The following is a 229403-nucleotide window of genomic DNA, read 5'->3' as shown; positions in this document are numbered from 1 at the left end:
TTTTTTTTTAATTTTTATTTATTTATGACAGTCACAGAGAGAGAGAGAGAGAGAGGCAGAGACATAGGCGGAGGGAGAAGCAGGCTCCATGCACCGGGAGCCCGATGTGGGATTCGATCCCGGGTCTCCAGGATCGCGCCCTGGGCCAAAGGCAGGCGCCAAACCGCTGCGCCACCCAGGGATCCCAAGCCTCTGCTTTGAACTAAGGTCATGATCTCAGGGTCCTGGGATAGAGTCCCACCTTGCGCCCCAGGTGGTGGGGCTCTCTGCTTAGCAGGGAACCTGCCTCTCCTCCCTCTGCCTGCTGCTCTCCCTGCTTGTGCGTTGGCTCTCTCTCTCTCTCAATGTCAAATAAAATCTTTAAAAAGCAACAATAATAATAAGGGGATCCCTCGGTGGCTCAGCGGTTTAGCGCCTGCCTTTGGCCCAGGGCGTGATCCTGGAGTCCTGGTATCGAGTCCCGCGTCGGGCTCCTGGCATGGAGCCTGCTTCTCCCTCGCCTGTGTCTCTGCCTCTCTCTCTCTCTATCATGAATAACTAAATAAATAAATCTTTAAAAAATAAAATAAAATTTAAAAATAAAAAATATCCAAACGGCCAGAAAACCTGAATCATGGACATTGCATGCCCATATTCAGCGGGTTTTCATTTCTTTAAAGTATATGATAAATACTAAAAACTTATGTTTGTGGTGTCTAAATTCCACTTAAAATAGCTGAATATGACATTGATATGGACATGACAGGATCAGTCACCGACATTAAAAAATTCTGCAATACTTTGCTTCATCTACATTAGGATTTTTTCCCCCTGAAGCATGTAGAGTAGGATGCAGACATTACACATTATCCTTAGATACTTAAACATGCATCTCCTAAAAGTAACAACTTCCCCAACACAACTAGGACAATTAGCAATAAGTCCCTGATATCTAATAACTAATCATATTTAAATTTTGCCAGTTGTTAAAAACATATTTGCAGCTTTTTTTCAAACCAGAATCCAATCAGTTTTCAAGCATTGCATTTATGTTTCTTAAATCTCTTTTAATCTTCAGCTCCTCCCCCAATTTTTCATGATATTGATGTTTTAAAGAGAGCAAGAATGTTGTCTTGTAGAATGTTGCACATTAGTTTTTTTTTTTTTTTAGGTTTTGTTTTAGCCCTTTAAATTAAGAGTAAGCAATGGCTATTATAGGCTATGTTCCCTCAAAAGATTCTCCCCCACCCCATAAATATGACTTCATTTGGAAATATATTCTTTACATGTGATCTGGTAAGGTAATTAGGATGGGCTAATTCAATGTAATTAGTGCCTTTATAAGAAGAGACACAGACAGGAGTATGGCTATGTGAAGATGGAGGCAGAGATTGAAGTTAGGCTGACAAAAGCTAAAGAACAATTGGGGCTACCGAAGCTGGAAGAAACAAGGAAGAATTCTTCTCTGGAGCCCTTGAAGAGAGAGTGTAACCTTATGATGGACACCTTAATCTTCAGACTTCCAGACTCCAGCACTGAGAAAATAAGCTTCTGCTGTTTTGGGCTCCTCAGTTTGTGTTACTTTGTTACAGTAAGCTTAGGAAGCTAAAATAATGACTTTAAACATTTTGAAACAACATAGGAAATACAAATTGAAAGTTGATGTCCTCCACAACCTGACCAACCTTAGTGTCACTGCCCGCAAAAGAATACTAAAGTATATCTTGGGGAACTTTCTAGGCACACAAAGATATACATATTAAAATACAGGAAGATTTATTCACCAGAAGCCCTGTTGAGGGATACCTGCCTTGGCTTGACCAAATACACTTTTTTAAGATTTTATTTATTTACTTGACAGAGCACAAGCAGGGGGAGCAGTGGCTCCCCGCTGAGCAGAGACCTGACAGGGGGCTCCATCCCAGGACCCTGAGATCATGACCTAAGCTGAAAGCAGACATTACCCAGCTAAGCCACCCAGGTGCCCCTTGGCCAAACATTTTGTTAACTATTTAGGGTAGAAGACCCTAGATCTGAATCACCGGGTTCCTAGAATTCAGGGAAGCGCGTGAAGCTGCTTGGCATGAAGTAAGAAGACTTTGTTTTCCTTTTGAGAAGGGAAAGGGAAGAAAACGAGCCAGGTTGCCCCGGAGAAGGAATGGAGTAAATAAAGTGTTAGAAAATAATTTGCCATCAAGTGTTTTACAATGGGATGTGCAACAAAACTGTCTTCTTTGACTCCCTACTAAGTTTTTATTAAACTGTGTAGTACACACCAGTGCTTTTGACTATGTACACTTCTTGGGCCCTCTAGTACAAGAGAGTAATGAATATCTGACTTACATATTTATCTTGTATCTTCAAGGCACATAGCATTCTACAAGCATTAAAATCATCAACATTCTAGATTCAACTCTTTTTTGATAACTGCATAATCAGGGTCCTGGGAGAATATATTTGTGGCTGCAGGACTGAGATCCCTGCTTTCTTACTAGCTATCAACCAAGATTGCTCTTAGCTCCTACAGACTATCCTCAATTCCTAACTTCATGGCCCTCTCACCAAATAGCAGCTTACCTGCCTTCAAAGCCAGCAGAATTTCTCTTGAGTCTCTCTGACTTCTTTTTAGGAGTCACCTAATTAGGTCAGGCCTACCCATCATCTAGTTTTTTATTAATTGAAAGCCAATTGATTAATAACCTTTTAATGGAAGTGAAATCCCTATATTCACAGTCCGGCCCATACTGAAGGAGAGGTAATTATACATCAGCACATGGGAAACTTGACACCATCCCAGATTTCTGCCTGCCACAATCTACCCTCTAGCCCCTGGTGATTTACAAGTAAAATATTCACTCTTTACCAAGGTTCTGATTGGCCTCATCCTAATCTAAATATCATCAGCTCAAAGTCCAAAATCTCTTCCAAATCAGATGAAAATGAGGCTTCTTAATCTATTAATTCTTCATCAGTGGATCTGTGAAACTAAAGGGCCAAGTTATCTGGTTCCAACACCCCAAAATACAATGGTGAGACAGATACTAGAGTTGCAAGCATTCCAGTTCAAAAAAGAATACAGGAAGATAGGAGTCATTGTCCTCAAATGCACAGCCACTTGCCAAAAGTGATGAAAGAGTGCTCCTCTCTTCCCTGATACAGTAGTTGGTTTGGGGTTTTTTGTTTTGTGTTTGTTTTTTGTTGTTTTGAGAAGAGGAAAGCCTCTTTGTATTACCCTCCCCTGAAAGGGTTTTATGCTTTAATAGGCATAAGCACCAGCTTTTTTGGCTCAGTTATCTGTTCCCACTGCTGACAATCTCACAGATTCAAATCACTATATTCAATTCCTGATTCAGTGCTGGCACCAACCCACAAATCACGTTTCTCTCAGTGTAACTTTATATCAAAACCCCCTTTGCTCTTCCCTATCACTAGGTCTTGTATAAAATTATAGCTAGGAGTTCACACATATTTCCATAAGTCTGAATCTCAGGCTATGCCACTTAAACAGGCAAAATGCTCCAAAGTTCTTGTTATCTAATCCTGGAACAATGAGTCTAGTCACCCAGCATACACAGTAATCAGTGGGCCACTCAGGTGACCTTCGTAGGATCAAGAAATTTAGCTTGTTACAATTAAAATGAACTGCACTCTATTATAATGAATACTCCACAAATTGTTAATTGGGTTTATTTGGAAAACTTAAAAATTCTTCTAAGGACGTATTTTAAGACCTGCCGAAATTAGAGATTGTTGCCAGGAAAGTCTACACTGGTATTTCTTTAGTGCAGAGTTAAAAATTATAGGACATCAGGCAAAATACATTCACTGTTTTAAAGTTCTTTATAACATACATTACCACTAGTATCCAGATATTACCTGCTTGGTGTTTTGTGGGAAATTACCTTTATACAATGATAACCCCCAAATATACTCCAGACAAGCTATCCCAGAGGTCACAGAAAGGCTAGCATATCATGAAAAGCAGGGGGGGGGAAGAAAATTAACATCCTTAAGATAGGGTACAAATGGAGAAGAAAGACCAATGATTTGAAACATGGTTGTGGGGCAGCCTGGGTGGCTCAGCGATTTAGCGGCACCTTCAACCCAGGGCTTGATCCTGGAGACCTGGGATTGAGTCCCGTGTCGGGCTCCCTGCTTGGAGCCTGCTTCTCCCTCTGCTTGTGTCTCTGCCTCTCTCTCTGTGTGTCTCTCATGAATAAATAAATGTCTTTTTTTTTTAAAATGAAACATGATGGGGATCCCTGGGTGGCGCAGCAGTTTGGCACCTGCCTTTGGCCCAGGGCGCGATCCTGGAGACTCGGGATCGAATCCCACATCGGGCTCCCGGTGCATGGAGCCTGCTTCTCCCTCTGCCTATGTCTCTGCCTCTCTCTTTCTCTCTCTGTGACTATCATAAATTAAAAAAAAAATGAAACATGATTGTGCAATGCTCGTGTGTCCTCTCTTTTTGGCATATTAGCCTTCCTGTTGATGGTGAGGTAATTAGGACTAGAGTTGATGTTTGAGCAAAGGTTCAAAGACGGAAGATGCGTAAGCTAATAACATTCTGACTCTATCAAAGAGAAGTAGGAACAAGAGTGCCTGGGCACATCTGTAGTTTGCTAATTAACCTAGTGGGCAGGTACAGGTTTTACACTCTTGGAACAGATCATGTGGGATGCAGTATGAATGTCACCACTGGGTGGCAGAATTAAGACCAGTAAATGCTCTTCTGTTTCTTTTTCTTTTTTAAGATTTTATTTATTTATTCATGAGAGACACAGAGAAAGAGAGAGAGGCAGAGACACAGGCAGAGGGAGAAGGAGGCTCCATGCAGGGAGCCCTATGTGGGACTCAATCCTAGGAATCCAGGATCACTCATGCCCTGAGCCAAAGGCAGACACTTCAACCACTGAGCCACCCAGGCATCCCAAGACCCGTGAATGTTAATAACGTATCAGCTAAAGGGTTAGTATCCAAGATCTAAAAGAACTTATCAAACTCAACACTGAAACAGCAAGTAATCCAGTCAAGAAATGGTCAGAAGACATGGACAGATATTTCTCCAAAGAAGACCTACGTATGGCCAACAAGCACATGAAAAAGTGCTCCGCATCACTTGCCATCAGGGAAATACAAATCAAAACCACAGTGAGATACCACCTCACACCAGTGAGAATGGCTAAAATTAACAAGACAGGAAACAACAAATATTGTCGATGATGTGGAGAAAGGGAAACCCTCTTCCACTGTTGGTGGGAAAGCAAACTGGTGCAGCCACTCTGGAAAACAGTGTGGAGGTTCCTCAAGAAGTTAAAAATAGAGCTACTCTGTGACCCAGCAATTGCACTACTGTGTATTTACCACCAAGATACTGATGTAGTGAAATGCTGGACACCTGCACCCAAATGTTCATAGAAGCAATGTTCACAACAGCCAAACTATGGAAGGAGCCACGATATCCTTCAACAGATAAATGGATAAAGAAAATGTGAGATATATGTGTGTGTATATATATATATATATATACACACACATACATATGTACACACACAATGGAATATTACTCAGCCATCAGAAGAGACAAATACCCACCATTTGCTTTGATGTAGACGCAACTGGAGGGTATTATGCTGAGTGAAATAAGTCAATTGGAGGACAATCATCATATGGTTTCACTCATACATGGAATATAAGAAATAGTGAAAGGGACTTATAAGGGAAAGAAGGGAAACTTGGAAAAATTAGGGAAACAAACCATGAGAGACTCCTAACTCTGGGAAACAAAGAGTTGCAGAAGGAGAGGAGAGTAGGGAATGGAGTGACTGGGTGATGGGCACTGAGGAGGGCATTGATGGGCTAAGCACTGGGTGTTGTACTATATGTTGGCAAATTAAATTTAAATTAAAATTTTTAAAAAAGACCTACAAATGTTGAGTGTCTCATGTATATTGAGTGTGTCATGAATATATATAGTGCTTAATGAATGTTAGATACCTCTTGTATGTTTAGTACTTCATTAATATTGGGTATCTCTTGGTTTTTCCAGCCTTTTCTACCTATGTTCACAAGTATATGCCCTGCTGACTTTATCCACCATATATCACAGGGTAGTAACTTTATCTGTTATTTTTTAAAAGATTTTATTTATTTATTAGAGAGAGAGAGAGAGAGAGGCAGAGACACAGGGAGAGGGAGAAGCAGGCTCCATGCAGGGAGCCTGACGTGGGACTCAGTATTGGGTCTCCTGCATCACACACTGGGCTGAAGGTGGCGCTAAACAGCTAAGCCACTGAGGCTGCCCTATCTGTTAACACATGAGTTTTGTTCATCCTATTTCTTTTTTTCCAGGGCAGAACTGAATATTCTCAAACAATACAGTTCTGGGCTATGGAGTTGCTATTGTACCCATGGTGATGGGGGTGCTCGCAATGCAGACAATCTTCTTATAACTCCTTACTTTTATCAAGGTAGAATTCACAGAACCATGGTAATATCTAAGCACAATATTATTTTATTTGGGACACTGTTTTACAAGACATTTACAGACATTAGATGTTTTCTTCTCAATGCAGATATGTAGCCTAATTTTGGGAAGCAGCACAGAGATTCTGAGACTGGTAGATTCTGAGATTAGCAGACTAATAGTCACAGGCTATTAATCAATCATATCTGCTTTCTATGATCCTTTTTAAATAAATCCTAAATCCTTTTATGGTAGTGTAATAGTTCTTACATGGGGGATTATCCCAAAGATCCTTTGTAAATAGACAAGAATGAGTCCACTTGCATATTTGTTTTTCTTTTGTAATATTGTTTATGCTGTGCACTACCTTATTTCTTTAGAAGAATGTGTTTAAAATGCATGATTTCTGACATACAACCATCTTGCCAGCAGTTCTCAACCTTCACTTTGCATGAGAACCATCTAGGGAACCTCAAAAAAATATTCTTGCTTGGACTCCACTCTCAGAAATTATAATTTTCCCAAGTTTGGGCCTAAACATCCATATCTTAATCATACCCAGTTAATAAGCAGCATTCAGTCAGAACCAGTACATTAGACATGGGGCAATCTATCTAGACAATGTGCTATATATTTTGGTGATATAACAATAGATTCCATCTGGGGAAGAACCTTCTCTGTAATTTTTCTGCTTTTTTTGTTAGAAGAATCTAGTGGTGTTAAATCTCTTCAACAGACTTGGGTATTTTACATGGTAAGGACTACAACCAGTTTCCTTGAACATTTTCTTTATTTGTTCTAATGTGAATACTTCCAGCTTGATCTCATTTCTTCTCAGCAAGTGTTACAGAAGGGATCCTGTTTGATTAGGGTTCTTACTAGATCCTGTACTTTAGGGAAGATGATTAAGAAGGACCTACCTTGAGCTGAGATAATTCCCAATAAGGTGTTTTTACAGATTCAGGTGTGGGCTTTTCCTACACAATAAAAAGAATTTACCAGTCAGCCTGATCTAGTCTGCTCCTGGAACCTTAAGCGAATAGGAGTTTGTATTAATATACAATTGCAACAAATTCCCACAAGCTTAGTGCCTTGAAACAACACCAGTTTATTAACTTAGAACTTTGTAGGTTAGAAGTCCAACTCAAATCTCATTGGCCAAATCAAGGGGTCAGCCTCCTTCTAGAGGTTTTAGAGCAGTATACATTTCTGTGCCTTTTGCAGCGTCTAGAGGCCACTTGAATTGCCCCCTCCTCCATCTTTAAAGCCAGCAACAGTGGAATTAAGTCCTTTTCACATCCTATCATTCTGAACTTTTTCCATAGTCATATTTCTCTCTGATTCTGACTCTCTTGTCTTCCTTTTTCACTTTTAGAGACTCTTGTGATTACATTTGGATCCACCTGGATAATCTAGGCTCCTCTCCCTATTTTAAGGCCAGCTGATTAGTAACTTTAATTCCATCTGTAACTTTAATTTCCCCCTTGCCGTATAATTTAATATATTCACATATTCCAGGGACTGGGGGGCAGGGACATCATCGGGTCGCTGTTATTCTGCTTACTATAGGTACCTAATTTATCTTTTGACCACAGATCTTAGTATGCATTTTAAAAATCCCTGAGTAGGGTGGAGTGGGGTGGGGTAGGGGATTCGATAAAGGTGTCAAAAGCTACAAACTTTAAGTTATAATTAAGTACTGGGGGTGTAATGTACAACCCGACTATAGTTAGGACTGCTGTAGAGTATATCTGAAGTTGTTAAAGGAATAAATCCTAGAGGTTCTCATAAGAGAAAAATAACTTTTTCTCTTCTTTATGTGAGGTAATGGATATTAACTAAACTTACTGTGATAATCATTTCATAATGTAAGTGAAATCATTAAACTGTAGATCTTAAACATATATAGTGCTGTATGTCCATAATATTTTAATAAAACTGGAAAAAACCACAAAAATTAGTAAGCCCTCAGTATATAGGAAATATATGGAGGGATTGCAAAAAAAGTTATGTGAATAAAATCAGGTTCTTGTACTGGAAATCATTGTTTCTTCTGATTAGAATTGAGCTGAAACATTAATAACAAAAGCTCTACCAATTCTCAAATTAGCTTTATTCTTTCCCCACTAACCAGCCAACAAAATCTTTAAGCCCTCAGGGAAAGGAAAAAAAGAATAACTAGCAGGAGTAAGAGCTTATCCATCCAACCAGGTCGTTGGAACGAAGTGCTCGTTCACTAGTCTTGCTCCTACCCTGGCAGATACACAGAAACAAATGGTAGAGATTACCCATGAGTGGAGGTTGTATAAGCCATTCCCTTCTCCCAGCAATTCTAGTACCCCAGGAGTGCCATGTTGGATGGTGCTACTTTACAGAATTGGCAAAAGAAGTCAGAAGGGTATGCATATTCCTAGCATACCTTCTACAAATACTGTAGCAGTTCATATACCCACCAACAGTTTATGATAGGAGCTTAAAAAATTATCTAAGGAGGTCTCTGACTAGCCATTCTTCATGAAAGCAGCAAAAGAGAATTTACTTAGATTGACAGTTGGCAACGTTCTTGTGTTGCTTTGCTGTACAAAGGGATGTGGGTAGAAATAGAGTTATTGTGCATTCAGACACCAAAATTCCTACTAACTGGGGGTGGGCGGGGTCACAAGAGGCTAGACGAGAAAGTGGGAAAATGAGGGAAACAAGTCTTTTGCATGGGTGGGGAGTGAAGTGGAAATAAACCAAAGCAGATTTTCTCCAGTTTGCCAGGTTAGATGACTTGCAGCGCCATCTTCTGGCAAAGAAGCCAAAAACTTTCAATTTCTATGCTGGTAATAAAGTCTTGTCTTTTCTTTGTTTAATTTCTTAAAAGCATGGCTAAACCAAAAACTGGGAAAAATCAGAGAGGTCTTGGGTGTTGGCGTGTTGGAGACAGGATGAGAGAGAACGAAGCAGATTTCATTGAAGCAATGATCTGAATCTGACCTTTGAGGTTTCTGGCAAAATCTGTGGACTTTCCACCGGGCTACATACATCATATGTACCACAGGTACAACCTAGAGTGTAACTTATGCAGTAGACAAGCTACCATCCTCCTTCAGCTTCAAATTTGGCTTCTCCAGTATTTCAGGTGTACTCCAGGTAAGGCAACTTAGCCATAGGCCTATTCAGGACAATAGATTTAATCTCTTGTTACTAGAAAACCTGTCCCTATCTTTGAAAGTCCTGCCATCTTTCAATATACCGGTAAGTAATTTACTTATACATTGGATGTAAACGTGTAGAAAACCACATTACAGCCTTAAAAAAATTTCAAGACTTAAAAATACCTTCTTGCTAATCATCCAAAAATGTACTGGGAAAAAGACTAAATTACTTTTAAAAATGCGGTATCCCTAAGTAACAGACATCACGTTAAAAAAAAATCCTGTTCTCTCTGTAGTACATGTGGGACCAATTAATAAAATACTTTATTCAAAATCAGCCTGTTGGTGACCTCCAGCCCTCCTCCCGGCTTTACTCCCTTCTTTTAACTCAGATGTTGCGCCTTGGCCCCGCCCCTCCGCCAATTGGCCCCGCCCCTCCGCCCCTCGGTCCTGCCCCTCCGGGCCACGCCTTCCACGCCACGCCCAATGCGCGCCGGCTTCCGCGCGCTTACGTCACACGCCCGCGCCAGTGACGCGCCGGCCGCTCCCCCTTCCACTGCATTCACTCTAGGGTTTTAGGGCGTGAGGGTGCGGGTCCTCAGCGGGGAGTCCTGAGAAGTTCCCCGCGTAGCCCCGAGTCCAGAGCCGGCGTGGCGGGGCAAAAGGACGTGGCAGGCAGGTAGCCTCCCAGTCCCAGTGACATCTCCCCACCCCCACCCCTGAGGCCACTGGCAACCATCTCTGTGAAGTTGCAGGGGCGGTAACCCGGGCGCTCCCCCCGCCCCCTCTACCGCCCCTGCCGCCGCCCGCCGTTTCCAAGCGGCTCGGAAACCAGTTTCTTGGCTCCGAGCGTGTGGACCTGTGTCGCGGGGCGTTGCCGGAGGCGGGAAGGAGTCAAGTCTGAGGGGTCAGCCAAAGTCTGGAGTCTCGTTGCCCTCCTTCGGCTGGCCTGTGGCGGGTTAGATAGACTATTTCTCTTCCAGGATGTCATTCTCGGAATCCGGGGTGCTGCCTCTGCCTCGCTAACCGCTTCAGGAAGACTGCTTCACCTAGATGATGCTTACTGGTCCTTACCGTTACTCCCACTAACGCCCGGTGTCGTTGAGGTGAGTTAAACTTGTGGGGAGCAGAGGTATGCAAAATAGTAAAATCATACTAGGAATGAGGAGACCTGACTGAGATCTGCTTATGTAAAAGCCTGCAGGTTACTCGCTTTAAATGCACAGAAAATAATAGCTTCCGTCTCATTAAAATGCTAATCCTGTGAAGAACGATATGTATTACGAAGCAGTCCTTAGACATTAGTTAAAACGCTACAGTGATAAAGGAATTAAAATGATAACACAAATCTTGATATGGATAAGCAGTCATACTTACTTTGCATGTATGTTGTCCTAGATTTTAAATTACATATTACGGTTTAATAAAAAATGAGTAGCAATTAACTGGTTAGCTTATAATCATGTATTTCATTACATAATTTGTATGGAAGGCATACAAAGTTTTACTACTTTCAGAGTTCATAACTTTTTTTATGCAGGTCTAATTTTTATTCTCTAAGCGCCAGCTCCAAGGAAGCAGACATTTTTTTATTGCCATGGTAACATCAGAAGTATTTCTGAAGGATTTAAAGTAATATCCAATATATGCTAATAGCTTTTTCTTATGATGCAGCAGTATTGTAGAGATGGTGGAGGGGAGCCAAATACACAGAGAAGCAGTCCTTTGTTTCTACTTTAGATTTGTTTGGTATTAGAGAATCCACAGATCTATTTCATGTAAGATTGCTCTTTGTTCTAGGTGAAAGGTAAGGAGTCTCTTGTGGGAAAACAGGTTTTTATACAGTAAGAGTCAGCATTAGGAGTTTAGTAAGGGTTATGGAACTTGGCCACAGTTCTTTTGAGGTCATTTTAATACAATGACATTGTATTCCAAGTACATTTTACTCTAATCTCTCCTTTTTTAAAAAAAATGGTTTTCTACCTCTATTTCTTTTTTTGTAAGATTTTTATTTATTTATTCATGGGAGACAGAGAGAGAAAGAGAGGCAGACACAGGCAGAGAGAGAAGCAGGCTCCATGCAGGGAGCCCGGTGTGGGACTCGATCCCCAGACTCCAGGATCACGCCCTGGGCTGAAGGCAGACGCTCAACCACTGAGCCACCCAGGCGTCCCTAGTCTCTCCCTTCTAATCTAAATTGTGGATATGACACCATTTCATGATTATAAGTTATTTACACGTTGGTAGTTTCCAGAAGCCGTTAATTGTACAGACGTAGAAGGAAGACAAATGTTTTGAATAAAGCCTAATAGGAATTCCATTTTTGCTTTCTGCTTCTTTGAATAAGAAGAAAGAGTCAGGATCTTGACTCACCAAGATAGTAAATTGTCCATCTCCCACTATCTAAAATGTTACTTAATATTTGGAAAACCATGCATATGGATTGTAGCTGCAGACAGTACCATAAGCACTTCTGAAATCTGTTGACATTCCTCTACCAGTGTGTCCCTTCAGGAGAATTTGTCCATCAAATGGCTGAAACAACTGGAGACTTAAGGTTTCAGATTGGAGGGCATACAGTTTTCATTCATATATCCTGGCACTTTCTATAGTTGGTACACAAATTTTATTGTGTTAAGCATTGCTTATTGTAGCTTAAACATTTTTTAGTTAACTGTGGGGAAAGATATCTATTTAGACTAGAAGCTAAGATATTTTTGTGGAGCATAGTTGACATAGTTGAAAAGTACACTGTATAGGAAAACTTTGGTCAGGGTTAGAACTTTGGAAATGGGGAGCTATTGAAGGATTTTAACTGGAGAAATTGGTTTAGCTAGCATTCTTCTGTCAGCATTTATTGCTTTTAAGTTTTGTTTTGAATGAATAATATATTTATATAGCTTAACATTCAGAAGGAACAAAAGATTAAAAAAAAAATCTTCCTCTTAATCATTCGGTTCTCTTCCCTGAAGGCAGCCAGTAGTGTACCAGTTTATAGTGTATCCCTTCAGAGGTATTACATATACAAGCAGTTATATGTGTGTACACACATGTAGGGGTTTTATATATTTGTATGCACAGTCATATATAAGTAAATAAGTATAAGCATATACATGTATATTTCCTTTTAACACAAAAATGATAGTATGCCATATTTATAATTCTGATACTTAGAAATTAATCCATATCAATAGAAATGTTGCTTTTTTTAAATTTGCTTATGGATATTTACGTTTTACCATTTCAAACAGTGCTGCAGAGGAAAACTTTGTATATGTTTCATTTTCATATATTTGGAAGTATTTATAGGGTAGATTCCTAAAAATAGAATTGCTAGATAAAAATGAGCACTAATAATTTTGGTAGATACTATGAACTTTTATTTTCCATAGTATTTGTATCAATTTGTATTCTCCTCATATTCTGTTTCCTTATCTTCCCTTCCAACATAATACAGTAACAAACTTTTTGAATTTTGCCATTCTGTTGGGTGGAAAATGCTATCTCGTACTTTTTTTTTTTATTGAGGTAACATATACATAAAATTTATCCCGTACCTTTTAATTGTATTTCTCTTTACAAGACATTTGGTACTTTTGCTCATTTTAAAGTTAATTATATTCCTTTTTGTTAACTTGTAACTTCATATCCTTTGTCTCTTTTTCTGTTAGATTGGTTTGTCTTGTGAATATGTGGGAATGTTTTATTAGAAAAACAAGCCCTTGGTGATATGAACTAATATATATACAAATATATGTATATTCTTTTTGTCGTTTGAATTTTGACTTATACTAGCTTTTGCTACACTTTTTTTTTTTTTTTTTTTTAAATAGGCTCAACACTGGGCCCAATGTGGGGTTTAAACTAAGGGTTGTGAGTTAAGCCCGATGCAGGGCTTAACATATTAAGACCAAGATCAAGAGTTGGACACAACTGACTAAGCCACCCAGGCATCTCGTTTCTACATGATTTCTATGTAGTTGTATTAATACCTTAAAGCTTTTGGGGTTTGTGTCATACTAAGCTACTGTACTCTAAGATTATAAAAGTCATTCTAATGTTTTATTGCTATAATGGTTTTGGGGGTTTTGTTTTTATTCATTCATTCATAGAGACACACAGAGAGAGAAAGAGAGGGGGGGGGCGTGGGCAGAGACACAGGCAGAGGGAGAAGCAGGCTCCATGCAGAGACCCTGACCTGGGACTTGATCCCGAGTCTCCAGGGTCACACCCTGGGTTGCAGGCGGCTCTAAACCGCTGCACTACCGGGGCTGCCCTGTTTTTGTTTTTTACATTTAAGTAGTTTATCTAGAATTAGTATTGATGTAAAGAGAAGAAAATGGGTTTAAGTTTTTCTTTTCCACATTACTACCTAGTTGTCTAAGTACTATTTTAAAATTTAACTTCCCCCAACCAATTTGAAATATCACCGTGGTTATCACCAAGTTAAAAATATTTACTCGGTATTTTTGATTGTTTTGGGAGGTGGGGTGGTACGGTAATGAGCTACAGCGTCATGACTGGAGCATTTTTTATGTCGACCTTCGCTTAATCTCCCAGGTCATATATATGGTATTCTCCCAGGTCATATATATGTATTGGTATCACCAACCTAGAGACATCTTCAGTTTTTTGCCAACATGAGAGAAGGGTGGTCCCCTAAGTGAGAGAGGTGGAGGAGGCAACTGTGTCTAACTGCTTATTACAGTCTTTCAACCAGGTCTGTTTTTGTTCTGATATTACCCTCACTCTCAGAGGCACCTTATTCTTCTAATTATTGAGTTCTTCTTTAGTGGGACTTGACTTATTTGCCACTGCTGGATTACGGTACAGCTTTCCCTAGTCTCCTACGTCAGTTACTGCTTGTTCTTCTGTCAGCTTCCAGAAATTTATTGCTGTTGCTTACTATCCTGTTCTACCTGTTTGATCCCTTTAAAGTTGTGTTAGGTTTAGGGAAGAAGTTGAGGTAAATATGTATGTCCAGCTTGATATATATTTAACTCTAAACTGCAGTTTATTTTTTAACTTTTTAAAGATACAGGCTGAGGAAATTACTTTTGTATCTTCTTTTGATTTCCCTGAAGGAAAGGCTTTGGCCATTATCTCTTTATCATTCCTACTCTTTCTGGGTAATGGTACAATTCTATACAATGTTGAAGTTTTCTATTTTTTTATCTACTCATTTTTTTTTCTTGCATCATAGACTATTAGAGTTGGTAGAACCCTTAAGTAGCATTCTGTTTAAATTGTTAGTGTTTTCAGAAGAAGGAACCAAGGTGCAGAGAAGTGAGGTGGTTTGCTTTTTGGTCGTGTAGCTTTTCTCTTCAAATCGATTTCTTTATGTCTTACATGATGTAACTCTTTTGAAAGGTCAGATATCAAAAATGTCTTTGATTTTATGCTTTGAATGTCTTTAACATTATAGATATTAAATTGATATAATTCCTAGAGAGCTTAATACTGTCAAGTTGGTATGTGATTTTCATTTGATATTGGAAACCAAAGTATAGAAAGGACAAACATTTGTATTTTCAGTTTATTAGAAATGCAAAATTAGAAAAATATTATTATGTTTCTTCAGTTATATGTTAGGATGATTTTGTATGTGTAAGCCTATAGTCCATTTTGTCACTATTTTTAATTGGTTTGAAAAATTTTTTAGGATTGTAATTCAGGGACGCCTGGATGGCTCAACAGTTGAGTGTTTGCCTTTGGCTTGGGGCGTGATCCCAGAGTTCTGGTATCAATTCCCACATCCAGTTCTCTGCGTGGAGCCTGCTTCTCCCTCTGCCTGTGTCTCTGCCTCTCTCTCTCTCTCTCTCTCTCTCTCTCTGTCTCTCATGAATAAATAAATAACATCTTAAAAAAATTTTTTTTAAAAAAGGATTGCAATTCAGCTGAGAAGTCTCATGACTAGGAAATAACTAGCTTGATCAAATATGTGTAAGACACTGAAATGTGTAAGACTGATATGTGTAAGACACTATATTTTCCCCTTTGCTTCTTCCAGTGTACTGCAGTGGTCTAGTGTAGACTTTGCAGAAAGGGAGAGTTGTGAGTTGCTCTGAAACTCATTTACCACAAGTCTTTTTTTTTTTTTTTTAAGATTTTATTTATTCATGAGAGACACACAGAGAGACAGGCAGGGAGCCCCATGTGGGACTTGAACCCCAGGCCCGAGATCATGCCCCGAGCCAAAGGCAGAGACACTCAACTACACTCAACTACTGAGCCACCCAGGCATCCCTACCACAAGTCTTATTGTTCAGAAAGCTTTCTGCCCTTGACATCATTTGATGGCAATTAGAGTCATCGTTCTTCACTACCAGGAGCAGTACATCTCCTATACTATGTTGTCAGAGCCACAGTGATCTGTAATGTAGTAGGCACTAGAGTGCAATACTAGGGACTCTTGGAGATTCCGTTTTGTTAGTGTGGTCCCTGGAAAGGAATTGGCAACTAAATTTTGAGGCAGAGCCAGATTGACTAATTTTGTTTATTTTTCTTGGCAGCAGTCACAGAATAATGATGGTTGTGAAATAATCTCATTATATGGTTATTATTTAATGTAATTTGATTCATGAAAGTTAGTTTTCTAAGATGAGTTCATCTCAATATTTTTTTTCTGAATAGCATGGTAATGTAATATACTCCTGTCCCGAAGAAATCATTAAATTCTGGCTGGTGCCCAGATAGCCATTATGCCAGTTGACCAAACTTGGATTTCAGAGGAGAGTATGTTTGGAATGACTTCTTTAACTTACTGATGATGCTGTATTGCTATTGTAATCATTAATTTCTTATTTCTCTTTAAGTTGCTAAAAGCCTTGTCCTATCTTACAAAAATTTTGAAATGTAATATGGTTATATTGTTTTTTAAGGTAGAAGAAGGCTGTTTCCCATAAAATTTCCTAAGGCATAATTATAATAATTATCCCATTGATTTTACCAGAGATTGGGTTCTGGACTTGGTCTTACAGGCCCTGAAAATAAATTTTGTCATTTAAGGAGATCGGATCATTGTAGAGGCAAAATAAAATTAAATCTAGTACTGATGGATGAAATGAGAACATGGATTTGTTAAATTACAATAAGAGATATGGTAAACTGTCACAGAAATTTTATATGGCCTTCATGACAAGCCCATTTTCTCCTAGAAGGGAATCATATGTAGAAAGCCTGCTTGATATGAATGGAACTAGAAAAGAGAAAGTTAGGTAAATTAAATATTTATTGGTTTTAAATTAATATAGTGAATTCATGTATCTCCATGATAAGGGGTAATCTTGCCAATAAGTAGTGCTAAAGATTGTTTTGTGACCATATCACTCTCTCTTTCCCTCCTCCTTTGACTTTTTTAAGCTTTCACTAACTAGCTTTTGGACTCTGGCTTCTGTCCCCACCTGTCACTCTCCTGAAATTAACTATTGCTGAAGTTACTAATGACCCTAATCAAATACCTTGGTATGGTAAGGATCTAATTATGATACAAAAAGCAGAAATATGAAGACTAATAACATGTTTAGTAATTAATATAAAAATAATATCAGAATAAATTTGTATATTTAAAATGGAAGGCAGATAGCATATAAGGAAAAAGTATTATGACAGAGGAGGGCTAACATCTCATAAAGAGAGGGCTTTTACAAATTAATAAAAAGACTATTCCATGAGAAAATGAACAAAGAACATGAATGAGTAGTTAAAAAAAAATACAAGTGTTCAGTAAATCTGGAAGAATTTTTCTAATTAACTGATAAGCAAAAGAAAATAAAAACGAAACACCATTTCTCCGTCAAATGTAGTAACAACAGCAACAAATAGTGACACAGTGCTTACTCTGTGCTGTGCGCTGTTCTACAGTATAATACTAAAATTAATCCAACAGTGCTATGAGTGTGTACTGTTGTTATCCACATTTTACAGATGAACAAACTGAGGTACATAAAGCTGAGTAACTTGTCCAATGTCACATAACAAAAAAGTGATAAAGTCAGGATTTAAATCCAGGCTTCCTGACTGAAAAGTTTTAGTGCTTGTTAGCTACTATCCTATATGGCTTCTCTGAAATTTTAATAAATAATAACTAGGGGTGCTTAGGTAGCTCAGTGGTTGAGCGTCTGCATTTTCAGCTCAGGTTGTGATCCTGGAGTCTTGGGACCGAGTTCTGCAAGGGCCCCCTGCATGGAGCCTGCTTCTCCCTCTGCCTATGCCTCTGCCTCTCTCTCTCCCTCTCTCTCTGTGTCTCTCATGAATAAATAAATAAAATCTTTAAAAAATAACAATAACCAGTGTTAAAAGGATATCTAGAATAGGCACTTTTATACACTGCTGGTTAGAATGTAAGTTAGTAGACATTTCTGTAAGACAGTTAAGCTCTGTGTTCCAGAATTTTAATGTGTGCATATTCTTTGAACAAATAATTTATCCTAAGGAAATCCTGATAATAACTACATAAAAATTTTATCTAAAGTTAATCCTGATAATAAGTACATAGAAATTTTATCTAAAGTTCTTCTGTAATAGCAAACAATGTAAACAATTTAAATGTCTAATAAGACAATTGGTTGGATAATTTTGGGAAATGGATTCTTATTGAGGATAATAGAGTAATGCTGCTAATTAATTCACATAGGAAAACGTTAATCTCTTGTTCCATATACATTAAGTATAGACAGTATTTGACTTTCTGAAGCATTCTTATAAAATTGAAATGTCACTATTTTTCTCTTTTTAGCTCATGGTTATATGTCACATGAGTAAAAATAAGATAAAGTTCATTTAACTTTGAGTAAAGATTTTATTTTTTTTAATTTTTAATTTTTTTTAAATGAGATTTCTTTTTTTTTTTTAAAGATCTTATTTATTTATTCATGAGAATACACAGAGAGGAGAGAGAGAGAGAGGCAGAGACACAGGCAGAGGGAGAAGCAAGCATCATACAGAGAGCCTGAGGTGGGACTTGAATTAAACATGTAATTGTTAAGGAAGACATGTTTCATCTCTGTTAACTTATTTTTTTTTTTTAATTTCTAGTATATCTGTTAAGATGCCTTAGAAAAAGAATCATGGAGAAGTATGTTAGACTACAGAAGATTGGAGAAGGTTCATTTGGAAAAGCCATTCTTGTTAAATCTACAGAAGATGACAGACAATATGTTATCAAAGAAATTAACATCTCAAGAGTAAGTATGTTTTTTCATTTGGTTATTCAACACATAGCCTGCTTTCAATAGTGCTCATCATTAGAGAATAAAAACAACAACAACCCAGCAACACGTAACCTAAAGTGAAAGACTGCCATAATCCCCAAGAGAACCACTAATTTTAGAATAGTCTGTATATCATTTCACATTTTTCCCTATGATATCTGCTTGTGTTTATGTGTTTAACTGTTTTAAAAAAATACAACACACCTACTGTTCTGTAACTTAATCTAGTTTGAACATTTTAAAATGTTTTTACTTGTGGATTCAACTCAGTCTTTATTTTGTTATTTGAGCTGTGCTTTGTTGGTACTGTTTTTAACCACTCTCATTGATGGTCTTTTAGATTGTTTATTGATGGTTTAATTTAATATTTTTTTCTGTCTCGTTTAAGATGTCCAGTAAAGAAAGGGAGGAATCAAGAAGAGAAGTTGCAGTGTTGGCAAACATGAAGCATCCAAATATTGTTCAGTATAGAGAATCATTTGAAGGTCAGATAAATTTTGCAATAGAGTTCAAAAAAACTAAGCCATGTGACAACATTTGGGTATTTTACTTATTTATAATGTATTTTCAGGAAGGAAAGTATATCATTTTCTCCTCAATACATATACAAATGTATTATCAGCATGATTCTAGGGTAATACCAATGTTACTGATGGGAGAGTCTGCATTGTGTAAATGAAGTGTCAGTTCTTGGATTTCAACTAAATGCATGCTTTGCTTAGTGGTTCACATCTTCATTATTGTGTTTTTGTTAAACTCATAGTCATTTTCTTTCTTTTTTTTTTTCATAGTCATTTTCTAACATGGGCTTTCCCACTTAGAGTCTTTTTGCCCCAATTTCAAGGATTTTTTTATGTGGTGGTGGTATTTGTGGGTTTCGAAGCTGTTTTTCCATTATTGTGTAAGCCCATTGGTGATAATGGTAGAGTCTTAGATTTCTGTATCCTTAGTATCTTGTGCAAAGTGGCACATAGTGGACACTTGGATGTTTGAATGTTTGAAGGAATACAAAACAGATTAGTACTTGCTTTGTGGCGAAAAACTTTTTTGTTAACCTTAGATTTTAAGTAGTATTTATCTCAAAATTAATAGTAGATATATAAGGAGCAAAAAACATTACAGTTTATGTACTAAAGCTTAAACATTTTATCTTCGAATTGTTTCTTCATCCCTTTCTCAGATCCTATTTAACCATCCATGTCTCTCACACACATACACACACACTCAACCTTTTTTTTTTCTTTTGATAGTTTTATTTAGTTTTGATATGTGCATCTGGTACAAAATTCAAATGTTATATATCAAGAAAAAGTTTGTTCTCTATTTCTGTCTTTGAGCCACCTGTTTTGTGTCTCCAGAGTTAACCATGTTACCAGTATCTTGTATTTCAGAAATATTTGAAGCATTAATAAGCCTCTCTATTCTGTTCCATTAATGTATTATGTTTAATTATGTTCCATAATGTATGTCTATTTTTGTGCCAGTACCATACTGTTTTGATTACTACAGCTTTGTAGTATATCTTGAAATCTGGGACTGTGATACCTCCAGTTTTGTTCTTTTCCTTTTTTAAAAGAGAGGCTGCAAGTGCAGGGGAGGAGGAGAGGGAGAGGGACAAGCAGAATCCATGTTGAGCATGGAGCCAGATGTGGGGCTTGATCCAACAACTTTGAAATCATAACCTGAGCTGAAACAAGAGTCAGATCTTAACCTCCTGAGCCATCCAGGCAGCCCTGTTCTTTTTTAAGATTGCTTTGGCTATTTGAAGTTTTTTGTGGTTTCATACAAATTTTAGGATTGCTTGTTCTAGTTTTATGAAAAATACTGTTAGTATTTTGATAGAGATTGCATTAAATCTGTAGATTGCTTTGGTGGTATGGTCATTTTAGCAATATTTGTTCTTCTAATTTGGGTGTTATGGATGTCTTAATATTCTTCTAATCTAATTTGTTCTTCTAATGGAATATCTTTCCATTTTTTTGGTGCTGTCTTCAACGTTTTTTCATCAGTGCTTTATAACTGTCTTTTTTTAAAAAAAGATTTCCTTATTTTGAGAGAGAGAGTGAGCAGGGAAAGAGGGAGAGAGAATCTCAAGTAGACTTCCCGCTGATCATGAAGTGTGACATGGGACTCAATCTTACAGTACTGAGATCACAATCTGAGCTGAAACCAATAGTCCAGCACTCAACCAGCTGTGCCACTCAGATGCCCAATTAGTGTTTTATAGTTTTCAGAGTACAGATCTTTTACCTTCTTGGTTAAGTTCATTCCTAGATACTTTATTGTTTGTGGTACAATTGTAATTGGGATTGTTTTCTTAATTTCTCTTTCTGCTACTTCATTATTAGTGTATAGAAATGCAATGGATTATGTATTTTGATTTTGTATCCTGTGAGTCCTTACTGAATTCATTTATCAGTTCTAGTTTTTTGGTGGAGTCTTTTAGGTTTTCTATTTTTAGGATCATGTTATCTGCAGATAGTGAATGTTTTTCTTTTCCAATTTGGATGCCTTATATTCCTTTATCTTGTGTGATTGCTATGGCTTGGACTTCCAGTACTATGTTGAATGAAAGTGGTGAGAGTGGACATCCTTGTTTTGCTCTTGACCTTAAGGAGAAAAGCTCTGTTTTTCACCATTGAATATGATGATACCTATGGTTTTTTCATATATGGCCTTTATTATGTGTGTTATGTTCTCCCTAGACCTGCTTTGTTGAGGGCTTTTATCATGAATGGATGTTGTACTTTGTGAAATGCTTTTTCTGCACCTATAGAAATGATCATATAATTTTTATACGTCCTCTTGTTGACATGTATCATGTTAATTGATTTGCAAATATTGAGCCATCCTTGTGTCCCAGAAGTAAATCCCACTTGGTTGTGGTGAATGGTTTTCTTAATGTAGTGTTGGTTTCTGTTTGCTAATACTTGAGGATTTTTATATCTATGTTCATCAGAGATATTAGCTTGTAGTTTTCTTTTTTTGTTGTATCTTTATCTGGTTTTAGTATCATGGTAATGCTGACCTCATAGAATGAATTTGGAAGCTTTCCTTCCTTTCCTGTTTTTTGGACTAGCTTGAGAAAAATAGATTTCTAACTCTTTAAATGTTTGGTAGAATTCATCTGTGAAGCTGTCTCATCCTGGACTTTTGTTTTCTGGGAGTTTTCTGATCACGGATTCAGTTTCATTGCTGGTACTTGGTCTGTTCAGATTTTCTTTTTCTTCCTTATTCAGTTTTGGGAGGTTATGTGTTTCTGGGAATTTGTCCATTTTTTCTAGATTGTCCAATTTGTTGGCAGATAATTTTTTTGTTATTTCTCTTCTTTCATTTCTGATTTTTTTTTGTCTCTTGATGAGTCTGGCTAAAGTTTTATCAATTTTGTTGATCTTTTCAGAGCACCAACACCTGGTTTCACTGATCCGTTGTGTTGTTTTTTTTCTTTTTTTAGTTTCTATATTTTTTATTTCTGCTCTAATCTTTATTACTTCTTTCCCTCTGGTTTGGGGTTTTGTTCTTTTCTTCCTAGCTCCTTTAGATGAAAGATTAGGTTGATTATTTGCGATTGTTTTTGCTTCTGGAGGTGGGCCTCTATTTCTATAAATCCCTTTTAGAGGAGTTTTTGCTGCATCCCAAAGATTTTAGACCATTGTGTTTTAAATTTCATTTGTCTTCATGTATGTTTTGATTTTCTCTTTGATTTCCTGGTTGACTCATCCATTGCTTAGTATTTAACCTGCATGTATCTGTTAAATCTGTTCTTTCCAGATTTTTTCTTGTGATTGATTTCTAGTTTCATATCATTATAGTCAGAAAAGATGAATTTGTTGAAACTTGCTTTGTGCCTTAATATATGATCGTTTCTGGAGAGTGTTCCATGTGCACTTGAAAATAATGTGTATTCTGTTGTTTTAGAATGAATTGTTCTGTTAGATCCATTTGGTCCAATGTAAAAGCCAACCATTCAAAGCCACTGTTTCCATGTTTATTTTCTGTTTGGATGATCTATCCATTGATGTAAGTGCGGTGTTATAGTCCCCTACTGTTATTGTATTACTCTTGACTACTTCATGTTTTTAGCTTCTTTTCTTTTTGTCTTTGATAGCTTCCATGTTGGGTGCATAAATATTTACAATTGTTATATTTTCTTGTTGGATTGTTCCTTATATGATTTTATAGTGATCTTGTCTCTTGTTACAGTCTTTGTTTTAAAAATCTAGTTTGTCTGATGTAAATATTGCTACTCCAGCTCTCTTTTCACCTCCCTCTCTATGATAAATGCTTTTCTCTCCTTTTGCTTTCAATCAGCATGTGCCTTTAGTGAGTCCTAAGTGAGTGTTATCTTAAGTGAGTCTCTTGTAGGCAGCATATAGATGGTTCTTGCTTTTTTTATCCATTCCATGACCCTGTGTCTTTCGATTGTTTAGTCTATTTACAGTCAGAGTATTGATAGGTATGTACTTACTGCCATTTTTTTGCTTATTTTGTGGTCGTTTTTGTGGTTCTTCTGTCTTCCTTTCTTCTTTGTTCTCTTCTTTCATAATTTCTTGACTTTCTTTAGTGATAAACTTGGATTCCTTTCATTTTATTTATTTATTTGCATATCCATTGCTGTATTTTGATTTGTGGTTACAGTTAGGTTTATATATAAAATCCTATGCAATTTAGCAGTCTGTATTAACTTGATGGTTACTTAGGTTTGAACCGATTCTTTACTCTCCCCCCCCCATATTTTAGCTATATGGTGTCACATTTTACTTTTTTTTTTTTTTAATTTTCTGAATCCCTTGACTGATTTTTACACATATACTTACTTTACTGCTTTTGTGCTTCCCTATGTTTCTTACTCCTGCTTAAGGTCTTTCCATTCAGTACCCTTTAATGTGTTTTGTAGGGCTGGTTTAGTGGTCAAGAATTCCTTTAACTTTTGTTTGTCTGGGAAACTCTCCATCTGTCCTTCTTTCTTTCTTTTTTTTTTTTTTTTAAGACTTTATTCATTTATTCATGAGAGAGAGAGAGAGGTGCACAGAGACACAGGCAGAGGGAGAAGCAAGCTTCATGCAGGGAGACTGACGTGCGACTCGATCCCAGTTCTCCAGGATCAGGCCCTGGGCTGAAGGCAGCACTAAACCAGAGCCACCCGGGCTGCCCCTGTCCTTCTATTCTGATGATAGCTTCCTAGGTGGAGTATTCTTGGCTGCAGATTTCTTTCAGCAGTTTGAATATATTATGTCATACCCTCCAGCCTGCAAAGTTCCTGCTGAAAAATGCCTTGATAGTCTTATGGGGTTTCCCTTTTATGTAATTGTCTTCTCTTGCTGTTTTTGTTTTGTTTAGTTTTAATTTAACTTATTTATTCATGAGAGACACAGAGAGAGTGAGTCAGGGACATTGGCAGTGGAGAAGCAGGCTCCCTGCAGGGAGCCTGATGTAGGACTCAATCCCAGGACCATGACTTGAACCAAAAGCAGATGCTCAACCACTGCACCACCCAGTGCCCCATGTTTGTTTGTTTGTTTGTTTGTTTAAAGGTATTTATTTTGGAGTGAGCATACATGCATGGTAGTAGGGCAGGGGCAGGGGAGAGAATCCTCAAGCAGACTCCTTGCTGAGCACAGAGTTGATACAGCGTTGGATCTCCCACCATCTATGACATCACAACCTGAGCTGAAACCAAGAGTCAGACACTCAACCATCAGAGCCACCCAGGCGCCCCTTATCTTGCTGTTTTGTAACGTTTCTCCTTATCACTACTTTTTGCCATTTTAATTATGTGTTGTGGGGTAGACCTTCTTATGTTGATTTTGTTGGGGGCTCTTTGTACTCCCTGGATCTGGATTTCTGTTTCCTTTGCCAGTTGAAGGAAATTTGCAGATATTTTATCTTCACATACGTTTTCTGCTACTTCTCTCTCTTCTCCATCTAGGATCCTTATAATGTGAATTATTAATTATCCTTGATTGTGTCACTGACACAAAAAATGTGTCCATCTTTTATTATTTTTCCTCTCTCCTGTTCTGTTTGATTGCTTTCCATTACTCCTAGTCACTGATCCATTCTTCAGCTTCCTCTAGTCTACTATTTATTACATCTAGTGTATTTTTTTTTCAAAGATTTCTTTATTTTAGAGCATTTGTGTGCACCAGTGTGGGGAGGGCAGAGGGAGAGAATCTTAAAGCAGACTACCTGCTGAGTGGAGAGCTGATGCGGGGCTCAGTCTCATGACCCATGAGATCATGACCTGAGCTGAAACCAAGCATTAGACAATCAACCAACTGAGCCACCCAGACCCACAACATATAGGGTATTTTTTTTTAAAGATTTTATTTATTTATTCGCGAGAGACACAGAGAGAGAGAGGCAGAGACACAGGCAGAGGGAGAAGCAGGCCCCATGCAGGGAGCCCAACATGGGACTCGATCCTCGGTCTTGAGGATCACACCCTGGGCTGAAGGCGGCACCAAACCGCTGGGCCACCCAGGCTGCCCTAGGGTATTTTTTAATTTAAGTTACTGAGTTTTTCATCTCTGATTGATTCTTTTTTGTTTTCTATTTATATATTGAGTCTCACTGAGATCCTCCACTCTTTTCTCAAGTCCAGTGAATATCTCTATGATTATTATTTTAAATTCTCTGTCAGGCAAATTACTTATCTGTGTTTGTTTAGGTCTCTTGCAGTGATTTTTCTTCTGTGTGTTCACTGAGGACGCATTCCTGTGACTCCTCATATTTTCTATGTCTGTTTCTGTTATGTTAGGGAAGTCAGCTACTTTTCTGGCTCTTGAAAGTAGTGGCCTATGAAGAAGAGTTCTTGTATAGCCATGCAGTGCAATGTCCCCTGTTCACCAGAACCTGGCATTTCAGGGTGTCTCCTAAGTGATATATATACCATACTGTTGTGGCTGAGCTGCGTTTGTCTTTAATTCAATTTCTGCAATGCTTCTCTTTGCCTACTGTTGGCAGGGTTTGGTCCCTGTGTTGTTGGTAGGCCGGTCTGGGGCCACCTTGGGTTTGAGTTGAGTCAGATCTTGCATTTACTAGCGATGCAGGAACACCGGAATGCAGTGTGCTGTCCCTTGTTTTCTCCTGAGAAGCTTTCCTTAGTGAGCGGGGCTTGGTCAGATCAGGTGTCTTTTCAGCCGACTCTTGGGGCACAAAGAGTCTGATGTGTGTAGTTATCTTTCCCTGTCTCTTGGGCGTGAATCTCTTTGAAGGGTTGCTAGCACCTCTTGGGACTGCTTTCAATCTGCCAGGCTTACAGCTTTGCTTTGAATGGGCTCTAGCCAGGGACATATAGGAAGGGGTAGGTCTGCAGGAGAATGTGGGTACAGGGTACAGAGTGTTAGCAAGATTTGTGTGGCTCTGCTGTTGGAGGAGACCTGGAAGAAGGCCTGGCTTGAGGGGATGTGCCACCACAACGTGGGCAGGATGTGTTGTTAGCAAGCTAGGTGGAGAATGTTGACTGCACTGGTTCTTGAAGATGCAGCCTACCAGTTCTGCTCTGAGAGGTCTCCCAACCTCCCTGCCCCCCCCTGCAAGCACACTCTGAGATTGGTAAACTACTCCCCCTCCCTTATGCCCCAGGATTTTTCAAAGTGCTGCTTCTGTGCTATATTTCTGCTGAGCTTTTTGTTTTGTTGTCTCTTTAAGGGTGGGGACAGTTTGCTATTGCTCTCCCAGTCTCCCCCAAAACCCAGGATGCTGATTTTTAATGTTAAGCCCTGCTGATTATAAGAACTCATGAAATTATGTCCCTCTTGTTTTTAAAGCCAAATGTTATAGGCATTCATCTTCCCTGTGCAGGTTCCCAGGGTCTGGGGTTAGGGTCTGTTTCTTTCCCCTCCACAGCATGGGTGTCCCTCCTGCAGATAATCCCATGGGTCCATTTAGCTCCTGACGCATCTCCACCCTTCCTACCCTCTTCCGCGTGCCCTGTTCCCTACATTTAGCTGTGGAGTCTTCCAGTCATTTTCCGGGTCATTTACACTGTTATCTAATTGTTTCCGTGGGAGGAGATTAAGCGAGGATCCTCCTACTCTACCATCATCTTTAGATGTGCCCACGAGTTATACAGAATCTGTTAGCTCAGTCATATGGATTTCCAATCCATGACACATTAGAAGCTGTTTATCAAAAAGCGGATATAAGCCTACAGGTAACAAAAACACTACCACAAGGTGTAAGAAACAAGTACAGATGGAAGTAAGGTTATAAGCACAGAGTAGTAAGGGAAGTGAAGACTGTTCTTTGAATTGCAGTTGTCTCACTAGTAATTAAGTGGTAAGTAGTAAGTAGTGGTTTAGTAAATGTTAGAAGTGATACCTCTTCCTAATTTATGCAGAATAAGCGTAGTGTAAGTCTTATATAAGAATAAAGGTGGAGGGAAATATGAAAAGTTCTTTTCTAGTCCTGTCTACCCATGGGAAGAGTCACAGAAGACTCCCCCTGTGGACTGAGACAAAAAGGGGAATAAAGTGTTGCCCTATTTATGTTATTCACAGATTATTACAATTTTTAAAAATAGAAGTAAAAGAAAGCTCCAGGAGTGTACAATCTTAGTCACTGTTGAATCCTTAGAGGTCACTGCAACATCTACTATTTGTTTAATAAGTAATTAAGAGAATGAAACAAAGCTGAAAAGTAATGGTTAATTGAAAACTAAGTTATAACCCATCTTTGACAAATTGGTGGAAAACGTTTTTATAGATGACGTTTAAGGAAATATATCTTTAAATGAAACCAAGTTTGTCTTCATTTTGTCTGTATTCAGAGATACTTAGATCAATGTGGATACTGCTATTCTATAAGCTGCTGTATTCTTAGAAGAAAATCAACAATAGAGCTACCTATTAACGCAGGTTATTGTATAATCTATATGAACAGTATACCTTGATTTTGCACTCTGATTCCTTAAGTACTTTTACTTTATGCTTTTGACCTATGTTTTAAAAAATGTAATATTTATATTTTGTAGAAAATGGCTCTCTCTACATCGTGATGGATTACTGTGAAGGAGGTGATCTGTTTAAACGAATTAATGCTCAGAAAGGCATTTTGTTTCAAGAGGATCAGGTGAGTTAGCATGTAGGAGATTGAGTCTTATTCTGTGTTATTCAGAAGCAATTCAAGGTTTATATATGTATTTATTTGTAACTACAAATTCTTAATTGTAATTACTAGGACCCTTTGGTATCCTATCAGTCACATTTCTGTTTTGTTTTGTTTTTTATTTTTTTTCACATTTCTGTTCTAATTAGCTTCTACCTTAGTGATTTCCCCATCTCATTTCTTGTCTGTAATGATATTATTATATTTGTAATATATGTTATATCCTTTGTGTGTATAAATACGTATATATGTATATAACTGAATTATCCATTATAACTAGTTAACTATCCTATATTCTATCTGGCTTTCTGCTGTCAGACCATATTTTCTTAAAATATGGCTTTCCTAGGTAATTTCAGCTCTGGAAGCTTTGCACTGGTAACTGCATTAAATCAAATCTCTGTTTTGACTTCAAGGATCTCTAATATATGACCATATCCTACCTAAGCAGTCTCATTTTTTTCTAGTATTACCTCATGTGCACCTGTTTCTGTTTATTTAACAGATAGTCATTGAGCGTTCATTTTGTGTTAGGTGCTGTTTGTGTTAGGGATACATATTTATACATCTCATTCTTCTTCCTATGTATTTATTCTATTATTTCTCTTATTTGGTAACATTTTCCTCCCAACTCTCTTACTAATTTTCCACCAACTTTGTTTTTTTTACAGCTCAGCTAAAGTCCCAGCCTTCCCTTTGATTTTCCATAACCACCCTAATCTTCCAGGATCTTTTCCTTCTCTAAATTTCTATTGGATTTCTCATTATCACCCATTCCTAATTTTACATAAGGGAATGGGGGAAGCACTGTGCTAGGAGTGTTGTTTGTTGTCTCTTAAAGCTTATAATCTCCATGAATTAGTATAATTTTCTTTATTTAATAGATAAGAAATTAACAGAGGTTAAGTAGCTTTCCCCAAATCACATAGTCTGCATTTGAACCTACTTCTGTCTAACTCTAAAATTTAAATATTTGTTTACAAACTTAAATTGTAAAATTTTTGAAAGGTTCAGAAGTGGAAATAATTCTCTGCCCACTCTTCTATCCCTGAAGATTATTATTGTTTTTCAGTTCGGTGCATTCTTCTAGACTTTCTTTTTAATACTTGTACATGTACTTATTTATATACATCAAGACACACATATTCCAAAATGGGATATAATATATATAGTCTACTCTATAGGTAGAGTAGTATATATAGTCTATTTTATAGGTTGGAATAATCAAACCTATAAATAGAACAAACTGATGGTTATATGGGGAAGGGTGGAGAGAGAGTAGGCCAAAATGAGTGAAGAGCAGTAAGAGAGAGATACAGGCTTCCATTTGTGGAATGAGTAAGTCATTGGAATAAAAGGCACAGAATAGTCCGTGATACTGTAATAGCAGTGTATGGAGACAAATGATAGCTATACTTGTGAACATAGCATAATGTACAATCCAAATCACTATGTTGTACATCTGAAACTAATATAACACTCTATGTCAACTATACTCAAAAAATTTAGAAAGTAAGAAAAATGTTATTTATAAGAGAAAAATGCAGCTTTCACTTAAAAAATTATCTTGATTATTGTCACATGTCTGTCCGCATAGATCAGTTATATTAGTTTTAATAGCTTCATTATATCTTACTCTAGCAAAGCCTATGCTTTTTTGTTTTCGCTTTTACCTTCATATTCCATTTCCTTTTCATTTTCCTCCATAGGCAGCTATTCTAATGTCTTTAATAATATCTCTGTATTTTTACAAAATGCCTATCATTGTCTTGTATTTTTGAACGCATACCTGTTGTGTTATGTCTCATTTAGTTCTGCTTTTCTCCTGGTACTGTTTGTGATCCATCTGTTTTGCTTTCTGTGCATTTGTTGCTTCTGCTATATAATGCTCCATTGGTATTCACTCAAGTCTACACTTTCACTGCATTGTGCAGTAATGTGTGCTGAATAATTTCACATCAGAATTTTTTCCCCACCAAGGTTATAATTTACAACAGAGATCACAGTTTTCACTAATGTCCTCTCAGGATACTTAGGAAAACTATGTCTATAAATAGGCATAACTAATCGATTGATAACACTGTGTAGATGGGGACTTTTAGCTTGTTGGCAATAATTTGATAATATGGTGAGGTTCTGGATCTTGAGTTATATTTTAGTTTAGTAGTATTGAATTGGGCAATGTCATATTTCTCACTTTATGTATTTCTTGTTTCCACAATCAAGCCTACTAGATAGAGTACAGAACTTCTGGTAAAACTTGGGTTTGAATCATTGTTCCTACTTATCAGCTTGGTAATTGTTATGTTCACAAATGACTGAACTGTTTTGAGACTATTAATTCATTCGCTAATAGGGATGTTCATACCACATAGCCAACTTCACTGTTGAGGTGAAGTCAAATAGTAATGTATGTTAGTGTACAGAGTGCTATGTTTTATTAGATTTTATCTAATACCTTCCATTGCTTGAGCTTCTGTTTATTCATTTCTTTATTGAACTTTAAAATGCTTACTATTAGATTTCATAACGTTCTCCTATAAAGTACACTGATACTCTGTGGGTCTGGTTCTGTAGTTGGATAAATGTTCTTGGCACATAATGATATATATGTATGTGTCTATATTATGTATTGTGTTATCCCAGAAATTATTATGGAGATCTACTCTATATGTTTTTTATCCATCTCAGATTATTCCATTATAAACAATAAGAATTCGGCAAGTCTTTCAAATTAATAGCATTTTTTCTGCTCTTTAGAATGGTGTTTTGTTAACATAAAGAAGAACATTATTTATTTTAGCTTATTCGAAATGGGAATTATTTAAAGAGAAACATCCTATTACTACTATAGTCTACTATCTGGACATTGAAGCAGAAAAACGTAGAGGCCAGAGGCTATTTTTTTGTTTTAGAATGCAGGCTAGCATGAATCTGAGATTTTTGTGCATTTCTAGAATAGAAATGAGGAGAGAAAGACCTCTGAGACAAGGTGATTCTCCAATTACTCAAGCCGTTCTCTTCGGTGTGATACTTCCTTGTTTGCATCTTTACTGGACAAAAATTCAGAGTTAGGAAGCAACCTGAAAGTCTTTGACTTTTAATCAGTAGTAAGCAATGAAGTGAGCTAAACAATCTATGGATGGCCTTTGCCCACATAAATATGTAAAAGATTTCCCACTACATTTGCCTTATTTCCAAGTTTAGATACATTTCCTGATAGTCTACTCTCTTTTGATCATAGTTTTCATATATATTTTTTTTTCAAAGGCAAGAGTCATCTCACAAGGGTTTGCTCTAATAAGTATGTTCAGTGAGAGTGTTAAGCATACCTTGAGTTTGCTCTGAAAATCTAGAGCCCTACAATATTGGGCAACTACTAAGGCTGCAAAATTGATTTCTATCGAGAAGTTTTCATAAGGATCTTGGATTAGATTTTTTTTAAATTTATTTTCTCTTTTATCCTGAGGCCAGTAAACCAAACCTAGTACATTCTCCAGCAGAATTCACCTGTAGTACCTATACATTTGGGTGATTTTCTTTATTCCTGAAGGTTTCCAAATCTGTCGTTTTTGGCTACTGGCAAATGACCTTGCCACCTGTGATGCTGAGACCTTCTAAATTAGGTACTAGGGCAGTTTCCTGGCAATACAATATAGGAATTGGCTCACATATATTTCTTAGTGTGGGCTTGTCATAACTGAATGAAAGTAGTTTTCAGTTCAGACATTCCAGGTATGGTCTTGATTGCACAGCTGATCATTTATATTGGTAAAAAGGAGTATACTTTTTTTTTATTTTTTTAAAAAATATTTATTCATGAGAAACATAGAGAAACAAAGACATAGGCAGAGGGAGAAGCAGGGTCCCCGCAGTAAATTAGTGCCCCCATAAATAAAATCTTGAAAGAACAAAAAAAGAATAATACCAGTCACATTCCAAGCAAGTACCCACAATTTAATTTCATTTTATTCAGTTCATTCAGTCCTAGTAATTCTTATCTGGCCGGGTCTTGGGGCACTATGCTTTCATCATGTATGTCAGCTTTTGGACTAAAAAAAATCTTAAAAATCTTGACTTAGTCCATTGTCCAATTTAAGCAGTGTCAGCTCTGAAGCTTGTAGCCAAGAGTCTATTTTTTGAATTGTCAGTAGTTCATTGTTCCTAGTACTGTCCTTTCCAGGAGTCTCTGGTAAGGAAAAAATGAGACTGAAAGTCTGTGGTTAATTTATTATAGTAACCAATAATAGAATTTCTATATTCTCTTCTATAGAAATGTAAAATTTTCTATAGGGATATTTGATAAGAGCTTGATGAATATTTTCCTTAAGGATAAATACAGGTAGCAAAGTCACTGGCATGTATCTAGAACCTTCTCATAAAGCATACATTTTCTGAAATATTTATATTAATAATTCTTATGTAAACTTAACCCAGAAAAGGCTGAGCTTCTTTGTTGATTTGGCACGTCTTACTGTGTGGCTCTTTTTTTTTTTTCCGTGTGGCTCTTACAACAATATTGAGCTAGTTAATATATTAATAGTGTATTTTCTAATACTATTACGTCCTTGAAAAATAATACTAGGTTATCTGTTTAATCAAAGTGACAAAATATCTAAAAATAAATATGGATCAAAAGGATTCTGGGAAGATGGTAGAGTAGGAAGCAGGAGAAATCTGTCTTTGCACCTATACAATTACAGTGGCAGAATCTATCTGATCAAACTATTTTGGATCTCTGGAGTATATATTGTAGGCATATAATTTCTAGGTGAAAGTTTGAATAATAAATTGTAGTTATTTTCAATTTTAGCTCTTAGCTAGATAGCAATGGTTGCTACCCAATTTCCACCTTCCAGCATCCAGGCAGTCAACTTGCATGCTTTCCAGAAACAGTCTGAATGGACCTTTGGAAACCAAGGTTGGCAAGGAGATCCATGTCCTCCAAATGTCAGGGATCTGTGCTCTGAATGTTAATTGCAATTTCTGATTATGGAGGTGCAGACAAGGAGGTGGGCAGCCAGTGTTGTTGTACCTCCCCCATTGTTGCAAGCCCCATCCCTTCTTGCTGAGGTGACTTCCTGGAGATTTAAAGGGCCACTGCCTTTTTTTCCCCTTCTCCATTTCTCCTTTTTCCATTTTTGGAGACAGACATTAAAAACTAAGGTATTCGAAAGCAGCCACACATATTAGAAAGGGAAATTAGAAAGTCACAGTGTATACCCAGAGAAAGATGAAGGCTCAGAAAAGACCTGAGAAGATTTTAAGTTTGCACCTCAGGCTGATTCTTGGCTCAGAGACACCATACAACAATTAGCAAAAATAGACAAGTTCAAGAAGAGTCTGATTTTCAGAATCACCATGTTATTAGAGTCCAGTCAACTGACTATTTTTCAAAGTCACAAGGCATATGAAGAAGTAGGAAAGTATGGCCCATTCAAAGGGAAAAAAATCAGCTAACAGAAACTGTCTGAAAAAGACCTGATGGTGGATCTACTAGACAAAGACTTTAAAATATTGTCTTTCAGCTGCTCAAAGAGCTAAAGTAACACATAGAATAAGTTAAAAAAAAAGTATGAACAAAATGAAAATATCAATAAAGATAAAAAAACTTAAACCAAAAATATTCTAGAGCTGAAAAATACAGTAACTGAAATGAAAAATTTATTAGAGCGATTTAGAATCAGATTTGAACAGGAAGGAGAAAGAGTCGGTGAACTTGAATTTTAGACAATGGAAATTATTGAGTCTGAAGAACAGAAAAGAAAGACTGAAGAAATAAGAACAGAGCATAAGGGACCTTTGGGGCATTATCAAGCTAATTTTTGCTTTGTGGAAGTCCCAGAAGGAATAGATAGAAAGGGGCAGAGCAAATATTTGAAGAATTAATAGCTGAGAACTCCCTGAATTTGGTAAAAGACTTGAATGTAAACATTCAAGAAACTCCACAAACTCCCAAGTAGGATGAACTGAACAAGATCCATACCTAGACAGATTAGAATCAAACTGTTGAAAGTCAAAGACAATCTGGAAAGCAACATATTAAAGTGAGTCATCACATGTAAGAGAGGAGCCTCACCAAGATTTTCAGGAGATTTCTCACTTTGGAGGCCAGAAAACACTGGGCTGACACTTTCTTAACATTTTAGGATGTTAAATGTAATCCCCAATGGTGGCTGCAAAGAAAATAGATACAGAATATATACAAAAGGAAATGAGAAGAATTTAAATGTTTCACTATAAAAAACTAAACACAAAAGAAAATAATAATGTAGAAAATGAGGGATAAAAGAGCTATGAGGCATATTGAAAACCAGTAACAAAATGACAGGAATCCCTCCATATCAGTTGGCCTTAGAAAAGAAGGAAATTCAGAAATATACTACAATGTACAATACAAATACAATATGGATCAACCTGAGAACGTTATGCTAGGTCAAATAAACTACCTACAAAAAGATGAATATCAAATGATTCCACTTATATGAGGTACTTTGAGTACTCAAAATTGTAGACCCAGAAAGTAGAATAGTGATTTCCAGGGACTAGGGGTAGATGCAATAGGTAGTTATTTAATGGGTATGAAGTTTAAGTTGTGCAAGATGAAAAAGAGCTCTGGAGTTGGATGGGTGGTGATGGTTGCAGAACAACGTGAATGTACCTAATATCACTGAAGTATACATGCAAAAATGGTTAAGATGATGGATTTTGTATTGTGTGTTTTACTATAATTCTAAAAATTGAAAACAAAATACATAAAGGCAGTACAATTATAAGGATCCCTAGCTCTCTCCTAGGTGAGAAACCTTTGTTCAAAAAAAATAATCGAATGATAAAGTCAGCACAAATCAGAGAAAATCATTCTGGTGGCATAGACTATCTGCTTGCTGGACACATTACATAGAAGGTAAATAGTTCTTATTACCTCTTATTATTTCTAAAATCAGTCTACTGTTCTAAAAAAGAGAAAGCCAAGTTTTATTTTTCTTTTAATATATTTAGCAATAAAAGTTTCTCAAACTTAGCACACTTTAGTAAAATTTTAAATGTCTTATTGCACAAAGAAACTTGAGTTTTGGATTAGAGAAGGTGGACTATGGTATTGTTTTAGTGATCTAAAAGCAATCTGTAGTAATCAAAATAATGCTGTATACATAAAACTAATTCAGACAAGCTTATAGTTATTATCATAAAGTGAGCAGGCTCACATTTTGTAACATGTATTTGAAAGCCTTTGAACAAAAAAAATGCCATTATCCCTGCAGTATTTTATAATATTTTATTAATATGAATTAATATGTACAAAGAAGTGAAAAGGGAGATAAAAAGCAGGGTTATAATTTAAGGGCCTTTCCTCTCACCCAACCTCACCTTAAGCAAACTCTAAGACTCTTCACTGGATAGACAGAGCCAATATGCCTATATGTATTCTCCTCAACTTTGTACTTTCCATCAGAATTTTGCCATGGAATCACCTCTTCTGTCTAGTTTTATCAACTCTAGGCTTAGTTGGCTATCCTTCTCTTGTGCTTCTTCATTCCTACTTGGGTAGGAATCAATAGTCTTTGTTAGGAGTCAGGAAACAATGGCCTGTGGGACAATCTCCTACCACTGTCTGTATTTGTAAGTAAAGTTTCATTGAAACACAGTTATGTTTATTTGTATATAGTAATCTATGGCTGCTTTATCCTACAGTGGCATAGTTGAGTTGAGACAGAGACAATATGGCCTGCAAAGCCTAAAAGATTTACTTTCTGGCCCTTTACAGAATAAACTTGCTGACTCTTGGTCTGTGAGGTCTGTTATTACCTTTTGCCAATTCCTGCACCTATCAGGTATATTATTGGTGTTGGATATATTTTTGTCAGATTATAAAGGAATATAGATATGGTAAATATGGTAATGAAAAACCCTATCTGTAAAACGAGGCATGCATGGTTTCTAAGATGTGTTCTAGCTTACAGATAGAACACATAAAAATAAGACTCAACAACTTATTTTTCATCTTTTTGTACTTTTTCCTAACCCCTCCCTAGTTGAATTAATTGCTCTCTTAATGTATATATCGCAATTATAAAACTTGTGCATTTTATTATAGGCATATTTATAAATACATTTCAACCACCATGTGAACTCAAAGTCAGAGAACAGTTTTTCAGTTTTCTGCTTATAATTCCTAATGTAAATATGGAAAGGAACTTAATTGTATAGCCCTCAGTAAATATGTATTGCAACTGAACTAAGAGGTTTGTTTTTAAAGAAAATTGATTAAAAATTATTTTTTGGTTATTTTAATGTAATGTTCTTTTTAAAAAGTACTGCAAAGAGTAAAAAGTATTTGCTTACTTCATTTTATCTAATGAAAATCCTCTTTGAGGTGTAAACACTGTTAACTGGTATCCTCTTATGCTTCCTTTATTTCTTTCATTCCTACACACTCCATATACTCATATACAATTATATAGAGTTTAGATATGCATACCTAATGCATACCTTATGCTATGCATACCATTCTGTAACTTTTTTTTTTAACTTAACAGTGTACATGGAAGTACTTAATTCTTTTCAGTGGCTGCATAGTATTTCTAGTATAGCAATATGATAGTATATTTAACTAGGCCTCTTGATGTATTTAGGTGTTTATATTTTTTTTGCTGGGATGAACATCTTTTACCTCCTTTTTGTATCTGATACTGTATCTGTAGGATAAATTTGAAATTCCAGTTGCTCTTTTAAGTGGTATATGAATTTAAAATTTTTACATACTTTGTCAAAAGACTATAAAAACAAGGTATGCAAAGACTTATTTCCTTAGATTCTGGCCAATCTTTTGTATTATTTTGATTTTCTCAAGTTACAAAGATGTTTTAATTACTGTTATTATTTTTAAAGTTTTTATTAATATTTTGTATATATGTTTATTGGCTTATCTTTTCTCCATCATTTGCTTTTCCAGTCTTTTCTCCACTTCTTATTTTGGCTGCCAATATTTTTCTTAATGATTTGGAAGAGCTTTTGCATATTTCAGAATTAGCAATCTGTCAATTATGTTGCAGCTATTTTCTTAAATAATTATTACCCTTGATTATGTATTTTGCCAAATGTTTTAAATTTTATATAGTCAACATTGTCAGTGTTTTTTCCTTTGTCACTTAGGGGTTTTGTGTCATGTTTTGAAAGTCCTTCAATCAAAGATTATAGAAAATTAACCTCTGCTTTCTTTGATCATTTTATAATTTAACTTTTTAAAAATACCATTGACTTGGAATTCTTTTGATGTTAGGAAAGGGGTAGAAATTAAATTCTTTTACTTTCAAGTAGCCAGCTTCAGAGAATGTGTTTATTTATGGTGAATGTGGAAAGAGATGAAAGTCCGTGGTGACTTCCAAATTTTCAGCCTGATTTTTTTCCTTTTGTGATTTTTATTTTTGTAGAAAAAAAAGTTGTATTTAAAAATAAAGTGATTCACCATCACAGTATCATAAAATATAAAGTATTCCCATTTTTCACTCTTCTTTGGAAATTTCTGTTATTAATTCTGATTTATAGGAGATGCTTCAGTATTAGTCTCTTACATTTTATTTATTATTTTTTTAAAGATTTATCTATTTAATCATGAGAGACATAGAATCAGACAGAGGGAGAAGCAGGCTCCCTGCAGGGAAGCCCTTTCCGGGATTCTATCCCCAGACCTGGGATCACACCCTGAGCCGAAGGCAGATGCTCAATCACAGAGCCACCCAGGCGTCCCCAGTCTCTTACATTTTAATGTTAGTGTGTACCCTGCACATAATGTGTCAGTTGGCTTGACTGTCTCCTTAAATTTACAGTCGTTAATTATAGTGAAATTTAAAAATTATAGCCTAAATTTGTTTAAGAACTTGGTTCCCCTCAACCCCAGATGTTCCTGAATGCTTTTATTGGTTAAGAAAAGACTACTATGAAATGTAAATTTTAAAATAAATGATAAATTTTATTTCCCCCTAGATTTTGGACTGGTTTGTACAGATATGTTTGGCCTTGAAACATGTACATGATCGAAAAATTCTTCATCGAGACATAAAGTCACAGGTATGTTTATTCTGTCACTAGTAACTTCTAAATGAATATGAATATTGAGCCAGCATTGTCTTTGCTAAAATTTTTGAACCCAAACCAGTCTGCATGGATTATCTGCTTTCTTCACTGTTCCCCCTTCACTGTAATGCTAGAAATCTTTTTTTATATGCATCATGTGTTAGATCTCCTGCCTATTTCCTATATTCTCCTTTCTCTCAAAATGATGGGAAAAACCCGAAAAATGATACATGGAAGGTCTATTTTGGGGGGATATTGTATGTCTGAAGATGACCTTATTCCTCTCTCTTACTTTGATGATAATTTGAATGTAAACTTCTAGGTTGAAAGTTTGTTTTCCTACAGAATTTTGAAGATATTGGTCATTTGTCTTTTGTCTTCTGGTGTTACTATTTAGGTATTTAAAGCCATTGATTTCTTATTCTTGTTTTTTTCTTTGGATGACTTTCTCTCCTCATTGTTCTGAGATTTCTCAGGGTTGTGCTTTGGTGAGGTCCAGTTTTTATCTGAGAATGTATATATCCCCTAGAAATGTTCTGGAAATGTTGAGCAATATTTGTTTCTTTTCCTCTTTTTTTTTTAATATAGAATATGATTCAGCTTTATTTTTTTAAAAGATTTTATTTATTTATTCATGAGAGAGAGAGAGAGACAGAGACACAGGCAGAGGGAGAAGCATGCTCCATGCAAGGAGCCCAGCCTGGGACTCAATCTCAAGACTCCAGGATCACGCCCTGGGCCAAAGGCAGGCGCTAAACCACTAAGCCACCCAGGGATCTCTGAGCGATATTTTTTTCAAAAATTATTTATCTATCACTACCTTCATGGTCTTTTGAATTTTGTTTCTAGACATATATTGGAGCTTCTTAATCTAACCCTAAGTACCTTACTTGTTCTTTGACGTTTTATTTCTGTCTCTTAGTTGCACTCTAGGTGAATTTCTCAGCCAACTTTCCAGTTAACTAAATCCCCTTCTAATTTTGTATAAACTGATACTTACCTATTTACTTTTATTAAAATAGTGACTGTTTTTTCCTAAAATTTCTAAATGGTTTTCCGTATACAACTGTTCTTACTCTGATTGTTTTTTTTTAAAGATTTTATTTACTAGAAAGAGAGGCTGTAAAATGTGTCTGGTTCAAGTATCCTGAATGATACAGAGTTTAATTCATGTTCCACAAACTCTTGCTTTTACTGTTTGGTAGAGGACTGGAGTTATGTATTTATGAATGCAAATTATTTGGCCAAATTAAAGGAAAATTTTAAGGTCAGTTTGTTACAAAACTGTAACAATTTTAATTTAATTTGGGCTAATTAGAATTTTTGGCAGAGTTTTTTTTTGTTTTGTTTTTGTAATGGAGGGGAAGGTCTGTGTTCATTTTTTTAACGTACTGTTGAGATATATTTCAAATATGGTAACATTCACCCACTGAAAATGTACAGTCAGTGATCTTTAGTATTTCACAGAGTTGTGAAACCATCACCATTCTCTAATTCTAGAACATTTTATCACTCCAAAAAGAAACTTTGTACTATTAGCAATCACTTTCCATTCCCTCTGTACCTACACTCTGGAAACCACTAATCTACTTTCTTTCTCAATGGATTTGGCTATTCTGGACATTTATGTAAATGCAATCACATGTGACTTTGTGTATTTTAAATAGATTGTCTTCTGTTGCTGATGAATTGTAATAGTTCGTTATTCTGGATACAAATTCTTTGTCAGATAAATAATTTGCAGGTATTTTCTCCAGTTTTGTGGGTTATCTGTTAATTTTGATGGTCTTCTTTGAATAAAAGTTTTTATTTTTGGTGAAGTCCACTTTACCTGTTTTCTTTTTTTTTTTTTGCTTGTGCTTTTGGTGTCAAATTTAAGAAACCACTGCCCAGTCCAATGACATGAAGATATATTCCTATATATTCCTTCAGGAGTCCTATAGTTCTAGTTTCTATACATAACCCATTTTGAATTAATTTTTGTGTATGGTATGTGAAAGGGATCTACATTCTTTTGTATGTGTATATCCAGTTATTGCAGCGTTTTTGTAAACTAGATTCACTTTAAAGGAAAGAGTTGTCAACTCAGAACTGGACTGTAACAGTACTTCTATTTTTTTCATCTCTTTAACAGAATATATTTTTAACTAAAGATGGGACAATACAACTGGGAGATTTTGGAATCGCTAGAGTACTTAATAGGTAACATATCAGTTTTAAACTTTGTTTTGACATAATGTCCATGATGGTACATGTGTGATAATTTTGAATATCTTTTAGTATATTAAGCTTGTCTAATAATTCCCTTTTTGTTCTAGTACTGTGGAGCTGGCTAGAACTTGCATTGGGACCCCATACTACTTGTCACCTGAAATTTGTGAAAACAAACCTTACAACAATAAAAGGTATTTAAAATGATATTCATTACATATATTTCCTTTAAATTTTCCTGTTAAATTTACTAACCTTCAGAATATTAATCTAAAGTCATTAATACACATACGTATATGTAAATATATACCATACACCCATATAATGAGGATTACAAAAAAGTTATTTTACTATCTTACTAAAGGAACTTTAGAAGATTTCACTTTATTATTTATTTATTTGTTTATTGATTTATTTAAGTAATCTCTCTTCCCCATGTGGGACTTGAACTCATGACCTTGAGATCAAAAGTTGCATGCTTTTCTGACTGAGCCAGCCAGGCACTAGAAAAGTTTGACTTTATTATTTAAATTATTAGTGTACTTTTGGTCTTTGTAATAATCACTTCCTATCGCATTATAATAGTTAATATTTATTGAACACTTACTATATGCCAGGCACTGTTTGAATGCTTCCTATGTGTTCACTCCTTTAATCTTTATAATAACCTGTGAATTGTAGGTATTCATTATTGTTTCTTTCCCTTGTAAGAAAGCCAAATAGAGAGGGGTAAAGCAACTTGAAAGTAAGTCCCAGGTGTCTGGATCCCAAGCCCAAATCCCTAATAATTGAATTGTACTGTAACTAACAGATTGTGTCAGGTGAGTGGGATGAGGAATTCTGCCACTGAATTCCATTTACCCTTTATTTTCTTTCTTTCTAATTAAAATATCCTAGCCAAGAAATGTTGATCTTAAATTTGAAAGCACCCACTGGAGCTAAAAGGAAGAAAGTCATAGCTTTTTTTGAGAGTGGGAAGGAAGTTGTATTTAAAACCTGAGCAGTTGAGGCAGAGAATATCATCCTAGCAATGTATTTTTTTAGGTTTATTTATTTGAGAGAGAGAGAGAGAGCACGTGAGCACGTGAGCATGTGAGCACGCGTCTGCGCCTGTAAGCAGGGGGAGGGGCAGCGGGAGAGGGATAATGAGAATCCCAAGCAGGCTGCCTGCTGAGCATGGGCCCAACTCAGGGCTCCATCCCAGGAAGCAAAGGTCATGACCTGAGCTAAAACCAAGAGTTGGATGCTCAACCTGCTGAGTCACTGAGGCACACCCCTGCCCCCTCCAAGCAATGTACTTTTTAAATGATTTTAAATTACAATGATCATGGACACCTGAATGGTTCAGTGGTTGAGTATCTGCCTTTGACTCTGGTCTTGATCCTGGGGTCCTAGGATTGAGTTCTGCATCAAGCTCCCCGCCTAGAGCCTGTTTTCCCTTTGCCTGTGTTTCTGCCTCTCTCGCTCTCTGTCGCTCATGAATAAATAAATAAAATCTTAAAATAAATAAACAAATTACAGTGATCAGTCTAGTTCATGGAATGTATTAGTACATATTCTTAAGAGGAGTAGCATTTTTTTGAGCTAAACTAATTTTACATTTTAATGCTATTTTTGTTTCTAATGGATAAGTCAACTATGAAAAAAATCAGTCTTTAGGAATGGATTTAATCACCCTTTGGAGAATTTTATATAAAATTAATTTTGTGGAGAACATGGTTTAAAAAGGTCTTGGGTAACCATCGTCAATACTAAATAAGTATTAAACTTAGTTGCATTTACTTTTCTTACAAGTTGAATCTTGAAACTAAATAGATTTTGGGGGTTAAAGGGTTTATATTTGTAGTTTTTCAGGAGTTTGGTTGAAGATAACCTTGAGATTTCAATATTGGATTTTATTCTTTTCCAAGAAGTTCAACTTTGGGGATCGGTGGTTTTTGTTGATTACTACCACTGTATCTCTGAACTATGTGTCTTTTATTTTTTTCTTTTAAAAATGGAAATAGTATTTTTTTAATTATATAAATATGTTTAAGATAAAAGAGAGGAACTGTAAAGAAGATAGTATAAGTCCTTAAAGTAAGATTGAATAATTAATATATTTACCTTACGTAATATTTTAGTAGGCTGACATCAGCTTATTTCAGATTTAATTTTAGTAAATTAATATTTTCTTGTTCGTCATTAAACCAGTGTTTTGTTTTTATAATACTCTTTAATTTTTTTGTATTTTTTTTATTGGAGTTCGATTTGCCAACATATAGCATAACACCCAGTGCTCGTCCTGTCAGGTGCCCCCGTCAGTGCCTGTCACCGAGTCACCCCAACCCCCTGCCCACCTCCCTTTCCCCTACCCCTTGTTTGTTTCCCAGAGTTAGGTATCTCTCATGTTCTGTCACCCTCACTGATATTTCCCACTCATTTTCTCTCCTTTCTCCTTTGTTCCCTTTCACTATTTTTTTATATTCCCCAAATGAGTAAGACTATATAATGTTTGTCCTTCTCTGATTGACTTATTTCACTCAGCATAATACCCTCCAGTTACATCCACGTTAAAACAAATGGTGGGTATTTGTTGTTTCTAATGGCTCAGTAATATTCCATTGTATACATAAACCACATCTTCTTCATCCATTCATCTTTTGATGGACACCAAGGCTCCTTCCACAGTTTGGCTATTGTGGACATTGCTGCTATAAAATTTGGGGGGAAGGTGCCCTGCTGTTTCACTGCATCTGTATCTTTGGGGTAAATCCCCAGCAGTGCAATTGCTGGGTCATAGGGCAGATCTATTTTTAACTCTTTGAGGAACCTCCACACAGTTTTCCAGAGTGGCTGTACCAGTTCACATTCCCACCAACATTGCAAGAGGGTTCCCCTTTCTCCACATCCTCTCCAACATTTGTTGTTTCCTGTCTTGTAAATTTTCCCCATTCTCAATGGGGTGAGGTGGTATCTCATTGTGGTTTTGATTTGCATTTCCCTGATGGCAAGTGATGCAGAGCATTTTCTTACGTGCTTGTTGGCCATGTGTATGTCTTCTTTGGTGAAATGTCTGTTCTTGTCTTTTGTCCATTTCATGATTGGATTGTTTGTTTCTTGGGTGTTGAGTCTGATAAGTTCTTTATACATCTTGGATACTAGCCCTTTTTCTTGTATTTCATTTGCAAATATCTTCTCTCATTCTTTAGATTGTATTTTAGTTTTGTTGACTGTTTCTTTTGCTGTGCAGAAGCTTTTTATCTTAACTAAGTCCCAGTAATTCATTTTTGCTTTTGTTTCCCTTCCCTTCATAGATGTATCTTGCAAGAAGTTACTGTGGCCAAGTTCAAAAAGGGTGTTGCCTGTGTTCCCCTCTAGAATTTTGATGGATTCTTGTCCCACATTTAGATCTTTCAACCATTTTGAGTTTAACTTTGTGTATGGTATAAGAGAATGGTCTAGTTTCATTCTTCTGCATGTGGCTGTCCAATTTTCCCAGCACAATTTATTGAAGAGACTGTCCTTTTTCCGATGGATAGTCTTTCCTGCTTTGTCGAATATTAGTTGGCCATAGAGTTGTTGAAGGTCCACTTCTGGATTCTATATTCTGTTCCATTGATCTGTGTGTCTGTTTTTGTGCCAGTACCATACTCTCTTGATCACAGTTTTGTAGTACAACTTGAAACCTGGCATTGTGATGCTCCCGATCTGGTTTTCTTTTTCAATATTCCCCTGGCTATTTGGGGTCTTTTCTGATGCCACACAAATCTTAAGATGGTTTGTTTCAACTCTGTAAAGAAAGTCCATGGTATTTTTTGAAAGGGATTGCATTAAATGTGTAAATTGCCCTGGGTAGCATTGACATTTTCACAATATTATTTCTCCAATCCATGAGCATGGAATATTTTTCCGTCTCTTTGTGTCTTCCTCAGTTTCTTTCAGAAGTATTCTGTAGTTTTTAGGGTATAGATCCTTTACCTCTTTGGTTAGGTTTAACCCTAGGTATCTTATACTTTTGGGTGCAATTATAAATGGGATTGACTCCTTAGTTTCTCTTTCTTCAGTCTCATTGCTAGTGTATAGAAATGCCACTGACTTCTGGGCTTTGTATCCTGCCACACTGCCGAATTGCTGTATGAGTTCTAGCAATCTTGGGGTGGAGTCTTTTGGGTTTTCTATATACAGTATCATGTCATCTGCAAGAGGGAGAGTTTGACTTCTTTTTTGCCAATTTTTTTGAATGCCTTTTATTTCTTTTTGTTGTCTGATTGCTGAGGCTAGGACTTCTAGTATTGTATTGAATAGCAGTGGTGAGAGTGGACATCCCTGTCGTGTTCCTGATTTTAGGGGAAATGCTCTCAATGTTACCCCATTGAGAATGATATTTGTTGTGGGCTTTTTGTAGATGGCTTTTAAGATGCTGAGGAATGTTCCTTCTGTCCCTACACTCAGAAGAGTTTTGATCAGGAATGGATGCTGTATCCTGTCAAATGCTTTCTTTGCATCTATTGAGAGGATCATATGGTTCTTGTTTTTTTCGTTGTTGATATCTATCACATTGACTGCTTTATGAGTGTTGAACCCGCCTTGTATCCCTGGGATATATCCCACTTGGTCATGGTGAATAACCTTCTTAATGTACTGTTGGATCCTATTGACTAGTATCTTGTTGAGAATTTTTGCATCCATTTTCATCAGGGAGATTGGTCTATAATTCTCCTTTTTGGTGGGGTTTTTGTCTGGTTTTGGAATTAAGGTGATGCTGGCCTCATAGAATGAGTTTGGAAGTACTCCATCCCTTTCTGTCTTTCAGAACTGGTTTAGTAGAATAGGTATCGTTTCTTCTTAAACGTTTGAGAGAATTCCCCTAGGAAGCCATCTGGCCCTGGATTTTTGTGTCTTGGGAGGTTTTTGATGACTGCTTCAATTTCCTCCCTGGTTATTGGCCTGTTCAGGTTTTCTATTTCTTCCTGTTCCAGTTTTGGTAGTTTGTGGTTTTCCAGAAATGTGTCCATTTCTTCTAGATTGCCTAATTTATTGGCGTATAGCTGTTCAGAATATGTTTTTGAAATTGTATTTCCTTGGTATTGATTGTGATCTCTCCTTTTTCATTCATGATTTAATTAATTAGAGTCTTTTCTGTTTTTAATAAAGCTGGCTAATGGTTTATCTATCTTATGAATTCTTTCAAAGAACCGACTCCTGGTTTCTATTTCATTGGGTTCTGCTCAAATCTTTATTAACTCTCTTCTGTTTGGTGTAGGTTTTATTTGCTGTTCTTTCTCCAGTTCCTTTAGGTACAAGGTTAGCTTGTGTATTTGAGTTTTTTCCAATTTTTTGAGGGATGCTTGTATTGCGATGTGTTTGCCTCTCAGGACTGCTTTTGCTGTATCCCAAAGATTTTGAACAGTTGTATCTTCATTCTCATTAGTTTCCATGGATCTTTTTAATTCTTCTCTAATTTCTTGGTTGACCTTTTCATCTTTTACCAGGATGCTCTTTAACCTCCTGAGTTTCTTCCAAATTTCTTCTTGTGATTGAGTTCAAGTTTCAAAGCATTATGGTCTAAAAATATGCAGGGGACAATTCCAGTCTTTTGGTATTGGTTGAGACCTGATTTGTGACCCAGTATGTGATCTATTCTGGAGAAAGTTCCATGTGCACTTGAGAAGAATGTGTATTCAGTAGTGTTTGGATGTAAAGTTCTATAAATATCTGTGAAATCCATATGGTCCAGCGTTTCATTTAAAGCTCTTGTTTCTTTGGAGGTGTTGTGCTCAGAACATCTGTCATTTGCAGAAAGCTCCATGTTGAAATCTCCCAGTATTAGTGTATTATTATCTAAGTATGTCTTAACTTTGGTTATTAATTGATATACTTGGCAGCGCCCACATTAGGGGCATAAATATTCATGATTGTTAGGTCCTCTTATTGGATAGATCCTTGAAGTATGATATAGTGTCCCTCTTCATCTCTTACTTACAGTCTTTGGGATAAACTTTAATTTATCTGATATGAGGATGGCTACCCCTGCTTTCTTTTGAGGACCATTTGAATGGTAAACGGCTCTCCAACCTTTCATTTTCAGGCTGGAGGTGTCCTTAGGTCTAAAATGAGGCTCTTGTAGACAGCAAATAGATGGGTCTTGCTTTTTTTTTTTTTATTTACTTATGATAGTCACAGAGAGAGAGAGAGAGAGGCAGAGACACAGGCAGAGGGAGAAGCAGGCTCCATGCACCGGGAGCCCGACGTGGGATTCGATCCCGGGTCTCCAGGATCGCGCCCTGGGCCAAAGGCAGGTGCCAAACCGCTGCGCCACCCAGGGATCCCGGGTCTTGCTTTTTTATCCAGTCTGAAACCTTGTGTCTTTTGATGGGATCATTTAGCCCATTCACGTTCAGATTTACTCTTGAAAGATATGAATTTAGTGTCATCATAATACCTATTCAGTCCCTGTTTTTGTGGATTATTTCTTTGGGCATCCTCTTTGTTTACAGAGCCCCCCTTAATATTTCTTGTAGAGCTGGTTTGGTGGTCACATATTCTTTCATTTCTGCCTATCTTGGAAGCTCTCTATCTCTCCTCCTATTCTGAATGAGAGCCTTGCTAGATAAAGTATTCTTGGCTGCATGTTCTTCTCATTTAGGACCTGAATATATCCTGCCAGCCCTTTCTGGCCTGCCAGGTCTCTGTGGAGAGGTCTGCTGTTAATCTAATATTTCTCCTCATATAAGTTAGGGATATCTTGTCTCTTGCTGCTTTAAAGATTTTCTCTTTATCTTTGGAATTCGCAAGTTTCACTATTAAATGTCAGGGTGTTGAACGGTTTTTATTGATTTTAGGAGGGGATCTCTCTGTCTCCTGGATCTGAATGCTTGTTTCTCTCCCCAAATTAGGGAAGTTCTCAGCTATGATTTGTTCAAATATGCTTTCTGGTCCTCTGTCCCTTTTGGCACCCTCCGGAACTCCAATTAAACGTAGACTTTTCCTTCTGAGGCTGTCATTTATTTCCCTTAACCTTTCCTCATGATCTTTTAATTGTTTTTTTCTTCTTCCTCAGCTTCCTTCCTTGCCATCAACTTGTCTTCTATGTCACTCACTTGTTCTTCTACCTCATTAACCCTCGTCATTAGGACCTCCAGTTTGGATTGCATCTCATTTAATTGATTTTTTAATTTCGGCCTGATTCAGTCTAAATTCTACAGTCATGAAGCCTCTTGAATCCTTTATGCTTTTTTCCAGAGCCACCAGTAGCTTTATAATTGTGCTCCTGAATTGGCTTTCTGACAGCGAATTGTAATCCAAATTCTGTAACTCTGTGGCAGAGAGTACTGTTTCGGATTCTTTTGTGGTGAGCTCTTCTTTCTAGTCATTTTGCTCAGTGTAGAGTGTCTAAAAACAAGTTGTACTTGTTAGAAGCGCAAACTCTTCTCTTTGTAGCTAGCGTTCCAGCTGTTCTCTCTTTAAATCTCAGGTCGAATTCCTAGGTTTTTCAGGATGATTTGAAAGTTACCTAGGTAAGTTGGTGGGGCCAGGTGACTTGGGGATCCTACTCCTCCGCTATCTTGCCCTGCCTCCTCTATAATACTCTTTAAAGTCATAGTATTTTGATATTGAATAAAATGACAATGAATATTCATGGAATTTGCTGATTTTGTTGTTTTAAAGATTACATTTCTTTAATAAAACTTTAATTGCTTGGGCAACTGCTGTTTTTCTAATCTGGGATAGCTACTTTTATTATTATTATTATTATTGTCGGGTTATAATTTGATTATAGTTGAAATTTTGAGTTTTAAAGGATATATTTTATGGAACATATATTTTTTGAAAAGCATTTTCATGCTCCTTTTGTTTCCTTTAAATGAAAAAAAATTTTAAGTAAACTCTGATACTTAGAAAAAATTTCTCTTTTTTCCCTTTCTAGTGATATTTGGGCTCTGGGGTGTGTCCTATATGAGATGTGCACACTTAAACATGCAGTAAGTAGAAGTTTCAGAAATATTTTAAAAATTATGTCCTGAAGTACGTGTAATATTTCTGTTATTTAAAAATCATATGGTATCTTTCAGATCACCCTCTTGTATTAGAAATTCTGTCAGTTTTTAAAGTTCTCATCTTTTCTCAAATATAAATTTAAATTGATTTTCCCATAACATATATGCATATATTACATACATACATCATATACTTGTTATTATAATACATATGTCATATTTTTTTCCAGGAATTTTTAAAGATTTATTTATTTTGAGGAGACAGAATCTCCAGCAGACTCCCTGCTCATTGAAGACCTGGAATGGGGACTTAATCCCATGATCTGAGTCATGACCTAAGCCGAAATCAAGAATTGGACAGTTAACCAACTGAGCCAACAAGGCATCCCCCCAGAAAATTATTTCTAATGACAAAAATAAAAACTTGCTATCTTTTTAATGTTACATTTACATGTGAATTTGATATTTTAACTTAACAATTTTTGTTTCATCTTAGCAATTTTTCTCAAAACACCCAGAGTATTTGGATTGAATTCTATTTGAGTTTAGAATTGAAATTAAAGAATATTTTTCAACATATTTATTAAGGGATTTTATCAGTTCAAATACTCTTTAATTAAAACTTTAATTTTGGGGCAAATGGATAGCTGAATTGGTTAGATGTCCAACTCTTTTTGTTGTTGTTGTTGTTGTTGTTGTTGAGATGTCCAACTCTTGATTTCAACTCAGGTCATGATCTTAGCATGGTGATCGAGGTATGATCCAGCCCCGTGTTGGGCTCCATGCTCAGCAGGGAGTCTTCTTCCCCCACTTGAGCATGCTTAAGTATGTGTGCAGTCTCTCTCTCTCAAATAAATCTTTAAAGAAATTTTTTTTTTATTTGAGACTTTGTTGAGCTGGCACATAATACATCCAAAAGGGGCAGTTTTTGTCTTAAAGTTGGATTTTAATCCCTTTCCATTTCAAAATTTTACTTTTTAAAAATCCTCCCTTGAGGGTGCCTGAGTGGCCCAGTCAGTTAAGCATTTGACTCTTGATTTCAGCTCAGGTCATGATCTCGGGATGGTAAGATAGTGCCCTTCAATGAAGGGCTCCTTGATGGGCATGAGCCTGCTTGAGATTATCTCTCTGTCTCCCTTTGCACAAACTCCTGCCATGTGCCCATATGTTGGCTTGCTCTCTTTAACAACAAAAAATGCCCTATTAAACAATAATGTATTTTCATTACAGAAAACTTAAGAAAATAGATAAAAATATAAAGAAGTGAATGAGTACCAAAAGCATTTCTTCCAATTGCTGATGAGTACCTGTAATATTTTGTGTCCTTCCAGGCTTTCTTCTAGATTGATTTGTGAAATGAGGGTTTTGGGGGCAGCCCTGGTGGCTTAGTGGTTTAGTGCCGCCTTCAGCCCGGGCGTGATCCTGGAGACCCAGGATCGAGTCCCACATCAGGCTCCCTGCATGGAGCCTGCTTCTCCCTCTGCCTGTGTCTCTGCCTCTCTCTCTCTCTCTCTGTGTCTCTCATGAATAAATAAATAAAATCTTAAAAAAAAAAAAAAAGAAATGAGTGTTTTTTCCTCTCTGCAGTTTATTTATACTGTATAAGTTGTTCTACAGACTGTTTTTATTGCTTCATATTATTTGGGGGATATTTTTTCTTTGTTGTGTTTTTTTTCTTGGCAGCATACTCGTTTTCTGTATTGCCTTACAAGAGTGTAGATTGCCAAAGTTATGTGCGATGGATTATTAGATTTTCAGATTATTTGAAGAAATTGGTCAGTTTTTTGACATAGTTATTTTAGGACTAAGTGTATTTTCTTTCATTTTTTTCATCTATGTTCTGTTATCATTGCTTCTGGATTTTGGAATTATTTACTCTTAAGTAGACACATGAAAATAAGTAATTCACTAACCTTTATGAAAAGTTTGTCAGCTGAGAGACCGTGAAAAATCGTTGTAGTGAAGGTAATCTATAATTATGCATTTAGAATTCCATCCTAGGTACTTGGATATTTTAGACTACTGAATTGTAGTCAGACTTTAATATGCTGAATAATCATATTTTAAATGTCTAGGAAAGTTCAAGGCTTAGCAGAACTTTTTTATGCTTGGTATAATCACCAATACCTAATCTACAGCATGTTTTGTTAATGTGTATATTAAGAACATGTTGACAGTGTAGGACCTGTTCTATACTATTTTAGCAGAGATGTTAAAAACTTAATTTTATTTACTTTCAAAATGAAATCTTTAGATTTTAAACTGCCCTATGGCCGTTGGTCTTCTTTCTTTCTTTTTAAAAGATTTTATTTATTTATTCATGAGAGACACAGAGAGAGAGGCAGAGACACAGGTAAGAGAGAAGCAGGCTCCATGCATGGAGCCCAACATGGGCCTCGATCCTGGGACTCCAGAATCATGCCCCCTGGCCCGAAGGCAGGCACTAAACCGCTGAGACACCCAGGGATCTCCGGTCTTCTCTTTGTTAACTTCAGTTAGAGTTTATGTTGTGTTACTCCTAAAATATACTATTCCCATTGATATGACTTACATTCCCCTTTGGAATATTTGCCACATTGCTTCATGTGTGGCTTTTGGGAACATCACACACTTAAAAATAATAATGAGCAGTGTTTAAAAGAAAAGAAATTAATACCTTTTCTTTTTCCCCCTAAGATTTATTTATTTGAGAGGGATAGGGCCCATGTGCACAAGTTGGGTGAGGGGACAGAGGGAGAGAATCTCAGGCAGACTCCCTACTGAGCTTGGAGCCTGATGCAGGACTTTATCTCACAACCCATGAGATCATGACCTGAGCCAAAATCAAGAGTCAGACACGTAACCTTCTGAGCCACCCAAGTGCTCTAATACTTTCATTCATTATATTTTTCCCAGGTACTTTTTGTTTTGTAGTCTTGTTCCATTTACTGCAACAGGGGCATAGGTAGGCAGGTCTTAAGTGAAGACTATAAGGTTTGTTTTCATCTTTATTATTATTATGTTCTTATAAAATCCTTAATATCTTTATTCCATCTTGCAGTGTTTTGAATAAAAATCTTAGAGTAAGTTATAATGTTTTATGAGGACTGATATTCTCTTAAATATGTTTATTAATAACCAAGTGAACTTTGTTCTGAAGAAATATGCTAAAAAAGGAACATATGCTGACTAAAATATTTGTAAGAGGATTGTATTTCTGTTCTATAGGAAAAGGACTATTTCTCATTGTTTATTCCTATTTTCAATTTATATGTGTTTCATATATGTTAATTTATTTTCTGGATTTTAGTTCGAAGCTGGCAATATGAAAAACCTGGTACTGAAGATAATATCTGGATCTTTTCCACCTGTATCTTTACATTATTCTTATGATCTCCGCAATTTACTCTCTCAGTTATTTAAAAGAAATCCTAGGGAGAGACCATCAGTCAACTCCATATTGGAGAAAGGTTTTATAGCCAAACGCATTGAAAAGTTTCTCTCACCTCAGGTATGTTTTTTTTTTTTTTTTTTTTTTTTTAACTTTAGAACAGTAGGGTTATGATGCTTAACTAGGACATAACCTATGTTTTGAGGAGAGCACATCACAATTCTGGGAGAATTAGATGCTTTTTTTCAGATGACACTGGAGTCACCTTTCTATCCATTCTCATTTTTTTTTTGTTGTTTTGTTTGATTTATTTTTGGTGGGTGGGAGGGGAGATAAAAAATAAAAAAAAAGTTTGTTTTTTGCTTCAAGGAACTTTTCTCAAGAGTGGTAACTCATTCATTATACATTCCCATGGATGAGCACTGTTTTAGCTTTCATGACAGTTTGAGTTCAAGGTAATGTACATAAAATATATTTTTTTGAAATTCAGTGTATTCATTTGGACACACATGGGGTGACCCTTGTGTTCTCATTCTCAGACAAAAGGTACTGGCACTTTGGCTTCAAGAACGAATAAAAGGTATCATAAATACAACTGCGATTTGGGTCTGGGCTAATGACTAAGGAACTATTCAGCTATAATGGTCTCACATATTTCAATGCCCTGTGAAGCAGAGTGATGAGGATAAGAATTATATGAACAATGATAAATAAAAAGCATCTACAGAAACAGGAAAATATTTTTCATTAAATTTGCCAGTTACTCTAGTTCAGTAGGATGTTTGTGAGGAAAAGAACTATGGCAGGAAACTATTCCATTGTTGTTTAGAACTTTTTTTTTAGAACTGCTTAAGAGCAAAAAAATGAATACCAACCAACTTCCTCGGTTTGATATTGTCTTAAAATGTGTTATTTTGTAACTTGAACACCTATGTTATGTCTTGAAAATTCAAAGCAAAATGTAAAATCATGTAGAAAGCCAGAAACGTCATCAATATATCTACACAGATGTTTGCTTGTAGATTTTGGTGTCCAAAACCTTTTTTCCACGCATTGCACAGATGCCCTTTTTGTAGGCACAGCCCTGGCAGTAATGAGAACCCGGTTGGTGCACGGAACTTTTACAAATTCTGCAAGTGGAGAACTTATTCTTTCCATATGGATCAAATCTTGCTTTTTTTGAAGTCAAAGCTTTATTTTCATTCAACTTTCTTCCACCACTTTCTGTGGTATTCCTTGCACCATCTTTCCATGTGTCTGGAGTGATAACAGTAACAAGTTTCTTTTCACTTTTTCGCACACCATCCTTCCCTGACGGTTCCCCCGCATTCTCATATTTTTCCTCTTTGGATTTGTGTTCTGGTTGTGAATCTATAGGAGGGAAAACATTCCTCCTGTGTTTTAACACTAACTGAACTTCTTATCCTTCTGATCACTAAATGTGTGGTAGTTTTTCCCACACCAAGGACTTTTGCAACACAGCTGGGTGTCCTACAGTTTAGTTCAGTTCTGGCACTACCTGGAAATGTAGATCATCAGATCCCAAAATCAGATGAAGGAGTGCATAGGGCAAGGTCTGAAAGGGTCTTGGGTACAGGAGTTTCTGTTCCAGTGAAACTGGGATGTGTTAGCCTGCTGGCATGTTTACCAACACAGTCCAGTCCTGTTCTTCAATATTTTATGGAAGCTTTCTTGCGTAGACACGATTGATTAAATCATTGGCTCTTAGTGTTTGACTCAATCACTAGTCCCTTTCCTCTCGAGGGGAGTAGTGAAGCTGAAAGTTCCAGCTCTCTAATCGTGTGGTAGATTTCCTTGGCAATCAGCTTCCATCCATAGGGGCTTTCTAGATATCACTTTATTAACATAAATTCAGGGGTAGTTGAAAGAGATTTAGGAATAAGAAAAGACACCTTTATTCTCTTACCATTTAGTTACTTTAAGGGTTTTAGGAGCTGTGTTTGCCAGGAACTGGCATCAAATATGTATTTCTTATCCTAAATCACAATATCAGAAAATCATTTCCTTTGTCTTTGGTTTCTTTTGTTTTGCTTTCCAATTTTTTTTATCATGGTAAAATATACACAACATAAAATATTCATCTTAGCCATTTTTGAGTGTGCAATTCAGTGATATTAAATAGATATTCACTGCTGTGCAGTTAATACCAGCATTCATCTTTACAACTCTTCATCTTGTAAAACAAACTCAGTCCCCTTAACCAGTTACTGCCCATTCCTCTGTCACAACTCCTGGCATTCACCTCTCTACTTTCTGTCTTGGGTTTCTAACTGTAAAATTATTATTTAAAAAATAATTAAATTCAATATAGTTAACACACACAGGGTTATGTTAGTGTCATGTGTACAATATAGTGATTCAATGATTCTGTACAGTCGTGCTTATCAAGGTAAGTGTACTTTTAATTCCCTTTACCTATTCCACCCATCCCCCTACTCACTTCCCCTCTGGTAACCATCTCGAGTTGTAAAATTATTAAACATTTCTGTGCCTCACTGACAGGTAAACAATGGCATTATAAATATATCATCAGGTGATTATAAGAATTAAATAGAAAGTGATAATGTACATAAAGTGCTTAATGTCTAGCATGTAATAAGTGCTCAATATATTCAGTATATATTAGATATTATCAATGTGTCATTTTATTATACTAATATGTATATGTTAGTATCTTAAGGTATTATAATTATATTCTATTTGGCAATTATTGGAAGTTTTGTGGGCATTTATATGTATAACAGATTGTTGATTTAAAATTTTTCCTCTAGTACTCACATGTATAATAAATATTTGTTGAGTTGAACTGAATTTTACTTTGACCAGATTTACTAAAAAATTATATCAAATCATTTCTACAAGTTTTTGATACAAGTATGATCACTTGAAACTGGAATTATTTATTACATATTCTGTATGGCCTTTGTTAATTTAAATAATCACTGTTAAACTCTGTAAATCATGCATCTAACAAAGTCATAGTTTTATTACTTTTATATGCTCATGGGCTAAGAGGGACATGTCATATATTCTCTGACTTAATAGAATATCTGCAAACAATTTTCAGAAAACAGAGATGTGGATTTAACTGTTACTACCAGGAGAACACAAAATTAGTTCACAAAAAGCCAAGTAAAATGTATAGATTGAAGGTTAATTATATATGACATAGCAAGAATCTCTGAAACATAGGTGTCTTATAAGACTCCTTTGTTAGAAGTAATATTTTCAAGGACAGATTTATGATGCAATATACTATTGTTTTTTTGGCAACCACTGGCGAAGAAAGAATAACTTCACTGAATCTTGCTGAGACCCCCTCCCCCAAAAAACCATAGTTCAGACATACAGTTTCAAGGTTGAAGCACTGGAATTCAGCTAGCCAGCAATGAAAGAAAATGTTCAAGCCTCATGTATCAAAATTTATTATATGCAAAGAAAAAAGGACAAATTATTAACAAGTGGAATATTTGATAGTATGTTTTAGTATATGAATAGCTCTTTGTTGCTATTTAGACATCACCTAGATTTCATTTTTTATGAAAATCTCTTCTTTGGTTCCTAAGTTTTATTTTCTGCTATATATCACTTATTCAGTATTCTAGTGAGAAAGTTTATAATACATTTTTAAAGGCTTTAACTTTGAAACAATTTGTGAGCTTTACTGTATAACATATGAACTACTGTAATGTTCTGTAGGTTTTTAAAAAATCTCTTCTTCCTAAATTCTGTCAGCCAGAGCTTAATAGAGCTTAATTTGCAATCTTACACACCTTGAAGGAAGCTTGACAAATCACGGATAAGCTCTGATTTCTTAGGAATATAGGTGCTGTCCAATAGTAGTGCTTTCTATGATATGTTTTATATCTGCATTGCCCAGCATTGTAGCCACTAGCCACTTGTGGTTATTGAATACTTAAAATGTGCCTAGTGTGACCAAAGGGCTGAATTCTAAGTTAAATTTACTTAAAATTTTCATCAAAATAACTACATATGGATGGCAACTATATTGGACAACACAGCATAGAGATTTCAGAATCTTCTTCGATTCTTTATGCCCCATCTCTTAGTTCATATTTGCATTCATACAAAAAAGAAAGACTCACATTCAAACAATGACAGAAACTAGCCAGTTTGGGGCACGTTGGAGTTGATAAAGCACCCATTTTCTTCCATGCAAAAGAAAGGGAAAACATGCAGGTGTTTAGAAGAGAAAATACACTCTGCTCAGAATTGCCTGTGAACCACACCTTCACTTAATTTATTTTTTGGTGCAGTGGTTTTCAAGCTTTACCATACATTAAAAAAAAAAAATCACTTGGAAGGCATTGCTGGGTCCTATCACTACAATTTCTATTTTAGTGATTCTGAGGTGGGAGCCTGACAATTTCCACATTTAATATGTCCCTGGTGATGCTGATTCTGCCAGTAGGAGACTTGAAAACTGCTTTTTGGGGGACCCTTAAGGGGACAAATGACCATCTCAGTCATGGTTTTTTGCCTGTTGGAGCTTCTGTTCCACTGCTGTGTGCATATTCTCTCCAGCAGGCCTCATTTCTCTTGAAAAAAGAAAAAATTAATTTGCTTTCCTTTCCCCACCTCATAAGAAAAAGCAGGTTTAAACTGAGTTAAATCTTTGTTGGTGTCATAGTTTCGCACTTAAAAAAAAAAAAACAGTGAATAGGGAGGAAAAATGACTTGCGGGAAATACTAATGATTTTTGCTTCTCAAAGATGTTCATGAATGCTAGGGAATAGGACCTGGAGTATTTTAGTAATAGTAAAAAGAGATACTTGTTGAATTATGTAAGAATAATTGAATATTTTTCCATGAGTATCTTTACAATTACATATTAATAGGAGTGAAAACTCATTGAAGATACAGAGAAGATTCAGAGTAAAGTTGAAATAACTGATAGGTTAATCTGAGAAAGGGGTAATTAAGAGATTAATAGTTTTGAGGTAAACGAGGGATTTGGCTGTATATAGAACATAGAAGCTTTTCCAGATAAGACATAATTGTGTTAAATTGCTGAGTTTGTGTGGGCCTTTGTTCTTCATTAGGTTAATTTGAGAAGAGAACATGTCTGGAAAAGTAATAAAGTTTATGAGTCGAAGGGAATTAGGATGAGAGGGCTTTGGTGAATGAATTACTAAGGTTGAATAAATACAGTTTATCTGATAGCATATTGTATAACTGAAAAGGGGGGAAAATGTAATCTGATTAATGGGTAGGTTTTTTATTTTGGAAATTTAACATCTTTTCTAACTTTGTCCTCTTTCAATCTAAGCTTATTGCAGAAGAATTTTGTCTAAAAACATTTTCCAAGTGTGGAGCGCAGCCTATACCAGGTAAATGAAATTTAATATGAGTCCTTTAACCTGTATGCAATAAACAATATACTAATACTAATTAGTAATACTTTCTAATTATACTAGAGATATATGTAGATATAATAAGTTGGGGTTAATTGTAGGTAAATTTAGCCCAGAAGGAAATGAATCTTTAAATTATTTTTGACTTATGACAGTATACAACACTTTCTGATGAATTAATAATAAAATTTCCATTTCTTGTCTGCCTTATTTAAATGAAATCTATCTTGAAGTCTTTCGTCTTTATCAGTTGCTTAGCTGATATTCTGAGCAGATTTTCATAAAATGTCTTAGTTAAGTGTAAATCTTTATATATCTTTCTTTGAAAAATACTTCATATTCTAAAATTTTTAAAAAGCGAATTATTATGAAGTCAGGTACCTTACCAAGGTTAATTTTCTTTTACTGTGGCCTGTAGCAGGAGACCATTTGTAGGATTGTCAGTATGGTTATATACTGTGTGTGTGTGTGTGTGTGTGTGTGTGTGTGTGTGTGTGTATGAGAAGGAAATTATATTTTTTCTTCATAGGCTGATTTCACAATGGATTTTTAAAATCAGAAGTTATGTAAGATTTGAAGAGTATATTGTTTTTCAAACATAATGCTTTGCATGTTCTCCATTTTGAGTTTGAGTAAATTAATAAAAATAAATACCATATTATGACAGTGAGTCCATGTTGGCTGGAAGTGGTATGACAGTGGTAAGGCCAGCCATATTTAGCTCTTCCTAAAGACCCTTAGACCCGTCCTCTCAGTGTGTGGAGATTGTCAGTCCCTGGGAAATCAGTTTACTCTAAACAAAATTCACAAGAGAGACACAGCAGAATCAGCAATGTCTCTCCTGGCAGCCAGCCCTCATGAGAAGTCAAATCTTAATCAAAGCCTCATTGTCAGAGAGACCAGAATTACTCCTTGTCAGCACATTCTTTCCAGTTAGATAAGCCTACATAGGAATTAGAAAGTTATTTTATTTTAACAGGAGTTGGATGAATGAAATGTGGAATAGCATGAGGCTAAAATAGAAATTTTATTGCTGATGGGCTAATAGATACTTTATGGGCTCCATCTCCCCATATTAAGCTTTATCCTACTGGTAGCCTTTTCACTGAGAAATACCCCCAAATCAGATTCCCCTCTTTTCTGGAAGTAATTGGGAGCTATTCAATATTTTTCTCTTGGGAATCATTTTTATACTTTTGTGACTTTAGTTCCTTCTTCAGTATGTGTACCAGTATATGCATTTCTTTGATTGTTTTAATACATTTAGCCAAGTTACAGTGTTATGATGTTGTATATATGTATTCTGATTTCATCTCACAGTTGAACTCTCAGAGGGAAATTTTTTTCTTCCACTTTTCCTAGTTCCTAGTTAATATCTTTGAGAGATATAAATAGTAGACTTTCCTTTAAATTTCTTCAGTTTAAGTGTTTTTCTTGAATTTATTATTGTTCTTGGACTGAACTTTATCTAGGCTTCATTAAGAATTGGATACATAAGGGGCATATGAGCCACATAAGGTGGCTCAGTCAGTTGGGTGTCTGTCTTTGGCTCGGATTTTGATCCTGGAGTCCAAGGATCAAGCCCCATGTCAGGCTTCCTGCTTAGCAGGGAGTCTGCTTCTCCCACTCCCTCTGTTTCCCCCCCCCCCCCCGTACCCTGCTCCTGCTCACTCTCTCTCAAATAAGTAAAATATATTTAAAAAAAGAATTGGATAAATAATTGCTCTAGGGCCTATCCTTGTATATAAATTTTTATATATCTCTGATTATTTCTTTGAAAGCAATCCATAAACATTGTTCTTGATGTAGATTGCTCTCTAGAAAGTTTGACCATTTTATATTCCCACTGATAGTGTATAAAGATACCCATTTCAGGGTACCCTGTGCTATAATGATTGTTTTAAAGTGTTTGTTTTTCTGTAGGTCTGTAGGTATAGACATCATTCAGACTGTAGATGAAGAAAGTATTAAAGTTGCTCAGAGTGATTGTATTAGTGTTTAATAGTTGCTCTTGAAATTTATGTGCTAGTTTTGAGAGTGATTTCTAAAACAGTAAATGTTTTTAAAAATATTTTTAACAGCTTTATTGAGTTATAATTCTATACCATTCAGTTCACCCACTTAAAGTCTACAATTCATTGTTTTTAGTATATTCACAGATACATACAGTCATCACCCATAGTCAGTTTTAGGGATGTGCTTTTTTTTCATATGAGAAATTTCAACATCTTAAAGATGCATGGCTTTTTGCTTTTTTAAAATCCAAAATGGCTTTAATATCAAATAGTTATAATGAAGGCATGTGTAAAGGAGTGAACAGGATTTTTAAAGTCTCAAATGCTGTCAATGATTATAAAAATGAAAAAGTTATCTTGAAGAATTTTGAAATTAAAGACTTAATATCAACAACTCTAGGAAAAACTCTCTGTATCTTTTCATGTAGCTAAAAGACCAGCTTCAGGACAAAGCTTGGCTTCTGTTGTGTCTGCTCAGAAAATTACAAAGCCTGCTGCTAAATATGGAGTACCTTTAACATATAAGAAATTTGGAGATAAAAAATTGCATGAAAAGAAACCACTTCAAAAACATAAACAGGTATGATCATATTACAAACTGTATATTAGTAACAAATTTAACTTGATCTTTTTTATTGCAGCTCAATTCAGTATCTTGATACTCATATAAGATTGTTTTTATTAAATTACTAAAGAATATTGCTATTCTCTGCTTCACCAGTCTTCTAAAACTAAGAAGACTAACAGAAGTCACAAAGAAATATTAGTAGATATATTAAGTAGTTGGTGCAATAAAAAGAGAGTGACATCATCAGTGAAATCACTTTTGAACAACCTAAGCAGAGCCATTTATTTTTGTGCATAAATCAAGTAAATATAATATACTTTATAAAATGTGGGAAAATTTTGTATTTGAGAATTCACAACCAAATAAATCAGAATCATAGAGCTGGAAGGAATGTTATTATACAGTCTATAATATTTCAGATGAAAAAAGTAAGGCCTGTAGCGTTTAGGTAAAATTCCCAAGAACACAGTTTGGTTGCAGGAATTTGACGTTTTTTTCATGTCAGTAGCTGCATACTTTGGCATATGAAACCTGTTTTATTTTGGACTACATATGCATATGCATGTAGTCCATGCATGCATATGTACCTACACATGTGTTTAGATATATATGAATAGTGAACACTGCTGTAAGAGAAATCTGAATTAAAATCTATCATAAGGCAGTTCAAATAATTACTGTAAATTAGTCTTCAAATAAGTTGTATAAGTAAGCATCCAGTCAGGAGAAAAAAAAACACATAATAATTTGAGGAGAGTTTAATATAAATAATTAGTAACTATGTTTAGGGAATTAACTTTAAGGGATAAAGAACTCTAGAGAATATAGGAACAGCAGATATGGGAAGCAGCCACTACTCCTAGCAGTAAGACACAATACCCAAAGAAGGAATAGATTTTGGAAGATCTCCCCAACCCCACCCTTAACGGCTGAGATTCAAACCTGATTGGTTATAGTATGGCTATAACCCACTGGATGGTGGCGTTCACTGAGGTGTCATAGGCTGAGGCTGGCATTCATAAAACTTTCCACTGTAGAGCTGCTGAAGTTCCTGGGAACCTGCCTAGAGTGCCAGTGAAATGTACTGGGAAGCTGCTTGGGAATCACTGAATCTACTAGGAAGCCTGCTGGAGTGCTGCAGGTGGAAGTTGCCAGTGTTGCTGAACTCTTTGGTAGTAGGCTGGGATGCCAGTTGGGTCACCAGCAGAATTTGGTGGTGGGAAGTTGGCCTTGAGGCTTGCTAAAAATCACAGGGAAGCTGGCAGGGCAGCAGCAGAACTCTCCTGAAAGCTGCCCACACAGGGGTGAATGTCAGTGTGCCCCACATGCCACGGGAACAAGAAGAAAGAAAGCCTGCTAATCAGAAACAGAAGCCATGTCCTCTGCACCTTTCAAAATCAGCTGCTGACAAAGCTTAACATGTTAGCAAGCAAGGAAGTGTTTATATTATCTAGCTTCTCAGAAGGAGGACTATGAAGGGTGAATTTGCATTTGAGAGGCAATATAACTGGCACACAAGTTTTCCCTCCCTCCCTCCTTTCCTTCCATCTTTCCATATAACACTTGTCTAGGTGTAATAGACCAATTCCAGCATATGTTTTATCCCTCTTCTTTAATCACCAGAAGCCCTGGACCTCCTGACTTTTCCTTCATTAGCTGGTCTCTCCATATGGTCTGGTTGTACCCTAATCTGACCCCCACCCTCTTGCATATCTCCCTGAACTCTTCCAGAAAGCCCTCTATAGCACATTACCAGCAAAATCCCCTGTATTCTAAACTTGTAGACATTTTCTTCATCTTTTTGCTCTAAAACCTTTCTTGTCCCTGAACATACTGTTGTACAGCTCTCTTACACAGTGACTGCTTTCTCTAATCCCTTAATACCACTGCGTCTAAAGTAGAATGAGGAAGGTGTTTTCCTTGCTTCTCACTGCAGCATTCTTCCCTGCACCCTAACCATCCTCTCCCCCAAACTTTTGAGGCTTTTGCTACCAGACTCTATCACCTGTTAACCCTCTGTGTTAGGGTCATCTACAGACTGTCATTTTTAGATTTTAACACTTGACTCCTGGTCACCCTTCCACACTTGGGATTCAGTATCTTGGTGAATTCAGTATCCAAAAAAAAAAAAAAAAAATGATTCTTCCAATATTACACAGTCTTTAATTTTCTTGATTGTTCTCTTTCAATGATTTTGTCTACCGCCCTCACCTGTAATCATACCATGACATTTATCATTATCAGTTATAGCAACTCTTCCATAGTTTCAGTTATAAGCATCCTATGACTTACCACTACTTTCTGTGTTTCCAGCTTATTCCTGGAGGACTCTGCCTCCACAACATCTTTGTCCTATGTGGATCCCAAGATTTTTACTAGTTATTTTCAATGTCCCTCTCCTCTCTCTCTCTCTCTTTTTTTTCCTTTTTAAAGATTGTATTTATTTATTAGAGACACAGAGAGGCAGTCATAGGCAGAGGGAGAAGCAGATTCCCTGCAAGGGAATTCCCTGCAAGGATCCTGATGCAGGACTTGATCCCAGGAGCCCCAGGATCACACCCTGAGCTAAAATTTTTGGTTGTTATTCATTCTTTTAAAGAACTATCCAGAATACCCATTTTGTTACTGTGTTTAGCAAATTGATAAGTATTAAAAAACTAAAAACTGCAGAGAAACAATAATGGTTAACTTTTGAGAACACTGGGATGGGGGTACCTGGGTAGCTCAGCGGTTGAGCACCTGCCTTCGACTCGGGGTGTGATCCCGGGGTCCTGGGATCGAGTCCCACATCGGGATCCCTGTGAGGAGCCTGCTTCTCCTCTACTTGTGCTCTGCCTCTCTGTGTGTCTCTCATGAATAAATAAATAAAATCTTAGCAAACAAACAAACAAAAAAACAAACCAAAAACCGCCACTGGGATGTGTCTTTATTCCATGAGGGTAAATAGTAGGAAAAAAAAAGAGTTTTAATAACTATTTTCTTTAGAGAAGTAATCCGCTAAGATTATCAGTAGTAGCACTAAAGATATTACAAATTAATATAATTCCTTTACCTGTTGTTCCTAAGAATTCATATCTAACACCAGCTTATTGACATAAAAAAACATAGAATATGCTCATATAGAAAATATTCAGTGGCAAAGGTGATACCCTACCAAATAAATACTGTATTTATGTTTGTATATTGAGCACTTTTTAGAACCTGCATCCACCAGTCTCTATAATGCTACAGAATTGTGAATCTGAACTAAACTGAACTTAGTAACTTAATAACTAGACCTTGTATGTACTTTTTTGTTCCTTTGTTCATTACATTCCCCTTCCTTGTTTTTAAAATGCTCTTTTCTTTGACTCTTTCCTACGGTAGGTGCTTGTGATATTGATACTGTATTTTGTGAGCCCTTAATACAAAGTAAAGACACTGTTTCTTCTGTCCTCAAGCATTACAGTTTAACTAAAGGGAGATAGGCTTGATAAAAAGCAAAAGGAGCAATTTGTGTGAGGACTGTTCATATTGTTAGCTTGTAGATTAAAGAGTATAATATTGGCATTATGTCCAGGAGTGCTGCTGCATAGGTAGTGTGGTATTGATGTTTATAGTTCTCCACTGATCTAAGGGAGGTAGGAAACACTCAGATAAATTGTTTTCTGAAGACTTTTATAACTCCTTTAGCACCTCATATGTATCTTCTAATGCTGTTTTATTAGACTCCTCTCTCTGAAGTTAGGGACCACGTTTTGCACAAAGTGGGTGTTTAATAAGATTTTTTAAAATTAGTGAATAAATGATTAAATTTTGGCTTAGACTGCATACTGCCATGGTCATCGTGTTCAGTGCTACTTTGTAGCAGCAGACAGTCTCTTGTGCCAGCCCTTGAGGCTTCTTGTACCCCACCCAGGCACCACTGTACTGCCACTACCCACTGTCTAGTCAGTTTGTTGCTACTGAGGAGTTTGCTGTCCACTGGGTGACATATTTCAACAAGCCAGATATTGATGCCTACAAATTGAATAAAGGGATGAAGACGGTTGTTGGCTGTGATCTGGTTCTGGAACCCAGTATCATGTGGATGCTGCTTTGCAGGCATGTAGACACCTAATGATTTTGCTAATGTAGTTCACATCCTCAAGGTTGTTAAAGACAAAGTAAGACCTCATGAGGAGCTCTACCCCTGTGTCATCTAGGAACTTAGACTCATTTTAGATGAACTGGAAATCTCCACTCCAGAGGAACTGGGCCTTGACAGAGTATAAGCCCCACGGATGGGCTTCGCAAGGTTTATTCATAATGCTACTTAATTGTAGACAATCACCTGGAAATGCTGATGATAACAAATTACCTTATTCAAACAAGTTTTCCGTTATCGAGTACCAAACCATATAATGGTAACTTGGACTTTAATAAAAGGGAAATGAGTTTGAACTGAAAAGGGGGGAAAAATTCGAATCAGGAAAGCAATATTCTTTAATATTTTAATAGTATTTAGTAGGGTTAAAGACAATGAACATAGGGGTATATACATTGTTTCAAACTAGCATTTTCATTCCCTTTGTATGGATACCTACTAGTAGAATTGCTGGATCCTTTGGTAGCTTTATTTGTAGTTTTTGAGGAACCTCCATAGTGTTTTCTGTAGTGGCTGCACAAATTTACATAACAACCAGTAGTGCTCTAAGGTTGGTTCCCTTTTCTCTACATCCTTGTCAACGCTTGTTATTTCTTGGCTTTTTTGATACTGTCCATTCTGACTAGTGCCTGTTATGCTATCTATGTGTCTCTTTTGAAAAATGTCTATGCATTACGCTGCCTGTTTTTTAATCAGATTAACTTTTTGTTGTTATTGAGTTGTATGTACTCTTTATATATTTTGTATATTAACCTCTCATCAGATATATGATTTGCAAATATTTTTTGCAAATTTTTTTTTTGATTTGCAAATATTTTTTCTCCCATTCATTAAGCTACTTTCCATTTTGGTGATGACTCCTTCATTGTGCAGAAGCTTTTGTTTCCTTTACCTTTGGAGTCAGTTCCAAAAAAACATTGCTAAGACAGATGTCAAGGAACCTACTGCCTGCTTCCAGGAATTTTATAGTTTAAGGTTTTCATTCAAATCTTTAATCCATTTTGAGTTGATTTTTTTAAATATGGTGTAAGGAAATTGTCCAGTTTTATTCTTTTGTGTTGAACTGTACAGTTTTCCCAACACCATTTTTTAGAGACTGTACTCTTTTAAAGAGTTGTATATTTTTGCCTCCTTTGTTGTCAATTAATTGTCCATGTACATATATATGTGTGTGTGTGTATATGTATATATGAGTTTATTCCTCGACCCTGTTCTGTTTATCTTTGTGTCTATTTTTATGCCAATACCATATGTTTTGATTATTGTAGCTTGGAGTATGTAGTTGATGCTTGAACAAGGCAGGGGTTTAAGGGCACAAATTTCCCATGCAGTGGAAAATATGTGTATAACTTTTACTTTCCCAAAACTTAACTAATAGCCTATTTTTGACTGGAGGCCTTACTGATAACATAAACATTCAGTTAACATGTATTTTCTATGCTATAAGTACTATATATCGTATTTTTACAATAAAGTAAGTTAGAGAAAAAATGTTTTAAAGAAAAACATTTTAAGAAACCTACGTTTTCAGTACTGTAAAAAATCTATGAATAAGTGGATCCATGTGGTTTATATTCATGTTCATAGGTCAAGTGTAGTTTGAAGTCAGGGAGCGTGATACCTCTAGTTTTGTTCGTTCTTCTTTCTCAAGATTGTTTTGACTATTGGGGTCTTTTGTGGTTCTACACAAAATTAGAATAGAATTATCCTAAAATTATTAGAATTATTTCTTCTATTTCTGTGAAACATTTTATTGGAATTTTGATAGGGATAGCAATGGATCCGCGATTGCTTTGGGTATTATGGGCATTTTTTTTTTTTAATTTTTATTTATTTATGATAGTCACAGAGAGAGAGAGAGGCAGAGACACAGGCAGAGGGAGAAGCAGGCTCCATGCACCGGAAGCCCGATGTGGGATTCGATCCCGGGTCTCCAGGATCGCGCCCTGGGCCAAAGGCAGGCGCCAAACCGCTGCGCCACCCAGGGATCCCCTATTATGGGCATTTTAACAATATTAATTGTTCCAACCCATGAGCATGGAATATTTTTCCATTTGTTTGTGTGGTCTTCAGTTTCTTTTATCTTTTATTCTATAGTTTTTATAGAGGTATAGTTTTTTATCTTATTGGTTAAATTTATTCCTGTGTGTTATATCATTTTGAACAAATTGAATAGTTTTCTTAATTTTTTTTCTGAGAATTTGTTATTAGTGTATAGAAACACAACAGATTTTTTTTTTCACAACAGGTTTTCGTATATTAATTTTTTATCCTGCAACTTCACTAAATTCTTTTATTACTTATACTAGTTTTTTGGTGTAATCTTTAGGGTTTTTTTTATATATAGTATCGTGTCACCTGCAAATACTGACAGTTTTATTTTTCCTTTCCAATTTAGATACCTTTTATTTCTTTTACTTGCCTGGGACTTCCAGTACTATGTTGAATAAAAATAATGAGCGTCCTTGTTTGGTTTCTGATCATAGAGGAAAAACTTTTGTCTTTTTACCATTGAGTATAATGTGAGCTGTGGGTCCACCATAGATGGCTTTATTATGTTGAGGTAAATTCCATCTATATCTACTTTGTGAGAGTTTTTACTATAAATGATGTTAAATTTTGTCAAATTATTTTTTGGCATCTATTGAGATGATCATATGTGGTTTTTATCATTTATTTTGTTAATGTGATTTATTATATTGATAGATTGTGGATGTTGAACCATCTTTGCATCCCTGGAATAAATACTTCTTGATCATGGTGTATAGTCCTTTGTATGTATTGTTATTTTGGTTTGGTAATATTTTGTTGAGTATATTTACATTTGTGTTCTTCAGGGTTAGTAGCTGTAATATATATATTTTTTGTAGTGTCCTTGTCTAGTTTTGATATTAGGGTAATGCTAGTCTGGTAAAATGTGTTTGGAGGTTTTCCTTGTTTAACTTTTTGTAAGAGTTTGAGGAAGATAAGTATGAAATCTTCTTTGGATGTTTAGTAGAATTCACCAGTGAAGTCATCTGGTCCTGGACTTTTTTTGTTGTTGGGAGATTTTTGAATATTGATTCAACCCCTCTACTAATAATTGTTCTTTTTCAGATTTCTGTTTCTTTATGATTCTGTCTTGGAAGATTATAAATTTAGGGATTTATCCACTTATATCTGGCATATGATTGTTTATAGTAGTCTCAGGATTCTTTGTATTTCTGTGGTATCAGTTGTAAGTTTTCCTCTTTTATTTCTGATTTGAGCTCTTTCTCCTTTTTTTCTTGGTGAGTCTACCTGAAGGTTTATTTCATTTATATTTCACTGATCTTTATTATTTCCTTCCTTCTAACCTTTGGGCTTCACTTACTATTCTTTGTCTAGTTTCTTTAAATTGTTAAGTTTAGAAGTGAGAAACTATTGTTAAATTGATGCTAGTTGTTTGATATTTCTCTTATTTCTTGAAGTAGGCGTGTATTGCTAGGAATTTTCCTCTTAGAACTGCTTTTGCTGCATCCCATAGATTTTGGTGTGCCATATTTCTGTTTTCATTTGTCTTTAAGTATTTTATGATTTCTTCTGTGACTCAGTAGTGTTCAGAAATGTGTTGTTTAATCTTCACATATTTGTGTGTTTTTTCCAGTGTTCTTATAGCACTGATTTCTAGTTTTGCAACATTCTGGTCAGAAAAAATGCTCGATATGATTCCACTCTTCTTGAATTTTTGAGCCTTACTTTGTGGCCTAACACATTATCTGTCCTGGAGAATGTTCCATTTGCAGTTGACAGTGTGTATTTCACTGCTTTTGGATGAATGTCCTGTGTGAATCTATTAAGTCCATCTGGTCTAGTCTTTTAAGTCCAGTGTTTCCTTATTTTCTATCTGTATGATCTATCCAGTGATATAGTGAGGTGTTAACATCCCGTTATCATGTTGCTGTCAATCTTTCTCTTTATGTCTATTAATACTTGCTTTATATATTTTGGTGCTTTATACTGGGTGCATATATTTTTTCTTTTTTATTTTTATTATTTTTTTATTTTTTTAAATTTTTTATTTATGATAGTCACACACACACAGAGAGAGAGGCAGAGACATAGGCAGAGGGAGAAGCAGGCTCCATGCACCGGGAGCCCGACGTGGGATTCGATCCCAGGTCTCCAGGATCGCGCCCTGGGCCAAAGGCAGGCACCAAACCCCTGAGCCACCCAGGGATCCCTGTTTTTTCTTTTTTAAAGATTTTTTATCTATTGTTCATGAGAGACACAAAAAGAGAGAGAGGCAGAGACATAGGCAGAGGGAGAAGCAGGCTCCATGTGGGAGCCCAACGTGGGACTTGATCCCGGGAATCCAGGACCATGCCCTGGGCTGAAGGCGGCACTAAACCTCTGAGCCACCTGGGCTGCCCTGCATATATATTTATAAATGTTATATCTTCATGGTGGACTAGCTTATTATGTAGTGCCCCTCTTTGTCCTTCATTATAGTTTTTAAAAATTTTTTTTGGGGGGTCTGTTTTGTCTGACTATAGCTACACCAGCTTTCTTTTCTTTTGCATAGAGTATCTTTTTCATCCATTCACTTTCAGTCTGTGTGTGTCTTCTCTTCAGAAGTGAATCTCTTATAGGCAGTATGTAGGTGTGTCTTTCTAAAACATCCATTCAGCCACTCTGTGTCTTTTGACTGGAGAATGTAGTCTGTTTTACTTAATTATTGATACATATGTAGTTATTGCCATTTTGTTCATTGTTTTTGGCTGTTGTATAGTTCCTCTCTCTTCTTTCATCTTCTTTCTCTCTTCCTCTATGTATTGCTGACTTTCTTTAATGTCATCTTTAGATTTTTTTTTCATTTTATTTTTTGCATTTACTGTAAGCTTTTGCATTGTGATATTGTGAGGTTCACATATACATCATCCTATGTGTATGAGAGCTTAAGTTGACAGCAACTTAAATTTGAACACATTCTAAAACTTTGTGTTTTCCCCCTTCCACGTTATATTTTTGATGTCACTGTATATATTGTTTTGCTTTATGTATCCCTTAACTAATTATTATGGTTTTAGTTAGTTTTACTACTTTTTTCTTTTTTTAAACTTGTTAGTATCTTTATAAGTGATTAATTTTTACCATTTCCAGTGAGACTTTTGTATGTTTTCTTGTTATTAATTATTGCTATTTCAAGTTAAAGAAGACCCTTTAATATTTTTTCTAAGGCTGATTTCATGGTGGTAAACTCCCTTATTTTGTTTGTCCAGAAAACTCTTTATCTTTCCTTCAAATCTGAGTGATAATCTTGCCAGGTAGTCATAGGTTGTAAGCTTTTTCCTTTTAGCACTTTGAATATGTTGTGCCACTCCATTCTGGCTTGCAGACTTCCTACTGAAAAATTGAACGAAAGCCTTCTGGGGTGTCTCTTGTATGTAACAATTTGCTTTTCTCTTGCTGTTTTTAAGATTCTCTCTTTACTTTTGACATTTAATTATAATGTGTGTTGGTGTGACTTTCTTTGGGTTCATTTTATTTGGAACTCTCTGGGCTCCCTGAACCCAGATGTTCACTTTCTTCCCTCGAATTGTGAAGTTTTCAGCCATTATTTCCTCAGTTAAGTTTTATGCCCCTTTCTCTTTCTTTTCCTTCTGGTACCCATATAATGCAAACATTATTCCACTTGATGTTGTTTCAGAGGTCCCTTAAGTTATTTTCATATTTTTAATTCTTTTTTCTTTTTGATTCTCTGTCTGGGTAGGTTTCATGACTTTATCTTCTAGCTCACTCATCTGTACTTGTACTTCATCCTGTCTGCTGTTGAACCTCTCTATTGTGTTTTTCAGTTCAGTTTTTGTATTCTTCAGCTCTGAGTTTTGTTTGGTACTTTCTTATGTTTTCTTTTTTTTTTTTTAAGATCTTATTTACTTATTCACGAGAGACACAGAGAGAGGCAGAGACATAGGCAGAGGGAAGAGAAGCAGGCTCCATGCAGGGAGCCCGATGCAGGACTTGATCCCTGAACCCCAGGATCATGTCCTGAGCCAAAGGCAGACGCTCAAACGCTAAGCCACCCAGGCGTCCCTTTCTTATGTTTTCTTTGTCAAAGTTCTCACTGTGTTCACCTATTCTTCTCCTGAGTTCAGTGGCATCTTTGAATTCTTTATTAGGTTGATTATTTATCTCCATATTATTTAGGTCTTTTTTTTTAATTTTTTAAAAGATTTTATTTATTCATGAGAGACATAGAGAGAGGCAGAGACACAGGCAGAGGGAGAAGTAGGCTCCCTGCATAGACTCTATCCCGGGTCTCCAGCATCAGGCCTTGGGCTGAAGGTGGCGCTAAACCACTGAGCTACCCGGGCTGCCCTATTTAGATTTTTTTCTGAGATTTTTGTCTTGTTCTTTTCTTTGGAACATATTTATTTCCTCATTTTGCTTTCTCTTTTTTGTTTCTATGTATTGGGTGAAAGAGTACCTCTCCCAGTCTTGAAGGAGTGGCCTTGTTTTGGAGTGTATCCTTCTGTCTCCCTATGTTGCTTACCTTTCTGTATTTGTGTCTGTGGAGTATATGGAGCAGCTACTTTTCCTAAACTTGAAAGAATGATCTTGTATATGATTGTCCCTGATATAGACTATGTGTGTTTGATTACTTGTGGTGACTGGAGCTGTGGCTGATGTGGCCTGAAGTTTAAAGGGCATTCTGTACTAGGGCTGCCTTGTTGGGATGGTGTGGGCAAGAGTCGACCTGTTGCTATGTGTGCAGAGGGTGCCCTGGCAGGACAGCTGAAGCTGAAACAGGTCCAAGCAAGGGATCCTGCAACTCTCAATACAGTGAGAACCCTGGCAGGACAGGTAAAACTGAACTGGGTGCAGGCTTGGGAGGGAGTTTCTGGGGACTCTAAATGCAGAGGACACTTTGTCAGGACGCTGAAGCAAACAGCACAGAGTGTAACTTGGGGGGGGGGGTCCCATGTTTCTACATGCAGAGAGTACCTTGAACTAGATATAGGTTGGGGTGTTCTAGTACTCTCTGCATGGAGGGTGTCCAGACAAGGTGACTGAAACTGAGGGCAGTACAGGCAGGGTGTTTTGGGGCATTTTGTTCAGGGAGCACCCTGGTGTGGCAGCTGGAGCTGAAGCAGGCATCAGCTTGGAAGTTCTGTAGCACCGTGCAACACTGGTGCCTTAGTAAGTTATCTGAGCCCCAAGTGGTCTAGGCCTGTGTGTTCTGGGGTGCTTCGTACACCTGTGTCACTTTGGTGCAAAAGCTAGAGCTGTAGTGAGTGCTGACCGCTAGTGTTGTGCGTACTGCCCTGTGGCTACCTTGATGTCTAGATATGGTGTCAGTTAGAGGCCCAGGGCCCACTGAAGGGAGGCCAGTTAGGGCACCAGTACCCTGCTCCTGCTGCTAAGGTGGAGGGGGACCGTAAACTGTGTTGGTCACTAGCCCCTCTGATTTGGCCCAGAAAGAGTATTAGCAGCTCTCCTTGCCCCCTTAGTAGGGTTTTAGGGCTGGCTCTTTTATATGCTGGTTGCTCTTTTAAATGGGGCTGCTGTGGGGTAGTGACCCAGGGCATAATGAGGTGGGTAGGCCATCTTTGGTGTCTATACCTTAATCTGGTCTGTGCTTTCATAGTGGAGGGGGAGTGTAAACCATGGCACTCCCCAGCCACTTGGACCTAGACAGATTTCTAGTTGCTCCTTTGCTGCCTGACAGAGTTATAGAGCTGATCTTTTTTTTTCTGTGCCTGGGGCAGACAGGTTTGCTCCCAATCCCTCAGTGCTATCCCTCCCCACTACAATTCTCAGCATTGGGGCCGAAGGTTCCCTTTTTCTACCATTCTTTGTCTCTCTCACTGTTCTTTCTATCTTTTGTTATGTAGAAGCTGTCCAGTCAGCCCTTAGTTCTTCAGGAGAAATTGCTCCCATAAATAGGTGTAAATTTGGTGTGTTCATTGAGGAGGTAAAAGCTTGAAAATGCGAAGTTTATAAAACAGAGCATAACCACTTAATGGTATTATCTTGGCACTTTTTAATTGCAAAAATTTAACCTAATATTAAGTTATTAGTGCTTGGCATATCATAAAAATATTTGCATGTCATAGAAACTGTTCGGGTTCCTGTAATGTTATTTTTTTAAAGGATTCTGTTCTTACGCCACCAGAGGGAGCTCTATGAATATGTTTTAGTATTTTGGTTCTGGATTTTTTTTTTTGGTTCTGATTTTTATTTTTTTATTTTATTTTTTATTTTTTTTATTTATTTTTTTAAATACTTTTTTTAAAATTTTATTTATGATAGTCACAGAGAGAGAGAGAGAGAGAGAGAGAAAGAGAGAGAGGCAGAGACATAGGCAGAGGGAGAAGCAGGCTTCATGCAGGGAGCCCGACGTGGGATTCGATCCCGGGTCTCCAGGATCGCGCCCTGGGGCAAAGGCAGGCGCTAAACCACTGTGCCACCCAGGGATCCCTGGTTCTGATTTTTAAAAAGAAATGCAAACAAAACATTTTTCTTAATACAGATGTTTTGTGTTACTGTTTTTTTCTCTTCTGTGTAAATATGAAAATACCTGTGTGATTTCAAAGAAACAACTTGATATTTTTATTTCACAAACATTTGAGTATCTTTTTTATATGGCAGTGGAGATGAATATAATTGATGTCTTCATTTGTTTTTCTTTTTAAAGATTTTATTTATTCATGAGAGACACAGAGAGGGAGAAAGGCAGAGACACAGGCAGAGGGAGAAGCAGGCTCCATTCCATGCGGGGAGCCTGATATGGGACTCGACCCCGGGTCTCCAGGACCATACCCTGGGCTAAAGGCGGCACTAAACCGCTGAGCTACCTGGACTGCCCTGATGTCTTCATTTAACTTAGAGTACGTAGGTGCCTTAGTTAAACATACTCTTCTTACTGCTTACTATAGGATAATCTGTTGGTTTTTTTTTTTTTAAGATTTATTTATTTATTTATTTATTCATTCATTCATTCATGAGAGACACAGAGAGAGGACAGAGACCTAGGCAGAGGGAGAAGGCTCTTTGCTGAGCAGAGAGCCCAATGTGGGACAGGATCCCAGAACCCCAGGATTACGACCTGAGCTGAAGGCAGATGCTCAGCTACTGAGTCACCCAGGTGCTCCTGTGTAATCTGTTTAAAAGCTGTTTGTTTATAGTGAGATCTGTGTCACTTGTGTTAATATTTTTAAATTGATGTTGCAGTTCACAGATATTGAGACCAATGCTAGACCTGATAAGAGTTAAGCTGTGGAACCTTTCAAAATATAGAATGAAGGGCTCTATGTCCAGAAATTATGATTCTGCAACTCTTGGGGATATGTATATTTTAAAAATAGCTTTACTGAGATTTATTTCATATACTATATCATGCATCCATTTAAATTTTGGAATTAAATGGCTTTTAGTGAGTTCACAGAGTTGTGTAGCTATCACAATTATCTTAAGAATATTTTCATCCCCTCCAAAAAAATCCTTTGCCTATTAGCTTTCACTCCCCATCTTTCCCCTGCCCCTACTGCCCTAGGCAACAACTAATCTACTTGTCTCCATGTAGATTTGCTTATTCTGGACATTTCATGTAAATAGAATCATACAACATATGGTCTTTTGTGACTGGCTTTTTTTTACTTATTAGCACAGTGTTTTCAAGGTTATAACATGTACCATGTTGTAGAATGTATCAATATTTAATTCCTCCTTATTGCCAAATAATACTCCTTTTTATAGAAGGAATGTGTATTTTTAAAAAGCTTCTGTGTAACACTACCCACTGATTTAAATTATTTTTTAAAAAGATTTTATTTATTTATTCATGAGAGACAGAGAGGCAGAGACACAGGCAGAGGGAGAAGCAGGCTCCCTGTGGGGAGCCCAATGTGGGACTCGATCCCAGGACCCCAGGATCATGACCTGAGCTGAAGGCAGACACTCAGCCACTGAGCTACCCAGGCATTTGAATTTTATGTATATAACATATTTTGAAATATTAACTTTGCATTTGTAATACTGTGAGGAGCATAATGTCTAATTGTATTTTTTTTCTTACATGTCAGTAACAGTGACCCCAGTGCTCTCCCTTGACTATTTTAAAATTTGGAATCACTGTCTATTAGTGATGGAAAATCTTTTTAGTGGGTCAAGAACAGAGATTTTATTTTAGTTAGAGATTAGGAGTTAGGAACTAATAATGTAGTGAAGGGGTAGGATGGTTCTGGGAACCTATTACTTGGATCTTCTTGGGTAGTAAACTCACTAGTTATTTATGGTGTGAGATTTAGTACCACTTACCACATTGGTTATGCAGCTTTAGGCTAACTTTTACTGTATAAATAAAATGAATTTGGTTTAGGGACACCTGACTGGCTCAGTTGGTATGCAAACATGTGACTCTTGATCTCAGGGTTGTAATTTCACATCCCACATTGTGCATAGAGCTTACTTAAAAAAAAATTAAAATGGATTTAGTTTATGAAAGTCATGAATTAAATTGGCAAAGCACATTATAAAAAGAATCATTTTCATTTTATCAGTTTATCAACACACTGGATAGTGTTACATAATCTAGGCATTATTTTATTGTGTTCATATTAAGTAATGTATTCATTGAAATAAGTTGCATTTCACAAGGAGGAAGTTATATTTAAATTATATATCATGTTGCTTTCTGAAAAAGAAACTTCAAATATCTTTGGAATTCTTTTAGTATAAATAAACTTGTATGTGTCTTTCTAATTCTTTTTTATTAATTTTAGTAACTTCATACTATTTGAGGGTCATTTTATTTATTCTGATTTGCCATTTAGAATTTTAGCACATATTTCTTCGTATCATTTTATAAAATTTATAAAACTGGAGCATTGGCTTTTGCTAAAAAAATGGCTGCTGTTGAAATGGAATTGTTGCCAAAGACCTTTTTAAAATGCTGAGTTACTTTGATAATAATTGTAAACGATCACTGAAGTAATTTTTTAAAGTAACATCTGTTTTCCTTTATATTGAAATTCAACAAAGGTAAATAATTTTGTACAGTGTCCTATTCTTTATATTCATTTTTTCCTACAGTAGTTGAAAAATGTAAAAACTGGTCATGATCCATAACTTAGAATTTCCTGTAAATACGTCTTACCTTTTTTGGTATCTAGAATTTTATATCGAATTGTTTGAAAATTTGATCATACGTCTGGCTTTACCTTGTTTACAAAATTTGAGTATTTAGCACAAGATAAAAATGAAAAGACCATGTGTCAGTTATTCGTATGAACACACATGTAGAAATCCTTAAAAAGTATTTTTAAAAAGACAAGCAATTTCTCAAAAGAATAACAATTATCAAATTATCAAATAGGATTCATTTCAGGAATATGGGGGATGGTTCAACAGTAGGAAGATTATTACTATAATTTCACTCTATTAGGTTAGAAGAAGAAACCATGTATAAGTTATCTCAGTAGATACGAAAAATTCAGTAAAATTCAACACTAATTTTTATTTCATTTGTTTAATGACATTTTAAAATAATTTTTAAAGTAATTTCTACATCCAGTGTGGGGCTGGAATTTACTTATAACTTCAAGATCAAGAGTTGCATGCTCTGTCGACTGAGCCAGCCAGGCACCATCACTGATTCTTGTTTTAAAAAGTTCTTGGGTTGTATACATTAAATAGTATAACTTTATATATGTCGATCATACCTCAAAGTAGTTTAAAAAAACAAACAAACCTAAGAACTGATTCAAGAAATAAAAGGGAAAGTTCTTGACTTGATACAGTTATCTATATGTGTGTATATGTGTGTATGTGCACGCGCACGTATATATATGAAACTATGTCAAGAATTGTATTTAATAATGAACAATTGGAAACATTACTATTGAAGTCAGGAACAAGAGAAAGATGTTTGCTATGATTGCCTGATTGCTTTTTTTTTTTAATGCCAGAAGCCCTAGCCAGTGCAATTAAAAAACAGAAATATGAACCATAAATATTGGTAGAAGAGAGAAAACATAGATGTGATTTACTGATGATATAATACTTACTTAGAAAGTTGTTGTGAAGCAGCAGAAAACATTTAATGAATTCAGTAAGTAGTCTGACACAAATGTCATGTGCAAAAATGTATAATCAGTTACAAAATGAAATGGAAAGAAGTAGACAAATTCCCTGAAATTCTTTAAAATAGACCTAATGAGAAAGATACAACATAACTGTGAACAAAAGGAATCAAGGTCAATGGAATACTGTAGATGAGTAAAAAAACTAATGTAGATGGAAACAATAATATAGATAAATCCCCAAAACAATATTAATCAACAGAAGCAAGATACAAAAGAATGTGTATTGTTTATATGAATTCTATTCATATAAAACTCAGAATCAGAAAAACTACTAAACTATTGTTTAGGAAGATAGATATATGTAAGGAACAAAACAATAAAGAAAAGCAAGATGGTAGTTAAAAAAAAGTCAGGGTGGTGGTTAACTCTGTGATAGAGGTAGGATTTGTGGAGACACATGGAGAGCTTCTGGGTGACTTGGATTTTAGCCACTGGGGTATTTATTTTTGCTAACATCTTTGTGAATCTTTTATCTACTTTCCTATTGGTGACTTTATATCCCAGTTAAAAAAAAAAGAAAAGAAAAGAAAAGAGGGATGGTTATGTGGACTAGAATAAAGAATTCCAGAAACTGACCCTTATGTGTGTGTGAATTTGGATATATGAGGCATTTTAAAGCAGTGGGGAAATAGAATGTATCAGCCAATAAATTGTTAGGAAGTAATTGAATTTCCTAGAGAAAAACTTAGATTCCCAGCTCATTCTATGAATAAAAATTTATTTTAGATGGATCTAAAAATAAAAATCTAACTATAAATATTTAAAAATCTAAATAAAAGATCTAAATATAAAAAGAAAACTAAGCAGCAGAAACAAAATGTAATATTGAGGTCTAAAAGTGGAACCAACCTAGTTATCTATCCCTAGAGGAATGCTAAAATTAATTATATCCATTGTATGGAATATTGCCATTGTTAATTTGATTACTACAATGTGGAAATGTCAAGGAGCACTGTTCATAGTAAAAAGCATTTTTCCATCTAATAACACATTGTTATTACATTTATGTAAGCATAAAAAGCTAAAATTCTGTGTATGGATATAGTTATGTATAAAGAGAGAGAGAGAGATTTTGTTTTGTTGTTTCCTGCTCTAATCTTTATTATCTCCTGGCTTTGGGCCATGTTCTTTTTCTAGCTCATTTAGATATAAGGTTAGGTTCTGTATTTGAGATTTTTCTTATTTCTTGAGGTAGACCTATATTGCTATAAACATCCCTTTTAGAATAGCTTTTGCTTTATCTGAAAGATTTTGGACTGTTTTCATTTTCATTTGTTTCCATATTTTTTTTTATTTCCCTTTGAATTCTTGGTTGACTCATTCATTGTTTAATAGCTTGTTATTTAGCTTCCATGTATTTATGTTTTTTCCAGAGTTTTTCTTGTGATTGATTTCTAATTTCATACTATTGCCTTTGGAAAGGATGCGTGATATGGTTTTAATCTTTTTAAATTTATCGAAACTTGTTTTGTACCCTAACATTCTGGAGAATGTTGCATGTGCACTTGAAAAGAATGTGTATTCTGAGCTTTTTAGACAGAGTGTTTTGTATGTATCTGTTAGGTACATCTGGTCTAATGTGATTTCTAAAGCTACTGTTTCCTTGTTGATTTTCTGTCTGGATGATCTATCCATTGATGTAAGTAGGTATTAAAAGTTCCCTACTACTATTGTATTAATGTAGGGATAATATATTTTGAAACAGTCATGGCAGTATTTGTTTTACCTTTTTATTTTAAATTTCCATAAATTTGAATTTCTCAGATAGGTACCTCAAAATCTTTGTCTAATTTATAGTTTTACTTTTTATCCAGGCCCATCAAATTCCAGTGAAGAAAGTGAATCCTGGAGAAGAAAGGAGGAAAATGTTTGAGGTATAAAGACATCTGTCTGCTTATTTTAAAGCTTTGCCAAAACAATTCTAAGGAACAAAATCTTTTAAAACCTTCAAACCTTTCCTCCTTATTTCTTTCAAACAAATAAACCTTTAACTTAATTTTTTTTTCTCCTAATCTCTCTGGACATACCTGTATCATTGGTATACTAATTTTCCTTATGAAACTAGAAAAAGTAGGAATTATTATTGATAAAAATGTTCTTTTTTTCATTTAAGGAAGCAGCAAGAAAGAGAAGGTTGGAATTTATTGAAAAAGAAAAGAAACAAAAGGATCAGGTAGTTTTTTTGCTTTTATTTTTCTTCCCTTGCCAAGCTGTAGACAATAATAGTTTCAAGAGTTCTAAGAAGTTTGTCTTTAAAATTGTTACAGATTAGTTTAATGAAGGCGGAGCAGATGAAAAGACAGGAAAAGGAAAGGGTAAGAGGATAATCCATTTTTTCATGGTACATTCCACCCCCTCCCCACACACATACTTTTTTTTCCCTAAAGGAATACACTGATTTCCATTATGTTAGTAAATGTATTTCATGTATTTTATGTTAAATACTTGAAATTGTGTTTTGTTTGTTTCTTTTCCCTAAAAGTTGGAGAGAATAAATAGGGCCAGGGAACAAGGATGGAGAAACGTGCTAAGTGCTGGTGGATGTGGTGAAGTAAAGGTAGGCATTTGATACCAGTATGGTTACACTACTGTAGTTTTTCCTCCAGTTTCATCTTGCTCTTTGAAATGTGTATAACTGGCTTTTTTTGATGGGGGAGGGATTAACTTTTTACCTAGAATTCTTCATCTATTATGACTTCTTAGTTTTCCTGCATGTATTTGATATATAATTTGTATTGATGACTAATATCTGACACTGTTAAATTGTTTAAAAAGTTTGTAAAGGCTATGATATACCACCATTCCTTCCAGAAGAATCTTTTTTTAAATCAAACAAAATTTATCACACTTCTGCCTGAAATCCTTCTGTTGCTTCATCTAGCCTTAAAGATTAAGTTTTCATAAGATCCTTATTGGTTTGTCCCTGCCAATCTCTCTAAGCTCATTTCCATCCATTCCCTACCACAGGCTGTGCGCTCGCTCAAGCGAGGCGGAACTAAAGACCATACTTGTATTGTAGTTTTCTTACTGTGTGTAGCCTGACAAATCTCTGCTCTGTGTTTCTCTTGATAGCACCACTCCCTCCCTCTACTCTCAATCCCACATCCAACCATTTACCTAGATAACAGATTACCTAGCTAACCCCTTACCTAGATATGTTAATTCAAGCATTGCTTTTGAGTAGATCCAGACTCTATAACCTTGGGCAAGTTACTTAACTTTTCTGAGCCTCAGCTTCTTCCTTTAAAAAAAAAAAATTTCAAGAACAATTTCTTTCTTTGTTTTGCTTATCTGAATCTTATATTCCCTTTTTCCTCTTATAGTGTCCATTATGTATCTGGTAGGCTGAATTCTAAGATGGTCCCCCAAATATAAGGGATAACTTGTAATTCCCTTGAGTGTGGGTGGAACTCTATGAAGAGGGTGGTATTGTAGCTCCCTTGATTAAGTTATGTTACATGGTTAATAGTGATGGGATAGTCACTCCTAGGATTACAGTTGACGTTTGATGAGATTTCCTCATAGCAGATTTGAAGGGGAGTAGAAAGTCTGAGAGACATGCTACTGCTGGCCTGGAGAGAAGCATTCAATTTGCAGGGAAGTATAGGTGGCTTTTATGAATTGATAGTGCCAACAACTAGCAAGAAAGTAGTGACCTTAGCATTATGGCCACAAGGAAATGAAAGATCCAGTGGACATAGAAGAGGATCCTGAGCCTCAAATGATAATTGCAGTTCTGGCTGACACCTTGATTGCTCCCTGGTGAGATCCTGAGCAAGAGACCCAGCTAACCATATCCAGATTTCTGAGCCGGGGAAACAGTGAGATAATAAATGGATATTGTCTTAAGCTGCTAAATTTGTGGTGATTTGTTACACAGCAATAAAAAATGAATATACTTTTATTCCTCTGTATTATAATTTTAATGTATGTCATCCAGTCAACTTTTAGTCAACATGTCTTTAAACTGCTCCAATCAAGCTCATCATACTTGGTATTTAGGGATGCAATATTGTCAAATTGACTTGATTACCATTTTTATTTCTTTTCCCCAAAAGTTATGATTTGAATAAAAGTTTGTTTTATTTAGATATGTGTGTTCTGTCCTGGCTTTCTTGATTTTTCATATTACGTATTATTAATTTAGTAAAAGTCCCTTTTTCTAAATCTGTATTAATATATTACACTATTTTTAGTAATATAATCTTTAACATTATACTTTACCATTTTGTACTGTATTATCTTCTTTCCTCAGAAGTAGAATTTACTGATGTGGGAGATAGAGGCAGAAGAAAAATTATTAAATTTCCTTACTACCTACACTCCAAAGATGGAGTGTTCTGTATGTATCTGTTAGGTACATCTGGTCTAATGTGATTTCCAAAGCTACTGTTTCCTTGTTGATTTTCTGTCTGGATGATCTATTCATTAATGTTAAGTAGGTGTTAAAAGTTCCCTACTACTATTGTATTAATAATGTAGGGATATTTTGAAACAGTCATGGCAGTATTTGGTTTTACCTTTTTCTTATTTTAAATTTCCATAAATTTGAATTTCTCGAATAAGTACCTCAAAATCCTTATCTAATTTGTAGTTTTACCTTTTGTCCAGGCCCATCAAATTGAAACAGGCAGAGTGACATTCCGCTAGGGATTCAACTGCCTCAATGTTGATACTTTGCTAAGGGCAACAGGTAATCTTAGCCCAATCCCCAGGACCCTGTAAGTCTACTTCAACATATAAAAATTCCTTTGGAAACTTCCTTTATCTCTACCCTAACCATTTCAGATTTTTGTTGGCAGTCACCCCCAAGCATATGACCCACTGATATACATCAGAAAGGTCTCATGACTGAGTTTTTACTAAACAATAATAAATGACCTTTCCCAACAATAGCTAGCCCCCTCAGGATCCTGGAAACCTTGTTTCCAAAATACCCTGGAGACTTACAGTATCCCTAACGCCCTCCTGACTTGCAAGTGTATCATGGGCCACGCCTCATGACTCCACTGCAGCTCTTTCTGCCCATGGGTCTTGTCCCTGTGCTTTAATAAAACCACCTTTTTGCACCGAAGGTATTTCAAAAAATCTTTCTTGGCTTTTGGCTTCCAACACTAACATCTTTCCTACATCATTTACTACCTCCTGAATGAAAAGAAATGACTCAGAATTTGACCCATTCTAAAATAACTAACTCCATATCTTACCTGATTGGAAACCAATTAAAGTGTAGGTCTTCACATCTTGTCAAGCATTTTTTTTGAATATTTTATTTATTTGACAGAGTGAGCGAGCATGTGGGCAAGCGCACAAGCAGGGGGAGCTTAACCACCCAGGTGCCCCTTGTTAAGCATTTTATATCAAGTACATGGTTAGTGTTCAGAAGTCAATTATTTTTTCTTCTCCTTTTGCATGTATCTTCTATGCAATAAAATGTCTTTTTTTTCCTGTGATATCTAAAGCTATATTTAATCCTGAAGTCCAATTTAATCAATGTTGTTTGATAACTGATAATGACAGTTCTTCAACAGAATTACATAGTATGTGCTTAATAGATTTCTGCGTCATTTTATAAATTTCTATAATGCTTGCATTGAGGATTAATAAAACTATTTCCTGTGACTTAATGCAGATTCTTTTGTTTCTGTACTTATTTCCCATGGGGTTTGAAGTATTTAACTTCTTAGGTTGTTTTCTGTATAGTTGATAGGGACCTGGAGGTTCAGTATAGCGTCAATCAAATTAAAGAGATCCCCTAAATAAAGATAAAACAAACATTAAGGGAAATTTTTTTTTTTTTTTAGATTTTATTTTTTCATGAGAGACAAGGGGGAGAGAAGCAGACACATAGGCAGAGGGAGAAGTAGGCTACCTGTGGGGAACTCAAAGCAGGACTCTATCCCAGGACTCTGGGATCACAACCTGAGCTAAAGGCAGATGCTCAACCTCTGAGCCACCCAGGTGCCCAAGGGAAAGATTTCAGAATTAATACTACTATTGTATGCTTCTAATAAGGCATTATTCACAGTACAAATAACCAACTATCTTTGATTATTTACTGTCACCAAATTTGGGACTGGTTTATGTTTCTGATGTATCTCTTATAAACGTGTGTTTAAAAAAATTATGAAATGTTCCACATACATAGTTTGATCATATGGTGATCATAATATGTAAGAAGTGTATCTGTTGAAAATATATTGGAATACTACTCAGCAATAAAAAGGAATAGCCTGTTATTTCATTCAGCAACATGGATCGATTGAAAACATACTAGGTTAAAGAAGCCAGACCTAAGAGGCAGTCCAATCTATGACAGAGCAGATCATTGGTTGATGGACATAGGCTACGAAATAACCTGAAGGAACTTTTTGGGGGTAATGGATATATGCTTTTGATTGTGGTAATGGTTATGCAAGTGTATGTATTTGTCAAAACTCATCCACCTGTGCTTACAATTGGTTAAGAAGGTGATTTTTGAAAGATCATATTGCTTCAGTGTTCTAGTACAATATTTTCAGCATAGCCATCTTCAGAGATGTTAGCATACTTTCGTTTTTGCTAAAGAGAAACATTAGAAAACTCAAATTCACGTCAAGGTGGTATTAACACCAGATTAAACTCGGAGAATAACCAATCTCATAGGAGATGCAACTGCCTTTTATTAGAATTGTGATTCTTGCCTTGAGAGACACATTTTGAAGATGTGTGAGGATTCCTTTAATGGGGTTTCCTGCCTAATTAGTTATCTTCCCTATTTTTGACAACTTTGATCTCTTGCTACTCAAACATCTTTAATCAGTTATCTGTATTCGCCTCAAGTTTTGTGTTTTTGTTTTTGTTTTTGTTTTTTTTTAACTCATGCTTCTCATTATCTGCAACTTACTGAGTCAGGATTTTATCTCATAGGTAGGTACACTGACATTTGTTTGATTCTGGTATTCTTTGCATCTTTTCTTAGATTTCTTCCTATCACTTGGAAGCTCTTGTTCTTTTACTTGTCAGTATTCTAGTTTCTGTTTTCATCAACTTCTCCCCCAAAGTCGGTTTTGAAATGCTACCACTCAACTTGAGTCATAGCAGTTTGTTTTATTTTCAGTGTTGTTGACCTCTGCATTTGAGGTTTCTGATTTCCTCTTGATAGTGAAATTCTTTCACCATGACTTGTGCAGCATTACACAGTTACTTTTAGTCTTTTCCTTGTCTGACATCTCTGTTTTCTAACTATGAGTTTTCCACACACATGAGTTCTTATGTCTCAGTAATTGTGACCTTATGTCTGCCTTTATCCAGTGTCATTTTTGGAGAGAATCCATGATTCCCTTCCCTTTTTTATTTATTGCCTTTCATTATGTCTAGGCTTGTGGCTTGGTTTCAGTGCAGTAAGCCTTCCAGTTGGTTCCTCTACCTTATTCTCTCCCTTTTCCTGCTCATCGTGCATAATTTGACTCACCTTCTAAAAACTGTTTTGTTACGCTACTCCTGTCAGAAAGTTTATATATACTTTCTGTTGTCTTTCATTATATGAACTCGAAGGGTTGATATAGTAGTTAGATATACCAGCCTTTTATGACCAATACCTGCCTCCTATTTGTGTTTGTTTGCATACTCACTTCCTCCTCCTGCTGTCAACACCCAAATATTATACGTACATTGCTTATTTTTACTTTAATACCCTGGCTCATATTTAATCATTCAATCTATCTTTGTTACATTGCTTTCAAGGTTGGGTTGAACAATATCTTTTTCCAGTGCCTTTTTTTTTCCTTTAAAAAGAATTTCTACTTCTGATAAGTTTTCTTTTTTTCTATTTTGTGAGAGTTGCTCAGTCTCAGTACTTACTACTTTAGAGTGTGACTGTTGCCATTCATTTACCATTGGCATTTCTAGTTTTGTGTTTTGTTTCTTAACTTGTTTATAAACTGATTAAGGATAGATATGATGTTTTGCTTTTTTTAAACTTACATCTAGCATGTTTCAGTGGTATTTAAGTCTTCACCATTTGTTGAATTGAAGGATTTGAGGTATATTAAATGCCATCTGTAAATGTTTTTGTTAAATATAATTTTGAGTGTTACTAAAGTAGGCTCAGCTTTACTTGTAAGCTATATATATATTTAAATGTAATAGAATGGCATCATAAAATGTGTCCTAGAAACTTGTTTCAAAACTTAAGACTGGACTTTACAATATTTAAGACTTTAATGTCTTTTTATGTTTTCGTTAAATTACGCTTTTTTATTGGTAACAAAGTATACTACTTTTTGAATGTTATGTTGTAGTAGGAAAACATTTTGCTGTAGGTTGTTTATTAATATGTTCAAATTAGCGAATTGCTTTTTAAAAGTCAAGTGTTGAAAAAAACCTTTTTGTGAGGGTAATACAGGCCTTTTGGGCCTTATGAGATAAACATGTGAGAGCTCTTTGTTTAATTCCTAGGCTCCCTTTTTTGGCAGTGGAGGGGCAGTGGCTCCATCATCTTTTTCTTCTCGAGGACAATATGAACATTATCATGCTATTTTTGATCAAATGCAGCAACAAAGAGTAGAAAATAATGAAGTGAAATGGAAAGGAGAAATATATGGCCGAAGACATCCAGAAAGGTATGGCTTTGTTCTGCAAAAGTTGCTTATGTTTTGCTTCAGAGAATATGATGAAAGTCATTTTGCATGTTTAACTACAGAGGAATTTCATCTGAAATACATTCAGGATTTCGTAATGGGGCTAGAGGTCATCACTATTTCCCAAATGCTGATGCTTTTAGAAAATCTTTGAATAGACTGAAGATTATGTCTAAACAAGCCAGTATAAACAGGTTAAACTGTGCTGATCCATAAATTCATTCTTTTGCATAATTTTGTCTTATGTCTTGTATAACTTAGTTGCTTTACTTTGTGGGTGTCTTCTGTATTGATTACACAGAATATTTTTTTGCCTTCTGGATGCATAATTTTATCAGGTGGAAAATTTGGTCTTTGATTACATTTGACAAACATGTAGCTCTTGAATTCAGCCTACTTTTTGTAACTTATATGTTATAGGCTGAATATGCTTATTTAAAATAACATGTGATAGTATCACTTTGAGCCAACAGATGGTTGTAATAATCTCACCCACTTGCCTCAAATGAATCAGCATATATTTAAATGGAATCATACTTTATGCAAAATTCCAAAGCATGCTTTGTCTTTTTTTTTCTTCATCACTTAGAATCCCACTTTTCTCTTTGTTGTTTTAACTTGTTTCTTATATTTGTCTCTGATTGATGGCTCGCTACATCTTATTCATCAGATTTTCCTTTTCTTCCATTGAATTAATTTAATATATAGCAGTCAGCAGTTTTAATTTGCATGGTTCCTTTTTTCTTAAGTATGCATACATGTTTTCTTAGATATTCCCATTCCTTCTATAAAACATGTGGTTAAAAAAGCAGAGGTCATTTTATGAAAATTTAATCACATTTCCTTTTTCTTGTCATTTTAAGGGGAATACTTTTGATTATAATAAAAATCTTTATGATCCCCCTCAATTATAAAAAATGTTTTAAATGTAAGTAAACAGGGACACCTGGATGGCTCGGCGGTTGAGTGTCTGCCTTTGGCTCAGGGCGTGATCCCAGAGTCCTGGGATCCAGTCCCACATGAATCCCACATCAGGCTCCCTGCACGGAGCCTGCTTCTCCCTCTGCCTGTCTCTGCCTCTCTCTCTCTCTCTCTCGAATAAATAAATAAAATCTTTAAGAAATAAAATGTAAGTAAGCAGAGGTAAATGAATGAGGTGAATATAAATTAACATTATGAATTATACACAGTAGGCCAAAGTATTAAGCTAATTTAGAGTCTGTTCTTGAGAAAGGAAGGCTACCAACTCATGATATGCATTTTTTTTGATGAAATGGGAAAGTAGATTTTCTCTGTGGCTTTTATCCTGTGGTATGGATCTAATATTTAATTTTGTTTTATTTTATATTAAATCTAAAGTAAATAGAGTGTAAAGAAAATAGGGAAAACTATGTTATGCTTCTTCACACTGTTCACTTCCAGAATGTTTCTTGGTTCTTTGCAATTGGAATGACAAATAATGGACTACATTGGGCCATTTGAATCAAACTCTTATTATAACCTTGAAATATTTGCATATATTTGAGTTTCAAATTGTCTTAAATGGCTACTTCTTCCTCTATACCACATCTTCCAATCTTTGTTTTGCATTAGTTATAGTTTCACTGTTTTAATTTTCAGTTTTTAAATTATTTGTGGTTGTAAGATCATTTTTATTTCATTTATATCAACTCAATGGGCTTAGCAGTACTCATATACATTTTCTTATGTTGTATGAAATTATTGTTGTTCTTATTAATGATGGTAGGTATTATTGAATGCTTATTATATACCAAGATGTATTTATTTGTCACAGTAATCCTTTGAATTAGATATTATTCTTTTAATAAAGATGAAGAAATTAGGATTTACAGAGAATTAAAACTTGTGCATGGTTAGGCATCTAGTAAATGGTAGAGCTCAGATTTAAACTAAGTATATCTGAATGTAGACTTCTCTTTAAACCCTCTCTTAGAAGATTTATCAGCTTCTTGAGATACTTCTAGTGAACAAGCTAAAAAGTTACTGCTTTAGTTGGTTATAAAATTTTGAAATATTGGGTACTTTAAACACTTAACATGGTATCAGTAGCTGCATGAACTTTGATATGTACTGAGTGAATTTATTTGTATTTGAGGACATGGAAAATAGAAAAATTGGCAGAAAACTAAAGATCATCAAGTATCATATAATTTCAAAAAGCATATTCTGTAAATTATACCAGTTTTCTTCATGTCAGGCCTTGGCAAGATTGAAAACAATGTTTGCAAACATCTTAGGAGGAAGCAGTAATCACTCTGACAAAGTATAAATTCATACGGAATAGATTATGTCAAATATACCTTTATATATTTTTTTGGTTGTTAGGGTTATAGGGTAGAACTTTAGTTCTCAAACTGTGTGGTGAGGCAACCTGGAGCATCATGGTGCCTTGAATATTTTATAATTTTGAAGGAAACAGCTATATCTTTTGGCAAACTGCAGACCACTACTCTTAAACAGCTTGGACCTAACTAATAAATGGAACTTCTAGGTATTTCTCTTGGCCTAGAGGCATTGTAAAAAAAAATTAATTAGATACTTGGTAGAGTAGATAGACTTCAGCAATATATTGTTTATATTTAGAGGGTGCTGATTAATGTTCTTATGTCACCCAAATAAAAAAATTTTAGAGGCTTGTCCTCAAACCTTTATTTTTAAGGGGAGCACTAGAAAAAACATCTAAAGGATACAGTCATCATATTTCCAGAAGATATAAAGTGGAAATTGTAAATATGTGGTATGATTGATCAGGAAACAAGATAATCTTAGTAGACCATAGCTACAACAAACTTGAATAAAATTTAACAGGAATAAATTTAATGTATTTTGAATCTAAAGAATTATCTGACCAAATAAATACTTGGAAAAGGTTTATTAATAGCATAAATTTTTTAAAAAATTGAACTAACAACCCTTCCTCGCCCTCTGGCAAGAGCTACAGGCAGAGGGAGAAGCTCCCCCACAGGAAGCCTAATATGGGACTTGATCCCAGGACCCCAGGATCAATCACCCCCTGAGCCAAAGGCAGATGCTCAACCACTGAGCCACCCACCCAGGTGCCCCCCCCCCTTTTTCCAGAGCCTGACATGGGACTTGAACTCATGACCCCTGAGATCAAGACCTGAGCTGAAATCAGGAGTCCAGGGGGGTGGGAGGCACCTGGGTGGCTCAGTTGGTTAAGTCCAACTCTTGATTTTGACTCAGGTCATGATCTCAATGTTGTGAGATCAAGCCCTGCATTGGGATCAGCACTCCGAAGTCCTCTCCAGATTTTCCCTCTCCCACTTCCCACTACATGCACTTTGTCTCAAATAAATCTTAAAAGAAAAAGACACTTAACTGAGTAAGCTATGTATGTGCCCCAAAAGAATGGACATTTTAATGTGAAAAAAGTAGGATGACATAGTCTTAGAATACAGATTATCCTGTGGATTTAATAAATTTGGATTTGTAGAAATTAGGTACTCATTTCTTTATATTACTGACACCTATTGAAAACTTTTTGATAGAATACCACTGGTCAGAGAATGAATCTGGCTAGTCACTATGTTGTTCTAACCCTCAGTTAGGCCTTGGAGATGCTCTCACACCTGGACACATGTCTCTCTCTAGTAGAAATGAGCCTATGTGAAGAGGCCTCAAGGCTGATTTGAGCCTTCCCTCCCTTGGTCATTGCTTGGATAGCTGCAGGGGGAGCTTTTTGGGCACCCTTCATCTCTCTTACCATTACCTTTGATCCACTACTATCATCGTAAGTTTATTTTTAAAATTTGTACATGTTGGGGGATCCCTGGGTGGCGCAGCGGTTTGGCACCTGCCTTTGGCCCAGGGCGCGATCCTGGAGACCCGGGGTCGAATCCCACATCGGGCTCCCGGTGCATGGAGCCTGCTTCTCCCTCTCCCTCTGCCTATGTCTCTGCCTCGCTCTCTCTCTGTGACTATCATAAATAAATAAAAAAACTTACAAAAAAATAAATTTAAAAAAAAATAAAAAAAAATTTGTACATGTTAATGTGATCAGGTCTCAACAAAACCTTGACTTTGTGAGCAAGCCATTCTGTCTCATTAGGGTACCTTTACAACTGCTTTTTTTTCTTTCTTTTTTAATATGTTGATTTTACAGTTTAATACTGAGTAAAATTTATTTCTCTTAATTTCAGTTCCTGGTGGAGTATATATTCACAATAGGTTAAATTAGGGAAAAAGAAACAAGTTTAAACGTGTATCAAGATTTGCTTCTCTCCTGCAAACTCCTTGTAAATGATAAGAAAAACAATAGAAAAGCCTTGAAGCTAGTATAATTATATTCTGCTATAAGAATATAAGTGCCCTTATCTTTTATAACTAGTAATCATTGGTAAGGAAAAGACTAACTGCTGTGTGTATGATACTCTCCTAATTCCATGCTTCATGATACTGATGGTCTCATATTTTTGTATATGCTATAATCCTTTTCCACTGTCAGGGTTCAACATCGTTTACAATTCCCTTAAACTTAAGCTATTCTCTTTGCCCCTCAGTGTTTTGCTTTCCTCAGAAGGATTTATTCTTTTTCCCCCTTCTCATCCTTAAGTTCCCTTTTAATATCGCTTCCTTTGCTAAGTTCAAGACTGTTTACATATTTCCTATTTTAAAAATGCTGGATGCTAACTACCTTGTCATCTCCCTTTCACATAGGATTCTTTTTTCTTTTTTAAAGATTTTATTTAAGAGAAAGAACACAAGTGGCGGGGGGGGGGGCGACAGAGGGACAGGGAAGAAGCAGGCTCCCTTTTGAGCCTTTTTGAGCAGGGAGGATAACATGGGGCTCCATCCCAGGACTCTGGGATCATGACTGAGCAGAAGGCAGATGCTTGACCAGTGGAGCCACCCAAGTGCCCCATACGTAGAATTCTTACCCAAACATTCATACCTCTCTTCTCTCCCATTGTTCATGGAAAAAGGAAACCCAAAGGAAAATCACAAGTAGGTTTTTTGTCTTGTTTTCCTACTTGCCAAAGTGATACAAGTTAGTTTCAGAAATATTGAGAAATTAGACTTATATTTCCACCATGTAGAATTACCATAACTAGGAGAAGTAGAGGAACAGATTTTAGCTCAATACGAGGGTTGTCCAATGGGTGGGCCATTGTGGGATTTAATGCATGTGCTCAAACTGAAACTATTAAACTAGAGGTTTAAATGACCATGTGTCCAGGTATATCCAGATAGCAATAGAGGAATACTTTATTCAGCAAGAAGTTAGACTAATCAATACTTAAGATGTCCTCCAATTTAAATATGATTTTTTTGTCTTGTACTTTTTAGTGGGTATTGGCATTAAGGAACATTTTCTCTACACTGTCATAACATCTGGTTTTATTGTAATTTGTATGTTATTGTCTGTCCTGGTGACTTCTTTTCCCTGATTCAAACTGAATTGGCAAATTGAAACTTATGGTCAACTTTTTCTTTTTGGTCAACTTTTTCTAATTCTCTTTTCCCTATATATTGGATCCTCACTATTTGCCTGCTCCCCTCCTTATGACTTTACTTTTCCTCTTCTCTTATCAGTAATTCTGGCTAGTCTGACTTTGCTTATATAGGTCTTAATACATTTCTTCAAATAACTTTTTTTAAAGGCTTTTTTTTTAAAGTTTTTTTTTTTAGAGCAGTTTTAGGTCCACAGCAAAACTAAGGGAGAAGGTACAGAGATTTTCCATATATTATCCTTGTCTTCCCATTTACGAAGTCTTCCCCCTCATGAACATCCTCCACCAGAGTGGTACGCTGTTGAGGCTGATGAGCTTACATTCAGTTAGCTTTTTAATATTAGAATCTCTAGCCATGTAAGACCAGCTTATAAAACTACTGAGTGCCTCTTAACCTTTGTGCTTTATAGGTGCTTTTACTTTTCACGTCTTTTTCTCTCTATTGCATCATTTAATTTGGGTAAAGTTGACAGCAGTTCCATTCCATCAGGTAGACATTATGCCAGTTAAACAGAGGAGGAAGCTTAAAGAATAAAGGCCCTACATTCTTTTCTCATTAACTCTGTACTACCCCAGCACTTCTACCTTAAACCATATTGATTCATTTTTTATTTCTCAGATTATTTCTTCTACCTAGATTGCTACATAATTTTTGTGATGTTTTTAACTCTAAATCACTTACAGTCATGTTTCAAACTTTAAAAATATCCCTTACCTATAAAGCATTTGAGCTGTGGATGTTAAGTAATCTGCCCAGATGCCTTTATAATAAGACAAGGAGAGAGAAAAGATACTCCTTTTTCCCTCTCTTTTCCAGATGAAAAAAGGAATTTGTCTTAGAATAATTACTTTTTAACACGTATTAATGCCTCTGTATTTTACTTTGCAAATTCCTAATTTCTTACTATATAATTGTGGTTTATATAGTGTTTATGTTATCATTACTTTATTATTAATCTAGATTACTGCTTTACTGATTTTAAGTGAAATAATTTTAGAACTCAGGAGATGGAGAAGATAGTGTGTTTAATTTATCTAAAATAGTATGTGCCTGTGAATTCTTAATGTTTAATAAAGGAAATGACTATTAAATAAATCGACTGTTTACGGTTTATTTCCATGAATCTGGCACAAATAGTTTGTGCCAATAGTTTAGCAGTTTTACTATTTTAGATAGGAATAAGAATATGAGTATGGGTTTTTCTTTTTGGTGTACATGAAGTAGTAAACAAATGCATGTGAAAAATAAAGACAGTTTATAAGATTTTAGATGTTATGAGAGGTCATAGAATCAATTAAACTTATTTTATCCATTATTCTTTTAATAAGGTTTATTGCTCTCATTTTTGTATATTGAATCGCCCTTGCATTTTGGAACTCTTTTTTATACATATTTATGTCTTCAAAGATAGATATAATATTGGCAAATAGTTGACACTCTGAAGTATTTTTTAAACAAATGAGAGGGAAAAAGAGTCTACGACCATACTTCCTGGTATGAAGCCTGATCTTGTCTGTCCTGGGAAGCTAAGCAGGGTTGGTCCTCGTTAGTACTTGGATGGGAGAGGAAAGAGAAATAATAATGTTAAGCAAAAATCATTACAGATTTTAAATTTGTGATTGAAAGCAGTGAGTTATATAAACTTGCTTATTTAAACAGGCTTAGGAAAAGACTACTCAGTGAAGCTAAATCTATAAATTATCTAAATAAATAGAACAGGAGTACTTTATATATTTAAATGGTTGAAAATCTATAAACCAAAACCATTATATATACAACCAGGTTTTAGTAAAATAATTCTGTGCACATGTTGTATTAATATACACCAGTTGGGGGTTTCGACTGGCAGACATTGGACATAGTACCTTAGGATGGGAAATCAAGCATGTTTTACTTCTAGAAAAGTTAGAGGTGCAGTCAGGATACACAGCACAGGGAACAGCAACTATATATAATTGCAAGTGGTGGTGTAAGCTTCTAGGACCCTCCAAAAGTGCCTTACCAGCAGACATACAGTATCAGTCTGAGTGTCATATCCTCTTAAAGTTTATGGGCCTTCTTCAGGCCCAGCCTTATAGAAAGGGACTACAGCTGACTAGGTCACAGCCTTGCTTGGATATATGCAGGGAGATATCTTGCATCCAGACCAGATATTGATCTTATAATTATACAGCACATAATATGACTGCTAGAGGATAGTACATGTGCACTACAGAGGCATAAACAAATTTCTCATTCATTATTCTTTATCTACTCAAACTACCATGGGTAATGTGAAGTACGTTTAAGAATTTGGTGATATGGAACTAGATTAAGGGTTAGCTACCTACATATACCTGACAGTCATAATAAAAGATTCTTAACCACCTATAGAAATGATCTAATCCTAGAAAATTCCAATGATGGAAATCAGGAAGTGTTTAAACCTATTGGAAGACAGAATAGACAGTATTTCATGTATTATTCAGAGCATAACTTTCTTGTGGTCTTAAAGAAAGGCTGTAGGAAGTTTGTGTCCCTTTGTAGCCAAAATCTGAGTGGAAGCACAACTAATCACTTGCTTGTCTTTCTAACTCACCTCCAAAATTAACTGCAGTTGATACTATGCTATGAGTTATCTGATTATTGGGACTGGATTTTATTTATTTTTGTATCTTTCAAAATATGTAACAGGCATAATATGTAAAAGGCATAATGTATGTTAGATACAATAGAACAGGCACAGTATATTTAAATGTTCAATAAATATTATTTTTATATATTTTTTTAATTTGAGTTTTTAAAATAAAATTTTTGTTTAAATAGGAAGTGCACACAAGCGGGTGAGAGGGGCAGAGTCGGAGAGGGAGAGAGAATCTTAAACAGGTTCTTAAATTTAGCACAGAGCCTGACTTAGGCAGAGATTAATCTCATGACCCTGATTGAGATCATGACCTGAGCCAAAATCAAGAGGTGGACACTTAACCAATTGAACCACCCAGGCACCCTTGTATTTTTTATTCGTTGTCTAAGCTCAACATGTTTACTTTCTTTTATAATTGTCAGAGAAAGATACAGAAATACAACCTGTCCATTTTACTTTTAACAGTTGTGATATTCAAGGAATTTAGACATTGCTTTTTAGTGTATTTTTGAAAACTCAAACTTTTTATTCATTGTTGAATTTATATTTCATTTTTGAAATTGCTATTATGCTGCTTTAATTTTACTTCAATGCTGTTTTTTTTTTAAGATTTTATTTATTTATTCATGATAGTCACACAGAGAGAGGCAGAGAGACACAGGCAGAGGGAGAAGCAGGCTCCATGCAGGGAGCCCGACGTGGGATTCGATCCCGGGTCTCCAGGATCGCACCCTGGGCCAAAGGCAGGCGCTAAACCGCTGCGCCACTCAGGGATCCCTTCAATGCTGTTTAAAGAAGGTTCTTAGATAGGTACTGAGTACTGAAATAAGCTGCACTATCGGAAACTTTTGAGAATATTCTATAATTATAGTCCAAAATAATTTTATGTATCTGTAAGTAGAATAGATTAAATAAATGTAAAAGAAACCTTGATAAGATTTGTAGTAGTAGTATTAATTTTACTTCTATTTATAATAGTAAAGAAAAGTGATTTAGGTAGTAGATAGAAATATAGCGATTTCATTACAGGGGAAGCTTTTATTTAAATTTCTGCAACAAAGACAACGTTTGGAATAAGACTAATTTTTAATTTTTTGAGATATTTAATATTCAAAATTTCTGACTGCTATTTGTCCAAAATATTCAGGCCAAAGGGGCAACTAGCTGTGGAAAGAGCTAAACAAGTGGAAGAGTTCCTACAGCGAAAACGGGAAGCACGGCAAAATAAAGCTCGAGCTGAAGGACATATGGTATGATTTTTTTTTTTTTGAGATTTTTGAGCATATTAATATTCAAAGTGAAGGTCTGGAACAAGGTAGGTATAAATGAATTCTAAATCTTTACAAACATTTACTCTAAAGATTTATAGAGTATAAAGTTATGATACACCTTAACTTCTGCTATATCTTTTATACCAAGGTGAAATTATGTTGATGGTTTGGTTAATTAGGAGTAAGTTCATAGTTGTATTCTTCCTTTTAAAAAGAGAAGTAGATATTTATATTAAAAGCAACCTAGATATTTATATTAAAACAAATGAGTTGTTACATTGCTAGGATTGTTTTTTTCATACATGCTTTTGGTTTTAAATACTTTTAAGTAGCAAAGATTTTTAAAGGAAAAATGGGAAACATTTCAATAAATAGAAGTTTAACTATGTATCTTCTCAAAAGCACATTAGAAGCAAAAGTGTATTAAAATCTCCAGTTATGCCAGCTAACTAAATTAAGTCATGTATCCAAGAAAATAGTAACAGTTTTTAGGTAGTCTACTTAATGGTTTTGACTTGTAGAGATGCACAAATGCCTTTGACCTTTTGTCCACAGGACAGCTGATGATTCTATCAGCTTACCACACCATGAAGCGCCCTGCTAAATAGAAAATAGGTCAATTATATGATCATGTATTTTGACTAGGTTTATAACTACTGTAAGTTCATAAGTGGTATCTTTGTGAGTTTATTTGTGTAATTATTTCAATTTAAGATATATTTTCTTTGCAATAATATCAGTGAAAGATATTTAGATTTTTTAATGGTTACCTTTCATATTTTTAACACAGGTTTGTTTTTGAACTTTGGAATTAATCTGTATCTGTATCTTCCTGTAGATAGTAGAAGAGAACCTTCTGATTTTTCTCTGACCCCGTATCTCCAAAGATAATAGCATCCAGAATTTTAGTTACAGATTTTAATTTAAAATATTTTAGAAAAATTATTAGGCTTGTCAAGATTTACATATTTCTTTCCTCATCATTACATACTGCTATTCTGTCCTCACTTTGTTTTTCTTTATGATGGAGAATACTCTGGCAATTCTTTTGGACAGAAACTTCCCAAGATAAATTGGAAATGTATTTATTTTGTCCTCATGTTTAATGATAATTTGTATGATGGTCAGTTGGTGAATATGCTTAGCATTTGTAGGCCTGAAAAAATATTTTGCCTTCTTTTTTGAAAAATATTTCTAGTGAGTATAATATTACAGGTTGAGATTTTTTTCTTTCAGTACTTTAAAGATGTTTCTCCAATTATCTTCTGGCATATCTGTTTCTTATTAGAGGTTAGCTGTCATTCATATCTTTTACCTCTACATGTAATATGTCTTTTTTCTCTACTGACTTTTAACTTATCACTGGAAGCAATTTGATTACAGTGTAGCTTGGTGTAGTTTTCTTCATTTTTATTTTCTAGGAATTCAATGAGCTTCTTGGATCTGTGGATTTATAATTTTCATCAAATTTGGAAAAATTTCATCTGTTATTTATTCAAAAAATGTTTTCTGTTCTTTCTGATTCTGAGACTCTCAGTGCCCATGTACTAGACCATGTGATGCTCTCTATAAACAGCTTGCTTAGGGTCTGTTCATTTTTTTCGCTCTTTCTTCTATTTTCTATTTTGGATAGTTTTTATTTCTGCATCTTCAGGTTCATTAATCTTGTCTTCTGCCTTGTCTGATCTGTTAATCCCAGGCAGATATTGTATTATATTCATCTCAGGAAATTTTTCATCTTGTATTTTTTATTTCTAAAAGTTTATTTGGGTCATTTTTATACTTTCCCTGTCTCTCTTTATAACATTTGTGCTTTTCTCTACATTCTTGAATTTGAATATAATAGCTGTATTAATTACCTTCTCTAATAATTCAATTATCTTTGTCATTTCTTAATGACTTTTCTTCTCATTGGGGTTATCTTTTCCTGCTTCACATGCCTGGTAATTTGTGATTGGATGCCAGGCATTGTGTATTTTATTTTGGATTTTTTTGTATTTAAATATGTTGGGGCTTTATTCTGGGATTCCATTAAGTTACTAGGAAATAGTTTGAATCTTTCATGGCTTGCTTTTAAGATCTCCTAGGCAGATCCAGAACAGCCTTAAGGCTAGAACTAATTTGGCCCCATATCTTCAAATACTGCTTCTTCTCCTTTTTCTCCTTAAGATAACTCCTATTAGATGGATAGATGTCCTTTTTGTACTTCAGTTTCATCCTTTTTATCCCTTTCTCTCTTACTGCTATGTTTTAGGAATATTTTTAGGCCTGGATTTCATCTCTAATATTTTTAGTTTTGTCTACTCTATGGTTCAGCTCATCTAATGAATTTCTTTTTTTCACTTAGGAACTTGTATTTTTTGTGTCCATGAATTCTAATTAGTTTTCCCTTAGATTTCCGTAATCATATTCTCTGATAATACTAGTTTTTGCAAAATATTGTTTTTAGTGTGCTATTGGCCATACTTTGGTTTCTTCCATTTTTGAGTTCTCTATTTCATATGGTTGGCATTTGTCAAATGTTTGGTGTTCTTGACAGTGTTCATATTTGGGAGTGGCTATTTTATTGCTTATTACCTTTGTTTGAGTGGTTTCCTGGTGAGATGGGAGAGTGCTACTGACCTGTCCTCTGCAGTTTTCAGTGAAAGTAGAGAATAGATGGCACGTGTATTGATATTCTGTCAGGCAAACACCTCAGCAGTTTATTTTCTGGGCTTAGGAGGCTCTCATTCATTTTCATTATAACCAGTCACTCAGAGGATTGGCCTTTTACCTCTAAGCCCTCTCTGATCACCCATATATAAAGGTAACTGACTCTGCTTTCTGGCTTGTGGAGATGAGTAATGCAATAGAGGTAACCCTCTTCTTGTAACTACTGTTGTCTGCTTCTAGACCTTCTCATGTTCTCAGCTTCCATAAGTCTGAGAGCATGCCTCGTATTGCTCACACCTTCTGTGATAGTATTCTTTCTGACATGATTTTGCTAGTGAAGCTTCTCACTTAAAACTGACTTTGTGGGACACCTGGGTGGCTCAGCGGTTGGGCATCTGCCTTCGGCTCAGGGCGTGATCCCATGGTCTCTGGATCGAGTCCCACATCAGGCTCCCTGCATGGAACCTGCTTCTCCCTCTGCCTATGTCTCTGCCTGCCTTTCTCTCTCTCTGTCTCTCATGAATAAATAAATAAAATCTTTAAAAAAAAAACTGACTTTGTGTACTTTTCCTTATCTCCTGATTCCTTCTGTACTTGGGACTAGCAAGAGTTTTGCTGGTTTTTGAGTGCTGATATATATTCACTTAAAACAACTTTATTCTAGGATTTTGCAAGAAGGGAAGCTATAGTGTCATGTTGACATCTTGCAAACAGGTTTTAGTACTTTTATTTTGTTGTCATTTTCAAAAAACTTTAAAAAACGCTTAGAGATCAGGAGTGCATCTTAACAGTGATTTTTATATGATCTTCCAAGATGTATTTTGTAAAACAATATAGAATTTCTTCATTCCCTAGATGACTAATGTTTACATAACACTTTTCTTTAAAAAGATATGGGCAAGAGTGAAGAATTTCTATTTTTCTATTTTATATTTGGATATGTGCATCATATATTAAGTTTTTTCTATCTAATTTAAAAACAAGGCAGTTAAACATTTTGAGCATAGTAGCTTAATTTAACGTGATTTAATTAAAGCTTAATCAGATATAGTTTGTCTCTACAGTAATTTATAATCTTAATATTGAATAGGAATATATACACTAGTAATGTGAGGCAGTGAATAGGAGTGTGAGCTAAAGTTAACTGTGAGAAGGCCTCACAGATTTTAAGTTTGAAATTAGAAATATTTTGTGAATAAATAGATACTATATAAAATTTGCCTCTCTGTATTAGTTTTCTATTGTGTAACAAAGTACCATAAACTTAGAGGCTTAAAGCAACACAAATTTATTACAGTTTCTGTGCATCAAAATCTGACATGTTTTAAATGGATCTTCTGCTCATGGTCTCATAAGGCTAAAACCATGGTGTCAGCCAACTGTGTCCTTACCTGAGGCTCAGTTAGGGCAAGATCTTCTTCACTCTTTACTGTGTTGGTAGGATTCTTTTTCTTGCTGTTAATAGAATTGAGGTCCTCACTGTCTGACTAGCTTTTGACCAGGAATCAATCTCAATTCTAAGAGACCACTGTCAGGTCTTTGCCATGTGGCCCTCTTCATCTCAGCAACAGATAACTTCTTATTCATCAGACTCCTCCCATGCTTTAAATTTCTGACTGCCACTTCGACACCCAGCTGGAGAAAACTCTGATTTTAAAGAGCTCATGTGATACCACTTTATACCTGTCAAAATGGCTGGTATCAAAATAAGAAATAGCAAGTGTTGGTAAGGATGTGGAGGGAAAGAGACCTCTTGTGCCGAGTGGAAATGGAAATTAGTGTGGCCACTATCAAAAATAGCATGGAAGTTCTGCATAAAATTAAAAATAGAAATACCACTTGACTCAGCAATTCCGTATCTGGTTATTTGTCCAAAATAAACAAAAATACTAATTGGAAAAGATAGATGAATGGATACAGAAGATAAAGTATGTACACAGAGACAGACAGACACAGACACACACACACACACACACACAAACCCTCCACACACACACATAGGAATACTACTCAGCCATGAAAAAGAATGAAATCTTAACATATGCAACAACATGGATAGACCTAGAAGATGTTATGCTGAGTAAAATAAGTAGGGAAAGACAGTAAACTATGTGACTTTACTTATATGTGAAATCTAAAAAACAAGATAGAAATAGACTCATAAATACAGAGAACAAATTGGTGATTACCAGAGGGGCATAGTGTGAGAAGATGGAAAAAATAGGTGAAGGGGATAAAGTGGTACAAACTTCTAGTTATAAATAAGTGATGGGGATGTGAAGTATAGCATAGGGAATATAGTCAGTTATGTTGTAGAATATATAGTGACAGTAACTAGACTTACTATAGGATCGTTTTGTAATGTAAATAGATACTGAATCACTGTTGTACATCTGAAACTAATATAATATTGTATGTCAACTGTACTTTAAAAAAACAGAAGTAGCTCACAAATATCTCCTCTCAGTAAATAAATATGTAAACAAATAAATAAATGGCTCATGTAATTTGGTCAGACCCAATGGATAATGTCTCTATAATGTCAGTCTTCCCATTTAACATCACCTAACTGTGGGGATAAAAATCATCATATAAAAATGCTAGGGATTATGTAGCATTTGTCAGCCTGTTGGAGCAGTAAGGGTAACAAGAAACCTTAGAACTTTTAAAATTTCTGTCTACCACACTCCCTTTGTCTGTAATTTTTAGAAACTACGTCTGGAGACAGTAGACTAGGCCAGTTGTGAATGAGCTCCTTTTAAGTACTGTCTTTATCAACATGCTTGATGGTACAACATTCTACTTAGGTCTTCAAAGAAGAACTTTTTAAAAAACTGTTTTTTATTAAGATGCAGTTTAAATACAATGAAATTCATGACTGATAAGTGTGTATCGTGATGAATATGGACAAAGTAGTCATGTATCAACCACTGCCACAATCATGATATAGCATTATCCCATCATCATTTAAGTTTTTTCATCTCACAATAAGAAAAACAAAATTTGTTACTGTATTAGATGGTTCTTGTTAACTAAATTTATTGCAAGAATTATTTTTCCATATATACATGTATCAAGTCATTATGTTGTACACCTTAAATTAGTACAATGTTATGTAATAAATATATCTCAATAAAATTGATGGGAGGGGTTTTTGTGTCTTTTTGTAACCACACTGCCACCAACTATAGGCAGCCACTGATGTGTGCTCCCTGTCAGTATGGTTTCAGTATGGTTTTGTCTTTTAAAAAATCTTATGTAGGGGAAACCTAGGTGACTCAGTGGTAAGAGCATGTGACTCTTAATCTCAGGATCGTGAATTTGAGTCCCATGTTGTATGTAGAGATTACTTACATAAATAAAATTTTTTTAAAAGTAAGGATTTTATATAACTTTATCAAATACTTAGTAATGTTTTTTTGAGATTGATGTATATTAGTAGTTCTTTTTTATTCCATCATGTAGATGCACCATAATTTGTTTACATATATGGAGTTTCCAAACTTTTAAGTTTATAAACTTATATGCATACCTGTATATTGTTTATATACATGTATAATTGGTTAGCCTGTCCTTCCTAGGGAGCCCTTCTTTCTGAATTGGCATATTCCTCCTTACTATGTGTTAACTTAGCTAGTGACTATTTTTACATTTGAGCTTCTGAATATTGCTGAAGGAAATTAAAGTTTTGATGATTAATGTCAGCTCAATTTTTGGTCTCTGGTTTCAGCCAAGCTGTCAGTCCTGTCTTCAGTAGCCGCTCCCATTGTCCACAGTGGAAATTTTCTTCCATAATTTTGTCCCTTATCTCTCATTATTTCACAGAGAAAATTGGGCTTATGACTCCACATTGCCTCGCATTTTCTGCCCCTAAAATTATATATTTATAATTGTACCAAATATTTGTTTTCTCTAGAGTCTTAGAGAAGGATAGAACTTCTCTGTTCAAGTAATCTCTCCCATTCCATCATATTTGATAATTAAAATATTACTAATTGTTAACATCTCATATATTGGGTACTTACTATATGTTAGGTGTCATTTAAGTTCTTATTTCTAATCTCATAACAGTTTGATAGATTCTGTTACATTCCCATTTTATAGCCTACTGAGGTGTAAAGAAATTAGCTCATGCTTTACAGCTACTAAATGATAGAACAAGTATTTAAGTTTCTAATCTGGGGGTGCCTGGGTAGCTCAGTCAGACGGGTGTCTGCCTTTGTCTCAGGTTGTGATCATGGGGTCCTGGGATTGAGCCCTGCATCGGGCTCCCTGCTCCGTTGGGAGTCTGCTTCTCCCTCTGCCCCACCCCCCTACTTGTGTGCATGCTCTCTCTCTCTCTCTTAAATAAATGAATAAAATCTTTAAAAACAATACATTTCGATAGTCTGGCTTTAGAGCCCACACTTTCATCTGTTTACTTAAGGGCCTTCCTTATTCCATTAGTTATTTCAGACTGTCTTTTTCTGAACTTTCCTTCTTTACTGGTACCCTCCCTAGCCTTCAGATATATTTGTGTTCCTGACATTCCTATGTAGTCATCATCTTGTCTTCCTCCTCTTCATAGCCAGGCACTTCAAATAAATGCAAAGACCTGCTGTCTCTTATTGCTACTATTCAATTTTCCATTCACGTACACAGCTTATTACGACATAATCATATTGAAACTTGACCATTCTTTGATGTTTGGTCTCATGAGTACTTTAGCATTTCTTCCTTGCCTTCTATGGCACCATATTCTTTTTGTTTATCCTTTACTTCTGATTACTATTTCTAAATATCTTCTACAGGATTCTTCTCAGTCTTTAAGTGCTGATATTCTCTGGGGTTCTCTCCTTGGTTATTTTCTCACTATAAATAATATCCTGGGAGCGTGCACATGTTTTTCAGTCAGGGACCAATGACTTCGATTACCTGTATCAGTTATTCAGACTTTTCTCCTAACTTCTGTCTAGCTGCCCTCTGGTCATCATTTCCTAGGTGTTGCATTAGCACTTCATTTTAAAAAATTTCTTTTGTTTTTAAAATTATCATACAGTTAGATTAACTATATTTTTCTTTTCCAGTTCTTTGAATTTTAACACATGTATAAATTCATGTAATCACCACCACAAATCAGGTTACAGAATAATTTTGTCAACCCCCCCCCCCAAATTTTCTTGTGTTATCTCTTAATATAGTCACACTTTTCCCACTACCCTGGCAACCACTGACTATTCTCTGTTACTTCAGTCTGTCTTTTTAAGAATGTCTTATCTTTAATGTATGTGTATACGTACATATAATAGTATCTAACTTTTGCAGTTGGCTTCCTTCATTTATTTTAATTATGTTCAACCAAGTTGTTGCATATATTAATTAGTAGCTTTACCTTTTTTTTTAATTGGTGAGTAGTATTCTATTATATGGATGTGCTACAGTTTGTCCATTCGCCTATTGAGGGTCATTTGGATTTTTTCCAGGTTTTTGTAATTATGAGTAGTGCTGCTTTGATCAGTCATTTACAAGTTTTTGTATAAGTTTTTATTTCTCTAGAGTAAATATCCAGGAGTAGGTTTGCTGAATCATATGGTAAATGTATATTTGACTTGATTTTAAAATACGTCAAACCATTTTCTAAAATACTTGTAAAGGGGATCCCTGGGTGGCTCAGCAGTTTAGCCCCTGCCTTTGGCCCAGGGCGTGATCCTGGAGTCCCAGGATCAAGTCCCATGTTAGGCTCCCTGCATGGAGCCTGCTTCTCCCTCTGCCTGTGTCTCTGCCTCTCTCTCACACGTCTCTGTGTTTCTCATGAATAAATAAATAAAATCTTTAAAATAAGTAAATAAAAATAAAATACTTGTACAACCCTGCATTCTTATCAGCAGTATATAAAAGTTCCACTTGTTCTGCATCCTCATCAGCATTTGGTATTGTCAGTATTTTTTATTTGAGCCATCTAGTTCATGTATAGGGGTATCTCATTGTGGTTTAATTTGCATTTCTTTAAATGAGTGTGACATTGAATAACTTTTCATGAGCTTATTTGTCATCTTTAAAACCTCTTTAGGGAAGAAGTCCATTTTGTGTTGTTTTCTTATGTAGCTTTGAGAGTTCCTTATTTTCTGGGTACAAGCCTTTTATTGGAAAAGTGATTTGCCATTATTTTCTCCTAGTTTGTAGGTTAGTTTATCATTCTCTGAATACTTTTGCAGAGCAGAGGTATTAGCTTTGATGAAGTCTTAAGTTCTCATTTTTTTGTTTATGGATATTTTGGTGTCCTGTCTGAGAACTCTTTGCCTATTTGACAGTAACAAAAATGTTCTTTTATTTTTTAAAAAAAAGTTTTATAGTTTTACATTTTACCTTTAGGTCTGTGATCTATGAAAAAAATGTTTTTAGTAGGGTAAAATACAGATAATGTAAAATTTACTGTCTAAACAATTTTAAAATATTCGTTTCACTGGCATTAACATTCACAATGATGTTTTCCTTCTGTTTGATTTGTTTATTTTGCTTTTTTCATCTTTCAAAGTCAAAGCTTAGATAATTGAGACCTTTCTTTTTCTCTAAAGGTATTGTATGCTATAAAATTTCCCCCTAACCACTGCTTTAGTTGTATTCACAAACTTTGCTGTATTGTATTTTCATTTTCATTCAGTTCTAACTTTCTTTCAAATATTACAATATTGTCTTTGGCCCATGGTTTACTTAGAAATGTGTTGTTTAATTTCCAAGTGTTTGGGGATCCCTGGGTGGCGCAGCGGTTTGGCGCCTGCCTTTGCCCCGGGGCGCGATCCTGGAGACCCGGGATCAAATCCCACTTCGGGCTCCCGGTGCATGGAGCCTGCTTCTCCCTCTGCCTATGTCTCTGCCTCTCTCTCTCTATCTCTCTCTCACTGTGTGCCTATCATAAATAAATAAAATAAATAAATTAAAAAATAATTTCCAAGTGTTTGGACATTTTCTGTTATTTTTAGTTACTGTTTACTAGTTTTATTTATTATGGTCAGAGGACATACTTTGTAGGATTTCATTCAGTCCTTTTATATTTGTTAGGATTTATACTTTGACCTAGATATGATCTGTCTTCATGAATGTTCCACTGGCAGTTGAAAATAATGTGTATTCTTCTGTCAGGTGAAGTATACAGTATACATAAGTTTCAATTGGATTCAGTTAGTTGGTGGTGTTTTTAATATTTCTTAATCTGTGCTGAAATTCTGTCTATATTCTCTTTGATACTGCAGTAGGGTGTATTGAAATCTTCAAATATAATTGAATTTTTCTATTTCTTCTTTGAGTTCTCTCAGTTTTTTTTCCCTCCTCCCCTCTCTATTTCCAGCTTTTTAAGAGTATTTACTTTTAGAATTATTGGGTGAATTGGCCTTCTTGTCAAAATGTTACCTGTTTTTATTCCTTGTATTTTCTTTTGTAGAATAACAAATTACCATTACTTAGTAGCTTTAGCATTTATTATCTCAGAGTTTCTGTGGGTTAAAAGTCTGGGCACAGCTTAGCTAGGTCTTCCACTTAAGGGTCTCATTTGACTGCAATCAAGGTCAACTGGGCTACATTCTTATTTGGAGGCTCAGTTGAGGAAGGATTCGCTTCCAAGATCATTCATGTTGGTAAGACAGTTCATTTTCTTCTGGCTCAGTGAATGAGGGCCCCAGCTATTTGCTGGCTGTTGGCTGGAGTTCTTCCTCAGTTCTTAGAGACCTTCCAAAATTCTTTGCCATATGGACTTCTCTAGCATATCTACTTACTTCATTGAGCAAGTACAGTCTATGGAATGATCTATAATGTAACAGTTACAGGAGTGACATCCTATTACCTTTGCCACATTTTATTGATTGGAAGCAAATCACAGATTTCCTCCCTCAGAGGGAGGGGATTACATAAGGATGTCAAAAGAAACTAGAATGATAATAATATCAAAGAAAATAGACATTATAGCAAAAATAATTAACAAGAATGTCGCACACACATTCTAAGTAGCTTCCATAAGCCTTGCCTCCTGAGGTTGAGATCCTTTTGTATGTTTGCATGGTGTGTCTAGCTCCATCCTTTTAATTTGCCTGTAATGATAGAGGTGGTGAATTTTTTGTACTGACTATAGGTGGTTTGTGGGAGTTTTCAAAATCCATTCTGACAATTCCTGTTCTTAATTGTGTGTTTAATGTAATTGAACTATATTATTACCTCTAGTGGATTTAATGTAATTATTGATATGTTTAGATTTTTGCATAGCATTTTATTATGTTTGTACCCTCTATTTTTGTTTTTGTTTTTTCCAATTTCTTGCAGACTTTCGGTTATTTGAACACTTTTTATTAATTACTCAGTTTCAACTAATCTCTTCTGCTCTGACTATATCTTTCATATATCTTTTTAGTGGTTGCTAAGAGTTTTTTTTTTTTAGGGGTTTAAAAATATACTTTACTTTTTACAATAAACATCATTTTACTACTTCAGTTGGAATGTAGAAATCTTTTTACCATGTAGGTCCCTTTATCTTCTCCCCTCTTATTATGCTACAATTGTCTTATATATTACATTTACGTACATTTATTTAAATCCCTACCAACCAATGTTGTAATAATTACTTGCAACTTTAAATGTCTTTCAGAATCTGGAGGACAGGAATACTTTGTTACATTTACACAAACATTTACCGTTTCTCTTGCTGTTCTTTCATTCCTAATGTTTCAGGTTTTCTTAAATCATTTTTATCTGTAGAAATTCGTTTAGCAGTTCTATTTAGATCATTCCTGCTAGCTATAAATCTTATTTCTGATGTAGCATTTTGTGTGGACAGTTCCTTTCTTTTAACAGTGAAAACATGTTCACTTCTTTCTGTCCTCCATAGTTTTTAATGGGAAATCCTCACTGACTCAAATTATTCTTCTCCTATAAGTAATGTCTTACTTTTCTCTGGAAGCTTTAAGATTTTCTTTTTGCTTGTCTTTAGTTTAAGCAGTGTGAGTTGTCTCTGGCATGGATTTCTTTAGGTTTATTCTGTGGGTAGTTTGCTCAATTTCTTGAACTTGTAGACTTGTGCCTAATGCCATTTTGAACCATTATGTCTTCAGATATTTTTTAGCACTGCATCCTTTCTCTTCTTCTCCAGGCGTCTGATGACATGAATGTTAGATCTTTGTTTTCGTTCCATGGGTTTGTGGAGCTCTGTTCAATTTTTTTAGTTTCTTTTCTGTTGCTCAGATTGGATGATTTCTATTCTGATTTCAGGTTTTCTTACTCTTGCCCCTTTCATTGTCATTCTGCTTGTTTGACCCATCAAGTAGGTATCTTTTATTTTTGCAGTTGTATGTTTCATTTCCTATGTTTCCACGTGGTTTTCTTTATATCTTTTTTTCCCTTTGCTAGTACTTCCTATTTAACCTTTTTTCACCACTGTTCATGATACTTTTCAAACACTCTTAGAGTTTCTTTAAAATTTTTGTCATATGAGCACTGGGTGTTATACGTAATATAACATATGAATCACTAAATTCTCCTGAAACCAATATTACACTATGTTAAGTAACTGGAATTTAAATACAAACTTGAAACAAAACAAAGCAATAAAATAACATGCACACATATGTGCCTGGAAATAAATCCAAGAGGCATGTGGGCATCTACTCCCACATCTGTGTGATGTTTAATCACATGGCTTTTGCTGTTTTATTTATTCCATCTTGATGTATAATTATTTTTCTGTAAAAAATAAAAATTTTGTCTTATATTTTTATCAAAATTTTGGTTTATTTACAAGTCTATATTAATTTGAAAGTAATTAATTTAGGGAGGATTGTAATTTTTCTGATAGAATTATATAATGAATATAGTATGTACTTTATCAAATCCAAGATAAAATTGTAAGGCATATTATTATTTACATATAACTGAAAGAGAAAAGTGTTGCCAATTTAACTGATATAACACTTATTACTTAACTTTTAAATTTTATACTTGCTGAAATAACTTTTATATTTTTTGAAATAACTTTTATATTTAATTCTATCATTCTTATGAATCCATAAAAAGGAAAATATGAATGAAATAAATTGAAAAGGTATTCATTCTTAAATCTATTTTATATTTATAATCTGACTTCCTTTTTTTAACTTTTCCTTTTTTGACATTTCTTTTTTAAATTAGGGTCATTGATGTTCATGTTCTCTCAAATAATACTATCTGATGTGACACCAAGTATGTTGAGATTTCAACATTTCTTAAAGGGTAATCCAGTTTTGCCTCTTAGATTTTCTCTCAAGGAGTCCACACCAGTCTGCAAGTTTTATTGCTAGCATTTTCTTGCTCTTATTAAATGGAGGTTTTCCTAGCTGAAAGTTTTCAATGGAAGGTTTTCAACAAACTAGTGAGGGTCATGTTTCCTTTTGAGCAAGCCTGTAAGTGATCTTTTATATCAAAACTTTAAGGGGATACAGTTGTCCAGTTATCACAAGAAAGAAAAACTAACAAAATTTAGACATCACACTCAGCTGTAACATTTATGTTATAACTGATTTCTAGCCAACACTTGATGAGATTATTACAGAGTATAAGATGCCTTTGACTATAAAATGTACCCCATTTCAGAGATGTTAAAATGTTAAAAAATATTCATATTAGAATTGATGAAAGATGATACATGCTTCTCTTCATGATTTTTCATGTTTTAACTTTTATAATTATAACATAAAAGAGAACCATTTATTCATAAATGGCGGTTTTCTAAATGTCATTTCTTAAATCTTTAGTAACCAAATATTTTGAGGAATCAATATTATAATTCTTTGCAGTTTTCTTTTATTCACTTAAAAATTAAATCTAATCCTGTCATATTTATAGATGATTTTCATCTGATTTGAACAATTTTAATAATATCACTGTCATCATCTTTATGAAATCCTTCATCTTTGGCAAGATTTGTAATTTCCTTTGTCATTCATCTTGTGTAACATCCAGCAATCAGGGAGAGCTTGGTCAAGAGAACTTTATGTGATGAATGCAAAAAGAACCTGGTGTTAAGTGGGAATGGAATAATATATGGGATCCAATTTTATAGTGATCATTATGCATATATTGGGGCTGTGACTCTTTTTGCTTCTCAATTCAATGTTATAACTACTGAAATTTTTGTATAATTATACCTAAAGCATAGTACAATAATGAATATTTATAACTCTGAATCTTCAAGAAAAACATTAACATCAGTGATATAAGGCAGCTTTACTGATAAATGATGACTATTAGTCATCATTTGTACAGTTTGAAAACATATATACATTTACCTTGTGGTTTATCCTTATAATCATTCATAAAATCTCCATTTTGTTTATGAAGAGAAGCAGTTTTAAAGAGGTTGTAACAGATGCAGGTCCCAAACCTAATATGTGTTTTCCAGTAGTTTTAGAAATCACATTATAAATAAACAAGTCTGAACAGTTAAGATTAAGTTCTGAGTCTTAAAAATTAATCCTTTGGAATTGGGAAACTGCTAGAAGTTATTTGCTCAGTATGTTTTATTAAGTGCTTTGGAAAATCATATTGAATTATAACATCATTTCTGTGGCAAAATGAAATTGAAGTCCCTATTTATGAGTAAGCACTTAGAACATAAATAATTTTAAGGTTGAATTGAAATTTAAGGAAACTGGATTTCAAAATAATTTTACATTCTTGTATATGAATTCAAAATATTTCTTGTTTGGGTCATTGAAATTTTCAAGGGTTAGGGAAACTAACAGGGAAGACTTCAGCCAGATGGTTTACTTTCCTCTAAACCATGTGAGTAAAAAGTAAAGTAACTGAGAGTCTCATCCTTACAATAATTCTTTGGGATGGGAATTATTATTCCAAAGTTACAGATTTTGAAACCAGCTCAGAGTCTTTAGTAGTCTGTATGTAGAGTCAGGATGTAAGCCCAGTGTGTTTCACTTTGGAGACTGTGCTTTTAGCTATTTTACCATGCTCTTTGTTCCTTTTTAAATCTCATATTAGTATTTAATTTACGTAAAACTTGTAGCATGATAATTCTGTAGAGCAGGGGTAGGCACACTTCTGTAAAAGGGCAAGTAGTAAATATTTCAGGCTTTTCAGTCCATATCGTGTCCTACAAAACAAATGGGTGTGGCTGTGTTCTAGAAAAACTGTATTTACAAAAACTGGGAGCAAGTTAGATGTGACCTCAGTATTATAGTTTGCTGATTCTTGTTAAAAAGTATCATAATAGCAAGTTAATTTTTCAGTACTGAGTATATTTTTAAAATGTCCTCATTTCTTTTTTTTTTAATTTATTTATTCATGAGAGAGAGAGAGAGAGAGAGAGAGGCAGAGACACAGGCAGAGGGAGAAGCAGGCTCCATGCAGGAAGCCCGATGCGGGACTCGATCCCGGGACTCCAGGATCATGCCCCGGGCTGAAGGCAGACGCTCAACCGCTGAGCCATCCAGGCATCCCAAATTTTCTCATTTCTTTAAAAAAAAATTATCTTTCTCAAATTTAAGGTTTGATACAAAGAGAAGAATATATGTGTGAATTATGAAGCAAAATAATATACTCAGGAGGTAGAGCACTAATAAGTTCAAACTGTATATTGTAAATGTTTTTCTATAAAGGGCCAGATAATACATAGTTTAATCTTTATTAGCTATAAGTTCTCTGTCATAACTACAGACTGCATTGTAGCACAAACGTAGCCATAGACACTTTGTAAATGAATGAATATTGCTAAGTTCCAATAAAACTTTATTTATGAACACTGAAATTTGAATTTCTTGTGGTCATGAAATATTCTCTTCATTTTTTTCTCTACCATTTAAAAATTTGAAAAGTTGGGGCACCTAGGTGACTCAGCCAGTTAAGTGTCTTTGGCTCAGGTCATGATCTTAGGGTCCTTGGATCAGGCCCCACATCGGGCTCCTTGCTCAGCGGGGAGCTTGCTTCTCCCTCTCTCTTTGCCTGCCGCTCCCCCTGCTTGTGCTTGCTCTGTCTCTCTCTCTGTCAAATGAATAAATAAAATATTTTTTTTAAATGTGAAAAACCATTCTTAGCTTATGGGCCATACAAAAATAGGTGGTAAGCTGGATTTAGCCTGTGAACCATAGTTTGCAAACCCCTGTCCTAACGTTTTTTTCTGCCTTCTCCCAGAGGTGATCCTTACCCCAAATTTTGGATTTATCATTACTGTGGATTTTTTAAAATACTTTTTTCCCCTTATATATATGTACCTACACAATGTAGTATTCTGTTTTAATTTTAAAAGTTATACTCTATATAGACTGGGAGTTGTTTTTTTTTTTCATTCCACATTTTTCTAAAATTAATTCATGTAGTTGAGTATAGTTGTATAATATTCTATTGTATGCATATACCACAATTATTAATTCTCCTGACATTAGGTATTTATTTGGTTTGGTTTGAGTTCTGCTTTGAACAGTCTTGTACATGTTTCTGGGTACACATGTGCAAGAATTTTTCTTGGTTATCAATTTTCTTCTGTTGAGTAACCTGTGAATTATTTCCCTTGAGAAATGTTCCTTTTTATTAACTCATCTTATACCATTATATATTTACTTATACTAATGGAAAAATGCCTTAAATTGTGCATTTAAATGTTAAACATTTCGTTCATTCTTTCATTCATTTACTTAATATTACATAAACGTTTATTGGCTATGGTATTTTAGGTTTTGTGCCAGCAAGAGAATGTAAGATGAGCAATAAAGCAAATAGTTAAACCAACAAATAATAACAGCAGCTGTTTACTGAAAACTTACTATGCCAGGCATTATGTTAGGTATTTTATATATGTTATTTCTGTATTAGTTTTCTAGGGATGCTGTAACAAAATACCACAAACCAGTAGTTTAAACAATAAAAAATTTATTATCTCACAGTTCTAGAGAGTGAAAGTCCCAGATCAGCATGGGTGGGTTCCTTCTGAGGGCTATGAGGTAGAATCATCCATGCCTCTTCCCTACCTCCTGGTGGTTGGCTTGCAATCACCAGCAATCCTTAACATTAGAATCATCACTCTGATGTCTGCCTTCATGTCACATGGTGTTCTCCCTGTATGTGAGTCTGCTCCAAATTTCCCTTTTTTATAAGGATATCAGTTGTACTCTATTAGAATCCACTCTAATAATATCGTTTTAACTTGATAAAGATTCTATTTCCAAATAAGTTCAAATTCTTGGGTATTAGGGATTAGGACTTCAACATATGGGTGTTGAAAGAATACAGTTTAACCCATCAACAATCTCTTATAGACTTTACAGTAGTCCCATGTAACTCTGTCGAACCTTAATGATACTGATGCTCCCTCTCATAGAGTAATACTGCATTACAAAAACCATAGCTACTAAAAAGTGACTTAAGCACAGTTCCAGAACAAGATGGCATAAACCCTCTTTTCCATGCTCCTCCCTTTTGAATATGATTAAATACTTTGGAAACTAGTTAACATACAACTATAGTAGGATTCTATAAGCTGGAAGGAAGATGAACTAACAAGAGACCTTAGGACTTAAGGAATAACAATGTGGAGTTTCTTTTTATCTCTCATATACGTGGGCTGGGTGTTGACCATGCCTACAGCGTAGATACACCATAGACAAAAAGCAAAAACAAAAACCAAACACCTGCTCTCACTTGTCAAATTACTAGGAAAGCGGAATCTCAGGATCTGCTAGAGCAGAAGCCTCAGGCTCCCCACCTCATTCCACAACTAAAACATGGGCAGATAACTTGGAGGGCAGTTTGACCCATCAGTGACAACAAAGCCTTGAACAATCTCAGTTCCATTTAACAACTAGGGCAGGTGATGCCATCTATCCATAGCAGTAGTAGCAGTCACAAGGCCCTTGTATCCCTCCACCAAGCAAAATAAGAAGACCCAGGCCAAGTGTCATATGCCTCCCTCTCTTTGGAGATCTTCTAGTAACAGCAAGTGGCTCAGGGAGGCACATTCATCCTCATAAGATAGACCCGGAGGGGCTGAGCAAGAGAACCATCAGCAGAACAGTGAAGCAGATTAGAATAGAGTATTACAAGGGTTCAGAAAAGCAAACTGTTATCAGAACTGAAGCCCACAAAAGTAGGCCAGAACCTAACTGCTAATCCTAAATAGAGCTACTGCCTGCTAAAATTGAAAGTAGGGGTGTCTGGAGGGCTCAGTGGTTGAGTATCTGCTTCTGGCTCAGGGCGTGATCCTGGGGTCTTGGGATCAAGTCTCACATGAGTCTCCCCATAGGGAGCTTGCTTTTCCCCTTTGTCTCTTTCTCTGTGTCTCTCATGAATGAATGAATGAATGAATAAAATCTTTAAAAAATAAAATTGAAGGTATTAAGAGTTTTCTAATATAATAACTAAAATACTCAGTATATAATAAAATATCGCTTGTCATACCAAGAACCAGGAAAACCACAACCTGATTAAGGCCACTGAGCTGCCACTGTTATCAGGGTGAATTACACACTGGAATTGTCTGAAGATTTTAGAGTTGCTTCAAACAAATACTTCAGTGAGCAATTAAAACTCTTTTGAATGAATAAAAGAAAAATATCAAGAAATAGTTATAAAAATTAACCAAATGGAAATTATATAATTGGAAAATATAATAACTAAAAAACTTTTTAAAGATTTTTATTATTCATGAGAGACACAGACAGGGACATAGGCAGAGGGAAAACAGGGTCCCTACAAGGAGCCTGATGCAGGACTCAATCCCAGGACCCCAAGATCACGACCTGAGCCAAAGGCAGATGCTCAACCACTGAGCCATCCAGGTGCCCCTATAATAACCAAAATTTAAAATTCACTGGATAGGTAGAGTGGAGACAACAGAAGAAAGAATTATTGAATTTGAAGAAAATCAGCTTAATTTACTCCGTCTGAGCAACAGAGAGAAATCTGTGGAACAATAAGAAGAAATTTAACATTTCTATCATTGGAGCCCAAAGGACCAAGAAAGAGTGCGGGGCTGAGAAAACTATTTGAAGAAATTATTACTGAAAATGTTCTACATTTGGCAAGGGACCTAAACCTACAAATGTAAGAAGCTGAGCAAACCCCCTACTCAGATAAAAAATATCTTCAACAAACAATATTATTAAATTTCTGAAAGTAAAAGTCAAATTTTAAATATTGAGAGAGAAATGACATATTACCTATAAAGCAGCACCAATTTGAATGATATCAGATCCCTCATATGAAACCATGAAATACAGAAGGAAATTATAGCGTTTTTCAAGTGCTAAAGGAAAAGAACTGTCCATTCTGAATCCTTTATTTGATAAAATTGTCCTCCAAGAATAAAGAGGAAATAAAGACATTCTCAAACAAAGTGAATTTAAAAAAATCTGTTCCTAACAGAGCAAATAAAATTGCTAGAGGCAGAGACATTTTATGATAACAAAAGGATCAGTCCAATAAGAAGTTATTGCAATCCTAAATGGGTATAAACCAAATAATGAAGTTTCAAAATATATAAAGCAGAAGCTAACAGCTGAAAGCATAAATAAAAACCACAAGTATAGTTGGGGACTTCAACACCCCACTTCTCAGTGATTGATAGAACTGCTAGACAGAAATTAGCTATGATATAGAATGGCTAAGCATCATCACAAGCTATCAAGTTTTAATTTACACTTGTAGAGCATTCTACCAAACAATAGCACAATATACTTTTTTTTCCCAATGGAAATGAATCTACATGCATGAGGCATTCACTAAGATAAACTATATGTTGGATCATAAACCTTAAGGAATTCAAAAAATTAGAATTGTACAGTGTAATCTTTGAACATCATAGAACCAAACTAGAAATCTATAATAGTAAGATGACAAAATGTATAATTGAAATTTAAAACATTAAAACTAATATGAGGTCAAATAGGAAATCTAAAAGGAAACTTAAAAATTCATAGAACCCAATGAAAATAAACACACAACAAATTGGCACTCTAAGTTCCTACATCAAGATACTGGAAAGAAACAAAACAAAATAGACTGAAAGCAAACAGAATGAAGGAAATCAATAAAAGTAGAAATCAATGAAATTGAAAATGGGGACTATTGAGAAATAATCTAATCCAAACATGACCAAGTGGGATATAGTCTGGAAATGCAAATCCTGTGTCAATATTAGAAAATCATTATAATCTATATCAGTAGGTTAAAAGAAGAAAATCATATAATCATATCAATTGAGAAATCTTTTGACAAAGTGCGTGACAAAAACTGTCAGTAAACTAGAAATAGAGGGGAACATTCTCAACTTCATAATAGGCATAAAAACCTTTAAATCTAACTTCATATAGATAGAAGACTAAATGGTCTTCCTCTACAATTGGGAAAAAAAAAAGGACATTTGCTCTCCCCACTTGAATTACATACAACATTGTTTGCTGGAAGTTTTAGTTACTGCAGTAAGGCAAGAAAGAGAAATAAAAGGCATACAGAGTTGAAAAGAAGGAAGGAAGAAAATGATTTCTATTTCCAGTTGATATGATTATTTGCTTAGAAATTCCCAAGGACTCTACAAAAACTCTCCTAGAACTAAGATGAGTTCTTTATAGTTAACAGGATACAAGATTCAATACATAAAAATCAACTGAATTTCTATATATTGACAATGAACAAGTGTATAAAAATATACCATTTACAATTGCTTCCCAAAAATGAAAAAAATTTAATAAAACATGCATGATGGGGACTCCTGAGTGCCTCAGTTGATTAAGAATCTGTCTTCAGCTCAGGTCATGAACCCAGGGTCCTGTGATCAAGCACCACATCATTGGGCTCTTTGCTCAGTGGGGAGTCTGCTTCTCCCTCTCCCTCTGCCTGCCATTCCCCCTGCTTGTGCACTCTTCCTCTCTGTCAAATAAATAAATAAGTAAAATCTTTAAAGAACACATGAAGCATTTATGCAATTAAAATGACAAAATGTTGATGAAATCAAAGAAGACCTAAATACTTGAAGAATATACCATGTTCATGAATTGGAAGACTCAATGTAGTAAAAATAGCAAGTTATTCTAAACTGATCTATGTTTAATGCAATTCTGAATAAAGTCTTAGGAACATTTTTTATAGATATAAACAAACTTATCCTAAAATACATATGAAAGAGAAGTGTCTTAAAATAGCCAAAACAGTTTTAAAAGATTAGGTGGGAAGAATGACTCTTCATTATATTAAGACTTACTTACAGCTATAGTAATCAAAACAGTATAGTACTAGTAGAGGGATAGACAGATACGTTAATAGAACAGTATGGAAAAACTACAAATAGATCTGTACATATATACCCCACTGATTCTTGAAGCAATTCATGGAACAGGGATTGCCTTTTCAGTGCTGGAGAAATTAGATTTCAAGCCACAGGCAAAAAATAGGAACCTTGACCTAAACCTCACACCTTACAAAATAATTAAAAGATCATGCACTCTAGAGGAAAACATAAAACTAAAATTATTAGAAGGGAAAATTTCAGACTTCAGACTAGACAAAGAGTTCTTAGACTTGGCATCAAAAGTAGTTTGTAAAAGGAAAACATTATAATTCTGACTTCATCAGAATTTAAACTTTTGTTCTACAAAAGACCCTGTTAAGAGGAAGAAAATATTTGTAAACTCCTTATTCCGCAAAGGACTTGTATCTAGAACATATAAAGAATCATCAAAACTCAATATTAAAAACACTGAGAATCTAGTTAGAAAATGGGCAAAAGCCATGCTAAACATTTCATTGAAAAGATACACAGATGGCAGATAAACTCATGGAAAGATGTTTCAACATCATTAGCTATGTGGGAAGAATTCCAGATTAAAACCACAGTGTATCACTACACGCCTATCAGAGTGACTAAAATTAATAAGTGATAAACACCAAATGCTGGTTATATGGAGAAACTGGGTCATCCAATCCTGGTAAGAATGTAAAGTGATACAGCTATTCTGCAAAATAGTTTGCAAATCCCCTTTAAAACTAAAAATAGACTTACTATACTAAGAACAGGTAATTCTACTTTTGGACATATGTCCAAGAGTAAAGAAAATATATTTTCATTCAGAAATTTGTACATGAATGTTCTTAGCAACTTTAATTCTTAATAGCCAAAAAGTTGGAAGTATCCAAATGTCCTTCAGTGAGTGAATGAATGAACAAATTATGTTATATCCATAACATGGAATACTAATTAGCAGTAAAATGGAACAAACCATTAATTTATGCATCCAATACCTTGAATGGACTGCAAGGAATAATACCAAGTAAAAACAGTCCATCTCAAATGGTACTATATGATTCCAATATGTAAATTTTGTGAATATATTGATGGAGAACATGTTAGTAGTTGATAGGTGTGTGTTAGGTATGGGAATAGTGAATATGGCTGTGAAGTATATAGTAATGGTACAATTGAGTATCTTGATTATGGTAGTGGTTACATAAAGTTATATGTGTGACAACATTGCATGAATACACAGTATGTGCATGTATAAGTGCCGGAATCAGTTTCCTGGCTTTGATAGTGTACTGTAATTATGCAAGATGATAAAAATTGGGAGAGGCTGGATGAAGGGGCCATGAAAACTCCCTACATATTTTACCTATCTGTGAATCTATAATATTTCAAACTAAAATGTTAAAAAAAATTGCTTCAAAGTAGCTCAGATTTTTTTACTTAAAGTTCTCAAATATCATGAAAGATACAATCTGTAGTGATCTTCCACCTACCCACTTTTCTGCAATTGCAGATATTTCCATTCATCTTCTCAGAGTTCACTCATATCTTTGCCCAACCCTGCCTATTTCTTGTTTTCCTTCACTTTCCCACTCTCTGACTCCTATCTCTAAAGCTCAGGTAACTGATAAGCTAATGCCAAGATTCTTTTGAAGAAGGGAAGAAACTGAGTGGGCAGTAGCCTTTTGTCAGGCTCAAAGAAAAGACAGAGCACATTTATATAATAATACTTTTTGCTCTGGCGTATGATGAAGTAGATTGTATTATTATGCCCAAGCTTACAGCAATTTTAAGTAATTTTGCTGTAGGTCAGCAGTGGTTAGATGACATTGACAAATGTGTGAACTGACAGAATTTGAGTCTATCATAGTTCATGTTTTTAACCATCATAATATACTGAATGCCCACCATTATATACCGATGAGCACTGCTGCAGATGATATGTATTAAAAATGGTATGGCATGTCACATGTCATTGACAAGGAGGTATGATCCTCCATTGGTGAAATGTTTGTTACATTTTGGAAGATGAGTAGAGTTAAGAAAATGAGTGAATCATTGGATAGTTTATAAACCACAAGTAGTTATCATGGCTAAAATGATAACCACTGGCAGAGATGAGAATAGGTATGGCTAGGTCACAAATGGCCTTATCTGCCATGCAACAGACTAGAATGTGGATTATATTATGAAGCTAATGGGAACATTGAAAGATTTATGTGGTCTTTGATGTGAAAGAGGCTGTTAAAAATTTTACTCGTATTACAGAGAATAGACTGAGAGATATAATGATAAATTAGGAAACTCTTGGAAGTCCAGAAGTCAAGAGAATGTGAGCTAAGGCAGAAACTAAAGGGATAGTTAGAGAGTTAGCAGGAGGTGGATTGGTAATTTGACAGTCATTTGTATTTGGCAGAATAGAGAAAGAGGCAAAGATAACTCCCAGCTTGCTGACTTGGGTGGCTGATTGTGATCAGTAACTGACGTAGGAATAAGATCATGTAGTAAAAAGAATGATGAAGTCAGGTTTATAAATTGAAGTAGCTTTGCTACATAAAAAATGGAGTTGTCCAGATGTCAGCTGAGTACACGTAGATATTCAAAAAGAAAGGGCTACAAGGTTGATTGAGATTTGGGAATTGGCAGCATATGTTAAAGCCTGGAATGAAAAGAGAAGGAGGACCAAAGAATGAATCTTTACAAAATATTGACATTAGTGATGAGCCAAGGAAAAGAAAAGCATGTGAAAAATAGTGAAGTTTGATTGGAAGAACCCAGGAGAGAGTGCTGTTACAAATATGAAAGAGAAGAGAGGTTTTTTTAATGTGTGAATTATAGAACATATTTGGTGGAATATTATGAATACTATATGGTCAAATAAGAATAATGTTTTTAAGAAAAAAAACGTTTTTAAGGATATTAAATGTGAGAAGAAACTCAGAATATTAAAATTAATTAATATGCTGGTTAAAGTAAAACCAGAATAACTATAGTAAAATTCCAGTTTTATAAAGATAAAATCTGTATGTATTTATACATATAGGTGGAAGAGAATAACCTTCGACTTTAGGGGTGTCAGGTGGTTCAGTTGTAAATCATTTAAAAGTTTTCTACAGTGAACATATGTTTTTATGAAAGAAAAAATATTTACATGGATTCAGTCAAGATAATTTCCAGTGGAAATGTTAATTGCAAGGTTTATTCAAAAGGGTCCATTTGAATTGTGAACTAATAAGTCAGTGGTAACCTTAAAAATTTTCAGTCTTAGTGGGATCAGAAACCAGATTGTGGTTAGAAAGTAAATAGGAAAAAAAAAAAAACAAATAGGAAGAGGTCATGAATATAAAAAGTATGCTTTCAACACACTGATAAAAAGACATTAAGGTGCCTGGGTGGCTCAGGTCAGGGTCCCAGGCCTGGGGTGGAGTCCTTCATTGGGCTCCCTGCTCAGCAGGGAATCTGCTTTTCCCTCTGCGCTTCCCACCTGCTTGTGATCTCTTTCTCATGTTCTCTCTTCCTCTCTCAAATAAATTAAAAAAAAAAAAATCTTAAAAAGCATTAGCTAGAGAAATTAGACACAGGATTTTTTTAAGAAAAGAATCTTACAGCATAGTTGTGTGCTGAAGGAAGAGAAGATGGATAGTTTGACAATATGATACTTTTTCAAAGCATATTAATGATTTCTAAAGACAGGGTAGCCACGGTGCGCAGCGGTTTAGTGCCGCCTGCAGCCCAGGATGTGATCCTGGAGACCCGGGATCAAGTCCCACATCAGGCTTCCTGCATGGAGCTTGCTTCTCCCTATGCCTGTGTTTGTCTTTCTCTCTGTGTGTGTCTCTCATGAATTTTAAAAAAAAAAATCTTAAAAAAATAATTTCTAATGACGTAATTGTCATTGTTGTTCATAATCAACTATGGTTAAAGATGATACGCTTGTTATTGAATATTATCACTTGCAGTATAGTAACAGGACATGCTTGAATGTAGAGTTTGAGCTCAAATATTTAATATTGTGTCTGTGTATTGAGTATGTAAACAAATGTGTAGAAATGATTGGCCCTTTACAGAACAAAGCTTTTGATTTGGAATTTAGCTAACCTCAAAGCAGTTTTAGATGACTAATAAAAACATAGTTGGTCTCTGTTTTGAATAATTATGTATGGGGTTTAATTGCTTCCTTCTGTTCTCAATGAATGTATTGGTTATATCGATATAGGAAAATTCTAGGGTCTATCTAAGTTTATCAGCTAGAAATGATCAGTATTTACCAAACAAAATAAAGTGGCACCTGGATATTCCTAGGTAAGATGCTAATGTAGCCTTAGTCGTTCTTTAAACTTAGTACATTAAATGATGAACAGGGAATCCTGCAAAACCTGGCAGCTATGTATGGAGGCAGGTCCAGCTCTTCAAGAGGAGGGAAGCCAAGAAACAAAGAGGAAGAGGTATGCTTCCCGCATGTTCGCTACCTCCGTCACATAGCCATTTTTGAGTTTATTGCCTTCCTTTCTTGCATGGTTTAAATTCTTAACAATTATTTAAGGATTTTGTAGGTCTAGAGGGACCTGTTAATATAATTTGACTGACATGCTGTATCATAATTTTGCCCCATAACTGATATTCAGTATTCTGAGTTCAATTTCTTTTCTTTTGATAAAATTAAAAATTTATAATGTATTTCTTTTCAGAAATAAGTTGTTCTAAATTAAACACTTGAAAGCTAATATCACACTTTCCATTAACCAGATTTTGAAACTTTTATTTCTTGTATTCAGATTAACACTTTTCTTTAATTTAAAAATTAAGCAGTAAAAATGCTGATAATTTTTTTCTTTAAAATGTGTGTTTTTTTCTCTCCTTGTAGGTTTATCTGGCAAGACTGAGGCAAATAAGACTGCAGAATTTCAATGAACGCCAACAGATTAGAGCCAAACTTCGTGGTGAAAAGGCAGGTTGAAAAGTAATTTTTAAAAAATATTTATTTATTGATTGATGAGAGAGAGAGGCAGAGACATAGGCAGAGGGAGAAGCAGGCTCCCCATGGGGAGCCCAATGTGAGACTCGATTCCAGATCCTTGGATCACGTCCTGAGCTGAAGGCAGACACTCAACTGCTGAGCCACCCAGGCATCCCGGAAAATAATTTTTAAAAAAGTAATTGAATGACATTATAGTAGATTAAGATTAAAATTGCTGTGCTACTGGGGCACCTGAGTGGCTTCAAAAGCCTTTAGCTCAGGTCATGATCTGGTGGTCCTGGGATAGAGCCCCACATCAGACTCCCCGCTCAGTAAGGAGTTTGTTTCTCCCTCTCCTTCTGCCCCTCCCCTCACTTGTACACTCACACACTCTCTCTCCCTCAAATAAATAAAACCTTTTTTAAAAAAAAATAAAATAATACTATGCCACTAACAGAATCTGATGGAGTCAAAGTCAAAAATCAGAAAACTATACTTAGAATAAAATAAATTTTATACATGGGATTTAAAATTGATAAGAGTGTTTTTCCAGAGGAATTCTGAGAGGAAACTATAAGTAGTACACATGGCCATTTTGTATCATTTTATTTTTGTTTTTTTTCCCATTCATTGTCCGTAAGAATTGGTAGTTGTGGATAGTTCACTTCTCACTGTGAGAGAAAATTAGTGTTGAACAATTTACCATTTTATATTTTTAAGCGTAAGTTTATTCATATTATCTTCCACAGAGCTCTGCACTGATTCACAGCTCTAAGTGGTTTGTCTCCTTACTTTGTAGAAAGAAGCTGATTATTCTGAGGGACAAGAAGGAAGTGAGGAGGCTGACGTGCGGCGTAAAAAAGTTGAAACATTTAAGGTATAGACTAGAAAGATACAGGTTTTCTTTGAGAAAATGACAACCTAGGGTAGAAAATTGTATCTTGCATAATTATTCTCTTGCTTAATTTTTCATTCCCCTTTCTTCCTCACTGGTTTCTGAAAAATAGTGTCTTCCTCTCTTCGTATCTTGTATTTATGGAGAGCAGTTTGTTGAAATCATGACAGAAGTTTATAAAACTATTACACAAGTAACCTAAAAAGAAAAAAAATGGTAACCTTAAAAATGAAAAATATAATTGTCCATTTCTGTGAAGACAAATTAAGTCTGTATATAATAACCATAGTTTAAAAATTTTTACATTTGTATTTCCATTAAAATGTGCCTGTATTTGTTTTTATTCAACAAATACTTATTGAGCAGCTGCTGTGTGTTGAGCCTTGGTTTTGGTGCTATGAATATAGAGTGAGCTTCTATTTTTACTCTAGAAATTCTCCCCCCATGCCCCCAAGTCCTCTTTTTGGGCTACTAAGTAAATCTCTTTATAGACCTAAAAAAAAAAAATGTATACCCTTCTTTCTGGTAACTAATTTTGTTGATTGTTTTTATTTTCAGGCCCAAGCAAGTGCACGAGCTTCTGTACTAAAAGAACAATTAGAACGAAAGCGAAAGGAAGCATATGAGAGAGAAAAGAAAGTATGGGAAGAGCATGTAAGATTTAGCTCTTATTCTTGATCCTGGTCATGTTAATAATATCCCTATGTCTCCTACTGGCTAGTATGTCACCATTATAATTATGTAATTATTTTCTTTCCCATTTTTTATTCTCATTCTTTCTCCCTCTCCCATCCCCTGCCCCTGCTCTCCCTTTCTATCACCCTGTCTTTCGTATTTAAGAATTATCAATATGGAAGTTATTCTCAAGTTTGATTGGGAGTGAGAACCTAATTATTTATTTTATTCTATTGCCAAGTACCTAATCAAAGTCCCAGCATCACTCAATGCCTGTGCTTTCCTTCTGCCACTGATTTATAAAGTTACCTTTATATATTAATATAAATACCTACACATATTAAATTATTTTACAAACTAGAGAATGAGTCTATAATATACGTGCATCAAGCTCTCTTATACTCCATTATTCCGTCTGTTCAACCATTACCTCATTGTATTAGTACTTATGGATTTTAAAATATAGTTAAATTCTGATAGAGTTCTTTACTCATTTCCTTTTTACTCTTCTTTTTACAGTGTTTTCCTTAGTTAAAATCCTTTTTCTTTACCAGATACATTCCTGGGTAATTTTTGTCTTTTTTTTTTTCCTTTTCCTTTTTAAATTCTGTTGAGGTGTGCCTGGGTGGCTCAGTCAGCTAAGCATTTTAGTCTGGATTTCAGCTCAGATCACGGTCTCAGGGTTTGGAGATGAAGCCCTGTATTGGGCTCCTCACTTAGCACAGAGTCTGCTTCTCTCTCTCTTTCCCTTTGTTCTTTCTCTTTTTCTCAAATAAATAAGTAAATCTTTAAAAAAAATTCTGTTGGAATTTTTTTGGTATTACCTTAAACCAAATTAATAAACAAATTAATTTATCCAGGAGCATATTAAGTATTTACATTTACTTATTGGGTCTTTTATATCTCTTACACAGTTTTGATATTTTAAGCTCATACTTGTTATATTTCTTGTAAAGGTTATTTCTTGATGCTACCTAATTTTATTTGTTTCTTTTTTTTAATATTTTATTTAAATTCAGTTTGCTAACATATAACACCCAGTGCTCACCCTATCACATGCCCTCCTTAATGCCCGTCACCCAGTCACCCCACCCACTTCCCCTTCTGCAGCCCTTTGTTTCCCAGAGTTAAGAGTTTCTCATGTTTTTTTTTTCTCTCTAATTTTTCCCCACTCAGTTTCCCTCCTTTCCCTTATGGTGCCTTTCAGTATTTCTTATACTATACATGTGAGTAAAACCATATGATAATTGTTCTTCTCCAATTGATTTATTTCACTCAGCATAATACCCTCCAGTTTCATCCACATCGAAATAAATGGTAGATATTCATCCTTTCTATGGCCGAGTAATATTCCATTGTGTATATATACCACATCTCCTTTATCCATTCATCTGTTGAAGGACATCATGGCTCCTTCCACAGTTTGGGTATTGTGGACATTGCTGCTATGAACATTGGGGTGCAGGTGTCTTGTCATTTTACTACGTCTGTATCTTTGGGGTAAATACCTAGTAGTGCAATTGCTGGGTCATAGGGTAGCTCTATTTTTAACTTCTTGAGGAACCTCCACACACTTTTCCAGAGTGGCTGCACTAGTTTGCATTCCTACCAACAGTCCAGGAGGGTTCACCATTCTCACATCCTCGCCAACATTTGTTATTTCTTGTCTTGTTAATTTTAACCATTCTCACCAGTGTGAGGTGGTTTCTCATTGTGGTTTTGATTTGTATTTCCGTGATGACACGTAATGTGAAGCATTTTATCATGTGTTTATTGGCCAAGTGTAGGTCTTCTTCGGAGTAATGTCTTTCCATGTCTTCTGACTATTTTGTGACTGGATTGTTTGTTTCTTTGGTGTTTAGTTTGATAAGTTCTTTGTAGATCTTGGATACTAGCCCTTTATCTGATAAGTCATTTGCAAATATCTTGTATATCATAACAGTAATTCCTATAGTTTATTGTATGCTACACACATTATAACTACTGTACATATTTTGCTTTGTTTCATCTTTATAACTTTACAAAGCAGATAGAAAGGGTAAAACAATTAGATGAAGTTACAATTCTAGTAAGTGTCAAACAGGGATTTGAACCTGGGGCTGCTTTGTGTCTTTATTTTTATGCACTCACCTTAATTTCTTTAAGCTTTCTTTAAGCTATACCTTTTATTGTTATTTTAATTTTTTTTACACTGGCCAGAACTTCTAGAACAACATTAAACAATAATTGGGATAGTATTTTGTTCCTGGTTGGTTTTGGTTTTTTGTTTTGTTTTATTTAAATTCAGTTAATTGATGTATAAATATATTACTGATTTCAGAGGTAGAGTTCAGTGATTCATTGGTCTTATATAACACCCAGTGCTCATTATATCACATGCTCTCCTTAATGTCCATCACCCAGTTACCCATCCTGTGTATTTCATTTCTATCATTGTGTCATTCTTTGGGCCTGTCATATGGGCCTGTAAGGCTTCTGGTGGACACACTCCCCATCTCTGACTACCTCAGAATGTTCCTAGCCTTAGTCTTGCCATATAATCTCATCCATTTAAATAGACATAGCATGAGATCAATTTGGAATCATGCTCCCCATTCCAAGTGTCACTAGACATAAACAGTGTTTCAGAGGGGTCTATAAGATATGTTTATTTAACATGAAAATTTTAAGAATATCAAGGAGAATCAGGATTCCACTTATGCTGAGGAACCCTAATTTCAAGGCTACTACTCTGAGATCTTCCCAGAGTTAAGCTAACTTCCCCTAGGCAATAGAAGCAGAAGTTTCACAGGTGGTGGTGGTAATGGTAGAGGAGCAGGGATCACCTCTGGAAGCTTGTACACCCATCCAGTACACTTTCAGGAACATCCATATTATTAAAATGCAGTCCAAGAACCCCCGCCCCTCCTTAAAAGTCTTTGCTTTCTAAGCCATTTAAACCAGTACAAAGGCTTTTTTTCCTCTATATTATTTTCTCTGTTAATGGTGGATCTGTTTTATATAGTTCTAAAGTGCACAAATGATAGCTTTTATGACTGTATTATAGAGAATACTCGTTTCTAGTATAGTACAACTTTGTATTTCATCAAGTTCTTTCAGAATTTTTTTTTACACTTAAAAACTTTATATTTAATTATTTCTCAAATATTTAAATTCAACTTGCCAACATATAGAATAACACTCAGTGCTCATCTCATGAGCCCTCCTTAATGTCTATCACCCAGTTACCCCATCCTCCCCACCCACTTCCCCTCCTTTTCAGAAATATTTTTGTGGTGACAGCATCAAACTGTGATAGTGGGCCTGACTTTTCAGGCGCAACAGGCAAGTAACCCAGTTTCATTTGGGGGAATTAACTGTGTTCTTTTGGTAAGACTGAAACAAGAACCTGCCTATCCTTCTAGCTGAAGAATAGGCAGGTCCTCTAAAGTAGATCAGTTGAATTGTCTCCCAGGGCTTGAAGCTTGAGCTTCAAAAATAACAAGGCTACCATAGATTTGAAGTTTATTTAATCCAGTAAGAGAACATGATCAAACAGTGAATTAATTTATGTTACCTAGATTCGTCCATGCAGCTACTCTAGTTCCTGTCCTTTTTGGAGGGCTTCCCTTTCCTTACAGTTCTTTTCTCTCTTCTTTTCCCTTCCTTCCCTCCTCTATTCCTCCAGAATTGGTTTGTATTGCTTTCAACTGAAGAACCCTGATTTACCTTGTAAAATGCTTAGCATGGTATCTGGTGAATAGTAACACAAATACAGTCATTGGGAATTCTGTGGCTCATGGCATTTCAAAGTTAAGAAATGGTTTGGTTTACCAAATGCATTCTTATGTAGTGAGAAAAAAAAATGAGTCTAAGAATCAGAATACTTGACTTTTAGTCTCAGCTCTGCCAGTTAATTTGCTTGTTTGGAAAACTGATTGAATGTCTGTCGTCCTACATTTGCTCATCTCCTAAATAGAAGGCTTGGTCTCTAATACTGTTCTGTATAAGTTGCTTAGAAAAATAGTCTTTGTGGGGGGGCAGGGAAAAGAAAAAGAAAAATAGTCTTCATGATTTGAGTACTTAAATCTAGTTTAATCTATAGAGAATGGTTTAAAGATATTTTATCAAGTAATTTTTTCAAAAGAAGGTCTAATTTAACATAATATAGGTATAGTAGTATGGGGACTTCATATGTCTATATTTACTTACTGACCATTACCATAACTCAAGAGTGGTTAACATATTATTCAGAGTTAGAGGTTAACATTATGAACTTCCTGAAATGTTAATTTAGTTTGGTTGTTATGTATATTGATGCATTTTCATTCAGTAAGACCACGCATCTTTCATTGGATTGTCAAATGTATCCTTGATCTAACAAATGGTAAAAATCACTGCCTTAATTATTCTGATTCTTTGGCATGTAAGACCCATTTTATAAAATTTTCTCTTTGACATATTTCAGTGTAAAAATTATAATACAACATAGAACTTTAATATGAAGAATAATTTTCATGTGTGGTGATAGAGTTTACTCCAATTAATACAGTATTGCCTTTCTTGATTGGTTGGCATATATACTCATATTGTAGTGAAACATAAGGAAGATAGATTGAGTTTTTTAGGAGTAGCAATGTATTTAACAATTAAAAAATTAAAAACAGAGTTAGGGAAATTATGTCTTGATTTGCTGAGAAACTATTTTTGAGTATGAGGTCTTCCTTTTTCATTGTGTTTATCTCTTTAATGTCTATTTCATTTTTGTTTCTATCTTTATCCTATATTTTGGATCTGCCATAAAGTTCTAGAAATCTTCCTTCGGAGTGGAGAAATACTTCCCCCTTCTGGCCACCTTGCAGTGTTCTTAATGTTAGACATCCTTATAAATATATTATGAACTAGCAATACTAGTTCATAAAAATGATTCAGAAAAAATACTTTTATATTTTTGGTTCTTCAAAGACAAGGTTTTGAAAGGTGAGATGTGAATTTGATAAAATTTAACCATGTTGTATCTTTAAGCTATATAAAATCATGTGTGAAATTGCTCTATATTCAAAATATGAAATCAGGCCATTTAATATTTTCCTGACATACATAAAATCTTTAAATCATTCAGGATATAGAAATGAAATACTTTTTGTCTGTGCTTCAAGAATAGGTAAACAGTTTCATGTGTTTATAAACCTGGCCTCACTATTTTGTGAAATTTTGTCATTTGTCATTTGGTGGCACTGCTGTTTAGTTTTTCAGAAAAATTAAACATACATTTGACAGATAAAATAGAAGCAATTTTACAGTGATAATTAAAAACCTTTTATGGTGATATAAGCAATATAGGAAAGGCTTGGATTTATGAACTTAGAAGATGGCCAGGACAAATAACTCCTGAAGCAGTTTATTTTTTAAACTTAACTAATGAAACTTAGGTCAGTGCTTTATTTCTGCTGCAATTTTTTTTTAAACTTTGTATTTTAAAAGAAGTGCTCAAAATGATATAACTAGGTGGTCAATTTTAACAAAATTGTTTATGTATCCTTTTTTTGAGGCTTTAATGTTTTTATCTTCTGTGAAACTGTGTTTTTTTCATTTTTGTGTTTTTTGTCATATTGGATGAACTTTCTGAATTAAGAACTTAGTCTAGTGTTTTCTCTAAGTTGTTATTTTCTATCTCAAGATCTAGTTAACATTGACTAGCCTTAACATTCAGGTTATGAATAGTATATCCATGATGTTTATGTAGAAGGTCCACCTCCTATTGAGTAATCAGTTAGTGCTGTGTGTTACCTGAATTTATAATGATGTTCCAACATCTCAGTAGTTACTCTGAATTACCTTTACATTTTTGTTATTAAGTAATTGGAAGACTTAATAGGGCAGTCTGCTTGTCTGTGTTCTTTGGTTTAGATTTTGTTATGTCTGACTTTCTCTGTATGTTTTATTATTATTATATTTTATTATGATGATGATCTGTTTAGTTTAGTTGACCCAGGGGAGAGACTAGTATATGTTTGATTATGGAATATGAGCATTTACTGAAGGCTGCTGAAGATTATTACTATGAAGGTGCCAATAACTTTGTCTTACACATTGAATCAGATTATCTTAAGACTGTGTGCCAGTACATGGCAGCCAGATAGATTTTGAAACAATACAAAGCAAATTTTTAATAGTAATAGGTGATATTTTCTACATTAAAAACTTCTCTTGATTTAAAGAAATGTTTCTATAGATTCAAAGATGAATAGTATGAAGAGAATTTAGTAGAGATTTTCTATGTTTTAGCATAATCCCTACTGTACTGAATTTGATTATCTTTGGTCTCATACCCAGTTTGACTCATGGCACTTTATCAGTAAACAGATTTTTGTCTCTGTTACTTTAGGTTTATCTTAAGGTTGAAATTAATACAGAAATATTTCTTTCATATACTTAACAATTTAATAACATAAGGTCAAGATAAAGGATTTTCAATTCCTTTATGTGACTTTTGCTATTCTTTAACTAAAGATAAATTGGTTAAATATTCCCTAGAAGTTTTTAAGTTTTTCTTAGGCCAATATGTCTGCAGTTTCAGAGTGTTAATGCCAGTGTTTGGTTAAATTGTCTATGAATTATGTGTGCATGTGCATAAGCATTAAAAAGAAATATAGAAAATGAGATATAATAAGTTGGCACATTAGGGTATAGGTGACTTTTTTCTTTTGTTAAGAGTTTGCTTAAGATTCCTATTATAAGCATCTGCGCAGTAATTTCGGAAATGAGTTTAAGATCATCTTCATAAGCATAAATGAAAATTACATCCTAGGCTGAGAAAGGCAGTTGGTGTTATTCTTTGGCAAAATTGGTTAAATTCATGTTATCTCTCTTGTTTTTACAATTAAATCACTCTATTGATCATTCTTTTAAAATCTTACATTTTTTTGAATTTATAATGCCAAGTATTTGTCTTTCAGGTTTCTGCTTCTCAACTTTTGTATTATAAAACCTTATGCAATGCAAAAACTTTGTTCTGATTATGCACAGATGGGAGGTTTTTGTTTTTATTTGGCATTCAAGAGATTAGAAACTTGTTTTGGGGCAAAGCCAGTTTCTTCATTTTGTCAGGGTCTAAAATCATACTTTTAGTGTTTAAACCAAATAACCTTATTTAATAGAAACTAAATAAATGTTTTCTGAACTGAAATTACTGCCATTTATTAGGAACACAACTGTGCACTTTACATAAATTATCACATTTAATCCCTACAGTAAGGGGACAATGAGTACAGCATTCCCATTTTAGAAAGAAAAAGTTTGAAGTTCAGAGAGGATAAGAAGCAATGAAACCCTGGGTGGCGCAGCGGTTTAGCGCCTGCCTTTGGCCCAGGGCGCGATCCTGGAGACCCGGGATTGAATCCCATGTTGGGCTCCCGGTGCATGGAGCCTGCTTCTCTCTCTGCCTCTCTCTCTCTCTCTCTCTCTCTCTCTCTCTCTCTCTCTCTGACTATCATAAATTTAAAAAAAAAAGAAGCAATGAAAAATCACAGGACTAGTAAGTGAGAGTTTGGGGATTTAAGTGTAAAACTGTCCTGTTTGAACTATATTTTATGACCTCCTTAAACAATGAATGGCTGTTCAAACTGGCTGCCCTACAAAGGCCACTCTCACCATCTTCCCTCCTGGCTTTACACAGTTAGTGCTTTCTCTGGTTTTATTTTGTTTGTTTTTCCCCAGACCATTTAGCACACATCTATCTACTTTTATTTCTCTGTAACATACTGATTGATTTATGTTTCCCTTTCTCATATGGTTTATAATCCTGTGAGAGAAAGCATTGTATGAGCCATTTTGTTTTGTTTTTGTCTTGTGTTTGTTTGAAAATTATTGCAATTAGTTCTGGTCTACAATATATTAGGGTTTTTTTTGCAACTTTACTGAGATATATTTGCAAATAACATTGTGTAGGTATACGATGTACAACATGATAATTTGATATATGTATATATTGTGAAATGATTACCACATTAAGTCTAGTTAATACATCTATCACTTCACATAGTTAACATGTATCATTCAATTTGAATATCCGTTATTTAGCACTGTGCTTGGCACTTAATACATCTTTGTATTGATTAATTTGTATCAAATATTGCATATTTGTTTTCTTACAAAAATCACATCAGATTTACTTATTAAAATAAAAAACAGGGCACCTGGGATGCCTGGGTGGCTCAGCGGTTGAGCGTCTGCCTTTGGCTCTTGGCGTGATCTCAGGATTGGTGATCGAGTCCCACATCAGGCTCCTTACAGGGAGCCTGCTTCTCCCTCTGACAATATCTCTGCCTCTCTCTGTGTGTCTCTCATGAATAAATAAATAAAATCTTTAAAAAAAAAAGAAAAGAAAAGAAAACAGGGCACCTGGGTGGCTCAGTCAGTTAAGCGTCTGACTCTTATTTTCAGGTCAGGTCATGATCTCAGGGTTGTGAGATGGAGCCCTGTGTCAGGCTCTGTGCTAGACATGGAGCCTGCTTGAGATCCTTTCTCTTTCTCCTCCTCCCTTCCCACTCGTGCACATGCAAGCTGTCTCTCTCTTTAAAAGAAAAAAAAAAGCAGAAATCATTTAAGTGAATTTAAACATTCATTTGATTATACAGTGGATAAAAACAATACATGGTTAGACAAATATTTACTGATTTAAATAAAATGATAGAATTTGTACATCCAAATTGTTTCCTTCAAAATAATTATCTAAAGAAATACCATACTTTTCTAAAAATGCTGCTATTTTTTCAGAACCAATTGGAACTTGTTTTTATTTTCTCAGAATTTATGGTACCTTTTTTGAATATCCTGTATGAAATAAGACCATCATAAAGCTTCAAAATCTCTCTTTGTAGTCTTTCAAGGAGATAATACTCAGTTGTGTTAGCTTTAGATTTTTTGAGTTATTTATAACAATATTCTCAAATATCAGTATACTTTTTCAGTGGTGCTCAACTCTGGATTAGAACAGTGTTTCTGTCTTTTTTTTATATAAAGATTTAATTTTTTAGAGTAGTTTTAGGTTCACAGCAAAACTGAGAGGAAGAAAGAGATTTCCCATATATCCCTTGCCCCATAGCCTCTCCCATTAATCAGCATCTTCCACCAGAATTGTACATTGTTGCAGTTGATGAACCTATATTTACATATCATGACTCAAAGTCTATAGTTTATTTTATAGTTCACTCTTGGTACTGTCCATTTTGTAGGTTTGGACAAATGTATAATGACAGGTATTCAGCATTATAATATCATACAGAGTATTTTCACTGACCTAAAAATTCTGTGTTCTGTTTATTCATTCCTCCTACCACTCCTCTCCCAACCTCTGGCAACCACTGATCTTTTTTATTGTTTCTATAGTTTTACCTATTCCAGAATGTCATATGATTGGAATCATACCAGTAGCCTTTTCAGATTGACTTGTTTTGTTTAGTAATATGCATTTAAAGTTCTTCTAACTTTGCATGGCTTGATAATTCATTTCTTTTTAGCACTGAATAATATTCCTGTTTGTACCAGTTTTTGTTGTTGTTGTTGTTTTTTCGTTAATCTAGTTACTGAAGGACATCTTGGTTACTTCCAAGTTTTGGCAATTATGAATAAAACTGCCATAAACATCTATGTACAGCTTTTTGTGTGAATATAAGTTCTTAAATCCTTTGGGTAAATACCAAGGAGTGTGATTGTTGGGTCACATGGTGAAAGTCTGTTTAGTTTTGTAAGAAACTGCCAAATTGTCTTCCAAACCATTTGAATTACCATCAGAAATAAATGAGAGTTCTGGTTGCTCCACATCCTCAGCTGGTGCTTCAGTGGTTTGAATTTTAGTCATTGTAGTAGATAAGTTGTAGTATCACATTATTGTTTTAATTTGCAGTTCCCAAATGACATATGTGTAGCAACTTTTCACATGCCTACTTGCTGTTTGTATTTGTCTTTGGTGAGGTATCTATTCAGATTTTTAGTTCATTTTTTTAATTAGGTGGTTTGCTTTTTTATTGAATTTTAAGAGTTCTTTTTATATTTTGGTTAACTGCACTTTAAGTCTTTCTGTCTTTTGCAAATATTTTCTCCAAGTCTGTGGCTTGTCTTCTTCTCTTGACAGTTATCTTTCAAAAAGCAAAAGTTTTGAATTTTAGTGAAGTCCAGCTTATTTATTCATCGTTCATGATTGTACCTCTAGTGTTATATCTAAAAAGTATTGCCAATCCCAAAATCATCTGGGTTTTCTCCTATGTTACCTTCTGGGAGTTTTATAGTTTTGCATTTTGCATTTAAATCTATAATGAATTTTGAGTTAATTTTTGGTTTAAAGTCTTTGTTTAGATCCCTTTTATTTTGGCCTACGATGTCTAGATATCGCAGCACTATTTGTTGTAAAGACTCCTTTTTCCATTAACTTGTCTTTGCTCCTTTGTTAAAGATCATTTGACTGTGTTTATGTGAGTCCATTACTGAGCTATATTCTGTTGCATTGTTCTGTTTGTCTATTCTTTGACCAGTGCCACACTGTCTTTGTATTAAGACTTGAAGAAGCTGGGTAGAATCATTCCTTGAACTTTTGTCATTCAATACTGTGTTCATTATTGCCACCTTCTTTTGAACAACATAGATATTAGTATAAAATGAGAGTCCAGACAACAAGATGTTATAATTGTATTGCTACCTCAATAAATGTTGCAGTCGAAATGTATACCCCCCAGAAATTTTTGTTTAATTGTTTGAAGGAGAGAAATAAGTAGGGAGCAGACTTGCTATGAGTATACCTGTAAATGCCATTTCCTTATATTTAGTAATGATTCCATATCTTATTTCACAGAGTATAAATGATAAGATAAAGATGAACACATATATGAATATAACATGATATTTTTTAGTGAGTTAAATTCTTGTTACCTGCACTTATCATTTCTTCCATGCCTCCATTTCTTCCATTCTTCCATTATGTTGACATTTTTGTAATGAGGGTTCATGGTAGGTGATTGATGTTCAAACTTTAAGAAGATTGTGCCAAACTTTCAGAATTTGCACAAGCATTTCTTTTTGAATTGTAAGATTAAGAAGTAAAATATTTTTTTCTTCCCATCAAATGTTGTAATTAAAATTAAAGTGAAGGGACTGATGTCTTAATTTTTTACAAGTCAGGATTTTTTTAAAAGATTACTTAATGAAACATTGTTAATGAAATGGAAAGGAGTTAGTACTACAGGAGACATAATTATGTTTACATCTGAGGCCAGAGATGTTTCTCTTTTCTGATCTTTCCTCAGACCTAGCACATTGTCTTGCACAATAAAAATTGAGAAATGAAAACACTGTACCTTTAGATAAAGTGGATAAATAGTGATCCTATATATACCGTTTTATCTCTTCATACAAATATCAATTTGCAAACGTATTTAAATTCTTCATTATAGTTGGTGGCTAAAGGAGTAAAGAATTCTGATATGTCTCCACCTTTGGGACAACATGAAGCAGGTGGCTCTCCATCAAAGCAACAGATGAGATCTGTTATTTCTGTGACGTCAGCTTTGAAAGAAGTGGGTATGGTAAGTTTTCTAAAATTTAGAACTCCTCAAAGCTAAAGATTATCAGAAGGATTAAATTTAATGAGATTACATTAATTGGCTAATGTTTCATTAAGTTTTTCTAGGGAAAAAAAAACTTCTTAAGATTTTTGTGTATGGATTACTCTGAGTATTGGAGCCTCATTACTCATGGGTTTATACATCAATACAGAGGTTTATACATAAAATACATAAAAATAGATTTAACTGATTGTCTCTCATTTTTACTCTAAAAGAATATTGAACTCTTGATGGGATGAGCAGTGGGTGATATGCTATACATTGGCAAATTAAACTCCAATAAAAAATAATTTAAAACATTTCAAAAATGTGAACACAAAAAATAAAAATAAAAGAATATTGAATAAATAAAATATATACAGAAATGTACAGAAAATAATGCAACATTTTTGTACCCCAGCTCTCACAATTAACAGAGATTTTTTTTAAAAAAAGGTTCATTTTTCTCTAAAATAATGTCTCTTTGGTACTTTAATTAATTAACTCTAGGAATAAAGTCCAAGACATGTTTACATTTATTTTTAAATCTTTGATGTAAGTTGAACACCAATAAAACATAAATTTATTATTAAAAAAAGAGTTACTCAAAACATAAAATAAATAAATAAATCTTTGATGTAACAAATGTTAGAGGATTTAATATAATTATACTTAACCCTCCAATTACTTCTTTTACCTCCTGCTTAGGAATCTCTGTCATGCTATATGGATAATGAAACAAAGAACTGTGGGCAAGTAAAAAGTTTAAACTTAGAAGTATATGTCAGGTGTTCCTCTAAGACATGAAAACACTGTTCTAGGATTAAAGGAAATGGGCTCATCATGTGGAATTTCAGCCTAGAATTCAACACACAGGAGGGAAAAAGTCTATTGAATCATTTAACATATTAATCTGATTTTCTCTTGTCTTTTTAATTAATGTCTCTGCCTTTTAATTGCTGAGTTTCATTAAGTTTTTACAGTCAACACTGATATTAGTACACCATTTTTTTATACCCTTTGTGTTTATTTTGAAAATAAGACTGAGTAGGAAAATACAACTTTCTTGGTCACTCTCAAGAATTTCATGTAAGAAACTATTTTTTTTTTCAAGAAGGTTTAGTCTCTTTTTCTTTCTGATAATGATTTTGTGTGTGCTGCGTTGTTCACTTCAACTTTAGATACCACTGTGTGGTTTCCTTCCTGTACCCAGTCTCACATCTCAACTAGCTGTTCATCTCTCTGGTTGTAGCGACTGCTAATTCCTGACTACTTTATTGGGTAAAATCCTCTTTGTCTCATTTACTTGTATTTACTTTAAAACTGACCAGTATACTTTTTTGTATTTTAATCAAATATTACAAAATTTGAGGTAATCTGTGTCATGAAGTGCTTTTCTTTATTTATTGTCTTGGTAAATATTGTTTACTTAAAACCTTGAAAATTACTCTTTCTTACTCTGCATCTTTCAGGTACTTTTTTTTTTTTTTTGCTTTCATAACTACTAATTTCTTCTTTTTGTGTGTTTAAAAATTCTTGTTGGTCTACATCACTATGATTGTACTAATCAAAAGACAGAATTTTTATTATTGTTGGTCTAAAGGGCTCAGAACTTACTATTTCTTTGCTTATAGAGAGAAACCAATTCTCAATTATGTTTAGTAGTATGGCTTAATAGGAATATATATACATGAAACATAAAGACAGCATCAAAATAACACAGCCTAGCTAGAATTATTTTATCCACCAAAACTCCCTAGGTTTAATTAAGAGTGTATATAAGTTGAGGCGCCTGGATAGCTCAGTTGGTTAAGCATCTGACTTTTGATTTTGACTGAGGTCATGATCCAGGGTGATGAAATTCAGCCCTATGTTTGGGCTCTGTGCTGGGTGTGGATTTTCTCTCTCCCTCTCTCCTTTCCTTGCATGAGTGTACACACTCTCTCTCTCTTAACAAAGGGCAGGAGGAGTATATGAGTTAATTTTCTTTTTATTTGTACCACTGACCTAAAATTACCAAAAATCAGATGCCAAAAAGGAAGAGTATAATGTAGTTAAATATGTGATCAGTAATCTAAAAATAAGACAATTGAGAATTGGCTGTTCTGTTTTTAAGTCTATTACTTGATTATTTTTAACTATTTCTCATTTCTGATAATGAAGGAAGTTATATTAACATTTTACAGGGATAAAAATATTCACAAGGAGCAATTTAATGGAAAACAAAAAGTAACAAAACCAAAATTTTTAAGGTAGACATTTAAAATAGCATTTTTCTTACTCTGTGACTATCTGTATTTATAGGATAGAAGTTTAAGTGATACCCAGGAAACCTCAGAAGACATGCAGAAGACTAACAGTGCTATTTCAGTAAGTACAATTTTCAAACTCTTTCTGTCAATCATTTTACTTAATTGTATACTTATTAAAGTTTATTTAACATTTTAACTGTTTCAGAGTAAGCGGGAAATACTACGTAGGTTAAATCAAAATCTTAAAGCTCAAGAAGATGAGGAAGAAAAGCAATGTCACTCTGATACATGTGAGATAGTTGTTAATGAAGATGCCAAAGAGCATGAAAAAGAAAAATCAGTTTCATCTGATCGCAAGAAATGGGAGGCAGGAGGTCAACTTGTGATTCCTCTGGATGAGTTGACATTGGACACATCCTTTTCTGCAACTGAAAGTATGTATAAAATGTTAATATTCTGTGTTGGCCTAGCACACTTGTAAATTTGTATACTGGATACTTGGAAAGAAAGAACAGGTAGAGGGACTGAGGAGAGGCTGCAAAGATTTATTTGTATGTGAAAAATAGAGAAAACTATTCATCCTTAAGAAACACAAGGATTTCGAGGAACATGGGTGGCTCAGTGGTTGAGCGTCTGCCTTCGGCTCAGGTCATGATCCCGGGGTCCAGGGATTGAGTCCTGCATCGGGCTCCCCACAGGGAGCCTCCTTCTTCCTCTGCCTATGTCTCTACCTCTCCTTATATGTCTCTCATGAAAAAATAAATTAAACCTTAAAAAAAAAAACACAAGGATTTTTATTACAAAATTATGTGGTATGAGAGAGAGAACTAATGATACATATTTAGATTGTATTACATTAACTCTTTCTACCAGTTGTATTACTTTAATCTGTTACTAGGAACAATTCTTGATGAGAACCAAAGTAGCAAACTTTGACAGTATCTCAGAAAGATCCCTTAGGTATGTAGTCAGAGGTATCGAAAAGATCTCACTTAAAGATTCCTTTATTCAGTAATAATTATTGAGCAACTATTTTCTTTTATTTTATTTTTTTAAGATTTTATTTATTTATTCATGAGAGGCACAGAGACACAGACAGAAGCAGGCTCTGCTCAGGGAGCCCGATGTAGGACTTGATCCCCCGACCTAGGATCATGCCCTGAGCCAAAGGCAGACACTCAACAACTGAGCCACCCAGGCGTCCCTGAGCAACTATTTTCTTGCATTGTCCAAGTTACTGAGGAAGATACAACAATAAATGAAAACATGTGCTCTTGTGGTGCTTACATTCTGAAAGGGCAGGTCTGATTGTCAACCAACTAAATTTAGTTTTAAGTAATTTTTTTAATGGACTATTTTCGTAGAATTCTTTCTTGCATTGGAGAAAAGCTCAAAGACTCCAAACTATGGTGTCTTTTATTTTGGTTACTCAGTTCTTTATTAAATCTCATTAAATGCCACGTATTCCTCAGCAATGAAGATACAATAATGGTTAAGACATAGTCCTCCTTAATGAGCTTAGGGCCTGGGGGAGAGGGAGACAAGGCAATTGTAATTGATAAGGAATATACTAGAAATAATTTTAGGCTACTGTAAGAATATGTATCCTTATACATAAATTGGAGTTGAGGAACCCAAGGAAATGATTTCTGGAAAAAAGGATGAGTCAAGGGTAAGTAGTTAACCAAAAGCTAAGCCAAGTGTTTTAGGCATAGATGAACTAGAACCCAGATGAAAGGGCATGTAAAATTCAGGGAACTTGGTATAATTCAGCATGGATGGCAAAGTTCAGAAGTCAAGTCAAAGAATGGCAAGTAAGAAGCCCTAGAAGAGGTAAGGAGGGATGATCATGAAGGGTACTGTACATTGGCTCTTTCAAACAGTATAAACTTGCTCTGAGTGCAGAGAGCAGTCTTTGAAACAAGGGTTAGCAAATGTTTTCTGTGAATGGCCAGATAGTAATTATTTTAGGCTTTGCAGGCCGTAAGGACTCTGTTGCAGCTTCTGTACTCTGTCACTAGAGTGTAAAAGCAGCAATAGACAATATGCAAATGTTTTAACATGGCTGTGTTTCCAGTAAAATTTTATTTACATGTATTGAAATTGAAATTTCTTAACATTTTCTTTAACATCATCAGTTTCTTTTCTCAGACCTTCTGTTTTTCGTTGTTGTAAAGAGTGTTCATGATTGTTTCCTAGAAATATTTTATAATAACTTTTAAAACCCTTGTTAGATAATTCAAGTATCTGTGTGATATTTGTGTTGGTTATTAATCAATAGACATCTCCCATAAGATAATCATCTATCTTCTCTCATGAGAGTTGTACTCCCTTTCATGTAGCATAGCTCTTATACATGAAAATTGGTCATTAATTACATAAATATGATGAACACAACTTATGTTGTGAGATCTCTCGAGTGATGGAGCTATAATGATTTAGAACACCTCTGAGGCAAAAAACTATCACCAGTCTGATGGTGAAATGAAAGCAAAAGTAGAGAGGTTCAAGTAAGTTTTATATAAGATGAAAAAATCCTGCCACACTTTCTTTAAAAGTAGGAAGAAAGAACATATGCAGAATAAAAACAGAAGAATTGGGTAATTTTGGAACTCCTAGGTGGCTCAGTGGTTGAGCGGCTGCCTTTTGCTCAGGGCGTGATTCCGGAGTCGAGGGATCAAGTCCCACATCAGGCTCCCTGCATGGAGCCTGCTTCTCCCTCTGCCTGTGTCTCTGCCCCCCCCTTTCTCTTTCACTCTCTCTCTCTCTCTCTCTCATGAATAAATAAATAAAATCTTAAAAAATTAAAAAATAGGGTAATTTTGAATGATTTATATAGACCTTTCAAAGACAAATATATCAGGACATATGAGATACCTTATTAAAAGCACTTTTATATGAAAAACTAGCATGAGACTGAGAATAATGTTATGAATAACACTTTGTCTCATAAGTTCAAAAATCACGTTTAACATAAGCAGGCAATATATTTATGTGATAAGTTTTTACATAATATAAACAGTGTATAAAATTTCTCCCTACCTCAGCATATACTCCATTTCCATCTCTCTATAGATACATATTTTATACCTTTATGTTATATGTTATATATCATTTATTTTTATTTTCTAAATAAGTGTATTTTAAATCATTTCACTACATTAAAAATTCCCTTCATCTTTTTTATAGCTGTGTAATAATAGTCCATTGTATGATCGTACATGATTTACTTATGATTTTATTTGATTTTATTATGATTTTATTTTGAACAATTTCATTTTTATTTTGAGATTTTATTATGAACAATTTCAAACATAGCAAAATTGAAATAATTTCACAGTGAACACCACTCTCCACTGAGAGTATACCATTAATATTTTACTGTGTTTGCTTGATCACATACCTGTCCATCCTTCTATCTAACAATTAGTGTATCTTATTTTTTGATGCAGTTTAAAAGTCATTGCAGATATTGGTACACTTTGTCCCAAGTACTTCATAGTATACATATTATTAAATGGAGTTCAATATTTTTTAGAGTTTTTTTTACGTTAAATTTACATACAATGAAATGCAGATATTTTAAAAGTACATTTGCTGGGGGTTTAAAAATTTTTTCAGAGATAGCCCATATATGAGCAATGGGGAGGTTACTGAAGGAGAGAGAGAGAGAATCTTAAGCAGGCTGCATGCCCAGCACAGATCCTGACAGAGAGCTTGATCTCATGACCCTGAGATCATGACCTAAGCCAAAATCAAGAGTCGACAACCATCTGCTGAGTTTTAGCAGATATAACCCTATGTAACCCAAACCCCTATCAATATACAGAAAACCCTCTCTTCCCAAACAAAAAATTTCATGCCTCTTCCCAGTTTCTGCATCTAGCCTCCCAGAGGGGACTTTTTTCTGAATTTTTCTATCTTAGATTAACTTTCTTTGTTCTAGAATTTCATTTAAACAGACTAACAGGGATCCCTGGGTGGCGCAGCGGTTTGGCGCCTGCCTTTGGCCCAGGGCGTGATCCTGGAGACCCGGGATCGAATCACACATCGGGCTCCCAGTGCATGGAGCCTGCTTCTCCCTTTGCCTGTGTCTCTGCCTCTCTCTCTCCTTCTCTCTCTCTCTCTCTCTCTCTCTGTCTGTCATGAATAAATAAATAAAATCTTAAAAAAAATCTAGAAGAAATAAGACATATTACATACAGATGAATAACTATAAGAATGATAGAAGGTTCTTACCACAATAAATAAGAAACTAGAAGACATTGGTACAGTATCATTAAAGTACTAAAAGAAAAAAAATATCAAAGTTAGAATTCCATACCCAAAAAAAGTATCTTTGCAGAAGGAAGGCAAAATAAACACTTTTATAGATGTACAAAAGCTGAAATGAGTCCTCACCAGCAGGTCTACATTATAAGAAATGTTCAAGAAAGTCCTTCAGGCAGAAAAAAATGATAACCACATGGAAATCTGATTTACACAAATATTCAAATATTATGAAGACCACTGGAAACAATAACTATATGTGTAGATACAGAAGCTTTTTCTATTATTATTTAAAACTCCTTAAAGAATAAATGATCATAATGTATTATGGGGTTTATAGCATAAGTTAAAAACAAACAAAAACAACAGCACAATGACTGGGAGGAAATAAATTGATACTGTTGTAAGGCTCTTAAACTATATGTGAAATATAATCAATTGCTAGAAGATAAACTGTGATAAGTTAAAGATGTATGCTACAAACTCAAGAATAAACACTAAAATAAAAGAATAAACTGCAGTTAATAAGCCAATAACGGAGATAAAATGGAGTCATAAAAATACTCTATCCAAAAGAAAGAAAAACGGGACGCCTGGGTGGCTCAGCTGTTGAGCATTTGCCTTTGGCTCAGGGCGTGATCCCAAAGTCCCGGGATCGAGTCCTACATTGGGCTCCCAGCATGGAGCCTGCTTTTCTCTCTGCCTGTGTCTCTGCCTCTCTCTGTGTCTCTGATGAATAAATAAATGAAATCTTAAAAAAAGAAAAAGAAAAACAAAAGGGCAAAGGAAACAAAGAATGGATAAGACAAACAAAAAACAAATAGCAAAATGGCATTTTTAGATGGAACCATATTAAGAATCACATTAAGTATAAATGGTCTCAATAACCAAGTTAAAGCTGATAAGAGTGGATTAAAAAAAGCACACCCAAAAATATACTTCTTATAGGCGGAAACCTATTTTAAATATATAGACACCAAAAGACTAGAAGAGGGGGAATGGAGAAGGATATACCAGCTAACATTAAGCAAAAAAAGTAGAAGTGACTTTATCAATAACAAAAATTTTAAATAGAGATTTTTTTTTTAATGAAACAAACTATTGATAATCACAATGCAGATAAATCACAAAAAGCATTATGTGGGATGCTTGGGTACCTCAGTGGTTGAGTGTCTGCCTTTGGCTCAGGTCTTGATCCTGGGGTTTTGGGATCAAGTCCCACATCAGGCTCCCCTGCAGGGAGCCTACTTCTTCCTCTGCCTATCTCTCTGTGCCTCTTATGAATAAATAAATAAAATCTTAAAAAAATGCATTATGCTGAGTTAGACAAGCTAAACAAAAAATACAAACTGTTAGTCTGTTTTTTTTAAATTTTTTTTTATTTATTTATGAAAGTCACAGAGAGAGAGAGAGAGAGAGGCAGAGACATAGGCAGGCTCCATGCTGGGAGCCTGACACAGAACTCGATCCTGGGACTCCAGGATCATGCCCTGGGCCAAAGGCAGGCGCTAAACCGCTGAGCCACCCAGGTGTCCCATCTTCTAGATGTTTTTAAATCTTTCCCCTAAGACTTGGTTTTAGTAAATTTCATTATGATGTGCTTTGATGTCATTTTCTTGTTTCTTTTGCTTGGGTTTTGTTCAGCTGCTTGCAATTGTGAGTAGCTTTCATTAAATTTGGATAATTTTTGCCATTTTTTTCCAGCTTATTTAGTTTTTTTTCTAGAAATTTAAATGGATCTTCTCACTGTTTTCCTTTTCTGTAATTATCATTACTTCTTTCTCTAGCTTATTGAACATACAGAATTCAATTATACTGACAAGGTCATCTGTCATTTTTAGGTTGGTATTACTCGATTGATTTTTTTCCTCTTTATTAAAGGTTGGATTCTTTTGCTTTTTTGCGTGCTTGGTCAATTTTTTGTTTGGAAGCCAAACCATGATTTTTACCTAGATGAGTGATTGTATATTTTTGTATTCCTATAAATATCCTTGATTTTTGTTCCAACACAGTTCAGTTACTTGTAAATAACTTGACCCTTTTAGGTCTTGCTTTTAAGCTTTGGTAGGTGGAGCAATGTCTATGGCTAATCTCTCCTCTTTTACTAAGTCTAAAACCTCTCTGAGTAATCTGCCTAATGACTTGTGAATTATAAGACTTTTTTTTCTGGCTGGTGGGAAGAGGGACTATTTCTGACCTTTTTTAACTCCAAGTTTAACTCCTTTTGGGACATCTTTTCCCTAGATATAGTAATTTCCCATGTGTATGCTGATCGGTATGCAGCTTAAGAATCCAAGAAGCTCTATGGTTCTTCCAAGTTCTCTTTGTGTAGCTTTCTACTCTTCAGTACTCTGTCCTGCCAACATTAGCCACTTTTGCCTCCTGGACTTCCGATCTATTACCTCAGCTCAAAGAGACCATCAACTCTACCTGGTTTTCCCTCCCTACGTCAAAGGGAACTAAGTTCATATCGTTTCATATGGACTTTAGTTTTTCCAGTTTTGTTAAAGAGACATTCCATTCCCTACTATATTGTTTTGACGTCTGTGTTAAATACCACATGCCTCTAAGTTATAGGTCTGTTTCTGAGTTTTCTACTTTTTAACTATCCTTTTAAAAATTGATCTCCAGGGACCTGGGTGGCTTGATTGGTGAAGTGTCTGCCTTCAGCTTGGGTCATGATCCCAGGGTCCTAGGATTGAGTCCCAGATCGTGCTCCCTTCTCAGTGGGGAGTCTGCTTCTCCCTCTACTGCTCCCACTCCTGCTCCCCCTGCTTGTACTTTCTCTCTCTGTCAAATACAGGAAGTTAAAAAAATTGATTCCCTACTGGGAATTATTTTTGCTTTATAAAACTTAATTTCACCTGCTAATTTGCAGATTCATACTTTCAAGGAACTAGTACATACAGATTTGTATCAACATTTTGTATTTGAATACCATTAAAATTTTATATGACTTTTATATGCTGTAATATGTGAGATTGCACCTTGTCTATGACTGCTATTGCTAGGTACTTAGATGCTTTGTGTATTATTACAGAAGGCTCTGAAGAATCAAATCTCAATAGATAATTTCCCATTTTTTGCTCTGCTAAATTTTATTTTAAAAGTTACTCCAGAATTATTGCCAAAAAGACAATGTCAGTTGCCTACTGAAGATATGTAAGCTAAACTCAGGGCACCTGGGTGGCTTAGTCAGTTAAGCATCTGCTTTCTGCTCAGGTTGTGATCCTGGGGTCCTGGGATCAAGCCCCACATCATACTCTGCTCAGTGAGGATCCTGCTTCTCCCTCTCCCTCTCCCTCTCCCTCTCCCACTCCCTCTGCCTCTGCCTCTGCCTCTGCCTCTACCCATATGCCTGCTTGTGGTGCACGCACTCTTTGTCTGTCAATAAATCTATAAATAAAATCTTTTTTAAAAAGATATGTAAGCTAAACTAAAATAAATTTTCTTAGAAATACTTTTATCTACGTTTAAACCATATGGACATTTAGGATTCGTTTTCTATTTTCTTTCATTAAATTTGTAGAAACAAAATATTAATTTCTATTTCTTCTCTTTTGTACACCCCAAATTATTGTTTAATAGTCTTAATTTTCAAAAATACTCTCAAATCAAAATTTTGAAGAAGCACTATTTTTTTCTATTTTTATATTCCTTGAAACTAGAATTTAATTTATATTGTTTACTTTTTTATTGAAGCCTAGTTAACATGCAATATTTTGTTACTTTCAGATGTACAACATAGTGATTCAACATTTATATAAATTACAAAGTAATCAAGATACATCTAGCTATCATCTATCACTGTACAAGGTTGATTTATATAATTGACCATATTTTCTATGCTGTACATTGTATCCCCTTGTTCTATTTATTTTTTAACCAAAAGTTTGTACCTTTTAACCCCCATCCCTACTTCCTCTATCCTCCCTATGCCCTCCCCTCTGGTGACCACCAGACTATTCTCTGTATATATGTTTCTGAATTTAGTCATTTATTTAGTTTTTTGGATTCCACATATAAGTAAAACCATACATTATTTGTTTTTCTCTCTCTGACTTATTTCATTTAGCATATGGACCCTCAGTGTCCATCCATGTTGCAAATGGCAAAATTTCCCTTTTTTTAATGGCTACGTAATTTCCTTTGTGTGTATAAATGTCCACACACATACACACACGTAATTGACCCTGAACAATACAGGGGTTGGGAATCCAAATCTGTGTGGCCAGAAATCTGCATATTACTTTTGACTCCCCAAACATTTAATTACTACTATTAGCCTACTATTGATTTGAAACCTTACTAATAGCATAAATAGTTGATTAACACATATTTTGTATTTATATGTATTATAATGTATTCTTACAATAAAATAAGCTAGAGAAAAGAAAATGTTACTAAGAAAATCATAAGAATAGAAAATATTCTTAAAGTGCTATATTGCATTTATTGAAGAAAGTCCACATACAAGTGGACCCAAGGCTGTTCAAACCTGTGTTGTTCAGGTTACAGTTATATACCACATCATCTTTCCCTATTCATCTATCGATAAACACTTAGATTGCCTCAATATATTGGCTGTTGTAAATAATGCTGCAGTGAACATAAGGATGTGTATTACTGACTTTAGGCTTTGTTTGTTCTTTGTAGTTCCTTTATATGTAGAATTATGTATGGTTAATTTGAGATTTTTCTTGTTTCTTGAGATGGGCCTGCATACCACTATAAACTTATCTCTTAGAATTGCTTTTGCTCCCATAGATTTTGGAACATTGTATTTTCATTTTCATTTGTCTCAAGGTATTTTTTGATTTCTTCATTGACTCATTGATTTGCTTAGACTTCACATATTTGTGTTTTACAGTTTTCTTCTGCTTAAACAAAACAAGACAATTTTTCATTTTTAGTTTTATACTGTTGTGTTTGGAAAAGGTGCTTGGTATGATTTCAGTTTTCTTAATTGAGATTGGTTTTGTGGCTTTCATATGCTCCATCCTGGAGAATGTGCATTTGAAATGAATGTGTACTCTGCTGTTTTGGGGTAGAGTGTTTTGTATATATGTGTTAAATCCATCTGGTCTGATGTATTTAGGACCAATGTTTCCTTATTGATTTTTCTATCTAGATGATCTATTCATTGATGAAAGTGGAATATTAAAGTCCCCTACTATTATTGTATTATCATCAGTCTCTCTCTTTATGTTTGTTAATACTTGCTTTATGGATTTAGGTGCCCCTGTGTTGGATGCATTGATATTTCTATCCTCTTGTTTGATGTATGCAATCATTATGTAATGCCCTTCATAGTCACTTGTTACAGTCTTTCTTTTAAAATCTATTTTTTTCTGCATTAAATATTGCTACTTCAGCTTTCTTTGTTTTTCATTTGCATGGAATACCTTTCTCCATCCCTTCAGTTCACTTGTCTGTATGTGTCGTAGATCTGAAGTGAGTCTCTTGTAGGTAGTGTGTATATGGGCATTGATTTTTTTTTTTATCCATTCAACCACCCTTTGTCTTTTGTTTAAAGCATGTAGTTGATTTACATTAAAAATAGTTATTGATCGATATGTACTTACTGCCATTTACTTGATTGTTTTCTGTAATTGGCAGTTCTTCTGTGTTACTATTCTCTTCTCTTGCGCTCTTCCCTTGTGATTGGTGTTATATTTGTATTTCTTTCTGTTTATTTTTTCTGTACCTATCAATAGGTATTTGGTTTATATTACCATGAGATTCATATATAACATCCTGTATATCTAACAGTCTGTTTTAAGTTGAAGGTTCAAACGCATTCTAAAAGCATTACTTTTACCTCCGCAGCATTTTGTTTTTGATGTCATGTTTTACATCTTATTATTTTGTGTAGCTCTTGATTAATGATTGTAGGTCTAGATGATTTTAATATTCTTGTCTTTTAAACTTCATATTAGATATGAGATTGATCCATGACCTTTGTATTGTTTACCTTTACCAGTAAGATTTTTTCTTTAATTTTCTCATTTCTAATTATAGTCTTTACCAGTAAGATTTTTTCTTTAATTTTCTCATTTCTAGTTACAGTCTTTTCTTTTTGTTTAATGAAATTCTTTCAACATTTCATGGAAAACCAGTTTGGTATTGATGAACTCCTTCAGCTTTTCTTTGTCTGGGAAACTGATCTCCCTTCAGCTCTGAGTGATAACTTTGCCAGGTAGAGTATTCTTGTTTATAAGTCTTTTCCTTTCAGTACTTTGAGTATATCATGCCACTCCCTTCCGGCCTGTTAAGTTTCTGCTGAAAAAATAGCTGATAGTTTTATGGGGTTCCCTTGTAATTAACTAGTTGTTTTTCTCTTGCTGCTTTTAAGATTCTCTCTTTATCTTTAATTCCTGATAATTTAATTGTAATATGTTTTGGTGTGGGTCTTTTTGGGTTCATCTTATTTGGGACTCTGTGCTTACTAGAATTAGATGTATATTACCTTGGCCAGGTTAGGGAAATTTTCAGCCATTATTTCTTCATATAGATTTTTTGTCCCTTTCTCTCTTTTCCTTCTGGGACCCTATAATGCTAATGTTAATACCCTTGATGCTGTCCCAAAGGGCCTTTAAACTATTCTCACTTTTAAAAATTATTTTTTTGGGGACACCTAGGTGGCTCAGTGGTGACTCAGGTCGTGATCCTGGGATCAAATTCCGCAACAGGCTCCCTGTGGATGTCTGCCTATGTGTCTGCCTCTTTCTCTGTGTCTCTCATGAATAAACAAAATCTTTAAGAAATAATAAAAATAAAAATCTTATTGCTGTTCTGATTGGGTAATTTCCTCTACCCTGCTTTCTAGATTTTTTTTTAAGATTTTATTTATTTATTCATGAGAGGCAGAGGGAGATGCAGGCTTCATTGCAGGGAGTCTGATGTGGGACTCAGTCCTGGGACCATGGGACCACACCCTGAGCTGAAAGCAGATGCTCAACCACTAAGCCACCCAGGCATCACTGCTTTCCAGATTATTGATCCTTTCTTCTGCATCATCTAATCTGTTAATCCCCTCTAGTGTATTTGTTATTTCAGTTATTGTATTCTTTAGCTCTGATTGGTTCTTTTTTATAGTTTCTATCTCTTTGTTGAAGTTCTCACTCTTTTCTCTTCTTCAGAGTTCAGTAAGTGTCTTTATGACCATTACTTTAAACTCTTTATCTGGTAGATTGCTTATCTCCATTTTGTTTAGTTCTTTTTCTAAGCTTTTGTCTTGCTTTTATTTGGAACATATTTCTCTGTCTCCACATTTTGCCTCACTTTGTTTCTGTGTATTAGGTTGATCAGTTATGTCTGTAGGTTTTGAAGGAGTGGCTTTATGCAGAAGGGGCCTTGTAGCACAAACCTCCATGGTCACCTGAGCAGCCAGGTTCCCTGTGAGTGTTTCTTATGTGAGCTACCTGCACCCTTCTGTTGTGGCTAGGTCAAGATTATTGCAGACCCACTGGTGTACACAGCTTTCTGTGAGGTCAGACTTTGACTACTGCATGCATACTAATGAGTGGGGCTGGCCCTGTGTGTGGCTTTTTGTGAGGTCTGGTTGCAACTGTTGCAGGTGTTCTAATACAGGACTGATCCTTCAAATTGAGTTCACTTAGGAGGGTCTCTTGGGGCCAACTGAGGGTACTCTCTACAAGTGGTAGAACAGGGAATTGCTTGGGAAGGGCTCCTTACCAGCCTAGGCTGCTTACAGAGTATGCTAGGGAAGGGACTCTGAGCTAGGGTAGACACGTTGGGTGGGGCAAATCCACAAGGGAATGCCACAGTAGAACTAGTGGTGCTAGCACAATAGGTGGACAGTGTCAGAAAAGGCACCCACCAGGGGCACCTGGGTGGCTCAGTTGGTTGAGCATCTGACTCTTGAGTTCTGCTCTGGTCATGATCTTGGGGTTGTAGAATCAAGTCCCACATCAGGCTCTGCCCTTCTCCTTGCTGCACCCTAAATAAAAGAGTGAACGAATGAAAATGGATAAATGAGTAAATTAAATATATATACCTAGCTTTAAAAAAAAATAAAAAAGGAGGGAGGGTGGGCGTGCACCCAATAGTGCTGGGTGTCAGCTAGGTAGAAGGAGGATAAGAAAAATTGTACACACCACTTCCATCTCTGGAGAACTTTCCAACAGATCCCTGCCCTTCTGACACATACTAAAGTTAGTAGATTTCCTTCACTTGTAATCCAGGCAGTTTTCAAACTGCTACGTTGTGTTGGAACTTAAAGTCAATGATATTGTGCAAAAGCTCTTTAAGAGTGGAGTTGCAATTTCCTACTAGTCTCTGGCTCTCCCAAACATAAGCAAGGCCCCTTGGTCATTGAAGCTATACGTTATGGATTCTTGTCTTTCTGGTGCAGGTCTCCTGGGCTGTGGAACCTCATGGGGTCCCAGACCCCTCAGTCCTCAAGGAGGGTCCCAACAGTTGTGATATCACTCACTTGTGAGTCACCATGCCAGGAATGTGAGCCCTGACTAAATTGCATCTCCACCCCTTTACCCATCTCAATGTGTTTTTTTCTTTATATTTTTAGTTCTACCTGATCTTTTGCTAGTCTTCCATTTGTTCTCAGAGATAATTGTTCTACATATAGTTGTAGGTTTTGGTGTGTCCATAAGAAGACTTGGGTTCTTGATCTTCCTTTTTTTAAAAAAAAAAAAAGATTTATTTACTTATTTATTCAGAGAGAGCGAGAGAGAGGCAGACACACAGGCAGAGGGAGAAGCAGGCTCCATGCAGGAAGCCTGACATGGGACTCGATCCCGGGACTCCAGGATCACACCCCGGGCTTCAGGTGGCGCTAAACCACTGTGCCACCGGGGCTGCCCAGGTTCTTGATCGTCCTATTCTTCCATCTTGATCCTGCCCCCTATAATATTTTTTTAAGATTTTATTTATTTATTTTAGTGGGAGAGGGGCAGAGGGAGAAAGAGAGAAACCTAAGCAGACTTGGCACTAAGTGCAGAGCCAACGTGGGGCCAAAATCCAGAGACAGACGTGTAACCAACTGAGCCACCCAGGTGCCCCTCCATAAGTATTCTGTTTTATTTTATTTATTCTTTTTAAAGATTGTATTTATTTATTCATGAGAGACACAGAGAAAAGAGGCAGAGACATAGGCAGAGGGAGAAGCAGGCTCCTTACAGGGAGCCTGATGTGGGATTCCATCCCAGGATCATGACCTGAGCCAAAGGCAGACGCTCAATCACTGAGCCACCCAGGTGTCCCCCTAAGTATTTTAAAAGGGATTTATAATTCTATATTTTTATTGCTAATATTACTAATGCCATTCATCATTCATTCTGTTCATCATTCTCTGAAAGTCTTTTATTTTTTAAAATGGTTTTTAAAAGATTTATTTATTTGAGAGAGAGAGTACGGAGAGGGGCAGTGAGAGAGAGAGAAGAGATTCCCCACTGAGTGTGGAGCCTGACATAGGCTCAGTCTCTTGACTCTGAGATTATGACCTGAGCCAGAATCAAAAGTTGGACACTTAACTGACTCAGCCACCTTGAAAGTTTTTTAAAGCATCATCAGCATATAGGATCTTTCTTTCTTGTGATGTGTTCAATTGGATAGATCTTAAATCTGCTTTATAATACAGTAATAGTATTATGTTCTATCCATGAAATTTGTTTTCGTGTCTTTTTCTTATAGAACATACAATGGGAGAGGTTATTAAATTAGATCCTGGTGGATCTCCAAGAAAAGTCTGGGGGAGAAGTCCTACAGATTCAGTTCTAAAGATACTTGGGGAAGCTGAACTGCAACTTCAGACAGAACTATTGGAAAACACAGCCATTAGAAGTGGTAAGCAGAAACAAGTTGTTTTTTTATACTAGAAGTAATGTTATTAAAAATCGAATTGTATTTTTCAAGATCTCTCTAAGTGAATCATTTATAATAGACTATCTTTTAATCATAATAATTTCCTAGTTGGATGGAGAATAGTTGTATTTTCTGAGGAGTTGTCTCAAAATTACGGTCTTGAATTTTGACTTGATAGAACCTGGATGAGATCTTAAAAGAAAAGGAAAAGGAAATGTGTATAGGGTGAGCTAGAAAAGTAGAACAGTCAAAACATTTTACATGAAGAAAGATATAGGAGCAATGTATGTGGTTTCTGGAATTAGGTTGAATAAAGATATCTATAATAAGTATGACAGACATTATCCAAGGACTGGGGAGGATGAATTGTGAGGCAGGAAGAAAACATTTATTTTCCATGAGTATTTGTGGGTCTTAGTATTACAGCTATGCATATGAAGAATGTCCATGTTTAAAACAGGTGTTTTCATATTTTAAAGTTTATTCAAATCAGACGTTGAATATGGTTTTTCTCTTCAGATTTTGTGTCTAGACATGAATATATGTCACTCCTGTGTTCTTTCTCTCAGTCTATCTTTTTTCCCCTCTCCCTCCTTAACTGTCTTTGTGAACTTTGTGCATACTTTTATTTTTGCCTTTTTCATGCAGTATTATCACTTACTTGTTTTCAGTTTTGTCTATCCTTTGAGAGCAAGGATGATCTTTTTCTTTTTGTAGCTTTACTGCCTAACGCATTAGAAAGGACAGACAGCTAATAAGTGCTAATAAATTGAAGTTTAAAAAAAGTAAGACAAGTCATAAATTATTTCTCAGTTCCAGTTCTCTGAAGATGGATTATTTGAATATGGAGAATACTGATATTGACTATAGAATTAGAGTGATGCTCACATTTGAAACTGACATAAAATAACATAGGAGGTAAGGTTATTCATTCACAGTATATATAAAGAAATTAGCCAGATAATATGCCAGTGAGATGAACCTATACACGTGTTATTAAAGTGTCAAAAGCAGCTTGCTATTTTTTTTTTTACTAAGGGTTAATATACTAGCTGTTAATCATTCTAGGATTTTCTTTAATATTAGAGGAAAAAGCAATTTGAAAAGAGATATAATTGTTTGAAAAAAAAAAGGAAGTACACAAAATGTGTGTATTTGTAATTAACTCATTCACACTCTTGTGTCTGGAAATTGTGTAGTTATATGCCAGACAAATATTCAAAAACAAAAATACTCGTAACTTATTAATTCTTATATCTTAGTCTGATCTGGTTATCAAATTGCATCAGGCTTTAGTCAGAAAAAAATGCCTCGGGGCTAAAACATTTTCAAAAATAATGGTTAAAAATTAAGAATATTTTGTAATCTAAAAGTCCTTTATGTGTTTATCCTCAATAGAACTATTACTTTATAAGCATCAGATTCTGATTCCTTTTATGTAAAATCATTATTGCTTAAATGTATGTAATTTGCTGTATAATAATACTTAGGCAATGTGAAAGCAAGTCGTTTTCTCCATATTCACATAATACATCTTCAGAGAACTGGAACTGAGAAGCAATTTATAACACGCACATGAGAAAATGCTCTGCATCACTTGCCATCAGGGAAATACAAATCAAAACCACAATGAGATACCACCTCACACCAGTGAGAATGGGGAAAATTAACAAGGCAGGAAACCACAAATGATGGAGAGGATGCGGAAAAAAGGGAACCTTCTTGCACTGTTGGTGGGAATGTGAACTGGTGCAGCCACTCTGGAAAACTGTGTGGAGGTTCCTCAAAGAGTTAAAAATAGACCTGCCCTACGACCCAGCAATTGCACTGCTGGGGATTTACCCCAAAGATACAGATGCAGTGAAACGCCGGGACACCTGCACCCCAATGTTTCTAGCAGCCATGTCCACAATAGCCAAACTGTGGAAGGAGCCTCAGTGTCCATCGAAAAATGAATGGATAAAGAAGATGTGGTTTATGTAGACAATGGAATATTACTCAGCCATTAGAAACAACAAATACCCACCATTTGCTTCAACGTGGATGGAACTGGAGGGTATTATGCAAATACTTTGCAGTTAATTTGTTAATATTTTGGAGTCTTTCTAGTTGTCTTTTTGTTACTGCTTTCTAGTTTCATTTAATTGTGGTCACAGAACGTCATACTGAGGTAATGACTGCCAAGCTGTCTTCCAAAGACGGCTATGCCATTTTGCATTCCCATCAGAAATGGCTGAGAGTTTCCGTTGCTTCACATCCTCAGCAGCATTTGGTGTTGTCAGTGGTTTTATTTTAGCCATTGTATTAGTTGTGCATCGGTATCACATTGTTGTTTGAATTTGCAATTTCCCTTAAAAAAATGTTTTTTTTAATTTGCAATTCCCAAATGGCATATGATGTGAAGCATCTTTTCATATGTCCATTTGCCATCTGTATTTGTCTTTGATGAGGCATGTGTTCAGATCTTTAGTCCATTATTAAAATTGAGTTTTTCAGGTTTTATAATTGTTGAATTTTAAGAGTTCTTTGTATATTTTGGTTAACAGTGCTTTAAGTCTTTATGTCTTTTGTAGCTATTTTCTTTCAGTCTGTGGTTTGTCTTTTCATTTTCTTGACAGTGTCTCATAGAGCAGAAGTTTTAAATTTTAGTGAAGTGTGGCTTATTCTTTCTTTGGATTGTGCCTTTGGTAGTGTATCTAAAAGGTCATTACCAAACTCAAGGTCATCTAGACTTCATTTTGTGTTATAATTTTGCATTTTACATTTACGTTTACATTTACATTTGTGTTCGATTTGAGTTCATTTATGTGAATGGTGTAAGGTCTGTTTCTAGATACTTTTTGGGGGAAGGGGGCCTGGCGTGTTCAGTACCATTTATTGTAGAGATTGTCTTTTCTCCATTGAATTGCCTTTGCTTTTTTGTTAAAGATCAGTTGACTATATTTATATTGGTCTATTTCTGAGCTATGTTCTGTTTAATTGATCTATTCTTTAACCATTACCATACTGTTTTGATTACTGTAGCTTTATACTAAGTCTTAGATTTGGGTAGTATCATTCCCTGAACTGTATTCTCCTTCAGTATTGTGTTGGCTTCTCTGGATCTTTTGTCTCTCCACATAAACTTTTAGAATCAGTTTGTTGTTATCTGCAAAATAATTTTCTGGGATTTTGACTGGGATTGCATTGAATCCATAGATCAAATTGGAAAGGACTGAGATATCTTGACAATATTGATTCCTATCCATGAACATGAAATATCTCTCTACTTAATTTTTCTTTGATTTTTTTTCATTCGTGTTTTATACTTTCTCTCATGGTGTGTCTTTTTAATATGTGGTTTCCAATGACTTGAAGTAGAGAAGGCTACAATTTTTTTAATATCATTTTGTGTGACAGCATGGATTACGGTAAAGTCTTCTCCCCCCCCCCCCCAATTTTAGGAAAGTATTGTTGAATTACAGTTTTTCTGGTTTTCTGTTACTTAAGTCTATTTCAAGAACTTCTATTTGTATTTTTGATATTTTTCATCTTTCTTTAGTATCTGTCACTTTCTTTTAAATCCTTTTTTTCACTTTTTTAAATTAAAATTATTTTCTTCTGTTTACCTTTTATAGATCTTAAGACATTGTGTGTTTTGTGTAGAGGCTCTTGTGTTTATTCTAGAATATTTATAAGATTTTTTCTTTTTATTTTCTAGTCTTTAACTCAACTGCATCATTTATGAGTATTTTCTCATTGTATTTTATATTCTCTAATGTCCTCTACCATGTTCTTAATTTTACTAATAAATGTTTAAATAGTTTATAATTTTAGGTTTTTTGTAGGTTTTAATTATCTATGGCAGTGATTCATAACTGAGGCTGATTCTGCTCACACAGGACAGTTGGTATTTTTGGGAAACATTTTTGGTTATCTACTGGGCACAGGGTATTATAGGTATCTAGTAGGTAGAGGCCAAAGAAGCTGGTAAATCCTCCACCATGCATACTATAATAAGTGCTCTCCAAAACAAATACTTATCTGACCCAGTAGGGCCAAAGTTAGGAAACACCAGCCTTTGGGGACATTACTCTACTTCTTTACTCTGTTTTGTTCTTAAAACTTGGACAGAATTCAACAGTGACCCTCTGTTACTTATTTTTACATGAAATTAGTTTTCCTAAGATTTAAGGAGGGTAGAGCATGTCAAAATAGCTTTTCTAAAGTTCATAGCTTAGAGCTTCCTTTTCTGTTATTTTCATGAAGTTTTTAAAAATTATAGCCTTGTAGTTTCTGAGCTCTTCTGTCTCTGCTTCTGTCCTATACTTTTCTCTTTCTTTTGTTTCTATTATCCCTGCACAGATCAATTTGGATCCTCCTTCCAGCAATTTCTCCTGAGTGTGAGGCTTTGTTCTAAAAGGGAGCTTCAATTGGTTGGTTTTGAGAATTTTCAGGACCCAGACTTCCTCAACCCTTTCCTTCTCCATTGATTCCTTCAATTTACTTGCAAATTAAATGTATAAAAACTATTCGCATTTCAGCTGCTTTTATTAAATTGACCCATCATGCTTGTTTATGAATATTCGCTGGCTATTTTGGGGATTCGTTTGATCTAGGGTCTATCAGGTACCCTTCTGTTTCCCTCTTTTGTACAGATGGTTTTACTACATGAGTTTTTGAAGGCTGTTAGGGCTTTGGTCCCTTTCACGTGTAATTGGGGGTTTGTGAGGATACCTCATCACCTAAATTTGGTTTATATGCTATTCATGGGTATAGAGTTCTGCTTTCCTGACTTTTTTTATGTTTTGTGCAAGGATTCAGAAAAAATGAAAAAAATGGGTTCCATTTATGTTGTAATATCTTTTGGATGTTTAGATTATTTGCAAATACTTTGCATTTAATTTGTTAATATTTTGGAGTCTTTCTAGTTGTCTTTTTGTTATTGCTTTCTAGTTTCATTTAATTGTGGTCACAGAACGTCATACTGTGCGTGATTTTCATCTTGAAAGTTTTGAGACTTGTTTTATTGCCCAACTTATGGTCTGTTTTATTCAATGTTTCATATGTACTTGAAAAGTTATTGGGTGTAGTTGTATGTATGTATGTATGTTCTTGTCAAATTGTTTAATCAATATATTATAGTTTTACTGATTGTTTTCCATCTGGTTGTTGTATTAGTTACTGAGAGAAGAGTGTTAAAATCTCCAAGTGTATATGTGTCATTTTTCCCATTTAAGTCTGTAGAATTTTGCTACTTGAGCTAAGTTGTTTAGTGCATAACAATTTAAATTGTTGTGGTGATTGTTTAGATTGTTGCGTTATATTGCTTAGGTGGTTACATTGACCTTTTTATACATCTCCCTATTGACCATTTTTATTATTATGACATAATAAATAATTTTATTTTTAGCAATATTACTTCTTTCAAAGTCTACTTTATCCCATGTTATATAACTACAGCAAGTTTTGGTTAATATTTGCTTGTTATATCCTTTATCCTCTTAATTTCTCTGACTCTTTATATATATTTAAATGTGACTCTTATCTCAAATCCAACCTGACCATCTTTGTCTTTTCATCTAAGTGTTTAATTTATTCATGCATAATGAATGATTTCATTATCATGAATGGTTTGCTCTTTCATCTGTGTACAGCGTTGCTATGTTTTTTTTATCTGTCCCATCTGTACTTTGTTTCTCTATTCTCGTATTTCATTTTTTTATTCCTCTCTTTGGACTAATCAAGTGTTTTATTTTGTTCTTCCATTTGGTTTTAATTAAACATTTTTTTATTAACTCTTTTGTTGTGATTCTAGAGATTACAAATTGTATCCTTAATTCTACCATAATGCTCATTTAGATCTACCTTTTTAATATTTATAATGCTTCTCGAAGCATGTATGAGCCTTTTAACAATATTATGCTATATCTTTTAACCCTTTTGCTTATTGTCATTAAATACTTAACTATCACATATTTTATTTAATTCATAAGGCATTATTATGCTAAACAATCAATATTCACTTTACACTTATCCACATTTTACTCTTTATAATATTGTATATTCCTTCCTGAGATTACATACTTCCATTTGATATCTTTTTCCTTTAAATTGCCTTTAGTATTTCCTGTAGTGCAGATCTGCCCTGTATTAATTCTCTCAGCTTTTGTTTGTCTGAAAAAATCTTTATTTCACCTCTAGCTTTAAGGAATATTTTTAGTGTATACTAAACACTAAGTAGATAAAGTTTTTAAAGGGGGGGTGTTGTTTTTATTTCATATTGTTCTTTGTACTTAAAGGTGTCCTTACATTTTTCTCATGACATCCATAATTATATGTCATTTATGTGTCTTAATTTTGTTCCTTTGAAAGCAATATGTTTTTCTTCAAGCTTTTTTAATAGTATTTCTTTGATTTTCAACATTTTTACCATGATATTCATAGCTATAGTTTTCTTTGTCTTTAACCTGGGTTTTTTTTTTTTTCAGCTTCTTAAACCTAGAGGTTGATAATGGTTTTTTCAATTTGGGGAAGATTACATTCATTAGATCTTTCTACATTATTTCTGCCCAGTTATTTCTCTTTTTCTTTTTGGACTCTGGTTACACTTAGACCTTTTGAATTTGTCATTTTTGTTATGCTCTATTCTGTTTTATTTATATTTTCTTCAGTATGAATACAGGCATACCTCAGATATTGTGGGTTCAGTTCCAGACCAGTATAGTAAAGCAAATGTCACAGTAAAGCAAGTCAAATGAATGTTTCGGTTTCCTGGTGCATATAGAAGTTATGTTTGCACTATACTATAGTCTGTTAAGTGTGTAATAGCATCTGTCTTAAAAAAAAGCAATGTATGTACCTAATTTAAAAATACTTTATTGCTAAAAAATACTAACCATCATCTGAGCTTTCACGAGTCATCATCACTGATCACAATGCACCATAGCAAATATAATAATAATGAAAAAGTTTGAAATATTGCTATTACCAAATGCAACAGAGACACAAAGTGAGCAAATGCTATTGGAAAAGTGGCAACAGTAGATCTGCTTAATGCAGGGTTGCCATCGACCTTCCATTTGTAAAACATGCAATTATTTGCAAAATGTAGTAAAACAAGGTATGCTGACATTTCTGATGATCTGTCATTTCACTCTGTCTTCTATAGTCTCTAACCTTCTGCTGTCTAAATGAATCCAGTGAGTTCATAATATCAGATACTGCCTTTTTCTTTTTTTTTAAGATTTTTCTTTTCAAATTATTTGATAGAGCACAAGCAGTTGGAGTAGCAGGCAGACAGAGGGAAAGAGAAGCAGACCCCGTGGAGCAGGGAGCCTAATGTGGGGCTTGATCCCAGAACCCGGAGATTATGACCTGAGCTGAAGGCAGACGCTTAGCCACCCAGTGCCTTGATAACACATTTTTTCAGTGCTAGAATGTCCATTTAATATTATTTTATAGATTTTGTGCCATTTCTCTCTTGAAAATGCCCATAGGTTTATCCCTTTGGCCCATCTCTTTTTTTTTTTCTTGAATATATTGCAAAGTTATTTTAAAAGTTATTTTAAACTTGATAAATTTAATATCTGAGTTATCTATATATGTTTCTTTTATTCTTCATTCTGTTTCTGTTGTCTCCATTTTTATTGGTTTTCAGTCTTTTTTTGTTTTTTTTTTATAAAATATGCTTTATGACAGAAGTTATAAATTTCTATAAATTGTGAGATTATAGCTATTCTAGGCTTGATGAGCCCATATGAACCATATTCTTCTTTTAAAATTTTTCTGCAGGGGTGCCTGGGTAGCTCAGTCAGTTAAGTGTCTGACTCCTGGTTTCAGCTCTGGTCATGATTTCGTGGTCGTGGGATCAAGCCCTGCTTTGCATTCCACACTCAGTGTGGAGTCTGCTTTAGCTTCTCATTCCCTCTGCCTCTGATCCTTCCCCTGCTCACTCATGCACACGTGTGCTCGCTCTCTCTAAAATCAATGAATAAAATATTTAAAAAATGTTTTTTCTATAGCACTTTAAAAATGTTAAATCCATTTTTAGCTTGTAGGCTGTGCAAAACCAGGATATAGGTTATAATTTTTGTACTTGTATTTAACAGTATTTGATTGGATGCCAGACATTGTGGTTGAAAAACTTAATAGCCTCTGGATAATGTTACCTTTCTTCAAAGATTAGATTTTCTTCTTAAAAATAAATAATGCCAGCAGATTACCTTGACACTGTTGAGGTTTATATTAGATTTTTGTAAATGGTCTGTTTGATTGTTGTGGTATTTTTTAACTTATTTCAACAGGTAATCCTTATTTCTACACCTTGATCTTTCTGAGATCTCAACTAAAAGTTATGATGTTTATCAAGTTTCCTTTACATCTGTGGGGCTTGACCTCTAATCTGTCTCACAGATACCACCCAACTACTCAAATCTTTCTTCAGCATTGTTCTCCTAGCTGCTATTACCTGCTGATTTTTCTTGGAGTGTTGCTGTATGCATGCATAGTTTGGGAGTTAGCCAAAAATAGACGGGATTTTTTAATTGTTGTTTTATCTTTGTTAGAGGACTTTTGCATGGATTTAAAAGTTGCTTATTGGTGGCTCATTTCCATGATTTTGTCATTCAAGTCTGAGTCACTTTAGTAGCCTCTGACTTCTGAGCCTGGTAAAACTGTTACTTTCTGCTTGTAGCCTGTGCTGATATTTAGAAAATGCCTTCAGCAAAAAGCTGGGATGAAGTTGAGTTCATCTCACTTATTTACCTTCTCTCAGTTGTGGTCCATTAGTCTTTGCCTGCATCAATTAACCTACCAATGATTTTCATATAGGTTTTTTTGTTGTATTTTTTGTCCATAATTTCTACTTATTTTTAGTGGGAGATTAATCCAATATGAGTTACATTATCATGGCCAGGAACAAAAGTTGCTCTGTTACATTTTAACTGTTTTTTTTTCTTGACTATAATATTATATTTTTACTGTTGTGTATTGTCAAAATACCAAAAACCATACTTTAGGAAATTGAAATTACCCATAATACTACTACCCAGAAGTTATGTTTTAATTAATAACATAAATTTGTTTTTTAATTTTAAATTTTAGTTATTATAAAAGTTATCTGTGTACATAATTTAAAAGGCCAAGTAGCTCAGAAATTTTTTTGTTTTTGTTTCTACCAAAAAAAAAACAGTCCCTAGAACTTACTCCTTGTCTTATATTCTGCTTCCCAGAGTCACTCACTTTCAGCCCTTTTAACTCTTTTTTTTATTTCTCCACATAATTATAAGCAGATACTTTTACTATTACTTCTTGATTTATCAACACCCCCCCCCCCCAGTTTTAGGCAATTACATTGGACTTCTTATTTTGGAAGATAAGGATTTAGCTGTCTCTCACCCATTTTTTCCTTCTTGATCTCAACATATGCATCTACACATACCATTCTTACACCCTCGAAATATGGTTAGAATTTTGGTTAAATCAACATACAGTATTGAGATTGTTATTACCGTGAATGTTCTTATCAAAGTTCAGATATGTTGTACCATGACTTTTTTTTGCACAGTATTTCATTATCCCTTTAGTGAACAATTATTTTTTGCTTTGTTTTTCACATACTTATTTCTAGTTTGTTGCCATACTTTTCCCTAGATATGTTTAGTTCTTCTCAGGGCATCCAAATACATTAGGTATTATATTGGTATAATCTTGGAAGCATTTCTTTGGAATCCCTCTGACTTCCAAATCAGACAAGTTTTTCCTTTGGACTGCTATAAAGTAGTCATCCTGGCCTTTCCCTTAACTTGTCCGTTGTTAGATTTCTTACTGCTTTGTTTTTCTTGATATAATCCCACATTTTGTGTGTGTGCGTGGCGTACATGTTTAAGAGAAAGAGATAGAAACCATATGTGGTGAAAATTGCTACTATTCTGCAGTATCTAATTTTCTCTTCCTCCTTTTTAGTAGTAGACTCTCCCCATGCCCACCATGGGTTTGGGTGGGCACATGACTGTTTATGCAGAAACTACATTTCCCAGCTTCCTTTTGCAGCTGGATGTAGCCATGTGAACTGAAGAGGTTGTATTCAAAAGTAAATATTCAGATAACTTTTACTTTTTTTCCAGCTAAATTGAAGTATGATTGACAAATAAAAAATTATATATATTTAAGGTATACAACATGGTGGTTTTATGTAAGTATACCTTGTGTGATGATTACCACAATCACACCAGTTAACCTATCCCATCAGCTCAGATAGTTAACATTGTGTGTTTGTGTGTATGTGTGGTGAGAACACTTAAGATACGCTCTTTTAGCAAATTTATACAAACCATACATTATTAAGTGTAGTTAACCATGCTGTAGATCTGAGAACTTACTTGTGTTATAACTGAAGGTTTGTTTATGCTCTTTACCAATATCTTATTTCTCCTACACCCAGCCCCTGGCAACCACCATTCTACTCTGTTTCTGTGAGTTCAACTTTTTTAGATTCCACATAAATATGATACATACAATGTTTGTCTTTTTGTGCCTGGCTTATTTTACTTAGCCAGGGGATAATGTCCTCCAGGTTCATCCACACCATCACAAATGGTAGGATTTCCATATATCTTAAGGCTGGATAGTATTCCAGTGTATGTGCCACATTGTCTTTACTTATTCATATACTGACAGGTTGTTTTCATGTCTTGGCTACTATGAATAATGCTGTAGTGAACATGAGAGTGCAGGTATCTCTTTAAGATACTAATTTCGTTTCCTTTGGATATAAACCCAGAAGAAGAGTTGCTTCTATGGTAGTTCTATTTTTAATTTTTTGAGGAACCTCTATACTGTTTTCCATAATGGCAGGACCAATTTCCAGTTCCACTTAACGATATACAAGGGTTCCTTTTTTCCACACGTTTTTATCAGAATTTGTTATCTCTTAACTTTTTTATAACACTTGTATTAACAGGAGTAAATTATATCTCATTGTGATTTTGATTTGCATTTCACTGATGATTAGTGATATTGAGCACCTTTTCAAATACCTGTTGACCATTTGTATGTCTTATTTTGAGAAATGTCTTTTCAGTCTCTTTGTCCATTTTTAATTGGTATCCTTAATTGTAGAAAATTAGTTTCCTTTTTTTGCTATCAAGTTTTAGGAGTAGAAAGTTCTTTATATATTTTGAATACTAGCCCCTTACCAGGTATATGGTTTGCAAATGTTTTCTCTCATTACATAAATTGCCTTTTCATGTTGCTGATTGTTTCCTTTGCTGTGCAGAAACAGTTTGGTTTGATATAGTTCCACATTTTTAGTTTTGATTTTTGTTTCTTGTGCTTTTGGTGTCTTACTCAAAAATTCCTTGCCATGATGTATATGCTCTTTTTAGAGGTGCACATTCAAGTGTCTTGCCCATTCTTTCATTGTTACTGTTTTCCTTTAGTTTCTAGAAGTTCTTTGCATATTCTAGCTGCAAGCCCTTTGTTAATTCTGTGTGTTGTAAATTTATCTTGTCTTTTAGTGGCTTGTCCTTTCACTGAATGGTGCATGCACACACACACGTGTTTTTTTGAAGAACAGAAGTTGTTAGTTCTATTATAGTCCAATTTATTTAGTCCTTTTCTTTTCTTTTTATTTTAATTTTTATTTATTTATGATAGTCACAGAGAGAGAGAGAGAGAGAGAGGCAGAGACATAGGCAGAGGGAGAAGCAGGCTCCATGCACCAGGGGCCCGACGTGGGAATCGATCCTGGGTCTCCAGGATCACGCCCTGGGCCAAAGGCAGGCACTAAACCGCTGCGCCACCCAGGGATCCCAGTCCTTTTCTTTATAGTTTAAAATATAATTTGTCTGATCTGAAGATTACTATTCCAGCTTTCTTTTTTTTTCTTTTGAGATCCATAGGCATGATAAATGGTTCTCTACCCCCTCATTTTCATTCTGGAGGGTGTCTTTGGGTCTAAAACCGAGTCTCTTGTAGACACCATATGGATGGGTCTTGCCTTTTTTTTTTTTTAATCTAATCTGATACTGTGTCTTTTGATTGGGACATTTAGACCATTTACATTCAGAGTAAGTATTGAAAGAATATAATGTCGTTATATTACCTGTACAGTCACCATTTCTGTATATTGTCTATGTTCTTTTTTGGTCTGTGTTACTTTTGGTGTGTCTCTTCACTTAAAGGATCCCATTTAGTATTTCTTGCATGGCTAGTTTAATGATCTCAAATTCTTTTCATTTGTTTGTCCTAGAAGCTTTTTATCTCTCCTTCTACTTTGAATGGCAGCCTTAATGGATGAAGTATTCTTGGCTGTATATTTTTATCATTTAGCACCCTATGTATATCATGCTAGCCCCTTCTGGCCTCTCAGGTCTCTTTGGATAGGTCTGATGCCAATCTAAGGTTTCTACTCTTGTGGGTTACAGACCTCTTGTCCCCAGATGCTTTTAGGATTTTTCTCTTGGTCTCTGAGATTTGCAGATTTCACTGTTATATGTTAAGATGTTGACCTATTTTTATTGATTATTGAGGGGGGTTCTCTGTGCCTCCTGGACTTAAATGCCTGTTTCCTTCCCTAGATTAGGTAAATTGTATACTATAATTTGCTCCAGTATACCTTCTGCTCCTCTCTCTTTTTCCTCTTTTTCTGGGCTCCAAATTTTTCTAACGTTGCTTCACTTTATGGTATCACTTATCTCTGTAATTCTCCCCTCATGATCCAGTAGTTGTTTATCTGTTTTTCTCAGCTTCTTTATTCTCCATCATTTTGTTTTCTCTATCACTAATTCTCTCTTCACGTCATTTATCCTAGCATTTTGAGCCTCCATTTTTTACTGCCTTTCATTAACAGCCTTTTTTATTTCAATCTGATTAGATTTTAGTTATTTTATTTCTCCAAAAAGGAATTCTCTAGTGTCTTCTGTGCTTTTTTCAAGCCCAGCTAATATCTTTATAATCATTATTCTGAACTCTAGTTCCAATATTGTATAGCCATAATGATTAGGTCCCTCACAGTCAGTATTGCCTCTTGTTCTCTTTTTTGAGGTGAGTTTTTTCCATCTTGTCATTTTGTGCAAAGAATAGATGAATGAGGGAACAAAATACTAAAATGGCAACAACTCCAGAGAAATATACACCAAACAGGGTGGGGGGTGGGGGTGACTGGGTGGCGGGCACTGAGGGGGGCACTTGACGGGATGAGCACTGGGTGTTATTCAGTATGTTGGCAAATTGAACACCAATAAAAAATAAATTTATTATTAAAAAATAAATAAAAATAATAAAAATAAATAAAAATAAAATAAAAAGATAAAAATAAATATACACCAAACAAATCAGAGTTTCAAAAACAGAAGAAAAAAAAAAGAGAGAATACAATCAGGTGAATAAAACACAGCAGTACACTGGATCCTGTGTATTTTGGTCTGTTTGTTAGAATTCTGAAACTGCACCCCAAAACTGTAAAGAAAGAAAAACATATATATGTGCAAAAATGAAATTAAATATATTGAAAAGATAGACTGTATCTGTAAAAATGAAAATTAAAAAAGACTTGGGACACCTGGGTATCTCAGTGGTTGGGCATCTGCCTTTGGCTCTGGGTACAATCCTGTGGTCCCAGGATTGAGTTCTACATCGGGCTTCCTGCATGGAGCCTGCTTCTCCCTCTGCCTCTGCCTCTGTCTCTGCCTCTCTCTCTCTGTGTCTGTCATGAATAACTAAAATCCTTAAAAAAAAATTTAAAAATACTTTTTTTTTTAAAGATTTTATTCATTTATTCATGAGAGAGACAGAGAGAGAGAGAGGCAGAGACAGAGGCAGAGGCAGAGGGAGAAGCAGGCTCCATGCAGGGAGCCTGATGTGGGACTACATCCCAGGTCTCCAGGATCAAGCCCTGGGCTGAAGGCGGCGCTAACCCTCTGAGCCACCTGGGCTGCCCTATAAAAGACTACAAAAAAGAGTTGATAAAATAAGAAATTGGTTGAAAGGGGAAAAAATTAAAATTGAAAAACTAAGGAATCATGAGAAAACTATGAATTCCGTATATTATTTTCCCCTACCACTAGAGTTTTGCAGTCTGTGTGATTGGTAAACTTGGTCGTAGCTGGATATTCTTGCTGATCTTCTGGGGGAGGAGCATGATGCGCTGATTCTCAGGTGTTTTTGCCCCGGGTGAAATTGTACTGCCCTTGCCAGGGAGCCAGGCTAAGTAATCCACTCTGGATTACTCTATGTGGTTTTTGTTCCTGAAGGCTTTCCAGGCCTCTTAAAACAGTGAGAATGAAAATGATGGCCTCCCAATCTCCAGCCCTAGGGCCAAAAGCTGCCCCACCCAACTACTCAGTGCGCCCTCAGAAAAACACTCACTCCTGTCTCCCTGGTTCCAATCTGCTCACCTAGCCTGTGACTGAGCATTTCTGTCTCAGGCACACAACTCTGCTTTGAGTCTCCAAACCTTGCAGACTCCTGCAGCACACAGCCACACTGCTCCTCGCAGGGGAGGGAGGACGCTCTTGCTGTACTTCTGCAGCTTGCTGGGCTCCTACTTGGAGAGCGGTGACCCAGTGGTGCCACAGTTCGTGGTTTATGGCAACCCCCATCTGAAAACTCACTCCTAGACTTGCTGATTGCAGCCAATTTCCCTCTCTGATGCCTGAGAACTCTGCCATGTTCAGGCACCCCTTTTCTTTCTGTGACCCTGGGGGTTCTGAGACCACAGTGTCCCTTCTAGGAGTCTGCCCATCCTCTCCACCTGAGCAAGCACCTTTCAGGCAGGGACCCCCCCTCATAGGAACAGTCTACAAGTTCTGATTTTCTGCTATGCTGCTATATCCCTTTTCCATAGCCGACTGACCGAGGCTCCTTCCCCCTATGGTTTATCTTCCGATACATCCCCTCAGATTCACTTCTCCATACCTCCTACCTTGCAGTAAGTGGTCACTTCTATTTGTTGAGTTGCAGTAATTCTCTTGTTGGATCTCTGGTTGAGTTCACAGGTGTTCATAATGATTTATAACTAGCTGAATTCCTGGGACCAGACATAACTTGGATCATCTTGGAAAACTGGTAAATTGATTCTTACACAATGTGTGTATTTTTGGCTTTATTTGATGACATTTTTCCTATTTCCCTTTCAGCTGTTATTTCTAGTTAAAATAAGCTATTCTTTATTTCTGTGTATCTGTGTAAAATTTTATATGCAGACACCTCACCAAAGTATTTTTTTTTTTAATGTATTAAGTTTCTTCTGGGACGCCTGGATGGCTCAGTGGTTGAGCATCTGCCTTTGGCTCAGGTTGTGATCCTGGGGTCCTAGGATCAAGTCCTGCATTGGACTCACTGCATGGAGCCTACTTCTTCCTCTGCCTGTTCTCTGCCTCTCTCTCTCTCTGTCTCTCATGAATAAATAAATAAAATCTTAAAAAAGAAAAAGTTTCTTCCCTTGAGATCTTAGATCTTCCAAACGTGCAGGTTATATCATCAGAGGTAAGAACTGGTGTTTTTTGTCCAATATTATTCTGATTTTTTCTTTTTCTTCTTACTGTATTCATTAGACAATTTAAAGCAATCTTTAATATGGTATTAAGTGCCATCCTTATTCCTGATTTTTAATAGACATGATTTTAGAGCAGAATGGTAGGCTGAATGAGCAAAAACACAGATGTGACCTCTGCCATAATTTGTTGATGAGGGTTGGTGTAGGGAAGATATGCAACACATGAGCAACACTGTAGTTTTGTTCTTGATTTGACTAAGAAGAGGTAATAGAGCTAAAAAATACCTGTACATAACTTGCTTCCCTAAGGAAGTTAACTGAACTAGATGCAGTTCCTGAATGTTATGATAGGACTGCAAGCAATACAAAGCACTCACTTAGCTTTAGTAATAACAATTGGAAATTGAGACCAGTAAGCAACCTGTTTTGCCCCAACCATTTCAGCCATGTGTATGCAGACATAATACACAGAAAATTGGATTCATAAGCAGAAATAAGAGATTTCTTCATGTGGGTAGATAAGTTAAAAATGTATGTGAGAAAGTGACTTTTAATGATGGACTTTAGATGGATTTTAATGAGGATGATGGTAGAGAGAAAACATGATAGGATCAGGGCATTATAGGTAATGGTTGGGTAACATTTTTAAAGTTAGGATAGTAGAGGGAAATAAGTAGAAAATAAGATGTTAGACATTAAAAGGTAGAATATTGAACATTGAAAATGTTGAGGATGGGGTGCCTAGGTAGCTCAGTCAGGTAAACATCTGTCTTCTGCTCAGGTCATGATCCAAGAATCCTGGGATTGAGCCCCATGTGGGGCTCCCTGCTCTGTGAGGAGCCTGCTTCTCCGTCCCTTCATCCCTTCCCTCTGCCCCTCCCCCTGCTCATGCTTTCTCTCAAATAAATAAACAAAATCTTAAAAAAAAAATAAAGAAATTTTAAGGAGCTGTAGTTGACAAGCTCTCTAAGATATGATCAGTGGAGTAATGAGGTAGGGTGAAGATAAAAATCATTGGAGAGGAAATGAGAAGCCCAGAGATTTGGAAGGATTATTAATGGAGATCTGGTGATTAAATTAGTTAAGATAGAATTAATGTTGGGGAGATATTCTGACTGTGAGTTAGAAAGTGACATATTTAGGGAATGAATAATCTGGATATTTTACAGATAACTGCAATAAGTTATTCTGAGGTAAATGCATTCTCTCCTGGCATCAGTTAAAAGTATGGGAAATTTAGGGGTGCCTGGGTGGCTCAGGTAGTTGTGTCCAGCTCTTAATTCCAGCTCAGGTCATGATCTCAGGGCTGTGGGATCAGGCTCCTCACTCGGTGGGGAGTCTGCTTGAAATTCTCCTCCTCCCTCTCCCTCTGCCCCTCCCCTGACTCTACAATAAATACGTAAATCTTTTTTTAAATAAAGTATGAAGGGGGATGCCTTGGTGGCTCAGCAGTTGAGCGTCTCCTGCAGCTCAGGGTGTGATCCCTGGGTTCAGGGATTGAGACCCACATCAGGCTCCCTGAGGAGCCTGCTTCTCCTTCTACATGTCTCTGCCTCTCTGTGTGTCTCTCATGAATAAATAATAAAATCTTAACCAAAAAAGTATGGGGGTTTCTGAGCAATTAGAAGTTAATGAGCAATTACGAGAAATGAATAAAAATAATGACTTAAATACAACATTGTGACACATAAGTGTTAGTTTTAACAAAAGGGAAAAGAAAGTAAACCATATGCTAATCATCCTAAAAATAATTATGTATGATTAAATTGAAATTTATGTATCATATACCTTAATCATTAATCAATTTTTATTTTTTTATTTTATTTTTTTTTAATTTTATGATAGTCACAGAGAGAGAGAGAGGCAGAGACACAGGCAGAGGGAGAAGCAGGCTCCATGCGCCGGGAGCCTGACGTGGGATTCAATCCCGGGTCTCCAGGATCGCGCCCTGGGCCAAAGGCAGGCGCCAAACCGCTGCGCCACCCAGGGATCCCTCAGTTTTTAATACATAACAGAACTTATTCAGTAATTACCTGTTGTAAAAATGCAATTTTTGAATTTTGCTATAAATGCTGTTACAGGTAAAATTGAAGTTATTTTGAGAATGTAGCATGATCTTTCCCTTTTTTGTTATTTCAGAGATTTCTCCTGAAAAGGAGAAGTATAAATCTTTAATTACTGGAGAAGAAAAAGAAAAATATATCTCACCTGAAATGAATTCATCAGCTGCTGTTGATTCTTCTGTTGAAACGAACAGTCCAGAGTTTAGAGAGGCATCTCCACAGATATCATTGAAACCAGAAGGAAATGTGGATGGTATTTTAATGGCTCAAAATGAGCTCTATTTAATTTGATAATACTTTAATTTCTTCTGTATAAACAGGCCTTTATAAACAGATCACCAAAATATGTGTATATGTTTGTGTAATTCATCTCAAATTAGGTTCATTGTTTTTCTCTGTTCAATAACTGGTCTGGATTTTTTTAATGCCCCATAATAAATCGCCCTAAAACTTAGTGTTAAAATGACACTATTTTTATTCTATCTCATGATTCTATGTGTCAGGAATTAAGTCAAGGCTTGACTAATGTATTTTTATAATTCATGTCCTTTTTGTCTGTGGAATCACTTGGTGGTATTCAGCTGGAAGCCTGGTCTGATGAATTCAAGATGGCTTCACTGGTGTCTTTGCAGATAGGCTGTGTTCAGCTGGGCCCCTCTTCCTCTTCATGTAGTCTCCACACCTTTCCATACACTCTTTCTAGCAAGGCAGTTTGATGTCTTATATGGTGGCCCAGGGCTCACAGATCCTAGGCAAAAGCTACTTATACTTTTAAAAGCTAGTCTCAACTGACATTGTATCACTTCTGCCATACTTCATTGGTCAAAGCAGTTACAGGTTCAAAGGAGATAAAACAGAGCCTACCTCTCCCAAGTTAAGAGTGTTAAAGAATTTGCAGCAGTTGGTAATCTGCCATGGTTTGGCATTGACCAAAAATTATTTACATTTTTCTCCCACATGTAAATGTGCTCACCCCATCTTAAAACTTCATTTTGTTTTAGAGAGAGAGTGCCTCACATGGGCAAGGGTCAGGGCAGAGGAAGAGGGAAAGAGACTCCTAAGCAGGCTCCATACTCAGCATAGAGCCAGACTTAGGGATTGATCTTGCAACCTTGAGACCATGATCTGAGTCAAAGTAAAGAATCAGATGCTTAACTGACTGAGCCACCCAGGCACCCCAAAGTCTCATCTTATTATTTAATAAGGGCTGAGAGCCTAAAGCTGTTATCCAAGTCAGGCCTATGTAGAGATGAATTTTCTTGGGTACAGTTCTTTGAGTACAGTTACTCTCAATCTCAAGACCTGTAAATGAAAAAGATAAGTTACTTGCCTTCTATATATCTAACAAACAACAGTGAAAGAGAAATGAAGACTCCTTTTCAAAGACAAGGAAAATGGGGGATACATATGATCATAGGTCCATAGAAATTCTGAAAGCCAGCCAGGCATAGCAATGTCAGCTTGCTTCCTTTGCACCAAAAGTTGGCACCCTCAAGGGCTTCTCTAAACTGTATCTTTCTTTCCTTTTCAATCCAAGCTGGTGGTGTTTCTGCAAGTTTCTTAGTTGTGTTTTTGTATGAATGTTATTAACATTCACTACATTTAACCATTCTCCTTCCTTCTCCTTTGGTCCATCTCTTCCTTCAGTTGCCAGTCCTCTTGAGATTCTTAGAAATCCTTTTAGACAAGAGGAGAATCTGGGAGATAAAGAGAGTCTGGGAGGCACGTGTTTAAATCTTTCTGTGCCATAACAGAAAGTCTTATGTCCATACACTTGACATCATTTTTGACCAGTAAAGTCTGCCCTAAGGCCATGTTTTCCCTTAAGAAGTTCTTGTTGCCTGGAAGGAATTAACTTGGACTTTCTCTTATAAACTGTCCTCATAAACTAAACAGTTCTTTCTTCAACTAAACTCTCTCTTCTTGAACTTTTTCAGAGGCTTCTTTAGAAGTTAGCTGGAACTTTTAACATTCTGCTTAGATAGCACCGTAGCTAGATCATTGACTCTCTTAGGTATGTTTTCTGTCATTCTTGTTATTCCAGGCACTGTATTTTCTGCCACTACATAAACAAGAATCTCCTTTTCTCTAGCCTCCAGAAACTTTTTTTCACTGACCAGTCTCTCATCAACAGTCTCCTTGAAGCACTTGTAACTTCTGCCTGCTGCCAAGTCCCAAAACCAGTACACATGTTTTAAACTTTGGTTATGTTAGCACCCTATTTTCAGATAGGAAATTCTGTTTAAGTTTTCTGTTGCTTCAAAACAAATATTCCCAAAACCCAGTGACTTAAAATAACTTATTTTATGTCACGTTTTAGTGGGTTAGGAATTGGGAAAGTCTCTTCCATGTGTCATCAGTACCACTCTGGTATTCACCTGTCAGCTGGGTTATGCTGGAAGGGGTGAGATGATGTCATTCCCATGCAGGAGTTTCAGCAGGGCCTGTTGAGCTGGTTCCCTTTCCTTGTTTTAGTCTTAGGAACTTGGTATGTGATCTTTCCAGAATAAACTTTCAAAGTGGCTTAGGCTTCCAGAGTCCAGTGTAGAAGCTGCCAATTTTCATGAGGATGAGGGCTGGACTTGGCGTAAGTATTGTGCTCAGTTAATTAGGACAATCACAATGCCAGCCCGAATTCAGGAGAAGGGAGAAGTAGAGGCCATCTCTAGATGAGAGGAATGTCAGAGACCTTGCTATATGTATGACCATCTTTAAGTCACCATGGTAACTTAGTCTTATGTATTAGAATTATAGTTATTAGGTACCTTATGCCTTAAAAAAGAAAAAAAGAAAAAAAAAAAAAAGAACTCTGGGACACCTGGGAGGCTCAGCAGTTGAGCATCTGCCTTTGGCTCAGGGTGTGATCCGAGGATTGAGTCCCACATCAGGCTTCCTACATGGAGCCTGCTTCTTGCTCTGCCTCTGTCTCTGCCTCTCTCTCTCTCTCCCTGTATCTATCAAAAATAAATAAATAAAATCTTAAAAAAAAAAAAAGAACTCTGTTAGGCATATAGTAGAGGCTATACAGCCTAGTACAAGTCAGCAAACATTTCTTAAAAAGAGCCAGACAATGGATATTTTAGACTTTGAGGGTAATTTACTCACAAATCTAGTTTGTAAAATAAGTCATATTGGCATACCTTAAGGTGCTAATGAACAGTTACTAAAAAATAACTAAAAGTTTTTTTTTCCCCAAATGCTTACATCGTACAAGTAAACAAAAAAAAATCATTTGAATAAAGGATAAAAACTTTAAAGACTGGTAAATATCAACTATCTAAATAGGACGGGCTAATTGGAAACTTTAAGAACAGAGAATGAAAGATTATATGGATACCAAAAAAAAAAAAAAAAGTGGTGATGGTGGCTTAAGAGCATTAAGGGTCGCCTGGGTGATGCAATTGGTTAAGCAACTGACTCTCTCGGTTGTGGCTCAGGTCATAATCTGGCAAACTTGAGATCAAGTCCCTGCTCAGTGGGGAGTCTTAAGACCCCCCCCCCATACTTAAAGGCACTCTCTCAAATAATAAAAAAATAAAGATCTCTCCAATCTAAATTGGAGAGAAAAAAGAGAAGTCAGCATATGAAAACAAACTCTTCTCATTGGTATTTTTCAGAAAATATCAACCAGAATGTTAACAAGATTAAAGATCTACAGATAAAATATTTAATATTTTGTTATAATGTTAGCCTAAAACTAGGTAATGATAATTTATAGAACATTTATTCAAATATCTATACGTGGATTTTGCTTTGAGACATGTTTATTGTTTTTGCTTTTCAGAAGCTGATGACTTAGAAACAGAAGTTCTCCAAGAGCCAGGTGGAGCAAACAAAGATGGTAGCTTGCCATGCACAATAATTGATGTGTGGATTAGTGAGACAAAAGAAACAAAGGAAACTGAGTATGTTACTTTGTTTTTCTTAAATTTCAAAACCTGGATCCCTTTTTGTAATACTTTTTTAAAAAAATACTTTAATAACCTAATACTGCATTATAACAACTTATAAAACAATTTAATTTTTGGAGAGATATAACTTTCATGTGGTTCAGAAATCAAGTATATAAAGATATAGAGTAGAAAGTCTCTTTCCCAGTTCTGTCCCCATCCAGCAGATTCCCATTGTCTCCCCCTTCCAGATATTTTTAATTTATACAAAGCAACAATGTATAGTATCCCTCCCTTTTAAATAAAGTTATTAGTATAACATATACAGTATTTTTACCTTTTTTATTTCTAGTCAGTAACCTAGGAATTTTTTCATATTAATCCATAGAGAACTTCATCTTTTTTTCTTATTTTATGGCTACTTAGTATTCCTTTTTTTTTTTTTAATTTTTATTTATTTATGATAGTCACACAGAATGAGAGAGAGAGGCAGAGACATAGGCAGAGGGAGAAGCAGGCTCCATGCACCGGGAGCCCGACGTGGGATTCAATCCTGAGTCTCCAGGATCATGCCCTGGGCCAAAGGCAGGCCCTAAACCGCTGCGCCACCCAGGGATCCCGCTACTTAGTATTCCAATTTTAGTATATGTGCTGCCTAAGCGAGCACTAAGCTACTTAGTATTCCATTGTATGGATAATACAAGTCAGTAAGTCTCTTACAGTAACTTATATTGTACATTAATCAATATTTCAAATGAAGTAGCAATTATTAATCTTTTATATAAGGTCATTTTGCATGTGTATATGTATATCTGTAGGATAGATACATTGAAGTACAATTCCTGGGTCAATTGCATTTATAATTCAGTTATTTTTCTTCCCAGGGTTTATATTAATTTACATTCTCAGGAAGAATATAGGAAACTTCCCATTTCCCCCAGCCTTGCCAAACTTATTATCATACTAAAGTTTTTTATTTTTGCCAATCTCATAGGTTAAAAAATAGTATCTTGGTTTGAATCTTAGATTATCCATTTCGTTATTGGTAAAGTGAGCATATCTTTCAAATGTTTGTTTCATTGTATTTCCTTTTCAGTGAGTTCTCAGTATATATCTTTGACTCATTTTAAAAATTTAGTTGTTGGCCTTTATAAATTAGTAACAACTTTTTAAATATTAGAGATATCTGCTATGGTTATTATGTGGGTTGCAAGGCCATTTATGTTTTACTTTTTGCCATGCAGAAGTTTTTGTTTTTGTTTTTGTTTTAATTGTCATGTTTACCTGGATTTTATTCATCATTCAGAGATACTTTGTTCTTTCCAAGATTCTCAAAGAATTTTTCAATCTTTTTTCTAGTACTTTCAACATGGGCACTTTTTACATTTGAAACTTTGATCTATTTGGAATTTATCCTGGGGTATAGATTTTGTTTTTCTTCAGATGGCTACCCAGTTGTCCAGTTGCATTTATTAAAAGGTTTATCTTTCCTGCACAGATTAAAAATGCCACTTTTAATATGTACTAAATTTTCTTTATTTCATTGTTCTTTTCTTGGCTATTCTTGCTTGTGTAATATTTCCTTTGAATTTAGAATTTACTAAATTTTGCCTACCTTCCCCCCAGGAAAAATATCAATTGGTATTTTTTTGGGGTGGTAAATTCATAAATTAACATACAGAAAATCAATATGTTGTGTTTTTTCTATCCAAGAGGAATATGATGGGCCTTTCATTCGAATAAGTTTTGAGTATTTTTATAGTTTCCGTCATTTAGGTTTTACACTTTTATTAGTAAGCTTATTCCTAGATATAGTTTGGTGGTTTGGTGTTTGGTCCCTGCTCTTCTGTGAGATCCTGTAACTAGTAGGTTGTATATATGAAAGCTGTAGATTTCTTTATATTAAATTTGTACCCCACTATCTTATGGATATATGCTATTGTTCATGATAAATTTTCAGTTGAATCTTTTGCTTTTTTCAGATAAACAATCATATCTTATGAAAACAGTGATGATTTTATGTCTTTCCAGTTTTTTTAACAGTTTTTTGTCTATAATTGCCTTGGTTAGTATCTTTTATATAATATCAGATATTGGAAATAGGGTGTATCTTTGTGTTGTTCTTGACTTTAGTGAAAATGATTGTTGTTAACCCTCATTAGGCATGACTATCTGTACTTTTTAACCGAGATAGGTATTAATATTTTACCAATTTTTTAAAAAGTCAGGAATGAATTTTATCAAATGACTTTCAGCCTCTATGGAACTGTTGTTCATATGAATGTTTTCCTTTATTTACCTGGTACAGTTAACCTTTGAACAACACAGTTTTGAGCTACATGGGTCTTCTTATACATGGATTTTTTTTTAAATGAATATATTGGAAAAATTTTTTGGATATTATGGCAACCTGAACAAACTTGCAAGTAAACTGTGTAGCTTGGAATACTGAAAAAACAAATTTAGGTATTTTAAGAATATAGCATGTAATACATATAATATGCAAATTATGTGTATATCAACTGTTACCAGTAAAGCTCTAGTCAACAGTAATCTATTATTAGTTAAGTTTTGGGGTAGTCAAAATTTACAGGCACATTTTTGACTGCATGGGGGACTCAGCCAGCACCCTATCCCCCCACATTGTTCAAGGGTCAACTGTATAATTAATTATATTAATAGATTACCTAATATAAACCATCTTGCATACCTTAAGTAAACTCTTCTTGGTCATGACGTATTATTTTAAGGTACTTATATATTTTAGGATTTTTGTAATAATACTTGCAAGAGTCATCTGCACTTCCTTGGTGAGAGATTAGGAATTAGATATGTTGATACATTGCCAGCACACATAGGAATTGGGAGACCAATTTGGAGATCTGTTTGCCAACTTTGTTAGATTAAAATGTGCAAATGCTATAATAATGCATCTTTTATATTTTGGTATGTACTCGAAGAATACTCACACATGGGCACAAAGAGAATGCATATGCAAGAATGTTTATTGTAGGAGCATCATAAAAAATAATTTGAAAGAGTAAATCAGGACATTATTAGAACATTACTAAAAATGAAGTTTCTGTATACTACATTGTGGATAGTATATAGTACTTTAAAGAATAAAAGGTAGGGGATTCCTGGGTGCTCAGTGGTTTAGTGCCTGCCTTCAGCCCAGGACATGATCCTGGGGTCCCGGGATTGAGTCCCACTTCAGGCTCCTTGCATGGACCCTGCTTCTCCCTCCTCCTGTGTCTCTGCCCCCCTCTCTCTCTCTTCCTCTCTCTCTCTCTCTCAATCTCTCTCTCTGTGTTTCTCATGAATAAATAAAATCTTTGTAAAAAAAGAATGAAAGGTAGTTTCATGTATTAATATGGAAATATAACCTAAATATCAAATGATAAATAAAATGATATTGAATAAAAAAGGATTTCCAATATTAAAATAACACTTTATTTTTATGTAAAATTCAAGGAGAAATATGGTAAGATGTACACCAAACTGTTAACAATTCATGGGCATTCAGCAGATGATGATGGGTCATTTCTAGGATGGCTTGTACCTTATAGCTGTTGTAAATAGTGCTTCTGTGAATTATTGTGTACCAGCTTTAGTTTGCACATCCATATTCATTTGAGTGTATAACTAGGAGTAGAATTGCTGCAGCATATAGTAATTCTATGTTTAACTTTCTGAGGAACCAAAAAATGTTACATTATGTTTTGTTTTATACTTTTAATTTTATTTTTTTACTTTATTTTTTTATTTAAATGCAAATAATTAACCTGTAATGTATTATTGGTTTCAAAGGTAGAGGTCAGTGATTCATCAGTCTTATATAACACCCAGTACTCATTACATCGTGAACCCTTCTTAAAGTCTATCACCCAGTTACCCCCTACCCCCACCTCACTCCCCCTCCAGCAACCTTCAGTTTGTTTGCTATGATTGAGTCTCTTATGATTTGTCTTCCTTTCGGATTTCATCTTGTTTTATTTTTTTCCTCTCTTCTCTTATGATCCTCTGTTGTGTTTCTTAAATTCCACATGAGAGAGATCGTATAATTTTTCTTTCTCTGATTTACTTATTTCACTTAGCGTAATATCCTCTAGTTCTTTCCATGTCATTACAAATGGCAAGTTTTCATTTTTTGAATGGCTGAATAATATTCCATTATACACACACACACACACACACACACATACATACACACACACGTACATACACACCACATCTTCTTTATCCATTCATCCACTGGTGCAGGTGCTCCTTTTGATCACTGCATTTGTATCGTTGGGGTAAATAACCCAGTAGTGCAATTGCCGCGTCGTAGGGTAGCTCTACTTTCAACTCTTTGAGGAACCTTTATACTCTTAGCCAGAGTGGCTGTTCTAGCTTGCATTCCCAGCAACAGTGTAGGAGGGCTCCCCTTCCTCTGCATTGTCACCAATGCTTGTTGCTTGTGTTGTGAATTTTAACCATCCTGACTGGTGTGAAGACATTATTTATCTCATTGTGGTCTTTATTTGTGTTTCCCTGATGCCCAGTGATGTTGACCATTTTTTCATGTGTCTGTTGGCCATTTGTATGTGTTCTTTGGAGAAATGTCTGTTCATGTCTTCTGCCCATTTCTTGACTGGATTCTTTGTTGTTTGAGTGTTAAGTTTGATTAAGTTCTTTATAGACCTCATACTAGCCCTTTAGCAGTATGTCATCTGCAAATGTCTTCTGCCATTCTGTAGGTTGTCTTTTGGTTTTGTTGACTGTTTCCTTTGCTGTGCAACAGCTTTTTATCCTGATGAAATCCTAATAGTTCATTTTTGCCTTTTTCTTCCCTCTAGAGATGCATCTAGTAAGAATTTGATGTAGCTGAGGTCAAAAAGGTTTCTGCCTGTGTTCTTCTCTAGATTTTGATGGATTCTTGTCTCACATTTAGGTCTTTCATCCATTTTGTCTATTTTTGTGTATGCTGTAAGAGAATGGTCCAGTTTCATTTTTCTGTATGTTGTACAATTTTCCCAACACCATTTATTAAAGAGACTGTCCTTTTTCTGTTGGATATTCTCTCCTGCTTTGTCGAAGGTTAGTTGACCATAGAGTTGAGGCTCCATTCCTGGGTTCTCTGTTCTGTTCCATTGATCTTTGTGTCTGTTTTTGTGCCAGTACCATACTGTCTTAATGATCACAGCTTTGTAAAGTAGCTTGAAGTCTGGAATTATGATGTACCAGCTTTGCTTTTCTTTTTCAACATTCTTTTGGCTATTTGAGGTCTTTTCTGGTTCCATACAAATTTTAGAATTGTTGGTTCCAGCTCTGTGAAAAATGTTGGTATTTTGATAGGGTTCGCATTGAATGTATAGATTGCTCTAGGTACCATAGACATGTTAACAATTTTTGTTCTTCCAATCTGTGAGCATGGAATGTTTTTCCATTTCTTTTATGTCTTCCTCAGTTTCTTTCGTGAGTGTACTATACTTTTCATAGTACAACTCCTTTACCTCTTTGGCTATGTCTATTTCTAGGAATCATGGTTCGAGGTGTAATTGTAAATGGGATTGACTCATTAATTTCTCTTTCTTCTGTCTCATTGTTAGAGTGTAGAAATGCAACTGATTTCTATGCATTGATTTTATATCCTGCCACTTTGCTGAATTCCTGCATGGGGTCTAGCAATTTTGGGGTCAGGTCTTTTCAGTTTCCCAATTGAGCATCATCTCACCTGCAAAGAGTAAGAGTTTTTGACTTCTTCTTTACCAATTTGGATGCCTTTTATTTCTTTTTTTCATTGTCTGATTGATGAAGCTAGGACTTCTAGTACTGTGTTGAACAACAGTGGTGAGAGTGGACATCCCTGCCATGTTTCTGACCTTTGGAGAAGAGCTCTCCATTTTCCCCATTGAGAATGATATTCACTATGGGATTTTTGTATATGGCTTTTCTGATATGGAGGTATGTTCTCTCTATTCCAATGCTATGAAGAATTTTAATCAAGAAAGATGGTGTAGTTTGTCAAATGCTTTTTCTGCATCTTTTGAGAGGATCATATGGCTCTTGTCCTTTCTTTGACTAATGTGTAGTGTATCACATAGGTTGATTTGCAGATGTTGAACAACCCTTGCAGCCCAGTAATAAATCCTACATGGTCGTGGTAAAGAATCCTCTTAATGTACTGTTGGATCCTATTGCCTAGTATCTTGATGAAAATTTTGGCATCCATGTTCATCAGGGATATTGGACTTTAATTTTATTTTGGTGGGGTCTTTGGTTTTGGGATCACGGTAATACTGGTTTCATACAAAGAGTTTGGAAGTTTTCCTTCCATTTCTATTTTTTGAAACAACTACAGAAGAATAGGTATTAATTCCTCTTAAAATGTTTGGTAGAATTCCCCTGGGAAGCTATCCAGCCCTGGACTCTTGTTTATTGGGAGATTTTTGATTACCACTTCAATTTCCTTGCTGCTTATGGGTGTGTTCAGGTTTTCTATTTCTTCCTATTTCAATTTTGGTAGTTCATACATTTCTAGGAATGCATCCATTTCTTCCAGCTTACATAAATTGTTGGCATATACTTGATCATAATATGTTCTTATAATTGTTTCTATTTCTTTGGTGTTGGTTTGATCTCTCCTCTTTTATTCATGGTTTTATTTACTTGAGTCCTTTCTCTTTTTGATAAGTCTGGCCAGGCATTTATTGATGTTTTTAATTCTTTCAAAGAACCAACTCCTAGTTTCATTGGTCTGTTCTACTGATCTTTTGGTTTCTACCTCATTGATTTCTCCTCTAATCTTTATTAATTCCCTTCTGCTGTGTTTAGGCTTTATTTGCTGTTCTTTATCCAGCTGCTTTAGGTATAAGGTTAGGTTGTGTATTTGAGACCTTTCTTGTTTCTTGAGAAAAGCTAATATTGCTATATATTTCCCTCTTTTGACTGCCTTTGCTGCATCCCAAAGGTTTTGAACAGTTGTTCATTTTCATTCATTTCCATGAATTTTAAAAATTCTTCTTTAATTTCTTGGTTGACCCCTTCATTCTTTGATAAGATAGATGCTCTTTAACCTCCATGTATTTGAGTTCTTTCCAAATTTCCTCCTGCGATTGAGTGCAAGTTTCAAAGCATTGTGGTCTGAAAATATGCAGAATAATCCTATTCTTTTGGTATGGATTGAGATGTGATCTGTTCTGGTTTATGTCCATGTGCACTGGAGAAGAATGTGTATTCTGTTGCTTTAGGATGAAATGTTTTGAAGATATCTGTGAAGTCCACCTGGTTCAGTGAATCGCTGAAAACCCTTTTTCCTTGTTGATCTCCTGCTTAGATATCTGTCCATAGCTGTGAGTGGGGTGTTGAAATCCCCTACTATTATTGTATTATTGCTCTATTTCTTTAATTTTGTTGTTAACCGCCTTATATAATTGGCTGCTCCCAAATTATAACTTTTTATAATTATTAGATCTTCTTGTTGGGTACATCCTTTAAGTATGATATAGTGTCCCTTTTCATCCCTTACTGCAGTCTTTAGTTTAAAATATAATTTGTTTAATCTGAGGATTGCTATTCCAGCCTTCTTTGAGGTCTACGGGCATGATAAATGGTTTTCTGCCCCCTCATTTTCAGTCTGGAGGGTGTCTTTGGGTCTAAAACCGAGTCTCTTGTAGACACCATATGGATGGGTCTTCCTATTTTATCCAGTCTGATACTGTGTCTTTTGATCGGGGCATATAGCCTATTTATATTCAATGTAACAACTGAAAGGTATGAATTTATTGTCACTTTATTAACAGTAAAGTCCCTGCTTCTGTACAATGTCTCCTTTTTCTGGTTTATGTTACTCTTGGGCTCTCTGTTTGCTTACAGGATCCCCCTTAATAGTTCTTGCAGGGTTGGTTTGGTGGTCATATATTCTTTAAGTTTCTGTCTGTCCTGGAACCTCTTTATCTCTCCTTCTATTCTGAATGACAGCCTTGCTGTAAAGTATTCTTGGCTGCATGTTTTTCTCATTTAGTACCCTGAACATTCATGCTAGTCGTTTCTGGTTGCCAGGTCTCTGTGGATAGGCCTGCTGTCAGTTTTATGTTCCTACCTCTCTAGGTGAGGAACCTCTTGTCTCAAGCTGCTTTCAGGATTTTCTGTCTCTGACATTTGCAAGCTTCACTATAATTTGTTGGGATGTTGATCTATTTTTCCTGATTTTGGTAGGGTTCCTCTCTACCTCTTCAACATGTGAATGCTGTTCCCCAGACTAGGGAAGTTCTCAGCGTGACTTGCTCCAATATACCATCTGGCCCTCCTTCTCTTTCTTCGCCTTCAGGCACCCCAATAATTCAGATAATTGCTTCATTTAATGCATCGCTGATTTCTTGAAGCCTCCCCTCATAGTCCATTAGTTGTTTTTCTCTCATTTCCTCAGTTTCCATTCTTTCCAAAAACTTGTCTTTTATGTCACTTACTCTCTCTTCTGCCTCATTTACCCTAGCTGTTAGAGCATCCGATTTAGACTGCTTCTCAGAGCATTTTTTGTTTCGTCCTGATTAGATCTCATTTTTGCACTAAGAGATTCTCTAGTGTCATTTATGCTTTTTTCAAGCCCAGCTAGTAACTTTATAATTCTTACTCTGAATTCCATCTCAGACATTTTACTTGTATCCATACTGCTTAGATCTATAGCAGAGAGTATTACTTCTAGTTCTTTCTTTTGTTGTGAATTCCTCCTTCTCATCATTTTGCCCAGAGAAGAATGGATGAACAAATGAGCATTATCAAAAATATCAACAATGACTTAAGCAAAATACACACTAGACAAATCTGAAGAGCTCAGAAACCAAAAAAGAAAAAGAAAAAGTCAAAGACAAAGAAAAATAGAAAAAACAGGGATGGGGAGAATATAATTTCACAGAGTGGATAAAACAGGGTGATCCATTTAGTCCTTAGTGTATTTTAATCTGTGTGTTAGAAAACACTAAACTCCAAAATTATAATGAAAGCCAAATTTATATGTATACAAAAATAAAATTGGATTTAGTGAATGGAAGCCAAAAATGAAGAATAAATCTATAAAATGTAAATGTAAAAAAAAATGAAAGTTAAAAAAAGACTTAAAAACGAAGTTGATAAAGTAAGAAACTAGTTGAAATGGGGGAAAATTGGAAAATTTTATACTGAAAAATAAATCATAAGAAAAAAATCATTGAGTTCTATATACTGTTTTCCCCTAGCACTGGAGATTTGGTCTTGTTTAGTCCCCTGTTCTTCCAGCTGGTCTTCCCACTGGGGGCTGAGGGTACCTGCTGCACTGATTCTCAGGTGTCTGTGCCTGAGTGAAGTTGCACCACCTTTTGCCAGGGGGCTGAGGTCAGGGTAGGCTGTTTGCTCTGTGTGGTTTTTGTTCCCTGAAGGCTTTCTGCGCCTCTGTAGAGGGGGAAAATAGATCATAGTGTGTGCCAGATTTTGCAAACTCCTGTGGTGCATGCCACTCCAATCCTCCAAGGGGAAGGTGGTACAACATTGAGTTGTGCACTTTGTAGGGCCCTGGCAGGGAGAGTGTTCACCCAATTTTGCACACACCCACTCCACCTCTCCTGGGGGAAGGCAGAGTATTGCTGCATTTCAGTCCTTTGCAGGGACCCTACACAGAGATCAGTTACCCAGTTGGGCAGGAGTTCACAGTTCATGGCCAACTGAGCTGAGAACCCCTTCCCAGTTTCTCTGACTGAAACCAATTTCCTGCTCCAGTGCTTGGGAACTCTGCTGGCTCAGGCACCTGTGTTCTTTCTGTGACTCTGGGAATCTTGAGACCCCACGGCCCCACCTGCGATTCTGTCCCACTTCACCACTAAGAGAAATTTTTCACTGGAGCAGATTTCTAAAGGTTCCCATTTTGTGCTCCATGGCTATATCACTTTCTGGTAGCTGGCTTATGCAGGCTCCCTCCTCCCGCCGTTTATCTTCTGTTATATCCCCTCTGTTTTTCTTCTCTGCACTCCTACCTTGCAAAAAGTGGTCACTTTTCTATTTGTAGGATTCCAGCCATTATTTTCTTCGATCTCAGGTTGAATTTATAGGTGTTCAGGATGATTTGATAGTTACCTAACTAAACTTAGGGACCAGATGAAACAAGGACCCCTACTCTTCCACCATTTTACCTCTTCCAATTTTGTTCCTTTATTTCTTTAGAAAAGGATTCTCTAGTGTCTTCTATGCTTTTTTTCAAGCCCAGCTAGTGTCTTTATAATCGTTATTCTGAACTCTAGTTCTGATATCTTACTTACATCTATACTGATTAGTCCCTGGCATTCAGTATTTCATCTTGTTCTCTTTTTTAAGGTGAATTTTCCAGTCTTGTCACTGTCCAGAGAAGAATAGATGAATGAGAGAACAAAATACTAAAAAACGCAACAACGACCCCACAGAAATTATACCAAACAAATCAGAAGAGACCTGAAACCAAAAAAGAAAATTAAAAGAAAAAAGAATATAATCAGACAGTTGAACAGAGCAATACACTGGATCCTGTGTGTATTTTGATCTGTTTGTTAGAAAGGTAGATCCCAAATTGTAATTAAAGAAAAACTTAGATATGTACAAAAAAATAAATATAAAGAATATAATGAAAGGATAATAAAGTAACTGTAAAAATGGAAATTAAAAGACAGAAAAAGGGATATAAACAGGTGAACAAAACAATACACTGATTCTTTGGGTGTATTTTGGTCAGTTATTTATTTATTTATTTGTTTGTTTATTTATTTATTTATTTAAAGATTTTATTCATGAGAGACACAGAGAGAGAGAAAGAGGCAGGGACACAGGCAGAGAGAGAAGCAGGCTCCATGCAGGGAGCCTGATGCAGGACTTGATCCCGGGAGACCAGGATCACACCCTAGTCTGAAGGCAAGTGGTGCTAGACTGCTGAGCCATCCAGGGATTCCCTGGTCAGTTTTTTAGAAGAAATTGCATTCCAAAAATGTAAAGAAAGAAAAAATATATATATATATATATATCATATATATATGAAAACAAAATTAAATACAATGAAAGGATAGAATGAACTGTAAAAATGAAATTTAAAAAAATTTTTTAAAAAGTTGATAAAATAAGAAATTAGTTGAAAAAGGAAAGAGAAGAACATTAACATTGAAAGACTGAAGAATCATGGGGGGAGAAAACCCTGGATTATTATATATGCTATATGACCCTATCGTCAGAGTTCCACAGTTGTCCGTGATGGATAAAGTTGGTCTTGGCTGGGTGTTCTCGCTGATCTTCTGGGGGAGGGGCCTGTTGTGCTGATCCTCAGGTGTCTTTGCCCCAGGGCAGAATTGCACTGCCCTTGCCAGGGGGCCAGGTTTAGTAATCTGCCCTGGATTGCTCCATGTGGCTTTTGTTCCTAAAGTCTTTCTGCACTGGTTTAGAGGATAGGAATGAAAGTAGCGGCACCCCAATCTCCAGCACCAAAAATTTGCAGCCCCACTCCTCAGTGCACCCTCAGGGAAAAGCAGTCAGTCCCTCTGTCTCCTTGCTCTCCGTCTGCACTCTGTGCTCACCCCCGCCTGTGACTCAGGGTTTCTGTCTCAGGTGCACAACCGTGTTTTGAGTCTCCAAACACTGCAGACTCCTGCAGCATGTTCCTATACTGCTCCTTCCAGATTCTGCCATTTGCTGTGCCCATGCTTGGAGAGCAAGAGAGCAGTTGTCCCATCATGGTGCAGTTTGTGGTTTATGGCAACTCCAAGCAGAGAGCCCACTACTGGCCTTGCTGATTGCTGCTGGTTTTCACTCTCTGATGTCTGGGAACTCTGCACACTCAGGCATCCCCTCTTCCTGTGCCCCCGAGGATCCTGAGACCACACTGTCCCACCTAGGATCCCACCCCCACTTTGCCACTTGAGCACCTTTCTGGCAGGGACATCCCTCAACAGAGCAGTCCACTAAAAGTTCTGCTTTTGCACCCTGCTGCTATATCACTTTCTGGTAGCCAGTTGACACTCTTTCCCACCCTCCTGCGAGTTATCTTCCCACCTATGGCCTGGGATTCACTTCTCTGCACCTCTTACCTTGCGGAAAGTGGTCATTTTTATTTGCAGAGTTGCAACAATTCTTTTCTTAGACCTTGGGTTGAGTTCACAGGTGTTATAATTGATGAATTCCTGGGACCAGATGAAACTAAGGTCTCCTACTTCTCCACTTTGACTCTCCTTTCTTTTAGAACATTACATTTTGAATGAAGAAAAATGTTATTTGTATGATTGGAAATAAATAAAAACTCAGAAAACCAAACATAGAAAAATTTTCAAAATTTAAAACTGAAAAAGTAAAAGATTATTTTAATTTGAGATCAATTAAAAAGAATTAAGAAAAAAAACCTGCCTGTAAGCCAAACTTCTAGAAATAAGCCGCTGGTGCCTTTGTTTTTTGTTGTTTTTATTGAAATATAGTTGACACAATGTTACATAAGTTTCTGACAACTCTGTATTTTAAATTATGTTATCACAAGTGTAGCTACCATCTGTCACCATACAACACTGTTATAATACCATTGACTGTGTTTCCTGTGGTTCCCTTTAGCCCCATGACTTACTCATTCTATAACTGGAACCCTGGACCTCTCACTACTCCACCCCCCTATTGCCCATCATCTCACTCCCATTCCCTCTGGTAACTGCCAGTTCTCTGTTACTTATGGGTCTGTTTCTGCTGTTTGTTTGTTCATTTGTTGCTTAGATTCCACATATAAGTCAAATCATACTTACTTGTTTTTCTCTGTTTTATTTCACTGAACATAATACCCTCTGTCTCCATCTGTGTTGTTGCAGATGGCCCCATCTCATTCCTTGTTATGGCTGAGTAATATTCCAGTGTGTGTGTCTGTATTCATCTGTCACTGAACACTTGGGTTGCTTCCAAATCTTGGATATTGTTAATAATATTGTAATAAACATAGCAGTACAAAAATCTTTTCAAATTAGTGTTTTTGTTTTCTTTGGCTAAATACCCAGTGGTAGAATTACTGAATTGTATGTTTTTTCTATTTTTAATTTCTTGAGGAAACTCTGTACTGTTTTTCACAGTGTCTGCACCTTTTACATCCTCACTAGAAGTGCACAAGGATTCCTTTTTTCTGCATTCTCACCAACACTTACCTCTTGTCTTTTTGATAATAGGCTTTCTATCAGATATGAGATGATGTCTTACTTAGTTTTGGTTTGCATTTCCCTGATGATTAGTGATGTAAAGCATCTTTTTCTGTGTTTATTTGAGACCTTTGACTTGTATTCTTCCAGTCTTCAATTTTTCTTAAAAAACATGATAATATGAATTTAATTCTCAGTTGTATTGAAATAAAAACTGTCAGTTCTTTACCTTTGTTCAATTAATTCACTCCCTTTGCGGATTAAGACTTTTTTGTGCATATCATTCTATTTTTTTTGTACCGTGCTATATGCCATTTTTTTGAAACCTAACAGCATTTAATACAAATTGTAGATTACTTTGCTTACTTAACAAAATATGTTATTTATTTTATATTGTAGTCTATATAGACTGTCATTCCACAGGATTTCACATAGATATGTTTCATCTTTTTTAATACCTGCATGGTATTTTATAGTATTAGTATATTATGGTTGTTTTATATTCTGTGCTTTTAAGGGGCATTTTGATTGCTTAAAGTAATATTTCCCAGATATTAGCAAGTATTAGGATTAATTTGGTATTTATTAAAATAAATTGCTGGGGGGCATCTGGCTCAGTGTTTGAGCATCTGCTTTTGGCTCAGGGTGTGATCCTGGGGTTCTGGGTTCAAGTCCTATATCAGGCTCCCCACAGGGAGTCTGTTTCTCCCTCTGCCTGTGTCTCTGCCCCTCTCTCTCTGTATCTCTCATGAATAAATAAATAAAATCTTTAAAAAATAAATAAAATGAAACAAATTGGGCATCCCAGGTGGTTCAGCAGTTTAGCACTGCCTTCAGCCCAGGGTGTGATCCTGGAGACCCGGGATCGAGTCCCACGTCAGGCTCCCTGCATGAAGCCTGCCTCTCCCTCTGCCTATGTCTCTGCCTCTCTCTCTCTCTCTCTCTCTCTCTCTCTCTCTCTCTCTCACATGAATAAGATAAATAAATAAAATAAAATCTTTTTTAAAAAATGAAATAAATTGCTGGGCCTTGGGTATGCCACCTGATCATTTGAATTCTGAACAAGTTCTGAACAAGTTTCTATGTGTTCCTAATGTCTAAGGGCCATATTTTGGGAACCATAGTTACAGGAAGTGGTGAGGCAGGTTTTTGTGACTGATTATGATTGGTGAAGGTTTAAAAGGGTAAAAAATACAAAATATATATATGTATATAAATATAAATATAAATTTATATATAAATATAAATATAAATATATATATATATATATATATATATATATATATATATATCCACACCCATAACTAAGGAAAATATTTGGAAGAGTGATCACAGGATGCTAGTGAACTTGTGTTCCTTTTTTTTTTTTTTTAATTGAAGAGTGCTTCTATTTCTAGTAAATTGTATTTTTACTGATTTATCCATCTGGACAGGTTTGAAGATAGGATCACTGTTCAGCAAAATGAAGTTTCTGAAGATGGAATCCCAATGAATGTGGACCACCTTAGTGAAGTCGATAAAAGTAAGCCTCGTTGCATTAGACTAGTTACTTTCTGGAAGGTTATTAACATGAATCTGTTTTATTTGGACAACATATTAATAGCATTTCTTATCAGTCACCTCAATTGTTTAAAGAATAAATAAGCATAGAGCACTAGATTCTCATTAATGAGCCTAGATTGTTTGGCAATATGGGCAATAAAACTTTTTAGTCAGTTGTTTTATCGAACATTCAAAACAGAATTGCTTACCAAAACTAAGCCAGTATACTAAGGACATTAAGTTGTCTTCTTGTTTTTAATAATATTAATTAAAATATGAGAACTCTAATTTTTCCTGTCTAACCTTTAGGAACAAAGATAAACTGGAGCTAAATATGAGTGTCTAAAAAATATATTTTCACAATTCTTTACATTTGTGCCTATATTTTAGAACTTGCATTTAATGGAGGTATACAGCAAATTAATCTGCTTTCTGAAAAATAAAACCTTATATCCTATCAAAAATTATATGCTAATATAATCATATATATATATTTTGATTTTGTTATTCTGATAGAGTTTTTGGCTAGAATTCATGCTAAATAGTGTGCTTTTTCAATATCACATTGAGCGTAAGTACTGTATAGACATTACAAAATCTTTCCTTTATACCACAGGACCTGAAATAGATGATTCTCAGCATTCTAAATGTGGTATAGATAAATCTGTGCAACCAGAGCCATTTTTCCATAGAGTGGTTCTTTCAAAACACTTGAATGCAGTCTCTCAAATTCAGTCAATTCTATGTTCACCAGAAGAATCCTTTCCACTTCGATCTCGCTCTGATTCACCACCGAAAAATAAAAACAAGAATTCCTTGCTGATTGGACTTTCAACTGGTCTATTTGATGCAAACAACCCAAAGGCAAGTATGCACCTCAAATGGAAAATAACTATTTTAATAACATTTCTTATTTATTGTTTTTCTTTGATAAATCATAATATTGAATTTTAATCTCTTAAACACACGTACACACACACACACCTCCAAATAAACAAAAACAAAAAAACCTTCATCATCTTTTCTGGGATTCTGAAAAGAAATTGCCATTGAGAGTACCTTTTTATAGGATCTCTTTTATTTAAGAAATCAGTCCCTCTATACCATCTCCCTTTCTCACAACTCAATGCAACTTCCATTTTTCATGAGACTAAACTTAGTATATTTTAAGTGGACAGAAGTGCTATTTGCCTAATTTGTATATAGAAAGAGTAGAAGATATTCCTATGCTACTTCCTGGCAAAAGATTTTCAAACTTCTTATCTTTTCTCACTTGCTATTTTTTAAAATACGTAACCAATTTTTTCTCTTTAGAAAATTACAATATTATCACTATAGAAAATTTAAAGATACAAAGAAATCACATGTTGTTATGTTACTTTTATGTATGTAACTTTTACATATATAATACTTTTTGCCAAAATAGAATATTCATATTTTTTGTAATCTACTTTTCTGATATGTATTATAAAATTATTACAAATGTTACTGTTACAAATTATATTATTATAAAAATAGCATTTTGTCATGTTGTCAATCTCTCATATCATCTGTAATGACCACAAATCCCATTGTGCTATGCTATATATAATTTGTTTAATCTATTTTTATTGTTGGGCCATTAGGTTTCAATTTTAATTATAGTAACCACCTACACCTATATCTTTGACAATAGCCACAATTATTTCATAAAATAAATTTCTGTAAGTGGAGTTCCAAAGTTATATTGTAAATCGCCTGATTTCCCTTTAAGAAATAGCTAATAATACCTCAATAGTATGTGAGAGTCTGTACTCTAAAGCACCAACCAGGGATGCCTGGGTGGATCAGCGGTTAGGCATCTGCCTTCGGCTCAGGGCATGATCCTGGAGTCCCGGGATCGAGTCCCACATCAGGCTCCCTGCATGGAGCCTGCTTCTCCTCCCTCTGCCTGTGTCTCTTGTGAATAAATAAAATCTTTTAAAAAAATAAAATAAAATAAAAAAGCACCAACTGTTATCATTCACCTAAAAATTGTGTACTTAGGGAGTAATGATATTTTTAAATATTTGTGTTTTCTGTTTTTACCGGTGGGGTTGGACATTTTTCATATATTTAAGTCTACATGGAAATGAATTACCTGAATTCTTTTATCCCTGGCTGTTTTTTAAATATGTCATTTTGGTTTTCAATTTAATTTTCAAATTGGGTGTGTTTTTATTTTAGAGTGTTTTCTTAAGTTTATTTTAAAGGTAGAGATTGCTAAATTCTCTCACTTGTTTAATAGCAGTCAAACTGGGCAGCCCCGGTGGCGCAGCAGTTTAGCGCCGCCTGCAGCCCAGGGTGTGATCCTGGAGACCCTGGATCGAGTCCCATGTCAGGCTCTCTGCATGGTGCCTGCTTCTCCCTCTGCCTGTGTCTCTGCCTCTCTCTCTCTCTCTGTGTCTCTATGAATAAATAAATAAAATCTTTTAAAAAAAATAATAGCAGTCAAACTTTAAAAAGATAATAAACTGAAAACAAATTTATGATCTTCAGAGTTAGACAATAAGTCCTGTATATGGGACAAACAAGGCTTATCATATAACTCATGTATCTTCTTTTATAGTAAAGGTGTAAAGCTAGCTGTCTTTAGCCCAAAGCTTTTTTTTTTTTTCTTAATTTTATGTATTTATTCATGAGAGACACACAGAGAGAGAGGCAAATACACAGGCAGAGAAAGAAGCAGGCAGGCTTCATGCAGGGAGCCTGATGTGGGACTCGATCCTGGGACTCCAGGATCACACCCTGGGCCGAAGGTAGGCACCCAACCTCTGAGCCACCCAGACACCCCATGCCCAGAGCTTTTTAATAATGTTTCTATGTATAAAGTTAACATTCCTTGCATAATATATTTTATTATTTGATTTTCTTTCATGACTTTACTTCAAACTTAGTAGTTCTATACAAGTATGTACTTGGGAAGTAAGCACAGCAAAGCAGATTTCACGTAGGTGACTGACTGTGAAGGGAGGGGCAAGGAAAAAAACCTAGAAAATCAAAGCAGTTTGTAGCCATTCAAGGCAAGGGTAGAAGGCCATATGTGCCTATTCCTTAAATCTTTGAGGTCATGAGAGTTCATCACCAGGCCAAAATGGTGACCTTGAAATATGAAAAAAACCTAAACATTATGTATAAACATTTATATAATCTGTTTACTAAATGGAATAATTTGAAGTCTTACAAAGATTTTTGTTAAGTTTAAAATTCTTCTTAAAAATGTTGTTATGGGGATCCCTGGGTGGCGCAGCGGTTTGGCGCCTGCCTTTGGCCCAGGGCGCGATCCTGGAGACCCGGGATCAAGTCCCACGTCGGGCTCCCGGTGCATGGAGCCTGCTTCTCCCTCTGCCTGTGTCTCTGCCTCTCTCTCTCTCTCTCACTGTGTGCCTATCATAAATAAATAAAAATTAAAAAAAAATGTTGTTATGCTAGTCTTTTTTTATTTAAAAAAATCCTCCTTTAAAAAAAAAAGATTTTATTTATTCATGAGAGACACAGAGAGAGAGAGAGGCAGAGACACAGGCAGAGGGAGAAGCAGGCTCCATGAAGGGAGCCTGATGTGGGACTCGATCCCAGGTCCCCAGGATCATGCCCCGGGCCAAAGGCGACACTAAACTGCTAAGCCACCAGTGCTGCCCAGAAATCCTCCTTATACTTTGAGTCCTAACCTCTCTCACCTTCTCAAGGATTTATTCCATTACTTTGGGGTCACACTAGCTTATATCATCAACTTTTTCTTCTTAATGGATCATTTCCTCAACATACGTATTCTAATGAGTCCCATCATAATTAGCAAATTTCTCTTAAGAACATGTCCTTCTCTAGCTACCACCCCTTTCTCTGCTCCTTTTTACAACCAAATATCTTGAGTATGTTGTATCTTTACAGTCTCCACTTCCGCTCACTTTTAAATATATTCCAATATGACTTTTAGCCTACTCCTCCTTTAAAACTGCTCTTGTCAAATCAATTACCAGTGTATTGCCAAATTCTCTGTGCCTTTTTTCTCTCTCACCTTTCTTGATTTTCTTCTTCCAAAAGAGTCATATACACTTTATTTTTAAAATCATTTTATCTCTTGGCTTCTTTTATATCATATTTTCCTCTGCACTCATGAGTCACCCTTTAGTGTCTGTTACTGGTGGCTACTACTCTTAATAGATCACCGTAAAAGAATGTGTTTTCTTCTATCATCATGTAAAATATTCTGCAAATGTCAAGAATATGTCAAATTGGTTAATCGTGTTGTTCAAGTCTTCTTTATCTTTACCAATTTTTTTGTCTTGTGTCAGTTACATATCATTTGTTGAGAAAAAAATGCAAAAACTGTCTTTTTTCATTTGTGTCAATTTTTGTTCCATGTATTTTGAAACTTTGTTATTGAGTGAATAAAAATTTAGTATTGCTATACCTTCTGGATGAATTGATAGGTTTATTATTTTAAAGCATCCCTTTTTGCTTGAGAGTGTTGTTCATAGTGTCCTTACTTATTTTCTTTCTACTTGTTTATCAGTTACTGAGAAAGAAAAAAGTTCCAGTCAGTTGAATGCAAATTAATAATCTTTATATCTTCTTGATAAATTACACTCTTTATCATTATGAAATGACTGTGTTCTTGGTCATATCACCTTGTTCTGAAGTCTGTTTTGTCTGGTTCTTTTTTTTTTTTTTAATTTTTTTTTATTTATTCGTGAGAGGCACAGAGAGGGAGAGAAAGACAGAGACATAGGCAGAGGGAGAAGCAGGCTCCGTGCAGGGAGCCTTCCAGGATCACGCCCTGAGCCAAAGACAGATGCTTCACTGCTGAGCCACCCAGGTGTCCCTGTCTGGTTCTAATATAGCCATTCCAGCTTTCTGATGATTAGTGTTTATACATTAAATATATATATACTTCTTACATCTTTAACTTGTAATCACATTGATTTTATATGTAGATTTTTTGTAGCTATCACTTTGTCAAGTCTTGCTTTTTAACCAATGTGGCAATCTCTTTTATTTAAAGTGATTGGACCATTTACTTTTCATGTAATTTTTTTATATATTATTGATATGATTGAGTTTAAACCTACCATTTTGCTATCTGTTTTCTATTTGTCTCATCACTTTTTCTGTTTTACTTTTATTCTTCCTTCTTCGGATTGAATATTTTAGCATTTGATATTATCTGTACTATTTCCTAATATAGACTTTTTCATAAGCTTTAGTTGTAATTTTCAGCTTTCAAGATACAGTTTAAGTTTTTACAGTCTTCCTTCAAATAATATTATAGCACTTTACATATGACATAAGAACCTTTTCATTGGGAAAAAAAAAAAAGAACCTTTTCAGTGTATTTCCATTTCTACCTTCGTATCTGTTCTTTTGGCATAGTTATCATACACCTGACATCTACATGATACAAACACCATAATAAATTTTTATTGTTTTTGCTTAAAACATTCAGTTATCTTTTACACAAAGTAAAAACAGAGTCTATGTATATTCTTTGGACATTCTGCATTACTTTGTGTAGAATTTAAGTTTCTATCTGGTATCATTTCTTCCACTTCTAAAAACTTTCTTGACATTCTTGTGCAGCTGTGTTGGTGATGAATTTCTTTTTCAGCTTTTGTTTATTTAAAAACATTTTTATTTCACTTTCATTTTGAAAGGGTATTTCTTCTAGGTCCAGAATTATAACGTCTTTTGGGTTGTATTGTTTCTGACAGCAAACACTATAAATACAGTAGCAGCTTTCATAACAGTGTTGTAATAGAGTGACTTAATAAAATTGAGAGTATAACACTTAAACGAAGATCACAGAAGGTAAATTTGTAATAGGTCAAAATGAAATAGTCTCAAGATGTGATCTTCTCATGATCTGACTTATGTGAGAATAGAATCTAGATTACCAAATGAAATAGCTATTTCTCCTTCCCTTAGACCTCCCTCACTTCACAGGATAGTGAATAAAGAGTGGAGAGAGACCAGATGTGTTCTACTGATAGTTTCCTCTTCTGGCTAGTGGAGGGGAAAACTGATCTCTATGGAAACTTGAGAATTTATTTTCTTGTTATAGCAAATGTAGAGTGTGTGTGTCGGTGGGGGGAATATGAATATACAATTCATCAGTAGCATATGTGTTTCAAATGTCTTCTTTTAATACCAATTCTAATTTAATATCTATAACTTTTGCCTTTTAAATATTCATAATTCAATTAATATTTTAGATATACTTTTCACCGGTTTTGAAGTAAAGGTATATATGTAGAGGCTATTTTGAGAAAGCATTGTTATAGTTTAATTGCACTAAGCAGAAGCTAAATAAAAATGTTCATTGTAACCCATTTTGTAGTATAACCAGAATATTGCTAATTCATTATTTTATTTGAAAAGTACTACAGATGGATGAAACAGTGAGTTGACAGAATTCTTTTCAGTAGAATTTTGTGTGGCGTTCTATTAGTACAATTAGTACTTAATTTTTCACTATCTGTGGTTCTCTTCATTTTCGAGAAAAATAATTTAACCAACAACAAAAACATCTAAAAAAAATCTGTCAGAGAAGACTGTGAACATAAAGCATTTTTAATATAGGACAGATAGCTGTTGGATTGATGGGTGCATAGGCTCATTCCAAGAGGAAAATTGCCAAATACTTCTTGAGGTTTCTTTCTACTGTATTATTTTGTTAGGTTAGGAAAGTTATTTTATTTTATTTTATTTTATTTTATTAAGATTTTATTTAAGATTTTATTTATTCATGAGAGACCTGGAGAGAGAGGCAGAGACACAGGCAGAGGGAGAAGCAGACTCCATGCAGGGAGCCCTACGTGGGACTCGATCCTGGATCTCCAGGATCAGGCCCTGGGCTGAAGGCAGTGTTAAACCGCTGAGCCACCCGGACTGTCCCAGGAAAACTTTTTTTTTTTTTAAGATTTTTTATTTATTTATTCATGACAGACACAGAGAGAGGCAGAGACACAGGCAGAGAGAGAAGCAGGCTCCATGCAGGGAGCCCGACGGGACTCGATCCCGGGTCTCCAGGATCATGCCCCAGGGCGAAGGCTGTGCTAAACCGCTGGGCACTGGGGCTGCCCCAAACCGCTGGGCACTGGGGCTGCCCCAGGAAAGCTATTTTTAATAGTGAATAAAGTAAAATTGAGATTTTTTTTACTAGGGTTAAAATTTATCTTGGCCTAAAAAGTATTGCATCTTTATGTAGAGTCCTCTTGAATTTAAGTATATAATGCATATATGTTGTATATTTTTATTGATTAGCATCTATCTGGAGAAACTGTTACCATATGCATATTTTGCATACTGCTGGTTTATAATATATTGGTTCACACCATTAAAATAATAAGCAAATCAAGCATAAATTCTGCTGACAGTGGGAGATTTGGTAAAAGAAATACTTTCAGTACCATCATTAACTGTTTTAACAAGCAATATGTCTTCACCATCTTGTAGTTCATAAGCACTTTTTCTTGTGCTGTAATATGTAAATTATGTTCAAATAGTGGAAAATCTATCCTCTTTTGTTCTCAAAAACAGATCGTACTGATAAAATTGGCAAAGTATATAAAGTTTCATTAATATGCTAAACATTGTGTTTTCTTCAGTCTCCTATCTGGTGTAGGATTCTTACCAAGGCCTTAGGAATTAGTTTTCAAATCTCACAGATTCCTTTAGGATTATTAACCCAATTCTGAGACTTATGTATACAGACATTTGTTTCATTGTCCTGTGTATCGATCACATTCTAATTGCTGATAGGTTGGTGGACAGGGGCTATTTCTGTTATTCCTGGTCTTATCCAAACAAATTAAGATTTTAAACACCTCAACCATACATTGTTTTTTTCCTCAGTCAGTTCCTTCTCACCTGTTGCTATAAATGATTCTCAGTATAAACATCAAAGTACCTGTCTTTCTAGCCTTCCCTTCTTGTGAGAAAGGCTCCACTTACAGTCCATTGTTGACTGAAGTAATGTTAGGCTTTTTTTTTTTTTTTGCACTAATATGAAGTTCCTTATTTAATCAATTTTGGCTACCCAGCAGCTCCTAGGATAAATGATACAAAGAACCACCAATTATGTGTGATAGTTCTTTGCCAACCTTCAGACTAACTCAGTCCAGACTTTGGGAAACATATAGGAAGATTGGCCATAGTAAAGTGTAAGAGGAGATAAAATAAGGGAGAGACAGTATGGGCCCTGACTGAGAGGGAGCAAATTAGCAGTTTCTGGCACTGCCTAATTTCTGACAGATTTCTAATTCCATTCCCTAGGTGCATACCCCAATTAAACATTTCTCCCTGCCTTTTAATGGTGACTTAAGTGAATCCCTGTATTTTGAAACCCACACATAACTCACAAGTTTAGTTTCCTCCCCGAAAAAATACAGAACTAAAATTCAAGAAAATTTGGTTCTAATTTTAGACAATCATCTCTGGAGCTACTAGCTCTTAAAAATTAGTATTAGCTCTAACTTTCTAATTTTTTATCTCATTTTTATTTTCTAGTGATCTTACTCCTACTAAAAAAATCTTACTTTTTTAGATGCTAAGGACATGTTCACTTCCAGATCTCTCAAAATTGTTCAGAACACTGATGGATGTTCCTACTGTAGGAGATGTATGTCAAGACAATCTTGAAATAGATGATATTGAAGATGAGCATATTAAAGAAGGACCTTCTGATTCTGAAGACATGTGAGCATGATGTCATTAATAAATATAAGCACTAACAGAATTTGAGTTTATATGAACTCTAGAGCTGTAACTCACCTAAACAGTTTTAAAAAATTATCTGTAACTGATTTTCACCGCTCCTTTACCTTTTTACAACATATTTAAAATATAGTCATGCAAGCTTTGATAGGTATATTTGCTTCTAAGTAACCTAATGACTTACTCTCACTTGAGAAATGTAAGAAAATGGTTTCTCTGTGTGCTGTCATACTCACCACTGAGCACATTGACTTGTCCATGGTATATGCTTAATAAATTTTGCTTAAATGAAGGAATATTAGCAGGATAATGACTAACACCACATGATACAGGGATTGCAGTGGAAAATTATGAAATATAAACTATTCCACGTTCCTCAGGGAAAAGAGCAGAAAGCCTCTATATCTCCTGCCATGTAGGATTTCAAAACCATGGCAGTAAAAAAAATAAAATAAAATAAAAAACAAAAAAAAACAACAAAAACAAAACCATGGCAGTGAGAAGTTAGGTAGACTAGTTGTCTTGTTTGCATATGTATGAGTACGTGTGTGTGTGTGTGTGTGTGTGTGTGTGTGTGTGTTCTGGGTGTAAATTAATTGCTTTCACATAATTCCTTTCTTTGTGATTCATGGGGAATCCAGAATCCAAGAGGCAAATTTAACCAACATTTCTGGGAACTGTAGGAAGTGATAGCCCCTTAGCTAGGAACCTTTCTTTACCTTCTTTGATACAAGTAAGCCCTCTCACCTCCTCAGACAAATGTTACCAATATGTGAGGGGAGGATAAAGTGTTTAAAAAGGTAGAGTGTATTCAAATCACCAGGAGAACATGGTATAAAATACTGGGATTTTTATTATTTATTTTCTGATATTTTTAAACTTAAAGTTTCTACATTTTACCTCTTCTAATAGAAAGAACTGTGTTTGGATATGATTGATATCCAATTAAAATAATAATCTATCTGGTAGTTTTTTTCCCCTATAATATTTGAGCCAGAGCCTCTATATCTGGCACATTTTGGTTTTTTATTTCTTTCTTTTTCTTAAGCCTTGCCTCTTGTTTCTTAAATTTTTAACCAAACTATCTTTTTTTTAAAAAGATTTTATTTATTTATGACAGACACAGAGAGAGAGATAGAGACACAGGCAGAAGGAGAAGCAGGTTCCACATAGGGAGCCCGACGCAGGACTCAGTTCTGGGTCTGCAGGATCACAGCCTGGGCTGAAGGCAATGCTAAACCGCTGGGCCCCCAGGGCTGCCCACCAAACTATCTTTTAAAGATTGCCACCACCACCACCCCTTTTTTTTTTTTTATCTTTCATAGAGTTCTGTATATTTTTGCTAGTGTTCTCAGATTTTACAGGAGGTTACCCTTTTATCCTTCTTTTCTTCTGTTTGACTGTAGTCATAAGTACTTTGACTTTGTGTTTTTATTGAGTCTCCTGGAGAACATGACAACATAAGAGTACCTTTATGGTTGACAGTGCTAGGTAACAGTTTTTCCTCAAAGTTTTTATAAAGTCATCAGTTTTATCTGACTGCACAGTAGCTTGTTTGTGGCTTGTGTTCTTTTAGTTACTAGTAGATGAGAGAATTTTATTTTAAAATTTAAGTTAGAAGCTTTTAATATTAATTTAAAATTTTGAAAACGTTTTTTTGTTTGTTTTTTTAAGTGATAGTCCATACCAGGAAATTTCACTTGATGTTTTCCCTGGGATTTTTTTTGCGGGGGTGGGGGGGTGGGGGTGAGGGGGTAGGGGGTTCCAAACTTCACTCAAGGTCATATAATAAGAAAATCTATTACAAAGTGAATGCAGGGCCAGACTGTTCTTTGAGTACTTATTTATCTTTCAAAAAAGATGTCAATCTTTTACTTTTCTTATAATGCAGGCTCAGCAGCCCATTTACTTTAATGTCAACAATGGTGGTCACTAATTCCTCAGTGTTGGCCATAAGATTTTGTCAATAGGCCAATGTTTTATCATTGCTGTAATGGTACATAGCAGATGTGCATGTTATGTTAGTCTTGTAACTAAATATAAAGCTAAATGTTACTAATAGGATGGTCCAAAAGATTAAACATACTCTTTCTCATTCTAATTAGATGCTTTGCTTATCTATACCTGCTACAAAGTCAAAGTGTAGAGATTTGTACACATAAATGCAAAATAAAGATATTTCTACTTTAAAAGTTTATTTTTTCATTAATGGAAATTTTAGTTAAGATCTTTCAGATATCCAAATTGAACACCAATAAAAAATAAATTTATAAAAAAAGATCTTCCAGATATATTTTTATCCTCTATTAGTACTTTTAAGCATTAAAGGAGTGCATGTATATTAAAGTAAAATTTCAAAATGAGATGACACTTTGGTAATTTTTTTTTTTTTAATTTCAGTGTTTTTGAAGAAACTGACACAGATTTACAAGAGCTTCAGGCCTCTATGGAACAGTTACTTAGGGAACAACCTGGAGAAGAATACAGTGAGGAGGAAGAATCAGTCTTAAAGAACAGTGACATAGAGCAGACTGCAAATGGGACAGATCTGGCAGATGAGGATGACAATCCCAGCAGTGAAAGTGCCCTAAATGAAGAATGGCACTCAGGTACATGGTCATGATCATGGGACTTCTTTTTTTTCAGTTTATACAAATATTTCAAGTAGAGTATATTTTCTGATACCTGATATGAACTATTTCCAAATTTATTTTTTTTTCTATTTCCAAATTTAAATAAAACTGAAGTATGCTTCTGTATCTCTGACTTATATTGATTCTTTTTCTTTTTCCACTGATACCCACAAACATTTGTTCCATTTCTTTCCCATTAAATTTTGGAAATGCTTTTGAAGCACTTTTATAGTTTTACTAAGGATAATAGCCTAGTTTTCTTAGCACTTTATATTTTACAGAGAGCTTCCACATACAGTGGTTAAACAGTAGGATTAAACCTTGACTTTTTTTTTTTTTTGAGAACTGTTCCTTGTTCATAGCATTACCCCTAAGATGCATATAAAATTTGACAATTTTGAGAACTATATTATGTTTATTTTGGAAGAAGAGCTAATGTGAAAACGAACAATTCTTCAGTAACTTCATCTTTTACTAGAATGTTTCCAAGTGTCTTGGACATGTACATGACATGAAACATATATAGCATTTATAATACTTTCTAATAAATGCTTTACTAAAGTTTCATGATATGTAGTATAAGTCATATGTCTCCTGCATGCTTTTTTCATGTTTTACTCAATTTGAATTTTTTATTCCAATCTGGTTTAATGTTTATGTCTATAAAAGAAAAGACTCCCAAAGTAACATTCTTGTTAAGACATTTATATATACATTCATTTCCTACATAAATGGCAATAATTATAATGACAAAACTTTACATTAGAAGTATAAGTGCTCTGTTTCAGTGATATCACTCATCAAAATGAATATTAGTCTGTTAAAGTAAGAATTATTTTATTCATTCTTTTTAGCCATAAAGTATCTTCTTGTTTCTGTTTCTTAGATAACAGTGATGGTGATATTACTAGTGAATGTGAATATGATAGTGTCTTTAACCATTTAGAGGAACTGAGACTTCACCTGGAACAGGAAATAGGCTTTGAAAAATTCTTTGAGGTTTACGAGAAAATAAAAGTAAGTAAAGTGTCAATGAAAACATTTAACTCAGGGGCATCTGCCTGGCCAAGTAGGTAGAGCCTCCGATTCTTAATATCAGGGTCATGAGTTCAAGCCCCACCTTGGATGTGGAGCTTACTTTAAAAAAAAAATTAACTTTGAAATATGCTCTTTTTGAATTACTAGTAAAATATCAGTGAATTTTAGAGGTCAGTAGATTTATTATGAAAAATAAAGTCTCTAGATAAAGCTAATATTCAAATTAATTTATATTTGGAAATTTGATATAGGCTATTCATGAAGATGAAGATGAAAATATTGAAATTTGTTCAACAATAGTTCAGGATATTTTAGGAAATGAACATGAACATCTTTATGCCAAGATTCTTCATTTAGTCATGGCAGATGGAGCCTATCAAGAAGGTAAGATTACCTCAGTCTTTATATTTAAAGTAAATGTGCAAAAAACAGAATGACAAATGTAAATTGCTGAGCTTTTGGTCACATGGTGAAATCTATATTGAAATCATCCCAGTACTTATAAGCAATTATAAAATTAACCATGTCGTCCACGTCTCTACTTAATTCATAAGTAACATTTGAATGAGATTTTTTAAAAAGACTTCTTATCAGACAGCCCTAGAAATTAGAATACTTTCATATCAAGGATGTAGAAGTAAACTTTTAGACGTATATGCTCTAGCAATATGTACAGTTCCTCCTAAGTAATATCAAATGTAATCTCTTTCATTCATAGTAAATGGAGTTCATTTATAGTGATCTGAATGTAAACCATTTTTATATTTGGAAAATATTTATCTATAGAATCACTCAAAATATATTAGAACTTCACTGAAAATTATTAAAGCTAAAAATGGCATTTTCCTTTAAAATAGTCAAGAGCACTAAACATGGAACCAGACCAGTGGTATAGTCCTTTAACTCTGACAAGCTAGTGCTGTGACATTAACTGATTTATTTAAGTTTCAGTTTCCACTGCTATCAAAGGATGATCTCCCTTTTAATGTACCATGAATTGTTTTCAAAGTACTTATCAGGTGCTTCTTATAGCCTCGTACTTTATTACCATGGACATTAAAAGATATCTTTGCTTACATGTTACATTTTTCTTTATAGTAGCTTAGCTTATAGTATGTAGCTTATAGCTTACATCTTTGTTTATAGTTTCTTTGGAAAGTGAGACATAAGTATATGAAAGTGTAAAACTATAATATAAAAACGCATATCCTAAAATACTTTTTAATGCAGTAGGAATTAAAGAAGGGAAGCCTGGACTATGATAAGTGGAAAGAAATGTAGAGCCATAACTTCTCAGAAAACAATGAAAGATAATTAATGTGTATTAGATTTGATATTAAAAGCTTCTTTTTTTTTAAAGATTTTATTTATTTATTCATGAGGACACAGAGACAGAGAGAGAGAGAGAGAGAGAAGCAGAGACATAGGCAGAGGAGAAGCAGGATCCATGCAGGAAGCCCCAATGTGGGACTCAATCCCAGGACTCCAGGATCACGCCCTGAGCCAAAGGCAGATGCTCAACCACTGAGCCATCCAGGCATCCCAATATTAGAAGCTTCTTATTGAAAATAGTCTTTATTGTATAGAAGTGTTGAATTACTCTATTGTGTACCTGAAACTAACATTACACTGTGTTAACTAACTGGAATTTAAATTAAAAAAATAAAATTAGTCCTTGTGATTAGATACTGTGAAGTGTTTAAAATACATAGAGGAAATCATTGAAGGTTTGCAAACTGTGAAAGAACTGACAGATTGAAGATTTTTTATAAAGTTCAGTCTGGTTATAGTATTCTGGGTAACTTAGTACTAAGATTGCAAATAAGATCTGTTTTGAAACTGTAGGTGCATTTGGGCACAAGATGGTGTATACCTCAATTTAGTGTTCATAGGAATGTAGTGTTAATATTCAGTTCAAAAAATATATTCCGGGATGCCTGGGTGGCTCAGTGGTTGGGCGCCTGCCTTTGGCTCAGGTCATGATCCCCGGATCCGGGATCAAGTTCCATGTCAGGCTCCCTGCGAGGAGCCTGCTTCTCCCTCTGCCTACCTCTCTGCCTCTCTCAATCTGTGTCTCTCATAAATAAATAAATAAATCTTTAAAAAAAAATATTCAGTTCAGATAATTCAGAGCCAGGCTTTTAATAAAAATATTTGATATTTTGACTTAATGAAAAATCAAATTTCCTAAACTCAAATTCAAGAATGTCTTTTATTTTGGGAGCAACTTATTATTTTACAGACTCATTTATGTTGACCATAAAGCTCAGCCAAAAAAAAAAAAAATAGTGTTTTTGAATTGGTTAAAAATGTAAGTAAAAATCTTCTAACAACTCTAGTAGTTATCATTAAATCAAAACTAGAAAATCTTCATGTACAGTGAGTGCTCTTACCTTATAGATTCAAAAACTACTGTATCTTCATTAGTATTCTTAACAACATAACTGTCAAAATATTAGGGTCATTAGCAACAAATAATGGATTTAATATAAGCTAGTAATTATATTAATATGTTCTTAATTATGGTTTTCTTTGGTTCGCCTAATAATTAAGATTATCACAAATGGGCAAAAACAGAATAATGTTTCATATTTATGGTGGTGCTGTGAAACCTATTAAAAAAAACTTAAAGGAGCTCCTTTCTAATTTTTTGTTTAACCATAGTTGACACACAATGTTACATTAGTTTCAGTTATACAACATAGGGATTTGACAAATTTATACTTTATGCTATGCTCACCACAAATATAGCTACTGTTACCATACAATGCTATTACAATATTGTTAATTATATTCCTTATACTATGCCTTTTCTTTCCATGATTTGGTCATTGAATTAGAAGCCTGTATCCCCCACTCCTATTCACCCATTTTGCCTGTCCTCTCAACTCCTTCTCCTCTGACAACCATCAGTTTGTTCTCTGTATTTATAAGTCTGATTCTGCTTTTTGTTTCTACATATGAGTGAAATTGTTTTTCTCAGTCTGACTTATTTTACCTAGCAAAATACCTCTACATCCATCTATGCTGTCACAAAGGACACGCTCTCATCCTTTTTTATGGCTGTGTGATATTCCAGCGTGTGTGTGTGTGTGTGCGCGCACACACACATACCAACCATATCATATCCATTCATATATGGATGAACACTTAGGTTGCTTCTTGGCTATTGTTAATAATGCTGCAATAAACATAAAGGGGCATATATCTTTTAGAATTAGTGCTTTCATTTTCTTTGGGTAAACACCCGATAGTGGAATTGTTAGATCATTATGGTATTTCTAAGTTTTTGAGGAGCTTCCATTACTGTTTTCCACAGTTTATTTTCTAAGAAGAGTGTATGAGGTCCTTTTACTCCACATCCTCACCAACACTTGTTAATTCTTATCTTTTTGATACTAACCATTCTGACTTATGTAAGGTTATATCCCATTATGGTTTTTATTTGCATTTCTCTGAGGATTAGTGACATTGAGCATCTTCATATGCCTGTCAGCCATCTATATGTCTTTGTGTAAAAAGGTCTATTTGGGTTCTCTGCCCATTTTTTTAAATCAGATTGTATGGGGTTTTTTTGGTGTGGGATTGTGTAAGTTGTTTATATATTTTGGGTATTAACCCTTTACCAGGTATATAACTTGAAAATATCTTCTCCCATTCAGTAGGTTGCCTTTTTATTTTGTTGATGGTACCCTCTATTGTGCAAAAGCTTTTTATTTTAATGGAGTACCAACGGTTCATTTTTGCTTCTGTTTCCCTTGTCTGAAGAGACAATTCTGGAAAGATGGTACTATGGCTGATACCAGAGAAATTAGTAGGTTTTCTTTTTTTTTTTTTTTAAGATTTTATTTATTTATAGAGACAGAGAGGCAGAGACACAGGCAGAGGGAGAAGCAGGCCCCATGCAGAGAGCCCTATACGGGACTCGATCCAGGGTCTCCAGGATCACGCCCTGGGCTGCAGGCAGCACTAAACCGCTGTGCCACCGGGGCTGCCCAGTAGGTTTTCTTCTAGATTTTTATGGTTTCCAGTCTCACATTAGGGTCTTTAATTTTTGCTGTTAGGTGTTAGGACATGGTCCAGTTTCATTCTTTTATAAAATGTAGCTGGCCAATTTTCCCACCTGCATTTATTGAAGAGACTTTTTCCCCATTGTATATTCTTGCCTCCATTTTCATAGATTAATTTACCATATAATTAAAAGTTTATTTCTGGGCTCTCTGTTTTCTTTCTTTTTTTTTTTCTTTTAAACATTTTAATTTTTTTTTATTTATTTATGATAGTCACACACAGAGAGAGAGAGAGAGGCAGAGACATAGGCAGAGGGAGAAGCAGGCTCCATGCACTGGGAGCCTGATGTGGGATTCGATCCCGGGTCTCCAGGATTGCGCCCTGGGCCAAAGGCAGGCGCTAAACCGCTGCGCCACCCAGGGATCCCTCTCTGTTTTCTTCCATTGATTTATATGTCTATTTTTCTGCCAGTATCATATGGTTTTGATTACTACAACTTTGTAGTATATCTTGAAATCTGGGATTTTGATACCCTCAGCTTTGTTTTTCTTAAGATTCCTTTGGTTATTTGGGTTCTTTTGTGGTTGCATACAAATTTGAGTATTCTAGTTTTATAAAAATGCTCTTGGTATTTTGATAGGGATTGCATTGAATTTGTATATTGCTTTGAGTAATACAGACATTTTGACAATATTAATTCTTCTAATCCATGAGCATGGAGTAGCTTTCCATTTGTTTGTGTCAGCTTCAATTTCTTTCATTGGTGTTTTATAGTTTTCAGAATACAAGTCTGACACCTCTTTGGTTTATTCCTATGTATTTTATTCTTTTTGGTACAATTGTAAATGGAGTTGTTTTCTTAAATTCTCTTTCTGCTACATCATTATTCCTGTATACAAATGCTACTGATTTCAGGGTATTAATTTTATATCAAGACTTTATTGAATTATTTATTTTGTATAGTAGGTTTTTGGTGGAGCCTTCAGGGTTTTCTTTGTATACTCTCATGTCATTTGCAAATAGTGACAGTTTAACTTCTTTACCAATTTGAATGCCTGTTATACCTCTTATTTATTTTTCTTATCTAATTATTGTGGCTAGAACTTTGAGTATTATGTTGAATAATAATGGCAAGAGTGAACATAACTTTTCTGATTTTGGAAGAAAAGCTCCCAGTTTTTCACAATTGAATATGATGTTAGCTATGGGTTTTTCATATATGGTCTGTATTATGTTGAGGTATGTTCCCTCTAAACCTATTTTGTTGAGAATATTTTATCATGAATGAATGTTGAATTTTATAAAATAGTTTTTCTGCATCTATTGATCATATGATTTTTATCCTTTGTTTTGGTAATGTAGCGTATCACATTGATTTGTGAATATTGAACTATCCTTGCATCTCTGGAATAAATCCCACTTGATCATGGTAAATGATCCTTTGAATGTACTGTTGAATGCAGTTAGCTAATATTTTGTTGAGAATTTTTACATCTGTGTTCATCAGGGATATTGGCCTGTGGTTTTTTTTTTTCTTTTTGTGATATCTGTCTAGTTTTGGTGTAAGGGTAATACTAGCCTTGTAGAATGTATTTGGAAGCTTTCCTTTTCCTTCTATTTTTGGAATAGTTTGAAGAGTATAGGTATTCTTTAAATGTTTGGTAGAATTCACCTGTGAATCCATCTGGTTCTGGACTTTTATTTTTTTATTATCAATTCAATTTATTTACTAGTAATCTGTTCAGATTTTCTATTTATTCCTTATTCAGTTTCAGAAAATTATATTTTTCTAGGGATTATCCATTTCATCTAGTTGTCTAATTTGTTGGCATATAATTTTTCAAACCATTCTCCTATAATCCTTTGTATTTCTGTGTTGTCAGTTGTTGCTTCTCATTCTTTTCTGGTTTTATTAATTTGGGTCCTTTCTCGTTTTTCTTAGGGAGTCTCACTAAGAGTTTATCAATTTTGTTTATCTTTACAAAGAACCAGCTCTTGGTTTCATGGATTTTTTTTTCCTGTTGTATTTTAAGTCTCTTAAAAAAAGAATTTATTATCTTTCTTCTACTCACCTTGGGCTTTGTTCTTTTTCTGGTACTTTTAGGTGTAAGGTTAAATTGTTTAACTTAAGCTTTTTCTTGTTTCTTGACATAGGCTTCTGTCGCTTTATTTTCCTCTTTAGAACTGCTTTTGCTGTGTCCCAGAGATTTTGGACCATTGTGTTTTCATTTTCATTTGTCTCCTTGTATTTTTTGGTTTCTTCTTTGTTTCATTAACCCATTGTTTGTTTAGTATCATGGTGTTTAGTCTCCATGTGTTTGTTTTTTTTCCAGTTTTTATCTTGTGATTTATTTCTAGTTTCATACTCTTGTGGGTCAGAAAAAATGCTTGCTATGATTTCAGTTTTTATAAATTTACTAAGGGTTGTTTTGTGGTCAGATATGATCTATTCTGGGGAATGTTCCTTGTGCACTTGAAAAGAATGTGTATTCTGTTGTTTTGAGATGGAATGTTCTGTATATCTGTTATGGCCACCTGATTTAATGTGTCATTCAAAGATACTCTTTCCTTTGGATTTCCTGCCTGGATGATCTAGCCATTGATGTAAGTGGAGAGTTAACTATTATATTACCAACAGCTTCTCTGTGTTCACTGATATTTGCATTATGTATTTAAGGTGCTCCAGTATTGGGTACCTAGATGTTTACTATTGTTATATCCTCTTGTTGGATTGATCCCTTATGTAATTGATACCCATTATGTAAATGCCCTTTTTGTCTCTTGTTGCAGTCTTTAATTTATTTATTTATTTATTTATTTATTTATTTATTTATTTATTTATTTATTTATTTTGCAGTCTTTGTTTTGAAGTCCATTTTGTCTAATATGAAGTATTGCTACCAAAGCCTTTTTCCCCCCTGCTTCCATTTGCTTGATAAATGTTTTTCCATCCTTTTACTTTCAGTCTATATGTGTCTTTAGATCTGAGGTAAATCTCATGTAGGCAGCATATAGATGAGTTGTGGGGTTTTTTGGTCCATTCCATCACCCTATGTCTTTTGATTAGACCATTTAAGTTACTTGCATTTAAAGTAATTAATTGATATTGATGTACTTATTGCCATTCTGTTGTTTTCTGATTGTTTTTGTAGTTCTCTGTTCCCTTCTCTTGCTCTCTTTTTTTGTGATTGATGAATTTCTGTGTTTCGCCTTTTTTTCTCTTTATTTTTTGTGTATCCATTACAGGTTTTGGGTTTGTGGTTACCATGAGGATCATATATAACATCCTAAGTATATGGCAGTCTATATTAATTTGATGGTAATTTAATTTCAAACATATTCTTAAAAAACTTTTTCCCCACTTCTCCACATTTTATGTGCATGCTGTCATATTGTATGTCTTTTTCATTATTTTCTTATGTCTAATTATAGCTATTTCTTTTCAACTTGAAGAATTGCCTTTAACATTTCTTATAAAGCTGGTTTAGTAGTAATAAATTCCTTTATCTTTTTTTTTTTTTTTTTGTCTAGGAAACTCTCTCTTTCCCTCAAATATGAAGCATAATCTTGCCAGGTAGAGTATTCTTTGTTGTAGGTTTTTTCCTTTCAGCACTTTGAATATATTATGCTACATTCTCTGGCTTGCAAAATTTCTGCTGATAAATCAACTGGGAACCTTACTGGTTTTCCCTTGTAGGTAACTTTTTTGTTTCTCTCTTGCTGCCATTAAAATTCTTTTTTTCATCCTTAACCTTTGACAATTCAAGTATTATGTGTTCTGGTGTGGACCTCCTTGAACTCCCTGTGCTTCTTGGACCTGAATGTCTATTTCCTTTCCCAGGTTAGGGAAGTTTTTAGCTATTATTTCTTCACATAAGTTTTCTACCTCTCTCTCTTTCTTTTTCTTTTTCTTCTTCTCCTTCTCCTCTTCTTTCTTTTTTCTTCTTTCTTCTGGGACCCCTATCAAATGACTGTTTGCTTGATGTTATCTAAGAGATGCCTAAATCTATCCTCATTTAAAATAAATTTTTTTTTCTCTCTTTGCTGTTCAGCTTGGGTGCTTGCCATTACCCTGTCTTACTGATTACTGATATGTTCTTCTGCATCAACTAATCTGTTGATTTTTAAGCGATCTGTTTTTCTTTAAAGAAGTATTAAAGGACTATAACATCACTTTGAGGGGAAAATGTCAGAACTTATATATCAAAATAAATAATAGTTTCTTCAAAGTAAGGTTATGATTTATTCTAATGAAGATGCTCCATTACACAAAATATCTTGGAACTTTTGGAATTTCTCTCACAGCTTATATACAGGTTCTTTTGATGGTCTGTCTTTGTATGAGTCTTTATTCTGGGTACATTTCGTTTTTTTGGACAAGTTTAAAGTTTCTTGAAGTCAAGTTTAGTGAATGAAATGGGAATCAAGATAAATAATTTGTGGTCTTTTAGTTTTAAGGTATCTTACCATGAATTAATGAGCCTAATTTTTAAAGTGAATTTGTAAACTGAATCAAGAATTCTGTTCTAGAATATCTGCCAAAATTAATCTGATTACTTTAAAGGTATGATTTGTATGCTAAAGTGATTTGAGGATTTGAAATGTTTAAAATGTTGCTTAATTTTAGCAATATAAATTTCCGTAAGTTTTATTTATATTCTACCTTGTCAAAAGTTTAACATTTCACTTAAAAATATACACAGTACAAGGTAAAATTAATTTTAAAAAAATGCTTGGGAAAGTCAGCATATCAGGCAAATGAGCATAAGTAATGATTATAAGCCAAGAATGAGGTGAGAATACAAAGTTAATATTCAAAAGGTCTCTACATTTTGTGAGAATAGGTCATAAATTTGGTGCTTATCTTTCTAGCAAAACAGGAAACCTAATTAATTACATGAGTCACTGCTCTTGAGACAAAACATGTCACTCAGAAGACAGCTATTTTTGGTATTAAAACAGAGGAACAATTTTCCCATGATTCTTAAAAGGAGGACACAATCATATAGTGTCCCTCAAATTTTAATAACATATGGATCCCTTTAAAGGGGAAAATTGTTTTTAGACTTGAAGAATCTAAGTCCATAGGCTTCAGTAAAAAACTCAAGTCTTAGTCTTTCAAAATATGTCAGTTGTAAATTACTACTATAAAACAGATGTTTTTCCTCTAAATTTTGAAATACTATATTTGTTTTCAAAATTAATATATAAAATATAAACATTGGTACTTGAGTATTTTTTATTTTATTGAGATCTTAGACTGTTTTATAAAACAGTGCTATTATGGACTAAAAATTATCTTCAGTAAATTTTACAATATTTGGATTTCATAGGCGTCTTTCTTATAATATGACATGGTGTAATTTAATGGCATGAAGCCAGAGAATGACTCCACTTAAGTAAACCTATGAAGAATACCAAACTAGTTATATTCATATTCAGACTGTTTATCCTTTGGGCAGTTTTCCATAAGTATTATTTCAATACTGCTTTTTGTAAGTAATTAACAATGTGCTTGGAATTAACAATATTTGCTTGACAAATATTTGGAAAACCTTTAGTTGGTATTGCTCTTTAAGTAGAGAACTGTAAGAGTTAACTGAGCCATGAGGAAAAAGCCACATGTTTTTGGATAACTGAGTGGCTTCAAAAGAATACATGCCTACAAGAAGGCTACCTCTCCTACAAAAATCAGGCTTGGTGTATATAGTCCTCAAGAAGTGATAATGAGGAGAGACTTTAACATTACAGCATAGGAAGATCCTAAGCTTACCTCCTCCTGCAGTCACAACAAATGCACAACTGCATATAGAATAATTCCTTCTGAAGGAAGGGTACCTAGAAAGTGGATGAATGAAGCTGCCATAAAAAAGGACAGCACTGAGATAGATAGAAGAGGAAGAAATATGATCTCACTACAGAAAAAACCCACACCCCAGGCACAGCACTTCATGGTCAGGAGGGATCTCAAAGGTACAGAACTTTTCCCCAAGTAATGATTGATTCGAGCTCCACATCAGGCACCCCAGCCCTTAGATCCTGCATAGGAGATACAAGTTCCCCAACACCTGCCTTTGGAAGTCAGCATAGAGCTATAGAAAGGAAAACCTATGTTTGAAAGACCTTGAATGCAGACTGATTCAACCCAGAAATTAGCACAAAACATGAGATAAAAAGCACATAAACCATAAATGAAGAACGCTTACTGATCTTAGAGCAACTGCTGGATTTTCCAGGGACAGAGACACTGACAGCATCCATTTTTACTACCTTGTTCTGCCATGCTGATCCTAGGACTGGCAGGAGCCATTATGGAACCCTTCCTATAGACAGCTAACGCCACGGTTTCATGAACCATTCAGAGCTCTGTGCAGCCCTGCATCTCAGCTGGACCTCACTGCTATGTGGGCCAGAGACAAACCCCTCCCACCAGTGTATCCACAGCAGTAAGGTCTCACCACAGCAGGAGGATACATGCAGCCCACACAGGGCCTCCTTGGAAGCAGGGGTAGGTGGAGGCTTGGGTGGGGATGGGGGATTGTGCTTCTGGGCTGCACAGAATATCTCCTACATAAAGCTTTCCTTCAGACTAAGAAGTATACCTAAACACCTAATACATAGAATCAGATAGGCAAAATGAGGAGTTGGGGGACTATGTCCCAATAAAAGAATAAGACAAAAACCTCAGAAAAAGAACTGAAAAAAAATGAACATAAACAATCTATCTGATAAAGAGTACAGCATAATAGTCATAAAAATGCTGACTGAACTTGAGGGAAGAATGGATGAACACAATGAGAATTTCAAGAAAGAGACAGAAACTAAAGTACCAATCAGAGAGAAAGAATACATTAACAGAAATGAAAAACATGCTAGAGAGAATAAATAGCAGAGTAGATGATACTCAGAACAGATCAGTGAACTATAAGACAGGGTATTAGAAATCACCCAAACTGAACAGCAAGAAGAAAAGGAAAATAGTTTAAGGAACCTCTACAACATCAAGCACTGTAATATTGCATTATAGGGGACTCAGAAGGAGAGAGAGAGGGTCAGAAAATTTATTGGAGGGAATAATAGCCAAAAACATCCCTAGCCTGGGGAAACACATCTAGATCCAGGAAACACAGAGAGTCCCAAACAAGATCACAAAGAGATCCACACCAAGATCCATAATAATTAAAATGTCAAAAATGAAAAATAAGGAGAAAATATTTAAAGAAGCAAGAGAAAAAAGTTACATTTAGGGGAACCCTCATAGACTATCAGGTGATTTTTCAGCAGAAACTCTATAGGCCAGAAGAGAGTTGCAGGACATATTCAAAGTGCTAAAAGGAAAAAAATTAACAACCAGAAATACTGTAACAGAGATATTAGTATTCAGAATTGAAGGGGAGATATAAAGTTTCCCAGACAAACTAAATCAGACAGTACTAAATCAGCTTTACAAAGAAATATATTTTTTAAATATTTTATTTATTCATGAGAGACATAGGCAGAGGGAGAAACAGGCTCCCTATAGAAGCCTGATGCGGGACTCCATCCCAGGACCCTGTGATCGCAACCTGAGCCAAATGCAGATGCTTAACCATGAGCCACCCAGGTGACCCCCAAAGAAATATTAAAGGGTCTTTTTTAAGCAGAAAAGAAAAGGTAGGCCATAACTAGGAATAAGAAATTATATAAAAGAAAAATATCACATGGATAGAGGCAAACATATAGAAAAGGTAGCTAATCAGTGACTTAGCTAGTTTGAGAATTAAGACAAAATTAATCAAATCAACTAAATTTATAATTACTTATGGGCTACACTAAAGAAAAAGGTGTAAAATAAAATATGACATAAAAAGCTTAAACATGGTGTAGGGGGAGTAAAAATGTAGTGCTTTTATAATACATTCAAAATTAAATACCCACCAATTTAAAATAGACTGAAATATACATAAGTTATTATATATGAACCTCACAGTAACCACAAACCAAAAACCTGTAATACATACACAAAAAAATAGAGAGGGCACCAAACTTAACTCTAAGGAAAATTATCAAATCAAAGAGAAGAGAGCAAGAGAAGAAAGGAACAAAGAAGAACTACAGAAACAAGAAAAGAACAAAATGATAATAAACATATACCTATATATAATTTTTTTACCTATATATAATTGCTTTAAATGTAAGTAGACTAAATTCTCCACTCAAAAGACATAGGGTGGCTAAATGTATATTAAAAAAAAAAATCCCATCTGTATGCTGTCTACCAGAGACTCACTTCAGATCTTAAGACACACACAGACTGAAGGTGAAGGGATAGAAAAAGATACTACAAATAGAAATGAAAAGAAAGTTGAGGTAGTAGTACTTTTCAAATTAAATAGACTTTAAAACAAAGACTACAAGAAGAGACAAAGAAGGGCCCTACATAATGATAAAGGGATCCATCAAACAAGAAGATAACAACACTTGTAAATATGTATGCACCTAGCATAAGAGCACCGAAATACATAAAGCAAATATTAGCATGCAAAAGGGAAAATTGGCACTAGTACAATAATAGTAGGTACTTTTAAGATCCCACTTATGTCAATGGTTAGATCATCCAGACAGAAAATTAATAAGGAAATACTCTTGAACAACATACTAGACCAGATGGACTTCATAGATACGTACAGAACATTCTATCCAAAAACAGAACATTTTTCTCAAGTCCACATGAACATTCTCCAGAATAGATCATATGTTAGAACACAGAAAGTCTCAGTAAATTTAAGAAGATTGAAATCATATCAAACAACTTTTTCTAATCACAGTGGTATGAAACTGGAAACCAATTACAAGAAGGAAACTGGAAAAAAAAACACATACTTGTGGAGATGCCAACATGTTACTAAACCAATGGATCAATGAAGAAGTGATAGAGGAAATCAGAAAATACCTTGAGACAAATGGAAAAAAAAACCCATAATGCTCTAAAATCTATAGGAGGAAGCAAAAGCAATTAAAAAAGGAGGGTTATAGCAATACATGCCCATTTCAAGAAACAAGAAAAAGCTTAAATAAACAATTTAACCTTATACCTAAAGGAACTAGAAAAAGAGGAACAAATAAAGCCCAGTGTTAGTAAAGAAATAATAAACATCACACAGAGGAAATAAAGTAGAGACTAAACAATAGAAAAGGTTAATGAAACTAAGAGTTGGTTATTTGAAGAGATAAAGTTGATAAATCTTTTAGCAAGACTCATCAAGAAAAAAAGAGAGGACTCAAAATCAGAGAAGTTACAATCAATACCACAGAAATACAAAGGATCATAAAAGACTATTACAAACAGGCAGATTCACAGGTAAATCAGGCAAATTCACAGGTAATTCTACCAAACATTTTTTTTTAGAAGTTAGTATCTATCATTCTTAAACTATTCCAGATTATTGAAGAGGGAAGAATGAGTCCAAGCTTTTTTCTATGAGGCCAGCATTACCCTGAGACCTAAATCATAGAAAGACACTACAAAAAAATGAAAGAAAATTATAGGCCAGTATCCCTGGTGAACATAGATGCAAATCCTTAACAAAATATTAGGAAATTAATTCAACAATACATTAAAAGGATCATAGACCATGATCAAGTGGGCTTTTTTCTGAGGATGCAAGAATGGTATAGTATTCACAAATCAGTCAACATTATATACCACATTAACAAAAGAGAGTATAAAGTATAAAAATCATGCTTATCTCAGATGCATTGAAAGCACTTGATAAAATTCAATATGCATTTATAATATAAACTCAACAAAATGGGTATAGAGGGTAGATACTCCAATATAATAAAGGCCATGTATAATAAACCCACAGTAAACATCATATTTAGTGGTGAAAAGTCAAAAACTTTTTCCTGTAAGATGAGGAACAAAACAAGGATGGCCACTCTCACCATTTTTATTCAATATAGTATTGGAAGTCCTAACCACAGCAGTTGGACAAGGAAAGAAAATAAAAGGCATCCAAACTGGAAAGAAAGAAGTAAAACTAATTTTTCCCAGACGAAAGGATCCTATATAGGGAGAACTTTCAAGCCTCCACCCAAAAACTATTAGAACTAATACATGAATTCAGGAAAGTTGCACAATACAAAAATCAATATACAGAAATCTAATGTGTTTCTCTCTCTCTCTCCCCCTTAGTTTCAAGTTTTTATTTAAATTCTGGTTAGTTAACATATAGTGTAATATTTCAAGAGTAGAATTTAGTGATTGAACACTTACTTATAACACCCATTGCTCATCATAAGTTCTCTCCTTAATATCATCACCCATTTAACCGATCCCCCCCACATCCCCTCCAGCAACCATCAGTTCTCTATAGTTAAGAATTTTATGGTTTGCCTCTCTTTCTTTTCCCCCTTTGTTCATCTGTATCATTTCTTAAATTCCACATATGAGTAAAATCATATGGAATTTGTATTTTGGTGACTTATTTCATTTAGCATAATACACCTAACTCCTCTACATCATTGCAAATGGCAAGATTTCATCTTTTTTTTTTTTAAGATTTTATTTATTCACAAGAGACGTTGCGGGGGGAGTGGGCAGAGACATAGGCAGAGGGAGGAGAAGCAGGCTCCATGCAGGGAGCATGACAGAGGACTTGATCCTGGGACTCCAGGATCACTACCCGAGCTAAAGGCAGACACTCAACCACTGAGCCATCCAGGCATACCTATCTTTTTTTTTTTTTTTATGGCTGAGTAATATTACTGGAAGTCCTAGCTTCAGCAGTCAGCAAAAAGACATAAAGATAGCCAAAGGAATATGTAAAGATGCTCCACATCACTAATTATCAGGAAAATACAAGTCAAAACCACAATGAGATATCCTATACTTGTCAGAAAGGCTGTTCTCAAAAACACCAGGAAATAGCAATTGTTGGCAAGGAGGTAGAGAAAAGGGAACTTTTGTGCACTGTTGGTGGGAATGTAAATTGATGCATCCATAATGGAAAACAGTATGGAGGTTCTTCAAAATATTATGTTATTATGAAATAAATCAGAGAAAGATGAATGCTATATGTCTTTACTTATATGTGGAACCTGAAGAAATAAAAGAAAAATAAAAGAAATAGAACATTAACAAAAAAACAGACACACAGATACAGAGAACAAACTGGTGGGTTGCCAGAGGGCAGGGAAGGTGGGGGGATGGATAGAATAAGGGAAGGGATTAAGAGGTACAATCTTCCAGTTACAAAGGAGACAAGGGATATAATGTACAGCATAGGGAATATAGTGTATTGTAACAGCTTTATACAGTGACAGAAGGTAACTAGACATGGTGGTGACCATTTTGTAGTGTGTATAAATATAAAATCAGTATGTTGTACACTTGATACTAATACAGGATTATGTATCTGTTAGTATTCAATCTAAAAAAAGAAAAAGAAGCAGTATCAGAATTTCATACAAATTTTGTATCACACAAATAAAAAAAGAGAATGAGGACCCTAATGTTATGTATCATAACGCCTATCAGTAGTTCCTTTAGCCTAGAAAGAGTGTAAAGCAGTTAAAGTCAAATGCTTACCCTGGAAACCTTTTAAAAAATATCTTACTGAAACCCCTAAAACATTACAACTTATTAATATGTAAATATTACATATATTAATATATAAACTCACTAAACTGGTTATAAAATGTATATGGAACTATATGAATAAATATGTTTTGTATTGTTAATCCTAAAACAGTTAAATATTAGACAGTGATTGGATTTAGAATAACTGTTCCAAAATCATTCTTATTGGAAATACTTAGACCTTAGATCTTAGTTGTTTTATAGATTGTTCTCTTAGGCCACATTAGGAGATAATAATTAAACCATGTCATCTGCATATGTTACTTACACACTTTTATTTTCTGTTCTAAGGGAGGGGGAGATTAATGAAGGGAGAGGACAGATAAATTATATCTAGTTCACCCAAAAGTGATATCGGTTCATTAAGAAATCAGTTAAAGGGATCCCTGGTTGGCTCAGCGGTTTAGCGCCTGCCTTTGGCCCAGGGCGCGATCCTGGAGACCCGGGATCGAATCCCACGTCGGGCTCCCGGTGCATGGAGCCTGCTTCTCCCTCTGCCTGTGTCTCTGCCTCTCTCTCTCGCTGTGTGCCTATCATAAATAAATTAAAAAAAAAATTTAAAAAAAAAGAAATCATTTAAAAAGAAGATTGTCCTAAATACATTTCTGTTTTATTTTATGGAAAATGATCTGAGTCCTCAAAAGATGGCTTCCTTTCTTCAGCTGCCCAATACTGTTAGAGTATAGGTTTGGTAAGCATCTACAGTGGCAGCTATTGGTAAAATTAATGCCATTTAGTCCATAGCTAAGTACTATCCAGAGTCAGAAGTCAAATAGAACTAATAAAATCTGTAAATTAGTTTAGATTATTCCTAAAAAAATTCCTCCACAAGAAAAGGATTATAACTGTGGTCAATAGTAGAATGGCAAAGGCCACTAAGTCCTCATATAGAAGAATATTGATCTTGGCAGTCCACACTTGCAGACCTTCCACATTTATTTTATTTTATTTTATTTTATTAAATTTTATTTATTTATGATAGTCACAGAGAGAGAGAGAGAGGCAGAGACACAGGCAGAGGGAGAAGCAGGCTCCATGCACCGGGAGCCCAACATGGGATTCGATCCCGGATCTCCAGGATCGCGCCCTGGGCCAAAGGCAGGCGCCAAACCGCTGCGCCACCCAGGGATCCCCCACATTTATTTTAGATAGAACGTTGTGCTCTGCTTATGTAATGAAGTTCCCTATAGCGGTTAAGTGAACTAAATTTTCATCTATCAATATGGATAAGCCCCACAAATGTGATGACTGGAATAAGTAGAACAGATTACCATTAATATAATGTTTAAAAGCAATTTTATTTAGGTGTGCATATATGCAATAAAAGTTAAAAACCATGAGAGGAAAAGATACACATCAGTTTAGGATACTGATAATGTCCTTGGGCAAAAAGAAAGGACAATAAAATTGGGAAAGTGTACTTCTCTCTGTAATGTGTTTTTCTTAATAAATAACCCAAATCAGTATAGCCAAGAATTAACTTTTATTAATTCTAGGTATTGGTACATGTGTCTTCATTAATTTTCTCTCTGTACTTTTCTATTTGCAACATTTTGAAGTTGTTAAAAATGATTATAGTACAGAGTGATAAGTATAACATTGGAAGCAATAAAATAAGTGTTGCATGGGGATCCCTGGGTGGCTCGGCGGTTTGGCACCTGCCTTTGGCCCAGGGCGCAATCCTGGAGTCCCGGGATCGAGTCCTGCATCCGGCTCCCTGCATGGAGCCTGCTTCTCCCTCTGCCTGTGTCTCTGCCTCTCTCTCCCCCTATGTCTATCATGAATAAATAAATAAAATATTTTTAAAAAAATAAGTGTTGCATAATGTACTGATCCCCAATATTGGAAGAAATAAAAGGTGACAGGGTAATTCTTCCTAGAGGAGAGGACATCAGAGTTAGATTTTGAAAGATCAATGGGAATTTATCACAAAATCCGTATGTATACTTAAACATAGAAGCATGCAAAATGTATTAGGGGACCTATAACCAAGTCAGTGTTACTAAAGCATATATCCTAGGGACAGTTGGAAAAGATATGTAATGAAAGTAGCTAAGACTAGAAATATTTTAAAGGTAAGATCATGAAAGGATTTGCAATCCACATAAGGAACATAGATTCTATTCTCAGGTAGTGGGGACGTGTAGTGGAGAGTTGTAAGCAGTGCAGGGACATGACTTGACATTTGGATGGTTAATTTATTTATACCTTATCCATAAACTAAAACTCTGTGCAGCCACTGAAACTGACATGGAGTATATCCATGATTTCTTCTTTTTCAACATATTGTGAAATTTTCATCATAAAAGTTGAAAGAACTTTACAATTATCACCCATATACCCAGCAGCTAGATTCTGCCATTAACATTTTATAATCTTGCTTTATCACTTGTTTATTCTTCCATCCATTATGTGCTTGAATGAGGAAATACGCAATTTTAGAAGATTTGCATAGAATTATTAACATTGGTCATCTTTGGCTTATAGGTGATTTTTGTTTTGCACTTTATTCTTCATTGTACTGTTTAAATATTTTATACTGAGTGTGTGATATTAAATAATATTAAATAACTATACTTAAAACTACGTTAAAGCTGTTTTCTTATAGTATGTAAAAGAATGAATTTTTTACTAAGTAGATACATACAGTTTGATTTGCAATGAAGTGAACTAATTTCCTTTTCTTTTCCACAGATAATGATGAATAATCGTCAGAATATTCTTTAATTCTCAACTATATGAAAGCATTTATGTTTGGCTCATCAGAAAAACAAGCTGCAGTGGGAAATGTAGCAATTTTCTACAAATTACCAGATTTAAGATGGGCATGCTGATTGCATGAAAAAGATGGAGAAACATGCCATTTTTCAATTAAGATTCTAGTATTTTATCTATTTTATTTTGTTCATTGAGTTCTATAGTAAACTCCCACAGAATATATACTTTATTAAATTATCCAACCAAAGCATAAGAGACATTGATCCAGAACTGGACTTAATGGTTCTAAAAAAGATTTACCAATGCAAGAAGGTAACTTTTACTTTGAGCAAATGTCTTTAGGTTAAGAAAATTACTTAAGTTATGAAAGATTTGCCTATTTTCAACTAAGTATTAAATTTTTCATTTAAGTATTTAAGCATGACCTTTTCTTCCTGTGTACATGTTTTCGTAGCCAGCAATTTGGTATTAAATAATCTTGTCAAGGGCTCTATTTAAATCCTAACATTTTGAAGATGGAATTTTTAGCTTAAGGTTTATATTCTCTGTCCTTTCTCAACGAGTGTCTCCTGAACTAGCTCAGTGGAACAGGCTGTAGAAATCAGTCTTAGAAATCATTGAAAAATGTGATTATAGAAAAATAGCAAAATTATATTTCCTGGTATTTAAAAAGTTCATTAATTACTTGTTTCTTTTTAAGGACCAGAATCAGGAATATTATATGGAAAAATCAGTCTATAAATTATAACATTGACATAGCATATATCACAGAGTTGCCCCTTTTTGTTTTTAACTGCCTCTCATGTATATTCTTCCAGGGCAATATGGAAAAAGGAATTTTTTTTAATTTTGACATTGTGACAATTTGGATAACTAGTATTCCAAGGGGGAAAATGTTTGCCTCTTTTATTTCCATTATGATCAGTAAAATGATGGTCACACAGCTTCAATTGGAATAGGCCAGGTATTACCTGGTTTCATTGTAGATATCTAAAGTCCAGGTGCTTTTAGTAATAACAGCATAATTTTTGAAGCCCAGAGGTACATAGCAGGCTGATTGACATAATCTATAATTTGAACAGTAAAATCTTATCTTGCAGCACTATCAGTACTATGCTGAATTTATTATGTATATTACTTCTAACATCCAAAAGTAAATACTTGATTTTTATATGTTTATTTTATGATATTACTATTAAATTTTTATTCTCTACCTGAAGTACACTATTAGTTGTCTTTTATTTATTTGCACTTTTCTTAATAGAATGCTTTTACAATGAGCTGAGAATACTTTTGTTTGATCTGATGATTTCTGTTACTTTTTTTTCCAAGGAAGAATTTGAATTCCATACTTAAATCCTCTGCAATCCTGAAAAATAGGAATGATTTTTTTTAGGGAATTATTATTTTAGCCTATTACAACTATTAGAAAAGCAACAAAGGATATAATACAGTAGAAAAACTGTTTAACCATATTTCAAAAGATGTCATTTATATATACAAGAATATATACAAGAATAGGAATGACAAATAGGATTTGTGCCATCTCGTCAATTGGTAGTGACTCTGGATTGTTATTATAGAAAGATTGTGCCAGTGGAAAGAGGACTATTATTCTTTAATAAGGTTTGTTATAGGTGTTGGAGGTGAAATGGGGAAGCACCTATAGATTGATGAAAATGTTAGAGCTAGTAAGGGCTATGAGAATAATTTAGTATTACTTCCATTTAATAGACAAAGACATTTGAATTGTAACATGAATGAAGTCACTTATAAAAGATCAGAGTCAGACTAGTTCCAGGTCTAACATTGTGCCTTTAGCAGCACATTGGTTTTTTTAAATTTATTTCCTCTGGAGAGTGAAAAAGAATAGATTCAATAGGAAAAAGTATAATTAACATTAATGTATTAAGAATTCAGCAAAGATTTTCTGTTCCTAGGAATAACACACTATTGTAATTAAACTCCTTGTTGAAAATTTTTAAATGCTAAATAAAGGGCTTTTCCCTCATAAATTAAAAAGTACCCCACCTCTTATCACTTCTTAATGATGCATCTTGAAAGATTATGTGTATGTGTGTGCCTTTAATATACATCCAAAAATACAAAAAGTGTCAGAAGATGAATTGCAAGGCCCAAGGCTCAACCCAGGGATTACCAAGTTAGAAAAGGAGAGTTTTGACCGGAAAGTATCCAACACCTTACACTTTGATATAGTGGCTCATGGAGCAAAGGAGGTAAAAGATGAGGCCAATTGCCCATCTAAGGGAGAATCCTGTAGGAAACCCTACATTAAGGTGGGACTCTAGAAGTTTACATCTTCACAATATGGGAGAACTAGCACTAAACCCAACCCCAAATTCAGGGACTGTAGGAAAATAAAAGGACAAAAAAAAATGTCTAAGAAGTCATGGCACAAACCAGTCTTTAAGTGGTTTTGTATTTTGAGCACCAAATTCTGAGTGGGCCACTTAACTTTATACTCAAACATAATTTAAAATTGTTCCCAACTGGTAGTGCCCCCGCCCCCCCCCCCCCATGAACCAGGCAGAAGCCATTCCAATACCTTCTGAAGAAGACATTTATTTTAATCTTGAAAAGCACCAAAAGTAAATTTTGAAGACAACAATGGGCATGAAGTCAAAGAGAAAAAGTACACAATAAATCAAAGCAATGACTCGAAGATTGGGACAGGATCTTCTCAGACTTTAGATTTGAAGTTATCAGAGATGTGTTTTAAAATAACTATACTTACTGGGTTTAAAAAATGATCAACAAACTTGAAAATAAGTACAGGGAAAAAAACTAAAGAGTTTTTTATACATATTTGGAGAGCCAAATAGAATTCATTTACGTGGAAAATAGCAATAGCCAAAGTTCTAATACTCAGTGGTCATGCTTGGCAGTAAACTATGCATGGCAGAAAAGAGAAAGAAATTATCCATGTACAGCACAGAGAGAAAAATATGGAAAATACAGAAGTAAGAGATAGATTCAGTAAGAATGTCTAATATATATTTGATTGGCGTACTAGAGAAAAAGGAAGAAAGAGGTAAAGTTAACTGAAGGGATAAAGGCTAAGAATTTTTCTTATCCATAGATTGAAGAACCCCAGTGAATTTCAAATAGGAAAAAGTAAAAGAAATTCTTTTAGTGTCTTCAGAATCAAAGTGGAAATCAAAGAGAAAAATCTTAAAAGAAGTTGAAGTTAAAAAGCATACTACTTTCAAAGGAATGTTAAAAGGTAACAGTGGCTTTTCAGCAATAGTAATGGAACAGTGGGATGTCATCTTCAGTGGGCCAAAGAAAACAATCATCATTTAGAATTATATTTGTAGCAAAAAATATGTTTCATGGATAAATAAAAATGAATTCTGACTCCCACAACTGGCCATGATGAAGTAAAGGGAGATTTGCTTTCCAACCATTAACAACTCAAACACTGGACAACATACATGAACCAGTGTTTTTTGGAGCGTGAGCAGCAGACAACAAAGGTCAGTGTTCCATGAAAGAAGGGAAATGAATGAGGTAAGCCATGTGATTGCCCAAATCTATTCCATAGAAATAACATGGGAGCCAGGGAACCCATACAAAAGCCAGGATTCTTTCTTAAATTTAGAGAGGTGAAAGCAAAGGTAAACATCCAAATAGCCTATATCTAATGATGAAATTTAATTTTAGTTTGAAATTTTCCCACAAAGAAAGCTTTGGGCCTAGGTGGCTTCACTGATGATTCTAACATTTCTGAAAGAAATCGTACTAGTTCTACACAAGCTGTTCCAAATTATAGGAGTGGTGGGCTTCCTACTTTTTCTAAAAGCACAGAATTACCTTGTTCTCAAAACAAAACAAGAAAGGAATTCTAAGAAAACTATATGCTCATAAACCTTGTGAATGCTGATGAAAAAATTACAAAAATTTTCTCAAGTCAAACCAAACAATGTCCAAAAAGGACAATGCATCATAACCAAGTGGAGTGCCAGAAATGCAAAACTGCTTTAACATTTAAAATTTCAATGTTATTCATCTTATTTTCAGACTGAAAAAGAAAAATCATACAATCATTTCAATAGATCCAGAAAAAATATTTTAGAAAATCCAACATCCATTTCTCATAAAAATTTTCAGCAAACTAGAAATAAAACGGAAATGCCTTAATCTGATAAAGGTCATCTTAAACAAAAACAACTAACACACTTGTGAAAACAAAGATTTTTCCTAAATGGAAAAAGAGCAAGTATTTCTGCTCACATCACTTATCTTCTATTTTATGCTGGAGGTTCTAGCCATTGCAGTAATGCAGTAAAAACAAATGTCTACAGATTGAAAAGAAAGAAGGAAAAATTGCCTTTATTCACAAATCATGTGATTATCTCAAATCCTAAGAAAGCTACACAAATGCTATACAAATTAAAATTCAAGCAAGACTGCAAGATACAAAGGTCAACACTAAAAATCAATTCTATATACTAACAAGGAACAATGAGAAACAAAATTTTAAGATACCATTTATAATATTAAAAATTATGAAATACAGATAAATTTGACTAAAAAGATGTGGAAGATCTGTGCACTGAAACTACAAAACATTGCTGAGAAAAACCCGAAATAGGCAAATATACATGTTCATGGATCAAAAGATGCAACATTGTTAAGTAGAAGAAAACATAGGACAAATCTTAGTTACCTTGGGTTTGGCAAAATTCCTTAAAGTATTAACTATAAAATAAAAAATAAATTTGAAGCATGGGTAGCTCAGCAGTTTAGCACTGCCTTCAGCCCCAGGACATGATCCTGGAGACCCGCATGGAGCCAGCTTCTCCCTCTGCCTGTGTCTCTGCCTCTCTCTCTCTCTCTGTCTCTCATGAATAAAGTCTTTAAAATATATATATTTCATTAAAATTATAAAATTTACTTTTCAAAGGACAATGTTAAAATGAAGACTAGCCTTAGAGATGTTGCCAAACACATCTGTTGAAAATGTTATCTATAGTATATAAAGCACACATGTAACTCAACAGTTAAAACAATCCAATTTAACAATGAGCAAAATGATCGCATACACCATTAAATAAATAGATGAAAGTTCATGAAGAGATGTTACCATTATTCATTAGGGAAGTACAAATGAAAACCACAATGAGATAGCGCTGTACACTCTAAAATGACAAAGAGTGTTAACAATGTAGTGCAGCAGAACTCATACACTGCTGGTGGATATATAAAGTATCACTGGAAAAACAAAGCATATGAATGTTCATATGAAATGTATTCATAATAGCCACTAAAAATAATAAAACCTAGATATCCGTCAACAACAGATAAATGGATAAACTGTGGCCTATGTACGAAATGGAATTCTAAGCAATAAATGTGAATGAGCTATGAATACAGCATATTCGAATCACAATGGGCTGTTGAAAGAATAAAAACAACATACTGTATGATTCCATTCACCTAAAACTAGAAAAGACTGATTTACAATGATAGAAAGCAGACCAATGTTGCCTGGTACTAAATAGGGGAAGGAATAACTGAGAAGTGACAAAAAAGAACTTTTTTGAGTAGTGGGAGTGTTCTATATCTTTGTGAATTTGGTTACCAAACATTTACATTTGTCAAAATTTATTATACTATACACTTAAATGGGTTCATTCCCTTCTATGTAAATAAACCTCAAGTTGATTTTGGAAAATAGACATACTAAGAAACATTAAAATGCAACTCATGCTTAAAAGGCCAGAGTAAACAACCAAGTTTTTTAGATAATACAATTAGGAAACAAGGACTCTAAAGTAGTTACTATAAGTATATTCAAGTGTTTGAAGGAAAATACCATTGGGATTAATGAACAGACATAGAATTTTTACATATTAAGGTTTCCAACTTATTTTATAACTCTGTATTAACCCTGACACCAAAACCAGACAAACAGTGGAGTAAGAAAGAGAGGGAGGAAAGGAATAAAAAGAGAAAAAGACTGAAAAGAAGGGAGGCAGAAGGGGTGGGGGGGCACAAACTATACACCAATGTCCCTCATGAACTTAGATGCAAAAATCCTTAAAATTTTAGCAAATCAGATCCAACAATGTATAAGAAATTATACACCACTACCAATGAGACTTAATTCCAGGTATGCAAAGCTGGTTCCAACAATTCAAAAGTCAAACAATATAATCTATGTCAGTTGGCTAAGAAAAATACCAATTCATGGTAAAACTTAGCAAGGTAGAAAGGAACTACCTCATCTTGGATAAACAGCATCTACAAAAATCCTACAACTAACATGCTTAATGGTGAGCCACTACAGGTTCTATTTTAAGATCAAGAATGAGGCTCTCACTAAACTTATTTAACATAGTACTTAAAATTCTAGCCACTAGAATAAAGGCAATAAAAAAGAATAAAAGGCATGTATACTGGAAAGGAAGAAATACACAAAACTCCTGTAACTCCTGTAATAAATGAGTTCAGCAAACATGCAGTATACATCCATACACAAAAATTAATCTTATCTCTATGTATTAATGAATATGCAGAAACTGAAGTAAAAGCAATACCATTCATAATCACTCCAAAGTGAATGAAATACTTCCCAAACCTTATATAGAATTGACATCCCTATGATGCAAATTATAAAATGTAGATGATAGAAGTCAAAACTTGAATAAGGAGATTCATACTGAGCTTGTGGATATAAAGATTTAATAGTAATTATATCAATTTTCCTTAAATTGATCTATATAGGTTTAATGAGATTTTTATAAAAATCTCCTTAAGGGGGATCCCTGGGTGGCTCAGCGATTTAGCGCCTGCCTTTGGCTCAGGGCATGATCCTGGAGTCCCGGGATCGAGTCCTGCATCAGGCTCCCTGCATGGCGCCTGCTTCTCCCTCTACCTGTATCTCTGCTTCTCTGTGTGTGTGTGTGTCTCTCACGAATAAATAAATAAAATCTTTTTTTTTAAATCTCCTTAAGGTTATTTTTGGAGACAGACAAGCTTATTATAAAGTTTATATGGAAAGGCACAGCCCTAGAATAGTTAACATAATCTTGACAAAGAATAAGGTGAGATGACTAACCCTGCTTAAGCTAAGGATTACTATGTAGCTACAGTAATTAAAATAATGTAGTATTGGCAGAGATAGACACATAGATCAATGAAGCAGAATAGAGAAGCCAGAAATAGACACACGCATGTAAATGTCCAACTGATTTTTGGCAAATATGCAATGGCAGGGGCACTTGGATGGCTCAGTTGATTAAACATCCAACTCCTGATTTCGAGCTCAGATCATGATCTCATGAGATAGAGCCCTGCATCAGGCTCAGACCTGAGCATGGAATCTACTTGGAATCCTCTCCCTCTCCCTCTGCCCCTCCTCCTGCTCTCTCTCTCTCTCTCTCTCTCTCTCTCTTCTCTCTCAAATTAAAGCTTTTTAAAAATGCAACAGCAATTCAGTGGGGGAAAGATAGCCTTTCAACAAATGCTGGAGAAAATGGAAACCCATGGGAGAAAAAGTGAAACAACCTAAACTTGACAACTTAAAAAGAAATTAACTTAAGATGGACGATGGACTTAAATGTAAAACACAAAACTATAGAACAATTAGAACAAAACAGAAGAAAATCTTCAGAATTTAGGTGTAAGCAAATAGTCCTTTGCCTTGACTCCAAAAGAATAATCCATAAGAGAAAATTTTAATTACTTGAAACTGATCTTGCTCTGCAAGTATATGAAGTGGATGAAAAGATACAGACTGAGGAAAATATTTACAAATCATTATATCCAACAAATAATATCTATACTATATGAAGAACTCTCAAAACTCAACATAAAAGTCAATCTAACTAGAAATAGTTTAAAGACAGGAACAGATACTTCACCAGAAAGAATGTACAGATAGCAAATAGGCACATGAAAAGGTGTTTGAAATCTTTAGCCATCAAGGAAATGCAAATTAAAACCATAATGGGATATCACTACACACCTAAAAAAATAGCTAAAATAAAACAAAAAATAACACCAAATACTAATGAGGGTGCAGAGAAACTGTTGCTCGTAAACCATTAATGCAAGTGTAGAATGGTTTCACTTTGGAAAACAGTTTAGCAGTTTCTTATAAAACTAAGCATGCAACTACCATATGACCCAAATATCTCAGATATTTATCAAAGTAGCTTAAACTTACATTTTTGCAAAAACCTGTACAGAAATGTTCATAGTAGTTTTATTTGTAATAGCGAAAAGCTATAAATAGTCTAAAGATTCTATAGCAGACAAGTGGTTAAACAAATGTGGTATATTTACACCATAAAATACTACTCATAATAAAAAGGAGCACACTACTGTTAGAAATAACATATGAATCTCTAGAGAATTATGAGACATTATTTAAAACGCCAATCCCAAAAAGTTAGATACTGTTATGACTCCATTTACATAATATTTCAAAACAACGAAATTTTAGAATGAGAGAATAGATCATCAGTGGTTGTCAGGAGTTAGAGATGGGCCAGGAAGAGGGAACGAGCATGTGAGACATCATTATGGTGACAGAACCAATTCTTTATACTCTGGTGATGTATACACAAACTTGCATGAAATAAAATATAGAACAAAATACACATGTGATGAAATTGTATAAAACTAATTACACATACAAATGAGTACAAGAAAAACTGGAGAACTCTGAATAAGATAGATGGATTGTATCAATGCCAAAATCCTGGTTGTGATACTATATCATAGTTTCGCAAAAAGCTAACCTTTGGTGAAACTGAATAAAGTGTATGTAGAATCTCTACTATTTCTTTCAACCTTTTATGAATCTACAGTTTTCTCAATATTTAAATTAGAAATTAGTTATTGTTACTATATTACATATATTTTGAAAGATGAGTATAGACATGGAAGAAATAATGAAGCATCGGATGAAACTTACAGAGATGTAACCCACAATAAGTGAAATGAAAAATACACCAGATAGGATTAATGGCAGTTGAGACATTACAAAAGAAAGGATTATGGAACTGAAAGCATAACAATAGAAACTTTCTAGTAGTAAAAAAAAAAAAAAAAAAAGAAAGAAAATATTAATAGAATAATAGAACAGAGGATCAGTAAGCTTTGGAACAAATTCACATGGCCATTTAATATGTGTATAATTAGAATCTCTGAAGAAGAGGAAGGAGAAAAGGAAGAGGCATAAAAAATATTTGAAAAACTAATGGCTGAGGGACACCTGGGTGGCTTAACGGTTGAGCATCTGCCTTCAGCTCAGGGAGTGATCCTGGAGTGCCAGGATTGAGTCCCATATCAGGCTCCCTGCATGCAGCCTGCTTCTCCCTCCTCCCATGTCTCCTGCTCTCTGTGTCTCTCATAAATAAATAAATAAAATATTAAAAAAAAAAAAAGGGATCCCTGGGTGGCGCAGCGGTTTGGCACCTGCCTTTGGCCCAGGGCGCGATCCTGGAGACCCAGGATAGAATCCCATGTCGGGCTCCTGGTGCATGGAACCTGCTTCTTCCTCTGCCTATCTCTCTGCCTCTCTCTCTCTCTCACTGTGTGCCTATCATAAATAAATAAAAATTTAAAAAAAACCTAATGGCTGAAAATTTCCAAATTTGATAGAAACTGTAAATACAAAGACTCAAGAAACTCAATAAAACTCATGCACAAGAAACATGAAGGAACACAAAGGAATAACCCGATCAAATTTCTTAAATCCAGTGACAAAGAGAGAATCTTGAAAGCAAAGGGACAAAAAGACATGTTACATTAAAAGGAACAAAGATAAGGGTAACTGAGGAGTTTTTGTTGGAAATAATTCAGCAAGAAGATAGCATAGTAACATTTTTGAAGTACTGAAAAAACAGTCAACCAAAATACCTAATTTCAAAGCAAAAATAAAATGAAAACAGCTGAGATACACAAAAGCTAAGTGAATTCATCACCAGAAGATCCATATACAAGAAATGTTAAATGAATTCCATTAGGAAGAAGGAAAATAATACTAGATTGAAATATTAGCACAAAATAATAAAAAGCACCATATATAGTAAACACATAAATATATATATATATACATATACATTTGTTTCTTGTTTAAATCTCTTTTAAAAGACTAGCAATGTGCTGTTGTGTTTTGTTTGTAACACATGTAAAAGGAAAATGCATTAAAACAATAACACAGGGGATCCCTGGGTGGCGCAGCAGTTTGGCGCCTGTCTTTGGCCCAGGGTGCGATCCTGGAGACCCGGGATCGAGTCCCACATCGGGCTCCCGGTGCATGGAGCCTGCTTCTCCCTCTGCCTCTGTCTCTGCCTCTCTCGCTCTCTCTGTGACAATCATAAATAAATAAATAAAAATTAAAAAAAAAAAACAATAACACAAGAGACACCTGGGTGGCTCAGCGGTTGAGCGTCTGCCTTTGGCTCAGGATGTGATCCTGGTCCCAGGATTGGGTCCCACATTGGGCTCCCTGCATGGAGCCTGCTTCTTCCTCTGTCTATGTCTCTGCCTCTCTCTGTGTGTCTCTCATGAATAAATAAATAAAATATTTTTTAAAAAAAACAATAACACAAGGAGGAGGAGCTAAGATGGCAGAGTAGTAGGAGGACCCGAGGCTTGCCTCTCCTGCAAACACAGATAAATATCAAATAATTCTGAATACCCAAGAAATCAATCTGAGGACTGACAGAACAAATTGCACAACTAGATTTATGGAGAGAAGAGGCCCATGGAAGGTAGGAGGTACAGACATGGTATGGGAGAACTGGATCATCAGTGCTATGAAGAGAAGGGAGCCCTGTTCATAGAGGTGAGAGAGAGGAGCACACAGGGATCACATAATGAAAACACTTTCCCAACGCCTTTGACTTAAGAAAACATGAGGGGCTAATTTTCATGGATTTTTGCAACCAGTGGGACTTGAAGATTGAAGACTGAGGTCTGCAACATGGCTGGTGTGGAGCCCTGAGGGGACTGCAGTAGAAAAGGCAGGCGGGTAACCCCAAGACAAGACAGTGTGATCTGTGGATTTCCTGAGACACACTGGGAGACACAATTGCCCTTCTTGGAGCCCATCTGAGAAAGGTGGCATTGCCTCTGTAGGGACAAAGGACCCAGTGAGTGCCATTTCCCTACCTTGCCCCTCAGCATAGGCAGAGATATCTTTGATGGTTGCTAACCTGGACATTGGCTGTTTGGTGTGCTTTGCTCCAAATCCCATACTCCTGCACTCTGGTTCAACTGCCTTTCCATGTCAAACCTGCATCAAAACCAGCACAAGACCTTCCCCACCAAAGACCACCACAGGTCCTGGCTATACCAGTTCTCTAAAGTTTAGAGTTTTAGAACCCAGCTGACCTGGCTAGGATAGAGCCCAATGTGCACTACACAGCTCCAGACAAAGAAGCAATCTGAAACACACCTAGGCCTCCCACAAGGGGAAATTATTCGGGATCCCTGGGTGGCACAGCGGTTTGGCGCCTGCCTTTGGCCCAGGGCGCGATCCTGGAGACCCAGGATCGAATCCCACATCGGGCTCCCAGTGCATGGGGCCTGCTTCTCCCTCTGCCTATGTCTCTGCCTCTCTCTCTCTCTCTCTCTCTCTCTATCATTAATTAATTAATTAATTAATTAAAACAAGGGGAAATTATTCATTTTTCTGGGAGGGCTTCCCTGACAGCAGCAAATAGAAACTCTCCTTTCCAGGGACAAAGGAACTGGTTGACACCATTTCCCTCCCCTGCTCTTCAGCATAATCTAACTTTAGTAAACAGCACAGCACCAACACTGGCTGCTTAAGCTGCTTATAACAAACCCTGCCTCCCTGTGCTGCTGGTACTGCTTTTTTCCAGTAAGTGTGCCTGAGAACCACTGCATCAGGCCCCTCTCCCAGAAGACAAGCACCCCCCACACACACACACACATATACACATACACACACCATACCTGCTGAGCATACAAAGCTTCAGCTTTAGTAGAAATAGCATCAAGTCTTTTTTAACAAGCAGACCAGAACATACCTAGTTAGCACACCACACTCTGGCCAAAATCCAGACCACTCCCCCCTGCAAGCAAGGAGAAACTCTGCAGAGGGCTGCCCTGAGGGATAGAGCAGTCATAATACCATAGCAGAGTGCATGCAGCATATACTAGAGATACTTCTTGAAGCACCAGGCTCTGGACATTATATGACCTCTTCATAAAGCCCTTACTCTCAGAAGCAGAAAACGTAACAAGCTTTCCTAACACAGAGAAGAAGACCAAGACCTAGACAAAATGTCAAGACAGAGAAATTCATTCCAAAAGAAACAACAAGAAAAGGTCCTGGCCAGGGATCTAATTATAATTGATATACGTAATAGGTAGGCCTTATCCAGAATTTAAAGCAACAATATAAGAATACTAGCTGGCCTTGAGAAAACCAGAGAAGATACAGGGAGTCCCTTATCATAGAGATTTTTTTAAAAGCTAAAAAACTAATTAGGTTGAAATGAAAAATGCAATAACCGAGATTTGAAGCCAACTGGATATCATGACAATAAGGAGGAAGAATCAGAGAAATGAATAAGTGATAAAGTTATGGAAAATAATGAAACTGAACAAAAAAAGGGAAAGAAAAATCTTATTATGAAAGTAGACTTGGGAACTCAATGATTCCGCAAAGCATAATAATATTAGTATCATAGGAGATCCAGAAGAGAAGAGGGAAAACGGGACAGAAGGTTTATTTGACCACACTATAGCTGAAAGCTTCTTTCTGGGGGAGGAAACAGACATCCAAATCAGGAGGAACAGAGAAATCCCATCAAAACCAACAAAAGTAAGACAATGCTAAGACATATGGTAGTTAAATTTGTAAAATATGAAGATAAAGAAAAATCCTAAAAGCAGCAAGGCAAAAGAAGCCCATAAATTTCAAGGGAAGACCAATAAGGCTAGCAGCAGGTCTCTCCACAGAAACTTGACAGACCAAAAGAGAGTAGCATGTTATATTCAACATGCTGAATAGGGAAAATCTGCATCTAAGAATACTCTATCAAGCAAGGCTATCATCCAGAATCAAGGACAAATCAAAGGTTTCCTAGACAAACAAAAACTAAAGGAGTTGGTGACCACTAAACCAGCCCTGTAGGAATTAAAGGAAACTGTTTGAGTGGGAAAGAAAGACCAAAAGTGACAAAGACTAAAAAGGAATAGAGAAAATCTCCAGAAATGATAAAACAAGTAATACAATAGCACTAAATTCATATTTGTCAATAATTAGTTTGAATATAAATGGACTAAATGTTCCAATCAAAAGACATTGATTGATTGGAGCATTTAGTCTAATCAAAAGACACAGAGTGTCTTAATGGATTTATAAAAACACAAGACCCATCCATATTCTGCCTACAAGAGACTCAT

At 35.2% G+C, this 229403-nt stretch overlaps 2 protein-coding genes across 6 annotated transcripts; one reads left to right on the top strand and one right to left on the bottom strand.

The window, feature by feature from the left end:
• The first annotated feature begins 10137 nt into the window (after positions 1-10137).
• On the top strand, positions 10138-217197 carry NEK1 (NIMA related kinase 1). 5 transcript variants are annotated; one of them, XM_055334522.1, is made up of 37 exons: positions 10139-10264; positions 10569-10691; positions 18442-18540; positions 18622-18770; positions 19186-19282; positions 27775-27872; positions 37896-37979; positions 40120-40187; positions 40304-40390; positions 48106-48160; positions 51465-51665; positions 56857-56917; positions 59385-59536; positions 77572-77631; positions 77871-77930; positions 78025-78072; positions 78240-78314; positions 84197-84360; positions 93642-93744; positions 119017-119100; positions 119520-119603; positions 120412-120489; positions 121066-121161; positions 132609-132740; positions 135063-135128; positions 135216-135444; positions 148955-149107; positions 166743-166919; positions 170451-170571; positions 185123-185211; positions 185848-186095; positions 193792-193943; positions 196362-196570; positions 197481-197611; positions 197884-198016; positions 205175-205217; positions 215961-217197. In XM_055334522.1, exons 4-37 carry the CDS (start codon positions 18654-18656, stop codon positions 215962-215964), a joined length of 3759 nt encoding a protein of 1252 aa, XP_055190497.1. In that variant the 5' UTR covers positions 10139-10264; positions 10569-10691; positions 18442-18540; positions 18622-18653; the 3' UTR covers positions 215965-217197. The 5 variants fall into 5 exon arrangements, with proteins under 5 accessions (XP_055190500.1, XP_055190497.1, XP_055190496.1 ...); XM_055334521.1 differs by lacking the exon at positions 18442-18540; XM_055334525.1 differs by lacking the exons at positions 18442-18540; positions 148955-149107 and having other exon boundaries at positions 10138-10264.
• LOC129515563 (cysteine-rich PDZ-binding protein-like) lies at positions 51894-53723 on the bottom strand. Its single transcript, XM_055334487.1, has 2 exons — positions 53714-53723; positions 51894-52964 (listed from the first exon to the last, which is right to left on the bottom strand). Exons 1-2 carry the CDS (start codon positions 53721-53723, stop codon positions 52546-52548), a joined length of 429 nt encoding a protein of 142 aa, XP_055190462.1. The 3' UTR covers positions 51894-52545.
• Positions 217198-229403: the final 12206 nt, after the last annotated feature.

This window comes from Nyctereutes procyonoides, unplaced genomic scaffold (genome assembly GCF_905146905.1).
Source record: "Nyctereutes procyonoides isolate TBG_1078 unplaced genomic scaffold, NYPRO_anot_genome, whole genome shotgun sequence".
Taxonomy (NCBI): Eukaryota; Metazoa; Chordata; class Mammalia; order Carnivora; family Canidae; genus Nyctereutes; species Nyctereutes procyonoides.
Note: the sequence above shows the minus strand (reverse complement) of the source record. Positions and strands in the feature narration are given on the sequence as shown.

What these genes read in the sequence shown, in the direction of transcription:
- NEK1 (XM_055334521.1), top strand. Translation starts at nt 18,654, where the DNA reads ATGGAGAAGTATGTTAGACTACAGAAGATTGGAGAAGGTTCATTTGGA. An exon ending in AAAAGAAACAAAAGGATCAG is followed by an intron (nt 77,931 to 78,024) that starts GTAGTTTTTTTG and finishes AAATTGTTACAG; the next exon opens with ATTAGTTTAATGAAGGCGGA. An exon ending in AGACTAACAGTGCTATTTCA is followed by an intron (nt 135,129 to 135,215) that starts GTAAGTACAATT and finishes TAACTGTTTCAG; the next exon opens with AGTAAGCGGGAAATACTACG.